Here is a 288,358-nt window from a genome sequence, read left to right as displayed (position 1 = left end):
CAGCTCTGCAGACAAGAGCACCTGTGTGTCAGAGAGATGAGACTGAGGACGAGACAGGACTCACATCTCTCCACCATATTTCGACCCTGCTGCCTTTGGATGTGGAGCGCCAGAGTGAGTCTTCAGTCCTGTGAGCCCAACTCACGCGTGGTCCAGCGGCCCCGGACACGAATGACCCAGATGGCAAAGTTGATGAGTTGCTTCCTTAACTAGTGATCTTTTTAACATCATTTTAAAATTATTATTTATAATTGTGGTAAAATACACACAACAAAAAGTCTAACCATTTTTAAGTGTCCAGTTCAGTGGCGTTAAATCCACTCACCCTGGTGCGCAACCATGGCCCCCATCCACCTCCAGAACTTCTCATCTCACAAAACAGAGACGCTAGTCACCCCGCATCCCACCCCTGAAAGCCCCTGGCGGCCACCATTCCACTTCCTGTCTCTGTGACTTCGACTGCTCTCGGGACCTCATACAGGTGGAATCGCACAGGGCTTGTCTTTTTGTGTCTCGCTTATTTCACTCAGCACAATGTCTTCCAAGTTCATCTGTGCTGCAGCTGGCACCGGAATGTCCCTCGCACTCAAGGCTGAACACTACTCCCTTGTACACACACACGCGCCCCATTTGTTGACCCGCTCATCCTTCGATGGACACTTGGATCACTTCTGCCTTTTCACTACTGCGAATAATTCTGCTATGAACGCAGCTGAACAGCTGTCTCCTGTCACCCCGCTTTCAATTATTTTGGATATGTACCCAGAGGTGTCTTCCTTTACTAGTGATCTTTTATAATGGCTAGAAAATTAATAAACATTGAAATGATTTTGTTTTGCCTGAGAAAACATGCAGTGACTTTTAGTGAAAAGTTAAGAAGAGTATCCACGTCCTGTACATGTGCGAGCCCGCCTGTTTTATATATATATATATATGTACATATATATGTACATACACCTCCATGCATTGGACAGATGGTCAACGAACTGCTACTTACCAGTACTCTGAGGAGCTGCCTAAAATTCAGTGAAAGAGAAGTCTTTTCTTTCCTAACTTTTGCCTCTTCCTATAGCACGAACATTTTAATTTAAGTCAACCAGGGACGTTAAAACTATAAAATCAATACCATGTTCACTCTCTCCATGGGTGTCCACTACAATTTTTTTAATTGTGGCTTAAAAATACATAAGATTTGCCATTCTAACCATTCTACGTGTTCGGTTCAGTAGTGTTGCATACATTCACATTGTTGTGTGACCCATTCCAGAACTTTTTCATCTCACAACAGTGTAACTCTGTCCCCATTAAACAGCTCCCCATCCCGCTCTCCCAGCCCGTGAGAGCCACCATTCCACTTTCTGTTTCTATGAATTTGATTACTTTAGATACTTCCTATAAGTGGCACAATTTTTAAAAATTAAACATTAAACAGATCTCTAGCCATAAAGAAAATGATCTATTTATTAGCCATGAGCCACTGTGTACACACACAGAGTGCTCTGGCAAATTTTTCACAAGCCTCTCATTTGCTGGTGATTTAAGAGTGTTAACTTTCCCTGAAGGAAAACTATTCAATTTCAGTTAAATATTTGCTGAGCAATTAAAGGCTTTGTGACAGAGCCCATCTACTTCAGTCAGTGAAGGGAGAGGTGTTCCAAGGAGCACCTGCTGTCGCTCCGGATTTCCTCCCCGGTTGATGTGTCTTGGCCAGAGCTGGCCTCGCTCTCTATGGACCACATGCGCAAGGAGACTTGTTCAGCTTAAAGAGCTGGAACCAGCCCTTGGAGTTAGGTCTCTCTTCACTGTCTAAGATTTCTTGAGGATTTTTTCAAGGAACTGGTGAGCAAGGCTCAAAGCAACTAGAATATCTTAAGGGTGCAGTCACGACGCTGGCCGGGACTCAGTTTCCCTTCTTCTAGCCTGGCCCACACAGCACCGTCTCTCCCATGTCTGCCCTCCTCCAACAGCCCTGCTCTCACAGTGGTCCCCTCCCTGCTCCCCACCAGCCCTGCAAGCCGCCACCGTCGTTATCCTGATCCACACCGTCCATCCTCAAGGCCGCAGTGCCTTAGCAGAACCGCCCTTACTCCCTTTTGTCATGGCATGACAGGTGCATAGCACAGTGAAGGGGCATTACATGTCTTTGAAAAGTGTCATCCTCTTCCCTTTCCACTCTTTCTCATGCCCCACGCTCCTCCCCTGTGGCTCCTGCTGGCTGCCCCAGATTGGCCTAGGCTGGCAGCAGGGATCTCTGCTCGCCAGGGAACCAGTCAGCTGCGTGTTATCCTGTCTACTCCAGGCTTGACGACAGCAGCCCAGGCCTAGAAAACTAAAAGCAAGGATCTTGGAGCAGATCTAGCTGTGCCACCCCACGGTCTTTGTGGCCATCATTTCTTCCTCTCACATCAGGTTATTTAAGCTGCGATGCCATGGTAGGAAGAGCTCCAGCCACTCAGGAAGCTGGGTGTCAGGTCTAAGATTTTATTCTACCCCACTTGTAAGCTAAGTTAGCCTGAAGCTCCTGGACCAGAAATACAGGACACTGTTACTCACGATGCAGTCAGTGGGATGAGCATCAGACACTTGCATGGGTTCCTCTCACCCTCAGGTTCCACGGAAGCAACCTAATGGCTCAGATTGCTACTACATGTGAAGCGGGTTTGTGTCGCAGCTGAGGAACACCGAGCTTGGGGAATCTCTGCTTTTCTGGCAAACAGAAAATCTGTTCTTTAGGGGTGGGAAGGGACACAACCTCATCACTCAGGGGCATCGGCTGCATGAACCACCCGAGCATGGCCTTGAGAGAGCAGTGGCCAGTCTTGGCCCACCCCGTGGGCTTGGCAGGCCCCAGGAGGATTGTCTCTCCTGACGCTGGCTCTCAGCTCCAGTCGTGCCATTAAGGAGTACGTGACTTTCCTCAAGTCATGTAACTATGCCGGCTCCTCATCTTCCTTATCAGTAAAGTGGTAATAGTGATGTGTGCCTGTTTGTCTCCCAGGGCAAAGAGCCGTGTGGGAGGTGGGGTGGGGGTGGTCAGAGGGATTTTGAAGACGCAATACAGGGACTGGCTTCCTGCTTGGGAATCTCCATTGGCTACACCAGGGCTGATAGTGATTATGCACCGTAATCCAGGTAGGTGGGTAGGTAAGTGGGAAAAAACACATGCACACATATCCGTAAACATTTGAGGTGACCAAGAAAGTTAACCATACTATAAAACAGAGCAGTAAATAAAAACAAAATCAAAATCAGCTGAAAGGAGCAAATAAATAGATGCCATCAGGCACCAGGACCTGAGCGATGCCACCGTGGGGCAAATTCAGTGCTGGGTGTCCGTGACAGTACAGGGTGTACTTGTCACTGATGGATGAATAGGAAGTTGATCTGCAGAAACAAACCTTTTCCTGCCCTGTGGGCTATTATGAAAAGGACTTTGATATATAAAGTCCTCCACTATGTTTTTGTAAAACACCCAGGCTTGCTCTTCAAAAGTACATTGTTGTGTTAGCTGCCTTCTGTGAAAGCTGAAAACATGACATTAAATCTCAACTTGTTGGATCCTTTTCTGCACAGAGCTAAGATAATGAGACACAGGTGCGTTGCTCTCTGAGGCTCCAACTCAGAGCTAAGGTGTACTTGGTCTTGTGCCATTTCATGTCTCTTAACGTCTAATTCCCAGAGACAGGAAAAGTACTCCACATGTAGGCATCTGACTCTCCATAAGCATCCCAGTGAGAAACTGCAGGGGCACCTGAGTCAGACGCCCAGGAGTGAGGAAGCCAGGCCAAAAAGAAAAGGTGAGAATAAAGGGAGAAAATGAGGGCATTAGATGGAAGATTCTAGATAAAATTATGCTTTTGTAGTCTGTGTGAATTAATACAAACATATCCCAAGTGTCAATTACATCAGCTTCTTGAAGGCTTTGATGCTTGGTCCCATTTGGAAGTTTCTGCATTGACACCTCACTTCGGTATGTTGGCTAATCCACCTTCTGCAGCCTCTGAAAGTCACCGTCCATCTGACACTATTCTCTTGAGCCCCTTCCCACATTTCAGCTGCCACCTGCCTGCTTACTCTCACACTTCCTCACTCAGTGGAAATAAATCTCCCTTCCAGTCCAGCTGCAATCCAGACCAGCAGGTGCAGCCTCTGAAAAACAAACGAGAAGAGAACACGTGGATTGTGGATCACGTTGTGCTTGAATAAATGCATATTCAATCCCACAAGTATTCACTGAGCTGCAGGTATGCCAGGAACTGCTCTGGGTGTGGAACTTTGACAGGTGAGTAAGACATATCCCACCCTTCGCTGAGCTCATGGTATTGCAGAGAAAAGCATGTTTTTGTTATCAGGCCTCACGGGGAAGCACACCCTTGAACACACACTAACACTGTCTTTTGCACATGCTGTAACAGAGGAGTAACAGGGCACCAGGGATGGAGGGGCTTGTTCTGAATCAGAGGAGGGGAACATTTTCAGAGGGACAGCTGTGAGGTACTGAATAGCAAGCTGACAAAGTCCTTGCTATTCTAGGAAAGAAGCCAGCAAGGCTGGCTCCCCGTTTTACCTTTTTCCCCCCTTCTGTATCCCCTTGAGGTCTGACCTTTGATTGAACGCAGGACACTGAGAGCTTTGTAAATGAGAAACTTATGTTCTTATTTTGTTGATAACTAGTTAGCCATGAATCTTCAAGTGCCATGGCAGCTAAAAATGTTCTATAAATAATTTGGTACCAGATATAATTGATTTAATCAGTACGATTTGTTATTTTCACTGGCTTATAAGGAACCTAAAATAAATTGAGATGCCTTGCAGGTCATCAGCCTGTAAGTTCCTCCTGATCCCATAAAGCATGTCTCTTCATTTCCCACCATCTCCCCTCAGGTACTGGTCAGCAACAAGTGGCGCCCAAACAGGGACCTGAGTACAGAGAAACTTCTTGGAAACAGGTGAGGAAACCTTCATGTTTTAGGGTGCACACCTATTCTGTTTAGGAAAGAAGGCATATAGTCAGATAGTCAGGAGTAAAACTAATGGGGCAAGGAGGGAGCAAAGAATGGAATCCTTTTCTCCAAGTTTTGAAATCTATGCTTAAAGGCCAGGGCTGGAAGGTCTCAGATGTTCAATTAGAAAAATTTTTACATCACATTCAAGAAGTCTGCCCCTTGTTTCCTGAAGAAGGGACAGTCAGTATTGAAACTTGGGAACATGTTGGGAGATGGCTCCAAGAACATTATTGTGTTGTGGGTCCTTCTGAGGTCCCTGTTGACACCTTTTCTTTATGGAATTTGATCAAAAACTGTTTGCATCCTGGCCATGAGGCTTCTAAAGCCCCTGTGGTGTCATCTGTCTCTAAACCTATTGAAGTTCCTGATATGCTTTTCTCCCCCACTGATGTTATTGAAAAACCTTTGATTGGGGAATGTACTGAAGAGATAGAGGATAAAGAGGAAATAGATAGTGAGGTGGAGTCACCTCCTGCCAAGCCACTGCCTTCACTCCCACCTTTGGCCATTGAGTCCCCTGACTTTTTATTGGCCTTTGACCATCTGATGAATGCCATCAAAATCATAAACGGTCTTCAAAGGCATCCTCTCTGTGTTCCCATGGCCCCGTGGTGCCTCAAACATACCCTATCCTATGCCCTGCCCCTCAAACGTCTCCTTTACAGAAGGCTCTCCTAATGGCAAGGGAGAGAGGGGAGGATGGCTTGCAGGGATACAGATGTTATCCTGTTACTGAGTCTTTAAATGCTGAGGGACAAGCAGTGCGGGAGTATCAACTGCTCCCTTTTAAAACTCTGAAGGAGCTAAAAACCACGGTTATGCAGTATGGGGCTACAGCTCCCTTTACTTGGAGCTTACTTGAAACAATGGCAGTCGAAGCTCTCCCCCCAGTGGATTGGAAAAATATAGCAAAAGCCTGTCTTGGAGGCAAATACCTTTTGTAGAAATCAGAGTTTTCCGAATGTTCTCAGGAACAATCTGAGCACAATCACAGAGAAGGACCTGAAGTCACTTTTGATATGTTGGCTGGTGAGGGTGACTTCTCCACCCTAACAGTTAGGATTCTCCACTGATGTTTACCAACAGATTAATACCATTGCCCCACAAGCTTGAAGTATGCTTCCCACGGCCGGTACTAAAACAGAGGAATTTAGTAAAGTCTGTCAGGTTCCCAATGAACCATACCAGGACTTCTTGTCCCATTTGTTACAGGCTGTGGGATGCCTAGTGGTAGATGGGGAGGCTGGAATGCTGCTGACCAAGCAGCTGGCTTATGAAAACGCCAATTCAGCTTGCCAGACTGCTATTTGCTCTTATCATAAGGGGACACTTTCTGACTATGTCCATCTCTGTGCAGATATTGGGCCCTCATATACGCATGGGGTAGCTTTTGCTGCTGCCTTGCAAAATATAACACCCTCTCAATATTTTAGAGAGCAAGGAAAAAAAATCCAAAGCATAGATCCAAAACATGTTTTAAATGTGGAAAAGGAGGTCATTTTGCAAAGCAATGTCCTAATCAAGCTTCCACTCCTGATAACTCCCCTTCCACACCTGCTCCAGATATCTGCGCAAGATGTCAGAGGGGACACCACTGGGCTAATGAATGCCATTCTAAAACCATGGTAGAGGGTTGACCTCTTCCCCAGTGGGGAAACGGGAAATGGGGCCTGGCCTGGCCTCGTCAAACAATAGCGGACATGTCTATCTATCCCCCACAAAGTCTGGAGTTGGCTTCCAAAAAACCATCACCAACCTCTCCCAGGCAACCAGAGAAAGTGGAGGATTGGATCTCAGCCCCACAGCTCGGTTTGTGTTAACCCCTACTATGGGGCCACAAGCCATCCCTACTGGTATATTTGGCCCTTTACATTCAGGCAGTGTAGGGATTATCTTGGGATGGAGCAGCCTTACATTAAGAGGTCTTCAGGTGTTTCCTGGAGTCATTGACTCTGATTTTACTGGAGAGATATGAGTTATGGCTGCTGCAGGGCAAGGGATCATCACTGTCTCTCCTGACATGAAAATAGCTCAACTAGTATTGGTCCCTCTTTTAATTACAGGTAAAGTGCTTCAAAATACCGCACAGGGAGAGCAGGGGGTTGGACCATCTGATAAAGCCTATTGGATACAACAAATAGGAAAGGGACACCCAGAATTAGTGTTATCTATTCAGGGAAAACTCTTTAAAGGGTTATTAGATATGGGAGCTGACATTTCTGTCATGTCCCAAACATACTGGCTTGCTTCTTGGCCTTTGCAGCCAGCCATGACTGAGCTCCAAGGAACTGGCCGATCAAGTGCACTTTGGCACAGTAGCTCTTTCCTCACTTGGACTGACAATGAAGGCCATTCTGGGACTTTTCGTCCCTATGTGCTTTCTTCTATACCTATTAATTTGTGGGGACATGATGTCTTGCCACAAATTGGAGCTTTACTATTTAGTCCCAATGAAATTCTGCACCATTCTTCTACCCCTTCATAATAGAGGCCCTGATATCTCCTGCCACCACTGATCCAATTTCTTGGATCTCAGATACACCTGTATGGGTGGATCAGTGGCCCCTTACTCAGGAGAAATTGCTTGCTTGTCAAAATTTGGTTCAAGATCAACTTCAAAAGAGCCATATTGAGCCCTCTAATACTCCTTGGAATACCCCTATTTTTGTCATTAAGAAAAAATCTGGCTCATGGAGACTTTTGCAAGACCTCCGAGCTATTAACACAGTTATGAAACCCATGGGCATTTTACAACCTGGCCTTCCACCTCCTATAGCCATCCCGGCTTCATTTAATTTAATAGTCCTGGACCTGCAGGACTGTTTCTTTTCCATCCCCTTGCCTCCTTCACATTGTGAATGGTTTGCTTTCAGTGTATCCTCTTTTAATTTTCAAGCCCCCATGAAAAGATGTCAATGGAAGGTATTGCCACAAGGTATGGCTAATAGTCCTACATTATGTCAAAAATATATTTCTAATGTTCTTGAGCCTTTGCGATGCCAATATCCTCAGGCATATATTATTCATTATATGGACGACATTCTAATTGCCCATGAAAATCAACAGCACTGACTTTCAATATTTGATTCCCTTTCCAAGGTATTAGCTACTTATGGTTTGGTTCTATCTCCAGAAAAAATTCAAATGCAACACCCCTTTTCCTATTTGGGTCATATCATAGACAATAAGACCATCCACCCACAAAAAAATTCAAATCAGATGTGACTCTTTGAACACACTTAATGATTTCCAAGAATTACTAGGAGACATTAACTGGCTTTGCCCTTCCCTCTGACTTACAACTGTGGATCTTCAGCCTTTATTTGACATCTTAAAGGGTGACCCATTACCTAATTCTCCCAGAAGTTTGACTCCTGCAGCAATCCGTGCATTGCAGAAAGTAGAACAAGCCATTCACAAAGCACAGGTTTTTCGTGTAAACCCATCTTCATCCATATTTCTTATCCTATTTCCCACACCTATTGTTACCACTGCATTAATATGGCAAAAACATGGCCCATTGGAGAGGCTTTTTTTTTACCAGGTAATCAGACTCGTACCTTAACTCCTTATTATCTATTTCTCACAGCTTTGATTATCAAAGGACAGCATCGGTTGCAACAGTTGTTTGGAATTGACCTCATTATATTGCTATTCCTTTCTCATTGCAGCGGTTTCAATGGTTAATGAGCTCTGTCACTGCTTGGCAAGAAGGCTTTGCAGAATTTACTGGCCAAATCTCTGTCCACTACGCTCAGAATAAACTGTTACAATTTTTTCAGCATACTTCCTTCATCCTTCCTAAGAATATTTCTTTGATTCCTTTATCTAATGCTTCCCTTGTGTTTACCAGTGGTTCCAGCACTGGACTAGCAGCAGTAATTATTGATGACCAACCCTTTTCTAGATATGTTCAAGCCTCCTCTGCACAGTGTGTTGAGCTTCATGCTGATATTTATGCTTTCTCCTTATTACAGAACAGTCCCTTTAACTTATATTCAGTCAATAGTCAATTTTAGTTTTGCAGGATATTGGAACAGCTCGGATAAGTTCCACCTCTGACCCTGAATTACGTTCTTTGTCTCCTTACAAACTTTAATTCATAACCACACTTGTCCTTTTTTTGCTCCCATATCTGTGCACATTCAGCTTTACCAGGTCCTCTTTCATCTGGCAACGCCCTTGCGGATTCAATTACACGTAAGGTTTATACTACTTTCGAATCTGCCCAACATTCACATGCTTTTCATCATCAAAATTCTCAAGCACTACATCGCCAATTTAACCTTACCAGAGAGGCCGCTCGCCAGATCGTCCAGTCTCGTAAATCTTGCCCTTTACATCAACCAGTTCCCCATTATGGAGTTAACCCTCGTGGCGTGTTGCCTGCACAACACTGGCAAATGGATGTCACTCCTCTTTCTTCTTTGGGTTCTCTTTCTTTGGTTCATGTCGCTATTGACACTTTTCCCGCCTTTCTTGTGGCTTCAGCAAGAACTGGAGACGCTATGAAGCAGGTTATTGCTCATTGTTTATTTGCTTTCACTATTTTGGGAGTGCCCCAATGCATCAAAACAGATAATGCTCCAAGTTACACTCCTAAAGCTTTGGCTGCATTTTTTTCTTCATTTAATATTGTTTACATACAGGTATTCCTTACAATCCACAAGGACAAGGCATTGTTGAACGTGCTCATGGCATGCTGAAAACTCAAATACTTAAAATGCAGAAGGGGTGAATATACCCCCTGTCACAACATAACATTTTAAACCATGCCTTGTTTGTTTTGAATTTTCTTAATGTAAATGCAGATGGTCTGTCTGCTTCTGAATGTTTGCATCCTCAAGATCGACAGGCATGGGCTGAGGCTCTCTGGAGAGACCCTCAAACCAATGACTGGCATGGACCCGATCTGGTATTAACATGGGGTAGAGGGTATGTGTGTGTTTTCTCCAGAAATGCAGGTGCCCCGCACTGGATCCCAGAGAGCCTGGTGCAACATGGAGAGAACAGAACAAGACCAAACCAAAGAAGTGACAGAGAGAATGAAATGCCTAAGGTTGATTCCTCTGACGCCGATGAGTAGAAAAGCACATGGTACTAGGAGAGCATCCCCGGTCACCTGGGGCCAAATCAAATGACTTACGTCGGATGCTCAAGAAGTGGTAAAGAGGGCAGGAGGGCAATTGACGCTGGAGGTGCTATTTTTAGCTATGATGGCACTTCTGTCTTGTCAGGTTAGTGTAGTAGGGGGAGAAACTTTGGGGGCATATTATCCTAACCCTCCTGTGTTAAGGCCTAGGACTTGGGTTGACCCGAGTTTTCGTGTCTTTACTAATGATACCTTATTGATGGCCGGGGAGGATGGATCTATAATTCCTGAAGTAAATAAGTGTGTTAATTACTCTGCTTACTTTTCTGCTTTACGTATTTGTTTTACCACTAAGCCTAGGTTCGGTTGATTTCACACCCACATCCAAGGAAAAATGGCGCACGGGATAGAAGCGCCTTAGAAGGACTCCCACCCCATCCAGGAATTCACATGCAGATTGCAGTGATGTATGGATTAGGTGGAATAAAAGATTTAAAAACTGGTGCTCAAGAAGCCCCCCAGGGCTGTCTTCCTGTGCGGATCAACACAGACAGCCTTTTGTCAAATACCCCCACTGGCTGGAATGTTATTATCCCACTCCGTATTACACCACCCTGTTGGGTTTTCTTCAGATAATGAGAAGGTATTATGGGACTGGCCTCGTCATCACCTAGAACCCTGGCTGCCATCCGACTGGGTGGTGCCCGGGGGTTGGGTGACTAGCATATGGTATACAACTCAGGGTGTGGCCCAGCCGGGTTTGTGGAGATTGCTTGCTTCATTGAGTATTGTTACTGTAACTATCATAGACCAAATTCAAAATTTTGCAATTTCCTATGGTCTATGCTCCTGTGTAGCTTCTCCCAATGTGCTGCTTGTGGGAAATTTCAAAATAACACCCCCTGGTAATGTTTATAATATCTCCTGTAACCAACGTATTTTAACATCCTGTATCTCTTCCAGTATTGGGAATGAACACAAAGAAAGGAGATTAAAGGTTCTAACCCAACCTTCTTTTGTTGTCCTCCCTGTGCATGTAAATGGCTCTTGGTATGAGGATACAAGCACTCAGGTTTTATCCCATTCTTCTGCACTGTTATCTGGAAAAAAGCTCTTTCTAGGATTGCTTATTACTGGAGTCTTTGCACTTATTTCTGTTGCGGGCAGCGCAGTGACCTCTATGCTTGCTCTGTCTCAAAGTATCCATACTGCCCATTATGTAAATCCATTGGCTCAAAATACTTCATGAGCCTTAATGGTACAAGGGGAGATAGATAGAAAAATTAATGCCAAGCTTAATGCTCTTGAAATAGCAGTAGACTATTTAGGAGAAGAGGTACAAATTTTAAAAACATGCATCTTGTTGCAATGCCATGCTGCCTATAAACGGATTTGTGTAACCGCAAAGCTCTATAAGACAGAATGGGAATGGGAGAAAACACATCACCATCTGCTAGGGGTCTGGCATTCAAACAATTTTAGTATAGATTTGGACATTTTACATCAAGACATTCTAAACATTCAAAATAGTCAGTTAGATACTGTGGCTCCTGAGAAAATTGTGAAAACATTGTTCAATAAACTCTCAATTGTATCCCTTGTACACTGTACAGCAGATATTGTATTTGTTAGCAGTGTTTATAGTTGCTTCTGTATTTGCCTTTTTGTGTTTTTCAGTCTGCCTCCATTGTAGCAACCAACAATTACAGCAACTCTGTACCACTACCCACCAATTACAGCTTCAGATTGGGAGGTCCTGGGGTCGTCATCATCCAAAATACAGAAGGGGGAAATGTGAGGTACTGAATAGCAAGCTGACAAAGTCCTTGCTATTCTAGGAAAGAAGCCAGCAAGGCTGGCTCCCCGTTTTGCCTTTTTCCCCCTTCTGCATCCTCCTGAGGTCTGACCTTCGAGAGCTTTGTAAATGAGAAACTTATGTTCTTATTTTGTTGGTAACCAGTTAGCCATGAACCTTCAAGTGCCATGACAACTGAAAATGTCCTATAAATAGTTTGGTACCAGATATAATTGATTTAATCAGTACAACTTGTTTTTTCACTGGCTTATAAAAAGGAACCTAAAATAAACTGAGATGCCTTGCAGGTCATCGGCCTGTAAGTCCCTCCGGATCCCATAAAGAGTGTCTCTTCATTTCCCACCATCTCCCCTCGGGTACTGGTCGGCAACAGACGGCAATTGCGACCCACCCTCTGTCCCACCACCCCGGTTCCTTGCTGACAGAAGCTGACTTTGTTCAGGTGTCCATCCACAAGAGAAGGGCTAAATCCTGACTGTCTATGCCAATCATGATCATTCCATTCCTCTTGCCAGGGCTTGGTTTAGGCATGGACGTGTGTTGAAGTCCTGGCCAAGGAGATGCAAGAGGAAGTTGGCTGGTAGACTTCTAGGAAAGGTTTCCTTGTTCTTAAAAAGAAACACATGTATTTCCTCTGGAGCTGATGGCTGGAACTGTCATCTTGTGATTATGAGGAGCACTTGCCTACAGGCCCTGGGCAGTTGGTCCCTTGGTGTTTGTATGCGTGGGTGTGTAAATGTACACATGTGGGTGAAGACACTTATCTACAAAGCTGTGAGCTTCCTGAGAATGTGGACTACGTCTCATGCATCATTTTTCCCTCCCCCTGAATCTAGCATAGTGCCTGACACATAGACAATACCACCCACATGTCTTTGAATAAATCGATACATAGAAATTCTACTTAACATTTATTACAATTATATATGAGTGCATCATATGTAATTTTTCTAAAATTTTAACAATCATATGTTTTCAGTATATGTAGTGTTTTCTGATTCTGTGATTTTTCAAAATATAATCCAAGATTAATCCAGCCATGTGCTATCCAATATGGTAGCCCCTGTACACATATGACTATTCATATTTAAATTAATTAAAATTCCTTTAAAAATTAGGCCAGTTAGCTCAGTTGGTTAGAGTGTGGTGTTATAACACTGAGGTCAAGGGTTTGGATCTCCATAGCAGCCAACCACCAAAAAAAAAATTCAGTTCCTCAGTCACCCTAGCTACATGTGTCTAGTAACTGACATATTAAGCAGTGCAGATATAGAACATTTCCATCATAGAAAGTTTTACTGGATGGTGCTAGTCATAGCATACACTGCTCACATGTGAATCTAGCCCAAGGCTTGTCACATAGTAGACACTCAATAAATATTTGTTGTATGAATGAATGAATACATGAATGCATTCTATTGATAACTCCAGACATTACTAGACCAGCTAAGACAAAACAGGACCAGCCCAACCCTATCAATGAAAGCCAAGAAGTAAGTGTAGCATTTGGCAAAGCCAGGGCCCCACTGTCTACAAGCATGCAGAGATGTCTAGAAAGGCCCACAGGATTCCCCAGCTGTAGACTTCCCCGAGCACCCAGCCACAAAGTCAAGCCCTAGCTGAGCCAATGACCCTGGACTGAGTGCCCATCATACCAGAGCTGGACAGTTTGTGCTTCACAACATGTTCTTTAATTTGTTTACATAGGATGACCTTCCTAAAGACAGCTGAGCTAGTGCACTTTTCAGAGCTTATGCCCAATCTCCATTCTCTTAAATTTCATGAAGAAATTTCCCTATGAATTAGAGATTCGAGATTATTCTCCAAGCCCCAATTAATTAAAATACCCTTTCTAGCCCTGGTGCAGTAGATAACACACAGGTGTCAGCCGGCTGGGCCTCTTCTTAGTTTGGCACCATGAACAAGTTATTTAACCTCTCCTAGCTGTGGTTTTTCTTCTCTACAATAAGGAGAGAAAAGCCCTACTGGACAAGATTGCTGAAGCATTTGACAGTCCGTGTAAGAGTGCACACCTTGGGTGCAGGGGCCACACAAGGCCTGGTCGCAGGCAACGCCCAGCAGATGCAGGTGCCTCTCCCATTCCCTGTCCTGGTGCACAGTTTGCCTGGAGTCCCCTCAAATGCCCCCCTTCAGGGGTGGTTTCGTTTTGTGACCTTGGTGTTATGAAGCTGTACTCTAACCACTTGAGTTACACTGCCAACCCTGTAATTTTTTTTAATGAAAAATTATAAGCTTGAATGCAGGAGTTTAAATAGGATATGAATTGAGGTTTCCAATCACAAGAAAAAGGGAAAAAATTGAGTCTCAAGAGAAATCAGCCCCTGAAATCAACTGCCCACCCATAGAAGCCAGCCCGGGCAACCCTCCAGATCAGGGGCTGGCTGCTGTTGCTGCTCACTGATCCTCCACCCACACCAGAGACCCAGCCAGACCTGGACATCGTCCCAAATCCAATCAAGAGGAAACACAGCTGCTTCCAGCCAGCAGTGCTTGGACGGTGCTACAAGACAAGATCTGTGCGGACTGGGGGACTTAGTACCCAGGGATCTTGCCTGTCCCTCAACACTGTCCCCCTTGAGTCCAGCTGTCCTTTCTCACCCTCTCAAAACCCCACTCTGCCTGGCCAACTTTGTCTCCTTCCTGAGATTGGCCCCCACCAGCCCACAACCACGACCTTCCTCACTTCTGTTCTCTTCTGGCACAGTTCTCCCTTCCCCCCAGTACCAACCTACCCCCCTCCACAGGACTCCTGGAGATCCTCGCTAAAATGATGATGTGTGCTCATAAGGATAGGAGCGTCCTCTAGCGGGGAATTCCACAGAGCAATGAGGCTGTGATACAGGGATTCCTACTTAATCCCACACTCCTCACCCATCCACACTGAGAGAGCTGCAGATTTCAAATGAGGGTCTGTGCTTACAAAATTGACCAAGAGCAGGAGTTTTTAACCTGCTAATAACACATTTCAGTACGTGTGCATCTCGCTGGGGCACCACAGGAATCTGTGTGCGTTGCGCTCACTCTTGAGAAATGCCACACAAGTCAGAGAGCCAGTGGTCCACCAGCACAGTACCTGCCACCGTGCCGTCGCAAAACTCAGCAACGCCACCCAGGCGTAACCGAGCGACCCTGCTCAGCCTCTCGTAAGCGTTTATAGTAACACACTCTATAATGTACTATTTTACTCAGCACATTTAAACAACTCTATTAGCCCGGAATCTATGCCCTTGTCCTCAGGCGTATTTCTTCACCCAGCCTCCAGATTGAACACGTGCCCAGCCCAAGCTTTTCATGATCTGTCAGCTCCATGGTCTTGCCCTTTTCTGCTTTTGTCATTCCACACTGAAAAAGGTTTAATACTTGTATTTGTTCATCTTTGGGTCTTTACCCACCAAAAAGTCCAAAATGAATCTCAAATATTTTAAGTCACCTTAAATTTTTTTTTTTTTTTTTTTTTTTTTTTTTGTCTTTTTCGTGACCAGCACTCAGCCAGTGAGCACACCGGCCATTCCTATATGGGATCCGAACCCGCGGCGGGAGAGTCGCCGTGCTCCCAGCGCAGCACTCTACCAAGTGCGCCACGGGCTCGGCCCCACCTTAAATATTTTTAAGATGAATCAGCTTTTCAATATTTTGTTTATTTTAGGGATGTGTCTTGCCATTAACCACATCCTCTCCCAGAGTTAGTGCAGCAGACATTTGACTACAGGGCATTTGCATAATGTGGGGACAAGTTTTAAAGGAACAGAAATAATTAACCACTGACACGAAGTTCTCAGTTTTTCCTTTACATACTTATCTACCGATGCTTCACTGAACTGAGCGCTCGAGTTCTCCAGGCTTCAGGAGAAATTGCTTTGAGTAACTTCTCAGAACATATGCAGTTTCCAGTGCTTCTGGGATGTTCCAGAGGTGAGGACAGCTGGATATTAAATTAGCCACAGGCGAAGTGTGTATCATAGTGGGGCCATGATTTTGACTGCTAGGTTTGGAGCACAGCACCCATTTTCTGTAGCTCTTCCCTGAGGTCAGAAACAAAAAGTCCTGTGCTTCGGCTGTCGTTACTGTCAGCTCTGGAGGATTCTGTTTCTTCCCACAGGCGTTCTCGCCCCACTGCCAGGTGGGCACCGGGGTCTACTCTGCCTCACAGGGCAGGGCACACTGCATCTTTACATTCCAGAAACAGTGACTTCCTGCCAAGCAGGAAAGAGTCTGCCTTAACTCCTCGTGCACTCGTCCGCAAGCATTCATGGAGTACTGACTGCACCGGAGCACTGTGCCAGCTCCTGGTCCCCGCACCCAGTCAAAGCCAGCTTGGCCCGCTCCGGAGTGAGGCACTGCAGAGTGGCAGCAGAAGGTGCAGAGAGAGGTGGCCTTCGAGAAGGACATAAGGGTCGATCGTAACCCCCAGGCAGAAAAGACAGGGCGTGGGCATTCCAGATAGAAAATGTGACTCGCCAGCATAGGAAATACAGACGCAGAAACACAATTCAGTTCCATTTGGGACATGATAAGCAGATGTCTGCACGGCCTGGAGACAGAAACTTCCAGCAGGAATTCTGATGGGGGGATCTAGAGCTCAGGCAAGAGGGGACAAGAGTCACGCTCATGACCCATGCAGCAGGGCTCAACCAGGAGCCCTTCTGACAGGAGAGAAGACTCGAGGTCGTGGACCCCAGCTGACAGCAGGAGGACCAGGGACACCGGTCGGTCACTGAAGGCAGGAGCGTTTGTCTCCTTTCTGGAAAACTTCGCAGGCAAATGTGAGCCTCCAGCCCTGATCAGCACAGTCAAGGCGTCTCGACATAGAGCCAGGAACAAACCTGCTTCTGCACCCGCTGCCAAGGTCACCGTCTGGGGCGTTTCCACTCTGCAGGTGGACATGTGCCCTTTCCCACTCTCTGTGTCCTTTATTTCTTCTTTCTCTTGTGTTGACTCTAACTCCTTCAGCTGCTTTTTCTTTGGTGTGGTAAAATTTTTATAAATGGACTCAAAATAATTTGTGAGATAAGAACATTTATAATTAAAAATAAAGATCCAAAATATTAGTCAATGGAGTCCCTACATTATTTACTGAAAAAGAAACAACCTATTTTTGAGTGAATTCACTTTCCAGTGTCTTTGGATTCAGACTTTTGTGTCCTCAACCACATCGGGGGCCAGGCGGTGCCGGATCACAGCTGCAGTCACTCTAAAGCCGCCCTGCTGGCAGCAGCACCAGGTTACCAGCACCTTCCTCTCCATCACTCCTGTGCTCACTGCAACCCATCATCACAGACAGTGACATGGATGATGCCAGGATCAAGCAGTGACGCCAGGACACTTGGATCAGCCAAGGTGGAGCAGGAGAATGGCACAGAGACCAAGAGTGGACAGAACGAAGCTGGGGGAGGGGCAGCCTACGGGACATTCGTCCCTTCGGTTTGAGCTACCTGTATGTCCCTCAATGACCAAATGGCGATGGTCCAGGCACCACTGCACCTACCTGCAGAAAACCCCATCTTTCACCAAGTTCCCTCCCAAAGGGCTCCTGGGAGCCACAGGGGAGGTTTACCTGATCTGTGAACACCAGCTTACTGTCGCCGGTCTCCTCGGCCAGCTGTCACTAGCAGGACCTGCCTCCCACCTCCTGCCCTGTGACAATGGTTTCCCCAGGATATGCCACTATTCCTGTACCCTTTCCTCCTAGCATGGACACAAGCCCCTTCCTCAGTTTCCCCAACACTAAGACCAGCCTGCGACGTCTACAAAAGTGTACTGAGGACTTGAAGACAATGTGGAGAGTGACACAACAGAAAAGAAAAGGAAATTCTTTAAAGTGAATGCCAGATGCACAACTGTATGTGGTGCCACAGGCCCAGGCCCACAGCTCCGCCACCTAGGAGGGACAACCGGCCACCGCCTGAGGTCTCCTGGACTAATTATCACCAGGTCCCCGTCCCACTCTGGGAGTGCCCAAGTTAGAAGATGAGTATGTGGTTTGCCCACCCAGCCCTCCTTCAGAAATGCTATTATCGTGGTGTCTCTACCCAGTGTCCTCTGTCCCACCACCGATCAGCAAGAAGGAAAAACAGACTCCGACCTAAACCAGCTTTGCAGTCAGCGTGATGATGTGCAGAAAGCACCTCTGTCAGGCCGTGCTGTCAGACTGGTAAGTTCAAAAGCCTTTTTTTAAGAACTGAGTCATAAATGCCCTTTTTTTTCCCTTCCCTCAATAAGACACTAATAATATGTTTATCTGTGAATCAGAATAACCACTAACCATCCTCCGGGCAGAATTCCAAGCCTTTCATCTGAATTCCCAAGCCAGGAACCAAGAGAGCCCATCCCAAGAGATCTGCTCGCCCACGTGCAGCAAGCAAGAAAGGAGCACCCAGGACCACCCTCCAGTGTCCAGTCCTTTGAGCGGCCACCTGCCGAGGGTCCCGCACAACCCATGAGCCTCATCACCATGCTGGAGGGCCAGCCCATGGGGACGGGGACCCCCTATCGGGGTGTCTGGGAGTCAAGGGTGCCTCAAGGTAGGGTAATAAATCCACCTGGTTCTTATCCAGATCCGATAGAGCTTAGCTTGGCCATAGGCAAGATCTGAACAGAGGCAGGAAAAGGTTCCTCACCTCTGCATGCCGTGGGCGCTCCCTGATGCGCTCTTGGTCACACCAAAGACCCTTTCAAGTCTTTTCTGCCAAACAAAGATGCAATTGCAATGAATGATCCAAACTTTTATCTGGAAAAGCTGAAGCACTGCTGGCAGTTTACACCAAGGAGTGCCTTGTGTCCTCAGATCCAACCATCAGGGTTTCCATCGTGTTGAGGTTCTGTTTCTGAGCCTCCACACGCCCGGCTTCAGCTCTGTCTGCTGCTGTGAATTGCCTCTGCTCCCAGTTCCTGGAAAGGGACGTGCCCACCAAGGTGCTGATGCTGACTGCGCTCATCTTCAAAACAGCAACATGCACCTGGGACAAATTTGTTTTGACTCTACCCAGTGCCTTTGGAATCAGGAAAATTCGACTTGGTTCTCTGGGCTCAGGACTGATTTATCCTGTGACTTCAGGCCTGTGTCTCACCGTCTCCATCAGATACCTCCTACTCTGGAACCTTAAAAAGAAAGGAAGGTCTGACAGCCACTTGACATTGAGTTCTGTTTTTTTCAGTCGATTACTTCATCAAAGAAAAGCCTGTTAACAGAGGCGTGTCCCAGCGCTCCCACTGTCCAGCAACCCATCCGCTCACACCCAGCAAAAGCACTGACTTCAAAATATAACCTCAAAAGTTAAGTACTTGTCCTGATGGTTTCTGTGAAGAAGCATCGAGAGAAATCTTACATCTTCAGTGAAAGGCTGCCTTTGTCCTTGGGAATTTCCACTGGTATAACTTACAAGCGATCCACTCACCCAAACCAAACTGCCTTCTCCTGCTGGTGATTTGCCCTTTGCACAATAAAAACCAAAGTCCGCAGAAGACACCAGTCAAGGAGCCTTGCAGATGGGTGGGAAGGGCTCAGAGACACTGGGGTTGAAGCTGGGGGACCAAGGAAATGTGCTGAGGGCAAATCTGGGAGGAAAATGTGGCCTTGCTGTGCTCATATTGAGTCCACAATAGAATCAGAAGGGAGGATGGGGAAACTCACTGGACTTCGGTCAGATGGCTTGAGTTACAGCCCTGGCTCCACTTCTGTGGTTCTCTGGACAAACACTGAACTTCTTGGCATCTCAATTTCCTTATCTGGAAAATGAGGACAACGGTATGCACTGTTGCTTTTGGCCTCCAACCTCCAGAAGTCTTTTGTGGGGAGTAGCCTCGCTCAGCTTCTGTCCCCAATCACCCTCCCTCATTGACCCTCTGGGTGGGCCTCTCTCAGTAAGTGCTACACAGGGAAGCAGACCCAAGTTGGTCTTAGGATTTCTCCAGATCCTTGGCTCTTGAGTGTAGAGTCCCAGGGATGGACATCATGAGCCAGTTCAGTTCAGCCTGGCTCTTTCTCCATTCCTTTCATTACATCCGCCCCTCTGTATCCCACCAATAACTCCACTTTTTGCTGAAGTTAGCCAAAATCAGTTTCTGTTGCTTGCCACCAAAGAACTCTAATGACACTGCATTCAGTGACTGCCCTGGTTATTTCATAGATTATTCTGAGAATCAAAAAGATCATTAGGGGCCGACCCTGTGGCTCACTCGGGAGAGTGTGGCACTGGGAGTGCAGCGGCGCTGGGAGCGCCAAGGCCGTGGGTTCGGATCCTGTATAGGGATGGCCGGTGCGCTCACTGGCTGAGCACAGTGCGGATGACACCAAGCCAAGGGTTACGATCCCCTTACCGGTCACAAAAAAAAAAAAAAAGATCATTAGTATTGAAAGCATCTTACTAACCATACAGCTCTGTAAGAATGTTGGCATTTTTACCCCGTAGAGTCAAACTCTCGGTGTGTGCACACAGGACTGCACAAACCCTGGATGCCAGGACACTTCCATCACATTACCCCAGTGGAATTTGGGATAAGTTGTGCCAAGGACTCTCCCTGTCAGGATGAGAACAGTGTGCACCATGCGCAACCCCACCCCACTGGCACGATGTTTTCCACATGGCACCAGAGCACCCAATCAAGCAGGGCAGAGCTGCAGGCACGTGGGATTAAAGGTGCACAGAGTAATTGGGATAAATCCCTTCTGCCCTCAGAGATCAACCAAACAAATAAGAGGAAAACATAATCTCAGAGAGCACTTCATAGCCTAATGGACCAGGAATGAGCAAAATGAGGCTTGTGCTATAATTGCTTTCATTGAGATGCTTTTTTAAATGTTCAGCAGTTTGATTCTGATAATTGAGAAAACTGTTTTCTTGGTTTTCCTTTGTGACTCTTTCCAGCCATGGCATGTGTACCCAGAATGCTACATTTGTTCTATTTAAAGAAAGGGCTTATGGTTAGAGTTCGTGGTCAGCTCAGAGTCTGCTTAACCAGCTGAAAGACTTCAAAATGTAATTTCAAAAGGTAAGTGCTTGCCCCATTGTTTTCTGCTGTGCAGCACTGAGATGTTAAGTCTTGAGTGAAATGCTGCCTTGCAGTGGACAGAAATGATTATATAAAGGAGCCATCCTGTTATGATAAGTCGTCCTTGTAGAGGAGAGTTTTGCAGAAAGGCATTGCGTTCCTGGTTTGGTGGCCAGCACATGTGATGCACTATGCATGACACAAAATTCCCTCATCCCAGTCCCACTGGCCGGGAAAGTGGAGGCTAGAAGGAGAGAGGGGCCCTGTTCAGAAACGGCTTTAATCAAAGGTAGGAAAGTGAGAAGTGCCATCAAGAAGCCGAGGCAGTTTTCCAGACTTTCAAAAGACCAGCTGGCACAAGGAAGAGGAGGAAGTGGGAGCTGACTTTTGAGCATGGCCCTCAGGGATGTAGAAATCAGGTATGCAGAGGCCCCAGCAGGAAGAGGAGTTTCAGCTGAGAGGACAGTCGTGTGCAAGGCTGTGGCAGCCAAAAACAGAAGGCAACAGTTTAAGAGGGTAACAGGTGAAGGCACTGTTGACACACGATAGAAGCCGGGTTTGGAGCCCAGGTCTGTGTAACCCTTCCACAAGCCTGAGAGTAATCGACTGACAGTTCATTCCTGAGAGCCTGGCACGTATCCGCAGCATTGCAGATCTACACAGGACAGGGCACGTGGGAGATGCCTGGAGATCAAAAGCCTCAGCTGTGGGAGGTGGTTTCAAGATGGCGGCGGCTGCGGCGGCTGGCGCGGAGTAGCTGAGGTGGAAAAGGTGGCCACTGGGCCTCAGGCAGCCGGGAAACTTGTGGACCTTCCTCTCGCCATCTCTTAAGGGAGGACTGCTGCTGCTGACCGGTCGTGGGGGGTGACCGCCACTTTGCCCCCCCGGCAGGAGAGGCTGCCTCATTTACAGGCAACAGCTTTGAAGTGTGGAGCAGGAAAAGAACTGATTCTTAGCTGCAAAAGCGAGTCTCGAAACAGGGAACACGGCGCCAGGGCTGCTGTGGATGCAGCCAGGATCCCAGAGGCCGGGGCCGCGCTGAAGGCAGCCAGCTGCCCTATTCAGGATTCGAGGTTTCAGGCCGGCATTAAAGAAGATTCCTGGGAGCGCCCGAGCCGCACCACGACTGAACAGCCCGAGGCAGCAGCGGCCGAGAACTGGGAAAGGCGGCAAACCAGAGACAGAGAGCGAGCACCCGACCTGGCACAGCACTGTGAGTGATCCCTGGCATAGCTCTGTTCGGGGGGTGCATGCCCACGCGGCTCCCGCCTGCACCACCAGGCCACTCACCGCCCGGTGCTGCCTCCATTTTCCCAGGTGCGGGCAGCTCCGCCCTGCTCGGCCATCACTGAGCCCTCCCACTTGCTTGGCCTGGCGCCGGGCTTTCCGGAGCCTGCGGACCGGCCTCGGCTCCAACTCCCTCCGCGGTTCTCTGGCGGGGCTGGTGGCAGGGGTGTCCCGGGCCAGTGTCGGGAGGGCAAGGTAGTACCCATCACTCCACCATACCCTGGACTCCGGCCCCAGGTAAACTCCCTGTTACTGGGAGGCAGACACCATCTCCGCGGCCACCAGTTTGGAAAAAAGCCTAACGAATTTCTGGTTGGGAATAGTGTGGTAGGAGAGTTCCCAGGTCCGCTTGAACCGGCCAGAGACCAGGCTGCAGGTGGGCGCTAGACTCAGTTTATACTGGGGGGATACAAAGGTGAACAAGACCCGAGAAAGATCTACATAGTGCTACAAAGGCACCCAGAGAGACCGGTCGTCTGTGCCCAGCAGAAACCTGGTAGACTTCCTGGGCGAGGCAGTGCTGAGCAGGGTCTTGAAGGCCCAGCTGATAGACGAGGGGTGCAGAAGACACGCCCCAGCCCAGCACAGTGCGCACAGAGTGGGGAGACGTGCGGCCAGGGAGGCGGAGACTCAACAGAAACCACACACCCGGTGGGGTCGCCACTGCACGATCTAACAGCCTGGGCCAGAGCACACGGAACAGGGAGAAGTCCTGCACGGGAAGTGAAAGCTCAACAGAGATCACACACCCTGTGGTACGTGATCCACCAGCCCAGCAGAGTCCAAGCTGACCAGAAAGGTGGCTCCCCGGAGAAGCCCAAGACCCGAGGCAACCACACACACAAGGCACTAGAGGCCAACTGAGCAGTCACGGAGGGAGCCATACGAAATTGGCAACCACAGCAACATCCTAGTTAGTCATTAGTCTTAAACCGGTGAACTGTGAAACCCCCGGCCACAATGAATAAACACCAAAAAAAAGATACCAGAAATACAAAAAATCAAGAAAGTACACCACCAAAAGTTAATAAATCTCAAACTCTAGATCCTATAGAACAAGAAGCCCTTGAAATGACTGACAAGGAATTTCGAGTGATAATTCTAAGGAAACTGAATGAGATACAAGAAAACTCAGCTAGACATCATGATGAAACGAGGAAAAGTATACAGGATCTGAAAGAGGAAATGTACAAGGAAATCAATGTCCTGAAAAAAAATGTAGCAGAACTTGCTGAACTGAAGAAGTTATTCAACGAAATAAAAAACACAACGGAGAGTTTAACCAGCAGGCTTGTCGAAGTTGAAGAGAGAACCTCTGAACTTGAAGATGGGCTGTTTGAAATAACACAAGCAGACAAAAAGAAAGAAAAAAGAATCAAGGACATTGAAGAAAATCTGAGAGAGATATCAGACAACCATAACCGATCAAATATCCGAGTCATGGGTATTCCAGAAGGGGAGGAAAATGGAGATTCCATTGAAAACATATTCAACAAAATAGTGGCGGAAAACTTCCCAGGTATAGGAAAAATCACAGATCTTCAGATCCAGGAAGCTCAACGATCTCCAAATGTATTCAACCCAAAAAGACCTTCTCCAAGACATGTCATAGTCAAATTGGCAAAACTCAGAGATAAAGAGAGAATCTTAAAAGCTGCAAGAGAGAAGCGTCAAATCACCTATAAGGGAGCCCCAATCAGGTTAACATCAGACTTTTCATCACAAACCCTAAAAGCTAGAAAGGAATGGGATGATATTTTCAAAATACTAAAAGACAAAGATTGCCAGCCAAGAATACTCTACCCTGCAAGGCTATCCTTCCGAAATGAGGGGCAAATAGTATATTTCTCAGACAAACAAAAACTGCGGGAGTTCACTACCACAAGACCACCCTTACAAGAAATCCTCAAGGGAGTACTGGGTTTGGTTCCTGAAAAATAACTACCACTGCCATAAAAACCCAAGAAAAATCTAAACCCGCTAGTATAATAAAAATGGCATTCATGAAGAGAAAACAAGCTAACAAAAACACTATCTACAACCTAAGGAACCAACAAACACAGAAAACAAACAGTAAATCAGAAAGCAAGGAACAAAAGACACCTAAGACAACCAAACAACCAATAAAATGCTAGGAATAAATCAACACCTTTCAATAACAACTCTTATTGTAAAAGGCTTAAATTCCCCAATTAAAAGACACAGACTGGCTGACTGGATCAAAAAGCAGGACCCAACTATATGCTGCCTACAAGAGACCCACCTCACCCATAAAGATTCACACAGACTAAGAGTGAAAGGATGGGAAAAGATTTACCATGCAAACAGAAAAGAAAAACGATCTGGAGTAGCTATTCTTATATCTGACAAAATAGAGTTTAAACTAAAAACCATAAAAAGAGACAATGAGGGACACTACTTAATGATAAAAGGTCTGATCCATCAAGAAAACATAACAATCATAAATATGTATGCACCCAATGTTGGAGCAGCCAGATTTATAAAACAAACTCTATTAGACCTAAAGAAGGAAATAGACACTAATACCATAATAGCAGGGGACCTGAACACCCCACTATCAATATTAGACAGATCATCTAGGCAAAGAATCAGTAGAGAAACACAAGATCTAAACAAGACTCTAGACCAATTGGAATTGGCAGATATCTACAGAACATTCCACCCAACAACCTCAGAATATTCATTCTTCTCAGCAGCACATGGATCATTCTCCAGGATAGATCACATATTAGGTCACAAATCAAGTCTCAATAAATTCAAAAAAATTGCAATTATCCCATGTATCTTCTCAGACCACAATGGATTAAAACTAGAAATTAATAACAAACGAAACTCTGGAAAATATACAAACACATGGAAATTAAACAGCATTCTACTTAATGACATATGGGTCCAAGAAGAAATCAAGCAGGAAATCAAAAAATTTATTGAAACTAATGAAAACAATGATACATCATACCAAAACTTGTGGGATACTGCAAAAGCAGTATTGAGGGGAAAATTTATCGCATTAAACGCTCACTTCAGAAGAATAGAAAGATGGCAAGTGAACAACCTAACACTTCACCTTAAAGAACTAGAAAAACAAGAACAATCCAAACCTAAAGTTAGCAGACGGAAAGAAATCATTAAGATCAGAGCAGAACTGAATGAAATTGAAAACCAAAAAACAATTCAAAAGATCAACGAATCAAAAAGTTGGTTTTTTGAAAAGATAAATAAAATTGACAAACCATTAGCATGGCTAACAAAAAAAAGAAGAGAGAAGACTCAAATATCCAAAATTAGAAATGAAAAAGGCGATATTACAACTGATTCATCTGAAATACAAGGAATCATTCGAGACTACTATAAACAACTATACGCCAACAAATTTGAAAATCTGGAGGAAATGGATAAATTTCTGGACACACACAAGCTCCCAAAACTGAACCGTGAAGACATAGAAAATTTGAACAGACCAATAACAATAAAGGAGATTGAAGCTGTTATCAGTAGGCTCCCAACAAAGAAAAGCCCAGGACCAGATGGATTCACAGCAGAATTTTACCAAACATTCAAACAGGAATTGACACCGATTCTTTACAAACTATTCCAAAAGATTGAAACGGACGCAAATCTCCCAAACTCATTCTATGAAGCAAACATCATCCTGATACCAAAACCAGGTAAAGATATAACCAAAAAAGAAAACTACAGGCCAATATCCTTGATGAATATAGATGCAAAAATCCTCACTAAATTACTAGCAAACAGAATACAGCAACACATACGTAAAATTATTCATCACGATCAAGTGGGATTCATCCCAGGGATGCAAGGTTGGTTCAACATACGCAAATCAATAAATGTGATACACCATATTAATAAACTCAAACACAAGGACCATATGATCATCTCTATAGATGCTGAAAAAGCATTTGATAAAGTTCAGCACTCATTCATGACAAAGACCCTCTATAAGTTAGGTATAGAGGGAAAGTATCTCAACATAATTAAAGCCATATATGCCAAACCCACAGCCAATATCATCCTGAATGGGGAAAAGCTGAAAGCTTTTCCTTTAAGAACAGGAACTAGACAAGGATGCCCACTCTCACCACTCTTATTCAACATAGTGTTGGAAGTACTAGCCAGAGCAATCAGAGAAGAGAAGGAAATAAAGGGCATCCAGATTGGAAAAGATGAAGTCAAACTGTCCCTGTTTGCAGATGACATGATCCTATATATCGAACAGCCTAAAACCTCTACAAAAAAACTGCTGGAATTGATAAATGATTTCAGCACAGTAGCAGGATACAAAATCAACACACAAAAATCAGTAGCATTTCTTTTCTCCAACAGTGAACATGCAGAAAGAGAAGTCAAGAAAGCCTGCCCATTTACAATAGCCACCAAAAAAATAAAATACTTAGGAATTGAGTTAACCAAGGAGGTGAAAAATCTCTATAATGAGAACTACAAACCACTGCTGAGAGAAATTAGAGAGGATACAAGAAGATGGAAAGATATCCCATGCTCTTGGATTGGAAGAATCAACATAGTGAAAATGTCCATACTACCCAAAGTGATATACAAATTCAATGCAATCCCCATCAAAATTCCAAAGACATTTTTCTCAGAAATGGAAAAAACTATCCAGACATTTATATGGAACAATAAAAGACCACGCATAGCCAAAGCAATGCTGAGCAAAAAAAATAAAGCTGGAGGCATAACACTACCTGACTTTAAGCTATACTACAAAGCTATAATAACCAAAACAGTATGGTACTGGCATAAAAACAGACACACTGACCAATGGAATAGAATAGAGAATCCAGAAATCAACCCACACACTTACTGTCAGCTGATCTTTGACAAAGGCACCAAGCCTATTCAGTGGCGAAGGGACTGCCTCTTCAGCAAATGGTGCTGGGATAACTGGATATCCATATGCAGGAGAATGAAACTAGATCCATACCTCTCGCTGTATACTAAAATCAACTCAAAATGGATTAAGGATTTAAATATACACCCTGAAACAATAAAACTTCTTAAAGAAAACATAGGAGAAACACTTCAGGAAATAGGACTGGGCACAGACTTCATGAATACAACCCCAAAAGCACGGGCAACCAAAGGAAAAATAAACAAATGGGATTATATCAAACTAAAAAGCTTCTGCACAGCAAAAGAAACAATTAAAAGAGTTAAAAGACAACCAACAGAGTGGGAGAAAATATTTGCAAAATATATATCTGACAAAGGATTAATATCCAGAATATATAAGGAACTCAAACAACTGTACAAGAAGAAAACAAGCAACCCGATTAAAAAATGGGCAAAAGAGCTAAGTAGGCATTTCTCTAAGGAAGATATACAAATGGCCAACAGACATATGAAAAAATGCTCAACATCACTCAGCATCCGGGAAATGCAAATCAAAACCACATTGAGATACCATCTAACCCCAGTTAGGATGGCTAAAATCCAAAAGACTATGAACGATAAATGCTGGCGAGGCTGCGGAGAAAAAAGAACTCTCATACATTGTTGGTGGGACTGCAAAATGGTGCAGCCTCTATGGAAAATGGTATGGAGGTTCCTCAAACAATTGCAGATAGATCTACCATACAACCCAGCTATCCCACTGTTGGGTATATACCCAGAGGAATGGAAATCATCAAGTCGAAGTTATACCTGTTTCCCAATGTTTATCGCAGCACTCTTTACAATAGCCAAGAGTTGGAACCAGCCCAAATGCCCATCATCGGATGAGTGGATACGGAAAATGTGGTACATCTACACAATGGAATACTACTCAGCTATAAAAACGAATGAAATACTGCCATTTGCAACAATATGGATGGACCTTGAGAGAATTATATTAAGTGAAACAAGTCAGGCACAGAAAGAGAAATACCACATGTTCTCACTTATTGGTGGGAGCTAAAAATTAATATATAAATTCACACACACACACACACACACACACACAAACCGGGGGGGGGGGGAAGAAGATATAACAACCACAATTATCTGAAGTTGATACGACAAGCAAACAGAAAGGACATTGTTGGGGGGGAGGGGGGGAGGGAGAAGGGAGGGAGGTTTTGGTGATGGGGAGCAACAATCAGCCACAATGTATATCGACAAAATAAAATTTAAAAAAAAAAAAAAAGAAAGAAAGCTGACAAAAGCCTCAGCTGTGGCTGAGCACACAGGGAGGGCACAGCGTGGTGGAGCAGAGTCCCCCACTCTAGGATCCCTGGCAGCCACCCCCAGAGGAGCCCTGACAGTCCCAGGGAAGCGGCCCTGCTCACAGCAGGCTTGCGGCTCTACTCGCCCTATCCTTTCTCTCTTCTCAGGCCCGGAACCCTGAGGCCTGCAAAGGGCTATCCACAGTGGCGCTGTGTGCAGGACATCTTTGATGTCCTCTTTCCAGTTCTGTCTCCTGATGCTCAAAGCCACCAGTCCTTAGAGTGCCAGAGAAGTGCAGGCATCTAACAGAAATGGGGAGAACCACTGTGCCCCAGCCTTACAAACTGTCATGACAAGAGCTCCCTCTGCTCCCAGCCCCAAATGCACCCTCACCTTAGTGACACATCCAGGGACAGCCAGGGACAGACGCCATCCCCTCCCTTACCTCATCTCCCCTCACTCCTGGCCCAGCACCAAAACAAAAACAAACCGCATCATCTCCTTCCACCAAACGCAAAAGCACCATGCACGTTCTCATGTTAATAAGTGCTCAGAGAGGCCACCACATCTTTAACCTGTAAATAGCCATGTTTGAAATTCCAGCTCAAGCAATCAAGCTGTGTGTAATGTAAGAGGAAATAAGGTACACAAAAGGATAACTACATTTATAAAGCAGAATATGACAAATATCAAAAGAATGATGCACTTTGGTGAGAACTCAGTCTTAGTAGAATGCCTGTCAGGGAACGTGGGATCTAAGCGAGGACTTGCAGACAGAGCAGCAGACGGTGCGTTCACGCCACCTGACTAACTCCCAATGCCCCCAGCAGAGTGCTTCCCACACAAGAGTGTACCCATCTACTTACTGCTCTGTATCCTCTAAAGACCCATGAGGAAAAGTTCTCTGTAGTTTCTGTTCAATATAATAATAAAGAATCCTTTCAGAGTGCCTGGCCCATACTAGGTATAGTTCGTATACAACCAATATTAGATGGATGAATGAATGGATGGATAGACGGAAGTACAGGTGGATGGATGGGTGGATGGATGGATGGATGGATGGATGGATGGATGGATGGATGGATGGATGGATGGATGGGTGGACGGGTGGGTGGAAGGATGGATGGATGGGTGGATGGGTGGGTGGGTGGATGGATGGATGGATGGATGGATGGATGGATGGATGGATGGATGGATGGATGGATGGATGGATGGATGATGGATGGATGGACGGACAGACGGAAGTACAGGTGGATGGATGGATGGATGGATGGATGGATGGATGGATGGGTGGATGGGTGGGTGGGTGGATGGGTGGGTGGGTGGATGGGTGGATGGATGGATGGATGGACGGATGGACGAATAGACAGATGGATGGATGGATGGATGGATGGATGGATGGATGGATGGATGGATGGACGGAAGTACAGGTGGATGGATGGATGGATGGATGGATGGATGGATGGATGGGTGGGTGGATGGGTGGATGGGTGGGTGGATGGGTGGATGGGTGGATGGATGGATGGGTGGACGGGTAAATGGGAGATGAATGCATTCACATGTGCTGGGGCAGATGCACAGGTGGAGGATGCATGCGTGCCTGGGTGGGTACGCATGGGTAGATGGGAGGGCGGACAGGAGAATTGTATAAGCAAAAGATGTTCTTTGCACGTGTCAAGATGGAGGCTTGCTCACTTTCCTTGATATTTTTCCAAAACTTTTTATCTATTTAACATTCCTTGGAGAATACAAGGGTAACAAAGCAGAAAAAATTGTCATCATCAAACCTCCTTTTCAGTGACAGCACCATATAATGGAGAAATGAGAACAAGGTAGGACAGACAGCGTAAGGAGCAGGAGCTGGAGAATCTGTAGCCGAGCAATCACTTGGGCAAGAATGACGGAAAATGCCAAAGGGTCCATCCTCATTTTGAAAGCAAGAATGGACAGATTCGGTCTAGAATTTATTTGGGACAATGTGCCATAGGGGAAAGCCCATGATTTAGTGTCTAAGCATCTGAGTTCAAGTCTGCCACTTACCTGCTCTAATGCGATGGCAACTCACTCAGTCTCTCTGATGCTTTAGTTGCTTCACCTGTAAAAAGGCAATAATAATAATACCTAGTTAGACTTTCTGGTGGGTAAGAGGATTACAAGAGATCATGCAGGAGAAAGCTCTCCATCACCTGGCAGGCACCTTACAAGTGCTGATAATCATAGTCAAACCTTCCACAAACCTGTGGACACAGAAATGTCACAAACAGCATCCTCCTTACCCATCTCCAAGGGAAGAAGCTGAGACTTGGGGCATCAACTTACCTTGAGTGTTGATGCCAGATAAAGCCATGAGGGCTGGACTTCTCCTGGCCTCTGACCATCAGACTGTGCCCCATGCCACCTGGGGTGCCAAAGGGAGCAGGTGGCTAGCTAGGATCTTCAAAGACCACCAGGACTTCCTAGCACTGATGGACACGGGCAGCCTCATGATGGTGCTTTATAAAGTGGAAATTTCAGATACAAACACGACTGCCTTTTAATGTGTCCTCGGCAGCCCCTACCTGTCTGGACAGGAGCTGCGAGGCTACGTGCCCCCTACCCTACTGCTGGCACCTTCAGCCTTTGAGTGGTACTCGCTGGATCTCAGGATTCACTAAAATAGGCTGGATTTTGACCTGAAGGAGACCTTGAAGATTACCTTGTTCAACCTCGTCATTAAAAAGCAAGAAGACAGTGCTAAAGAAGTGGAATGATTTAGTGCATATTCACAACCTTTTGACCCTGGGAGTTTCAAAATGGACACTGCATTGAGTAATAAATAAGAATGAGGCATGAAATGCCAATTTATGGGTTCTCTGGAGTAAACAGATGGCAGGAAAATGTGAGAGCGCTGGTCATCAAACACTGCTGCCCGTGGCAACACAATGGTGTCTCTTGACTGACGAGGACGTCAGGGAAGTTACCCACTTAATCCAACACACTAGTCAGGGTCATGTTCTGCCTTTCGTCTTCAGGCACGATTCTCCTGATTTTGTCACAAGGCCAGATGGCAGGATATGGCTGCAGAAACACATTTCTTACTCATGGGCAAAGAAACTGTGAGTACCTCAAAACCCTCCCATCAGGCCTTTCTCTCCACCTCTCACCCCATCATAAATTATTGCAAAGACCACTCCTGCATGTTTACACACACTACCACAAAGTGCCAACAAACACCTGGGCCATCTGTTTCTGACCACGAGCTAACAAGGTGGAATACAAAGCTCACTGCAAATTGAAACACAATGTTTGTGGATTCACCTCCCCCCAATGCTTTTAAAAATAAAGCTCTGGTAGCAGCATGAAAACTCTGCCAAGGGTACGAAGGAAGGGTCTCAGGACTCCGGTGGCCTCTTAGTTAGGTGGAGTCTGTGACCAGCCAGGTTGAGCTGGGCATTGCCAGCCACGTGTTAAACAACACTCCCTGGGATTGCTTCAGTATATGGCGAGGAAATGCATCAACGAACGGTTCCATGTGCAAAAATAGAGGAACCAAAATGTGAGCCTAGAGGCCTGATCCTCTCCAATCTATTCATTGTCCTTTGGTTTATGAGCAACATTGTTAACAACATCCTTGTAATTATCATTGTCAATATCACTACCAGCATTGGGTTTACCTCTGCCCTATAAGATAACAAAGTATATTTCCTTATGCCCACAAAAATAATCAGTTGAATGGTCTGAGAAATTAAATTAAATTGAATTAAAATCAATGCACAATTAGTAACCTCCTACAGTCTATTAAACCCCCTACTAGACTAGTGACAGAATATGATGTTTTTCTGGATGTTTTGTCCCCTTTTCTTTTTCTAAATGAACTTTTTTTATAATGTTCATGTGTTTTCCTATTATATTGGTGGCGTGGTTATAGACACAAGTGGTTAGTTAAATCTATCATTTGTTTCATAGGTTATGAGTCCTACCCGGACCAGGTAGATAAGAATGAAACAAGAAGAGAAATAAGCATGCCCTGAAAATCATGGATTCCAGAAAGAGAGACCCCACAGCATCACTTCCGCGAGAAGCCGCTGGATGAAGCATTGATGGTCTCCAGTTGGATGAAGAGGGAGTGTGTTTACAGTTGGGCGTCAGAGCCAGACCACGTTAGATGGGGCATTTTGGGTTGCATGAGAAGGAGAAAGAGGGTGTCATACAGCCAAGAGTGAAACGTGTGGGCATAGATCCTAGTAACACTCCATTTCCTGGGGCTTGCCCTCAGATTCACAGAGGCAGGCCCAAAACAGTTACATTTGTCCTGTTTTCCTCATTTCTGATCATTGACTGAATCCAAGGTGAACCACACTGAGTCAGTGCTGGGAAAACAGAATAATTTAATCAGGCCCCCTCGCCTTAGGCCTGGTTGGGGGTGGTGTGGTGCATTCTTTGTAAATCAGTTGTGTGGGGGTGGAGTTAGTGCACCTGTGTGCGGCTGCAGCCTGGCTGGTGTTGACTGCCTTGGGCATCTGCCCTGCGCTGCCATGCTCTCCAACCTACAGCTTCCAAGGACCTGTTTTCCGGTTACCTAGCTCATAGACCTGCATGTGAAGGGTTTGTGACCCGGTCTGGACAACCAGCTTGAGGGGTCTATGAGCTCCAGACCCAGCCCTAGCTTGACAATTGGCCGAGTTGGCAGGATTATTGGCAGGTAAAAGAGCTCAACAATTGGTGTAGTCTGTGACAGGATTCTGAGCAGGTACAGGAGCCAAAAGCCCTTGGAAGAAAGAGGAAATGTGGCTACTTTTGAATCTGCTCTGCCCTATGGCCACCTTCCTGTTGACCAGGATCTGGTGGCTGCTCACTGTATTGCAAGGCAGCTTAGACCAGGCACTACAGTGGAAAACCCCTTGGGAGAGAGAGGAAACATGGCTGTCCTTGAGCATGTGGTGCCTGGTGGCCACTTTTCTGCTGTCTGGAGCCTGGCTACTGCTCACTACACTGCAAACTGATCGAGATTTGCAGCAGAAAGTAGCATTGTTGGAAGCACAGATAAATGTCCTGGAGGATGACATGCAGCAACTGGCTACTCCTGCCTCTCACACCAGTGAGGATGACAAACCCAATGGTGAGGTGGGGGAAACCGTGCATCTCCAGGCACGACCTGTTGTGCACAAGAAATTGAGGCATGAGCAGCCTATGGGACCAGACGGACAACCAGTGGGTGACCCACAGGTGACCCAGTTCACCAACTATATCCCATTTACCCAGGATGAACTGGTTGACTTGGGGAGACAGTTCAGGCAGAAACATGGGGAGCCCCCTGGCTGCTTGACTGTTATGGTTATGGGACCTAGGTCTGGATGGTGTGATATGCTCTGGTGAGGAGGTGGAGAAATTGGCCTCCATCACCATGCACCCGTCCCTGAGGCAGCGGCTACAGAATAGCTGCCGATATGCACAAGGGACAGGTAATCACTCCTTGACGGAACGGGTGAGTGCAGCTGCCCGAACCATGTGGGCAAATGATGGAGAACTGCCCAAGATTGTTAGTAAATGGCAAACATATGCTGAGTTGGTCCAAATCATTTGGGAGCTGGGGATGCTGCAGTCCATGTTTAATGTGAACACTTGTGGCTCAGACGATCAAAGCTTTACAGGCAGCATGAGAGACATACTGCTGCAAAATGCCCTGTCAGCATCCTTTGGGTCACTGATGGCCATACTGGCCCCATACATTGGTCATCCTATACATGGGGTAATGACCATGATAGCCAGCTTGGGTGAAATAGAGGATAGGAGACAAGCAAAAGGGGTCCAAAAGGTGGCTAAGACCAAACCCCCAAGAAATACTCGGGATTTTATCCCAAAGGGACCAAGCAAGACTAGCCATAAGCAGATATGGCTTGACTTGCTTGCAGCAGGGGTTGATAAAAAGAAAACTGACCAGCAGCCAAGTGCATTCCTGTTTGCCTTATGACAGCAATTGTGCCCTGAGCAGCATTTCTTCACTAAACGTCGGGAAGCAGGTAACAAGTTACGTTCACTGGATTTAAAGGATTTTTTGGTTGCTCCTGAGGAGGCAGATGAACTGTTCCATTCTGATTAGGGAGCAGGCCAAGGTCTTCGTCTTTGAGAGGCAGGCAAGGACCGGAGGCCTCATGTCAAATTGGCAATATATTGCTCAAGGACAAATGTGCAGCATGTTTTGGCGCTTGTGGATACAGGTGCAGAATGTAGCCTGATATACTGCAATCCAGATAAGCTTCCAGGGGCCACAGTTCATATAGATGGCTATGGAGGACATACTACTGAGGTGAAAGCTGTGTCATCGCCATTGGGCATAGGAAGATTACCCCCTCATGTATACACTGTATATATATATAGATAGATAGATAGATATATCCCCAGTAGCTGAATACATCTTGGGAATGGATGTGCTTTATGGTTTGCACCTGCAAACAAACAGTTGGAGAGTTTCGGCTGCAAATACGGACAGTAAAGCCTGTGATACAGGAATATGACAAACATGACCCACAGGTGTTACCCAAGCCAAGATGTGTAGTAATATAAAGGAGTATCATCTACCAGGAGGACATGCAGAGATAGGTGCCACTATATTGGAGTTAGAGAAAGTTGGCATTATTCATCTGGCTCATAACCCATTTAATGCTCCAGCATGTCCAGTGAAAAAACCTGATGGTACCTGGAGAGCGACTGTAGACTATTGAGAACTAAACAAAGTAGTGCCTCCTTTGCATGCAGCTGTACCTTCAGTTCACGATGACAGATGAGCTGACAACTCAGCTGGGAACTTATCATTATGTATTGGACCTTGAAAATGCTTTTTTCTCTATTCCAATCTCAGCTGATAGCCAAAATCAGTTTGTCTTCACCTGGGAAGGGAAGCAGTATTTTCAAGTATTGCCCCAAGGTTATCTGCATAGCCCAACCATTTGTCATGGTTTAGTGGCTGGGGACCTAGCCAAGTGGACTAGACCCAGCACGGTTACAAAGTTTCGCTATATTGGTGATGTGTTACTAACTCTGATTCTCTTGCAGATTTAACCCAGGCAGCTCCAATGCTGCTAAGTCATTTGGAACAATGTGGGTGGGCCATGAACATAGCCAAATTGCGAGGACCTGGGCCATCAGTCAAATTCTTGGGAGTGGACTGGTTGGGTAAGACCAGAGTCATCCCAGAAGCTATTATAGACAAAATACAGGCATACCCTTGACCCATAACAGTAGCTCAGCTACAGACATATTTGGGACTTCTGGTGTATTGGAGAGCTTTTGTACTTCATATGGCCCAAATGGAATGCCCACTGTATGCATTAACAAAGAAAGGAGCCCTCTGGGATTGGACTGAGGAAGTAGAAAAAGCTTACGGAGCTACAAAACGGGCAGTACAGCAAGTACAAGCTTTACAAGTGGTTGATCTCACTAAGCCTTTTGAATTAGACATACATATATAGGGGTTAGGAGGGGGTTCATGGCAGAGACAAGACCGATTCCACACACCTATAGGATTCTGGTCTCAGCTCTGGAAGGGCCCTGAAGTGTGTTATTCCCTAATAGAAAAACAGCAGCTGTGTATTCTGCCTTGATAGCCACTGAAGCTATCACAGGAACTGCCAAAATCCTAATAAGGGTGACATACTCCACACTAGGTTGGCTGCACATGTGGGCAACCATCCCTAAAATGGGCATAGCTCAGACTCCCACTCTGTCTAAACAGGGAGCATATATAGAACAAAGGAGCACTGTGTCAGCAAGTCCTCTGTCCAAAGAGTTGCAAATTGCGCTAGGACCGGTAGAGGTTGTGGAGGAAACTTTGACACAATCCTTACCCATGAAGGTGGAGGCTACACCTTTCCATAAGGGACAGAGACCTATCACAGAGTAAGCTTAGTATACAGATGGCTCTATCATGGGACCCTCAGCATCGTGGACAGCTGTTGCTGTCCAGCCCTTAACAGATACCATGTGGTATGAAAATGGCACACGGCAATGGGCTGAATTGAGAGCACTATGGATGGTGATAAAAAATGAGCCTGGGCCATTAAACATTTGTACCAATAGCTGGGCTGTGTATAAGGTTTTACCCTTTGGATCTCTACTTGGAAATATCAGCAGTGGATAGTAGGCCACCAACCCCTGTGGGGACAAGCCATGTGGCAAGTGTTATGGGAATTGGGACATGAGAAAGAAGTAACTCTTTTCCATGTCACAGGACACTTCCCCTTAGCCAGTCCAGGAAATGATGAAGCCGATGCTTTGGCTAAAGTAAGATGGCTGGAGAGAGCCCCAGCTACTGATGTAGCCCAGTGGTTACATCAATGAATGCAGCATGCTGGCAGCAAAACCAATGTGGATGGTGGCTCAAAGATGTGCCCTGCCTATAAAATGGGAAGATGTGGTGAATGCCTGTCATGCTTGTCCAGTATGTGCTCAAGAGAGTCCACACCCCCAGTGGGTGTCCCATAAAGATGGGCAAATAACTCGAGGATTCAATGGCAAGTGGACTTTGTCAGACCACTGCCAAGGTCAGAGAATTCTAGATACATCTTCACAGCTATTGATATGGCTACTGGTCTTCTGTTTGTATGGCCTTGTAAGGCCCCAGACCAGGTAAACACTGAGAAGGCATTGAATAGCCTTACGGCCATGTATGGCCGACCTGCAGTCATAGAGAGTGATAATGGCACCCACTTTACTGGACATGAGGTTCAGAAGTGGGATTCCCAGTTGTCTATTCAGTGGAAGTTACATGTGCCATATCATCCCCAGGCAGTGGGAATGATTGAACAGTAAAATGGTTTTTTAAAAAAGGAACTAAGGCTATCTGCCCAAGCCCCATCCCTGAAGGGGTGGACATGGCGGTTATGGCCGACAGTCAGAATTCTAAATGAAAGACCCCACAAGGGCAGGCCCTCTCTAGTGGAAGCTCTATTGCATAGGGCTGCAGCACCTATACAACTGCAAGTCATTACTAAAGATAAGCTTTTGAAGCCAGGATATGGCAAGAATGGAAATATTTTCTTACTGGCCCCAATCTGTTTACAACAGGGACAGACAATACAATGGGAATGGCCTTGGCGAATAAAAGCCCCCATATATGCTGGGTAGGCTTAATAGAGCCTTGGGAGAAAGGATTAGAAGAAGACTTGCAAGTTTCACCTTGGGTGACAAGTACCTGGCCTCCCTGAGTAAAGGTAACATGGCCTGGAACAGGTGAGTGCTCTATTCCAAAGGGCACATTTGTATTATCATTATGGCCCATTATGAGTTCCCCTGTACTGTTACATATAGAACCTACAGATCCTACAGTGTTAGCAGATAAAGTATGTATCATAAGCCAGGTGAGATACCTACTCCTGCAACCATCCTTTCTCAGGATGGCAGACTGGCATGTATCTTACCAGAGGGGCAAGAACTTTCCCTATTGGTACCAATAACTCTTCTGTCTTTTCACCCATAGTGTTCTGGCTGCAGGCACTGCATCAGAGTCGCATAATCAATGTGTAAGCCTACTGAATGTGCATTGAACTTCCCATCAGTATGACTGCAGGATTCCCATGGAGGATCACACCAGTGGTGACTACTAACCGGACATGTGCGGCTAAAGGACAGAACTATAAGTCTTAAGGCATATTGAATGAACAATAAGTTATGTAAATGTAAGGGTCATTTAAGCTCGCTAAGGGAACTTCGGGGAAGATTCTGAACAGGTATATTGTAAGGCGAGGGACCCTAAAGGGGTGGATTGTTGGGAAAATAGAATAATTTAATCAGGCCCCCTCACCTTAGGCCTGCTTGGGGGTGGCATGGCACATTCTTTGTAAATCAGTTGTGTTTGGGTGGAGTTAGTGTGCCTGGGAGTCGCCAGGACCTGGCTGGTGTTGACTGCCTCAGGCATCTGCCCTGCACAGCCATGCTCTCCAACCTACGGCTTCCAAGGATCTGTTTTCCAGTTACCTGCATGTGAACGGTTTCTGACCCAGTGGACGAGATTGAGGGATCTGTGAGCTCCAGACCCAGCCCTAGCTTGGCAATTGGCCCAGTTGGCGGGATTATGGGCAAGTAAAAGAGCTCAATAGTCAGTCATAGTGTCTCTCCTAGGAATGTGGAACTCCAGTATGAGACTAGAACTATGACGCACAAAACCGGGAGTTGTGAGGTCACCATATTCTGCCTGAAGATGAAGGAGCAAAAGTCGCAGCTCTTCGGGGAGAGTGCAATGAAATGCGGGTGCACGAAACAGAGAGGAAGGTTGTAGAACAGCGTGCTTCCTCCCATACCAGCTCTGGACCCCTTTGGGGGCCCCACTGAATTCCTGCCCCTCAGCTCTGCAGGGCCTCCTGTATCCTTTCAAAATATTCCCACCCACCTTCCCCCTTATTTTTTTACTGACACTACCTTCTATGGGCATCTGTTACAATGAAAGTGTTCTGACTCATGTATAAAGTTTGTCTGAAATGTTTAAATATATGTTTAAATCAACAGATAATGAGAGACTAAGGCTGAGAGGTGGGATGAGTTGGCACTGAGAAGTGCCTTGGTACGGTGTGTGTGTGTGTGCTCTTGTAGTACACATGCTGAATTGCCATTCCCATGGTAGTGGTTACAAGCAGATCTAAATTAAATCTTCCCCAAAACCAGTCTCCTAAGTTACACTGAAGGTTTTTCTCCTGCCCAAAATCTTTTTCTCTCCTAGAAATGTTGGCCTTGAACACAATCTCACTCAATAGCTGCCAGGATAGCAAAAGGTTTGGAGAAAAGAGGGTAAGCACAAAGGAGTCACCGTACTCTTCCTGTTTTTGTTCTGTGTTCATAACTAGCCAAAGAACAGGATTAGCTACCTCAGGAGCTATGTCCACAGAGCTGAAGCTCTCTCTCCTCCAATCAAATCACAACAGTTATTCACAAGTATCAGGAAAACACCACTGCCCCTAAATTATGCCCTGCCCCAGCTCTGCCCTCTGTAATCTGAAATTGTACCATGAAGTCTCATTTATTTTCTTTTCTTTCTTTTTCTTTTTTTTATTTTTTTCTTAGTTTATAGTTAGGAATTATTTTCTTTTTTCCAGCTTTATTGTGTATATTTGAGGTGTACAACGTGATGTTTTGTTATATATAATACATAAGGTGTCTGCTGAGAAATCTACTGATAGTTTTACAAAGGTCCCGTGGTTTGTGATGAGTCACTTTTCTCTTGCTGCTTTCAAAGTTCTCTTTGACTTTGAATTTTGAGAATTTGATTGCAACGTGTCTCAGTGAAGTTCTCTTTATGTTTAATATATTTGGGTTTTTTGGGATTCGTGGACCTGTATGTTATTTGCCTCCTTAGATTTGAGAAGTTTTCTGTCATTATTTTTTTAATAAGCTTTCTGCTCCCTTCTCTTTCTGTGCTTCTGGGACTCCCATAATGTGTATATTGGTTTACTCGATGGTGTCCCATAAGCCCTGTGGGCTTTATACGATCTTTTTCATTCTTTATTTTTTGTTTGTTTGTCTGTTTCTCTGACTGGGTAATTTCAAACAACCTGACTCAAGCTCACTGATGCTTTCTTCTGCTTGACTGAGTCTGTTGTTGAAGGTTGCTGTTGAATTTTTCAGTTCAGTCATTGTGTTCTCCAGCTCCAAACTTTCTGTTTCATTCATTTTTATCATTTCTATCTCTTTACTGAACTTCTCGTTTTGATTTGGTTTTTTTCTTTCAATCACTCATTCATTAAATCAGCGACAATTTCTGAGTCATGTGTGTCCACTAGTGTATTAGAGCTGTGGATATTCTTGAAGACAGGGTCAGAGAAAGAGAGTTTGGGTCTGTACTGTGCATGTGGACACCATATTTCTGAACAAGGATCACCAGAACAAAGACCTTCTATTGACACTCCAATACTGGGCTCATCCCCAGGTCAGAAATTCCTTTTATTTTCTTCTTGTCAAGATTTCAAGGCCATGTGACCATCACGAAACATTATTTTAATTCTGCTCTTTAAAATTTCATCTTGGAAGTATTGGGAGTAAACTTCTAAGCTGTTCCAGCTTCCTTCAGTGCTGGGCCTCCGTCTGACAGAGCCCCTGCATTGACAAAATCACCAGTTGTGGTTTCAAATCTCATTTGTACAAACCATCATTTTCCCTTCTCCGATTTCTAGGTTCTGTTCTCATACACATGCTAAACTTATGAAGTTGTGTAAAGCTCAGGAAATATTAATTGGTAAGAAAGTGATTTACAACATTAGCATTATAGGCCTGGATACCATCAGAATAGATCTAGTTCAATTTTTCTCCAGCTTCTTCTACATCATTCTCTCTCCTTTAATCCCCCTCTTGGCTTTGTCCAATCCACTTCAACATATATATGTGCATGCAAACACACACAAGGCCCACTTTGCTTCATTTTAATGTCCCAGTGCTGTGGTAGGATACCCCTCAGGGGCCTGCATCCCCTTCTGTGGTCCCACTCATTGGCTGGCCAAGCCCTGGGCTATGACTCAGCTGGAAAGCCTTGCTCAAAACATTAGCATCAAGGGTGACTCCGCAGCGAGAGTCTCCACATGTATCTGGTCCATGTGCTGGTGGCTTGACCAAGCCCTCTGATATCAGCAGACCCTTTCTGGAAGTCTCTGACTGTTCAAACTGTATTGTGAATAATCAAGAAAGGCAGCTGATGAGCAAGTACAATGTGGTGCTTTCATGCAGCAGAAGCAGGGCCAGGTATTTCATAGAAGTTCCAACAGCTACCAATAACCTCAGCACTTCACACAGTACAATGAGGTCTCATTGTCCATCCTAGGAGGGGTATCTGTGCCTTTAAAAATGAGGGGAAGCAATGGGTCAATGTAAGGAACAGTTATCTGATTTGGTCTTGGATTTCCTCCCACCATAGAATTCTGCCTACCTGTCTTTCAGAAAAGGAAAGGGGGGAAGTGGTTATTCCCAAGGTGATTTTCCTCCTATTTCTTCTCCTTTTTATACCTTTAGAAAGCATTTGCAGGGCCAAGCCCGTGGCGCACTCAGGAGAGTGCGGCGCTGGGAGCACGGCGATGCTCCCGCCGCGGGTTCGGATCCTATATATAGGAATGGCCGGTGCACTCAGTGCCTGAGTACCGGTCATGAAAACGACAAAAAAAAAAAAAAAAAGAAAGCATTTGCATGGCTTTCAGCGATGTCCCTAAATTAGATGCCCTTGTCCTTACCAGAGCAACCAGGAACTAAACCTCAATTTCTCTAGCAAGGAGCTAAAGCAGGAGTGTTTGCCTACCGGGCTCAAATGGCCTACGTTCTGGCCTCAAATCAGGAGTTTGGAATGCCTCAGTGTTCAGGTCTGTCCTGTCTGTTAGTAGATGTCTTGGAGGCTGCTTGGACTTCTCTCCAGAGTCAGCCAGGAAGAAGAACTGGCACACCACTCACCCAGACACTGTCTTCAGACGGCAAAGCCAAAGGAGAGAAATGTACCAGGTTCTGTGTTACATGTTCCCTCCCAATTTTGTGATGCTCAACAAATGTTATGAATAATTAATCATCTGCTCCAGCAAGTAAACCCTTCCTCAGGAATAAACTGGACATGTTGAAGCAGGCACTCGCTCTCTCAGACCACGAGTAAATGGCAGGTTCCGTGGCAGTTTCTACAGCAGCTGGCCTGAGGCCACGGAGTCAGGTTCACAAAAGTCGTCAGGGGCGTGTCAAGAATCAAACTGGGAAGATCTGAGGTGTAGGGAGAGCTCAGATCCCACTATGAGTTGATTCAAGTGGTTTGACCCAGGAGTTTGATTCTTCCTGACCTTCTGAATACATTTCACTTAAATCTATTCAAAATACAGATTTGCTCATTTGAAAATCATAAAATCTCATGGTTGGACAAGGCTTTGATGTCATGTATTTCAACCTTCTTTCTGATGTGCACAAACAGGGCAGGTATGCATTATTCCAGGTACAGGGTCCTCACTACCTCCCAAAACTCACTCCCTGCTTGGAGAGCTCCGGCCGTTCATTTTTCTCACACAGAGGAAACAAACCCAACCCCGCCCCCAGTGGTCCCGGGTCTCCCACACGGGGATAGCAAACAGCCTGGTAGCCCTTTCTCACATCTCGGGTGGCATGGTGGGGTGCCCACAGGTCCTGGCCGCTCTCCTTTCACAGGACTCCGTTTGCTCACCCCCCTTTCAACGGAGGGGCCCTCATCGAGCCCAGCCGAGCTCACGGGCAGTCCAGCAAGACCATGGCTCCTCTCTTCCTGAGCACTACACTTCTATCAGCGCAGCCACCACATCCTAGTGCAGAATATTAACTTTATTCCCAACCAACCTCTAACCTGTTTTACTTCTGTTCCTGCCAAGTCTCATCACACCCCTGGACTTCTGCAACTCATTTTCTGGACCCAAGAGCTGGGTCTTTTGTTGCCAGGTATTTTAATTTAAAAGTAGACAGCTCAGTCACAAATCAAACTTAGGGCACACACACCCACATCCTTTTAATGTTGCCTCAGAACCAACATAAAAACCCAACAGGAAAACAAGAAGCATCAAGTTGGAATGAGGCCCAGACCACACTGCAGCCAGACAATTACTGCCCTGCCAATTTCAGTCGATTATTAATTCCAGCCCTTGGCATCTGGGCAGCCTGTGAGAACAAAGGCATGTGCCAAAGCAACTGCTCGGTGACAGCGATGATGGGGCCATCTCCAGCTCCGAGGGGCATAGCCGGGGACAGGTGACACAGCCCACCTCGGCTGCAAGCCCCGTGCCTCAAGGGGCTCCCCCCACAGATTCTGCCACCCAAATGTCAGTGCCCTCACTGGCTTTTCTCACTATGGATATTAAAAGGTACCGGGCTTCCTTCTTTCCCCTGATTTGGGATCTTTGAATTGCAGTGGTAGGAAGAGAGAAGCAAAAAGAAGGGGAGGCGCATAAGGAAAACAGTCACCAGCAGCCCTGTACCTCTTTTGAAAAATGGAAGAACTGTGCCCACTCAGACGTTTTCCAGGAAAGCAAGCTTGTAAGAGAAGTAACGTCCACCACTGACCACCCGGCCTGGGGAGGGATCGAGTCCCCCCTCCCAGCATGCTCTGGTGGCTGTGGTTGTCCCTAGGACACTCAAGGCACTGGTCTGGTCACAGGAGCGATCCAGCAATGCTCTGGCTGAAGTGATCCCGAGCTGCATCCCTGCCAAGACCCAAGAGCTCGCTGCTCCCTGCTGGGTGAGCCCGAGTTCCCACCTGCTGCCTGGAGCTCATGAATTGATCACCAAAGATTGTCTACCCTGGTCGGCCTCTTCGCTCTTCCTCTGTTCATAAATCATTTTAAATTACTAACCCACACGTCCTCCTTCAGCCTCCCTTCTTCTACACGGCTTTGGATGATGAGGAAAATTGAACACCATTACACGCGCAGTTGGAGCTTTTTCCTGGATGTCCCCATTACTTTGCTGCTGTTGTGACTCTGGTGTGGGGCTCTGCTGGCCAAGGGCACCCCCCAGACACTTAAACACAGCCAGCAAGTGGACGCAGCATCAGAGCATCTCCACGACACTGTGGCCCCCACGGGGCCATGGCTCCCATTTCACTGCAGTTTCCCTTGGAAATGCTCAAAGCAACTACATCTGTTTCCTTTCATTGGGACTTTTGTGTTCTTTCAGCCAGAAAAGGAGAGAGTGAAGTCCATTAACTCGGTACAGTAACAACTACGATGTCCACATAAATTTTGCTGGGTTTGGTGCTTTTAAAATTGAAGTATTCCCACCCTCTTCCCCTCCCACTTTCCTAGTTAAGAAGTAAAGGTGAGGAGAAAACTGCTAAACCTCAGGTGAGACCCCAGAGGTCCTGCCAGCCATAAAGAACTTGCCACAGGCTTACCAAGAGGACTGTGACATTAGCAGCCTGCCACTGGGAGCTGCCCAGAGACCTCAGGGCTGGGGTGGGTGCTGTATGTGTGACTGGCCAAATTGCATGACGTGGGAGGTTTAGGCTGCCCCACACTTTATTTCTTGAAGAAGGTAAAAATCTGACACAGATGAACACAGGGCAGGAGATGGGAGTAGAAGAGGTAGGGCCGGGACACGAAACTCCACATTAGAAGTTCGGACTTCACCCTAAATACATGGAATCCACTGAAGGTGTTAATCTGGGGAGTGACTCAGATGTGCATTTTTTAAAGATTACTCTAGCTGCAGTCTAGATAATGGATTGAAAAATAGTAACTCTCGAGATAGAGCAACCTCAGGCAGGCACAGTCACCTGGACAAGATCTGGTGGTGGCCTGGGCGAGGGAGTCTCGGTGGAGAGGAGAGATAAGGGCAGATCCAGATGCCTTTGAAAGATAGAATTCACAGGACTCTGGGATTAACTGGATGGTGGTGGGGCCGGGAAGGGGGAGGCAAGAAAGATGTGGAAGTCCGGGGTGACCCCCAGGACTCTGGATCAGCCACTGGCAGAGAGTGGTCCCATGCACTGAAGATAGGACATAGGTAAGGAGGAGTGGAATAAAGATGAGGTGCTCAGTTTGGGACCTGCTGAGTTTGAGGCGTCTCCAATGCCAATGCAGACAAGCATTTGCAGTGGACGGTGCTTGTCTGGAGCTCAGGAGAAACAACCAGGCTGGATACTTCCATCTGAGCTGTCGGAGGAGCCAGCTAACATTGCCAGCCAGGCAGAGATACAGCCTATGAGCAGAGCAGGCAGCTGAGAAGGAAAGAGAGAGAGCCAGGCGCGGGGGGCTCAGCATGACAGGAGAGCCAGGGAAGAATGCTGCAAAGAGACGGGGCACCTGGAGAGGAGGAGGGAGAACCCAGAGAGGATCGACAGTGGCAGAAAGCTGAGAACACGTTTCAAGCATGAGGAGATCAGCGGTGTCGACAGCTGCTGGGAGTCACCGGCTCTGTAGCCACAGGAGGCAGTGGTGGCCTCGAGAGCTGGGATGGTGGCAACAGAATCCGTGGATGGTGCAAGGTGAGGAAGAGGAGACAAGCCCTCCAGAAGTGTGGCCACCAAGGGGAGACAGGAGGCGTGGGGCGCAGGTCCCCAGGCCTGAACACACGTGGCTGCCTGTGGGGGTGGCGCGTGGAGACCAGCTCAGAGGAGCAGCCGCCTCCCCTCCTCAGCAGGGACAGGAAGGAGGGGCAGACACTCAGTAGCTGACGCCCACCGGGTTCTCCCCAGCCGGTTCTGTCTCTCTGTGCAGGTGAGAAGGAGGAGAGAGGGCCAGAGACTTGGGAAGAGTAAAACCGCAAGGTGACCTGCAGAGAGAACTTCCTGCGGCCACAGCGGCTGTGTCCCCGCTGCGGACCCGGGAAGGAGGCTCCTGGTGAGGAACCAAAGAAGGGACCCGGGGGAAGGTGGCTCACACAGGGATTCCAGTCTGGACAGCCACGGGTTGGATGCTAGTTATGATCCCTACAAACCATATATTTCGCTCCTTCCATCATTTATTGTACAGTTATACGTACTTGTGGAGCTCCTGCCATGGGCCAGGTCGTTCCCAGCAGCCCTGGGCAGGGACTGGCGACACGATCCGCTCGCACCCCCCAGATGCTCTGCAGCTGCGGGCCTCTGCCTTGCCCTTGGTGTTCCAGGAGCAATCCCTCAGTAAGACCTTTATTTTTAAATGTGCTTATTTGAGCTTTGAATATCTGTCTGTCCAAACAAAATCGCTTGATGGCGATTCCATTATTTGAAGAAACTGAGTGACAATATGACTTCCTAAGGTCTCAGGGTGCTTGAGGAAGGCAAGGCCTGTGAGTTGAGCAGACATAGAGCAAGACCCATCCTACGGTGACCTTGCTCACCTTCCTGAGCTGAGTGCAGACCTCAGAAGGCCCCTGTCGTCCCCCAGGAAGAACCGGGTGGCACCTCCACAGCAGGGATGCCTTCCCCTCACGCTGCCCTGAAAGAGAAGAGACAGCCTGAGGAGTTCAACAGTGACCAAAAGGAGCCCTGACACACCGGCTATGAAAGGGAGCGCCGCAAAGCCCAACAGGCTGGCCGCTGTGTGCACCTGAGGGCCGGACACCAGCGACCCAGCAACTCAGCCCAGGACATTGCCACGAAGGGATCTGGCCAATGATCCTATATAGCGCCTGGATCATTAAGCAAGTTACATAACCTCCCCAGGCCTCAGTTTCCTCGTTTGTAAAATTGGAATAAAACAGAATATCTGCCCCACAGTGCTGTCACGCAGATGAAGTGAGTTACTAGCTATATGCGGTGCTAGCACAGTACTAAGAATTGCTTAGTAAATACTGACTGACTATTAGTCCCCTAAGTTGTCCTTTAAACTGTGCAGACAACTCAGGGAGCCTCCAACACTGCAGCGTGAGTTTCTGGCAGAAAAGCTGAGGTAACAGGAGTGCCCTGGACACTTGGGAAGAGGTCACCGAATGAAGGGGACGTTGTAGGAAGGTGATTTTCACAGCAAAATGGGGAAACGTGTCTAAAGACCATCCAGGAAACCCGAGGTGACCGAGTTGTTCACTGGGCCCTGCTCTGCCCTTCCCAGAGGAGAGGACCGCTGCCCCGGCAGTGCGCTCACCACTCGCCCGTCCTCCCCAGCTCCGGCTGCCGGAGGCCTGTGGCTTCCCTGTGGCTCCCACCTCCAGGGCCTTTGAGCCTCATCGCCTCCGTCCTTGACCACGTCTGCTTCCCAAACCACCTGGGAGATGGGGGCTGGATACACCGTGATGGCATTGCCAGCCTGGAGAGCGCGAGAGAAAGTCCCTTCTGGTGCCTCGCACCCTCCAGGAGGTCAGCGCATGAATCGCTTTTAGTGCACGTGTATCGTATTAGTGCACGTGTCGGGGTCCCAGTAAGGACGGGCCAACAGGACTTCCATCAGATCAGACGAGCGGCGGGGACTGAGGGCGGGAATGAAGAAGGCGTCGACAGGCCGCCCTGTGTGCCGAGCGGCCGCCGAGCAGCTCTGCCGCGGGACGCCTCGCGGTGACAGGCACGGCGTTCTAGCGAGGCATTTCCCCAGCCTTGCCATGGCCTTAGAGTATGCTCAGTGCCCTGCGGAGGGAAGAACGGGTTTCTTCCTGGGGAGGGGAGGACACTATTACTTATCTCCGCCAAGTGGGCTTGGAGACTGCGCCCTCCGTGCAACCCGCCCGGAAATGGAACCCGGTGCCGCCCCTCGTCAGACGGAGGCAGAGGGCCGAGGGGGAGGGGAGGCGAGAGGGCCGTGGGGGAGGGGAGGCGAGAGGGCCGTGGGGGAGGAGAGGCGAGAGGGCCGAGGGGGAGGGGAGGCAGAGGGCCGAGGGGGAGGCAGAGGGCCGTGGGAGGGGAGGAGGGGAGGCAGAGGGCCGTTGGGGGGAGGCAGAGGGCCGTGGGGGAGGGGAGGGGGCGAGAGGGTTGTGGGGGAGGGGAGGTGGAGGGCCCACCCCGCGCAGTCGCCCAGAGCCTGCTGGGGGCAGCAGCTCCTTGCACACCTCAAAAGGATCGGGAGGGCGCCCTGCTGGGTGGGGACCTCGCAGTGAACAAAAGGCCTCTGTTTGCCCCCGCGTCTGTTTCCCCGTGGAAAGCCATGTGGAAGCGAACGACTCACGTGCCTGTGCCCTGGACGCCCCGCGGAAGCAGCCGGCCCTTTTCTCTGCAAAGATGAAAAGCTGGAGTTGCGACCCGGGTTGATTTCTTCTTCCCTGCGTTTAATACCTGTGTGGTATGTACAAAGTGGCAGAAATGACACTATGACGAAAGCTAAGTTTGAATGTAATTAACAAGATCCAGGTAATGATGGTGTCAGCAATCTGGACAATTCTAGACAGAAAAAGGAGGCATTCGGGCACTGGAGTCCTTTCACACAAACATACAACACCTAGACAGCGGTGCCCTGTCCCTGTGCATATGCTGGACAGTCACCGCAGCCACACAGATCCATCCTCAGGAGGCACCTCCGGCTGGTGGCCGCGGGCTGGGGACGCTGTGCGGGCCTCAGAGCCTGTGGCTGTCAACAGGCAGGACCATCAGCACTGCCCCCAAGCTACATCTGGCCGCTGTCGGGGTGTATTCACAGGGCTCAGCATTACCTAGGAACAAGCTCACGAAATGTATCTTGCAAAAGAAAGGAAGCCAAAGTATGTGGTCACAGCCTGAGGTTATGAGGAAGGGGGTCATATGCTGGGCCTCCTGTGTGGCCTGGCGTCCTGGAGCAAGAAGACCTGCGCTGGGCGAGTACTGTCTTGACTATGTGAGGTGTGGAAAGCCACTCACCGCCTGCCTCAGAGGCCTCGTTGTGATATAGAGGTGAGATGCAGATAATGCACCTGCACTGAAACTGCAGATTGCTACACTGTGCGACTTGTTTTTCTTATCTACCTACCTGGAGACAAATCCTCATCCATTTTTAATTTCCAAGTAGAGATTTCATAAGTAAAAGGCACCAGAGACAAGCCCATGAGTTTGGGTGTCATTATATATATATATATATGTTATAATTTTTATAAATAATGATACATATAAATATTATAATATATAAATATAATTTTAGAAATGTAAATTGTATTATAAACAGTATAATTTTTGATATAGGTAGTTATATATAAATATATACTTATAAATTATTATGTAATATATATTATATATTATATACACATATATTACACAATCGTGTAGGCAATGTGCTAAGTTCTTACACTCCTGACAACCTATCATTATCTGCATCTTATAAATAGGAAACCGAGGCAGAGAGGTTCAGGCACTTGCCCAAACCATCCAGACATTCCCCAACCCCCTTGCAGTGAGAACAGCTGAGCAAGACGGCCTTGGTGGCCTCGGCTGTTGCTCCTCCCAGCTCACGCCTTGAAGAGGATGCAGACAGTGGTCCTCACCCACACCAGGGGCTCCCGTGGCATCAGGAGGTCCCGCAGCACTGCATATAGCCCATCACCGTCGGTTTCCTGTCCCCCCATCCCTGTTGATGGGGCAAACAGGTCTGTCCTTCACGCTCCCCAGTGCACGCCCTCTGATGGCCTGGGATCCAAGCTGAATCCCACCTCCTCGTCTGCTCTGACACCATGACCCGCCCCTGGAAGGCCATCCGTCCTTCCCGCCCGTCCAAATCCCACTGATCATCTCAGGCCTGGCTCCATCTCGACTCCTCCATAAGCCTCATGAAGCCCCTCCAGCCCGCACAGACCCCTCACTTTTCAGAGCCCTGCTGTCCTGAGTTCAGCCTGCACAGCCTGATTTCTCCCACAGCTGTGCCCTCAAGAGTCATTTTGTTGCTCCCAGACAGACCCCAATTCTCTGAAGGGAGGCCCAGCGTCACCCACCTTCTTCTACCTCTAAACTTGGTGTTGAGCACTGTCATAGCACAACGGACTCTGATGAATTGGTTGGATTGATTGACGGATTTCAATTAAGCAGTAGAACCACCAGAAAAAAATGAAAACAAACTGGTAGCATTCATTAACAACGATAGGAAGACTATTATTTGGGACCCCAGAAGTCTCATAAACTTTCAACATATGCTTCTTTTGTGCTGAACAACCTAATTAGTTTTCTCGTAAAAGCTTCTAGGGACACATCTGGGTAGCTTTTCAGGGGATCAGCTGCAGACCCAATAAGAGGTGAGTCCATTTACCACCACTATTTGCCAGTTACAGCCATGGCTGAACCTCAGGGCAGGTGGCACTGAAGGGTACATGCTCACCAGCAGGCCCTGCCCAAGGTCTCCCTGCCCAGGGTTCTTCCCACACTCACCATGGAGCTGGAAGAGAATGCTTTCTTACTTGTGTTTCAGTCCTTTATAATAGCTCCTAAGTACATGCAACCTGTCGAGGCCTAACAGTGCCACAGAGGGCAGCTGGAACTCCCAATTTCCTTGCTCTCTCAGTTAACTAATTAACTAAAAAGATTCCTCTGTGCTCATCAAAAATGCTAGAACCCAAGAATCGACCTATGTTATTTCTCCTCTTTGATGTGTGAATATCCCTAAACATCCTACTCTCTTAAGTAGTTTTACTCTAGAAAACCTTGACGATGAATATGTACATGTTTCACTTTTAATCAGCTGCAGATACCACCACAACACCAAGACAAGGCAACAGACACCGGTATCGCAGGCATGCTCCATAATGGGCCTTTGAAGATTCTGTGTAATCCCCGCATGTGAGGTTGATTCTAGAGAGGTCCCAATTCTCCACTCCTGCAGTCACACCCTCTACAGTGTGGCTACAAATTTCCTCCCCTCAAGAGGTGGAGTCTATCTCCCGCCTCTGGAATCTGGGCTGGCCATGTGACTTGTTTTACCAATAGCATGCAGCAGAAATGAAATTGGCCAGTTCAGAGCCAAAGGCTTCAGCCAGCCAGCCCCCATGAGTTGGAATCCACTTGAGACCAGCAGAGCTGCCAACCTGGCACACAGCCAACCCAGGATGCAGATGAGAACCCAGTTCAGACCAGAAAAGCTACCCAGCTGACCTATAAACTCTTCAGCAATAATGAACGTGTATTGTTTTAAGCCTCCACGTTTTGGAGTGATTTGTAATGTAGCAATAGGAAAGTGACATGTTCTGCTTCAACTGGTGACTGGCAGGCAAGAGATGGTCATTGTTGTCCAGGCTCTCCTCCATGACAGACTTTCTCTTTGAGAAAGAGAGAAAGTGCTGCAGACAGAGAAGCAGAGCAGGATATGTGCACATAAACTCTGAAGAGGAAAATAATGTGGGCATACCACAAGCATAGGCCGCCCTGGAAGAAAATCCCAGCTCACTGAGTCTCTGTTTTCTCATCTATAAAACCAGAATCATGACACCCATCTCACAGGGTTGTTGTGAAGGCCAATGAAGTAACGTGCATGCATGCAGATGTGCATGCTATGTGTTCATGGCAGACACTGTCAGCTTACCCAACATTCAGTCTCCAACAGCCTCTTCCATGCTTGTTTATACTCTCATGTCTGTAAAAGCTAAGTGTTTGTTTCCTAGCCTCCTTTGTAGGTAGGAGCTCAAAGCAGCCATTTGACAAGATCTGGCTCTGTTGCGTCAACTCTCACCTCTTCTCCTACCTCCTGCTTCACCACATTCCCGATGGATGGAGCTGCATGGCATCCTCTCACCGCAAGGAAAAGGCCAGGAGAATTCCAGTAAATGTTGGCTCTGACATCTTCGAGTCACTAACCAATGCCAGCTGTCGCCTACCTGAGACTTCTTGTTATATTTAAAAAAATAAACTCCTACTTGTTAAGCAACTTTTAACCCATTTTTGTCACTTGCAGCCAAAAGCATTCCTAACTGATACAGTGCTAGTAAACATCATTACACTACTCAACTATCAAACTGAAAAGAAGCTTAATTGCTAGTACGTGGCCCCACCTACTTATTTTTGCTTTCATGCCTTATTCGGTTATACAGCTATTGAACTAGTCCACAAAGTGCAGTTTGACTCAGTAGGAAATGGTTTATAAAGCTCTAGGAAAGCAGCTTGAAGCACTGTGGACTCATGGCCATGTCCCACATTCTGCCCAGGGTCCAGCACAGAGCAGAGAGCAGTCGAGAGCCCATGTTTAGAGGACATATCAGTTCAGGATTTAGTCAACTGTTGAGTCTACTGACCTCCAATCCTCTGACTGGGACGCTCAGCGTGGACCCTGGAGGTGGGTCACACACTATCAAAGTGCTTTTGACCATTCAAGAAAAACACCTCCAAAAGCAGCTAGGGCAGATGGACATTCTACAGAAATCAGCAGACGTGAAACCTAAACGTTCACAAGCCATTCAGTGACCCATGGGAGGAGAGGCCTTTTTTCACGGGATTCCATCGTACACAATAAGGTGCCTGTCCACCAGACTAAAGGGGCAGAGTACATGTGGTTATGGCCAGCAAGCTTGTTTATCTAGTCAAGAAATCCACTGCATTTTCCAGATCAGCTGTGTATGTCAAGACAGAGATGTGTACTAGAAAGTCAAGTGGTCTTCATGCTCGTGTGGAGCAGTTATGAAAATTCTAGGCCACATAGGACAGGCCCTGGATCCCCTTGGGAGGGTTTGTCCACGTGTCAAACAATGACACAGCCCCAGGCTTCACTCCTCATTAGGTCTAAAGCCTGCCATGCCCACAGCCACATTCCAAGAAAAGTGCCACGTCCCCATCCTCCCATCCACACTGGATGCTGGAAGCTGGACCTTGGAAACCACCCCCATGACCATGGACGTTTGGGAACCTCACCCAAAAGCAGTCAACCTACTAACTACCCAGAGGCTGACACGAGGCCTGGCTCAGGAGCTCCGGCTGAGACAGATGCTTTGCTGGCTGAAGACCTGCTGAAGCCATCAGGTCTCCTCCTAGGAGTGTGGGCCCTTAAGACACAGAGGAAGGGGCCGATGGAGGCTGCAGAGCAGGAGCAGTGGCGACGGAGGAAGTGAGTGAGCGAGAGGCAAAGCTCCGGGGCAGGGCACGAAGGACATGGCTGGGCAGAGAGGACCATGATCCGATTCCTGGGGCTGCCCTGCCTCCTAAACACAGCAGCGATTGAGAACCCAGCCTTGGATCTAAACAGCCCAGGTGCAAATCCTGATTCTGCCACCAGTGGGCTGTGCGACCTCCTGCAGGTTACTTAACCGCACCTCAGTTTTTCCATCTGTAAAATGGATAGATAATAGGGGTAACGAACAAGTCCTGTAGGATTCCTTTTCACCATCAGCCAACATGGGAGAGGCCAACTTAGGGGAATCCCAGACCCACGCTATAGGATCGCCAATCACACCCACCAGATAGAACTTAAAGGAGCGGCTTTTTATTTTGGAAGACATCAAGCGGGAGACAGAGGATAAAATCCCAGCTGCTTCCCTGATCAACTGAGGGCTGGGGTTTATATAGGTAAAAGTACTGGGGAGACAGATGTAGAGTCTTCAAGCGTGATGGACAGCTGCTTTCTGACATTATCTGTGGCACCAAGGCCTCATCTGGTTTCTGTCCCATGATGCTGTCTTTGAGAGATGGATTGGGGGAGGCAGGATGTGATGGTCAGCTGCTTGCGATACAATCTTGGTTAATTATTAAGGGCTAGCTACCTACAAAGGGAAAACTAATTTAGTTCTGTAGTGTGTACATGGGTGTGGGGGTTTTCTACATTTACAATAGTAACTACTTCACAGAGTTGTTATGAAAGTGAAATGAATTAATATTTATAAAGTGCTTAGAGCAGTCACTGGCATGTAATAAGCACTACATAAGTGTTTGTTAAATAGATAATCTGTAACAACCATACAATTTCCAAACTGTATTGCGGTCTCCATAAGGCTCACGTGTAGAATATTCCTGCTGTCCACGAGACCTGGCTTTATAATCAAAATCCCACCATCCTTACTTCCCCAGTTGTTCTCACCATAAGTCCTGCTTAAATACCCTGTGTGGGACCAGCACGTTGCAACCTGAACTCCAGTCACGATCTGCCCTCACTAGCTGTATCACTTTCAGTGAATCATTGAATCCCTCTGAGCCCTCAGACCCTCATCCTAGGGCTAGGAAATAATGGCGCCTCACTCACAGGTTGTGGTAAGGATGAAATGTGGAAATCCATGTAAAAGCCTTAGATAAATTCCAAATAAAGATATAAATGTGGAAAACAAAATGTTTAGGAAAAAAGTACGATAATATTCTTATGATCTCAGAATGATGGGAGGATTTCTTAAACAAAACTCACAAAGAAAAAAACTGATAAATTTGACTGCTTCAAAAATTTAAATGCCTGGGAGAGAAATTGGAAACACTTATTAAAAGACAAGTCATTCGTATGTATTCAAAACATATAAAGAACAGACCACTCCGATCAATGAAGAAAACATCAGGAACGCAACAGAAAAATTCCATAAGCACAGGAAAAAGTCCTCAGCCTTACTGATAATTAGAGATATGCAAATGAAAACAATGGGATACTATTTTACACCCTCAGATGGACATAAATCAAAACCGTAAGTCCGGCCCAGTGCCACTGCTCTTAGACCCAGGCCAGAGGGCACCTGCAATATGTTCTAGAAGGTCCCACCCTGGCCCTCCTCTAGACACGATGCTTTCCCACAGGAGAAGAGTCCAGGACACCAAGAAATGCGCTCAGCGCAGGCTCTGCACCCCCATACCCTGGAGCACCCAGGACCCTGTGATACCCACCCAAACGGCCCCAAGCCAGCTTCTGGAACTGCACAGCCCTCTTCTCTGGGGAAGTCCTCCTGAGGGCTGACCACACATGTCCCATAGGCCTAGCATGCCCTCGTTGTGTGGACAGGCTGGGTCCTGCAGGCCAGGGTGTCCACACGCATCCATGCAAGGCCTCTAGCAGTGCAGGACAGAGCTGAGAGTGGGAGAAGAAAAGGACATGTGTTAGTCCATTTTTCAGAATACCTGAGCCTGGGTACTTTACAATGAAAGGAAATTTATTTGGCTCACAGTTCTGGAAGGTGGGACGTCCAAGAGCATGGCACCAGCATCTGGCAGGACTTAGTGCTGCATCATCCCACAGCAGAAGGCAGAAGGGCAAGAGAGGGCAAGAGCGAGAGCACGAGAGGGGGCCAAACTGGCTTGTGTATCAAGCCCACTCCCATGATAACTAACCCACTCTCTCAGTAACTAACCCACTCGCACAATAACAATATTAATCCACCCATAAGGGCAGAGCCTCGTGACCTGATCACTTCCCATAAGGCCCCACCTCTCAACACTGTGGCATTGGGGATTAAGTTTCCAACACATGAACTCAGGGACACATTTAAACCATGGCAGGACAGGAGGAAGCCAAGGACAAAGCTGACTTTTTCCATGCTGTCTGTTGTAGCATGAAACTCTGGGGAGTCTGAGAATTCTGAACTAAACCTGGCTCTGCAGGTTGATATCAAGGCCTGTTCATCAAAGAGTAGATGTTCATATTTTACTTGGATGATTATTACCTTGATTTGTAACTTCTACATATTTAGACACATGGTAATGGGGATTTATACTCTTGCCCAGCTTAGGCCTGGTCTGACAATACCAAATATTGGCAAGGATGCAGAGAAATGAGAACTTACAGTGCTGGCAGACATGTATGCTGACATAAGTTGTTGGAAAATAAATTCAGCAATACCTAGCATAAGTGTTAACACCCTAATGACACCTAAAAATAACTTACATTCCCTAGCAAATCTCTTGCAAAGATAAAGCACTGGAAGACATGAAGAGTTAGTGAGTGTGTTAACCAGGAGTCAGGCTAAGTGCTTTGCAGACAGCCTGCCCAATCCTGTAGCAACCTGGTGAAGTTGTTATTGAAGGAGCCTCATTTTACAGATGAGAACACTGAGGTTTAGGAAGACTGGGAATCTTGTTCATGGTCACAGAGTGAGAAAGTGCTAGACTTGAATCCAAGCCTCACTGACCCCCAGGCCTTTGCCCTTACCCGTTGTGCCATACCCAGAATGGAAGAATAGCTGTGGAAAAGCACCAGAGTGAGACTTCACATAAACATGCAAGCATGGGAAACAATAGCGTCTGACTGAGGCACGAAATTCCCACTGAGTAATAAGACTGTGCAGATGGTAAGCTGCTTGATCACAAAAAGCCTTCAAAAGCAGAGAGAGAAGGCTGGAATTAATATCAATTGAAGCATCAGTGAAGGTTTTTTATAAAGGCAGTGACATGACAAGTGGAAATTTTAAAATATTAATTTCTCAACTAATGCTTACTGAATTGAATTCCATGGCAAGAACAGAATTCATCTTGCTTTAGCCATAAGGAAAAAAACTGGTCGAATTAAAAATCTCTAAAGTTTTAATATTTTGAATTTTAGATATTTGAACTTTCAGTGAAAAGGAAATGGAATGACTCCAAGAGTTTCTCTCTTCTGGTTTTGGAAAACTGGCTGCAACTATGTCACCATCATGTCACCCACTCTGCCCCCACCACTCCCTGGCAAAGTGCCCATCCACTCACCTAATGGGGAGAGGTCTGAAAGACTCACTCTGAAAGACTTCCCAGGGCTAGGTCTTGAACTGCCCTGTTCCTACAAAGAATCAGTGATTCCGGAATCCTTGTGAACTCACATACGAGTCTCTTGCCTTAACTCCTCTCCTAGGTACCCCAGACTACGACATCTCTTTCTAGTGGCTGCTAGCTCCTTACCTTGTTTCACTACTAAAATACCTAATCCAGAGAGCAAGAGCTCAAATGATAAGGAGCACTCCCAACTGTGAGGACTTTGCAGGACAGCGTGGCAGTCACTCGGTGATTTCTGCCATCGGTGCAAAAAGGAAAATTAAGGTTCTATTGCCATAAATGTGGCATATTTATGGCTTTATTTCCTTTGTTTTCTTGTTATTTTTGTTGTTTATAATTTTAAAAGCTTTACGTTTTTTCTGACTCAATGAATAATACGTAATCAATATGTTAATAACACCTAAAAATACAAGAAAGAAAGAAAAACTCACTTGAAAGTCCGCCATCCTGACATAAACACACAAACAATTTGGCAATCATTCTTTCATACCAGGCTTTATGCATACTCACATGCTGCCACACAACTGGGTCGTATCATACATAGCTGTATACGATGGAAACTGTTTTTACAGTATCTCTGAAGTTTATTGTGTGTTTGTGGGTTTTATTTTGTTGCTTTTTTCTTCTTTCTCACTCCCCCTCCATCTTATGCCCAATGCCATAAATTTTTTATTTTGTAGGTTTTATAATGCATTCTAATATTTGGTACCCCCGTTTTTTTGTTTTTCCAGAATTTCCTTGGCTATTTTCATTTTGTTTTCTAAATATAATTTTGGGAAAACTGACATTCTTATGACATTAAATCTTTTCATCAGGAAATGTCTTCCCATTTCTTCAGTGTCTGTTTTTCTTCATATACGTACTATATCTTTCTTGTTAAGTTTACTTCTAATCACTGTGCAATTCTTACTGCTATTGTGAATACTTCCCATTTCATTATGTAGGGTTCTGCAATTGGGTAAATATAGGAGATTAATTCATACACACACATACACATTACACACAGACAGTAAAGCTATTGACTTTTGTATATTTATTTTATTGAGTCTTCTTACCAAATTGTCCTGTATATCCTAATCATTTTTACTGGTGTTTCTTGGAGTTTCTGGGTATGTAATTATGTTACCAGCCAAAAAAAATTTTTTTCCCCAGATTTACACCAATAACTTCAATTTCTTATCATATTGCATTAACTAAACCCTCTAAAATAGTGTTATTAAGTGGCAATAGTGAACAACCCTGCTAGTTCCTGTTTTTAATTTAAATGGCTTTAGAATTTTTATTATTTAAAATATATTTGTAATAAGGTATGATTAGGCAAAAACATTAGTAAAGATCAGACGTCAACAAACTGTGGCCCATGGGTCAAATCTACCACCCATTTTGGTCAATAAAGTTTTATTGACAAAACAACACAGCCATGCTCATTCGCTTATGTATTATCTATGGCTGCTTTTTGCTACAATGGAAGCATTGAGTGCTGTGACAGAGACCATATGAGTTGTAAAGTCTAAAATATTTGGCCTTTGGAGGGAAAATATTCCAGCAACTCCTGGTGAAGGGAGGTTAGGCTCTGAAATCAAACAACTCCAAAATCTCAGTGTCTTAACACAATTATTTCTCGCTCCCACAAAGCCAGCTGGACAAACCTCCAGGCTTGCTGTTCTCCATGAAGTGACACAAAGTAGGCTGTTTCAATCCTGTGGCTCTGCCATCATAACACAAAGCCCCCTGGGTCACCATGGTGGAGGAAGAGAGCACACGGAGTTCCCGCACTTATTCTTCATGCTGTGGCCCAGCAGTGGACAATACTGCCACTCCCAGCTCATATGCCACTGCTCATATGACTCAACCTCCAGAGCTGCAAAGAGACTGGGAAGTATGACTGTCTGGGTGCCTGGAAGGAAACAGAAACCAGGTTTTGGTAAGCATTATTAATATCCACCAAACAGATTTTATTACATCTTAATAATTTTTTTTCATTTCTATTAAGAGTTTTTATTTGGTTGTTAAAATTTCACCATCTATTGATATGCTCCTATGGGTTTTCTCCAAAGGAAATGTAATGTAATAAATTATGCTCATAAACTTTCTGTAAGGGAATAACTCGTGTTTCTGAAATAGTCCATTTAATCAAAGTTCATTGTTTTTTGATACAATGAATTCTGTATATTAATGTTTTATTTTTGCAGCTATGTTCACAAGTGAGATTAAGTGATTGAGCTGTTATTTTCTCTTTTTGTACTATCATTGTCATATTTTATGTTAGGGCAGGTCTCAATCCTGGTACTCACTAGAATCACTTGGGGAGCTGTGGCAAAACATGGATGCCCAGGCCCAAATCAAGACAATGGAGTCAGAATCTTTGGGTATGAAGCCTAAGCAGCAGTAGTTTTTTAAACTCTCTGGTGATTCCAGCTGTGCAGAATATACTAAGGTTATATTGACTAATATCCTCTTTGTAAGAAGGTAAAATCATTATAGGCCTCAAATTATTTTATGATTTTCATACATAACGGTTGGCAATAAAATAACTAAGCATACCAGAAAACAAAAAAAATCAAGAAAACCAACAAAATGGAAATTGACCCTTTGAATTCCAGATAATTGAGATATAAGGCATAGAATTTAAAATAGACACCTTTAATAGAAGCAAAGAGATAAAAGGTAAAATTTAAATTTTGTCAGAGAACTGAAAACTATTTTTAAAAGGAAATACTAGAAATGAAAAACATAGCACTCAAAATTAAGAACTCAGTTGTTTTAGTCCGTTTTGTGTTGCTATAACAGAGTTACCTGAGACTGGGCAATTTATAAAGGAAAGAGGTTTATTTGGCTTACGATTCTGGCACAGCTACATCTGGCATGGGCCTCAGGCTGCTTCTACTCATGGTGGAAAGTGGCAGGCAGCCTGCAGGTACAAGCAGATCACATGGCGACAGGAAGCAAGAGAGAGAGAGAAAAGGTGCCAGGGTCTTTTTAAGCAACGAGCTGTCACGGGAACTGACAGAGCGAGAACTCACTCATTAATCCCTCCTCCCCCAGGGAGAGCATTAATCCATTCATGAGGGATCCGTCCCCATGACTCAGTCAGTTTCCAACACTGCCACATTGGAGATCAAATTTCCACATGAGTTTTGGAGGGGACAACACATCCAAACTCCATCATTCCGCCCCTGACCCCCCAAAACTCATGTCACTCTCACATACAAAATACAATCATTCTATCCCACAGTCTCAAAAGTCTTAGCTTGTTCCAGCACCAACTTAAAAGTCCGAAGTCCAAAGTCTCCTCTGAGACCAAAAGCAAAAGTCTTTCCAGCTGTGAACCTGTAAAAGTCAAAACCAAATTTATCTACTGCTAAGAAGCTATGGTGGAACAGGCACTGGGTATACATTCCCATTCCAAAAGGGAGGAATAGGCCAGAGAAAGGAAAAACAGGCCCTAAACAAGTCCAAAACCCAGCAGGGCAGACATTATGTTTTAAAGCTCCAAAATAAAGTTTTTTAAAGCTCCAAAATAAAGTTCTTTGACTCCAAGTCCTGCATCCTAGGCACAATTGGGCATCTGGGCCCCCAAAGCATCAGGCAGCCTTGTTCCCACAGCTCTGCCAGGCACAGCCCAGTAGGCTGTGCTAGTGCCTGTGGCTTTTCCAGGCTTGCATTGCACGTTACCAGTGGGCCTGCAGTTCTGGGGTCCTGGTGGCAGCCCCACTGCCTTGGCTCTACTAGACATTTCCCTGGTGGGGACTCTCTGTGGGGGCTCCAACCCCACTTTTCTGCTCAGCATTGCTCTAGTAGATGACCTCTGTGGTGGCTCCACTCCTGCAGCAGGTCTCTGGCTGGGTCCCCAGGCTTTTCCATACATCCTCTGGAATCTGGGTGGAGGATGCAACACCTCCACTGCTCTCACATCCTGCTGGCCTGCAGACTTAACACAATGTGGACGCCACTGAGGTTTTGGGCTTCTACTCTCCAAGGCTGCTACACAAACCACACTTGGGGCTGCTCCAGCTGGAGCAGCTGGGATGCAGGGAGCAGGATCCTGAGGGCAGCTGCGCCCTAGGTCTGTCCTCCAGGATAACTCAATCCTACTAGGCCTCAGGTCCTGTGATGGGTGGGGCACCCTTCCAGACTTCTCAAATGCCTTTAGGGCATTTTTCCCATTGTCCTGGTTCTTAGCATCTTGGCTGCCTCACCACCAAGGTAATGTCTTTAGCAACTAGTTTATCTGCTTCACCCTTGCATTGTTCTCCAGCTCTCTGCTTCTTTACCGTATGGCCAGGCTGCAAATATTCCAAAACTTTACTCTCTGCATCCTTTTTAATTTCTGGCTTTACAGCATGATTTTGCCACCATAACTAAGAGTAGGCTCTTAAAAGCAACCATGCAGCTTCCTTAATGCTTTGCTGCTTAGAAATTTCTTTGGCCAAATGCTCTGGTTCACAGCTCCTAAGTTCCAACTTCCACAAAGTCCAAGGGCGTGAACACAATGCAGCCAGGTTCCTTGCTATGGTGTAGCAAGGGTTATCTTTTGTCCGATTTCCAATAAGTTCCTCATTTCTACTTGAGACTTCATCATCCACATGGTCTTTACTGTCCACATTTCTATCAGCATTCTGCTCACCACCACATAACTCTCTAAGACATTCCAAACTTTCCTTCATCTTTCTGTCTTCTTCTAAGTCCTCCAAACTCCTCTAACCTTTGCCCATTACCCAGTTCCAAAGCTGCATCCACATTTTCAGGTATCTGTTTACGAACACCCCACTTCTCGGTACCAATTTTCTTGTTTTAGTCCGTTTTGTGTTGCTATAACAGAATTACCTGAGACTGCGTAATTTATAAAGGAAAGAGGTTTATTTGGCTTACAATTCTGGGACAGCTGCATCTGGCACGGGCCTCAGGCTGCTTCTACTCATGGTGGAAAGTGGCAGGGAGCCGGTGGGTACAAGCAGATCACATGGTGAAAGGAAGCAAGAGAGAGGAAGCAAGAGAGAGAGAGAAGGTGCCAGGGTCTTTTTAAGCAACTAGCTCTGGCGGGAACTAATAGAGCGAGAACTCACTCATTAATCCTCCCTCCCCCAGAGAGAGCATTAATCCATTCATGAGGGATCTGCCCCCATGACTCAATCAGTTCCCAACACTGCCACACTGGAGATCAAATTTCCACATGAGTTTTGGAGGGGACAACACATCCAAACTCAATCATCAGTATATAGGTTTAACCACAGAGTAGACATAGCTGAAGAGCAAAATTGTAAAGTAGAAGGCAGACCAGAAGAAAATGTCCAGGAATAAAGCACAGAAGGGTGAAGGAAGTAAAATACAATAGAGAAAGTAAGATACATAGTGCATATAATGAAAAGGTCTAACATATACATAATTGGAGACTCATTAAGGGAGAAAAAAGAATTGGGGTAAAAGCCATATTGGAAGAGATAATGGAAGAAATTTTTCCAAAACTGATGAAAAATACCAAGTCAAAAAGTCAAGAAGTCTTTCAAACCCCAAAAAGAATAAAGAGACAAAAAAACAAAACAAAACAAAAACACATACCTCATTGCATCATATTAAAACTGCTGAAAACCAAAGACAAAGAGAACATCTTTTAAAAGCCTGAGGAAAATGAACAAATTTATTTAAAAGAGCAATAAATACACTGACAGTCGCTACTAATAGAAATAGTGGTAGCCAGACAATAGAATGATATTTCTAAAGAGCTGAAAGAAAAAAACCTAGAATTGTATACCCAGCAAAATATCCTTCAAGAATTAAGATAAAATAATGATGTTTTCAGATAAAATTTTTTAAAAGAAAAGGCTGTAGCAATGGCAGGTTATGAAGCATCAGATGGCTCAGGAACAGTTTTCAACAATGTCACATATAAGCTCTAGGCTCTGCTGGTGGGCAGTCAGGTTCTCCAGCTCTCCCCCTGCCTGGCTATGGAGACATCATGGATACCTTTGGTCAATCGTAAGGGGTGGGGAGGGTGACAGGAGAAGCCTCAAGATGAAGAGACTGGAATTCCTGCAAATATAGGCATGTGGCAGCTGAAGTGTTTTAATAAGAAAAATAAAAGCTCAATTATATTCATATTTGTAAAATGTTGCATATAAATTAGGAGTACAGAAAATTTGACCACGAGTTACTTAAATAAATTAGGGCTATTATTTTTTTCTCACACCACATGAAATCCAGACAATTGGCATTGGTTCAGCAGCTCAACAGTGTCAAGGCTGAGAGTTCTAAGATTCTTTTAGTCTTTGGTTCATCATCTCAAACTAGAGGTAAAGCCCGCCAAATTCATGTTTCAACCTGGAAAAAAGGAAAGTAACACAAGGAGAAACGAGTGGAAGTTAAAAACAGGAAAGTAAAACTCCCCAGAAATTTCCAGCAGTCTTTCACTTACTTGATTGTTCAGAACATGACCTTCCCCCAACTACAAAGGAAGCAAAGAAATGTAACTTTTTGGTGGGGCACAATGCTTCCCCAAACACAAGTAGGGCCCTGTCAGTGCAGTGGAAAGGCAGAGTGGATAGTGGGTAGGCCAGTAGCACTGCTGCTGTTCCAGGCAGAACAATTGCACACAACATTCATTATTCTAACTTTGCATGTAAGAATTCACTGTAATGCATGCTTGGACTTCCAAAATGCCTTTATTCTGAGTAGTATATGTCTTCTTAAAAATTACATCTTATTTTCTTAAAGACTCTCTGGAGGTTTTTGGTTTGTTTGCTTTTTACAGATGTTTCCATGCTGAATGTGTGGGACACGGTTTGAACACACAAAGATAGTTTTGTTCTTTGTAGTCAATAGAAAATGGGGCTGGAGGTTAGCTCAGCTGGTTAGAGCATGGTGCTGATAACACCAAGGTCTAGTTTCGATCCCTGTACCAGCTAGCCACAAAGACAAAAAGAAAGAAAGAAAGAAAATGTTCTCTTAGAAGTCAAAGACCATCATTAGAAAATAGTATGTTAAAGAATAAACAAAAAAACTATCAACCAGAATGTTAAAATCATATTTTTATTGAAAGTGCCCTGAGACTTTATTCCTCTCCATTGAGGAAAGTAGAAGAAATGTATTTATTCTTCGTTAGGATAAACTGTCTAATGACGCTAATGGACTCCACCTAGCCCCTCTTCTCCACACAAAACCTAAGCAGAAGCAGAATTCCCAGCAGTGCACCCCCACCCCTGAGTTTGCTCTCTCCTCTAATGCAGACAGCTTTGGCAGAATGAGCCACTTCTGGAGAATGGGAGTAGTTCCCTTCTTCCCAGTAGACCACTCCAGGCCAAGGGAAAGATGTCTCTTTAATTCACTGAGGGGAACACTGTCCTCCCCCTAGATGATGGTCTTAGGAACAGATTTCCTTACCTGGAGACTTAACAGCTGTCCCCCTGCAACCTGTGGAGGCATTGTAGGGTGTGAGAAACATGGGCTATGAGGACAGAGACCCAGACTCCAATCCCAGCTCAGCTTCTACTACAGGGATAGGTACAGAAAATAGGAAATCGTGATAGCCCCTTTTAAAGCACGTCCCTCTGTTGTCTCCAGATTTATGGCCACGGGAAAACAGAAGGAAGGTACTTGGCCCATTTGAAGGACAAGAGGCCTAAAAAATGGGCTTAGATATTGGGATGGGTATTTCAATTTCCTTTAGCTTTTAAAGAACCAAAGTTGGAGACCTCAATTCAATGCCACCCCTTTATCGCCATTATGACTAGACCAGAAGATGGTCTAGTGAAGGGAAGGACGGAGGGTCAGACCACAGTCTGGAGCAGGAAGCAGGGCTGGGCAGTGAGGAATCACGGGCCAGTGGACTCTGGAACCCTGTAAGTGGTAGGCAGACCTGGAGGGGAAGAGTCTACAAGAGTCTACAAGACACCAGGAGCAAAGATCTCTTGATGCTGGTGTATACTGGGCATACCCGCAGGTAACTGGAGGCAGCAGCAGCAGCAGCTCCATGAGACCTGGTCCACCAAGGTCCCACCCTATGCAAAATCCCACCCCAGGCTCCACCCGCTGTAGCCCCACCCTATGCAGAATCCCTCCCCATGGCCCCACTCCCCACAAAGGTACTGGGAAGACCTCAGAGCTCAGTGGGAGCCAGGGACCCCCACCCCACTGCCACCAAGTCACCTGACACACACATTCCATCAGAACGGAGCAGGTGACTAATGAGGAAATTAATAAGTGAAAAATTATTAAAAATAAAAACACAGCATTGTCTGAAGGGATTTTTTTTAATTATTGGATTAAGACTAAATTTCAAATTGAACAGTACTGAAAGTGAATTTCCCATCATCTAACCTAGCAGGTAAGAAATTATTTTCTCAGTCATATGAGCTATGATTTAAATCTGGAATCACCCCACACTACATGTGTAACCTGCAATACATAACATCAGCATATCAGTTTCCTATTGCTGCTGTAACAAATTACCGCAAATTTAGTGGCTTAAAAGAACAAAAGTTCATTATCTTACAAGTCAGTAGGTCAGAAGTCAAAATAGGTCTCACTAGGTTAAAATCAAGGTGTCAGCAGGGCCTTCTGGAGGCTCTAGAGGAGAATTTGTTTCTTTGTCTTTTCCAGATTCTAGAAGCCACCATTCCTTGGCTTTTAAACTCTTATTCAAGCCCCTTCCTCCATCTTCAAAGCCAGCAGCATCTGGCCAAGGCCATTTCATGCTGCCATCTCTCTGGTTCACCCTCTTCCAATTATAAGGACCCTTGTGATGACACTGGGCCCATCTGCACAACCCAGCTTAAGGTCCTCACCTCAACATCAATTAACAACCTTAATTCCATGGGCAACCTTAATTCCCCCTTGCCATGTAACCTAACATATTCGCAGGTTCCAGGGATTCAGATGGTGGATATCTTTGGGAGCCCATTGTTCTGCCAACCATGTCTACCAGATATGGGGTCATTGTAAGGTTACATGAGATAACACAAGTAAACCGACAGTCACAGGACAGGTGTTCATTCAGTTTGTGGGTGATTCTGCCTTGATCAAGCTGTGGGTCTGAGGCCTGCTCTAACCCATGCCCTTGGCCCTCTGTCCACCCCCATGGCTATTTCCTGGCCCATACTGGGTAACCTTTTACCAGGTGTAATTCAGACACTCAAGAATGATGATTTTTGTCAAAGCTAATCCTCTTAGTCCTTAGCTCTTAGGCAAGATGGTATGTTGAATGCACAGGCATAGCATATATTAAGATCCATTCCAAACAGATGTGCACAAAACCAGAGGCCCATACCATGCCTGCCTGAGAGCAGAGCAAAATTAGAGCTAAATTGAGTTTCAAAGTAATAAAGTCAACGAGATTACTTTTATTAGAGTTCCAAAACAGTAAACTCAAAACCAATTACATATTAACGTTGTTGGCAATAAAACCTTTAGTAGATTTTGCTTTTTAAATTCCTGTTATTTTTAAGCCCTTATTCAAGCTTTGCACTCCCGTTGCCCAGTTGGTGGACAAGACAAGCCTTGTACACATTAGCCTGTACGATGGGGAGAATGTATATGGGACCCAGAATTTAACCATTTCAATCATTAAATCAAAAAGTTATTCAGTATTTGAGGGAAGGACCAGGTAATGATAAACATATAATGCCTTATGTAATTAACCCAATTTTAAATTGAAAAAAACAAACTTTATTTCAACTATCTGATATCCTTTAAGGGAGAGGGGAGAAGTTTTAAGTCTATCCTTAGCATCAAGACGAAAGTTTCCTTCAGTCTGTAGTTACAGTCTGAATAAAAAACCATAATAGTTTGATTTTGCTGGAGATATAGGTTTTCGAAAGGAATCCACACAATGCAGACGGGATATACTGACTTTGGTTTTCCATCCAGAAAGCCTCAAGACATAAGGCCACATTGCCACCTGGTGGCAGGATCAAATTTTACAACAATTGATTCTGATGGTTCACCAGCCTTTAATTTACTATTTCAAAAGTGAAAAGTACGTTTATTAGGTGTTTATAGTTTAACATCAAGAAAAATTAAGGAGCGTTGAAGGTGGCAAGTTAAAACAAAACACTTTTTTGGGAGCCAAATCTTCCGCAGCTTCTTTGAAAAGCCACTAGCCCAGTTCCTTCTGCAAAACCTAAAACCAACAAGAAAGGGGCCCCAGGAGTAGAGGGACACACAGTACCTCCAAGAGTCCTCCTTTATGTACCTGATAATTCAGCAGTTCCATTTAGCCCAGATAAAATCAGTAAGGCTTTGGAGGTTAGGAAAAATATAGTTATTTCTAGTTTAAGAAAGCCCATGAAAAAGCTCCAGACATGGGTAATATTTGAATCTAATAAATGCTTGTAATTCCCATTTCAAGCACATTGAAATAGCTAAAGCATTGGGGTTGATGTTAAGGAGACTTTCATTTTAAAAGGTAACCTTGGGGAGATGGTGATGGCAGAGCACAACAGCTGACATTTTGTAAACAAAGAGGGGAACACCAAGCTACCTTCAGTGTGATGGTGAAATTTGAAGATTTTCCTGAAGTCCCATGGAATGTCTACCATGAGGGTCCATCCCTCTTGGGAGCCAGTCACTCAGCACTCCCTCAGGACCACCAAAGCCTCAGGATTCTAGAAAATCTAAACAAGGTGATTCCTCTTTTAAGACCAATAAAATTTATATATAAGCATAACTGTTGCATAATTTTGACCCAATTACCCAAATCAAGGCCATAGACATCTTCCTAATAGCGTGAGGGCATCAAACACCAAAACACTTGGCCTGGAGATCCCTCCCAAAATACTCACTAGGACACTGTAGGGTGGTTTGTGCCAGCCAGTGCCTCAGTTGCTCTAGACTTTCACTTGTTGCCACCTCCTGGGAGAGCAGGAGCCTCACCCCTGCAAAGCCAACCCCTGCTTGCTGGTCTCGGCAGCACCCAGCCCTGCCCTACAGCTCTTCCTAAGCAGAGGCCTGAGATTTTCCCAGCGGCCCCCTCAAATGATACAGGAAGAAGTTCGGAGGGTTTCCTTCAGGAGACCTGCCAGCACTTCCTGATCTGCTCCTCAGATCCGCACGTGGCAGCCATTTCCCCGAGGCTCGCCCTGAGCAGGTGGCATCCCCATCATTCCCCATTACATCGTCTGGACTGTCACCTGTAAGAGGCTTGTCTCTACTAATATCTATTCTTTGCCTTTTAGAATAGTTTCCAGATTGCTAGGGTTTGCTGCTAGCAAATCAATGGAATAAGATCTGTGTAATCCCAAATCCTTTCCCCCAAAAAGGTGACTGACCTTTTTGTCAGTTCTGAGCATCTAAGCAAATGAGTGAAGAGTGGAACTAGATCAATTTTGACATGTTTCCTTCACCTGTTCTAATGCACAGAAAGGAAGCTGAGTCAAAAAATTAAAAAGGAGAAAGAAATATGCAGGTTCCCAGTTGTCACAGTTCTATGCAAACACATTTGTAAAATCACTTAGCATTTAAAGGAGAAATTTCAAATTTTATCATAATGCCTGGGACATTTTAAAGATTATGAAATTAGCACTTTTTTTTTGTTTTTGTTTTTGTTTTTTTGCAGCTGGCCGGTTTGGGGATCCGAACCCTTGACCTTGGTGTGATCAACACTATGCTCTCTCAAGTGAGCCACTGGCCAGCCCTGAAATTAACACCATTAACTAAAAAGGTCCAAACATTTTCATAAATGCAAGGATTTATCCAAATAAAATTAACCCATTTTAGCTTGGTGATCCACTTCAACAATGATTGCTAGATTTCAAATGAACAAGTTCTGCTCCATTTCTCAAGGGCACAGAGCCATATCAACAGCAGATACTGCTCCAGGCAGATGGAGGTGGGAAGAACCACTCCAGAACTTATCTCCTAGAGGCTTTACCACTAGATAACACAAGAAAATACTCCCCTGATGTCTTTCAAATCTATTCTGTAGAATCTGGATGTGCTTACAATGAATCTTGCAAAAACCAAATAAATATGTTAGGAATAAAGAGAGCAGTATTTAGCTTCATGAGATTTAGAATCCCACCTGTATGCGCTTAAACAATGCAGTTAGCATTTCTGAGACTTTAAATTTTTCAGAAAGAATGGTAATAATTATATTGTTGGGAGAATCAATATAGATGTTTAACACTTGGATAATTAACAAACAACAATGCTAATTCTGTGCTAATCACTATTTTCAGCACTCTACATATATGAACTCATTTAATCCAAATAACAACCTTATGAGGTGGGTATCAGTGCACATTTTAATTCCCTTTTTGCAGAGGAGGAAACTGAGATAACGATGCTGAAAGCTTGCCCAGCGTAACAGGGCAAAGCCAGCACTCAAACCCAGGCATCTGACTGAGTGTTCACCTCAAAGTGTGTCCCTCTTTTCCCAACATTCAGTTGTATCTTTGTTCACAAATGATGGGCAGACAAACCTCATGTGCCTGTGAACGTGATACCCTGAGAAGGACATATCACTTCTGCAGTAATCTAGCTAAGAATCCATTACTTGAATCTAATCATGAGGAACATAAAAGAAAGCCCAAATGAGAAACATTCTACTTTAAAAGGTGGGGGGGGCAGGGCATGACTGTATTCTCCAAAAACATCAATGTAATAAAAGACAAAAAAAACTGAGTAACTATTTCAGATTAAAGACTAAAGAGATATGACAACTAAATGTAACACATGACCCCAGACTGACTCCTGTACTGGAGAGGAGGAAATGCTGCAAATGACCTTATTTAATCCACTTGAATATGGACAATAGACTTGGTGGAAAACATTGTATCAATGTTCAATTTACTGAAGTTGATAACTGTACTGTGGTTATGTAAGGGAAGAGCCTCATTCTTAGCAAATACCCACTGAAGTAGTCAGGGATAACATATGAATGCTACATGATACATGCAATTTACTCTTGAACAGTTTCAGGAAAATAAAATGTGGGGGGTATACGTGTATAAGTATATATGCATGTGCATAAATGTGTACACATATGTATGTATACATGCAAATTATAAATGTGTTCACATGTACATATAAGCATGTGTGCATACACATAAAATGTTTTATTTATGTGTGTGGAAATAGAATGCAAATGATAAAGCAATGAGGCAAGATGTCAACAATCAGTGAAACCACCTAAAGTGTGTATGGGTGTCTTTTGTATCATCCTTGCACTTTTTCCAATTTCAAAAATTGTTCCCACGTAAAAAATTGTTTTAATATAATTTTGCTAGTTGACAAAAACAACCATGTTGATTTTCATACTATTAATATTTACCCTAATTTTAATATTAATTATATATATATTTGAAAGTTATCTCTGAGAAGTGAAATATTGGAATTTTTTCCTATTATACACTTTTCAATCATTTCCAAACTTCTATAATCTACTAGTGTTACCTTCATATTCAGAAAGAATCAAAAAACAAAAATGTGCATCATTCTTAACACTCACAGGTTGCTTACCTGCAAGAATGCCTCTACCTTTCAATTTTAAAGTGTTCTTACATTTTTGAACTCAAGATTATCTACTACCATTAAACTATTAAAATTTTTAAATTCTTGTGATATCCAGTTCTGTATAACTAAAGGACCTACTAAAAACTGTGATTTTTAAAATATCTCTAGCAGCCTTCACCACCTTACAAGGTGTCAAAAGAAGAGTGTAAAAACCACACAGCAACACTGATGAGGAAGCTGCATTTTGGAGAGGTTCCATAATTTGTTCAAGGACTCCTGTGCAGACAAGGGCAGAGACAAGATCCAAATCCAAGTCTCTCTACCCTCCAAAACCCAGGGTGTTTGTCCTGCTGCCTCCCCAAAGGTACTCAATAAAAGGCTGCTGCATATAGTCAGATAATACCTTCAACTGCAGAACTAGCAAATAACTTCAAAAATAAAATTTCAAGCCAAACACTCCTTGTCTGGATACCTTATATTAATTTTTAACTCAAATAACCAGACAACTGCCCCATTTTCCACTTCATTTGTACATATACAATAATTGCTAACATTTGTTAAGCATCTGCTTTGTGACAAGCTCTGCTCTAAGAGTATTCCTCTATATAAACAAATAGGCATAATTATTATCCTATTTACAGAGGAGGAAGCTGGGGCATAGTGAAATGAACTGCCCAAGGTCACAACGAGCAAAGTGACAGAACCAAAATTAGAACCAAGTTTCATTCCAGACTCATGCCACTTTGATATGATGCCTTCCCAAGGTACTCACTCATGCTTAATATTTGAAGCTCTACACTAAACACCATTGACATAATGTTAACTGGTTGACAGGCCAGCTGTAAAGAGCCTGAATTTCAAAATACGTTCAATTCCAAAGCCATAGGGCAGCCACACCTCATCTTCTAGCCACTAGGTGCCATGTATTACGTAATAAGTTTTAGGTACATTATTCCTTGATGTTGATTTTCAAAACATATTTTATACTCCCAGTACTTCCAGTGACTGAGAACAAAGTAAACTCTCAGTTTCACTGAATACTATTAAGTCAATTTCACAATGTCATTTCCCCTTTTTTCCAAAGGCAGCATGGTATGGTGAAAGGCCCAAGCTTAGGACCAAGACTTGGCTCCTCCATGGTGAGTTTGGACAAGTCAGTTTCTCCAAGTTGTTCTTACCTGTGTTAAAAAGTTTGAAAGGTTGTTCTGAGAATGAGATAATGTATATAAAGTACCTGACATACAACAGGTGCTCTAAAAGTAGCTTTCATTGTTCCTCCAAATTTATGCATGTTTCAATTTACCAGGTTTTGGACATTCTGGACCCAACTATCTGCTGACTAGGTACAAGTACCTATGCAATTTTTGCCTCCTGACAACAGGGTCCCCATGATCCCAATATCCCAATCTGGTATAATCTTACCCTACTCCCACCCGTACCCATACCCAGCATAGGGGAAGCATCAGTATTTACTAATACACAAAGAACATCTAAACCAGGGCTCACAAATTCAGATAAATACAGGGATCATCCAGGTCACAAAGTAGTACAAGAGTATAAAACAAGAAGTGAGGGGAATTGTAAACAAAACTACTACTCAGCTCCACAACATTCTGTGTTCCAAATCCTGAATTTTCGAAAGCAGAATTCCAGAACATTTCATTTCTCCATTTTCAACATGAAAGAAAAACGACCTCCATGCCAACACACATGCACACACAGTCTGTAGCACAAAGAGCAGCATGTGCAGGAAGTTGAAGATCTCACATCCATACTCGTATAGCTCATCTCTCTTCCCTTAGAATTGTTTTACATCTAAAATTATGTATGCATCTGTACATATATAGTCACATATACTACGTGGCCTTAGGGCAACACTTGTCAGACCAACTGTCTTCTGGCCAGCCTTCATATCTGAGTCCTAGAACCACTGCAAGCATGAAATCCAGGGAGTAAATTGAGATGTTCAGTGTGGTAGCAACAACATGAGTTCCAGAGCCACTGGGAGATGGCATCAACAGACCCCACGTTAACATCAGGTAGTGACAGCATTGGCTAACAACAGACTTCTGCAGTAGCGGCAGGACCTATGGTAGGTATGGGTGTTATAATTTCAATTCTAGCAGTGACAGAAACAGGAAACATCTCTATAATGTGTCCAAGCTGGTACAGCATAGGGGGAAATAGTGTATTCATTCATGGAACGCTTATGAGACACCCAAAGGGAATTATTTGGAAGTTTGAGGGTATAAAAATTTTTAGGCAGGAATAGAGCTAGACAAATAATATTCTGAGTAAGGGACACACTTATGTGGCATCATAAAACATGCAAAACATACTATGTACTGGCTATAATTACATGCATGTGTAGTAAAACATTGAAACATAGACAACAATACAAAATAAATTTCAGATTAGTGGTTTAATAGAGGAAGCTGGTCAGGGAAGGGTACAAAAAGGGCTTCAATTATATATTTGATGGTTTGCCCCTTAAAATAAAAGATCTAAAGTAAATACAAAAAGATAAAATGTGTTAAAGCTGGGAAAAACTTAGTAAGGAAAAAATAAAATCAAAGCAAGGGGGAAATACTATTCTGTGGCCACTGTGGGATGGGAAACACATTATGCAAATGTAAAACCTCATTTTCTATTGGCATCTACAATGTTCTTTTAGTACTGGAGAGGCAGGTTTTCACATTTAAGTAGTTTAAATATTATTTGTTGGAAACATTTACTCTATTTTCTTTCTCAACCAAATGCATAGCAGTTACAAGGTTTGTTAAATACTGAACAATGGTAGCTGTCTCCCCTCATTACCTTGTGGTGCAAACATCATGATAAGCACATTTTTAGCACTTTAAACTTTGTTTTGAGAAACTTTAAGTATATACTCCAATATACTCATCTCCCTGAAATTCCCATTCCACTCACCACTTATCTTACAAAGGAACCAGTTTACTCAATTAAAAGTTGAGATTATTAAAGCATTTCCTCATTGCAAAAAGACACATATATTTATATATATATATATTTATATATATATATACACACACACACACACATGGAAATTCTCCCAGATGATGAATTCCATGGGGGTCCCAACGTCCAAGGGCATTTTCCCCTCGGAGAAATGAGAATTCACTTATAAAATTTGAATTTTATTCCAGTAATTTCACAAAACTTGCTTGATGGCAAAGTACACAAAAGCATCCAAAGATATACTTTGGAAATATTTTCTTTTGATTCTCAATATTTTAAGTTGAAGTGAAATATTTCCCTAAGTTTAATTCAAAGTAGCTTGATACACATCCTCATATATTTTTCTACATATTATATACAGTTACACTTTGGATTAAAATAGCACACAAAGAAAGCAAGTTTGCCACCCTCCACACACAATTACATTTAAACTTTTTATATGATTTCTAACCTCTACTTCTTGGGAAAAAATGTACTTAAATCAAACTCTTATTGCTCCAGAATCCAAAAGATTTCAATTATCTGTGATTTCAAACCTTTGCTTTTTTTTAGAACTTATGTTGTAACTTCTTTCCCCCCACCCTGAACATCTGTATTATTTTTCCTAAGTGCCTTATTACTTAACATCTTTTGTTCTTTGCAGAAATATAAACAATAATTTAGACCACGAAGTCAATTAGTAAAAAGTCAAACACTTGGTTTAAATAATCATTAAATCTTAAAGGTCCATATGGAAGAAGACTGTGGTCACACTGCTCTCCAGCCTTGACGGTCACACAAAACATTTCCATAAAATTCTATAGCTTTCTTCTTATAATACATTAATAAATCTGTTTAGAAATGTTCATGGTGGTTTTGTTCAGTTGAGACTACTACTGGGCAGTAGTTTATTTCTTCTCACTTCTTCGGGAGACAAAGTGGGAGAAAGGTCTTTGGAAATTCAAGACCAAAAGTCTTAAAAGACTTAACAGAAAAAATATCAGTACTGCCTTTAAAGCAGAATCAAAGGCATCATAAAGCTACCATACCTATATTTTGTGGAGAAAATATTTGATTTGGACCAGGTACAAGCAATTTCCTTTCCATGGTAAATCATAATGGTTAAGAACATGGACTCTATCTCTAGGACCAGACCATATAGACCCAACTCCTTTCTCTATTACTTATAGCTGTTGTAAACCTGAGCAAGTTTAACCTCTCTACACCTGTCACCTCCCTCCTTCCACCCCACAATGGATATAAGTACTTATCTCATAAGATCTGTTGAGAATCAAGTTGAAATAAAACTGAGACCTGGCACATAGCAATAAGCATCCTGAAAACCATCTTAAACTTGAAAATCACCTCACGCCTTGAGACATATATGATGCACAAAATTAATTTCTTAGGTGGGCAGTCACTCACCTAAGAAATTAGTAGTCATTCCGGGTGTCAGCAAAATGGTAATTAAAAACCAAACCCCATAAAATGTCTCAAACTGCTTTTTATTTTTGCACTGACAGCTCACATTTATTTACAAGTTAAAAACCTTCACCGGTATCCTAGCAATCCTAACCAATCCTAAAAGATAGCTTTTGCATTAAGCAATACCTAATGGTGACTCCTGAAACTTAAGAAAAATTTTTTACAATTCTGGAAAGTTTCCATGTATTGTGGGACTTAAAGGCTGAATTAAACGTATTTTATATCTGCCTTTTGCATTTACACACCTATAAAGCAGGTGTCTGGCTGCAGATTAAAATGACTGGCGCTTAAAAAAAAAAAAAAAATACAGCACCAGGTTTCCACCCCAGACCAATTCAGTACCTCTAGGGGTGTTGTTCAGGCATCAGTATCCTAATACTTTCTAGTTCATCACATGAGTTAATGTACTGCCACACTTGAATACAAACACTGCTGAAAAGTTATCTTAAACAGTTCCCTGCACCTTCTTTCAAGGTGGACATTATGTATAGGAACTGGAAAACAAAAAATTGAGTTTTAAAACAAAAGTAATGTGATAAGAGTATGCATAACTAGAAAGGCAACTACCTGCAGGCCAGGCCAATCAAGTGTTGCATTATAAAATGTCCATAACTTTAAGCAAGAAAGTGACTGTACACATAAAGCAAAACACTTTTGCAGTCACTTGTACTTAGCTTTCAATAAACCAGAGAAATAACGACTTTAAATGGAAAAAACAGGATATAAAAATGTAATTTATTATGCTTAAAGAGACTATTATGGGGAAATCAAATGTTCATAGCAATTGATGCCGTTGTGTGGCAGAATTTCGCATTATTATTTTTTATAATTTATTTTCCAATTTGCCTAAAATGCAAACATTACTTCAAGGGGAAGATAAAATTGTCTTTTTCCTTAAGGGTGTATGTTCAAACTTCTTTGCACCAACCTCTAGCTGGCTGGGCATTAGCAAGACGCAGAGAACTCCCCAGAAACATGGCTTCTACCAACAGTGGAACTGAAAAATCAGCTGTTCTCATTTCCTACTAAAAAATACTTAACCTATAGGTCACTGAGCAAGAGATTAGACTATTTGCCATCAGAACTCAAGTCGCAGTCAGTTGGCACTTAATGCTTCCCAAAACATATACATGCAAACCATCATGTTTTTTTGTACTATGGAAAGGAAAATGACACTTCACCACATTTTTAAAGTTTATTTATTCACGCAATAGTTTAATTTCCCTTGAAAGCTAGAAAATAAAGACCATTTATTTTACTTTCTGATTTTGTTGTTTTTCCATACAGTAAGCACTGATCTTTCCCTAACTTTCCTGAAGGTCAACTTTTGAAAATCTATGCACACACCAAAATCAATGAATAGGAATGTGCAAAGCTCTAGGGAAACTATTACTTGAACGTTTCTAAAGTGGCAGAAGATCACGATTTGGGTATACACCCTATAAAAACTGTTTTCTTTTTCACCTTATTGTTAAAACTTGTTTTCAAAGGGTTACCTATTTTGAAAGATTACAGACCAAAAGTAATTCCCATACCATCTAATATCAATTTTAGGAGACCTTCTGAGCTAAGATACTTGAAAGAGAAATTTAAAATATTTTTCTTTGACCAGAATTTCTGAATTTGATACATACTTTTCTCCAAGTGTCATTTCTTTTTCTCTTAAAGTAATATATCACAGACTCAGAAAATAATTCTTAAATGTGCTTCTTGTTAATACAAGAAGGAGCAAAGTTAAGGTACGTTAGTTATAGAAAGAATAAAGATAGTGCATTTAGTGTCACATATGAACTTAAGGCCTTACTACTTGATTATAATTTCAGTATTAACAACAGTGCATTTCCCTCATGCTTTACATACGCAAATAAGCAGGTAGACAAAACAAAAATTTCTAAACATGTAAAGAACAAAGACAAAACTTAATTTATATATTATCAGCCAATCAATACAGTTGGACTCAAAGTATAACTGCTGATAGTAAAATAATCTGATTACATTTCATAACAGCAATTAAAAAGAATAGAAATGAAGTCTCTTATACAATCAGAGCATCTCCTGATATGTAAAGCAGTTAAGAAGCCCACATATCCTTTGTTTGGAAGATTCTATCCATTTACAATCAAACCCAACCATTGCATAATGCATTTTGTAAGACACCTAAAAATACATTGTATTTTGTTAATGTTTATTTATTACTGATATGGGAGGTATTTCTAGCCTAAACACTAAAACCATACATACACAGAAGACTATTAACAGTAGCCTGGGATACAGTCTTATGATAGGAAATTTCACATACACTTATTAAATAGCCTATCTTATGTTCATTATTTCAGTCATCTGTCAAATTAAGAAAAATTTTTTTCTACAAAGTTACCAGAAAAAGACACTGAGCTAGAGTCAAAAGATCAGATTTCTAGTCCAGTTCTTCTTTTACATATCTGTGACACACAGGGAAAGTTCTCTTAACCTTCCTAAGGCCTCAGATTTCTCAACTATAAAACAAAGGGGTTAAAATGAATTCTAAGGAGCACTCCCACAAAGAGGGATTTTGCTAATTTCTGAGAACTTAATTTTTTTTAAAAAGATAGCTATGAAATATCAAGTTTGAAACTCATCACCAATAGTATTGATTATATAGAGAGCTTTGAATTACTGATTCAAGGAATTACTGATTCTGCATTTATGGGATGAAAATAAGACTTTTTGCATGCTTTTCCAGTTATCAGAAAAGGGGGGGGGTTACAATGACAGTAAAGCACACAGCAATGGAAACAAGACCTGCAGTAGTAGCATGCCAGTAACAGATAGGCATTACCTGTGTTTGTTTTTAGTTAACTTTTACACACAAACAAGGTTTTATAAAAGATACCATACAGCATAATAACACAATACACGGGATCTGAGACATTCAAAACATATTTGAAATGAAAAGGCAACCAGAACACTTTAGAACATTTCAGTCTTTTATAAAATGTGTACACAGACCTGGGCCTAACATACTTCACTGCACCACATCAAGTCCCAAAATCCAATTTCCCTTTCAGGTAGAGTTCATCTTTTCCAAAACCAACACCTATTTTCAAGAATCTAAATTCAGCTGAAAACTGAATGTATTTTTTCTGGTTTCAAAATTTTCTATCCTAGTACAAATAAAATAAATGAAGACATAAGACTAAGTGCAGGAAAGTATCAGACCCTATAATGCATACTTATACTGAAAATATGTTCCACGTGGTTAACAGAAAGATTTACAAAGGATAAAGTCATTTCTCACAAAGAGAATTCCTCAAGTCTTGCTCAGTAATATATTTCCATAACAAATTTCCAAATTTACTTTGAATGTCAAATGGACAAAGAAAAACATCTACTTTTAACTTATTATGAAATACGTTATAAAGGAATAAGAATTATTAGTCTGGTTAAAAAAGTACTTTAAAACCAAGGAGAATAAGTCTTCCTTGAGAAGATACCCCTGATAAGAGCAGGGTAAATTAGACACAATACAGCCACATGACATACACATAAACTCATTAAAATTACACCACTTTTATTCTCGTGGCATTTGCTTATTTTATATTATCTTGAAAACAAACTGATTATTATCTTGCAAAATACCAAAATTATCTTCAAACTTAATCAATTCCTTTCCTTAATAGAATGAGGACTTTTAATTACAAATACTGAAATATCTGAAAGGGTTTCAATGTGAGAAAATTATGCATTATAAATTTCAAATTACCATACAGTGGACTCCCTCATACCCCCTGCCCCCAATGACAAGACAGACACAAATAAGCTATCGAGCAGAATCTGTTAACAGTTTTATTTTTTTTTTATGTTAAATACCATGGGACAGGATATTAAGGATGAAAAACTCAGTCAACAACTGCCTCACAAGGGATAAGAAAAATTCTGCCATGATATTAGCAAAGGTAAAGGAGAAAATTTACACTGTAAGAGGCACCATTTCCCCACAGAATACCTCTTGGCATTTCCTGAATGAGTGGGATTAGCAATCTAAATAAATCATATTTCAAGAGGTAACAGCAACAGATAAAATTTAAAGGGATTATTAAAATAACATTTACAAGACTGAACAATTCTTGAACTCTTATTAAAACCACAAAGAAAGAACAATTCTTTATTTATGAATTTCATAAAGGACTGAATGTGCAACTGACATCTGCTAGTGATGATCTGGTAATATACAATTTGTCCAGTAGCCAAACAGTTTGTTTTTACTGTGTTTTCTAACCATAAGAGATCATTAAAGGCAAAGCCTATATGACGCTGTACACACAAAAAAATGGTCACCGCGGGCCATACTACCAATGAAATGGTAGGTAAACGAATCTTTTTCTGGTCAAGAGGGAAAAAAAAAAGAAATAGCACTCGGCATGCTTCACTCTACAAGATGAATTTCCCTAGAAAGAATCCAATGAAAATGGCTGCAATTACAACAAGAAGTGAAGGAAGAGGACTGGTGACATTATCTCTGAAGGAAGCAGCTGAGGCTGATCCAGGTTTATCCGAATGTGCTACCTTTCTGAGCCTTAAGCCTTCATCCTAGGGGGAAAAAAAAACATGCACAAAAAGAGGTTTTAAAAACAAATATGCATATAATGAGACTAGTGGAGCTAAAAATCTAGCAAGACAGAAAGTAGATCAGTGGTTATAGCTGGGGATGGGAACAGGGATTAACTGCTAACCATGTAAGGAAACTTTCTGGGGGTGATGGAAACATTCTAAAACAGTAGTGATGGCTGCACAATTCTATAAATTTATTAAAAACCACTGAATTGTACATTCACAATGGGTGTCTTCATTCATAATGGGTGTCTTCAATAACACTGATTTTTAAAAATTGGGGCTGAGAAATATATTCCTAAAAAAAAAAATCAGATATAGCTATAATTACATAGGAGGAAAATCCCACTAAAATTAATACAATTAAAGAAGCACATGTGCTCATTTCCAAGGTGGCCCATGGCATTTAAAACTGGTTACACTTGTCCTAGCCCAATCAGTCAAAAACTACCAGGATCGGGTTTACTGACTCATTGCAACTAGAGAAACCACATAGCAGAAGTACAGGGGGAGTATCTTGCCAAAGAGAGACAGGATGCTATAGGATTTGGGAAAAGGGGGGAAGTTTAGGATGAAATTTAAATAACACAGTGTTCTGATATGCTCAAAGAAAGGCAGGAAGGGCTGTGGGTAAAAGGGTCAGGATCAGGTCTGTACTGCAGAGTAGACTGAGAATCCTGTTTCTTCAAAAACTGCAAATTAAGATAGATGTGGAATACTGTATACAGAAATCTCTTATCTGAAGCTCTGCACCTGAATTGGAAACTCAGGCTGCGTTTCTGCACCAGTGACAAAGATCCTCCAGGCAAGAGTGATCTGCTTTATTGTTACTGATATGGTAACAAAGTTTCTCAGTCTATGGTTTTGGGGGACCAGTTTTCTTGAAAGCAGTAATCACTCAAGGCAGGAGGTTGTTAGGACACTGTGTGCAGTGTGACCTTGAGAAAAATACAGATACCTGTTAACTATACAGCTGGCTTTATCTGTGTCGTTATCCAACCTTATTAACGTCAGGACAGATTTTGACTTATTCAGTGCAAGCTAATTTTTATTTTCTCACATGATCCCTCTACTGTGCTTATAAACAAACACTAACTAAAAGAGTACAACTTTGACCTTTAATCACATGAAGGGCATGAAGGAAAGAAAAGAATATGAAGGAAGGCATGAAGGAAAAAAAAGGAATACACCTGATGGCACACTGTTTTATTTACATTACTGGATTTTCTGGAGTTGGATGGGTTTTTTTTTTTTTTGCTCTTATGCTCACTAATCCTGTGTAGAGACAGCAAGGACCATCGGTCCCAGCTACACATCACAAACACCTGAAGAACTTTAAAATACTCCTAGTGATTCTGATTCACTAGGTCTGGGGAGGATCTGGTCATCTGTATTTTTAAAAAGTTCACTAGGTAATTCAGATGCACAGTCTGGATTAAGAACAACATGGCTAGAGGAAATTAAAGGAGTTAGTGATCACACACAAGCATGAAAGCTAATCTGGGAATAAATTATGATGAGCCTGTGTCCTCAATGCTGAAGGGCCTGAAATTAATTTTATAAGCCAGCAGTCTTCAGGGTTCTTTTGTTTTATTTTTTACACAACAGAATCCTCTCTGAAATCAAACCTCATATAGAACATCAGCACATAAAGAGCATAGACCCTGTTTACTCTTCCTATTTTCCAGCTCTGCCCCACCTGTCATTCCAATTGTTTCTACTTCTCCCCTCCCTGCCAAGAGATAAACAGTAGATTTTTTAATACATCTATTGAGCATCCAAAGGAGCACATCCTTCATCAGTATAGACGTGTAGAAGTCATGGCAGATAAAGCAAAAATAACAAAAACCAGCATCCTAAAAACTCCATGGTGTGTGGATACGAAATAAGACAAATTCCTTCCACTATCCAGACAGGTGCTGGGGACAGGGGATCCTTGAGGAGGTACTATGAAATATGAAGAGACAGTCACAAAAACTCAATTCAAAAAATATTTCAGCAAAGGGAGTTCATAGATCAACTCAAGGTATAGTGCCTTTGATTCAGAGTGTAGTTTCTATACAAGATCACATCAAAGAGCAGAAAAATAAACAGATGATACAATCTTCCCATGAACTTTTTCAAGTACCCTTGTTTACGTTTAACAGAAGAAATAATCAAGGGTAGACTAACTGCCATAATTTGGCTTATCTGTTTACATATTTTTTATAATTTACTTTGATGTGAAAAAGCTTCAAACAAGAAATAAAAAGCAATTTAAAGATATTCAAAGCCAAATTATTCAAACTCCACACTTATTCCAATCAGTCCTCCATGTGCTGTGAATGAAAAGATAAATGAAACAGTCCTTGTCCCCAAGGAAATTACTGCCCACTAGAGGGAGAGAGACCTCTAACAAAAAAGAGCAGTAATAGTGGAAATACAAAGGAAACAACAGTGCAAAACAATTTTTCTTCTCTTTTGAGGAGAGAGGATCCCATAAAAGGCTACACTGAAAAGATGATAAGAACTGAGTACTACAAAGTGCATGTGTGTGTGTGCATGTGTGTGTGTGTGCATGTACTGTGCTATGTGAGTCAGTGGGGACAGGATTTGGGGACTTTCCAAAGAGAAGAGATTACACTAAAGCAAAAAAGAGGAGATAAAGAATACTCTAGTCCAACGCTGTCCAATACAAATATAATGTGGCCTTCAAACATGAGCCACATATGTAATTTTAAACTTTCTAATAGCACATTAATAAAGTAAAAAGAAACTGGTAAAATTAATTCCAATGATATATTTGATTCAACTCAACATATCCAAAATACTATTTCAATATGTAACAAAAGAAAAAAGAGACTAAGTCTTCAACAACAGTGTGTATTTTACACTCACAGCAGCACATCTCAATTTGAACAAGCCACATTTCAAGTGCTCAATAGCCCCAAATGACTATTGGCTGTGGTATGGGATACCGCAGTTCTAAGCAGTTGAGTATGACTGGGACACAGAATGTGAAGGATTGTTGAAACAGGAGAGAAAGCTAGCAATGTCACAGGTCAGATCACAAATAACTAGAATGTCTGCTAAGAAAAGGAACTTGCAGGCAATGAGAAGCCATGGCAAGACTGTCAAAAGAGGGTAGGGATGGAGAGCAAAGGCCAGGACATAATCAAACTGGAGAAAAGGAGAAAGAATTGACCAAGGATACATTTTAAAATTAATTGCTAAAATGGCCTAATAATACACTTCCTATACCTTCATTTCAATCAATTTATTTTCAACCACCAGAACTTACTCTCAGGTGTCGATTTTCTTCTGATAGCTTCATCATTTCTCCCTGAAGTCTTTTACATTCTTCCATTAGTTTCCTTGTTTCAGTATCATTGAGTGAAACAATATGTGGTTTTGGCATGGGTCCATCCTGTTTAGATGCATTCAGTGGAACAGCTTTGCTAGGTTCCATATCATTCTGCATTACAAAGATATTAGGAATGTTTAAACTAATCAAATCTCCTTACAGGTTTCAAACAAATAAAAACATAAATTCCACATCTTTCTTTTCAAAGAAATTCTTTAAATGAAAAGTTCTGACAATTTTCCATTTCATTAATAAGAATTTTTTTTAAATACCAAATGTTATTGTCACCAGTGAATAATTTTCAAAGACTAAAGTCAAAATAAGCAGCCCACTCCCTCCTCTACTCCCATAACCCTTGGCACTTACCTCTACTGTAGCACTCATCATACATATTATTAATATATTTTTGAGTTCTCTCCTACAATACTCTAAAGACTGAGAGAGCAGGAGCCATTTCTCTTTGTATTTAACCCTAAACGCAGCAATTTGGCCATTGGTAGTTATTCAACAAAAGTATGCTGAATGAATGACGCCAACCCAAATCCACATGTGATCGTCATTTTTAGTACTCTGACTCTGCTATTCAAATAAGGTTCTGGGGGGTAAGGGATATTATCATAATCATTCCAATGAATTTAGAAGCTACCTAAGAAAAAACATTAAAAAACCTAATTTCTATTAATGGAAAAAAATAACTGAAGGATATACTGAAAGGGAAATAAACACAAACACATCACTGCAATAAAAGAGGAGGAAAGAGAGTTAAGTCTATGATCTCAAACTCATACATAAATGATTCTTTCAAATCATTAGTAACACTGTTTGCTTTAATCCATGTGATTCAATATCACGGTAGTAACTTAAGACCCTTTTAAGACTATGAGCCCCCAAATCGTAACTCTTACCAATACTTAAGCATTTAAAGCTAGTGGTAAAGGCCTAGAGATTAATAACTATGGTAGTACCTAAGTATTCCTGAGCCTGTGGTCTAAAGTGCCTCGACATCCTTCATCTTAACATCATTTATGCCACCACACACCATAACGATATTATTGTAAAAAGTCTTTTGTCATTTTAATTAAATTTTTACTTGCTACAAAAATTTTTTAGATAAAGACAAACCTGCTTTACTCAGATATAAACTGCTAATAAAGATATTTACAAAATCAACTTCATGGCATTCCACAATAAGCATTTATAAGATTAGAGGCTATACACACTTACCATGCCATCCATCCCAGCTGCCAAATTTATATTAAGTGTAAAGAAACTGTTCAAGGGGCAAAACTAGTATTTCTTATGAAGGAGATGCGGTCAGATCAGTACGCATAAATCCATGTGAAAATTAATTATGTTACGAGGTTCTAATGTACAGCACTATACATTTGACCTGCCAGCAGATTTTTCCATTTTTCTTCAGGCTTCATGGTTAAGAAGGGTTTTTAAGAAGCCCATTTCAATTTCTTCTATGAGTTTTTCTCTTGCTAGCTTTCTAGTTCTTCACTCTAATCGCCCCTACCCCCAATCAATCCTCTGTTTCAGATTCTCTGCAAATATTCTTTCCTACTCCTTTCCTTAATAACAATTAAAATTCATTTCAAAATGATTTTTCAAGTATGCTCAAATTCCATCCTAGCACAAGTCCCACTTTTGATAATGAGGGTGGCATGCTGCCTTCCTCTGTAAAGGAGGAGGCAATGGCAACAACCAGCAACTGAAGGATGTTTAGGTTTTGATTAAGAACTGGAAAATATATATATACTTATATCAGAAAATTGACTAAAAAATTAAGAGGATATATACATGAGGCCAACAGTGTGAAGAATCACCAAGCTCTTCACACTGGATTTTTATTTTCAAATAAATTCTTGAAATTCTAGAAAACTAAAAATTATGAGATGGAAGGAGAGGAAATCATGCCCCATCATCTCATCAATGAACACAACTATTACTTATACCATCTTCCAACAGTTTCATATGCACATTTTATAAAATCAGCATACGTATGTCATCTTACTTTACTCATTTATATGCACATCTCTTCATTATTATTTTTAATGACACAGTATGTCATTAAATATTCTATTCTGTACCTCACCAAAATTACTTAAACATTTCACTTTTGTTAGACATTTGGTGGGCAGCTTCCCATTCTTTGGGATTTTAAATAGCATGTCAGTTATCTTCTCATGCTTACAGAATTAGATTTTTCTCTTTTTATTAGTTTTTCTTTATGATGTTATATCTCTTTTATAACAATAAGAAGAAATGCCATAACCAATTTGTGGAGCATAAACATAAGATTAGAATGCAAACAACATAGTGAAGCTTAAACACACTTCAAATGTGAGCCAATAAGTCATGAAACAAGTTACACAGAATACAGTTATATCACTATTCAGGACCCCTACAAACCAGTCAACATACAAAGGAGATGCAAAGAAATCTAATTTATTTATGTACATTTAAATTATAAGCATATATAACCTAACTTAGTTGGGGGTTAAAAGGGGGGAAGGGAGGAGGTGGCTGAGTCATTGACGTAGTTGACAATCTGAAGAGCCTGATGGGAAACGGTTTTAAGAAGGTAAGATTTTGAGTATATTCTTCCATTCAGGAGCTCCATTACTAAGGTTTGGCTCCAGGAAAACAGCTGTTCCTTGAGGGTTGCTTCAGACTAGTCCAGAAAGAGGAGACTAGTTGTTCTGAGAACCAGGAAACAAGAAAACTAGAAGAATTTAACATGCTATGGCTCTTAGTAAACTGATGAACAGTAACATTCCATTAACATCATATTTAACAATGTAACTCGGAATAAGCTGAAAGGTCAACGCTGTGTGTCAATTAAGACAAGACAATATAACCATATCTTTACACTCCCCACTATTTTACATTATTTAGCCTATCTGCAGTAATCCTTCTCCATCTATGATTTGCACACCTCTATATTCCTTTTTAACAACCATCAGAATTTCAACTCCAATATTCCAAGTAATTCTACTGGGGGTTATTAGAAAAAGAGAAAGCTAGGGATTGGAAATAGAACAGGAAAGGTAAAAGATAACGCAGAGTAGGTGTTTGCAATGAAGCTCTGGGAAGAAGAAAGGAGCTGAATGACATTATCATGGGGCTACATTCTCATGACTATTATGAGTAAGAGATGTAAATGTACATAAAGGGAGTTAAGAGGCATGAATTGTCAGAGGCAGAAGTCTTAATCTGTGAATTGAGAGACAGTAATTGAATAACAAGGTTATCTAAAGATTTTTTTTTCACTCTAAACAACTAATTTATTGTTTCTCTAGGACCACGATTCCCAGAAGTAAATAACTCCAAATCATAAAATCAAAAAAAGTATTAAACATTTAGATAAAGGATCATATTCTTTTTAAAGTCTTAGTGTGCGCATCGTCTGCAAAGCCAAATCAAAGTATAATAAGCAACCCATTAAATAAAACTGTGGAGTTCCTTAAGTTTCCAGTAAGCAAAAAATGGTAAAGGGAATCACATACACCTCTATTATGTCACTGTTATCTTACTGATGTGCTGTCATTTTACCTGAGTGAATGTTAAGTACACACGTACACACACACACAAGCATTAATAAGTTCTTTAAGGCTTTAGCCAAATTCTCCTGCTTTGGCACACTGGAAATAACCAACAATGATAGTTACAGGGAGGTTACTATACAGGGTGAATATCCCTTATTCAAAATGCTTAGGACCAGAAATGTTTCAGATTTCGAATTTCTTTTGGATTTTTGGAGTTATTTGCATTATACTTACCAGTTCAGAAAATCTGCAAGTCCGAAATGCTCCAATGAGCATTTCCTTTGAGTATCATGTACGTGCTCAAAAAGTTTAGAATTCTGGAGAATTTCAGATTTTCAGATTAGGGATACTAAAACCTGTATTTGTATTTGATAACAAAATATTGAAGGAAGTGCTTTTTACAAGGGTATAGGGAAAATACAGCCAAAAAGTCAAGTTAAGAAACAAGGGGAACAGAGTCAAACAGGATATCTGTGGTTATGCACCTGGGCCCCGGCCCGAGGCAAAGGGCGGATAGTTCCCAGAAATAGACAAGTCAGTTAAAGTTTCAAGAGTGCCCCTCAGCTGTTTCAAGGACTCCCACTTGACCGAAGTTCACCCCTGGCTTGATTTAAACTAACCAATTACCTTGCTTCTCGCTTCTGTACCCGCGCTTTTTGCTATAAAAAGGACCCAGGAGCTCTACTCGGCGCGCCAGTCTTTCGAAAGACTGAGTCGCCCGGGTACCTGTGTGTTCAATAAACCTCTTGTTTTTGCATCCGAAGCCGTGGTCTCGCTGTTCCTTGGGAGGGTCTCCCTGAACTGACTGACTACCCACTGCGGGAGTCTTTCATTTGGGGGCTCGTCCGGGATCGGAGACCCCCACCCAGGGACCACCGACCCACCAACGGGAGGTAAGCTGGCCAGCAGTCGTTCTGTGTCTCGTTTCTGTGTCTCGTCTCTGTGTCTGACTCAGTGATTTCGACTGTCTTTTCTGAGCGCGCGCATTTTGGTTTCAGTTTGTTCCGGGTTAGTCGCTCTGGGAGCGAAGTGCGGGTAGCGAACAGACGTGTTCGGGGGCTCGCCACCCGGCAATCCTGGGAGACGTCCCAGGATCAGGGGAGGACCAGGGACGCCTGGTGGACCCCTTGGCAGAGGATTATTGTGTTTTGGTCTCACCGCGTCTCGGGAGGCGCGCTCTGCCATCGGACTCTTTCTTCTATTTCTACGGCACTCGGTCTCGTCGCCGTTTCTGGTTTCTTTTTGTCTTAGTTGTGATAGGTCTTTGCGTCGTCGTTCCCCTATTGGAAATTTTCGAGATGGGGCAAAGTGCCCTTACGCCCCTCTCCCTTACTCTAGATCATTGGAAAGATGTCAAAGCCAGGGCTCACAATCTGTCCATGGAGATCAAAAAAGGAAAATGGCAGACTTTCTGTTCGTCTGAGTGGCCCACATTCGGCGTAGGTTGGCCGCCAGAGGGAACCTTTGATCTTACTGTCATTTTTGCAGTTAAAAAGATTGTTTTTCAGGAGACCGGAGGACACCCGGACCAGGTTGCCTGTGTCGTGGTATGGCAAGACCTCGCCCAGAATCCCCCTCCCTGGGTGCCACCCTCCAGCAAAGTCGCTGTTGTTTCGGGATCAGAAAATACTCAAAGGCCACCTACAAGGAAGCCTTCCGCCCCTCCCCAACCCCCCGTCCTCCCGACACCAGATGACCTATTTTCTCTCTCTGAAACCCCACCTTACCCGGCGGCTCCGCTGCCCCCTCTGGCCCCTCAGGGAAACAGATCGGCACCAGGCCGAGCGCCCGGTGATCCTAGCCCTGAGGGACCGGCTGCGGGGACTAGGAGCCGCCAACCTCGCAGTCCGAGAGACGGCTCCGGTCCTGACTCCACCGTAGCTTTGCCCCTCCGAGCCATAGGGCCCCCAGCTGAGCCTAATGGCTTGGTCCCTCTACAGTATTGGCCTTTTTCCTCAGCAGATCTTTACAATTGGAAGTCTAACCACCCGTCTTTTTCTGAAAAACCAGCAGGACTCACGGGACTTCTTGAGTCCCTTATGTTCTCTCACCAGCCCACTTGGGACGATTGCCAACAGCTACTCCAGATCCTCTTCACCACTGAAGAGCGAGAAAGGATTCTTCTGGAGGCCCGCAAGAACGTTCTCGGGGACAACGGGGCCCCTACACAACTCGAGAACCTCATTAATGAGGCCTTCCCCCTCAATCGACCTCAATGGGATTACAACACGGCCGAAGGTAGGGAGCGTCTTCTGGTCTACCGCCGGACTCTAGTGGCAGGTCTCAAAGGGGCAGCCCGGCGCCCCACCAATTTGGCTAAGGTAAGAGAGGTCTTGCAGGGACCGGTAGAACCCCCCTCGGTTTTCTTGGAACGCCTGATGGAGGCATATAGGAGATACACTCCGTTTGACCCCTCTTCTGAGGGACAGCAGGCGGCAGTTGCAATGGCCTTCATCGGACAGGCAGCCCCAGATATCAAGAAAAAGTTGCAGAGGCTAGAGGGGCTCCAAGATTATTCCTTACAAGATTTAGTGAGAGAGGCAGAAAAGGTGTACCACAAGAGAGAGACAGAAGAGGAAAAACAAGAAAGAGAAAAAAGAGAGACAGAAGAGAGAGAGAGACGGCGCGATAGGCGCCAAGAAAAAAACTTGACTAGGATTTTGGCCGCAGTGGTAGGTGAAAGAGGGTCTAGAGATAGGCAGACAGGGAACCTGAGCAACCGGGCAAAGAAAACACCTAGGGATGGAAGACCCCCTCTAGACAAAGACCAATGCGCGTACTGTAAAGAGAAGGGTCACTGGGCAAGAGAATGTCCCCGGAAAAAGAACATCAGAGAAGCCAAGGTTCTATCCCTAGATGACTAGGGGAGTCGGGGTTCGGACCCCCTCCCCGAACCTAGGGTAACACTGACTGTGGAGGGGACCCCCATCGAGTTTCTGGTCGATACCGGGGCTGAACATTCGGTGTTGACCCAACCCATGGGGAAGGTAGGGTCCAGGCGGACAGTCGTAGTAGGAGCAACCGGCAGCAAAGTCTACCCCTGGACCACACAAAGACTTTTAAAGGTTGGACATAAACAAGTGACCCATTCCTTTTTGGTCATACCTGAGTGCCCTGCTCCTCTGTTGGGCCGGGACATTCTGACCAAACTAAAGGCCCAAATCCAGTTTTCTACAGAGGGCCCACAAGTAACATGGGGAGATCACTCTACCATGTGCTTGGTCCTAAACCTAGAAGAAGAATACCGGCTGTATGAAAAGCCGGCCTCTCCCTCCATCGACCCATCCTGGCTCCAACTTTTTCCCACCGTATGGGCAGAAAAGACAGGTATGGGACTGGCCAATAACGTCCCACCAGTAGTAGTAGAGCTGAAATCGGGTGCCTCACCGGTGGCCGTCCGACAGTATCCAATGACTAAAGAAGCCCGGGAAGGCATCAGACCCCACATCCAAAGGTTCTTAGACCTAGGGGTCTTAGTGCCCTGCCAGTCGCCCTGGAACACCCCTCTGCTACCAGTAAAAAAGCCAGGGACCAATGACTATCGGCCAGTCCAAGACTTGAGAGAAATTAACAAAAGGGTGCAAGACATTCATCCCTCAGTCCCAAACCCATACAGCCTCCTGAGTTCCCTTCCGCCTAGTCACACTTGGTACTCAGTCTTGGATCTCAAGGATGCCTTTTTTTTGCCTCAAACTACACCCCAACAGCCAGCCACTGTTCGCGTTCGAGTGGAGAGACCCAGAAAAAGGTAACGCTGGTCAGCTGACCTGGACACGGCTGCCACAGGGGTTCAAGAACTCACCCACTCTCTTCGACGAGGCCCTCCACCGGGATTTAACTCCTTTTAGGGCTCTCAACCCCCAGGTCATATTACTCCAATATGTGGACGACCTCCTAGTGGCAGCTCCCACATATGAAGGCTGCAAAAGAGGGACACAAAAGCTCTTGCAGGAACTGAGTAAGTTGGGGTACCGGGTATCAGCTAAAAAGGCCCAGTTATGCCAGAAGGAGGTCACCTATTTGGGGTACCTGCTCAAAGAGGGAAAAAGATGGCTGACCGCGGCCCGGAAAGCTACAGTTATGAAGATCCCCACTCCCACAACCCCCAGGCAGGTCCGCGAATTTCTGGGTACTGCCGGATTCTGCAGGCTCTGGATTCCTGGGTTTGCTTCCCTGGCTGCACCCTTGTACCCCCTGACAAGGGAAAACATTCCTTTTACCTGGACTGAGGAGCATCAAAAGGCTTTTGACCACATAAAAAAAGCCTTGCTGTCTGCCCCCGCCTTGGCTCTCCCAGACCTCACCAAACCATTTACTCTATACGTAGATGAAAGAGCCGGTGTAGCCCGAGGAGTGCTTACTCAGACCCTAGGACCATGGCGACGGCCAGTAGCTTATCTATCAAAAAAACTGGATCCAGTGGCCAGTGGGTGGCCAACCTGCCTAAAAGCGGTTGCTGCAGTGGCACTCCTCCTCAAAGACGCTGATAAGTTAACCTTGGGGCAAAATGTGACTGTGATTGCTTCCCACAGCCTCGAAAGTATTGTGCGGCAGCCCCCCAATCGGTGGATGACCAATGCCAGAATGACTCATTACCAGAGTTTGCTGCTAAACGAAAGGATATCTTTCGCGCCCCCTGCTGTCCTGAACCCAGCTACCCTACTACCAGTCGAGTCAGAATCCACCCCAGTACACCAATGCTCAGAAATCCTTGCTGAAGAAGCTGGGACTCGACGGGACCTGAAGGACCAGCCATTGCCCGGAGTGCCTGCCTGGTATACAGACGGTAGCAGCTTCATTGTGGAAGGTAAGCGGAGAGCAGGGGCCGCCATCGTAGATGGCAAACGGACGGTATGGGCAAGCAGCCTGCCAGAAGGGACATCAGCCCAGAAGGCCGAGCTAATCGCCTTGACGCAGGCATTACGCCTAGCCGAAGGAAAAAACATCAACATCTACACGGACAGCAGGTCGCCATTATCCACTGCCCGGGCCACCAGAGAGGAAATAACCCTGTGGCGGCCGGGAACCGGAGGGCCGACGAGGCTGCAAAACAAGCCGCCCTGTCGGTCAGGGTGCTAGCAGAAACTATAAAGCTTCAAGAGCCAATCGAGCCTGCTCAAGCTAGGACCAAGCCAAGAGAGCTCACTCCTGACCAGGGAAAAGAATTCATTTAGCGGTTACATCAGCTAACACACTTAGGACCAGAAAAGCTCCTTCAACTAACGAGCCGCACCAGCCTCTCCATCCCGAATCTCCGGTCCACCGTTCAAGAAGTCGCCAATCGGTGTCCGGCTTGTGCCATGACTAATGCGACTACCACCTACCGAGAGACCGGAAAAAGACAACGGGGAGATCGACCCGGCGTATACTGGGAAGTAGACTTTACAGAGGTAAAGCCTGGCCGGTATGGGAACAGGTATCTGCTAGTATTTGTAGATACTTTCTCTGGATGGGTAGAAGCTTTCCCTACCAAAACTGAAACGGCCCTGACTGTATGTAAAAAGATACTAGAAGAAATCCTGCCCCGTTTCGGGATCCCTAAGGTGATCGGGTCAGATAATGGCCCAGCCTTTGTTGCTCAGGTAAGCCAGGGACTGGCCACACAACTGGGAATAAATTGGAAATTACATTGTGCGTATAGGCCCCAGAGCTCAGGTCAAGTAGAGAGAATGAATAGAACCATCAAAGAGACCTTAACTAAATTGGCCTTAGAGACCGGTGGAAAAGACTGGGTGGCCCTCCTTCCCTTAGCGCTGTTCAGAGCCAGGAATACCCCTGGCCAGCTTGGTCTGACCCCTTATGAAATCCTCCACGGGGGACCCCCCCCCATACTTGAGTTGGGAGGAACACTGGGTCCCGATGATAACTTTCTTCCTGTCTTATTTACTCACTTAAAGGCTTTAGAAGTTGTAAAAACCCAGATCTGGGACCAGATCAAGGAGGTATACGAGCCAGGTGCCGTGGCCATCCCTCATCCGTTCCAGGTCGGAGACCAAGTGCTGGTCAGACGCCATCGACCCAGCAACCTTGAGCCTCGGTGGAAAGGCCCGTATCTGGTATTGCTGACCACCCCGACCGCAGTAAAAGTTGATGGCATTGCAGCCTGGGTACATGCTTCTCACCTCAAGCCTGCGCCACCCTCCGTACCAGATGAATCCTGGGAGCTGGAGAGGACTGATAATCCTCTTAAGTTGCGCATTCGGCGGCGGCGGAGCAAGCCTACCAAGTAATAACCCTAACCAGCCCAACACCCTCACCTGGCAGGTACTGTCCCAAACTGGAAAGGTTGTCTGGTTCAAGACAGAAGTCCACCCCCTTTGGACTTGGTGGCCCTCCCTTACCCCTGATATATGTGCCCTGGCGGCGGGTCTCGAGGCTTGGGATATTCCAGAAATTGATGCACCGGCCTCTAAAAGAGTCAGGCCTCCTGACTCAAACTATGAAAATGCTTATAACCAGATCAAATAACTCCCCTTGGTTGACCACCCTACTGTCAACCATCGCCGGACCCCTATTACTCCTCCTTCTGTTGTTCACCCTTGGGCCCTACGTCATCAATAGACTAGTCCAATTCATCAATGATAGGGTAAGTGCAGTTAAGATTCTGGTCCTTAGGCAAAAATACCAAACCTTAAATGGCGAAGATAACTTTTAATTCCGCTCTAAGATTAGAGCGATCCACAAGAGAAATGGGGGAATGAAGGAAGTGCTTTTTACAAGGGTATAGGGAAAATACAGCCAAAAAGTCAAGTTAAGAAACAAGGGGAACAGAGTCAAACAGGATATCTGTGGTTATGCACCTGGGCCCCGGCCCGAGGCAAAGGGCGGATAGTTCCCAGAAATAGACAAGTCAGTTAAAGTTTCAAGAGTGCCCCTCAGCTGTTTCAAGGACTCCCACTTGACCGAAGTTCACCCCTGGCTTGATTTAAACTAACCAATTACCTTGCTTCTCGCTTCTGTACCCGCGCTTTTTGCTATAAAAAGGACCCAGGAGCTCTACTCGGCGCGCCAGTCTTTCGAAAGACTGAGTCGCCCGGGTACCTGTGTGTTCAATAAACCTCTTGTTTTTGCATCCGAAGCCGTGGTCTCGCTGTTCCTTGGGAGGGTCTCCCTGAACTGACTGACTACCCACTGCGGGAGTCTTTCAATATAAAGTAGTAATTTCATTTACCTTTTTAAAATATAAACACAAGTACTTGCCCAAAGAGCAATGTGTGCCAGTTCCTACCTTTACTGCTATACCTGTTATCCTATTCAAAACAAGCTACAAACTCCTTTTAGAGTATGCTCCACACACCTCAGTCACAGGAAAAATTACACCCACTTCATCATAATGTTCACACGTACACTTGTCCTGCTCACTAGTGAGATTTTATTAAGCACTACAAATGCTTTTTTTAGAACAGAATATTTTATGTGCATGATTTTTAAGTGCTTTGTGATTCTACTGTAATTTTGAACATAGTTGAAAATTCAATTCTATTTACTTCATATAATACACTCACAATACCACTTATCTGCTAGGTATCTACATTAACTTAACCATTAACACTAGGAGACTCCTAAGTCTGTTAGCTCCCTATGACAAACCTTTTGCTTCTCCTGTTTGAACACATTGAGTTCCCTGGGGTCATTCTTGGTTAGACAACTTGCAGGTGTTGCAACTGTGTTGTTGATGCTGCTCATTGAAGTGACAGTCAGAGCAGTCCCTGGAGGAGTTATACCCTGAGATGGCATGGGAAACATATTCTCAGATTCGCATCAAACTCTGATTTCTCCTGCATGATAATGGGAATGACTGACACAGAAGGTATTAGGCACTAAAACATTCATATTTTACTCTATAAAAATGTGCTGTGCATAAGAAACAATACTAATAAATAATAGCTATGTTAAAACAGGAAGTACAAAAGTTTCTATTAGCTTTTTTATTTCCCAAACAAAATTAGCTATGATATAGTTGCATTATGTTCACTTATTAAATGTATATACTTTATTAAATTTATGCTAGCCTCATGATGCCCTAAAATGAGTATCTTCTAAAGCAAACTTTGTGGCTCTTAATTTTTCTTTTTTTACTAATTAATACTTTTCAATATCTGAAAAACACAGAATTGCACATTTTCTTACCTTTGATAACATACAACATGATCATGTTTTTCCCTCTGAGGTTCAAAAATGTAATAATAGATAAACCTTATACTCAAAAGCTCCCCAATACACACACGTGCGCACGTGCGTGCACACACACACACACATCCCAGGCCAATAAACAAAGACTCATATAACGTCCTGTTTAGTATACCATTTACTCCACAGTTCTCTTCCTATCTTCTCAAATTTCTTTAATACAGATAAAAAGAACATTATACAAAAAGATTAGAAAGGACTCTGAAACACTTGTTGATATCCAATCTGTTTTTTGTTTCAACAGAATATAATGTATATTTAACTACGAAATGACTTATACGTAACACCCCTGAAATTCCTGTTCTTTTCAGCCCTTCAGTCTTCATGAAAACAAATTAGCATTTTTTTTCCAGAAAATATCAGATGATAGAATGAAGGGTATAAATGATATGCAATACATTTAAGAAATCTGGAAAATGTCAAGTAAAGTTAGGGCCTCAGAAACATTTTTTAATTGAACACAAAGAACTGGACGGGTCATAAAATATCATAAATTAACAAAATCACATTCAATCTTAAAAAAAACACTACCAATAATTGAACATTAGGTATTTCATAAGACAGAGTTGATAATAACTAAACAGAGGTTAATAATTCAGAGAACCCCATTTTGTAAAATAGTCAACATTTTTGTGTCATCTGCCTCCAGCTATCAACCCAGAGAACATGCTGAATGATTCTTAGTACTAGCACTGAAAACAACTCAACTGAAGACACTATGGGCCCTTAATGAAATGTAATATATCCAGTCACACACCTGCTGTTCCCTTGGGCAAGGGTGATCCCACATTTTAGTACGCTTAAGGACAGTATTAGTTTATGCCTGCTGTCCAGGAAAAATTAATAGTACCTCCTTATATTCTAAAAAAAGGGGGGGGGATTCCTGGGTCACTCTATGATCCAAATCAGAGAGCTATTTTCCAAAAAGAAGTCGACACTCTAATGATAGTTCAAATAAACTGTTTTGTCATAAATAATAACTTCTTTAAACGATAAGAACTCAATCACTATATTTCTAAATCTGACTTTTTGTTACCCCACAAGATGATCACAAAATTTCATTTTCTTTATATATTCAGTAACAAGATCCTAAAAAATCTAAAGAAGTCAACAAAATAATAACATCTTTTCCCACTGTTTTCAGAACGTGTAAAAGCACCCAAACTAACAGCATCAAGATCCTCAACCTTCTTTTTGGAGGGTACAGGAAGGTGGGGGGAGGCAGGGGGTGAGAGGCTGGAGTGAACTGGTGTGACCTGGTTAACATAAGAAACGCTAAATTGAAATTACAAAGATCTGCTATCTAAAACCCTATCTGAGAAGAAAGCATTAACAACTGTGATAACTATTAAAGAATCTACTTGCTTTGAATACTAACCGAACTTCTAAATTGACTATAAAGATCATAAATTCTGATAATCAACTCTAAATTTAAAATGTGACAAAAAAAAGATAACTATGTGAGATGATGGATATATTAATCAGCTTGAGTATGGTAATCATTTCACAATGTATACATATATCAAAATAAAAAACAATAAAGTACTTGTGTAAATGATCACTAACTGAATATGGAAGTCTCCATTGCTCTAAACACTAAATGCCTTCCAGAGCTATATATTAAACCTTAAATTGTTACCAGCAACTAAATTAAAAACTAAACTGAATTTTGCCTAAGTAAACATACTTTTCACAACATACTAATAAACTAAAAAAATAAAGGATCAAAAGATCGCAAAAAATTTGCTATACTGCAATCATTAACTATAAATTAAAAGATAATTTTGTACTCTATAAATTTTAAAAATATACACTACCAACAATTTTCATAACATTTTTGTTAATCTTGCATATTTAGATGTATTTTCTTTGAATAACCAAGTGTCACCTTTAATCAAATTAAGTCAGGATTCAGCTTCTAATAGCACTTTATCAATTTATCTGAAGTAAACTAACAAATTATATCTAGGTATCACGTTATCCAATAATGCCCTAATTTCCAAAGAGACAAATTTCATATTAAAAACCTAAATTCGACATACAGAAATGGGGGCTGCCCAGTTAGCTCAGTTGGTTAAAGCACAGTATTGTAACACCAAGATCAAAGGTTCAGATGCCCCAACCTGCCAGCTGCCAAAAAAAAAAAAAAAAAATACAGCAAAGGGATGTTCAATAATTTTTATCTACTTTATCTATAGATGCTAGAAAGAAATCAGTATATTACCATTTATCCATTTTTAAGCAGTTTTATCAACTTCACCCATAGACAATCCTTAAACCTGAAACAAAGATACAATTGAAACAGAGTAAGGGTAGGTCTGTGACCCAAATTGACTCCATTTTCCCTGAAGAGGACACTTTGTTACTTATCCACTCCTCAGTCATGAGACCCCTCAGGGCAAATGATTACCCCATGGGCTGCCCTGACAAAATAGACTGAGATAAGAGAGTAAACAGATATTTACTGAGTTGCAAAACCCCTCCCCAACGCTTGTTTACTATAATTGTAAACGTTACAGATTAACCTTAAAACCACTTTAGGAGGTCCCACCTGTGCAAAGCATCAAGGTGACTGCTACAATGACCCTCCTGGGGTGACAATGATGAACATCACTGCCTACTGAGCATGGGAAGAACAGAACGGACCACCTCCAGTGACGCTGGCCTGCCACCCCTTAACTCCTTTCCCTATAAAAGACCCTAAACAGCTCCCCTTGGAGGGCTAGCTTTACTGTCGCTACCCCCCTTATGCATGTCTATCTCCTCTTTTAATAAAGCGTTGCTTGCTTTACTATTTGGGTACATTGTTCATTTCTATGACTTTGGAATCCGAGTGCCTAATTTAATCACTGGCAAAAATTGGAAAGCTTTGGGCACCGGAGAGGACTCCAGCTGCAAGAGGCAAGTGGCCACTGGGACTATGTTGCTCCCATTTCTCTGCTGCTGGTAAATCTCTCCTGGAGTCCCTGACCTAAATTCTAACAAGGCAGTGCTTTATTCTCTTTACCTTTCTCTGATTTTCTGAGCCCTCTTCTGTTTGGTTGGATTGTATCCACTTCTGTGTAGGTGCACCCTGGAGGGCTCCTGGCTATGCTTTGTTTTTCTGGTTTAAATCTAGTCGGTACTTTTCTTCTTTATGCGGAAAAAAGTGGGGAGAACTTCTTGTATCAACAACTGTTAATGGAATAGGTTGTCGCCGCCACCCTCCCCCCGCCCCTGCCCCCATTAGGACCAGGCTAAACTGGACCCCACTGCTCTTTTCTCTTTGTTTGCTTGGTTAGACATTTAGTTGAGTACCGGTAATCTGAACACACCTTCCAATCCTTGCATCAACTTTTGGACTTTCAGGTCATTTGTTTAAGGCGAGAGGGCAAGCCGAGCCTGACCTGTTGGTAACACAATTATCCATTCTTATTACCACCTGAATGAAGTATTATGAAAAGAGGAGTTTTGAATGTATTTTTACATACATATAAGATTTAGTCTTTAATTATTACTATAAACAAATAAACAGAAAGTTTCTTGCATATTTTGTACTATCAGAAAGACTTCAAATTTGGTGCTTTGAGGTTTCATATTTCCCATAGAGGATGAGATGAAACATTAAACTGATGACTTGACACAAAAAAAACACATAATCAACTAACAACCCAGAGGGAACCTGTGCCAGGTGCACTTAAATACATTTCTCAGTAATTAACGTTTTCTGTAGAATCTGCTGATTAGTAGCACCACACAAGAATGAGTTTAAGCAGAAATAGTGCTTCCAAAAGTGTATTTTTCAGAACACCAGATATTCCATAAGAACTTGTATTAATTAAACAGGAAATACTGGGTTAACTATTTACTGAGATCTTCTCAGAGCCTTTAATTGCAAATACACAATAGGATTCCTTTTGGGACACATGGTATTTGCGGTATTTTTCCAAACTCACTTGACCACAGAACTTTTCCAACCTAATACACTTGTGGAAAGATTGCCTTATAAAAACACAGCTGTGCTTTAGCCCCTCTTCCTTTTAACATACACAATCAATGAAGGCCACCTCCAGCTTGTATATAGTATAGATACAATTTCTGCATGTTTAAATTGTATAAATTTGAAATAGTAATATACTGAAATCTTTAAAAGCCTCATTTTATGTGCAAAAACTTGAAATGTGAATTTTAAACACTTTAAAATATCCATTAAAAATCATAATGACAAGGCAAGTGAGCTGGTGTTGGTACACAAACACCACTTCGGCTGGTTCATGAAAATGCCTGCCCATTCTTCTCAGGATCAATGTTGGATTTTGCACATTTTGAATGATCCAGGATCTTCAAGAACATATCCCAACCATATAATGCAATCATTACCACAAGAAATAAAAGGATCCACATGACCCTATGTGCTGCTGACATGACTTTATCATTAAAATTTTACTTTTTGAAGAATGGGCTTCCACTCTAATCTCAGCCAAAAGAATAGTTCAATAGAAATTCTGACAATGGTCTTGAAATACCATCTCCCACTAAAAGGGCCCAGAGCTTCCTGAAGAATGGCTGAATCCAGCTCTGGGCCTGGAAAAATTTTAGACATCAAGAAAGTTGCCGAAGACTATTAGGGTCAAACTGACTCAAGAACCAACTTGAAAAGGCTCCTATCAGGCAATTTGAGCACCAATAATGACAACAACAGCAAGGAGTTGACCCCCAAATATGTTCAAATCCATGAGTTTTAACAATATAGAAAGTAGGAAGGGAGGGAGGGAGGGAAGGAGGAACATTGCTGGTATATCACCACAGGAATGCTTGTGAACCAATTAATTTTTTAAAAACCTGTAACTATAGAGAGACTCGGACATTTATGCTGCCCTTTATAAACTATCACTGAATAACCAAATGTCAGATGAGCCCAAGTTTCTCGTTCCACAAGTATTCTAAGTAGTATATGAAGTAGAAATGAAAGATCACCATCATTATATAACCTTAAATGAATTAAAGGACCTAGGCCCTATTTTCTCAATCTCAACTTTACTGATATTCTGGGTCGGATAATTCTCGGTTGTGGGGGCGGTAAGGCACATTGGAGGAATTTGAGCAGCATCTCTGGCTTCCACCCACTGAACAGAGTTGCACCCCTCCCCACCCTCAGGTGTGACAATCAGACACTGCCCCTGGATGAGAACCACTCGTTTAGACATTGCAAATCAATGGCTGCTCACTTCACAATCACCACCTACAAAGCAGTCTTGCCCCCAACCAGGAAAAACAAATCTAAGTTTAAAGGAGCCTCTAGATCCAACTTCTGATATAGGAAATACCAAGGAAAGAGAAAAAGTTAAATGACACCACAATGACACAGTCAGCAAAATCTAGTCTGTGGGAATTCTATAGGCAAAAACAGTTTCTTAATAATCTGCAAGGAGAGAGAGAGAATATTCCTTGGGCTACAAAGTGGGGGGGGGGGGCGGGGGTTGGAGATAACTGGGTGGGGGACACAGGGTACAAATGCAATTTGTGGTAATGGGTAGGCTGCCAGTATGAATCTGGCCCTCACATCATGGGCACAAGGGGTGACAATCAGCTTTGTATCTCATGAATATTCGTAACCAATAAATAATTTTTAAAATTAATCTGCAAGAGAAAAACAGAGAACGAACCTATAGACTAAGAGATTTAAGAAACATACCATCCAAGAGAAGTATTCGAATTTTATTTTGATCTCAATCCTAACAAACTGCAAAAATAATTTTAAATGACATTTGTGAAACAAACTGAAACGCTGCCTGAATAGTTTGATATTAATGATATATTAAAATTTTAAAGGCATAATAATGGTATTCTCATTAAAACTTTTATACTGAAACAGTTACAGGTGAAATTATATAATGTTTGGGATTTGCCTTCAAACAATATGTGAGAAAGGAAGCAGTGGGAATTAGACGAAATGAGATTAAGCACAAACTGGTAATTGTTAAAGCTGGTCACAGGTTCACAGGGGTTCACTGTACTCCTACCTACTTTTCTAGGTGTTTAAAGTGTTTCAAAATAAAATGTTTTTAAAAAATCATTAACTTTAGCAGATATTCCCTATAATTAAATATATATTCTGCAGCTAGCTCACAGAGGCTCAGAACCAGATATCCTTCAGAGTACTTTGAAATTATTGAACAGCCCTTAGGTTATTAATAATACCTGCTCTGAAAAGGTTCCAGGGCCAAACTACTTCTGCTCAAGCTCCGTGGTGGGGGACCCTGGGAACTCCATTCAGTACTTCTACAGCACTAAAGCAGATCCAAAACTGCTTTCTTGGCTTACTATGAGCTCTATCTATACGCAGGCACACCAGCTATACTCCTCCATGAGGTGGTAAATGGCTATGCTCAACGATCACAGCCATATAGTTTTCATCAATTGCTGGTTTGGTTTCTAAAGGAGTGAAAGCTACTCTTAATCAGTAATATCAAATACCTGGGTTCCGGCCCTTTTCTGACTATAATCTCAAATTGTCTGCTATCTGGAGCATCACAGAAACCCAGATCAAAGACAGACCCAAATGTGGGGGGGTTTTTTTTGTTGTTGTTTTTAAAGTCGATCAAGACAATGTGCTGTTATGTTTTCTTGGTTCCAATAGTAAGAGCTATGTAAGCTATTAACTTCCCAGCAGCCTAGGCAAAAAAGAAAGTAAACTCCAAATGGGAGGCAAAAACACGCCATCTAACCCTCACTTCACAGTAAGAATATGTGCATTCACATTTTTTGTTTTTGGCAAATACCTCAAAATCCGTTTAATAAAACATTTTAAAAATTCAATAAATAATTCAGTCAACACCTAATTACCATTCAGGGACTTTTTCATTTCAACTTATCTTGAAAGAGCAACACAATATCTAATCTGCAAGTTTACTTTTCAATAGGGCAATGGCCTCCAGATCAAGGCAAGAGTCATGTTAGATTATAAACAAACTGTGCGAAACAATTCTATTTACCCATATAATTGTACATATATTAAGTCACACACACAAAAAAAACCATTCCTTTCAAGTCCTTCCTACTAACCACAGAAAAAGATTCAAATTTGCAATCCAGAAGGGAGACAGGGAAAGTGACCACAACCCACTCTGTTTGTTTGGGGGTTTTTTTGACTACATCCATATAGTCCACACACATATAGTCAGATTTGCCTCACACTAATCAATAAACAACATAAAAAATATTTACTATAAGAATAAAATCAGATGGATTTTGACCAAAAACAAAAGTGAGCAAAATACCTGGGAATAACCAAACCTGGAATAAGTTGCTTGTCCAAGTACATTAAACCTTTTATCCCTAGACTGCTGCCAAAAAGCAGATTATATCTGTTTGTTGGTTATATTTATGGATACACATACTTCACTCAAAGATTTAAAGGATTCTTCTCCATCATATAGCTTGAACCTAAGTCCTTCTTCTTGGACAAATGTTATAAAATGAAAAAAGCATATCAAGCTTTTTTAAACTTATAAGCAGTGAGACTGATCAAGCACAACAGCCATATCACACACACCTCACAGGCTGAAAATAGAAGAAAAGGTAATCGAAGTAACTGAGAGATGAACAGCTTCCAATTTTCTTACATTTTCCTACTTACCAATTTATCATTTTCATTGGGCATTTCAAATACACATCTCAGTTTGGAATCCATTAATTCATCAAGTTTTGCCTCTTTCCACTAAAAATAAACAAAACCAAACATGAGATATAGGAGGTACAATCATGGCAACTAAGTTTCACCTCAAGGGACAACAAAAGGATGAGTGCAGCTGCTTGGAGCGTCAGTGAGGAGTCTGTGGCTCGGCCAGGATGTGCTGCTGCCCTGTACTGATCACCCTGCCATCATAATCTGCTAATGTCACAGAACCTTTATATAATCCTAGAGCTATAATCACCATCCGTTAAAATCACCGACATCACTAGCAATCACAGGAGTTTCTTCTTAGAAATAATTTAGCAACACTATTACTAAGAAATACTATTTCAAAATTCTTTCCTTCTTGAAATTAAGTTGAAGATTATTTGTAATGAATAGATTTATAGATTTTTAGAAATTTTTAAAATTAGGTTTCTCTACTGAGAACTAAACAATATCGACAGTTTAAACTACATTCCCCAAAATAAATTCTCTTCAACATCTTCTATACTTACCACAGCTTCCATATCTGAAGTGTTTGGTGGAGCAAAAATAGTCTGTACCATAAACTTGTGTTTACTCTTTTCATTAGGATCATAGTCAAAGGGCTGTAGCATTACTAAATAAGAAGAAAGGACACATTATGTTGTCTTCTGCATTTGTTTGTTTGTCATTCCTATTACCTCATTAACTAACATGCAAATTTAAAGAAACCCAAAAAGGGTTCAAGAAACCAAACAGTGGATTATTTACACTAAGGATCCAGAACCAACTTTGTGGATTCCAATTTTTTTCTAATAGTCCACGTTTCTGACTTACTAAAGCCTTTAGCATCCCACAAAATAACGAAAAGCTGTTTAAAAAATAACTGTGATCTATGACTGCCTCCTTTAAACTGAGTTTCTGTAAATTTTCAAAACTTTGCCAACATTAACTACTATAATGCCTGTAAACTCAGTAAATCTAGTAGTTGCTTATTAAAATTAGTTACACTATGAATTTAGGCTTCATTTTAGTATTTAGTGACAATTTAAAATTAGACAACTGGGGTATTTAAAAGAAAAATACTCCACTACTTAAAAACTCACTACCATATATTAATGTTTTAATATGACTAATTTTTATAAAATGGATTTTTTAAAAATACCTATTCAAGAACAGTTCATCAGTTAAATCTGATACCAAGAAAAGAGTATACAAAAAAAAAAAAAAACACCCACATAGACTCCTAATTTTTAGAATTTACTCAAGTCCCAATAACAACATTCAAATTTTCTTCTAAGCATTTATGATTTTCAGCAGTCTTTTAAGGAAGTTTAAGGCTCCATGTGGTTATAAGTCACAGTAAACTTATGAAACATAAATCCAGTAAAAAGGCCTATAAAGAACGAAACAACAATTATACAAAGTATGTGTATGGTATTGTGGAAATTATCTCCTGAATAATATTTAGATTATTTCTAAATAATAAGATATAGGTCAACACTCTCAGAAAGACAAATGCAAATAAGCAAATGAGAGAAATATCAATTACGTAAGAAACCTTATTTATAAGGTATGATACCTAGCTCCTGACACACAATTCCTAACTAAGACTCTTAGAATTTCCAAGTGTCAAGAGTCTTTTCATATGCTAACGATGACGGCAGCCCCTAGGCAGCTTTGGGATGGGGCTGGTCACAGGAGAGACCAAGGCAGGACTTTCAATCCCATTCAACCTCCAGGGAGAGGAGATGGACTGAGGTTAAACTGACCAGCAGCCAGTGATTTAATCAATCATACCTACATTATGAAGCCTCCATAAAATCCCAAGAGGACTGGGTTCAGAGAGCTTCTGGACAACTGAATTCATCTGCGTGCTGGGAGGGTGAAGCACCCCAACTACAGGAGAAGGGAAGGTCTTGTCTCAAGGACCCCTTCCAGACCTTGCCCTATGTATCTCTTCATTTGGCTGTTTCTTTGCATCCTTTAAAATACCCTTTGTAATAAACTGAAGAACATAAGTATGTTTTTCTTTGAGTTCTGTTAACTGCTCTAGCAAACTAATCGAACCCAAAGAGGGGTATCTGTGAGAACCCTAACTTATAGCTGGTTAGTCAGAAGTTCCAGAGGCCTGGACTTGCAACTGGCATCTAAAGGGGGGTGTAGGGGGATCTTGGGGACTGAGCCCTCAAACTGTGGGATCTGATGCTATCTCCAGTTAGATAATGTCAGAATTGAATTTGAGGACACCCAGCTGGTGTCCGCTGAGAAACTGCTTGCTTGCTAGCTTACTAGTGGGAAGAAATTCCCACACAACTGGTCACAGAAGTCAGAAGTTGGCCTTTATGTTGCTTACTGCTGAGTAGGAGCATAGAGGGAAAAACACTACGCTTTGTGTTTTTTCCCCACTCATACACAAGGTATGTCTGAGATGTCCATTAATTCCCATCACAGTTTAAAAAAAAAATTTTAAGGGCAAAATACACAGCAGCAGAAAATGCACAGGATAAATGCTTCAGAATCCAGACAAAGCACAATATAATTCCACTAACTACCTTCACTGAGCAATTACTGTAGGCTAATCACCAGGAACCAAAAATTTGTGGATAAAAAAACTTACAACATGATTTTATGTCGTTTATACTCTAATTAAGGTTGCAGACCACATGATAAGAGGAAGACAATCTCAAAAAATATATATAATTATGTACAAATTAAAAGAGTAAATCCACAAAACTAAGAGCTAAAGTGACAAAGGAAAATAAAATGGGCATGTGGTACAGAGAGTTCATTAGAAAAGGTTGCTGGAGGAAGCACAGTCTTGAGTCACTCCTTAAATGGAAAAGCGCTACACTAAAAACCGGAAAAACTAAATTCTAATTGGAGAAGAATACAAGGGAATGCTGTGCAATCACTAACTAGTCTGGCATTTTTGATTAGTCAGATGCTCAAATATAAGGGATTTAAGCAGGAGAAAATGCTTCGAAAAGTATAATTTTTCTTAAGAAATAATAATACAGTAAAACTTCAGTAACCTGAGACCTCAGAGAAAGTCAGTCTGAATAGTTTTATGGATTCCTAGGGATATAACTGTTTGTACCAAAAACCTATTTTTAGCCAAGTGGACTGAAATAATTATGTCTTCTTCCAAGATACAGAGAGCAAAGTCCAGAATGTATGCTTTCCTTCATCTTCTTATTTCCCATTGATCTTTCCCAGGAATTAATGACTTGGACAAAGCAAACAAACATGAAAGCATTCCTCTTACACAACCTTACAAAAAGACTCACTGAAAACATCTTTATAGAGCTTCCTAGCTCTTGAGTTTTTGGCTATACAAACTGAGGGAAGATCTAGTGTCGCCAAGAACTCTGCCTATGGTCTGTCCTTTTTTTGCCTTTGCCATCAGATTCCCCTTCTAAACACTCTCGATTGACTTGCTCTAGGTGCCCACTCACTTTGTATAATTTGCTATTTTTAATCTGTTGTGGGCTTAAAAACCAAAAAACTGATACAGAATTATTATAGTACCTTCAGAATACTTAGGATCACCCAGACTTTTTTTTTTTTTTAAATGTGCACATTTCTAGGCCATGCCCCAGAGATTCTGACCTTAGAGAGATGAATACATGTGGGTTCCTGCTCCCCATATTATTACAACACACAGTGGGAGTTGAGAACAACTGACTGCTGTAAAGAAATGGTCTCTGCATGAGGTCTGAGAGGTTCCCCATAAGTGAGATTCACGGAACCATATAAGGTTCAAATACTTCCTTCCCATTTCTCAGCTATGTCAGATGATATGGTATAGTTAGAAAGTCCTGTCTTGGGAAGTTGGAGGGACTGTCTAAGGAAAGAAAGGAACAATCTATAGATGGCATTAACTATGGCATAGACTCCACAGCAGGAGTAAGTAATCCATATGTGGCATACTTCTTCAACTACAAGTAAACACTAAAAGGAGTGATAAAAATAGTTTTCCCTCTGTACTGGCCAGCTGCCAAAAAATAACGTTTTCAAGTACAAGACACAGATTTTACAATGAAACTCATCTATATTGATGCAATAGGCAAAAAAAAGGCATTATATGTTTTTAAGCTAAAGAATTAGAACACTTCTATAGCTGCAAGCAATATGTAATATGCTACAGATCTGAATGAGAATGATGTCACAAAACTGGCATAATTTTTCAAAGATAAAATAATAAGGGCAGAGCTTACAGTGGTGAGCTACAGAAATAAAGACTAGATATAAAGTTTTAAATGGATAATAATTACTTATAAATTGACCACAGCCCCCACAAGATAAGGGTGAGAAATTTTATGCAACAGTTTGAATATGGTAAGATAACAGAGGGACACCTTTAAAGGCAAAGCCAGAATAATATAAGAACTATTCCCCCCCACTCCAGATGAAACCCTACTAAATAAACCAAATTAAACATAATCATAAAATGTCAAATTTCAAAAGTGCATAAATTCGAGACATGATTTGCTACCTGAAACAGTCACAGTCGACCCTGGGTCGATAATTCCACTGTTGGGCCTCACACAGTACCGGCGAGGTGCTGTAGTCTTCACTTTGAAACATACTTTTCTATCTGATGGATTTCGCAATTTAAGATTTGTAGTGACTACATCTGTGAAGGGACCTAAAAGGTTAACGATTAAAGAGAAAAAAATGTAACTGGATTCACAACAACAAAAAAGCAGACAGAATTTAAAACTGAACATACATAACCTCAATTTTATTTGTGTTGACTTCTGTATGCATAAATATACCAAATGAATAACAATGTCATTCTACAGGTGGCAGATGTACAAATGAGTTGTATTTTCTTCTTAATTCTTCACCATATTCACAAAATTTCCACAGTAAACATATACTACTGCTAACAAAAACTGTCTTTGGAAAGTTTCAATGAAATAAGTCTACAATTGTACTTTCACATTACTAAAAATACCAGGATTTTCCAGTGGTCTGCAAACCAGTGCCAATTTTCAAGTTCATTTTACTAGCCAACTACAAAAACCTCTTCATCTGACGACACCACACCTGATGACAACATGACTATTGCTTCACCTCAGTTAGATACGACTGACAGATCCATTCATTCCATTCATTCATTCATTTATTCACATAAAGTGTTAAGTGTTTATTATGTGTTGTATCATATGCCCTAGATAAAATGTTTTTAACCTTTGGTTCTGCATCCAAACACCATAAAATTGCAGAATAATGAACCCAAAAAGCTGATCCAGTCCTGCATGAATTAAATCAGTACAAAAAAGCAGGAGGGAAAAAAAAGATTATAGCCATTTTGCACTTGGCTGAAGAAAAGCCCAAAGACAGATTATGCAGATTAATTTAAACAATAAAATGAACACATTAATTTTGAGGCAGAAGATAAACTTAAAAACATGTCCCAATGTGAACCAATAACCACATACTTCTACATATTCCAAAACCAATTTTAAATGATTTTCAAAACAGTCAATTTTAAGTTATATTTTTAAAAATCTAGAAGGCTGAAATCAAAAACAAATATTATAAAGGCTATGTTTTGTTTATTTAAATCTCAAACAAGAATAAGACCATCTTTTAAAACTTTGAAATATTCATATTGTGAATGCCCAGTGTAAGAAAATTCTCCAATCAACAACTGTGTCAGATAAAGTTTCCCATTTTTTTAAATATTGGAAAATTATCTAAGACAAAAGCTTGAAGGGGAAAAAAAAATACAGTCAAATGAAAAGAGGTATTAGGAAGAGTGCAGGAGATGAAAACAAACATCTCCCTAACGCAGGAGAAAAAGAAATTGACTTCACAAAGGCAAAGTCACTAAAGGGTACTTATTTCAAGTCCTAAAGAAGTAAAATGGCTTTCTCCTAGGCTTACAGTTTGTGAGTTGTAAAATATTTTCTTAGAAATAAAGATTTGGAACTAGGATGGAGAGGAAACAGAAATGAGAGAAAATCGGAAAAAAACATATAAAGGCAGATAACTAGTTATAGAAAAGAAAGCATTTTAATATAAAATAACCATTTAAAGCAATAGGCATGCGTGTTTTTTGAAAAAAAGTATATACTATATATATAGTACAATCTTTTAAACTGCTTGCTTAATTATATGGTCAATCTAATCTTTCAATTTGTAGAATATTTTACATCCTTTGCTGTTTCTTCAATCCGAATTGCTTACATTTTTCAACAAACAGATGATTAACAACTCCATCATACAATTGGCATGAGTAAAGGAGAAAAACTCCAATCTGCCCATTTTACTGCATGAACCCACAAAACAGTTGGTTGGAGAGGCGTTTAAATTGACAGAAATAGGAAATTCCATTCCACAACATTCTCAAAGCCCATAAATTACTATAAATAACTGAGAATGTACATTTTTATAAGACTATTTTGACTAAGACCTTAACACTAGCAGAAAGCATGAATTAAAATAAAAATCCAATTTTAGTAACAAAACAATTCACAAAATTTTAACTTTGAACAATCCTGTATTTTCATAATTATGTAAGATTTTTCCAATATTTTTAATTGATTTAACTTTTTAAATTTTCCCCAGTTTTAAAAGAAAGTACCAATTATCCGAAATAAGGTAAAATAACTGATGTTTCAGAAACATTTTAAAAAGGACCATGTGTCAATTTTCATCAACAAACTCCACAAGAGTTGTATGAATTGTGAAATAATACTTAAATTTTATGACATTGCCCAGCAGGGATTATAAATCTTCAATAACAGATTGTGGTCTTTCTAAACATAAAAATGCAAACTATCTAAAGACGAAAATAATATGTCAAAAGAAAAAAAGCCCACCAATTCAAAACAAAATTCTTAAACTGAACATGTTAACCTTATGAATAAAATATAAAATTGCCTATAATAAACCCACCTAACAAATGAATTTGAGATTTTTCTGCTCCATTGTGTCCCTGTAACCAAGCCTCCCAATGAGGGTTGCTCGCAGCAGACAGTTCAGAATCTGAGCCCATTTTCCTGATTAAAACGGAAAATGAGCAAGTACTGATGACCATCAGCATAAGAATAACCAGACTTCACAGCTAAAAAAGGACTTCGGAAGAAACATCTGGTCCATTTTTATGAGTCACAGAACAATTTGAGAGAGTCTGATGAAAGCCATATCCTACCCCAGAAAAATACATATAGGCAAATATTCACAAAAATTTTATATTGAGTCTACTACAGCCATACCACCCTGAACATGGCAGATCCTGCGTAATCCCAGAAGCTAAGCAGGGTCAGGCCTTGTTAGTAATTGGATGGGAGACCACATGAGAATACAGGGTGCTGGAGACTTTTTTAAAAAATTATAAAATAAAAAAAAATTTACACTGAATTTTGTGAGGTAATGGAGGTTTGGGGGGAAGGAGTGGGTGGGTGTATAACATACCCCTGAAGCTGCTGTTTAAAAAGACCTGATGAAATCTACCTTCACAGATCCTCAGAAAAGAGAAATTATGTAACCTACTGAAAGTCCTACAAATATAATCCTTTGGATGATACTGTCCCTTACAAAATATTTTTGTCTGGCATTATGATTGGGTGGTACTACTCTAGGGGAGAAGAGGGGAACAGGATGGTAGAAATACTGCAATGCCAGAGCAGACTCACACAATGAAGTATGATGCTGCTATCCCACCAAATTTTCAAATACTCCTCTGGAAACTCATATTGGTGAATAATCTATTTTTCAGAAATCCATCTATTGTGTAAAACAGAATTTTCTTTTCTTCAAAACTTTAAAAGGTGAGTTCACCATGATAGAAAACTACTCTACCAACAGCAATGCCACTCATGATACTTGAATCACCAATACAACACATCTGTATTAGTCAGCAGACATTTGCAGGTGACACACTCACATAGTTCTACATATATGCACAAATATTCTTATTTTTTCCCTTACATCAAAATGTTACAGAAAAACTGTCAGCACTATTCAGATAACATCTTACTTCTCTTAAATCCAAACTTACTCATTATAAGGTACAAGCATCTGACTACTTCATTATGTCTTCTAGTGTACTCATGCCCAAACATCTATACACTGAAATGCATATTTCCTTATAAAACGACTTCCTTTTTATATCTCCCTTATGTTATAATTAGAACATTTTATTAAAAATGTTTCAATTATGCAGGTTGGTAGGTAATTTTATATATGAATTTCATTTCAGGATAGTAAAGGGGGCATAACAAAATACAAAATATAAAAATGAGAACCAGTCAGCAGCCAAAACAAAGGGGAGTGCGATATGGGGTCAAATAGGCCTAAGAATCACTGCATTATACCAATAATCTCCTGCTTTACTAATTGAAAATGCATCCTTTGCAATGCTTGGGTGGTTAAACCATTAAAAAAAAAAAGCAAAGGGTGGTAGCAGCAGCAGGAGGCAATGAGTGGGAAAGGGTAGAAGGAAGGCTTTCTTGAATGCTGCCCAAGTTCTACTTCTCACCCTGAACGATTACATGGGTATTTACTTTTTGATACTTCTTTGAACTATACACATTTCTCCTTTATGTAAAACAATAAAAGTCTTTTTTTTTTTTAGAAAAGCTGATCCTTGATGTAACCTAAAAAAACTGAAAAACAATGAAGAGTAGTTTTGATGAGAAAATAAACATTTGAAGCAATTTATGTAGGAAACAAAGATTCACGTTTGGAGGATTTCTAAAATTTAATCCCTATGAATGAGGAAAAAATCCTGTCATTTGCCCAATATAAATGCTCAGTTTACCATTTAGGAAACAGTTATTGAAAGAATCCATTTTAAGATCACTTAACAGTAAATTATACTAGTCACCAATCACGAGTACGTTTGATACACAACTCCTATGCTAAAGATGAAATGTCACTGTTTATAGCATAATAATATTCTGACAAGAAAATTACACACAAAACAGGTTACATTTACATGTCTTCTTGTACCGAAAAAAAAAATCTACAACTGAAATAACTCTACCTTTTAATTATGTGGGCTGTCCTTCCTTAGTAGCCACAACATTAACTGCTGCTAAGTATTCTGTCCTAACTCCTGCACAACTGTTATTGCCATTAAGCCAAAATCATACTCCCAGACCCAAATTCTTACAAACAGAATGCAACATATACAAATGTGGCCTCTGAGTGAGATTTCAAAAATGCAGGAAAATTTTAGGACAGCTCACCCAAAAAGCAATGCCAAGTGGGACTGGCCTGCCTTCTTTGCCTAAAAATATTTTTCCAGCATGAAATGTCCTTTATATTCAGTCCATATACCTAAAATTCCAGCATTCAGAATCATGACTTCCTTTTAAATAGTGGGACCTTTATTTTCCAAGACCCCAATCTTAAAATAAAGCCCACCTTTTAGCTAAAAAAAAAAAAAAGAAAAAAAACCACTCTGACTAAATAAGTTTTTTAAAGTGGTTATCATCCATTCACATTTTCATATGAATTACTGATAACAAACTTTTCTTGAAATGCCAAGCTGAGTTCATTTGCAAAGATAATCAAGTTGAAATTATACAGTGAACACTCATATGCTCATCACTCAGATTCTACAATCAACATTTTGCTGTATTTACTTCGAGACATAGCTATCTACCCAACCCTGTTTGCCTATCCATCCATCCACTTAATTTTTTTTATTTTTTTTATTTTTTTTTTTTTTAATTTTTATTTTGTCGATATACATTGTGGCTGATTATTGCTCCCCGTCACCAAAACCTCCCTCCCTTCTCCCTCCCCCCCTCCCCCCCAACAGTGTCCTTTCTGTTTGCTTGTCGTATCAACTTCAAATAATTGTGGTTGTTATATCTTCTTTCCCCCCCCCATCCACTTAATTTTTGATGCATTCCAAAGTAGGTTGGAGACATCTGTATTCACTCCTAAACACCTCAGTATGCATATCATTAACTTGAGTTCAATATATGTTTACAGTAAAGAGATTCAAATCTTAATTCAGGATAAGTAGTAGTATAGAACATGGTACATTTCAGAAATAGAAAAGGCCTCTAAGATACAACTTAAGAATAAACAGGCAATGTACATGAACATTAATTCATGAACCCAGTGACACCCACTGAAGCAAACGACTCAGAGGCCACTCTGGGAGACAATTCTCCATGGGGCATTTCTGTGCATCTTTCAAGGATGTATTAAATAGCGAACAGTTGTTGAAGACAATGTCTCCCTCCCGAGGAGAGAGGCAAGTTTGTTTACTATCCAATATAATAAAGATAGGGTCTTCCGGAACAAAGGTCAGGTAGGTTTCTGTGCAGCCCACTATGAAAGATTCAGGTTCACTAAGCTCAGGGCTTCTCAGTTATGATGCAAACCTACTATGTGGGTAGCATCCACCTGAATCCATGTCATCCCAGGAGAACTTCAGGGGAGCAAGGAAAACCAACACAAATATAAAGCTCATGCTGCTTGCAATGCCAAAAATAATAACCCAGGAGTCTCGTGTCTTCTACCAACACCCATAATAAAATTGTGACAGGCTGAATTTTCAGTCCCTTCCAATTTCTTGGCTATGACGTACAGACTAAGTTAGTGACCTCTGGATAATTAATATCAGTAAGTGCAAAGAACCACAAGATAAATCTTTGAGGAGAAAACACTGCTGACCATACAATTTACATGGAACGTAGTCTATACCTATCTCATAGCACTTCTCACTTTCTTTTATTATTTATGCACATGTTTTATCTCACATAACTAGACTATAAAAGCTCCTTGAGAAAAAACATTCAGTTCATCCCTGAATAAACTATAGTAATTTAACACAGGCTTTAAGTTATAGCAGCTGCTCAATATACACTTGTTGAGTGAATATACACTAGAAGTATTGTTGAAAGGTCACATGTATTCTTTCTAATCAACCTGCAACAACAACCAAAAAGTCAGAAGTATACGTTTTGTTTCAAATGCTAGACTCTAGGTTTTCATAAATCATTTATTCCAACCATTACATTTTTGCTCCTTCCTCTCTTTATTGAAATAAAAAAGATAAAAATCCTAATGAGGAAGGGTGGATGCTCTGCTCAAATACACAAATAATGTAGCTGTAACAATGCAGATGTTGACTACTTCAATATTTCCACAGGTTTTAGCAAACTAACTAAGCTGTATCACTGATTAAACAGTTTCTGGTTACATAAGGGTTATGTTGCTGTATATGTTGCTGTATATTTGTCCAGTCATGTTATGTTAACATAATCAGGCATACACGAAACATATACAGTACACAGAATATCTAGTAATAATTTCCACAACAGTAGTAGCAATGGAAACAGTAGTAATAGACAAAAGTTTTTACAATAGCTAGCATTTATTTGGCACTCATTATCTATTAATAATTTTGCATGCCCTATGTCATTTAACCCTCATAACAAGTCTGCGAAGTATATACTTTCATTATTTATCATCTCCTTTTTGCAGAAGATTCAGCTCAGACTCAGAGAATTTAAACACTAGTCCAAGGACATACAACTACAAAACAATGGAAATAAAGGTCAAACCAGGTCTGACTCCAGGACCTAAACTCTCATAAATTCTATATGTATTACCTAGTGTATTAGTCCATGTCTATTACTGATAAATACCTGAAACTGGGTGATTTATAAATAAAATGAAATTTATTGCTTACAGTTTTGGAGGCTGGTAAGTCCGAAGTCCAGGGAACACACCTGGTGAGCATCTTCTTTGGTGGTGGCTTTACAGCAACACAAGGGTCTCACACGGCAGAAAATGCCATGAACAGAGAGAGAGAGACTCTTGCATGCTCTCCTTTTAAAGCCCTCAGAACCACGCCCCTGACCACCATTATTAATTGTCCTACTACCTCTTCAAGGCCCCACCTTTTAATTACTGTAATAGGATTTCCCACCTCCCAACAGTCACAGTGGGGGCCAAGTTTCTAATACATAAAACTTGGGAGACACAATTCAAGCTCCACTGAGTTTGGGGCAGAGGGGGGACATTAAATCCACAGCACCTAGCTATACTTATTTTCTAATTCATAAGCATTCCAATTAGAATTCTGCAGCATTAGGGCCGAGCCCGTGGCGCACTTGGTAGAGTGCTGCGCTGGGAGCGCGGCGACGCTCCCGCCGCGGGTTCGGATCCTATATAAGACTGACCGGTGCACTCACTGGCTGAGTGCCGGTCACGAAAAAAATAAATAAATGAAAAAAAAAAAAAAAAAAAAACGGCAGTAGTAATATTTAAAAAAAAAAAAGAAAAAAAAAAAAAAAGAATTCTGCAGCATTAAAGCATGAAAGTGAAGTAAAAATAGTAATAGATTAAAAAGATTTTTAAATGGATCTTTTATTTCCCTTGGTCCCATAGGTCAATGCTGATAAGTATCAAACACTAAGGAAACACTTTATACATTCCACATCCAAAAAAGCCCTCAAACATTTTCATTACAAATTTAAAAAATAAAATCACCTTATTTACCTTTTCTATATGTTTTTTTCAAACACATTACAATACCTGATTTAAGCTCCATGAAGAATGAGTCTTTGTTTTTGTTTGCTGCTGTATCCCCAACAGCTAGAACAATGCCTGGCATAGTAGGCACTGAATAAATATTACTACACAAATATGACTGTACAAATAAAGAGGACAACTTTTTGGAAAAGAAAGTGAGTTTTAGTTCTATTCAAAAAAGATTTAATTATTAAAGTACTAACAAAATCTCTTTATAAGGTTTCATTAACATAATTACAGAAGTATGGATCTTGAGATTAATGTAAAAGCAAGAACTTGCTATTGTACTTAAGCCTCTAATACTTAAAAGTTTTAATTACTTAAACTGCTTTACTGTCTGTTTTTCCACATTATATAATCAACAGTTTCAGAATGTATCATGAATATCTCCAAATTCCACTTAATACAGCAGTGGGTAGTCACTTGAAAAAGAAAAAAAAAAGGAATTTTCCCACTCTGGAGAAGTTACCAATAGTTAGAATTTACAACGCAGGGACCAAGTCTTATTTCTTTTGTACCGCTTTCACATACTGTGATACTGTTCTGGGCATGTAAATACTCATTCACCTTCACTTAGAAAAGTACCTAATTCAAAAGTCAAAACGATTCTCTTCATTCTTTTCAAAGTCTTTTGAAAGTTACTGATGTTGTACTATGACGTTTTTAAAAAAGCATAATATAACATCAACTAGGTGACTGACCTTGGTCAAATCACTTAACCTCTCTAGCCCAGTCCAACCTCCTTTGTTTTAGAAATAGTAGGCAAAATGATCTCCTCTCAGCTCTAAAATTATGTGACATTATGATCAACTTTACTTACTACTTTAGCTAAAGAATGTTTTCTACCCTGTGGTAAAGATGGGAGGTAACAATTCAATCCTAACCCATCAGTTTTACTGACATTTTGTATGAAACTATCTTAAGGCATTTTGAGGCACAGACTGCTCCCTCTGACCTAAACAATTCTTCTGACACATCTTGAAAACAAGGGGGAGAAAACAAACAATAAATTGTCTTTACAAGGAAGGAGGGCATTTTGATTTGCAACATTTTTATGTAAATTATACATCCTTCCACTCTAACCTCCTTTAAAAAAAAAGATGTACATATACATAAAAAATATTCGAAAAAGAACAATGTTTGTGTTCAAGATCTGTGCAGGCTACTTAACTGAACATCTTTATTAAAATAAAATAGCTGATCGATATCTACAGCTTAATTTTTAAAATCTAGATAGGTAGGATGTGAGGAAAGAGAATGGACATTTGGGGAGAACTTTGAAATAAATGTTTTTCATACCATTTATAGATCTAAAGCTCTTGTTAGAGGAAAAATATATTTATAACATGAGAAAATGATCACAATAATCTTAACTAAAAATATACAAGATATAAACATGCACAGCAAACATAAAAGGAAAAGTATCAAAATATTAAGTGGTTAATTCTAAGTGGTAAGACAGTAATTTTTACTTGCTTTAATCTGTCTATACTTTAACTTTCTACATTAAACACTGATCTTATAATCAGAAGGAACTTTGAAATGTGTACACATATTAGCTTTAATTTGCTCATAAAATCTTTTATTTGTAAAGTCCTGGAAGAAAAAACTGAAAAGCTGTTATTGAGGTTTTTGGCAGTAGGAACAGTGCTTAGAAAACACAAGAGCAAGAGATTCTTCTTCCACTACAGATTTTATAAAAGAGTAAGTAAAATTTTTTCACAGGGAAAACAAACAGGAAACACTTTATGATTTAAAGGCACCATACACCTTTAAATCACAGCAACAACTTCATGTCAGATTATCCAAGTGCCAAAATAAAATTTTATATATATATTCATGTACACATATATATATATGCACATATATAAAACATACAGCTACAAAATAAAGGGCTGTCAAAACGGAGGCCCATAAGAAACATGTCAAATTATATCACAAACTAAAATTTTTAAAGCCCTCGCATTAACAATTCTATTTAATTAAAATCTTTTTAAAAATGGTAATTCAATCTAATCATGCCCTCAAAAGGCTGAAATACACATAACAAAACTTCTCAATCCTTTAAACCTAAATTTTGAAAACAGTATCAAACATTCATCTTGATAACTCTAGTTATAGAAAATATCTCAAATGCCAGAGAAAAGCAGCTAAGCAGGCTATGGTACATTAATGACACACAGGTCATCAAAAATGATGTCTGTGTGGATGTTTCTTTTATAAAAATTTAAGACACTGGTCTAGACTGTTTTCATAAACTAAAATAATAGGTTAAAGAATCATAAAGGTAAATGTATTTTCAGAAATTATGAGAGTTCAATCTTATTTAAGCAACAAAATTGTTATTATAAAGAACAGAATCATACTTAAGAGTTGATTATAAAGATATAAGCAATTTCAATGGCACAGGAGGTACAGCTGGCCCTACAGGAAGAGGCTGCATTCAAGAGAAACTAATTCCTGGGACTACAAGATCTCTTTTCCTACTTTTCTGTGCCTCTTCTCTCTCAGTGAGTTGCTTCTGCTCGCACAGGCCCAAATCAGCCATTGTCTGTCTCCAAGTCTACATGACTTTAAAGGTCTAAAGCCTATCACTATCTAGCTATAGTTGTGTTGAAAGGCAAGGCATCAAAATTTTAACTGAGTCACCAGCGTATGTATTGGCTGGCCTTGGGACTAGATTATAACAGACTCTTCCTGTGAAGCCAGCTATACTTCATTTCCTTTGCCACTGAGATTGCTCATTTTTTTTTAATAAACTCTTAAATGTGATTTTGTTTTTCATAATAAAAAAATTCCTTGCTTAAACAAGACTGGACTTCATAAATTCCAATAACATGTTCAACTTTATGATTCTGTGAATATATTACACTTTATAAAAATAATCTAGACCAGTGGCCCACTGAACCAATCAGCACTGTGCGGAGGAAGTGAAATCCTGTAAACTTACATGGTGCTTAGAGCTACCTGCCTCTTTTATACAGTCCATGGGCAAGGGCCATTCTCTGAGAAATAAATACCCTCAAACAAATCTACCACACTTCTCACAAGGGACCACCAACTGATGTGTCAATGGAACTTAACATATTTTAACTGTTACAGGGTAGTTATAAATTAAATTCACTTTCAGCTAAACCTCGGTTTGTAATCGGTTGTTGGATGGTTATGAACATTAGACTTGTTTTCTATTTATCTTTATATACCTTTCCTTATTAAAAAAAGACTACAGGCTGTGTAAAAAGGCTTACGTTATTAATTTTTTTTGAAAAAGTAATACATACAAGAGGGACAAATGAAACCTATGACCTAATCTCCCAAAGTTATCAAGTTTAATAACTAAATTATTTTAAGGTTTTTTTCCCTTAAAAGTTACTACATGTTCATAGTAGAAATCTGCACACAAAAAATAAAAATATAAAAACAAAAGACACCCTAATCCTAAAGTAGAGCTAAAGAGTACTAACATTATTTTCTTTCCAACCTTTTCTCTCCATATACAATATCACCATAAACGGGCTCATACTTGCGCAACTTTTCAATGGAAGGATAATGCTGTCATCAATTAATACCATTAAAAGTGGGACAGCCAAACATTATCTACACCTGATGTGACGCAATACCATCTAGGAAGTATCTTCACCACAAAATACTGAAATATGAATCTAATCAAGACCTTTAACTCCAAATTTACAGAAAATACATTTCAGACTTATCTAGAATATTGGACATCCTACTGGACAACTGACATGGTCTTTTCAACAAGTGAGTGGCATGATGATAAAAAAAAAAGGGGGGTAGGGGTAGGCACCGTTTAAGAAGACTTAAATACTTGATAACCAAATGTAATGCAAAGATTGAACAAACCAACTAAAAACCAGGAAAGAGTATAATTGGGGAAATTTCAATAGACTAAATAATAGATGATATTAAAAAATTACTGCTGGTTATTAAGTGATAATGATATCATGATTATACAAAGAAAATTTCCTTTTTTTGGTTAGAAATGCAAATTGAAGCATCTAGGGATAAAATGTTATGCTATCCAGGATGTTTTAAAAAGACTGAGGCAAAGAAAAATTTATAAATAAGTATGGCAAAATGTTAATCATTAAATTTAGATTTAACTTATTAAGGCACATGGAAGTTCATATGTTTTTATGAATGTTTACAAGTTTTCACAACAAGCTGAAGATTTTTTATTGAGTAATTTGAGTCACATTTCAGTTATGATAAAAAGAGTACACTAGCACTTGCAAATAGTAGTTCTTTCTTACATTTAATTTTCCTCCAAAATAACATTTTTATGGCTGAAAAAAAGCAAGATCTACCCTGTATTAACTCTTATCTCTCAAAAGCAAATAAGACTTCACTAAATGGTCATTCAAGGTAAGATACTAAGACAACAAGAAAGAGAGAGGTCAGGAATGAGAAAATAAAAGGGTAATCGATAACAGGCTCTCTTCACAGACCAATCTACACAGTTAAAGAAGATCTTAAAGGAAATTGAAAAGGTAAGAGGTGGGGATATTTAGGTCAGAGGATCAAAGTATCAGATATGGAAGATGAACAAGTCTAGAGGTCTACTGTACAACATAAGGATTACAGGTAATGAAATTGTGCTGTATTTGGGATTCCTGCTAAATGAACAGACTTTAGCAGCTACTGCCACAAAAACAAATCAAAACAAAATGGGAAACTATGTGAGATGACAGATATGTTAATCTGCTTACAATAAAATTTATTTTTTAGGATTGGCCACTTAGCTCAGTTGGTTAGAATGTGGCCTTATAATACCAAGGTCAAGGGTTCTGTTCCTGCACTGGCCAGCCACCCCCCCCCCCAAAAAAAGTTTTTTAAAAAAAGGTAACTTTTAAAGTAAACCAACATTACCAACACTGACAATCGACAAATACTAAACTTCAAAGAACTTACATCAATCAAGTTTTCCTAATTCTTTATATATATTTTTGCACTTTATAGAAAAACGGTATTTTCTGTCTATATTCAGTTGTCATACAGTCAGTCATAAACCTTTACAGTCAGAACACCCAAGAAATCATCTAGTCCTACCTCTCATTTTACAAATGAAAAAGGGGAAGCACAAGGACAAAACAATCTACCTATAAAGTTATTCTCCTCTTTACAAAACACCCCTTTTCTGGAACTTCAAAATTTTGAAAACAACTATATGCGAAGGCAAATGAAAAACCCAACTGAGAAGAGATCCAAGACTAAAAAATGGAAATTAACAGGAGAAATCATATGAGCCTTATTAAACAAACCAATGTTTACTGCATGATCATTCTATGATGCCAGATCTTGTTACTATGGATACAAAGATAATAGAAACAACTATATCCTCAAGTAGTTCACAGTAGAGTTTGGGGGAAAAAAATATGTGAGCATAAATACTATATAATGTATAAGTACTATTATTATAGGAAAACACAAGCTTCAATAGTAGCACAAAGAAAACAGTGATCAACTTGGACTGGGAGAATATCAAAGACTTCACAAGAGGAAGTGATTCTTGGAGAATGCCTGACAGATATGAGGGAGGACAATATTCCAAGCAGAGCATGTGCAAAGTCTTGCAACAGGCTTGGAGTGTTTGGAAAAATGGTTTTGTATAGCCAAAGCTATGGGCAGAAGAGAAATGGTAGGCACTGTGGCTGGAGAGGCAGGCAGTGGATTTTGGACTTTTTCAAGTACAAAAGGAAAATATTGTGGGTTCTTTAACCAAGGGAACAATATCAGATCTGCCTTTTTCAAAGGGTAGTTCTAGCAGCAATGTGGAAGACAGGCTGAAAAGAGCTAACGCTAGAAAAAAGACCAGCCTGCTAACTGGTAGAGAAAAAATAAAAGACACTTACCCAAAGTAAGGAAATTATACAAAGCCTAGACCTCTCCTTGAGTAATACACCCATATAACCAAATGCTTACTTGGCACTTCCTTGTTAATACCCTGAAAGGACCTAAATCTATCTACCATACCTAAAGAGATCATGATCCTCCTCCTACCCCTCTCTCACACACCCCCAAATAAAACACAATTGGTCCTCAAGCAGACATCCAGTGTTTCTTAGCTCAGGGAACAGCATCACCATTCCTCCAGTTATGTAAGCAGAAATCTCAGAGATAACCATAATAAGGCCCCTTCTCATATATAATAGACCACTATTATTCTTAGTGCATATCTAATAGACCACTAAGTCCTGCTGATCTGACCTCCTAAATTTCATCATCTCTGATACCACAACTCAGTCCAAGCGATCACCTATTGCCAGGACTGCTGCAACTATCTAATTCATCTCTTTCTCCCCTCTAATTTTACTTTACATTACTACCAAAATTATTTATTTTAATGCAAATGTAACGTGACTCCATTCCCTCTACTTTTACCACCCCCCTTAAATTTACCTCAGTGTCTTAAGATTAAAAAATGCTTAACTCAACCTACTAAACCAGCACTAGTCGTCTTTGCTATTTCTACTACTATCACTCTGACCTTTTTCAGCCTTATGTTTCATATTTCTTCCTGCCACAGGATCTTTGTACATGCATCATTCCTTCTTCTTCACCTAGATATTTCAACTCATTGTTCGAATTTTAGTTTGACTATGACAGTCTTCCCTGACCAGATCAAAGTCCCCTACTTTACATTCTCATAGCACTACATACATCTTCACAGCTACATTTCACTCTTCTGATTATTTGATTAGTGACTATCACTCCCATAGAACTGCCCCATGAAAATGAGGATTGTGTTTTACTCACAATTGTAGCTCCAACTTACTCATCATACCTAATATATAGCAGACACTCATATCTAATGTAATTATACTAAGCAATTAGGTTCATAATTGAATGGATTTTAAAAATAAATGAATTTAGAAGTAAAGATGCACTAAAGGGAACAGTAAAGAGATTATCTCTCAGATAGAAAGACTTTAATTATTAGAGGTGCACAGTGATCTAGTATAAGTAATCACGGTGTTACTAAAAAAATAAAAATATGGAAAGAGTAGATTTAGGTAGTAAAAACCAGTATGGGTTATGTTGAGTTTGAAACGTCTGCGAAACATTCAAATCCAAGTAGTCAATAAGTTGTTAGAGTATGTGTCCTTGACTGACTGTAAAGTCTGAATTAAAAAACAGATTTGGGTGTATACTAATAGGTGTAGACAGCAAGGAAGAGAAAGAAAACCTCAAAATAATGAGACTGAACAAGTAAAATGAGATAAAAATGAAACCTTGTCAGAATTTCAGAAACAACAGCATTTAAGAAAAAGGCCACAAATGAGATAGTAAAGGAAGCAAAGAAGAAAATTAGAAGACAGTGGTATCATAGAAGCCAAAAGAGTTGAGTTTTTAAAGAGGAACTGTCAGCAATGTCAAGTGCCAAAGACAGGTCAAGTGCGATAAAAATTGGAAGTGATCAATAAAGCTGGCAATCAATAAGTAGTGAGGATGGAAACAGGACTACAGTGGATTAAGGAGTGAATAAGAGGTTGGGAACTGGAGAGACAGTGAAGGTAGACTATTTTTCCAAGAAGTCTGAATGCAAAGGAAATGAAAGACTGGAGAGACATACATTAGAAGGAGTTGGGGACAAGGAAGTATTTTGTTTGCTTATTTGTTCTTAAAATAAAGGACTCTGGTGTATTTATATATTAAAAGAAAGAAGCCAGTGGTTAAAAACATAAGAGGGAAAACATCTGATGGAATATGGTCTGAGTAATGAGTCATAAGGAATCCTATCTTAACAAGCAAAAACAGAGGAAGAAAGAACCTTGGCTATGAGAAGTGTTGTTCTTTCTCAAGGAAGAAAGTATGGATGTGTGCAGATGAATAGGTGTTACAAGAGGAGGCAGCCTATCATGCAAGAGCTTGTATGGCCTATTAAAAAAATCAGACTTTTATTTACCCTGTGGGCAATCGAGAGCTACTTTAAAATTTCCAAGGAATGGAGTAATGAGACAACATTTGCATTTTAGGAGGGCTAGGTAGCGACTGTGAAATAGCAGAAGCACGACTGGAAACACCTAAAAATGTGCTAAATATCCAGCAAAAGCAGGAATATTCTATATCCTCACTTGTGCTTCTTCTTAGTGATGTGCTGCTATTCAAAGATGTGCTAGCGAACAGTGAGGTAACTTGGTCCCTCAGAGAGCTTAATTTTATTGATTTGTTTTTCTTATGGTCCATCTTCAACATAATAATTTTGGTCTACTTTCCTCTCTTGCTTTTCATTAAGAGGAACGATATATTCAAAATTTACTTTAGCATTTTCTGAAACTTCTTCAAACTTCCCTCCAAAATTGCTAACAGTAGTAAAAAATAAAATGCTGTATAATACAAAGGAAGAAATCTTATATAAACTCTAAAGGAAACAGTTTTTCACATAAAATACCAATTTCAAATCTGATTCCTAGGTCAAATTATTGCCAGGATTTAAACAACAGAATTTGAAGAAAAAAGATACCTATTACTTTTTCTTTACTAATGCAACAAAAGATAATCATAAAAGCATTTTAACGTACAGGCTGAGCATCCCTAATCCAAAAATTCAAATTCTAGAATGCTCCAAAATCCAAAACTTTTTGAGCACCAACATGACACTCAAAGGAAGTGCTCATTGAAACATTTGGATTTTGAATTTTCAGATTACAGATGCTCAATCAGTAGGTATAATGCAAACATTCCAAAATCCAAAAAATCTGAAATATTTCTGGTCCATAGCATTTCAGATAAGGATACTCAACCTGTATTAACAACTGTAAAAAACAAACTATAAACTTTTTGAATAAAACATTGACATATATAGAAAACGTACTGTGCAAAGTGCTGATAATCCATCTCAAGGTGATTGTGTTATTCGTATAAAAGAAAAACCATTCGATTTCAGAATGATTAAATGAGGCACTACTGGAGAAACCCTCTTAGTCAAAAGTAGAATCAAAATATTTAAAATAAACTTACTAGACGATGACAAAGAATTCTGCAAAACTATCTTCACTTAAAACTTACTTATAACAAGTCACTTAATGATTTTTTATATAATCAAACTAAGCACAAGTAGACTGTTGATTCTAATTAAGTTTCCTCATTCAGTGTTAAGCTGTGCATTTAAATACATACACAAAGAGGTTTCCATCAAGGCAAACTATTTACAGGGGCTGGCCAGTTAGCTCAGTCAGTTAGAGCACGGTAGTGTAACACCAAGGACAATGGTTCAGATTGTGAAAGCAAACTATTTACTTTTGACTAACATTGTGCAGCAAAGAATCAAATGCCAAAAGTCACCTCCTATTTTTTTTTTTTTTTGTCGTTTTTTTTTTTCGTGACCGGCACTCAGCCAGTGAGCGCACTGGTCATTTCTATATAGGATCCGAACCCGCGGCGGGAGCGACGCCGCGCTCCCAGCGCAGCACTCTACCGAGTGCGCCACGGGCTCGGCCCAAGTCACCTCCTATTTTATCCTACCCCTTCTCCCTCCCAATCCTCCCCATTATCCCCACCTTTAAACAGAAGCACACAACAAACTAGTGGACCTATAAATAAGTGTATGCCATGTATTCTTTCACATAAGTGTTTACTCAATCACTCCCTTTGCCCAACCCTCCCCAGCTACTGAAAACAAGCCTATTCCTTGAAGGCTTCCTAAAGGAAGGGAGAAAGGGCTTCTTTCCTCAGATACGTTTATGCCTCTGTTTTATGCCATCTACTAGGGTACTTCAAAAAGTTCATGGAAAAATGGATGACAATATGAATCTTCCCATCAACTTTGTGAAGACTCCTCGTTTAGGTCTTTTGTCTCCCTCACTAGTCTTGGGTTTCTTCATTACTTTCACTGTTAACACAAGGACAACCTGTTCTATAATCAGTTATAATTTGTCAATACCCAAACTAAGTAAAATATATGGATAAGTCACTGTGCACCTTCGAACTCTGTGGACATTTCCTGGTCTAAAACTGATTTTAAAGGCTTCTAAGTCCTTTATGGCAATTCACACGTGGTTATCCAGAAGAGGAAATTTTTTTCTGTAAATTCAGCATGTCAAAAGGCAAACTACTCTCAAAAAAAAAAAAAAACACCACACATCACAAAGGTTTACATTAAATTCCTTTGACTGAAGATAATGGCTACTTGAATAGCTACTTGAATAGGTAATTTCACGCTTCCTCAAAGGTTTTACCCCAGCTAAAAACTATGTGAAATCATGCAACACACATGAACTTGCTGCAATAAAATGCATTCACTGCACCTCAAAATATTTCTTAGCCTTGTCCTAAAATCAAATCCTTTCCTAACAAAGCAAAAAAGCTTGCAAAGCAAAGGAGTTATGCAATATTACTCCCATAGTGCCAGAATTTAAATATAGTCTTTAAATTCCTAAAACTAAAGTTTTTCCTATGGAAAACAATCCAGGTGTTTTTCTTTTGGACTCAACCTTACACAACAATGAAAGATTCATTTTTTTCCTTTTAGCACTGGAATTGCTAAAAGTATTCTCATCATAGCTACTGAAATTGAAATACAAGATAATGACTTCCAAAGGGGGATTTACTTTATATTTTACTAAAGATAGAAAGCAACCTGTTTCCTATTTAGACCTTCACTCCCAGTATCCCTTGAAAAGTAATAACAAAAACGTGTTCAGTTTAACTCTCTTCCCTAAAGTATTGAAAAGCAAATGGACCAAAGAGCCCATGGATTTTTCAAGGATCACCAAGTCAAACAAATAATTTATCACAGTCAGTGCTACAAAATTAGAGTTCAAGAGCTGGGTGACACCTTATCAGCCTTCTCAGGGTTTGTTAGGAAACCGCAAACGTAAAGGCAAAAGTCACAAATACTGAAGATTCCTCAGCAAAAGAGCTAAACGAAAGAGCGCAATAAGAGCAAAGGTCAGGTTGGCCGTACGTGGAAGGCAAACTGAAACGTCGTACAGAAGAAAAGGAAGACCCACTAGTACGAGTACTAACCTACAACTCTCCATTCTCAGGCTGACGCAGAGCCCTCCAGCCCGCACGCGCTTGGGGCTCCGCCAAAAGAACCGGGTAAGTCATACCCAGACGCTTGAGGGCTTCTGCGCCTCCCAGCGCCCCACACCTGATTACAAGCCGAGTTGTAAACTAGGTGAAAAGGAGAGCAGCAAGGCCCTCCGCGAGAACCGAGAGCCGGCTCCACCCGAGCGGACGAGGGGTGGCTCTCCCAGCGAGCCGGGTCCAGCGGCCGCCGCGCCCTCGCCTCCCCCGCGCTGACAGCGGGCGCGGGCGACGGAAGCGGCTTGCGCCACCTCCAGACCACCCGCCCTCCGCGGACCCGAGCGCACGCTCTCGGGTCCCCGCCCGCCCCGAGGACGCCGTCGGTCGCGGGGCCAAGGACGAGGGCAGGGGCGGCCGGCGGCGCGGGCGGGCCTGCCAGGCCGGACACCCGGAGGCGCCCCCGCGGGACCGCAAGATGGCGGCGGGCCGGGCTCCCCCGCGCCTCGCCTGGACCGGCGCGCGCACCGAGGCGCGGGCGGGCGAGGGCGGGAGCGGGCCGGAGCGAGGGCAGGCCGCCGAGGGAAGCAGGCGAGGAAGCAGCCGGAAAATGCAAAGTACCGGCCGTGGGGGAGGGGGTCCTGCGACCCGAGCGGGCGACGCGCCCTCGGCACCCCCCGCCCGCCCTCTGGCCCTCCGTCGCCCCACCCGCCTCAGGGGGTGTCCTCGTCCTGCCTACCTTTGAATTTGAGGTCTGTGGGCGGGTCAAGGACCAGTATCTGCTCATGCTTCGCCATGGCCCCGGAGGCGGACGCCATCGGAGAGACAGCGCAGAGCGGGGGCGCGCCCGCGGCTTGCTGGCTGGGGAGGGGGATGGCGGTGGCGCCGGCTCGGCCGAGCTCTAGGACGGGGCCAGGCTCACGGATCCCGAGCCTCGACACCTGCCGCTGTGTCGCCGGTTCGGTGGGCCGCCCGCTGGGTCAGCAGCCCCGAGTCTCACAACTGACTCAACCCCACACCAGCCGCCGCGGCCACGCGCACTGCGATCCTCGGCGCCCCACGTGACGGCCTCTGCGTGCCTACGTGCGCGCCCCGGCGGCCGGGAGCCCTCGCGCTCGTCCCGCCCGCGAGGCCGTCCGGCGCGGCGCGGAGCTGCTGCGCCTGCGCGCTCTCGGCCGCGCCGCGGCTCCGGGCGGCACCGAACTGTCAAGGGAACGGGCGTGGACAGGGGTGGAGCGAGGCTCCGTGGGACCGCCGCGGCGCGCACCGCGCGCGAGGGACGCGATCCCTTGTCGCGCCGAGCTCCGGGTACGAAGCCAGAGAATCTGCTGTGGCAGCGCATCACCATCTTCCACGTGGGAATACTTGGCGGAAGAAAGGGGAGGTCGGAAGCGCCCGCTGACTACCGCTCCCGGCACGCGGGTGCGCTGTGGCCCGGCGCGGGGCTCCCCGACGCCGCAGGCGCGGCTGCCTGTGCGCGGGAAGCGGGCGAGGTCCGCCGGAGGCCGGGGGTGGGGCCCGCCAACGCTCGTTTGGCGTCCGAGAGTGTCTCGTTTGCGCTGAAAAAGAAAAAAACTTTTGAAGGCTGGGCCTCGGCCCCTGGCTTGAAATATGAAATCTCCCCTGTGGAGAACAGGCAGGGAAAACCCTGGGGAGCCGAATTCTCTGTCGTATTCCAGTCCCGCCTCTCCTGCTTCCTGAGTGCTCTCCGGCCATGCAGAGTCAGATGAGGAAACACACCTGGCTTAAGAGGCAGACGTGTCGCGTCGGAGGGGAAATCTGACAGGGCACACGTAGTCAAGTTGGAAATAAAAGTCAGCATCTCCAGCGTTGAAGTCAGTTGCTGCAGTCTGTTCCTCAGTTTTGGTTCGTGACAGACTGAAACTGAAACAGTTGTCACGTTGACACGTTAGAACCGAATTCCATGTGCATCGCTTACAGTACCCTGTGCCCAACTGAACCAAATGAGAGCAATCCCAGCAGCAAAGTTGCTCACAAGTCCTCAACCGATTGCCAGGGTAGGCAGGGACAGGCACATCAAATAAAACAAATGAATGTGCTGTAAGTATACCTTTGTTGTATTTTATAGTACTGCTTGAATTTAAATCCCTAGGAAGCACCACGAAACAGAGGACATGTTAATGCTACTGTCGTGAAGGAGCCGCCCAGTTTGTGTAAAAAATAAATGAGACAAATGGAACAGTAGTCTAGACATAGACACAAACCCCAGGTTTTCCTGCGCAATCCAGTTATCAGAGCCCATCCAGGAATAGCTCTCCAGAATAGCTAACCTAGCACTCACTGAAGATTGTGCCACACAGGAGGAATGTATCTTCGGCCATGAAGATCCTGGGAGGATGGGAGTGCTTAAATAGTGTGAAAAGCATATTCTGAATTTACCTTTCCTTTGCTTGCTTTTTATTTACAAAACTTATTTCGAAATGTCAATTATCATTAAAGGAGAATACAAATTTTGTATGTTTATTAAAAGGGGAACTCAGGTTTTTTAAAAAACAAGGTCAAAGTTGAGGTCCACAGGATGGTGTACCATATATGTTTGGTTGTGAATTGACAACCCTAAAAAGGCTCATGAATTCCAAATTTTTGCCTGCCTAAGAACTCTTCTCCATGAGCAAGCTAGCCTTTAGTGAAATGGCCCCTCCACAGCTGGATGGACACCTCTCTTACCAGAAAGCATTTGGTAACCCCAACGTGCAAACAGCCAGTTAGCAAGATAGAATGTGGAGGAAGTTCCCAGTCACTCCCCCACAGAACAATGAATGGGTTGCCCATTCACCATGGGTTTATCAGGAAGCCTAAATTGGATGTATTCCTGTTTCCCAGTCTATATCATTAAGGAACCTCTGCCCAATTGTCATCCACCACTGGAACCAACTGTTTTTCTCTTCTCAATATTGCTTCAAAAATCATATAGGTATAGTCCTAAATCTATAAGAATTTAAATATCTGGTATTCTAAGAATACATGAAACATCTTGGGATTAATCTCCCTCTTACCATTTTAGGGTATTGCATTAATGGCTCAGAGTCCTCCTGAATCATCTACCCCTCATTAAATAGTGCACTAGTCAAGTGGTTTGTGCTTCAGTATTTATTAGTACCTTTCTTCTAGCAGTACAAAGAACATTACAAATATCACACACTTCTCAGAACAACTTTATAACTCGACAAGTGTTACTTTTGTTGTTAAATATGGAAATAACTCAGGTGGGAGCATCTCATGTCAGCAATAGAGCTAAACTGGAAGGGCGGGTTGCCCAATTTTCCATTCTGTGCATTTTTGCTCTTCCCAAAGCCACAATAAAATGACAACCTACCGTGATCAAGGCAAGAATTTAAAATGTAATCGACTTATCTATTGTTTAACATTTAAGCTAGGAATGGTGAAACATGAACCTAATGTTCATTCTGTTTGCTCTTTTTAAATTGATTAATACATCACAGAAAGGTCTCAAGGTATTAGAAAAAATATATGCTTGTGTATTTCTCTAGCTATCAAATTTTCATGATTGTAAGAGGTATGAACGCATTCAGTATTATTTCAACCTATTTGAATCACTAATAGTATTCACCTGTGGACAGATTATTTCTTATGAATTTGGGAAAGATTTTTTTTAAACTTTCCGGTACAGATGATATCAAAGTATACCCATCTTCTTCTCTATGTTAAACATGTTAAACTTTACTATAGAGGTACTCTATAATTATGAATTTATGAGCAGTTCTCTCATATGAGTAATTCAATCAGTAAACGTTTAAAGGGGCATGCTTTCCATAAATATTCAGGCAGTAAAGTATATTCAGTAAAAGTACAGGCTTTGGATTTGGACTGCAGGGTTCCAGTCTTGTTTTCCACTGTGTGATCTTAGCAACTTATATCACCGCTTTGTGCCTGTTTTACATCTGTAAAATGGGGATAATAATAATGCTTTCACTTCTGGTTTGTTACAAATATTAAATGAGTTACTACACATGACGTGCTTAGAATAGTGCCTGGTTCCAGCGTTGTCACCTTATTAATGTTAAATGTTAAATTATTGCTGTGTGCCTGGCACTGTGGCAGGTGCTGGTGATTAATTAGTAGTGAGTTGATAGATATGGTCCCTGACCTTGTAGGCTTACATTGAAGCAGGAGAGATAAACATGACATAACTAACTGCACGATTATTTTATTCAAATTGTGGTAAATATTAGGAACAAGAAGTGGAGGGTACTATGACAGTGGCCAGTGGGACCTGAGTTGAGGATTGGAGATGATTTCCTTTAGGAAGTGAGAAGAGATGTGTTCTGAAGGATGGCTGCGTATTCCAGGCAAAGGGAACAGCACATGTGAAGAGTGGATTGGACATGAGCATGGATTGTTCCAAATCATTGAAGAAAGGCCAATGTGTGCTACATGAATAAAGCAGGTAGTGAGTGGCAGGAGATGAAGCTGAAAAGCCAGGTTACACAGGTTGTCTTAAGCCCTAGTAAAGATCTGTGTCTTTATCATAAGGAAATAATAAACCACCAAAGAGTTTAAACAATGGAGTCACGTGAACTATCTTTATTTATTTATTTATTTTTAAATTTTATTTAATTTCATTTTTTTTATGAATAAGCCAATTACTCTAATTTTATTATTGCACATTGTATACATGTATGGAAGCATCACACCACTATAACTCATAAATATGTCCAATTTTTGTGTCAGTTAAAAATCAATGAATACATTGTTTATCTTTCTCCTCATTTTCTCATTTATTTGTTTATTTTTATTTTATTTTATTTTATTTTGTCAATATACAATGTGGTTGATTATTGTGTGACCAATTACTGAAACCTCCCTCCCTCCTCCCTCTCCCCCCTCCTTCCCAACAATGTCTTTTCTGTTTGCTTGTTGTATCAATTTCAAGGAATTGTAATTGTTGTGTCTTCTTCCCTCCCCTCCCCCCAGGTTATTTGTGTATATATTTATTTATTTTTAGCTCCCACAAATAAGTGAGAACATGTGATATTTCTCTTTCTGTGCCTGACTTGTTTCACTTAATATAATTCTCTCTAGGTCCATCCATGTCATGCAAATGGCAGTATTTCATTCTTTTTTATAGCAGAGTAGTATTCCATTGTGTAGATATACCACAGTTTCCATATCCACTCATCTGATGATGGACATTTGGGCTGGTTCCAACTCTTAGCTATTGTAAAGAGTGCAGTGATGAACATTGGGGAACAGGTATACCTTCAACTTGATGATTTGCATTCATCTGGGTATATTCCCAGCAGTGGGATAGATGGGTCATGTGGTAGATCTGTCTGCAATTGTTTGAGGAATCTCCATACCATTTTCCATAGAAGCTGCACCATTTTGCAGTCCCACCAACAATGTATGAGAGTTCCTTTTTCTCCGCAACCTCACCAGCATTTATCATTCACAGTCTTTTGGATATGAGCCATCCTAACTGGGGTTAGATGGTATCTCAGTGTGGTTTTGATTTGCATTTCCCGAATGCTGACTGATGTTGAGCATTTTTTCACGTGTCTGTTGACCATTCGTGTATCTTCCTTCGAGAAATGCCTGTTTAGCTCTTTTGCCCATTTTTTAGTTGGGTTACTTGTTTTTTTGTTGTAAAGTTGTTTGAGTTCCTTGTATATTCTGGATATTAATCCTTTGTCAGATGTATATTTTGCAAATATTTTCTCCCCCTCTGTTGGTTGTCTTTTAACTCTGTTAATTGTTTCTTTTGCTCTGCAGAAGCTTTTTAGTTTGATATAATCCCATTTGTTTATTTTTCCTTTGGTTGCCCATGCTTTTGGGGTCGTATTCATGAAGTCTGTGTCCAGTCCTACTTCCTGAAGTGTTTCTCCTATATTTTCTTTAAGAAGTTTTATTGTTTCAGGGTATATATTTAATTCTTTAATCCATTTGAGTTGATTTTAGTATACGGTGAGAGGTACAGGTCTAGTTTCATTCTCCTGCATATGGATATCCAGTTATCCTGGCACCATTTGCTAAAGAGGCAGTCTCTTCCCCAGTGTATAGGCTTGGTGCCTTTGTCAAAGATCAGATGGCTGTAAGTGTGTGGATTGATTTCTGGATTCTCTATTCTATTCTATTGATCAGTGTGTCTGTTTTTATGCCAGTACCATGTTGTTTTGGTTATTATAGCTTTGTAGTATAGTTTAAAGTCAGGTAGTGTTATGCCTCCAGCTTTATTCATGTGAGCTATCTTTAGACAGTCTCTTGGAGACTGAATTAGAAGGAGTAGGAGGGAATATGGGGAGAGCTGTTGACAATACTGCTGTAATTCAGAGGACAGAGGATGGTAGCTTGGCTATGGTTGATGCAGTGGAGATGGAGAAAAACAGGATGGATGTGAGAAATATTTAGGTGGTAGAATCAATAACCAAGCAGTTATTGATTAACTACCACAGTGGTAAAAGAAAGTGAGATAGCAAGAGATGGATCCCCTTCTCCTGGCTCATGCCAGTGGGATGGACAATCATTACATTCATGGAGAGAACACCAAGAAAGGACTGGATTCTGATGCTGGGGTGCAGGGAAGGGACGATTAGGAGGCTGGTTTGATGTAAGGTGCCTTTGAGACATCCATGGGGAAACGTTGAGTAAGTGATAGGATGTTCTGCTTGGAGCTCCGAGGAAGGTGCTCTGGGCTGAAAACTAAATCTCAGCGTCCTGAGGGTTTATGGTGATTGAAGTCATGGGCATGGATGAGTGTGTCTTAGTCCTTGTTTGTGTTGCTTTAATCTAATACTAGAGACTGGGTAATTTACAAAGAAAAGAGATTTATTTTGCTCACGACTCTGGGACAGCTATACCCGGTACGGGCTTCAGGCTGCTTCCACTCACGGTGGAAAGGGTAAAGGCATCCGGGCATGTGCAAGGAGATCACATGTGAGAGAGAAAGCAAGAGAGAGCGAGGGGAGGTACCAGGCTCCTTTTAACAACTCATCCATTCCCCCAAGGAGGGCATTAATCTATTCATGAGGAATACACCCCCATGACCCAAACACCTCCCACTAGGCCCCACCTCCCAACACTGCCACATTGTGAAAGTAGTTTTAACATGAGTTTGGGTGGGGCCAAACACATCCAAACTATAGCAATGAGACCACCTAACACAGATAGAGAAACAAAGAGAGCCCTGTATTAATTCTTGGGAAACTGCAACTTTTAAATATCTCATGAAGTAGAATAAGTTGGCATGGTGGGAGAAGAGTGGCCAGGGAGAGAAGAGGGAGGAAATCCAGGAGGAGGTGGTGAATGCCATGGGTGGCTCAGTTATTCCCAATCCAACTTCCTTCAGGGATGCATTCCTGTTGTAATGCCGAACCAAACATCTTTGCAGCTAGGATTCTGCTCATGAAATAGGTTCCAACCAATGAGATAAACTCATGTGATATTTGGAATCACATGAACTGAAGACAGAGACCATCCCTTCCAGCTGTTTTTCTACTGGGGCAAGAGCACAGAGATTTGAGGTTTTCTCAGCAGCATTCCAGTGCCCATCACCAGCTTCCTGGATACCAAGAGGCTGTGAGCTGCTGCAGGGTCAGCAGGAGCAGCGACACTGGCAGTAGTGGTCCCAGCTTCCTGACCACTGGACCCAAGATAAGGGGTGTGTCGCAAAGTCACCAGCACCACAGCAGCCTCAGAGGTGGGCGCTGCCCAGGTGAGGCAGTTGGATCTTGTCCTGAGAGTCATTCCTAGGGAGCCTAGTCCAGAGCCTGCTCCTCCACTCCTCCCAACAATTCCCAACAGTGAGCACTACTTCCCTTCACTATGTCGCTTCCTGCTTATTGTATCAGAGCAGTACAGAGAGTGACGTGTCAGGGAAGCCACGAGTAGATCAAGAAGGAGGCCAACGGGGTAGAAATTCACTGACTTGTCCTGTAAGGCCAGGACTAGGAAACATCCACCTGACAGAGTGACGGGTGCTGAGGGAAAAAGGTGAAACCGTCACTGCACACAAAGAGATCTTCCTAAAAGAGGTAAATGTGATAGAGTGATGACTAGCTGAAATACATGCAAGGCCAGGAAGGATCACAGAGATGCAACACTTGTGTAAATGTGGATATGTTGGTGGTGCTTATTGTCACATATTTGTCAGACTTATGTGAGAAACACAGATTCCAAGAGAAGGCAGAAGGAAGTGTCACCACATAAAATCAAGGCTGAAAAAAGAAGAGTTAGCAAACAGCTTATCCTGGGGACTTTTCTTTGTATGACCATTTAAAGCAGTTAAAACTATAAGATTAATCATCTTTATTTGTGAAAAGTAAGTTGAAGAATATAGGTTTTTCTCTATTAATCTTTTACACTGTAAAAGTGATCGTGCTTACTATAACAAATGGCATGATCCAAAAACATATGAATAAAAATTTCTCCTACCTCTCCGAATTTCTGCTCCACTTATGCTAACCAAAATTAACTGGAGGTCATAAAGCGTAGCTAGTTATCATTATTGCTGTTTAGAAGAATTCTAGCACATCACTCTGCGATTGCTTTATTCTTCTAACAGTCTATTATAGATGCCTTACAGGGTCAATCAGCGTAGATCTAGTTTGGTCTGTTAATAGCTGAATCCACAGCATGGATTACATTTGTTCCCTTTAAATTGACGTAGGCTTTTATCACAACAAATAGCACTGCAGTAAACATCCATGTCACAAATCCTTATCATAGGATGCTTTTATTTCCACGGGGAGGTTCCCAGTTGTGGGACTGCTGGATCAAAGACATTTCTTATTTCAAAACATACTGCACACTGTTTATCCAAAGGGTTGTAGCAGCTCACACTTCTATCAGGAGTGTACGAGGGTGTCCATCTCCCCCGTCCTCACCAAATGCTAGATCTCACTCTCCCACACCAGCCGACAAAGGGGCATGTACAAGTATCCTTGGATTGTTTGGGCCAATAGCTCTGCCCTCTAAAATTGCATGAGTTTACTACATTTCCATTGAATCCATCCTAGTTCATTGAATACATCGTCTCCTCTTATTCATTTCATTTTTCTTCTACAGATTGCAAAGATTAGAGCACCTATAAGCAACCAGAGATTCTCTGTAGCTAATAATGTGCTTTCTCCCACAAATACAGTAGTTCTTAAAGGAAACTAACCAAGAAGAAACGAAAAAATAACTATGAATGTTAAATCCTCCTTTGACACCTTGCCTGGCTGCTGAATACACAGGCTTCTTTGCATAGCCGTAACAGTACCTAGAGTAGCTGTGGGGCCAAGAGCATGCGTTCAGCCATCAGACAGGTTGGAATCCAGGCTCCATCACTTTTTGCTCTGTGTTGTTGTGCAATTAAATTCTATGGCCTTGACTATACAATGGCAACAATACAACCTATATCTATTATTGCTTATGAGTACCAAATGATGTAATGTGTAAAAAGTGCTTAGTATAGTGCTTGGCAAATAGTAAACTTTTAATAAATGATTGGTATATGATTTCTTCTTTGAAGTATTATTTATTAGACATTTAAATTCATGACCAAATGTTTACCAAAAATAATCTGATATTCTTTGATATCTTTTTTGAAATATAATTTGTTAGACATTTAAATCCACAACCAAATGTTGTCTCCTTAATAAGATACTTCTTAAACAGAAGATAATTTTCTAGAGTTTTCTGAAAATAATGAGGATTGGTTTTTTACACTCATTCATTCCAAGTGTGTTTGATGACCTATTTGGGACCAAGTTCTATGCTCCAGAGTGGGGGAAACACGAAGACTAATACCTCATTTCAGGCCTGAAGAAGTTGATGGTCTAAATGGACTTGATTAAGCATAATCCAATATGTAAAGTGCTGCAAGAGAAAGAAATGAGAAGAACTGTGGACAAATAGGAATGAACAGGAATGGTTAACTCTAGAGAGTTAAGAGAGACTTCACAGATACCTGACCATTTCAAGGTCATGAAATTATTTATGTCCGAGTACATGCACACAAACACACAGCCACACTCATCTTCCTGGGATTTTTCACTAGAGCATTTAATTTCTTTTCCTGGTGGTGTTGGTGGTGGTGTTCAGAGTAAAGTCATTTGATGTTCATTGCAGCATTATTCACAATATCCAAAAGGTGGAAGCAACCCAAGTGCCCATCAACCAATGAACAGATAAACAAAATGGGGTATATACATACAAAGGAATGTTGTTCAGCCTTAAAAAGGAAGGAAATTCTGACGTATGCAATAATATGGATGAACCTTGAGAACATTATGGTCAGTGAAATAAGCCAATCAAAAGGACAAATGTGATTCTGCTTATATGAAGTACCTAGAATAGTCAAATTCATAGAGACAGAAGGTAGAATGGTGGTTGCCAGGGCTGAGGGAGGGAGGAAGTTAGAGTTTCATGGGTACAGAGCTTCAGTCTGGGAAGATAAATTCTGGAGATTGGTTGCACAGCAATGTTAATGTACTTAACACGATGAGCTATACACTTAAAAATGGTTAAGGTACTAAATTTTATGTGTATTTTGCCACAATTAAAAATTTAAAAATTTTAATGATTAAAATGGTAAATTTTGTGTTATGTATATTTTACTAAAATAAAAGAATAAAAACGTTTGTTTTGTTTAGCACACAAATGTGGAATCATTTAATTCTGTACCAATTGCTGTCTCCTTCCATCCTCAGCTCTTCTTATCTCACTCACCTTGGTGGTTTTAAGGAATAGCCCAGTGCTTGCTCAGATCTCGTTTCAACTCTGTCGTTAAAATGGGGAAAATAAAACTCTTACCCTACACGGTTGCTGTGAAAATTAAACGACATAATACTTCTAAGCTTCTGAGCACAATACCTGGCACTTGTAAGTGCTCAATAAATGTTACGGATATGTACTTCATAAGTACTCGTTCATAGGCAGAATTGAATGTTGATTTTTGTTTCCCTTGAAGAGGTTATGTTACTTGGAATAACTAGGGTCATGCATTTATCTGGAGGAAATGGCACTTAAAAAAGTGGATTGTTACCACTGGGAACTCAATGGCACAGTCTGACAAATAGCTATTTCTGGAGGAATTTTCTTTAGACACTTAAATTTGTTGCTAATGCTGTCGCATAAGTCTGGACAATAATTTCATCAGCATATTAAGTAAGTTCCTATTCACTGCATTAGAAAACAGAAATACGAATCCATCTGGGAGTCATTTTATATTGTACAGAGGAACAAGTACCCCCAGCCCTAATCTAATGCTTTAAGCATCGGGGCCAAATGATGATAATGCGACGCTGTAGCCGGAAGATCCCAACCTTGTGAGGTCTAACCACTGCCAGTCGGGAACCTAAAAAGTCAGCCTGACCATGGAAATGATGAGTTCAGTCACCACAACTGGAATACTGACAGGGAGAGGTGAGGGGACATGGAGTGAGAAGCCGAGTTGATAGCACGACGTGATGGAAAAGTATTCAGCACTGCTAATGTCCTTAGTGCTTTACTTAGAACAATGTACTTAATTCAGGGTTCTTAGTACTTTACTTGCCACAATAGCCTTAGCCATTGTCAGTCTGTGATATGTTTAAAAGAAGTGGAAGCCAAGAATGTAGATTTAATTTTATGTTAATGTAATTACATGGCCATGTCATGGAAACTTGCTGAAGAATTCACTGAGCTGCTTCCTCAGACTGAGGACCTTCTTTGACATTAAAAGCTCTGAGAGTGTACTTCCTTACAGATGTGATCAGAATTCAGGAGCCCTTGACAAACTCACACATTGCCTGCTCTCTTCAGATTCTGTTTATCTCCTCTCTGCTCCCTTTAAACAACTGGTTTGCCCCTGCCAGTGCATGCTGGTGCAGACGGAGAAGTCTGATAAGCATCAGGACACCGACTCCAGAACTATGGCCTTGGTCCCCCGCGGGCCAGGTGTCACCTGCCGTGGGTTCTCCAGTATGCCCTCCACATCTTACTGTGTGGTCATGGGGAGGAGTCAGCACTGGTGTGTGTCTGTGCCAGCCGACCAGACTCACCCCCCAGGCCCGCACCTGCCCAGTGTCCCCACAAAGGGTAATGGAGCACACGGCAACAGCAACTATAATTACTCCTTTTTTTTTTTTTTTGTCGTTTTTTCGTGACCGGCACTCAGCCAGTGAGTGCACCGGTCAGTCCCATATAGGATCCGAACCCGCGGCGGGAGAGTCGCCGCGCTGCCAGCGCAGCACTCTACCAAGTGCGCCACGGGCTCGGCCCCTAATTACTCCTATTTTTAATCTGGCTGGAGATCAATAGAATCGTGGATTTTGAAGAATTGTAAAGCTAAATAATGAAATCACAATTAAGATGTGAGTCATAGATCTAAATGTGCACGAATCGTTCATTAAGTTTCTACAGTTACATAAAAAGTGCAATCTAGATAATGTGTGGCTTATCACGCATCACTCATCAGCATGGTTCAATTTCAAAGGAAATACATTAAGCTGAAATTAGATTATATTCACTAAGAAGACTTAGTAACCATGCAGTTTTGGAAATGAGTATATAAATACTGGAAATGTTTGGTAGGTAGGAGACAATGTCCGGCTCCTGGTTGTACCTTCTCTTTCATGAAATCATTGAGACAGAAACTGAGTGTCACTATAAATTACATAAACTTGAGTCATAATAATTCAGTCTGTAAAGGTTAATGTTCTAATTGTCTTTATTACAAATGGTCAGTGATTAACGTGAGACCTGTTAGTTAATGTAAACTCCCTAAAAGCAGGGACCCTGTGCTGTTCACTGCTATGTTTAGCATCTAGAACAGCGCCAGGGATACAGAAAGTATTCAACCTTTATTTATTGTTTTCCAGTTTTTATTTTGAAACAATTTGACTCCAGAAAAGTGCAAAAAGAATTCAGAAATTTTCCTTAGATCGTTATTCCAGCTTCCCCTAAAGTTAATCTCACATAACCGTAGAAAAATTATCAAAAACAAAATAGCATTGATTCAATATTACTAGCTAATCAACAGACCTTATGAGAATTTCCCCGGTTTTCTTTCTAATGTCATTTGATTTGTCCAGTACACAATTCAGGGCCCCAACTTGCATTTAACTGTCATGTCTCCTAGTTTCTCCCAAACCGTGATAGCTCCTTAGTCTTTTTTGTCTTTCACGACCTTGATACTTTTGAAGGGTATTCATCAGTTATTTTGTATGGTGTTCTGCATTTGGAGTCTGTCTGCTGTTTTCTTCTGATGAGATTCAGGTTATGCATGTTAGGATACTGCGGAGGTGATGTGGGGCCCTCTTTGGTGTGTCCCGTGAGATGGTCCCTGGTGCCAGTTCACTACTGGTGATGATGACTTTAACCATGTGGCTAAGGTGGCGTCTGCCAGGCTTCCCCACTGTAAAGTTACCATTTTCCCTTTGCAATAATTATCTTGAGGCAAGACAACGGAAACACCCTGTTTCTAATCAGACTTCCCCTCGCTAATTTTAGCATCTATCAGTGATTGTTGCATGGAACGATCATTACTGAGGTGTTTGCCTAACGGTGATTTTCGATTTTCATCATTCCTTCTACATTTATTGATTGGAATCTACTGTAAGGAACAGCTTCCCTTCTCCCCCATTTATTTATTTACTCACTTATTTAAGTATGGGCTCATGGGTATTTATTTTATTATAACCCGCTGCTATCACTGTTTATGTTGTGCCTCAACTTCTCCCACATTTGGCCACTGGGAGACCTTCAGGTTGGCTCCTGTATTCTTTCTACATGCTTCCTTCCTTTTTAAGCGCTTCCTTAGTAATCAAATGGAGACATGATAGGAGGGACCACCACCCTGTATCCTTTCCAGCTGATCTCTGTGAAGCTTTGATTTACTATTTTGGCCCAGAGGGTGGGGACAGTTCTGGAGGCTCCTACCTGGTCTCCCCCACTATGACAGTTCTTACCCCACAGGCCAAGGACCCAAAGAGGGTGTTACTTCAGCTGCCAGTTACATACTCAAGGCCCAGGAAAATGACCCCTAGGTGGATGTGTGGCTACCAGGGGCCAATCATAAGCATATAAAACATATGACTTTACCCTGGACTCTGAGGTGGGGGAAGGGGAGGGACACACACAAGATGACATTTCAGATCTACAGATGTCATGCCAACTAAGTCCCTGTGTCCAACAATCCTTGAAAAGTCTGGGCATTCCTTTTTCCCCAGTGCATACCTAAGTAAATGGCCAGGTCCCTTTGGGTCAGTCTTGGGGGAATCACCACGGTATTCATTTGCCACAGTTTCGTGGTATCCTTCCTCCTGGGGACTTGCCCATCCCTTCAGTCAATGAGTTCTGAATGTGAAAATTGGCTGAGGTCCTAGAACTGAGCCATAGAACATGACTTTTTACTGGGGCAGCCACCCTCAGCCCACTGCTCCTCCATTCCTGCACTTTCTCTCTCACCCGTCCAGGGTGAAATTCCAGCTGATCTCTCACTCACATCCTCAGAAATGCCCTCTGCTCAAGCGCTGCCTTGCAATCTCTTATTTTCCTTAAGCTTTTGCTTCCCTTCCAAATCATTTGTTAATCAGTATTTACAGACCATCTCTCACAGGTCATACGGTGTTCTCTTTGTTCAGAACACCACTGGGGTAGGAGCAAAAGAAAAAGAAATACAATATACTCTACAACAGTGTTTTTGATAAAATAGTTTATAGATTATGATAGTCAGCGTTCCCTACTACCTGATTCAGTGATGAGTGAACATATTTAAAATATTTATGTGAATAACATTCTCATAATTGGGCAGAACACAAATTTCTTAGACCATTAAAGAAGACATCATACTAGAAGTGCTAATTTCGTATGCAAGAACCCATTACCCTTAAGTATCCCCTAACACCAGCCCCTCATTGCTATTTTGTATTTATGCACCTTTTGCAAAAATATTCACTCATTGGTGTGTTAGTTTCCTGATGGCTGCTGTAACAAATTATCACACACTGGGTGGCTTAGAACAACAGATATTTGTATTCTCACTGCCAGAAGTCCAAAATCAAGGGGTCTGCACTCCCTCATGAGGCTCTAGGGAGAATCTGATCTTTGCCTCTGGTGGCTGGTGCCTCCGCTGGCGTGTGGCCACGGCACTGCAGTCTCTGCCCTGTCTTCTCATTGCCTGCTCCTCTGTGTGTGTTGGGTCTCCTCCTACCTCTCTCGGATACAGACACTGGTGAAGGCATTCAGGGTTCACCTGGAAAATCCAGGATTACCTCATCTCAAGATCCTTAACTTCATCATATCTTTCTAAATAAGGTAAGATTTATAGGTTCCTGGAATTAGGATAGATATTTTGGGGGCCACCACTCAGCCCACTACAGTTGGTACTGATAATCCTCATATCAGTTTAATAATTTATTTAAAATTATCTTTGCTGAAGAACCCAAGTCACAGAAATGTAATAATATAAAGACGTGCCTGTGTGATATAACCACCACTAGCTGAAAATACAAAAAACGTTTCATCCACAGATTGTTTTTTATAAAGTGGAAATTATTTCTGTTTCTAATTCTCTTTTTAAAAAGACTAAGGCATTCTGAAAAACAATATTGTACCTAAATTATACATAAATTTGCCAGTAACTACTATACAACTGTAGGTATTTTTTTTAAATAGGGTTGAAAATTATCAAAAGTTGAAGTACAAATGTTGCCAAAGGCAGATTCAGACACAAGTGCTCAATTTTTCCTCACTCATTAGTAAACTTTGTTTTGTCTTTATCAAGGGACAGCAAGCCCCATTATGGGATTAAATATCTTGTATTTCAGATGGACTTTTTGGCCCCCTGTTGTAGTATCTAATTTGCAATGGTATTGGTAAGCATAATCTATTTATAGCTATTTGATTTCTAGAAATTCCATTAGCAAGTCTATTTTAGATTTCTGGTGTAGCCCGATGACCTACTTAGAAGAGAAGCAACAGGTGTGTTGCTAGGGTGACACTCAAATGCTGAGATGTGCGGAGGGGCAGCTCTTGTCCAGCAAAGGCCCTTGAAGCCAGGATGGCACAACTCTGCCCTGTACCTCAGCCCCCTGTACCAGTGGCAGTCCCAGGAAACAGCCTCCTCCACTTTCCTCCCCTTCCCCATGGCACCTCACACCCACCCACCTCATCTCTACACCCAGCAACCAGATTCTGACTTTTACAGCCACTCATCACCCCTACAGTTCTGGCAACTTCTGCAGCCCCTTCCTGGCTTCTTGGGTCTCATCCTCACTACTTCGTTTTCAGCTTTGTTGGCTTCCTCTGCTGCTGAGATGAGAGAGAACTCTACTGTCAGCCCGACCTTCAGGAACTCCCCACTACCCTGCTGGTCAATCAGCACAAGGCCCTGTTCCTCCTGCAGAGGGGAGATCTGAACATGGTTCATTTGAATTGTTAAAGAGGAATCTAATCTCCATCCGAGTGGATATCTAGGGTTACCAAGTTATCAAGCACGTCAATAAGGTATAGAACAGTCCTAAAAATTATATTAATTTATTAATTTTAATTCAAAACGTTCAATTTCATATGCACCTCCAAATAGTTTTCCTAGCAGACAGCCTGTGAGCCCTGAACGTTCACTGCGTTTGAAACAGTTTAGCTAACGGGCTGTGAAGAGGGCTTAAACGTCCTGACATGCACCTGTCTTTCCACCTTCAACCTGAATATCAATAATAAACGTGTAACATCTGAACCACACATAATAAATGTCGGTCTCTTTTTTAAGCACCTAAAGAAAGAATAAGCACCATAGATGGGCCAGAAGGCGATCAACGATGACAGCTGGTATCCAACGTCTACAACTACCAATGTCACTTTAGCATTTTTATATGTGACTTATACATATGTGAAAATAGCAACCCCAATGAAGCAGGATTATAGTTTGTACTTAAAAATGCTTTTACGAAAAATCCACAGATGACAAAACAAATAGGGATTACTTGAAAGCAAGCATCTCTATCATATGAGTAATTGCAAGCTCCCAGGGAGAGATCAAACTAATTAGAGAAATGAACATAAGGGAGGAGATCATCCAAGTCCATTAATGTTGAATTCTTATACCAAGATACTGCTCAAATTCCAGTTATTTAGCTGCCTCTAATGGCATGACAATACACTACAGTCTAGCCATTGTTCCTAGCAGGATTTAAAGGAAGCCTCCTTTGAAAGCCTTGCCTCGCCTGCCGTTTCTAAACTAAGAATCCTTAGCTAACTGGCGACTTCCTCCTGTATCTTCCTAAGGTCAGGGAAAGATATTGATCGACGAGTCATTGGACTCACGTTTAGATTGCCTTTCAAAAAAAGAGCGGTTCGGGAATTGGCACATGACCCAGCCAACCAGAGACTTTCCTGGGACTTTAGTTGGGGTTACTAGGAAACAGCCTCACTCTTTATCAGTTGATCAAGAGCCCCAGAAGCAACTGATGATAAAATCAAGATGAGCAACAGAGCTGAGAGGTTAAAAACGTGTGTCCTAGTGGTGGTGTTTGAATCCCTGCATCCACCCAAAGCAGTAATCCCTTTAGAATTTCTAGTTTGAGATACAATGTGATGCATTTTGCTGGGTGGCTTGCAGGTTTGAAATGAGTTTCTGTCCTTGCAACTAAAACGAGTACCTAGCCCATAACTCCCATGGTCACTTAAGTAGTTCATCTCCAAATAGAACTTCTACTAATTTCATCTCTATTCTTAGGCCGTTTGTAATCTGAAGTCTAGAAGGCCCAGAATGCACAAGTAGAACACAGCACCTCCAGCCAAGATGAGCATTCAGAGACTCTGCCAGAGCATCCTTGACCTTGAGCCCTTAGGCTCACTCCCCCTTGCTTCAGTCTTCCCAGATGTCGTATTTTCCAGCAGTTCGTTGTATTCCTTAGCAGGATCTAAACAGTTGGTGTCTCCAAAGAAGTCTATTGATTGTTTTTTATTTTTATTATATACATTAAGCAGGAAAAAAAATCAGAATGAAAGAAAAAAAATCATACATAAAGCCAATGATAAAACACTTTATGCCTTTTGTTCAATGTAAATAAGGGTCATTCTGTTTTTAGTATTTTAACCTGCTTTTTCTTTTCTTTTTTTCATTGCTCAGTGAATGTGAAAGAGCAAGCCACTCCCCTCCCTGCTCCCACCCACTCTTCATCTAGTAAATGAAGTTCAGAACTCTGGCCAGACCAGCAAGGGGCAGGTAACAGGGACCCCCACAACCTCATGGTCTGTAAGGCACCACTCACTAGAATTCAGTGGGCTGTAGCGTTGTAAATATGACTCAGCAGCAAACCCATTTTCTTATTCCCAGCAGGCCAGCTGGGACAAGGTGAGAGAAAGGAGATGAAGTAAGGATGCTGCACATGATAACGTGGAGCCCTAACTCTACTGGAAAAGAAGCAGCCTTGCAGGTTATGGAGGCGTCGGGAAGACATTCCTGCAGGAGGAAGCTCCTATGCGGTGGGGCTGCTCAGTCACTGAGCAGTGACTCTGTTGTAGTAGTGCGTGTTGTCCTAACAGCTATGCTCTGGATTATCAGAAAAATACAGGGGCATATCTGCAATTCATGCTAGTGGAGAGATCTCAGAAGAGACTGGACCTACCCAAGCTCCAGCCTCTTGTATGGAACTCGGATTGCAAAGACTCCCATAGACTGTGTGGCTCTCCCCTCCTGGTGGTGGTGTTCCAAACTGAGAAACGGAGATTTCAGAAGGAAATGCTGCTGACAAGTTCTAGGATAAGACGCCTCTTGTGGGCTAGGGCTATGAGTTTCTGGAGAGGTGAGTGGAGATTGGATCAAGGTGGCACTGTTCCAGATACCAGTTGTCCTGAGAGCAGGCAGTGCAGCGTGCACAGGAGAGGAGCCTGGTAGAAGGCCCACCTTGATGGATGATTTTCTTCTGGACTCTGGGGAGAAATTCCTAGGCTCCAGCTCACATCCACTGAATCAGATTTTTCAAGTCCAGAGGCCTAGAAATCTAAATTTTTTTTTTTTTTTTTTTTTTAAATTTTATTTTGTCGATATACATTGTAGCTGATTAATGCTCCCCATTACCAAAACCTCCCTCCCTTCTCCCTCCCCCCCTCCCCCCCAACCATGTCCTTTCTGTTTGTTTGTTGTATCAACTTCAAATAATTGTGGTTGTTTTTCCTTCTCCCCCTCTTGGTCTCGCACGGGAGCGACACCGCGAAGGCCCCGGGCGGCCCCGGGCGCGTGAGTGGATGAAATCTAAATTTTTAACAAGCACCCCATGTGATTTTTATGACCACAGTTTGAGAGCCTTGATTTAATATAATTCCTGAACCACCTGTAGTTTGTTCACCCCCACCCTGCTTGGGAGAGCAGAAGACAGTTCTGTAGACACTGCATTCCCACCCAGCATGCTCCAGAAGAATGTGAAGTCAGCGAGATGCTGCAGTACTGACTGCCCTGGGGGACCAGAGCTTGGTGGACCATGCCGGTGGCCTCGCTGACCTCCAAGGCTTTGTGCGGTGGTTTCTAGTCCTCAGGGTCTGAGCTTAAGGGAGACCTCAGACCCTCTGGTACAGTCCTCTCCCCAGCCTTTGGAGAAGCCCTGTTTTCACTTTTGGGGCTGACTGCACAGTGGCCTGAGCTAGAGTTTCCTAGGATGTCCCCCCTGCTACTCTGACACGCAACATCAGGATGAGCCATTGGGGCTCATAAGAAATGATTTTCCATGTGATGCCTCTACAGGAGTCTTCGGTCCCAACCTCTGAACCTCATCTTAAGGGGTTATGGGCTGAAATGTGTCCCCACCAAATCCATATATTGAAGCCCCAGCCCCCAGTACCTCAGAAGTGACTACTCATATTTGCATAGAGCCCTAAGGAGGTGATTAAGCTAAAATGAGGCTGTTGGAATGGATTCTAATTCAATGTACCTGGGGTCCTTATAAGAAGAGGAAGTTTGCACAATCAAAGGGAGTGACCATGTGAGGACAAAGCAGTGAAAAGGTGGCCATCTGCAAGCCAAGGAGGCAGGCTCACAAAAACCAAACCTGCCAACACTCTGATCTCAGGCTTTAGACTCTGGAACTGAGAGAAATGAATGAGGTAGCCGCCTGAGCAGATGAATACACAAGCTGACGTTTGCAAAGTTGTCTGCACCTTGTTATATACACTACTACATTCCCGGAGAGTTTGTGGCAGTCTGAACTCTCATCAGCAGCACACTAGCACTGCTAGTTTCCCTAAATCCCCACTATCAAAATCTTGTTGACTTTTGTTTATATTTCCGTATTTGTTCCCTACTAGTAAAAAAGTAAATTTTTTATTACCAAATTGTTTTTAACACTAATATAGAGTGACTGTGTCTTTTGTCTATTTTTCTATAGGAGTATTCTATTTTCCTTACTGATTTGTAAGAGTACTTTTTACAGTAAATACATTAAATCCTATGTCATACATTTGGCAAATATTCTTTCCATTTTTTGTTTTCTGTTAATTTTGCTTATATTTTGTCATGAAACAGTTTGATTTTCTTATGTGTTCAAATCTATTTCTTTAATTGCATGTGTTTAGAAAATCCTTTTTCCATCCGTGAATCAGATAAATGTTTAAATTTTCCTCTATTTTTTATAATTCCATATTTTATTTTTTATTTTTTAATCCAACTTATATTTCTTTGGTGTCTGGCATGGGAATGGGATATAAACTGATTTTTCCCTTTGAATATCAAAATATTTCATCACACTATTTTTTGAAAAAAATCCACTCACACACCATCAAATTGAAATGTCTCCTTTTTCATATATTACTATTTATACACCCAGGTCTGATTCTTGGTTACTATTATGTTTCATTGCTCTTTTTACCTTCATTAATCTCACCATCTTGTAATTACTGTACCAATTATACGTAACTATCTGTAAGGAAAATTTGTTGTCATTACTTCCCATTTAAGATTTTTCCTACCTATTCTTGTCTATTATGTTTAGTGAATTTTGAACTGCTTTGACCAGTTCTCCCAGAGAGCTCATTGTGATACGGGTTGAAATTACATTGTCTACTAATTACGTGAGAGGAACCATCATTCAGTCTAGCTCTCCGATGAGGAACATGGGTTCACTTTATTCAGACCTATCTGTTGTATAATTACTCTTAATCATACTTACTGTTCTCATTAGGACTATCGCTAGATGTTTTATCTTGTCACTATTGTAAACGAAACTGTTTTTTCGTAACGACTCTCAGTGATTTGTCACTAATTCATTTGGAACTTATTGGTTTGGGAGTGTTATTCTGAATAGTGCTACTTTGTTGAGTTTTCTTGTTAATTCCAGCAGGTTTTCCATTCATTCTTAAGGCCTTAGTTACATTATCATCCGTCACAGCTAATGTGATTATCTGGAATCTTCCTTCTCATTGGAAATGCTTTCTCTTTCTCCTTCATGCTACATATTAGAGGTGAACACAATTGCTCAGTTGACTTTTTTTAAGTGCATGCCTCTTTCTTTCTTAGCAAAACAGTGTCCACGCTCAAGCTTTCTGCCAGAGAACATAACTTTGACCTGGCTGCTGTTCAACTATTACCCAGTCGAGAGAAAAGGTACTCACAGTGGGTAGTTTCAAGGGCATAAATCAATTCTCTGGTAGTTTAGATTTTATCCCTGGATTAAGCTCATCAGAGAGCCACACACGTGCTTCGCATGGTTTTGGACCTGCAGAGGTGCCTTCAGAGTTGTGTGTGGCCCTTCTCCCATCCCTTACATTCAGAATATTATTAAATCACCTTAAAAATATACTATCACAATTATTTTTAAGGATTTTTTGAGGCCGTTGTTTATGACATCGCTTAGTAACCTATATAAAGAAACATCGTTCACAGACATGTTTTTAATACTATAGTCCCAGGAAAAGCAGTTGGTCCAAGTCACTAATTTAGACTTCAGGGTTCCTGATTCTCCAAACTGCACCGTCTAAAGTGTTGTTGGGATCACTAAGTTGTCCAAACAGGACTCTGGTAGCACAGGGGGTTGGGTTAATTCATTAAAGTCTGGATCTCTATGTTTAAGCTGATGGAGTCATGTTAAAGCCAGGTTTGTTCGATATGGAAAATAGGAACAAGCCCAGGAAAAAAGTCAGAGGAAGGTCTCTCTACCAGAGGAAAACAACAGATGGGATATATGCACCATCACTGAAAGTCCATTTACATGAAAGTGCAAGAGCTACACACTTTACCCCTTGAATCTGGAACCCTCTTACTGAAAAGTGCTTTGCCATATGGCTTCAGATTTTATTAAAGATTATTACCAGGAATAGCCATACAAAAAATTGTTCTGAATTTACTATAAAAAATCTTGTCAAGAACATTATCTAATGTCCAATGTCTCAAACTTAAGGTCCCAGATGAGGACTTCCGTTCAGGAATTTAGTTAAGGAAAATTTTGACTCCTTTTTCAAATTGGGAAGCTTGCTCATTTCAGGTAATGACATCTGGGTATTATTGAATTTTTCTTTTCTCTCCCCGTTGCCAAGAAGCTCAGAACAAAATTTGCTGCTCAATCAGAGCAATTATACAAGCCCTTAGAGTTGACATATCATTCATTTCATGGTTCTAATTTCCTCTCACTAGCTTATTAGCCTTATCATTATACTTTTGGTAGGTCATTCCAAGTCTTTTTTGGAGAAAGGCCAAGTATATACAATATTTTGTTTGCTGTTGTTAGGCAGCAAATGAGATCTATGACTAAGGTATCACTAAGGAGAGTCTGGGTAGGTGTGGGATGGGAGGTGAAGGCTCAGTCCCACTCTTGAACTTAAGATGGGGATTGCAACTCACCTGGATAAATGAAGAAGCCAGCCAGGTTCTGTGACAGAGGACCAGAGAGCGCATCCCCACAGAACAGAGGCAGCTATCGCTCAGCCCCTAATATGCAATTGGTTTCTTGAGGCAATGCAAGCCTAGATTGCCAGACCTTACAATTTTTCAAGGCAATCTGGAATTCTAGGTTTTAAAGGGAATCCTGGTTTTTGAAATGTTAGCAACTAATTCAAATTCAAACTCTGGACCTGCAGAAAAGAGAGCAGTGGCTGCCAGAGAGTTGGGGGAAGGAAAAACAGAGAGTTGTTCAAAGGGTGTAAAGTTTCCGTTATACAAGATGAGTAAGTTCGAGAGATCTGCTGTGCAATATTGTTCCTATAGTTACCATACGGTACTAGGCACTTAAAATTTTAAGATGGTAGATCTTAAGTTAAGTTCTTACTGTAATAATAATAATTTTTAAAAAGCAAAGGGACACATGAAATTTCTGGAGCCCAGTACCATACCAGCCAGCCTCCAAAAAAGAAAAAAAAGAAACTTCTGGAGGTGATAGGTATGTTGACTGTGGTGTGTTATCACAGGCACATGCACACATCCAAACTCATCCAATTGTCCACATTAAACACACACTTCTCTGTACTCATATATCAATCATACCTCAGCGAAGCTGTTTAAAAAAACGTTCTGGACTAAGCCACCATCTGTGGTCCAGTCCTGAGCCTTTGGGCTTGGAGACATCTGGAAGCAGGTATCAGGAACCCAGTTACCAGGGGAACAAAGCAGAAACTTTGCCACCAGGCAGCTGATGTCATAATGGTACCAAGGGTCACACACACTTGAGAAACCCACAGTTTTGAGCTCTGTCTCACATTTTGTGAGCATGGATTAGGAGGAAGAACCCTGAACTTGAAATCTGGAAATACAGCCTTTGTCTCAGCTCTGCGACCAGCAAATCTTATACTGTAGAACCCAGTGAATTTCCCAAGGAACTCCAGCACAGGGAGGAGGTTGGCTAAGACATGTGAAATTCCCAATTCTTTATTTCCCAAAGTATCTTATAAGAATCCCCAGAGATATGTGTACATGAGAATAGTTTCCACTCATTTTTCAATCATGTTCTACTACAGAAATTTCCAATGTTGCTGCAAATACTACATGACTGGAATTTTCAAGCATGAGTGAAAAAAAAAATCAAGATTGAAAAACAGGACAGCAGTACTTCCAATCTCCACCAAAGGAATTTCTGATTTCACACTGTCAACAAAAGCATGGTCCCAATGTGCTTTAATGCTTTGACTGTTTTTTGAAAAGGGTATAATTATTATTTATAATTTATAAGCAGTGACATTTGGACATACACTTTCATTATACCTGATCTTTTTTCATAAATTAAAAAAAAAAGTCACAAGCTATAGACAACTGACTGTTTACAGTGTTTCCACAATATGATTACTTTAATTCTACAATGATTGCTTCGAGTTTTTCCTTAATGGCACCACAAAACTCGCCCACCTTTTTTTCTTTCTTATAAAACTGGAAGGTTGGGATGCACATGACCTCACAGTCTCTCACCACGTCTTCACAGTCATCAGCGTCCACTTCCAGGAACACCACGTCGTCGTGCTTCACAGACAGGGAGTGAAAGAGTGGCCTGATGGTCCTGCAAGGCCCGCACCAAGTGGCCATGAAGTCCACGGCCACCAGCCTCTCCCCGGCCTCTTTAAGTGCTGCCTCGAAGTCCTCCTTTCTCAGGATCACTTTCACCATGTCCACCTCCAGGGACTCCACTGCTGCTGCTTCAGCTTTTGGGATGTCACCTCCCTTGAGCTGGACGGTTTCTTCTGGGGACTTGGGGATGTCACTCTGCTTGGGTTGGATGGTTTCTGCCGAGGACTTGGGAATGTCATCCTGCTTAGGCTGGATGGTTTCTTCCTCAGGCCTCAGGATGTTGTCTTCTTCAGGCTGAATGGTTTCTTCTGGGGTCTTGGGACTGTCCCCCTGCTTGGGCTGGATGGTTTCTTCCTCAGGCCTCAGGATGTTGTCTTCCTCAGGCTGAATGGTTTCTTCTGGGGTCTTGGGACTGTCACCCTGCTTGGGCTGGATGGTTTTTGCTGAGGACTTGGAGATGTCACCACCCTGCTGTGGGACCTCAGATTCCTCTGTGGAGCTGACCATGGGAACAAAATTCTTCTCCTTGTTCTGGGCTGTGTCCAAGACCTCTGGGACCAGGATAGCCACATTGCTTGACAGAATCTGTAATGGACTTTCTGAACAAAAAAGTAAGTAGATAAAATTAAAAATGCAAAAGAAGAAAAATAAAATTCTTATAGTATACTCTAAGGAAGACTGATGTCATTCTGAGAGATCACAAATGAAATTTGATGAATGATGTAATAATCTGGATAACCTCATTCAACAGAAGGCCAAGAGACATGTGACTACGTGTACCTTTTATGGACTTTTGTTTTTAACTGCGACTTTCTCTGCTTGGTTCAGCACTGCTGCCTGCTTCCTAAGTGCATAGGTCCCTAAGGCACCCTCTTCCCTACCCCCTTACCTTTAATGTCACCTTCATCTGTGTCTTCTGGATTGTCTGGGTTCATTTCTGGTTCTTTTGAGGCTCCAGCTTTAACACTTTCCATTACCAGTTCCTCGTCCACATCCACTCCTGATCCTTACGGACACCTCATAGTCAAGGCGGTACCCTCCAACTTTTCCCACCCTATCCACCTTAACATCAAAATATGAGCAACAATGTATATTTGGGTAGTACTTTACAGTCGGTTTTCCCTATCCGCGCTCACAAGGAGATATTGGAGAGCTCCACGATGGCCTTGGGTGTGGGGGCTACCCTGTGCCTGGGGCTGGGGACATGCAGCTGTCATTTCTTACAACACAACCAACCACTGAGGTGAGTGCCATTGTGACCAGCACTTTACAAATGAGAAAACTGAGCCTTAGAGAAGTCATGTAGCTTGCTCAAGGTCACACAGCTAGGATACAGGGCAGGTTCCAAAGGCCACATGCTGAGCTATTATGCTGTGCTGTACTTTTGCCAAATGTCCTGTGCAGGCTGGTAACATGAGCCAACTTTCCTACAAACCTCCTCCAGGGTTCTCTAGTTTCTCTCTGTGACTCACCCATTGTAACCATCTCCTAAGTATCTCCTTGTGACACATCAGCTTCCTCTGCAAAGTACCACACGATGTCAATGTCCAGCTGCTGCTGGATGGCCCCCTCCCCCAGCTCCATGAGCCCAGCCTGCACCATCTCTTATGCAGGCACATCCAAGTGCACTGTCCTCCCACCCTTGACTTGGAGGGGCACAGCCCCCTCGTGGCTAGTCCTAGTTCCACCAGCCACCTCTACACCATCCTGTGGAGTCGGAATCCAAATACCTTTCCCCCAGGAAGATTTCTTTTACCAGCTCAGGACCATGTGCTTGTTTTATACCCTGAATCTGCACAGTACCTGCAGCCCAAAGTGTTATGTACGGACGTGGAATTTTTCATTTTCTACATATACCTTGTACAAATCCTCATCTGTTTCAATTTTATTTCAACAAATACAAGTGTCGAAATCTAGAGGGTTGTCTAAATGATAAGACTTCCACATTGCCTATAGAAGCCTCAACATGTCTAATGGCAATGGTTCAATTATCCAGATTTTTGTAGCAAAATGCATTTCATTAAGGAGGGAAGGAGATGGGGGAGAGGCCTGTTGGCCTTAGCAAATCTGTATTTCTTGGTAACATCAGTCCTATTCTGGGGAAAAGCTCATGCTTTTACTGTTTCCTTAGATACTGCTGAGGAGAGCTCTGGCCTCTCTCACTGGGAAGCTTTGGGCAAAGACATACGGACCTTTCTGATGTGATGTTTTAAAGGACAGGAAGTTGCCTGCACCACCTAATGCCAAGGGCTTCCACAGCCTACTGGCCTCTTGTTCATTATGCTTTATTTTAAAGTAGAGGATGGGAATAAATGTCAGGCACTTGTCTGCTCAACGTCTCCCTCCTCAGTAAATGCTAGAAGAAAGGAGCCCAAACAGTGTTAAGTCCTTATGTGTAGATTATATTAGCATAAAGTGGACAGTATCTTTGGACCTTGCTCATTGGCAAATAAATTTCTCTCCTGTTCTAGTTCTGGCTGTGTGGAAGGTAGGACATTATGACACAGAGGACCTCCCTAACTGAAGGAAGAAGTGAAAACGTCACCCCTTCTACCCCGGTGGATGGGGAAGCCAGAGGACAGATACGTGTGTCCCGGCCTTATCTCTCCCTGCTGACACCTAGCGTGGATGCCAGGTAGGCATGCTCAAAGGACAGCTGAAAGCAGAGGGGTATTTGCCTTGCACTCCATCTGGAAGAGCCCACATCCAGCGTGGCATGAGCCTCAGTGCGGCCCGTGCCGCTGGGGAGCTCGGCGTGGAAACCTGCACCTGAGCGGGCTCCTGGCCCCACAGCCTGCAGACATGTGGAGGTCCTGCATGCCCAGAGAGGGTCTGGGAGTGCTCCGAGATCAGAGCATGAGAGAGGCCGACAGGAAGAACAAAGAAGCCACAGTTGTGGCTAGAGCTAGAGCTAGAGCTGGGTCTGAAGCTCACAGACCCCTCGAGCCTGTTCACAAACCCTTCACACGCAGGTCTATGAGCTAGGTAACTGGCAAAAAGGTCCTCGGAGCCTTGGCTGAAGTAGGAATAGTCTTTGTTCAGCACACACACGTCTAAGAGTTAGGTGGTACAAAGAGAAACTCAGAAACTCGACTGCTACCAGCAAAGTCCGAAGAAAAAACTGAGCAGCTGCCAGCAGAGTAAACATGCTCTGTTTTTACACATGAGCTCTGCTGGCCAGCGCTGCTTCACGCACTGAAGAACACACAATAGCAACTAACTAAATAGATACATAGGTGCACATGGGCACTAACTCCACCCACATGCAACTTGTTTACAAAGAAATGTGCTGCACCACCCCCCAACCAGACCTAAGCCAAAGGGGCCCGATTAAATGATCCTATTTCTCCCACAACAGTGAAGGAGGATTTGGGAGCAGAGGCAAGGATTGGAATCAAAGGCCCCACCAGTGAACTACAACACAGTGCTCCCACTGTTGATGGCATCAGTGAGGCCTCACAGTCCTCGGTCTGGGGACCAGGCCAGACTAGTCTATATTGTCTACTAGTTCACGTAGTCCTGTGCTCCCAGACATTATGTGAAAGACTGAACTGCTACCACCATGAAAAAGTACTCTTGAAGCTGGAATTCCACAGACAGGCAAATTTAATTGGGTGCTCTGCTCCTCATCGCCCCTCCCCCACACCCACTGAGATAAGGCTGGTGGGGAAAATAGATCCATTTTAGAAAAAATGTTTAATTGCATCTGCATGTCTTAGTAAGAGTGAGGAGATCTGTGGCCTATTACATTTGTACTTGGAGATCTTAGCTGTGTCTTAGACTTGGCAATCGTTCCAAACCAATTATTTTTACTCTTCCTTCTTGGATTCAGATGGATTACAAGTAACATGAAATATTGATGCCTCTGAATAATTTTCACTTGACTGGTCATAAAATGTATGTTTTCCTTCAGCACGGGCTTGTCCCCAAATTGCTCATGTGCTCTTATGTCATGCAGGGTTGTGTCTCAGAAAACAGAAACAACCAGATATTTTAGAAAGAGGACAATTTAGGCAATTATAAAGTGTCAGGCAAGGCTGCCTCTTCAGACTAGGTGTCTAGAAGCAGAAGACTGAGCAATGCTCCAGAACACCTGCCAGGGCCCTTGCCACCTCAGGATATCAAGAAGGTAGGGAATCAGAAGGCCACCACTACAACTATGGCTTCCAGAACTTTCTGCCAGAGCTGCCATCTGGGGTGAGTCAGCCACAGCCTCAGCTCCTCTCGGTCAGAGCTAGAGATGAACACTGGTGTTCTGCCTACCCACCTCCGCAGGAAGGGGCGGAGCTGCAAACGTCCCCCACCCACCTCCGCAGGAAGGGGCGGAGCTGCAAACAACTCCTCAAGCAGATTCATCTATTGGTGGAATCTATTTTGCATCCACAATCCCAGCTGCAAGGGAGTCAAGGAAATGTGGCTTTTTGTTCCCAGCCTCTGCAGTACAGAGAAACACACTAGAAGGAAGTTGGAATAAACACAGTTGAAATTCATTTCTACCACAGCCTTACAATGACAACATTATGGACTAGTTTTTTATACATTATGCTGGACCAAACTTTTGGCTTTATAATTATAAAACTAATACATGTTCATAATAGAAAAATTAGGAAACAGTTAAGTAAAAAGAAAACAAAAGTTGCTCATGGTGCCAATCTTCAGGGATCATCACTATAAACATTGTGATGTACATTCTTTACTTTTTTTTTTTTAACTTGTAGATATTTTCAAGCAAAATAGTTTTCCAAGAGAAATACTATTTTATAATCCTTTTCAGTTAATATATCTTAGTGTTCCCTCCCCACGGGGTGACTGGGCACCTGACTGGGCACCCTCAATTTTCCCCTGCTTGCCCTAGAGGCTCCCTGGTTGTTGCTTGCATAGAGAACTCAGTGCTTACTTCATGATGGGCTTTTATCCCCCGAATTTTAGCTAAACTCCTTAAGCTCAATCTGTTGGTTTCAAAAATATTGGGCAGTTGCCTTTCCTGTCTACCTCATCACTATAGTAACCAGTTATGTACTCTTATTTGGAATTAACCTGATGAGTCCCTCTCCACTCAACTCCATTCATACAATCACAGATGACTATGCTAAAAACCAACAGCACAACTACCAAGAAGAGGCCATCCCAGCATTGAGAGGTATTCCCATTAGTAAAGTAAACAAAATGTTCTTTTTGTAGCCAAAAAATTTTACAACAAAAACTGAATTACGTGTAAACATACTAACCCCAAGCTTTTACTTATAAGTTTTTGACATAATTTTGGCTATAGTTATTTTGACTATCTCTCTTATCTGGTATTGAAATGTAAAAAAAGTATAAGTCGGGTTTCTCTTACGGTAAGATCCATTGATATTGTAAATGTTCTCAAATATTAGTTATGAATGGACAGAATAAATAAAATACTGCATTACTATAAAAATGTTTTTAAGAATATATTTTGAATACTTTTCATGTCAAATATTTTTCATGTCAAAACAGGTGACCATAGCAGGGGCTCAGCAAAATTTTTCTGTAAAGGGCCAGATAATAACTGTTTCAGACTTTACAGACTGCATGGTCTCTGTCACAACCACTCAACTCTACCGTTGTAGCAATGAAAGCAGCTATTATGGATTGAAAATTTTATATGCTGAAGTCTTAACCCCCCATACCTCAGAATGTGACCTTTTGTTTTTGGAAATATGGTCACTGCAGATATAATTAGCTAAGATGAGGTCATATTGAAGCAGGTGAGCCCCTACTCCAATATGACCGATAGCCTTATAAAAAGGAGAACTTTGGACACTGATACACATAGCAGGAAGCCAGTGTGAAGAGACACAGGGAGAAGACGCCATCTACAAACCAAGGGCAGAGCCTGAGCAGATCCTTCTCTCACAGCCCTCAGAAAACCTTGACTTCAGATGTCTGGCCTCCAGAACTGTGAGACAACACATTATTGTTGTGTTGGGCCCCCCAGTTTGTGGTGGTTGGTTGCAGCAGCCCTAGCAAACTGAAACAGCAGCCATACACCCACATAAACAAAGGCCACTGCTGTGTCCCCAAACAAGCCGATTTACAAAACTAGGCAGCTGGCCAAAGGGCCACAGTTTGCCCATCCCTGCCCTGGGCAATCATTCTCAGGGACTGATTAGGGTTCCTTCAGTTTACTGTAGGATAATAAAAATATTTTCTCTATGAAGATTCAGACTCTTGGTTATTCACCATAAGGAACAGGCCATGGGAAGGGGAGAATTTATGTGAATTAATATGAATCATCACTAAAACACAAATAGGATACAAAACGGGTAAATTTTGTAGAATTCTCTAAGAGAAGAATCTTGCTAGAAATCCTATTTTCCATTTCCTGTGTGGAGGGGAAAGATCTAAAGGCGACTCTCTATCCTAGTTTCAGCACGAGCTGGAGCGGGAGGGCCTCTGTGCCTTTACCACTTACCTCCCTTCCAGTCTGCACTCCGGAGAGAAGGTCTTTAAGCACAATAATGCATTTTTACATAGATGTTTAATGTTGCAATAGACTTACACTTACAGAAAAGTTGCAAAGGCAGTGCAGAGAGCCCCCCACACCCCACATCCGTTTCACCCTGTTGTTAACATTCCACACCACAGCAATGATATAGTATCGTCAACTGCAAGCCATACTTCGTTCGGATTTGGTAAACTTGTCCCTAATGTCCTTTTTTTTTGTTCTGGGATCCCATCCGGATACCACATTACGTTTAATTGTCATGCTTCCTCAGGCTTCTCTGAGCTGTAACAGTTTCTCAGACTTTCCTTTTTTTGATAGACTCGATGGTTTTGAAGAAATACTGGTCAGGTATTTTGGAGAATGCCCCTCACCTGGGGTTCATCTCGTATGAGTCCGTTTTGTGTTGCTATAACAGAATACCTGAGACTGGGTAATTTATAAAGAACAGAGCTTTATTTGGCTCAGGACTCTGGGTCAGCTGCGTGTGGTGTGGCCTCAGGCTCCTTCCACTCGTGGCAGAAAGCAGGAAGGCAGACAGCAGGTGCAAGGAGATCGTGTGGGGAGAGCGGGCGAGAGAGCGGAGGTGCCAGGCTACTTTTAACACCCCCCTCTCCCAGGAACAAATCCATCCCGTGCCCTCAACCCCCACCCCAGAGCTCACTCACCCCCAGGGAAGACATTACTCTACTCTTGAGTATCTGCCCTCATGACCCATTAGGCCCCACCTCTTAGAGGTTCTACCTCCCAGCACTGCTACGTGGATCCGATTTCCACACGAGTTTTGGTGCAGGTACACGTACTCAGACGACAGTCATCAGTCTGACGTGCTCCGCGTGGTTAGACCAGGGCTGGGTGTTTTGGGGAGGAAGACCACAGGGGTCAAGTGCCATTTTCATCATTTTGTTATAAATTAAACATATCAAGGGTCACACTGTCCACATGACGTCACTGATGACAATGACCTTCATCACTTGGCTGAGGTAGTGTTTGTCAGGTTTCTCCACTGCGAAATTATTCCCTCCCCACTTTCTTACTGTACACTTTGGAAGGAAGTCACCGGGCACAGTCCATACTCAAGCGGAGGGGATTCTGCTGCACCTCCTTGCGGGAGGATCTACATTAATGCTCTGGAATTCTTCCATTTGGAGGATTTGTCTTCTCCCCCCACCCCCTAATTTATTTATACAATCATTTATTTACATCAGTATGGATTCATGGACACTTACAAATACTTTGGGTTATAATCTAATACTGTTACTTATTTTGTTGCTCAAATTGTTCTAGCTTGGGCCACTGAGAGCTCTTTCCAATGGCTTCTGTGTCCCTTTGACATATAGCTGTTGTTTTGTTTTTTGAGCACTTCCTTACTTTCTGACACTACAGGATGCTCCAGGTTCATCCTGTATATTCACTGCCCCAGCCCTAGAATCATCCATTTCTAGATTCCTTTTACTGGAGAATGGTATTTAGAAACCAAGGCCTGGGCTGGGTATGCTAGTTGACACTGGATGTCACTGTCTCTGGACCCTCTCAGTGAACATAACTAGCAAATATATGTATGTAAACTAACCCATGCATATAATCAAGTTTATAATTATTTATGCATCTGCCTACCAGCTCTGTACTAAGGTAGACATGAGTTCATGTTGATGTCCTCGACCCTGATTCATACCACGTGGTTCACTGGAGCCTTTCACCCTTGCTTGTCTGTGTCCCTCTACTCCAACAGTGACTCGGTTCCCATAAGCTGCCATCCATTGCCATATTTGTCCGATCCCAAACCTCCATGTAGAGTGGTTTCAGAATAGTTAACCTGTACCACCATGGTTATCAGCTTTATCAGCTAGAGCACAGCGCTTATATGTGGTTCCTTCTGTCTTTAGTTTTACAGTTTCCAGTCATTCTAGAGTTTCACAGCACCTCCTCTTCCCCTCCCCTCCAGTGGAGTTCTATCACATGTTTGTAACACAGTTATATTCTTTTGTCACATTCTGCATTCCATCCTAGGATCCCCTGCTGTCCTGGTTGATTTTTTTCAAATTTGTACACACTAAGATTCACACTTTATGCTGCAGAGTCCAGTGGGTTTTGAGAAATGGATAGTATCCACCCCTACAGTACTGTACAGAATACTTTCACAGGCCTAAAAAATCTCCTGTGCTTCATCTAATCGACCCTCACCCTTCTGCAAACCCATAGCAACGACAGGTTTGCTCATTTTCTATAGTTTTATCTTTTCCAGAACTTCATACAAGTGGAATCATACAGTATGCAGCTTTCTCAGATTGACTTCACTTAGCAATGTGTATTTAAGGTACCCCATGTTATTTTGAGCATTCCTTCATCACTGCATAGATATTAATGCATTTTAATTAAACTATGAAAAGCAGATCCTAAGATAAGAATTTGAGTGCAAGTACTTTATTTGGGTGGTGGTCCCATGAGACACTGGTGAGGGAGGTAGGAGGTAATCAAGCCAGCTGCCACTGTGTGCAACTGAAGCTCACACCCAGGGCCAGCGAGGGAGAGAGTGATCCCATCTCCCCATCCTCTCCCCATCCTTCATTTGAGTGCTTTGTCCAGGGGCACGAAGTCCGGCGCTTCTCCTTGCCTTGCATGTCCCCAGAGCACCCTGGGGAATCACAGGTGTCTGCAGTAAATAGTCATCTGAGAATAAAGGTGAATGCTGACAGGCTGTGCACAGAGAGGGTACCAGCAATGTCTATTACAAGAGGTGATCAGTATTAGCAGAAGAAAGTTTTGTTTGTCTTCCACATTCTCCACTGAAAACCTAACTGAGGATCCCTGGGCACCCTGCCAGGATGGAGCTGGGAGAAGTGGTTCTACTCTGACCATTTCTGACTTCTGGCATAATGTTTAAAGCTCTCTGGTGCGAATATTTACTGGAAACTTCTGTTTGGAGCCACTTTGGTAAGATTCTGGTTAGGTCTAAGTTTGTTGATGTTTGAATACAAATAAACTACTAAAGAGACTTGACAAATGCACATGACCTCCAGCCATAGCTCATAGTGCAAGGACTCTGCAGGTTGTGCTTTGAAACTACCACTGCTCCTTCTAAAGGAAGCCAGATGAGTGAGTTAGCAGACTATTAAGGACTGTGCCTGCCTCCAGAGCCAATGGAACCCACAAAGGAGTACAGCAATTAAAAAGAAGCAAAGCAACAGACCCCGTTAAACATCTCTTGGCGCATTAATTGTAGCTTTGATGTTCAGAGTCACAAAACTGAATTTACTGGGAAGGGCCCAAGCTCATTCTCAACATAAGGAGTGTGGTGTTCAGTCAATACTTAATGAATGAATGAATAAAGGCATGGATGGATTACAGCTCGTAGAATGTGAAACTGTCAAAGAAGGTTTACATTAAACCACTTAGTTTAAAAAAAAATATTTTTACTAAAATGACTTGTATTAACATCTGGTAGACCACCACCTCCACCTTGGCCCCTGAATAAGGAAATAGGAGAGAGGTGAAAGAAACTATTCCTGTAAGACTTTCCTAAACCACCCACGCTAAGTTTAAAACCAGAATATTGAGAAGCAGATGTTTAAACCAAAGCAGGGTAAAATGTCACAGATCAACATTTAGTCCTAACCACCCAGGCTCTCCTGTCAGCACCACACATTCAATGAAATGATGTCACATGGCATAAACCCTTCCTCCCCAGCCCAGATGTATTAGTCTGTTTTCTGTTGCTTATAACAGATTACCTGAAACTGTGTAATTTAAGTGCATCTGCTGAGGACCTTCTTCTGGGTGGGGCTACCTACAGAGTCCCATAGCAAGGCAGGGTGTCACATGCGGAGGATGGCCAGGAGCTCTTTAATGTGCTTTTCTTATAAAGCCACCAGTCCATGCCCATGGCTACTCATTAAACTGTCAACCCGTTACTCCATGAATGGATCAATCCATTCACCCGGGCACAGTCCTCACGATCTGATCACCTCTTAAAGGCCCCACTTTCCACCACCATATTGGGGGTTAATTTCCAACATGAGCTTGGGGAGACATTCAAACCACAGCACCAAATATAAGCTCCTTGAGGATAAGAGATAGGCCTTGGGATCTCCAGTCTTTCGCCCAGCGTGGAGTATACCACACACTCAATGAAAACTTGCATTTAGGACTGAAGTGCTTGTGTCAGGTGAGTTTCTTCTTTTCTGACCCTCCAAGGTAATACCTAATTAACTTCCTGGTCTACTGCTACAACGCTGAGTGTAGAGAATAAAAACGACATTTTAATTAAAATGCACTATCTCTGACAAACATTATTTGACCTTAACTTATAGGCTAACCTGCTCCCCCTAACTCTATAGTGATTAGAAGAGGGGACTATCATTCCCCCTGGGGAGATCTGGGAAAGCCTCCTGGAATTCCTTCCCAGCCTGGGAAGCTGGGTGTGCACTGCCAGGCAGAGAGGAGCAAATGCGTGGCCGTCCTGGTGGAGGAGAAAGCGCCAGGACGGAGGCAGGGCTCCAGCCAACGATGGGGCGGAGATGGAGGCTGGGCTAGGTGAGAGGGATGTTTCATCACAGGTTACAGAGTTGGAAATTTATCTAATTTGCAATGGAGTGTCACTCTAAGTTTTGAGGAAATGACATGATTTGATCTGTACTTTAGCCAACTCACTGCTAGCATATTGAGCAGTAGATCTGAAAGCCAAAGACAGAATTCACAGACATGTGTTAAAAAGGTATGGCAATAGTTGAGATGGAACACATTAATGTTAAGAGCCTTCACTAGGACAGTGGAAGGGCATTAAAAGGTTTGAGCAATCTCAGAAACAGAATTTACATGGTCTGGTCTATGCTCACTCAGAAGGAGCTGAGATTGACTCTCACATCTGAAGGCTGCGCCACTGAGAACACAACGCATAAGCTGCATCACACCGGGCAGAGGAGGGTTCACCTGGCAGGAGCTTTGGCTCGGAAGCAGGTCGCCCACGGGCACACCCACCAGACAGCCGGAGGCAGGTCTGCTCTCTGATAGATGGCAGGTCAGACCACAATTTGGAAGCCAAACACCTAGAGGCAATAGTCGAAACCATAAAATCAGATGTATCATAAGGAAGGCAGCATATTGACCAGCATTAGAAACACAAATTCGCAGGAATAAGCAGGTAGGAAGTCTAAGAAGAGCTGGCAAAGGAAAATGAAGAGGGGCAGCAAAAGGCCTTGGAGGAACCCGAGCCCCAGGCCCAGTGGCCAGAAAAGCCGTCCAGGAGGGTGGGGTCAACCGCCTCAAAGCCCACGGGGCGGTGGAGAGAGCAGGAGAGAGAGCCCCAGGGCAGTGAGGTGACCACTGGAGGTCTCTGAAACGCAGGATGAGGGATAGGAGCCAGCTTCACGGGAGTGGAGAGCAGACCGAATGAGTAGAAGATCAAGATTCTCTTTTGAGAATTTCATTAGCATGAAGGGAAGAAAGGGGAGCTTGATGGGGAAAAGGAGATGGACGACAGCGGATCAAAGCTAGAGATTTATGCATATATGTGGGTGAACTGGAAGGGTGAAACCCTGCAGAGGGAATTCAAAGATGGAAGCAAAAAAAAAACAAAAAAAACACTTGGGACTTGCCTTAGAAATCAGTTGAGATCCTTTTACAAAAGAGCATGTAGGTCTGCACAGATCGCCCAGGGAGAACTGAGATGAAGAGCAGAGAAAGCAGCCACCCCAGGGCATCCAGGCCCACCTGGGGACTCCCGTTTGGGCACTGGGTTCTCAGAAGCTAACTCAGGGCCTCGGGCCCTACAAAGTCCAGATTGCTGGACCCTGAAGCACAAGTCATTTCAAAAAGCCAGCTAAGAACTTCAATGAGGGCTGAGCAGTGGTTTGGACGTGAAAGTCAGGGACACAGAAAAGATAAATCAAGCTGCCTGGGCAGTGGGGTCAAGGAGAGTCACACAGCGGGTCTGGCTCAGACAAGAGTCAAAGTCAAAGCCGCAGTCTCCATTCATCCAGTGAGTCAGCTCCTCCAGCCCCCAGTCAACACCTCCCCGGACACAGGAACAGGTTTGCAACAGGAGGAACCACGGCCTGAGTGCAGCTGGCCCTTCTCTCACTGAGTCACATAAGCATTTCCCGCTCCCTCCACAAAAATAAGAACAATTGTGCATCCTTCTCAGATTTGTCTTGTGGATAAAATGAGATACAACTTGAAAGCAGCTCATGGGAAGTTTTCAATAAACATGGATTTCCCCTCCTTCACTCCTTCATTATTCACAGCGCCATGATGAGAGTACAGAAGGGAGAAAATAATAGGAGCTAACATCTGACTCCTTTCTCTTACTAGTTGATGATCTTGAGCAATTTACTTAACTTCCTGTGCCTCAGTTTCCTCATCTGTAAAATGGAGATAATAGTATGCACCTCATAAAAGTTGCTGTGAGCATAAAAAGACGGAGTAAGATATAAAACACCTAGAACGGAGTCTGGCACATAGCAAGCTACTACATTCGCATTAGCTCTTACTGTGTTTGAGCACGTGTGCGGTGCCAGGGCCCTAAGGCACGTGTTCTGTAGGGAGAATCCCAGGGAGTGCCACCACCATGTAAACAGCATCCCCTTCACCACACTCAATCCCCAGGACACTCCCCTGAGGTACATACAGCAGGCTGACAATACTTGGTAACTTGGGGGTATAATTATCATAGAACACTCCAGCAGAGTGTGTATAATTAAACACAATAGTATTTCTACAGCTAGATATACAAATATTCACCCCGGGTTGGATAAATAGCCATTATAAATAGCATCACATCGGTTCAGGTCTGGTTTTGCTGCCAAATGAGTCCAAATCAAACCTTTCCATTTATGAAGCTGTCTGGATTCCAGAAGTGTGGATATTTGTGCATACAAATTATTATCTGCATTTTACATACGAGGAAACTGAGGCTTAGAGAAACTAATTTGCCAGCAAATTAGAGTTGGGCATCAGCCTTTGATGGTCTGCCTCTGGACTCGTTAATCTCTACACTACACTGCTTCCCAAGAAAAGAAAAAGGAAGAGAAGAAAAAGAAGGAATTGGCAGCTGAGAGACAGGAGGAAAGGTCGAAGCCTCTGGCATTGTCACAGCCACCAAACTCCCTGTTCTAAGGGCCTTCCGCACAGTCATACTTCATCTTGACATTGACCCTGTGATACAGGCACCATCTTGTTTTACAGGCTCAGAGACACCAAGGAACTTGCCCAGGATCATTTGATGAGGGGTGGAGCCAACTCCCAACCCCTGGTCCCCCCACTTCCTACCTATGTGGGGAGAGCGCCTCCCCAGTCAAGCTGCCCTGTCTGCAGGAACTTTCCTGCCATGCCTGCTTCTCCTGCCCTTGCCCTCCTGTCCCCTCCTTTGTGAGCTTGCTAAGTACATGAGTCTGACGGAGCACAGAGGAGCACCTGCCTCACAGCGGCCCTCAGTAAATACTTGTTGGATGCAAGGATGGAAGGATGGATGGATGGAGAGATGGGTGACCTTACAAAGGTGTGTCAGAGACTAGACCAGAGCGACCATACATCCCAGCTTGCCAGGGACTATCCCATTAACTCCTATTGTTCCAGCTCAATGTTAACAGCACCCCCCTTCACTTTCAAAAGTGCCCAGTTTGGAGGATAAAGTCTGCATGTAAGCCAAAGGATTTGGGAACTTAAAAGGACAAGCCCTGATGAAGCTGATATCAAATTATGCCCTGCCTCTCCCCGCCTCACCCCACCAGGCTGTAGGAGGCGGAGGTTGGAGGTGAGACAGCTTACACGCAGATGCCAGCTGGCTAAGGCCCAGCACCAGCTGCCTACTACCCTCCTGGAAGAGGGGATAAGCACTGGGTGCCCCCCAGGCTGTTATCATGGAGCCCCAGCAATGGAGAACGGATGCTGGCAGAGCCCACCTGGAACAGCAGCCACCTAGCCCTAAGCTGCTGCCACCTCCCCTACCTCAACCCCCAGCCTGAGGCTCCCAAGAGACTCATGCTCTTATCCAAAATCTCCCCAGGTGTTTGAAGTGGGGTGTGGAAGTGGACTGAGGGAGCCAGGAACACAAGACAAGGGGGACAGAGAGACCACATTGGACTTGGTGATCTGCCCTCAGGAACTGTAAGATAGTGTTTATTGTTTTATGCCACATCTTACTTAACGGTTTCCTTAGTGGAAGACAACATTTTGCTATTGCAAATGGTGCTTCAGTGGACATCTCTATATGTGTCTTCATACGTACAGGTACACACATTTCTCTGGGCGATCACTATTCTTTATTCTGAGTTAACTGTGATTTTAAAAATTATTCTACTGAACATTATAATAAGAAAAAGACAAACTTGATATGACTTAAAATATTTATTAGTATGAATCAGTGTGTGTTAAACCAAAAATAACAGATACAATTGGGCACTGCTGAGGGAAATGCTTTACTACAGGGTAGAATGCAAGGTCCCAGCTGTCTGCACGGGCGTCTTCTACATGCAAGACCTGGGTCCAGCCCAGACGGAAACCCTTTAAAAAAACGTGAGAACAGGGAGCAGTTTGCACAATGGCACACTGCCATTGGGTCATTGGGTCTGCTTTCAACAATGCTGGTTAAAAGAGTAAAACAGACACCTAATAGGTCTGAGTGCAGCTTGGAGCCCTTTAGTGTATAAGCTAGCTCGTTACTCAACCGGCCATGAGCGCTGCAAAGAATAAGTAGAGCCCACAAAGGAGCCCATTTCAGCCATCGCATGTCAAAGCCCCAATATTAGAGGAAATATTTGAGTCAACCAAACCTCCCTCAGCAGGTGAACTCAGTTTTAATAGGGGCACAGCCCTTACTGTTGGCTAAGTGTTTTAGGTCTTCAACCTTTTAGTCTGCAAGGTAACGTCATATTCAGCACCTGAATGTACCATTTTAATTCTAAAATGGCAAGTCAATCATGTACTTACAGAAAACGTTTGCATGACTCCACTGTCACTCGTAGGATTTCCAATGGGAAACCATCCCTCTGAGAATCCGGCCTACCTTCCAAAACACACAGCCATGAGCCACACTCGGCCAGTTGGAAATGGATTACATGTCGGCATAACCAATATAAAATCATATTTACACATGTACACCACATACCACACAGGAAAGAAGAGAAAACGGGGGAGAAGAAGCAAATTTTGGAAAATGATGACAAGGACTCTACATTACATGAAACTATTTGACATTTTGGAGCAATGATAATTTCCGGGCCTTTACATTCTATTACATGGTTATGGTTCAATTATTAGAAAAGCCATGAAGTAATCCCAAGCCAAAATAAAGGAAGGTGGAAAGTCTCATTGTGGACAAGGCCCGAGCACCTATCTTCAGAGACGGCTCAATGTTTATATGAATACTTGTGTGCCCAAGTGCAATCTACTCTCTGCTCATTGCTCTGGGTGGTGATGAAGTATATATATATGTTCTCTGACTGGCTTGAATAGCTAAGGCAACACAGAAATGTAATAGAGTGTATTCACACCCTCATGTGCTTCTGAAATAAAACCATGGGCTCATTAGTGGGTAACTCACTACATGTGGTTAAGACAAGACATTTTATGCAAAATACAAGCCCTGCAAACCCAGCCCAAAGCTGTGAGATGCTCTGCTGGGATGCTTACCGCCTTAGCTAGGAAACCTGAACAGCTGTCCAGAGATAAATTCGGGTTTTCAGGGAAAGCTGGAAGAGGAAAGGTTCAAAAATAAGCCTGCATGTCACCGGAAAGAGGTCACTTCAATTTTCAATTTAATTTTTTTTTACCTTTGGCAAGAGGTATGATAATTTCTTGGCCTGCAAGTAGAATCATGTCAGCCAACAATGTTGACAATGTGGAAAAAAACCTTAAAAATCCTTGCAAAGGCCTTGCCAAGACATCCAAATACCACTTGCTAACAGTTTTTTAGGCACCTGTCTGGGAGAGCCAAATGACACTCCTGAATCAAAAATAAGTCTTTTCCATCCTTTATACTCAAGATTGTCAATCAACTCTCACAAGCTGGGTGAAGTAGTAAGAAAATCAAATTGATAGCACATTCCTGAGTTGAAAACATAAATCTGTGATTTCAACCTGGCACTGTTTCCTTGATTATAATGAACATACAGAAAGTGTAGACTTGGCTGGTCTCTCCAGGACACTTCCTTTTTGTGATGACGTGACTCAGTGTCTCTCGCCTGTCAAGAGGAGGGTAGGCATGGCCATGACAGACTCTACAGCAGCTCAGCCTGAGCTACTGAAAGCTGGAGGTCTTTCATCAGCTCATGATCTCTTTCTTGACTTTCACATCGTACACTGTCAATAAAGGCTTGCTGGCCCGTGACGGTGTGTGGCAAAGGAGGTACCAGCCGGCCCTGTTAGCACCATGTGGTTAAACATTTGTGAGACTGTGCATTTAGTTTGCCCAGCCCCCACGAGGCAGTGTTCCTAACAGCTGTTAAGAATAACCTCCTAATATCAGCCTTAACAGGAAATCAGCTGATTCCTGATCCCGAGTTTCTATGAAAGTTAGAAAGGTAATAGGATTTGAATTTCCAATGGAAATAGCTTTTCTCCCTTTCCATGCTCTTTCTCCTTCTACTTCCTTCGGATTCAGACATCTTTAATCAATTGAACAGACAGGGAGGTTTCAATATGAAAAGGAAGGGAGGTTTTCATCGAATCCTGTTTTCAGCTCATTGGCATTCCAGGGTTGGACCTCTACTTAGTCCTGATACTCTCCTCCCCAAGCCTGGCATCATTTAAAATGCTTTCTCCAATTCTGTAGTTTTTGGGGTCTAGAAATTTCAGGTTTGGCTGGCTTTCCTGTAACCTGTTGTTAACTACTGTTATTAGAAATCTGCCCTATGATTTAGACTCAAACATCCTTCAGTTAATTTTCTTAGTAATTCTTTTAGTAAAACAATGCTCTGAGCATTAAACTTCTCTAAGCGAGTAGAAATTTATGACTACAGAAGTGATGAATGCCTGGTGGTCTCTTGAATGATATTTATAGTCTACATCTACCATGGCTTACACAGTAACTACTTAAATGACTCCTTCTAACTAGGCCTCCCAATCTCAAAATGATATGCAATATTTCAGCCTGATTTGGTTTGTTTGTTTAGATATGACCAAAACTGAAAAAAGTTTGTTCATTGATTAAAAGAGATGTAGACAACAGTTTCTAACTTTTTCTCCTCTTTTATAATAGTTCAAGTCTCAGCGTGAGTAACAGTCCAACTATACTTCTCCGATTTCCTTCAGAAAAGTAATAAATAAATGCTTACTTCCAAATCCAGCTAAAAACTAACCTTCTAAATTAAATTTGCCTTTCAGTAAAGGCTGCTTAGGTAACAAATGCAATGGCACTAAAGAAACTGCTGACTTTTGGCCAGGTGACCCAGGAAATCAGAGTAGAACGCCACTTTAGAATCCCATACACATGATAAAGCAGTAAGACTTTTGCACAAATCCAAAAAAATTTTTAAAGGTTTTTAACAAAAACTCAATTATACTCATTCCCTAATAAGTACAATCCCTCCCGAGTGCATTTCATGCACTAAAGGCCATTTTGTGGTGGTGTGATGGGGTTTTTCAGAGTTCTCTAAAGTCCTTTTTCAGGGACCTTTCCTGCTCCGCTCCCTGCAGGTCTTCCGGGATGTGAAGCCAGCCTGCTTGCTCTTCTCAGTGAGGTGCGGGCCACCCAGCATGGGGCTCCTTCAGCAGGACCCGGGGTCGTGGGCTCTGCTTCTTCAAGTACGGCGGCCCGCAGCCCTGGGTCAGCAGCACCGCCGGCTGGACGGCGTGCTGGGCTTCCCAAGTTTGATGGCTCCATTGTTTCCATTTTCATGGGGGTCCAGGGGTGGGATCCGGCGGCCTGGAACAAAAAGGAGACTGCAGTTGAGCTCCTGTTTCCCCAGTCATCGCCGCACAAACTGACTTTTATGCTGTGCCCACACCTCTGCTTAATGTTTGGGTTGCGCAGAAAACAGAGGAGCTCCAGGAATGGCTCTTCTCCCCTCCGCCTCCCTCCCTCCTTCCCTCCTAGCTCTGCCGCATGAAGTCAAATCCATGCCTAGAAAGTTCAGACAGAGTACAGGCAGCTTCCTGACCGTGTGGCTTTCCTGCGACTGGGAGGACCTGCTGCGGGGGGCACGTCCCACTCTGCACACCAGCACTCATTCCTCCCAGCCTTCCCACCAGCCATCCGCTTTAATGACTGGCTTCACGCCTCTGCGACTTCAGCAGTAACAGTGCACACTCGGCCGTCTTTTCTGCTTCTCAAAATAGAAGTGGACTGGGAATCGTGATCTTCCTAGTACTGTCGTTCATTAACACTGAGCTCGCCACCTCGCCCTACCCCAGCACTTAGATCATTAACTGGAAAGCCCACGGAGCGACTCTTCAGAGGAAACAGCATTTTAATGTCATCCACAATCTTTTTCTTACTGAATTTAAGTTTAAAAATTATCCTAGAGTCTCGATAAATAAACACAAAGTAAAAATTAAGACAATGGAGGGGGATAGGGAGGTGATAGCTAAAGAAATGATAAAAATATTCTAAAATTGTGCTGATGCCTGCATATAGCCATGAATATGCTAAAAAGTACTGAATTGTACAGTTAAGTGGGTGAAATTGAAGTGTGTGAATTTTATCTCAATAAAGCTGTTTTTTTCAAAAAAGGCAATGGAATCTGGAAATAACCTTAGAACCTCACAGTTTTCAAAGATTGTCACAGTCACCGTCCTCACCTAACCCTGTGAAGCTGGTGGAATGGCCATTATTATCACCATTTTATGATGACTCAGAGAACTGAGGTTGTTTGCTGAAGGTCACATCGGCAATAAGTGGTACCGCTGGTTCTGTGATTATAACCTTCGTCCTGATTTTCTGATGGATCCTAAACCCGGTTCCTCCCCACTGCACATGAGCTTTCTGTTTACTTTTCCATCCCCCATGAAAAAAGCATGAAATACCAGCTCTAAAAGTGAGGATTTTTTTTTTTTTTACCAGCTACTTAGTATATTAGTTTACTAAGTAACCAGTAACTAGAAGTGGAAGGAAAATCCATTCCAAAGACAAAGTCTTTTAATGCAAGTGGATGTTACCTAAGGACTACAGACAGAGCCAAAACATCCTGATAGAAGGACATTTCTGCGTGCACGGGGCAGAAATGGTTGATTTCAAAGGTATTGACGCATTGTGTAGACTGGACAGTACAGACATCACCAGAGAGAAAGCATAAAGAATACGGTCATTGGCATTTACCCTAAATTAAAAATCAATAGTAGAGATCTTCACCTGATTATGGAGCAGGTGAAAAGGAGGTGATAACTTCTGCAGCTATTGCTCCTGCCGTCTTGCACGGCCAGCAAAGCTGTGCAAAGCTTTCGCAGGCAGTTCCCAAGACAGTTCAGTCCTAATCCAGAAGCAGCGACAGTATGAATGCATTTTCCTCTTATGGACATGCTATTTTATCAGTCACAATTAAAAGGAAGTAAACAAATGTCTCTTCTACTTTGTCAACCTTAAGTGATAAATACAGGAGAAAGTCCCCAGTGACCACCAGTACTTTAAAGATTTATTCAAGTCAGATCTTGACAAAAAAGTACTGCTCCTCAAGAGAAAGTGATGTGTTTTGAAGGGATGATAGTGTCAAGTCATGCCATTATTTAAACTAATAATATTTCAGGTGCCTCCTGATAATAATTTTGATGGGTACAAGCTGTTGCCCTAATCAACTAAGAGACAAGGACTGTTTCTTGATGAGTATAAGAAGTTGAAATTTGAGCATTTTTGACAATATCAAAATTAATATCCCATTCTTAACATCAATTTCATGCTCTTCTTATGGTAACTCCAACATTAGCAAAACAGCATTAGCTGTTTAGCCCTGCTTTCTGTGACTTATTTTACCTGCCTTGTGCCCTAAAAGTACCCAAAATACAGAAAAGGTTTATATATAAGATATTCATTAAAGTGACCAAGTACTGTGGAAATCTGGAAACAAAGAGCCCACGCCCTGCACTGCTATTCCAGTCTGCCCCCTTCCTGCGTCTCCCTTCTTTCCTAAGCAGACCTGATGGCAACGTTGGGGACACAACAGTGAGTCAGGCCTGGTCTCCTCCAAGGAGGTTCCCCTCATATGTGTCAAACTGTTGGCCTCGTTTGGAATCAGTTGTTGATCCTGGCCTCTTTGAGGGGCCAGGTTCTTTTACCTTCAGAATATTCAAAACCTCACTTCTTAGAACAAAATATTTCTCAAAGTCAGAACTCCTGCAGTTTCCTCAGACTTTGTTTTTCTCTTTTGGTAGAAAGAGGTTTGAGATTTGGGAGAGTCAGTGTTCCAGGTAAGTGAACTAGGACAAGTTATTTCAAATCTCCGAGGCTTCCCTGCCTCACCATGAAAAGCACTAGAAAGTAACTTACTATTCTGCAACAAGCACGCAGCTGTCATTAACACGGGCAGGGCCCATGCAGTGGAGGGGAGGGGGGTCTCCTGCGGCCACAGGCTTCTCCTGGGCAGGGCTTCCGTGTCCTACTAAGCCCTCAGCCTGGGATGAATTACATGCAGGCCGGCCTCCAACAGTGAGAAGAAAGGAGGAGCTTCCACTTTAAAGCAGAGGCGGAGGAAAGCCCAAGGATAGCAGCAGCAGCGAGGCCAGGGGCCTCGAGCACACGGCTGTGCAAACAGAACGCCAGCTCCCATGCTGTGGTCTGGGGCATTGAGAACTTACTGAGAGGTTAAGTGTACTTTCACAAAAGAATAGTTTTGGGAAATGGCCATAACATTTTGTACCAAGGTGATCACCTTGGAACACTGTGGAATCAGTATTATTAACATTGGCATAGAGGACAAAAATATATGTACAAACATCTGAAAAAGCTCACATCATCTGCATCTGTCTCCTCTTACAAAATGCCCTCTAAGTATGCAAACTCCATAACAAGTTGTCCTTGAGCATAAATTCTAAAGCAGAGTGTTTATTTTAATACAATTTACATTGTGTAAGATCCTGTCTGGGAAAAGTTAAAAATACTTCTTTTTTGAAGTTTGGTTTTCCTGAAATTTGACAGTCTAGAGAAAAAGCAGGTTTTATAAATGATTCCTCAGGAATGCAGTATGTGAAAACAAATTCCATGCTTATAAATTTTTTCATGGCTCTGAACTGGGACTGTAATACGTTCACCCACAACAAAAATAAAACAGCGGGCTTAGCTGCAGCTGTCTCTTTCCTTGTGTGCTCAACCAGTCACTTCTGTACAAGCTTTGATTCCTCTCTAACAATTCTGTTTGTATTCTTCTCTCCTTCCATTCCGGTTCCAGCAGTGACTGGGCTTGGCTATCTTCTGTTTGGTGTTAGTGCTGCTGGCAGTTGCTATGAAACTTCCATTTCTTGACTGATTTTTTCAATCACCCAAATTAGCAAACTGACCAAGTTTGCTAGAACTTAGCACTATTTACTCTTGATAATGACCTCCCAGCCCCTCCATTTAGAGAGGGGTCTCTGTGGAACACTGAGGTGCTCACAGTCACAGAACACCGACCTGAGAATGCAGACCAGGGCAATGCCATTCCTGCAACTGTACTCTCGCTGCCATGACAAAGACAATACAGAATCACCAGAAGACCTTAAATTAGGACAAAGAGGCTGGAAATGAGGAATGAGCTAACCTTCTACGAAGGAGCAGGACGGCTCAGGGGACGGGAAGTGTATGTGGTCAGGGGCCTGAAGAAAGTGCAGTCAGGGACTACGAGAGCCCTAGTAGGTGTGTACTCAAGGGAGGAGGAGGCAGAGGTGGGAGAGAAACTTAGGAAGACACTTGGCAGGATGTGACAACTGGATGGAAGCAGGAGGGTCAAGACAGGGACCAGAAAACCTGAAGGTGAAAGTCTAGGGAGCTGAAGGAACGGCGATGCCATCCAGAGGGAGGAAGGGACGGTCAACACTGGCTCTTCAACAGAAACCACTGGTCTTCTTACCATTCAAAGGCATCTTTTCCTTTCTTCTTCTCCTTTTTAATTGTTAGATTTTATTTTTTTTAGTAGTTCTTGGTTTATAGAAGAAATTGAGTGAAAAATACAGAAAGTTCCCATATACCGCCTGACCCCATCTCCAATTTTCCGTTAACTTCTTGCATTAGTGTGTAACACGTGGGCTTAAAGTCCATAGCTGACATGAGGGCTCACTCTTTGTGCTGGATAATGACATGCACCCACCATTGTAGTATCATACAGAATAGTTTCACTGCCCTAAAAATCCCCCGTGCTCCAACTATTCATCCCCTCCCTCTAACCCCCCAACCCAGGACCCCTGGCAACCACTGATTTTTTCATTGTTTCCATAGTTTTGCCTTTTGCAGAGTGTCATACAGTTGGAATCACAGAGTATGTAGACTTTTCAGATTGGTTTCTCTCACTTAGTAATATGCATTTAAGGTTCCTGCTTGCCTTTGCTTTGCTTGCTAGCTGATTTCTTTCTACCCCTGAATAATATTCCATTGTATGGATCTATCCCTTTAATATTTTATTTTAGCATTTAAAAATTGTAAGATACAAAAAGTACATGCCACAAAGGAAAGACACGACAAACTACACTTAATCAAAAGTCAAAAACCTCGGCTCTTCAAGACACTGTTAAGAAAATGAAGACAAGCCACAGTGTGCGAGAAAATATCTGAAAAACAGATATCTGATAAAGAATATGTATCTAAAATAAAGAAATAATCTTTAGAATGCAACAATAAAAAGACAAACAACCAAATTCAAAATGGGCAAAATTGGAACAGACACTTCAAGCAAGTCATATGGATCTCTAATTAGCACATGAAAAGACCCTCAACATTACCAGTCATGAGGAAAATGCAAACTAAAACCACAGGGATATCACTATACTCCCATTACAATGGTTAACATTTTATAAATTGACAGTACTAAGTGTTGGCAAGGACGTGGAGCAACTGGAGCTCTCCTACATTGGTGGTAGTAATCTAAAATGGTGAGACCACTTGGAAGACAGTTTGGGCATCTCTTAGAAAGGTAGATGTACACCTACCAGATAAGCCAGTGTCCCCTTCCTAGGTATTTATCCATGCAAAGACTTATACATGAATGCTCACAGCAACCTTATCAGATATTACCAAAAACTGAAAACAACCTGAATGTTAGGTGAATAGATTAACACTGTAGTTTATACATGTAACAGAATACTACTCAGCAGAAAAAAAAGGAACTCAGCAAAATCTGTGCTGTGTTCAACTCTGCAGGACACTGATCTAATTATCCGAGTAAAGAAACTGAATGACAGGAAAAAGAGAAAAAGATGGAGAGAGAACCTATTGCTTAAGAGAGGCTTGAAAGACACATCAAATAATCACAGGATGTGGAAATTATTTGCATCCTGATTCAAACTATAAAATGCAAACAAAGAAACTATTATAACAATTATAAGATTTTTGGAAATCTGACTACTGGATATTTGATGATATTAAGCAATTAATATAATAATAGCATTATAGTTATTAATGTGATAATGTAATTGTCATTATGTAAAAAAATTACAGACTGAAGATATTTACAGATGAAATAAGATGTCTGAGATTCCCTTCAAAATAACACAGGCAGGGACAGGGGACTTCGGGGTAGAGATGAAGTGAGCTTGGTTAGGAGTGCACAGAGGTTCACTGCATTACTGTTGACTTGTATATATTTTTACAATCTTCCACAATATGGTATTTTTTTAAGTTCCCCGGAATCTCATCATCATGAAACAACCACTGTTAAATTTTTAATGTGTATCCTTCCAAGAAGTATGTATTCTTGGAAAAATATATTATTTATTTTATATATATATATATTATATGGTTCAAATTTTGTGAAATCAGATTATTATATAAACTGCTCTATAACTTTTGTTTCACACACAATGATTTATCTTTTTATGTCAGTAAATAGAGATTTACAACACCATTTTTATTCACTTGTTTAGACTGGTGTATCATGATTTTTAAAAACTCTTTTCTAACCTTTGGACACTTCAGTCATTTCCTGTTTTTCACTATCATGAATAGCGTTGCCATAAATTGCCATACGCAAAGGGACATGTTGCAGACTACATGTGCATATCAGGCCCACTGCCCACCTCTTTACACTGCCCTCTCTCTTGCTAGTTGTGTGACCTCGAGCAAGTTACAAGCCTCCCTACGCCTTTCTTCAACTGTAAAATAGGAACAAAAACAGTGCCAATAACAATAACAGGATCAGTGGTGCATTCATGAGGTCACATCTACTTCAGCAACACAAAATCGGCGCAACATGAGAACTCCAAACATGTCCAACATTGTTATTACTATGTTTTGCACACCTGATCAATTTCTTCTACAGAACTGCTGGAATAAAAGACATGCCTAGTCAGGGCTTTTGGTATCCAATCTGTCCGTATTCTCAAATGATATTATGTCACTGATACCTCCTGGAATTGCGTTTGCTAAATTAACTTCTGTGGTGGTGAGAAAGTAGACAGACTTTGTCTTTGTCCCCTCCTTGTTCCTTAACTGCTAAACTTACCTCAGTTTGACAGCTTGCTCTACTATTATAAAATTTGCAAACATTTTGTTTTACTTTTAAATTTCTTTAACCTGCTCCAAACCAAAAGTAAACTGCCTAGGGAATTTTAAAAACCCAGAGGACTTAAAATAGCTAGCATTCTGTGCAACAAATGACTACAGAGCAAGACACGATCACTGCCCACAAGCCTTAAATTCTTGTTTTTCATTTTTAACACCCCATCCTAATTTTTCCAAACAAATACGCTGTGCCTCTAATTATATTCACTTTAAATAAACAAATATTTCTCACCTTGTTCTCAAAGTAACAACGAATAAAAAACCTAGTCTAAGGTTTCCACGTGTAATTCCCATGAGAAAGCCTGTGTTCATCTTCTCTACAACCAATGTTCAAATCCGGGCATTTTCCTGCTGAGCCTTGCAGCTCCACCTCTCCTTGTCCTCAGGAGAGTTTAAAAAAAAAGGTATTTAAATGAAATAATTAAATGCCACAAACCAAAACTTGGGGTCCTCACAATCCAAAAGCCTGTCTGCTAGGCTCATGACAAATCCAGCCCCAGAGAGCTTGCTCCTGTGCTTGCTTCCTCGTTCCAGAACATGTTCCTCCTACCCTATTTCCAACCCACCTCCAGTGCTATTGGTTCTTTTCCCAGAAGAGTTCTGCTGCCTACCTCCACTGCTTCCCGACTCGTCTGTGCCACCGCCTTCCTACATCACTACAATTGCATCCATTGGTTAAGCCATGTCCAGAGGCTCCTCCTTCTAAGGTGTGGTCTCTGTAAACGTAAATTGGATATGCCATACCTCTGTCTGCAACACTTGAGGAACTTCCAGTTGCATTCTGAATTTCACCCCTCATTCCATTATAAGGCCATGTGAGGAGGGCCCTCAATGCCCCACCCCTTCCTGAAGTCCACCTCCTCCACCAGCCCACAGCCTCCTTTCTCTTCCTTCAATGCACCACGCCACTTCCTGCCTCAGGGATTTGGTTCCTGAGGTTCCCTTGGCCTGACAGTTTTTCTTGAGCTCTTTGCCCAACTGACCTTTTCTTGTGTTTCAAGTCCAGCTTAAAATCATTTCCCTGGGGAGGACTTCCGCACCCAATCTGAAGTCCCCCGTTATCATCTCTCACAATCCTTGTTCTTTTGCTTCTGGGCATTTACCACCATGTGTAATTATACACCTATTTGACTCTGTGCCTACAGCCTGTCTCCCCCACTCGACTGTCAGTCTGTTTTGTTCACCACGACATCCCAGTGTCTCTAGCATATCGCCTAACCCACAAAACAATATAGCATATACTTGTTGAATAAACAAATCGAGAGAAACTAGGCTTGCCCAATTTGCTGGTGTTATTCAACTGTCAGTCCCCACAGAAAAGTGATTACATTTCATCTGATGTAGTGAACTCACTAAAATATTATCTCCTGGAACATCATGAAATGAGGATGGAGATCCAAATTCAAAACCATGAATTTAGCACTATACTATTTACTAGTCTCAGCCATATGGGGAATTTGAAAGACCAAAACTTCTACTCCCGGGAAACTTGCAGGCTCCCTAGAAGAAGAGATATACACCTAAAACACTTGGAGAATCATTTAAAGATAGAATATGTTCAAATGTCAGATGATGGGACAAACCGTAGGTAAGCTCAGATTAAAGGCAGAAGTCACCAGTGAGGCTTGGAGTGGCAAAGACTTCACGAAGGAAGATTTGAACTGGATTTTGAGGAATGAAGTTTTGCGGGGAGGACAGGAAGCATCCGGTATGGGGCCAGAGTGAGCAAACGGATCAAGGAGGGATTTTAAAAACTGCTAAGGAGCAAACACCGAGCTCGCAGCTCTGGAACCTCGTCTTCCGTGTCATGATGTACAGACAAGGGCAGAGAGTAGCTCACGTGGAAGGCTATCAAGATGTTTTGATTTTGCTTTTTAACACTGTAGTATTGTTAAAGCCAGGAGGTCACTGGCTTGGACTGAGCTCCTGCACTAGGCCCAACTGGCCAGCCCAAAATGAGTCACTCATGCTAAAGTTCCATGTCACCAAGCCGAAACTGTTTATCTGATCTTCTGAGAAATCGAGCAAGCAAGAGAGAGAGAGAGAGAGAGAGAGAGAGAGAAACTAAATTCCCAAACAGGCCAGTTTCAATCTGCATGATAGCGAAGTCCCCTCTGCTTTAATCCTTATAAGGGAAGTGACTTTGCAAAGACCATCTGCTCTGGTTCTGTTTCTGATTTCTTCTCTGTCTGTGAAACCAACCTCCCCTGCTCAGCTCATTTGGAATGCTCATTCTATTTTACAGAAAGAAGTGTTGCCCAACTCTACGCTAGAAAATAAAGGCAATTAAGAACTTTCAACTAAATTTGCTGTAATTTTGTCTTTCAACAGTATGTAAACAGCAACAGAATAGTCTTGGTATTTTCAGACAACAATTTAAAAATTCAAATGTACAATTACTTTCTTGACCAAGAATTTTTCTTCATATATTTTAACTCAAAGAGGAAACCTTTAATGTGAACATTAAAGGTATAAGAACCCGAGAAAGAAATATGAATAAACCCTGGGCAGAAATGCATGGAAGAGATCAGCCACTGGCAATGGGATGAGATAGGTTCAAAAATGTGATTTAGAAGAGGGTACCTGGAGGAATACCAATCAGAGAACAATATATTATATGAAGGTAGACTGTGCAGAGACCACCCAAAACAGAGCAGCATCTAAATCCTTCACAGGGTAGCTTCAATCTTTGAAAGACATAATATTTTGGTAAACTATTTTCAGTTAGAAAATGTATTAGCTCACGTTCAGAAAACACAGTTCCCACTTCTGCTTCGTGAACATGCTGGGAATGGAAAAGAGAAACATTTGTCTTTTCATCCAAGTTAACGTGAATTAATTTTGTTTGAGCACACCTTTCTAAAGGGCTTTTATTCTCACTATTTGTTCTTGAGTTTTTATTGCATCTCTGGAACATTGCTTCGGGGAACAGAGGTGTCAGCAATATCTAGTTCTATTTTAAGCTCAGGGAGGAGCACGTGTAAGACAAGCAGCATCAGGGAAAAGGAAAATAAATGAACAGTCTGCTGTAATATATTTAGGTGTACTGGGAATTGTGTTTTAAGTCAACCTGTGATTAGACTACAAAACCCCATTCTGAAGAAATTCACCAGAAAGAGGAAAGAGGAGAGAAAGGCACCAGAGTTTACAAATGCAGACAGGCAGACAGAGATTTTGCCGTGGCTGTGTATCTACAAGCCCTGTTTGTTAAGGCAACTATAACTAAAGTGTAATAAAACAAAAATGACTTTATTTAATGTGGAAGATGAGGCAATATAGGTATTCTATGGCTTATATAGGAATTAATTACTTTGAAGCTGTAATCACCCCCTGCTTTAAGCAAAATGCTTGTTTTTTCCTAAATGAAGTAGACCACCAGGATCTGAGGAATTAATTATTCAAAATCCCCATCGTCGTGAGCCATGAATGAAGACTTCATACATGGGAAGAGCTTTATACTGGCTGAACCATACAAAGAAATGATCTTTCAAGTTAAGATATTAACACATGCTGCTTAGGCTTGTTCTCTTTCAGGTCCTTATTTGACGTTTTGATGTTAATAATGACTTTCATAAACCTCAGAAAGCCTCCTGGCTCATGTGGAAATCTCACACTGAACACAAGGTGCACGAGGCGCGAGCTTCCTTCACTGCTTGCTGCTGTCTGCGCTGTTGCCTTCGAGGGCCACAGCGCTGGTACTGGGGAGAGGGCTCTGCCAGGTGTGGAGCTGCACAAACAGAAGGTGACGACCTAACAGTCGTCAGCAGCTAGCCGGCTTCCTTCATTACAACCGCCTACAAAATCAAAATGCTTACAAGTTGAACCTACCAGAAAAGAATGAGTTTGATCTGAGGAAAGAAATACAAAGTTACTGTGACTAGTTCAAGCCAAACTCTCTTAGATGTCACCCACAGTGGACAAGTACAGAGAGCATCTGCACCCATGCCCAGGATCAGGCAGCAACAGGAGTGTGAGGATATGGGGTTTCCAGCATCACATCACAGCCCCAGCACTCAGACCAACCACTCAGGTCGATGAGCTTGAAGGACACTACTCTGCCCAGAGTGCAAGATAATAGCAGGAAAAAGGTGAAGGCAGGGGGAGGGGGATGAGGACCGGAGTGAATCAAAGGGCCTGCGACAGGCCGGTGGCTGCAGCGGGGGGCTCCGCCCACTCTTCTGCAGTTTTTCTTTTTTTTTCGGTGCAGGGATCTGAACCTGTGACATGGGTGTTATAATACCACACTCCAACCAACCTGCAGTTTCTTTTGCACATCTCTGCACAGCACAAGTCGCTCTCCTGTCAGCCAACGTAAGCAAACAAAAGAACCCTGCTGTGGGTTCTCAGAGTCTGAAGTAATGGACCCAAACCAGTTCCACGGAAATCAGATCTGTTCTGGGAAGCCACGCCGACTGACTTTGAGAGCTCCGCCAACAATGATCTCAGGCACAAGAGAAACCAAACCATCAGCTTCCCTTCTGGAATTGTCCAGGGCCAAGATATTTGAGGACGACTGCTAACTGATCAACTTTTCCGAAGGTGGATACCCAGCATTTCACCGAACTTCTCCCAGCATCCCGGGTTATGGCTGAGTGCACTTTCCTGAGGGCACAGAGCAGTTTCCCAGGACAGCTGTCAGCAGGTACTTCTCTAGTGGGACCCAGGACAGAATGACCCAGAACAAAACGACACAGCCAGAGAATTTATGAAGGTGAAATCTGGTGCGTTCGAAGCCTCACAGCTGCAGACAAATGTGTCAGCGAGGCCATCCGCTGGGAGACAGCTCTGATAATGTCACTCATGGCAACCAGCATAGGAGAACGTGAAGCATAACATAACCCAGGAACTGGGGACAAAGAACGGAGCTGTCACCTTCATTAATTAGCTTATAAGAAAAGAGCAAAATCAAAAAAAAAAAAAAGAAAAGAAAAAGAAAAAAGGACATAAGAAAAGAATTGAGGAAAATCTTTACAAATCGATGATTCACCCAATTCCCAATTTCAGGTCATGTGGGATGAAGACATCATTTTTTGTTGACATCATCAGACAAAGAATATTACTAAAAGCTTCTCTTATTTTGCTTGCCTAGAGTCATTCAGTTCAGTGGGTGACTTCAAGTTTCTATACCTTATCGTTGCCTATTTTATCTCCCCTCAAAGTACTAACATAACCTATAGAATGCATAATTTTTAATTAAAATAAACTTTATTTTTGTAACAGGATTATTTCATTTCAACTCACAAAACATAGGAGGAACAGGTAAAGCACAGCATTATGGAAATTTAAAATCGAGAGGCATAATACAGATATTAACGAGTGTATAGCTGTAGATTTCATATTTACTTGTGTGAGAAATTCACACAGAGGAAAAGACCCACTTTAGAACTCTACAGTTTTATCCTCTGTCTCCCAGAAGCATAAAAATGCAAGCTAGGCTGAAAACACAATTTCAGGTACTTACTGATTCCTTGAAAGAGCTCTTCGATATTAATAGCATTTTTTGCACTTGTTTCCACCACGATGGCACCTATAGATTCAGCATATTCCTTAGCATCCTTCAGGGGAACCTCCCTAGAAAAGAGGTCAAACCCAGAGAGAAATAAATGCTCATTTGTAAAACACAAGTAATTCCAAAAGACCAAACAAACAGCTCATGTGGAAAGAGCTCCTTTCTTTTTCTATAGAATAATAACTTCAATTACTCAGCAATTATTGAAGCCTAGTATGGGTGATATTTTTTAAAGTTTAAAACCTGGTCTCTGGCAACGATGGAGAAAAGACATGCACATATAAAATACTGTTCCTGGTCTCACAGAAGGAGAGATTCCAGAACAGTAGGGAAAATCATCATGATTATGGCAGTACACATTCCAGCATTCAGAGCCTAGGCTGATTTCCAATTTTTTCCCCATATATAACTCAATATCAAAGATAACAACACTGTTAGTGTGTGTATGCACATGTGCTTTTATGAGGCTTTTCATGCACAGGTTAAGCATCCCTAACCCTGAAATCTGAAATTTGAAATGCTCCAAAATCTGAAACTTTTTTAGTGCTGACATGATGCTCAAAGAAAATGCTCATTGGAGCATTTCGAATTTTGGATTAGGAATGTTGAACCCATACCTATCTGCAAATATTCCAAAATCCAACAAAATCTGAAATCCAAAACAAACACTTCTGGTCCCAAGCATTTCAGATGAGAGATGCTAAACCTGTACTATTTTTCACAAACCAGAGAAAATATGCGACATGATTTGACAGTTTGGAAATGAACATGGTATGATGGCTATGATGCAGTATGGCATATCTGGACTTTCACCTTCAAAAGGATGTTCCCGCAATGGTTTTAGGACGTGAACTCTAAATAAACAATCTAAAAAACATTTACTGATTTGTTTTCACTGTGAAGATGCTATAGTTAATATCCAAAGATAAAAAGACACAATTTCTGTTTTCCAGGAGTTTATCCATTTATTCAGTGAGTATCAGTTATTTTTATGACAGTCTCTTGCAGGTGCCAGAGAAAACACTGGTCCATGGTATCTGGAACCTATATTTTAGAGTACAGAGAAAACACATCCATGGTCACTCTAGTCCACAACATTGTAACACAGTGCTTCAGGAGTAGAGGGGTAGAAAGTGACACATTTTGACCCATGGAACCCAGGAAGACGCCTTGGAAGAGGTCACTTTGAGCGTGGCTGTGAAGGCCAGGTAGAATACAGGTGAGAATCTGTGATGGAATAGCCTGAGCAAGGCCCAGAGGCAGGAGAGAACACTCATTCCCAGTTGATTCTGCACCCAACCCTGCCTCGAGCATGAGGGTAGATTTACAAATGAATGATGTAGTATCTGAATGGAGCCACTCTGAGTGACCAGAGGTGAGAGGGAGGGTCCGGAGGGAGTCATGGCTGGGCAGGGATGCACGACAAGCCTGGCTCATGCCCAGTGGCTTCAAGAACAGGAGGGTGACAGGGTCAGCTCCACAGTCAAGGAAAAAAACAATGCATGAAACGGACTAGAGAGGAGGGGGCAGCAAGAAGTACGGTTGGAAGATCCTCTGGTGCTGGAGGCGAGGGAGAACCCAACCCTCAACTGGAAGGACACTCCAGGAAGAGAAAAGAGGCAATGCAAGGTTGAAGCTGGGGAGGGTAGTGGAGAGACTGTGCCCATCTCCCTCCTTCCCACTCCTCACCCCCTCCAAACAACTGGTCTATAAAGTTACCGAGGAAATTCTACGTTGGCATTCAAATTCCTTAGGGACCCCAAATCATGAGAGGTGGACTTTTCAGGTCCTAGATGGAAAAGTGCCCAACTAGAACCTACCACATTGAAGGTGGTCGTCCCAAGACCCTAAACCAGAGAAAGGAAGCCTCCTGAGCTGCGGCCGCTGGAATCTACTTCCAGAACCTTCCTACCCGCCTTACTGTTTCTAACAGACAAGCCCCGGCCTGTCGCACGTATTGTTCTTGAGTTTTTTGGTGGCAATAACTTTTACATTTGAAAGATTCCAGAAAGGGGCTTTTTTTCCTGTTCAGTTTGGCAGTTTACCCTATTTTTTATTTCTTTCTGGAGGTCTTTATCAAACCGCAGACAAAGGGTGAGACTCACTTCTGCCCAAATGTGGGGCAGATTAGACGGGGTGTCGCCTGGTCCTCTCTACCTGGGCGTGGCGAGGGGGCACTTGGCAACTGGGATGCCTCAGGTGAGAGAAAGTGATATACACAGTTAACACGCTTCCTCAATCCCCCTCTCCTCAGTCCAACCGTGTAATAAAGAGGCGTAGACGAGGTCTGACCAGGACAGAGTAGTCATTGTGACGCAGTCCCAAATACCCAGCCTGAGAATATTGAATATTATCCATCCTCAGTGAGCCCAGAGGGGCCAGTTCTTTTGTGGTCTACACCACCAGACCTTGAAACCAAGCGCTGAGAAAACTGTGCTCTGGGACTCCTCCCATGTTAGAAACCGGTCTCACTGAATCGTGACACAGCTAATGGGCTACCAAGGCAGCGCTGACTCTAAGTCCCTCTGACTCTGCCTCACAAATGTAACCTGTCAAAGCCTGGCTAACCACCTTCCCCATGAATCTGCCACTCTTCCCACAAACCTGTCACTTCCCAAGCCACAAGCCACCAAGCCATCCTAAGCGGCTGAGTAAGGAAGCCTGCTGAGCTCCCTCCTGGCGTCGCCTCCACCCACCCGCCACCACCAGCCCCGGCCCTGTTCATCCCTGACATGGACTCCTGCAGTGGCCTCCCCTGGTCCTCCAGCCTCCTGCCATCCACGGTGGGGACCTATCAAACTACGAATCGACCCAGTATCCTGTGAACAGGATTCCTCATGTCTTCTGACTGCCTCGGATCAAACCAGTGCCTTACCAGGAAGAGGCTTCGTGTCTTCTCCTGTGACCACCCCCACAGTGACAGCCACTGCTCAGGAACCTGCTCCGCCCTCCCGTCTGTCCGGCCTCCCCGCTCCCGGGGCGACATTCCCCTCGGCCTCCGGGACAGCCCAGCCCCGCACGCGCCCCCGTGCTCCTCCCTTGTTCCTGAACAGCCAGCGCACACGTCCTTCACGGTACTGCGGTCCCCAACAACCTGTCTCCCCGAACATGGTTTTTATTTTACTGTCTAGGGGTCCCCACAGTTGGATCAATAAACCTAGGAGGCAATCGGTAAACGTCTGCTGAATGACTAGTGACAAAAATGCCCCACGTGGCCTTCCTCAGACAGAAGGAGGCGGGTGGCGGGGGAGCTGTGCACTCTCCACGGGGAGGTCCCGAGGCAGAGGCCCAGCCACCCTCCCACGTGGGCCAGGAGGGGGCTTAGCGGGTGCAGAGCACAGCAGGGGAGCCCCTGCCGCAGCTGCTGCTGCTGGAGCTGGAGCGTCGGCGAGGCCGGGCAGCAGCCTGGCTGCCTCCCGGACGCAGGCACAGGATCCTCCCCAGCAGGGGACGGAAGCCAGGGAACAACGTTCCTGTGGGCTCCAGAATTTGCGACAGGCCTGCGCTACCCAGCTGGGGTCCTTGTGTGGTTGTTCATGGGTGTAACCCGGCAACGTGGCAGCTGACTCACGCTAATTTCGGGGCCAGTCCGATTCTCCAGGGCAGGGAGAAGGAAGACGGGGACACCGAGGGGAATCCTGAGCCCACCTGGACGGGGGAGCGCGCCGCCAGCTGCGAGGTGGACCGATGCTCTTCCCCGTTAGGGGCTTAGTGGGAGGTTCCCTTCCACGGCGCCTGTGCAGGTAGAGGGCTGCCACCGAGCCCCCACTCCCTTCTACCGGAAGCCTGGTGTCTGGCCACGGGTCCTGCTTGGGCGTCTCAGGTACACGCCCGAGTGGAGTGGGAGGTGACCGCGCAGGCGGTCCCAGCTGTTCCCCTGCAGTAAACACCCCGCAGCCTCCCCGCAGGTCTTCAGTCGCACTTGCAGCCCAGCAGCAGCGGCGACCGCTTCACAAGGCGACAGCTTCGGTGCAAGTGATGTCAGGTGCACTGATGTCCCCAGTGCTCGGCACCCGCACACAGTAAGTGTCGCCCTGCATCCGCGTTTCTCAAGCAAGTCCTCGCAGAGCTGTGTCGGCGGGGATGGCAGCGGCACCGCGTTCTTCTGGCAGGATGCAGAAAGACTGAGGAAACGCTGCCACTGCACGGAACAGGCAAAGCCCCCCGAGGTTATCTGACTCGGGCCCCTTCACTTCATGGCCCCGGAGGGCCCCGGTCCAGTCACCACTACGCCACAGAAGAGTGGGGGAGCACAGGCTGCATCGGCCACTGGCCAACTACATCGCTGTCCATAAATGGCCCCAAGGGTAGCACTGCATCGTATTGTGAAGTCCTTCTCGATGAAAGAAATCTGACATTAATTCTGAGTAACCTCCACTCAAGAAGAGTGAACAACTTTTCATAAGCCATGGATATTTCTTGCTCTGTGACATTCTTACATGTTTTCTGGCCCAGCATGGTTTGGGGGTTTTTAATTTATTTTTTCTCTCATTTATTTGTAAGTTCTCTTTGCATATTAAGGAACCTAACCCTTTGTAATACACTTTCCACATTTGTTTTCAACCTGTCATTTGTATTTAGATCTTGTTTGTGGCATTTTTGCTACACAGAATTTTTATATTGTTCGACTGATTGATCATTTTCCTCTATGGCTTCTGAGTTTTGTATCTTAATTAAATAGGGCATTCCATTTCCTATTCATCTTTTTTCTCTAACTTTTATGGTTTCATTATTTTACATTTAAATCCTTGTTCCATTTTGAATTCACCTCTCATTATTTCCCTGATGACTAGGTGATTGTCCTAACACCACTTATTGAATTACCCCTTTTAACACTGATTTTAAATACTGTCTTTGTCACATAGTAAATCTCCCCATGTATTTCACCCTATTTCTTGGTCGCTACACTGTTCATTGATCTTTCTGCCTAGTTCTGTGCCAGTGCTATATTGTTTTATTACTGAATCATTAAATATATATATACATATATTATATTACATATAATATCTGCTAGGATTAGTCCCCTCAATACTATTTTTGCCTGTTTATTTTTCTAGATGAATTTTAGGATTATTTTGTAAAGTCCTTTTTAAAAAACGTTATTTTGGTCATTTAACTCATATCTTAGTGAATTCAGTTTAATTTAGAGCAAACTGATATTTCTGCAATATTGAGTTGTCCTATCCAAGGAAAAAGTACAAGTTTTCATTTATTTGAGTATTCTTTCATGTCCAATAGTAAAAATTTCACCTACATAGGTCTTGCATTTCTCCCTAAATCCACTCCTAGGATTTAATTTTTTTTAATTTTAAAAGTTACACACACACACACCAAAAAAGTTGATTAGCAGAAATTTTAAATTTGTATTGCTGTTATAAAGAAGGGTTTAACCCCTATCTGATTTTCTTATTAGTTATTAGTTGTGCATAGGTGAAGAATGGTTACTGTATTCTAATAGTTATTAGTTATTCTAATAGTTATTCAATTATTCAGATATCTTAGTCTTCCTAATCCTGCTAGCAATTGAAGAAATTCACAAGAAAATGAGGATCACAACGTTCATACATCAGACTGGCCAAGATGAAAAAGTTCACCAACACACCGCCGTGCTAGTGTGAAGAGACAGTATTGTTCATGCACAGTTGGTGGGATAACCACATGATGCCGAAGAGTTCATGGAAGGTTAACTGCAAACTACCATATCTTCTAAGTTTTCAGGTACTTTGGAGCAGGTGCAGAAAATTAAACACCTAAGTTAAGAAACAAAACACCCTGATGCTAAAAACAAGGAGACAAAATGAGGACGACAACACCCCTGCCATCCTCATGCTGCGTAACAATCATAACTAAGCCCTCTCCAGACAACATGAATCTTTTAGGGCACCATTTCTCAAAGTGCATTCTTCAGCCCACCTATACCAGTGATTATTTGAGGCTTTCACCTCAAATAATGAAGATCTTTAGAAATGAAGATCTCTGTGCCCCAGACCCACTGAACCAGAATGTCTGTTGGGCAATGCCCAGAAATCTGCATTTTAGCAAGCTTCCCAATAATTCTTTATGCATTCTAAAGCTTGAGAATAACTCTTTTAGAGAGTGCTGAGTTTGATATTGTTTGCATTCTAGTCAATTCATAATCTGACACTATAAAGCCAAGAGTTCAGAAATCTAGATCAAGATGAATATACCTAGGGCATGACATATATATTGCTCAGGCCTCCATTTTATAGTGAAAAAATAAAAGAACAGTGGACTTGTGAGCTCTTTCTAGAAAAAATCTTCTGGTGGTTTATGTGCTTTCTAACATGTAAATTATATTTCTAAAATACCATGACAGCAGTAACTAAGCATTTTAAATTTGGCCAAACTCCTGGAACATAATATTTAACATCTCATTTTTAAATGTTTGCTCTATATCTTTACTCTCTCCCCCAGCCACAGCTGCCTGTCAAGGTCAAACTTAAAAGACCAACTGAGCCAGCCACGAGTAACATGCAACAGTGGGCAGGAGCTGGCTGTTACATGTCTGGTGGAATTATTTTTTGTCAAAACCATCCCACGTTTGAGGTATTCTAGCCAAAAGCAATGGAAATCATTCACAACATTCCATCAAAATCAAGCACAGGAAAGCTGCAAGGTGCTTGCCAAGGCTGTGTGTGCTAAGAAGCAGATTCTCACAACATGTTCCCTAGAGCACCCAATGAAATGAATAATCAGAGTTTGTCATGCTCCCCATTAGCTCATATTCTCTCTAAATATCCAAGATGTCTGTGTAAGACACAGATGAGGCAACAATAATTAAAGCAGCAAAATCTGTTTAAAACGCTAGTTCTTATAGACACTAAGATTGATTTATCTGGGAGGTGGAACTATAACTAAAATGAACTTCCTTTAAAGTACAAAGAATAATTACTATCTTCACAGTAAATATTTAATAGGACAACAACACATTACAATGATCTAAGCACTCCCAGATGAAGCGCTTGACATGTGTACCCTGGGAAGACTTTTTGTTCCCAGGGGGCCTTCCTTGCTTAATAATGTGTGTCCTTAAATGCTACTCACCCGGGGCCAAATTCCTGGTGTCAAGTTCAAACAAGCAGTGTCAGGTTCTCGCCACAGACTTAAATGGGTTGTTTCTCATGGAAAAATATCAGAATTTGGAACTGAATGAGGACTGAGCAGAAAACATAGGCTCCCTAGGGCACTTGGCCATCCTTTGCCTCTTAATGCCCCTTCTCCAGACAGAAATTTAGGCTCGTCCTGAAGGAGCCAGAGAGAACCACTAGAAAGAGTTGTTAGCATCAAATCCTCTGATCGGGATCAAGTCAGCTGCCACGTTCTCTTCTGATAGTTTGGAGATTATTCTCCATTACAGATCCTGCTCGTACATCTTATGAGGAGCAATATAGCATGACAGTCAAGAACACAGGCTCTGGAACAGACTCTGGGTTTAAAGCTGAGCCTACACCCTCTGAACAGCAGGTCCTGGGACAAGCTCCTTAACTTGCCTGTGTCTCAGCTTCCTCATTGATACGATGGGAGAATGACAGTAACTTTTTTGTAGGGTTGTGAGGATTAACATAAACTACTTAGAATAGTGTCTGGCACACTCAGTGTGGGTTGGCAATGACGATGACGATGATGATGATGAACTTGTATTCAGTCTTCTGCCTAAGTGACAGTATTCAAATCAAATAAGTAAAAATCATGCCATCTGAAAGTAATCACTGAAATAATTGTAGTTCTTAACAGAAATTACTACAAAATGCTGAAACTTCTGGGCAGGATGTGACATGAAAGTGAAAAGATTACTCTATCTTCTAAGCAAATCTCCAGGAACAAAAGCTTACTGCTCTGCTTAATCATACAGAAGTTGATGACCTTTTAAAATATCCCTTCCCCATCCTCCAAAGAAGGTTAGAATGAGGCCTGTGGTCTGAATCAGAGTCGGAGGCATCAATATAAACCTATGCTTATCTTAATATAGATTCAGATGGATAAATATAGAAATAATTATAGGTAATGTGTGTACACACATATACTTCCTAGCTCTGTTCACTGAGGGCCTACAAGCAATGACATCCCAGTAACGACGAGCACACCTAGTGCCCAGATCTTGGTTTTTAATACTGTTCTTCAATAAAAGCAACCAAGGCTCCTTGGAGAGATGGCTGACTCTAGGACTGAAGGTGAAAAATACACATGATGAACCTGGAATATCTTGTTATGCCAAAAAGTAAGGAAGTGTTCAGAAAACCAAAATAACAGGCATTTGTCAGTCAAAGGGACACAGGAGCCAACAGAAAGAGCTCCTAGTGGCCAAAGCTGCAACAATTTGAGTGACAAAATAATACTGCTGCATGATAACTTGCAGCACAAAATAAACTCAGTCTTCACAAGACCATAACACATCCACACCCACACTATAAAATCTCATAAAATCTTCTCTGAGGGTAATTTTAGGGCAGCAAAACTGTCCTGTATGATACTATAATAGTGAACACATGCTATTACAAATTTGGAAAAACCCATAGAACTTCACAATACAAAGAGGGAACCCTAATGTAAAATTAAGTTAATAATAATATCTCCATATTGATTCATAATTATAACAATAACAAATATACCACACTACTGTACCATGTCAATAATCGGAGAAACTGGGCATGTGGGTCGGGGGAGGGCATGGGAACTATTTTTACCTTCTGCTCAATTTCTCTGTAAAACTAAAACACCTATAAAAATAAAGAAAAAAAGAACAAAAGAAGATAAAACAAACTAGTGGAAATAAAAAATAAAAAATTAAAATCTTCTCTGGGACCAACAAATATTGGTGTGGGGAAAATAGGATAATTTAGTCAGGTTCCCTGACATCTTGTACACAAGTTGTGTCCAGGTGGAGTTAGTGCGCATGTGCACCCATGTATCTTTCTAGTTAACTGCTTTTGTGTGTTCTGCAGTTTGTGAAGCAGGCTGGCGCAGAGAGCCTGCGTCTAACAATAGAGCATGTTTACTCTGCTGGCAGCTGCTCAGTTTCAGTTTTTCTTTGGACTTTGCTGGTAGCAGTTGAGTTTCTGAGTTTCTTTTTGTACTGCCCAGCTCATAGTCTTGTGTATGCTGAATAAAGACTATTCCTACTTCAGCCAAGACTCCAAGGACGGTTTTGTCCAGTTAACTAGCTGCATGTGAAGGGTTTGTGAACGGGCTCGAGGAGTCTGTGAGCTCCAGACCCTAGCAGTAGCTCTACAAGATTCTACACCATAAGTTTGGACCATTTATCAAGACCTATGATTAAGCTGTAATAATTAAGTCAGTGTTGCATTGATATAAGGATGGATAAATAAGCCAATGGAACAGAATAGAGCCCCAGAAACAGATGTGTAAACATATGACACATGATGTATAACTGATATGGTATACAACTGAGGTAGTGGGGGAAAGAATGTACTTTACAACCAATAAATGCTGAGACAACTGGATATCTATACGGGAAAATGAGGCAGCATATATAAAAATCACGAGTGATTTAAAGACACATAGGAAGGGCTGGCTGGTTAGTTTGCTTGGGAGAGCACGGTGCTGATAACACTGAGGTGAAGGATTTAGATCCCCATACCAGCCAGCCACCAAAGAAATAAAAAAATAAAAAATAAAAAAAGACAGGAAAACTAAAACCATAAACCTTGTGAAAGACCATTAATTGTAGGGAAATATCTTCCTGATCTTGGGTGTATAAAAAGATTTCTTAAATAAGCCTCCTCCCCCAACCCCTACAATATAAACCACAAAGGAAAAAATGGATAAATCATGTTACATAGGAATTAAGGACTTCTAAAGATGAAATAACAACATAAAGAGATTGTGAAGATAAGACCTAAGTTTGAAGATATTTTCAGCACAGACAGACGACAACGGAATAGTATCAAATATACATATTTTTAAATCCTAAGAGTAAACAAGATTAAGGTAAACAACCCAAAAGACACTTCACGTAAGAGGAAACTTGAATGACCAACACACAAATAAAAAGCTGCCAACTTTATAGGTAATTAGGGAAATGCAAACTGGAATTACTATCGGATATCACTACACACCCTGAAGTCTCACAATACTAAGAGTCTGCAAGAATACAAAGCAGCAGTGCACCACAATACATTATTGGTATCCACTCCGTAAAACTGAGCTTGCTCACACTCTATGAGACTCAGCAATTGAACTACATACCCCAGTCAGAGAAATGCTTACACTCGGCACTGTGAGATCCATGAAAGAATGTTCAAGAAGCCAGGTTCATCACAACACAAACCAGAAATGACCCAAACATCCACCAACAGTAGAGCGAGCAGAAAAATTGTGTTACGCTCATAAAATAGAACAGTATACAGCAATGAAAGTGTATAAAACACAGCTAACACCCATGGGGATGGACCAGCGTGCTGAGTACAGAAAACAAGTCATCTCACAATACATAAAGTAGGATTCAGTTTACATAAAGCTCAAAAACAGGCAATTCTAAATCTACTGTTTAGAAATTCAAACATGGTGTAAAGCATAAGGAAAACAAAGAAATGACTGTCACAAAAGTCAGGATAGCAGTTAGTTCTGGCTGGAGAGAAGGGGACACATTGGGGAGGGAGGCTCTGGCATAGTGACATTGCTGCTCATTTTATTCCCATGTTATTCTTTAAAATATACACAAATGTTTTATATGTATTTTGAGAATATTTTATAATTCAAAAAAGAAAGAGAGATTCCAGATGCCTTTGCTGGGCTCTCTGGGGGGCTGAGTTTTAGCTGCCCCCTCCCGCTTTGATGTCAGCATGCACGTCAGGCTTAGCTACACCCAGCACGGCATCAGGAGGCAGAAACGCAGGAAGGCACCTCCTAGAGCACCAAACACACATCCCACAGCACAGACCCTTTCCTTCCTCACCATCTCACTAAAGAAAATGCTGTGTGCATTTAACACTTTCCATCATATTTCCAGATCTTCTGGTGGCTTTTGTTGTTCATCGGCTTATGTGCTTTCAGTATTTGGAATAAACTGCATTTTTGTTACCCATCATCTCAAATTCTGATTGTAGGTTTGTGTAATTTTTAAGAAACTCCTATACCCCTATCTATCTATCTAATCTATCTATCTATCTATCTATATTATTTTAATTTATCAATATACAATATAGTTGATTTTTGTACCAATCCCTCCTTTCCCCCCTCCCTTTCCCCCACCCCCCCATCAACATCATATCTGTTCACTTGTCTTAACAAGATCAAGGAATTGTTGTGATTGTTGTGTCTTCTTTCCCCCTACCCCCACTGTTTGTTTCTATATTTACTTATTTATTTTTATTAGCTCCCACAAATAAGTTGTAACATGCGGTATTTCTCTTTCTGTGCCTGTCTTATTTCACTTAATATAATTTTCCTATACCCATTTTTGGCTCATTACCAAGACTAGAACGGATTTTGGAGTCATACATAAGAAATGAAAACAATTTAATTTATGCATTCTTAGTTTAAAAAAATTATTTTAAAATATATTTTAATCTCCTAAAAAACTCAACTTATCCAAAAATGAGAAACAAGAGAGGAGATGCCTAGTGGCATTTTGGACTTGGTTGATGTATACTGTGGGAAGCTGTGGAAGGTCAGGACCACCCTACTTTCCAGCAGATTGCACAGGAAAACTACGTGACTCACATACTCAGTCAAGAGTCTAGAATGGCTCCCACAGTCCACCTAGAGGGTGGCAAACAGTTTCACCTCTCTAACTGGTAGTGACTACCTGAAGCATCGTGTTAAGAGGGAGCCCAAGGCCACCCCCAGGCTCAAGAGAAAACAGTGCCCTGGCTAATAGCAAGAGGGGAAGCTGGAGGCAGGAGCCCTCCTGGCCCGGCCCATCAAGCCCGGCCACGCTGCACCCTTGCAGACCACACTGTCCTCTGTCTTCTGCACCCTTCCCGAGGGCAGAGGATCAGGAGACATTCTCAATGGCCCTGCCCCCATGGCACATGCCAAGGTCACTCCCACCTCTGGGCCTCTGTCCTTGATCTTCCCCCTTCCTGTAATTTCCTCCCTCCTGATTCATGGGTAACAGCCCTGGTGTGACACCTGCCATCCGTGAGCCTTTCCCAATCTCACTAGATGACTCTGGACTTTCCCTTTCCTGAATTCCTTCATCCTCTGTGGACTGCACCATACCATTTGGAACTTCATTAAATATAGTCTCATATTGCTCTTTAGATACTTCCCCACCCATTTCTTGGCTCCCCAGATAGAAGTAAATAGCTCTAAGGAAAATACCTTCTTCTCTTTTCTTGCACTTACCATAGTACTTTGCTAAACACAAAAGCAGCACCAAAATTTATTTGCTAAGTGAATGACTGGGAATTGATTGGACAAATGTCCTTCCTCCTACCTACCCTGTTTCACTCCTATCCTCAGACGCCCTTTTCTAGGTGTACAACCTCTACTCCTGGAAAAAATTCTTGACTCACTGGCAGCAGCCCCATCAATCTCTCTCAGTGTTTCTCTAAGAGACACCAGAGTGTTGACGTAAGATCTCAGAGAACATGATTCCACACCTCAGAAAAGGTAAGTGCGTGCACGAATAGTCCCTGAATGTCCTGTGGGTTGTATTTAAGGGGGTGGGTGGGGGTGGATTAAAGGAATCTTGGGCAGAGGAGGCCAGTGACAGCACAGCCATCTCAAGGTCACTGCCCACCACCTGCGAGAAGACTCCCCCATTTCCCAGTCCGTCTCCATCATCACGTCTGTTGAGTAACTTTCCACTGCTACGGCTTGCAAGATTAAAGAAATTAGACCTGAGGGGCCTTCTCCTATTAGTGCTTTCTTTGATCTCTCCCTCACCATTTCTGATTCATTCACGGCTCTAAATGTGGCAGTGAGGGTTTGAATTCCAATGAAATGCCAACAGGAGACCCCTGAGATTGGACAGTAGTTCAAGTGAGGTTCTGTTAGGCAAAGACCAATGTCCAAATGATCAAGAAAGGCAGGAACAGTTCCAAATTTGGGAGAGTCAAACAAGATTTGCATAGAGTCAAGAATTCAAAATCAGGAAAGCAAGATCATGCAAAGGAAATGTAGAGCTGGAAGCTGCGATGGGCAAGGGATGGGATGGGAGTAATTTCTCCCAAGAATTACCTATAATGGTAGCTACAGGTCAAGGCTTGCTTGTAAGGCGGATCTTGCTTGTAAGAGGAAACATGAGGGACTAATTCTGGCTAAAGGGCCATAGGTGGGATAGGACATCCTGTTCCTCCTCTAACCTTGACACACCAGAGTATCCTGGCCCCACTGCCAATGAAAACAGATGTTTCCTGCAATACCTACAGCTCCTTTCATGAATGTGCCACAGCCAGGTGACCCTAACCCCTTGCCCAAGCCAAAGATAACCAAGTATAGGCTGGTTATAAGGGAGTCCAACATTCCAGAAGGCGGCTGGGTGGATACAAGATGCTGGCCGACAGGAGAGCTTCATATCAATTACATGGAGGTGAACTTGCTCTATCACAGCCTTTCTCCTGATGATTATCAACGTGAGATGCACAAGAGGAGGGGGCAGAGAGCAACGGGAATAATTTCGAAGAGGGGGCAAGGTGAAGGGTGCTACTTCTGGATCCTGAAAGATGAGCCCCCGTGTCTGCTCTGCATGAGGCCTGAAGGGCGGGAGAGAGGTCCAGGCCGGTACGGCCTGCAGTCAGAGACCTGGACAGATGCTGTGATAGATTCTGGGACTTCCTCATTCTTCTCTACCATAAACTCCTATCACCTAAGGCAATATTTTTCCAAGTATGACCCTTGGACCACTTGTAAAAGAATCTCTTTAAAAAACGCACAAATCCACACCTCCCTCTCCTATTGAATCAGAATCTCTGGAGTTTAGATCCTTGAATCAAAATTTTTAACAGGTGCCTTACGTGATTCTTTTGTTTCTGAAACTTTTAAAACCAGTGAGGCAAAGTTACCTATTTCTTTTTTTCTTTTTCTTTTTTTTTTTTTTTTGTCTTTTTCGTGACCGGCACTCAACCAGTGAGTGCAGCGGCCATTCCCATATAGGATCCGAACCCGCGGCGGGAGCGTCGCTGCGCTCCCAGCGCTGCACTCTCCTGAGTGCGCCACGGGCTCGGCCCTAAAGTTACCTATTTCTTTTCAAAATCCGATTACTCTACTTCTTCTGCCAGGCCCAGAATGAAACCATACAGTCTCTTGCTGGGCTCCCCAGAATTTCTGCGAAGAAAGTTTCTCTTCTATCTAGACCCCAGGCCATCTGCCCTCTTAGAGCCATAGAAACCTTGAATTAGCCCCATGTCTTGTCCAGAAACTCAGTGACCGGTGCTGCTCCGGCTGTGTGCTAGCTTCTCCTGTCATCTTGACCAGGCAGGTTGCTCGTCTCCTCTCCACGCTGTTGATGCTCAAGTCAACTGATGCCCCAGGTTCTTCTTATTTTCTTTCACCCCTGTATGCCTCTAAAATGTCCCCAACTTTGCAACCCTTACCCCAGCATCAGCAGACCATGGGGAGAAGGGAGCAACCAGGTCCTGTTGGGAACTGAACACTCTCCACGCTGGTGGCTGTGACCAGAACTTCTCTCCAAGGCAGGTCATCACGGGGAAGAGAGGAGCAGCAGGAGGAAGAGAAGTGACAGCCCCGCTCTGTGCAAGCCCAGGACCGTCTCCCCACACGCCACTTCACCTCCCCGCCTTGGATTCAGAGAGACACATGTTACTCCGATTTTACAATAATAAAAAGTCAGGAAAATCTCTCACCAAGATCAGCAGCCTAAGAAAATCCTAACTAAAAGCCCTGAATTTACCTGACCAGATGCCTCTGAATGCCTTCCACTTTAGGGAATGGGGCGGACCTTAACATCAGCTCATGGAGCATGCATGGAAATAAAACGCACCAACCACTGAACTCAGATGTCTCACGTGGGCTGAGCTAAGTTCAGAGAGCAAATTCCACTTTCATTCCAGCATACTCTCAAAATACGCCAGGCATGGCTCCTCCTAGGGACTGACAAGCTTACACAAGCAATGTCTGCTAGATGAGATCAGGTTCCACACACACACACACACACACACACACTCAGATCTACATATCATCCCTCTACAATCCCCGGTGAGGAATCAAATAGAGCCTTTTGGGAGTTGCAGGACAGCAAAATATTTTAGGATTAGAGTAAAAGAAGGTCAAGCTCTGAATAAGGACTGGGGCTTAGAGATCTGGCCAACTCCCCAGAGAAATCACACCAGCAGGCAGAATCTGGAGCAGCCAGATTGGCTGACCAAGAATCGGATTCCCCTGCCAGGGAAAGGTGTCAGCAGCAGATGTCCATTAGGTTCCCAGGCCTGATCATTTACCAGACAATTCCTGTCTCATGGGAGATACATATACTCTAGACAGAGACAAAAATATTAGGCTTTCCCTTTCCCTCTTTTTTAAATGAGTTTTTAATATAGTCAGGTGCTACATACGACGTTTCTGTCAACAACTGACCACAGATACAATGGTGGTCCCATAAAATTATAATGGCCATACCATATAGCCTAGGTGTGCAGCAGACTGTACCATCTAGGTTTGTGAGAGCACACGCCATGATGTTCACACGACGACGAAGTGGCCTGATGCATTTCTGAGAACATATCCCCTTCATTAAAGGACGCATGACTATATAGTTGTCCTGTTCTTCTTTTGTACATTGGTTGTGCTGGAGATTGTTAAATTCATCATCTGTATTCACAAAACTTTACTCAAACATATCCCTCTTTGCAATTTTGCCATATGTGTTTCTATATAATATTATAATATTCATATATAGATTTATACATATATACCACTGTTTGAATATTTATTATTTTTATCTAAATCAATTCTTTGTTAATTGATTTTTTATTGAGATAACTGTAAATTCACATGCAATTATAAGAAAGAATACCTGTATCGGCCAGCTGTAAAAAAAATTAAAAATTAAAAATTAAAAAAAAAAAAGAAAGAAAGAAAACCAAGAGATTCCTTTTATACTTTGCCCAGTTTCTCCACGTGGTCACATTTTGCAAAACTATAAAATAATATTACAAACAAGATGTTGATATTGATGCACTGTATCTTATTCAGATTTCCCCAGCTTTACTTCTACTCGCTCGTGCCGTGCGTGAGGGCACATATATTAAGTTCTATACAGTTTTCTCACCTGTGTAGATTCACGCATCTACCACTGCAGATAAGACACTGAGCAGCTCCAACATCACAAGGAGCCCTTATGTTGCCCTTTTATATCCACGACCACCTTCCTTCCCCTCTCCTGTCCCCATTGCCCCTAACTATAACCCTTGGCTACCACTAATCTAGCCTCTATTTCTAAAATGTTTTCATTTCAAAAATGTATATAAATGGAATCAGACACCGTGAAATCTTTGGGATTGGTTTCAGCCACTCAGCACAATTCCCCTGAAGACTCATTCAAGTTTCAAGTATTGGCAGCTTGTTTTCTTTTGTTGCTGAGTGCCAGGCTATGATATGGATGCACCAGAGTTTGTTTAACCATTCACTTGTTTAACCATTCACTTGTTTAATCATTCACTTGCTGAAGAACATCTGTGCTGATACCAGTTTTGATAAAGTGTCTATGAATATTCACATGCAGGGTTTGTGTGAACATAAGTTTTCATTACTCTGGGATAAATGCCCAAGCGTCTGATTGCTAGACCATATGGTATTTGCACGTTTAGTTTTATAAGAAACTGACAAACTGCTTTCCAGGACAGCAGTGCCAATTTTACAGTCTCACCAGCCATGAATGAATGACCCAATTTTTTCTGTATCCTCTCCAGCATTAGGTATTGTCACTGTCTTTTATGCTAGCCATTCTGATAGGTCTTCTAATGATGATGAACATCTTTTTGTATCATTATTCATCATCTTCATGTTCTCTTTGATGAAATGTCTGTTCAAGTCTGTTGCCCATTTTCAAATCGGGTGGGGTTTTTTACACATTAAGTTCTGAAAGTTCTTTAGTAGCCCACATACCAGTCCTGTGTAGATATCTGGCTTGCAAGTATTTCCTCCCAGTCTGTAGCTTGTCTTTCATTGTCTTCACACGGTCTTTTCACAGAGCAAATGTTTTTTAATTTTGAAGAGGTCCAATTTATCATCTTTTCCTTATAGGGATCATGCTTTTCATGTCAAGTCTAAGAACTCTTTTCCTAGCCCCAGATCCTAAAGATTTTCTCTTAGTAGTTTTTCTAAATGTTTCATAGTTTTACATTGAAGTCTATGACTCATTTTAGATTAATTTTTATATAAGGTTGAAGTTTTTGTTTTGCCTATAGGTATCCAATTACTCCAGCATTATTTGTTAAAAAGACTATCCCCTTCCTCCTTTTGTATCTTTGTCAAAAATCAGTTAAGCATGTTTGTGTGGATTTATTTCCAGGTCCTCTGTTCTGTTCTGTTCATCTATGTGTCCACCCCACTGCCAACACCATACTGTACTGATTACTGTACCTATATTAGCAAGCCTTAGTATAGGATAGAGTGATTCTTTCCATTACATTATTCTTTGTCAGTGTTATTTTAGCTATTCTAGTGCCTGTGCCTTTCTATACAAACTTTACAATAGGTGTGTCTATCTTTACAAAAAAACTTTGCTAAGATCTTCATAGAAATTGCTCCTAAACCTATAGATCAATCTGGAGAGAATGAGACTTTCAATTCATAAACACAATATTTATCCATTTACCCAAGTCTTATTTGATTTTTTTATAAGCATTTTGTGATTTTCAGCATACAGATCCTATACATGTTTTGTTAAGTACATACCTAAGTATTTCCTTTTCTTTGGAGCAACTGTAAAGGATAGTGTACTTTTAAATTCAATTTCTGCATATTCATTTTTAGTATATAGAAATATAATTTATTTTTCTGTTTGATCTTGTATCTTATGACTTTGTTGAACCCACTTATTAGTTTTAGAAGTTTTTTTTGCTTTATTCCTTGGGATTTTCTATGTATACAATCATGTCATGTGCATAAATCAACTCTTTAACATTTTAAAAGAAATGTTTTATCACCATCATAAATGGAACACTAGTATCAGTTGTCATAAAAAGGATGTAATCCTAAAAAATAAACACTATAAAGATAAAATATAATTCAATTCTAGCTATATATAGTTGTCTGCAGAAGGCCCTCAAACTTAGGCTCCTCAACCCATTTCTCAAAAGGAAAATAGCAAGTATAAAAAATAGGTGACACAAACTTACTAGCTCACGTGGAATATTCTCCAGGATAGACCATATGGTAAGCCATAAAAATCTCAATGAATTTAAAATAATTAAGATCATACAAAGTATGTTTCAGATTATAATGGAACTAAATGAGAAATCATCAACAGTCAGAAACTTGGAGAATTCATAAATATGTGAAAATTAAACAATACGTTACTAAATAATCAGTCAGTAAATAAATTAGAAAATATTTTGAGATGATTAAAAACACAATGCACCAAAACTTATGGGATGCAGCCAAAGCAGTGCTTAGAGGAAAATTTATAGCTGTAAATGCCCACTTTAAAAAAATCTCAACCTTCCTCCTTAAAAAACTAGAAAATAAGGAGCAAAGCACACACAAAGCAAAGAGAAAAAAGGAAATAATAACAATAAGGTGGAAAATGAATGAAATAGGGAAAAAAAGGAAACATTGTTTCTTTGAAAAAGTCAGCAAAATTGACAAACTTTCAGCAAGACTGAATGAGAACAGAGAGAAGACTCAAATTTCTAAAATTAGAAATGAAAAAGGAGACATCACTACTGACCTTAGAGAAATTAAAAGGATAAGAAAATACTATGAACTGCACAAATAAATCACATAACATTTAGAGAAGAATTAAGACCAATCCTTCACAAACTCTTCTACAAAACAGAGGAAGGAACACTTCCTAACTCATTCATTGTATCCCCGATACCAATGCCAAACAACGACATTACAGAGAAGAAAATTACAAACCAACATCCCTCATGAATATAGTCATAAAAATCCTTAACAAAATACTAGCAAGCCAAATCTAGCAATGTTTAAAAAGGATTATGTATCATGGCCAAGTAGGATTTATCCCAGGAATGCAAGGTTAGTTTAACATCCAAAAATCAATTAATGTAATACAACAGATTAAAGGACAAAAAACTACATAATTATCTCAAAAGATGCAGAAAATTTATCTGACAAAATCTAACATTCATTCATGGTAAAACCCTTCAATAAACTAGGAATAGAAGGGGAACTTCCTGAACCTGATATCGAGGATCTAAGTAAAATCTACAGCTAACATTATACTTAGTGGAGAAAGACTAGATGCTTTGTCCCTAAGATCAGGAAGAAGATAAAAATGCCTGCTCTCACCACTTTTAGTCAACATTGTACTGGAGGTTCTAGCCAGGGCAATTAGAGAAGAAAAAGAAATAATAAAAGGCACCCATATTGGAAAGGAAGAAGTAAAATTGCCTTTATTCACTGATAACATAATCTTATATATAGAAAACTCCAAAGAATTTACTAGAAAACTATAACTAGAACTAAAAACTGAGTTTAGTAAGGTCATAGTATACAAGATAAACCTACAAAATCAATTATATTTCTAAACACTAGCAATAACCATGCCATAAATGAAATAACACCATCAAGAAAAATCAAATACTTTGCAATAAATGTAGCAAAAAAAAAAAAAATGTAGGACTTGTACACTGAAAATGAGAAAACATTGCTAAAAGAAATTAAAGACTTATATAGAATGGAAAGACATCTCATGTTCATGGACAGGAAAACTTAAGATTGTAAGATGGCAATAATACCCAGATTGGTCTCTGCTAAAATCCAGTTGCCATGTGTTTGTTTGTTTTTGCAGAAATTGAGAAGTGGATCCTAAAATTCATATGGAAATGTGAAGGACCCAGAAGCCAAACAATCTTGAAAATGAGAACAAAGTTGGAAGACTAGCAATTCCCAATTTCAAACTTAAGACAAAAAGCTACAGCAATCAAACGGTGTGGCACTGGCATAACAGCAGACATGTAGATCACCTGAATAAAATTAAGAGCACAAAAATAAGGCTTAACATTTACGGTCAGCTAATTTTTAAAAATTTGTAAAGTGATCAAAAAATTCAATGGAAAATAAATCTTTTCAGCAAATGGTGCTGGGGCAATAAGATATCCACATGGAAAAAGATGAATTTGGATCAATATCTTACATCATACACAAACATTAACTCAAAATGGATGAGATACTTAAATGTGAATACTGCACTTCGTGAGTTTATGAGTTCCTCAAAGCGTTAAACAGAGTTACCATATGACCCAGAAATTCTACTCCAAGAGAAATGAAAACATACATCCACACAAAATTTGGACATAATTATTCATAGCAGTGTTTTTCACAATAGCCAAAAACAACTCAGATGCCAACTGGTGAGCGAATAAATAAAATGTGGTAAATCTAGACAATAAAATATTATTCAGCCATAAAAATGCATGAACCACAACACAGACAAACCTCAAAAACATTATGCTAAGTGAAAGAAGCTAGTCACAAAAGACCACATATTGTATGATTCCATTTATTTAAAATGTCCAGAAAAAAGCAAATTTATAGAGACAAAAAAGTAAATTAATGGTTGCCAGGAGCTGGAGAGAGGCGGAAATTGGGAGTGACTGTAAGTGGACATGATGTTCAATGTAGGGTGATAGAAATGTCTTAAAATTAGATGTGATGATGTTACACAATTCGATAAATATACTAAAATTCACTGCACACTTAAATTAGGTGAATTTTATGTTTGTAAATTATCTCAGTAAAATATATAAGATGTTTACAAATTAGAAATTTACTAGCATCAAACTAGTCTTTCTCATTGAGCCAATCAGAAGTTTGAGGGAGAACTGCAGTAAGGGATGTCAAATGAAGGGAGTCATTTCACTGTAGTGTGGTTCGATAACAAGTGCCATCTAAGATAACATTGTGTGTAACAAAAGATATAAATTCCGCACTTTAAACCACAACTGCAGGACCTTGGGAAGCCACGTTCAGACCTCACTGAGGCCAAACCAGAGGAGAAAAGATATTACCCAGAGAGCCAGGACTCATGGGACAGTGGCCCCATGATGTCACCACTGGAGGTAGTAGCTGGACGGCATTGGATTATCTCTCATATGGGATGGAGGGTTGTGAGTGAATAGAACTGAAAGTGAGATGGATGGATTACATCAGCTGGGGCATTTGGAAAACTGCATAGAGAGGGACCGGGGGGCACAAACCAGACCACTCGCTGAGGAGAATGCTGTACCAGTGCATGAAAGGTGAATTCCATCCTGAGAAATGGAGTGTCTTTAATTGTTGGTAGCCAAGCCAACATGTCGCAGCAGATACATTTTGTCTGGCCAGGCTACACTTTTCTAGGAAGTGCCCTCTTCAAGACTTCCCACCCTCTATTCTCAAGTTTATAGTGGTAAATATCTCGTACTACCTAAAACCCCTCCCTCGGCCACAGGTACCTGTCATAATGTGGGGAAATCCTTCCATGGCATTTTAGACATGGAACACAGAATGCCAACATCTCTCCAGACATATCAAATACGAGAGCTAAAGGCAGCCCTGGTTTTCACCACATTGATACCAGGACCTTCCAATAAATTCCCCTTTTTCCTGAAATTAATTTCAATTGGGTTTCAGTTCCATGTAACCAAGAATTCTAACCTATACCATACAAGTCCAAATCACTTCCTGCTGAAGTTCTAGTCCCCTGGCATTCCATAACGCTCGTACACAAAGCTTGATTTTGCTTCACAGTGTACCATCAGCACCACGATTAGGTGGTGCTGGACAGCCGCACCTTCTCTCAGCAAAGGCTGTCTCTGCTTGCCCACGACCCCTTCCAGTGAGAGTAGTTAAAGCAATTCTGCTAGGAATAGTAGACAAGCCAGCTAATTCGGAACTACAGTAAAGAAGGGAGCTTCTGAACTAAGTCTGGGGGATTTAAAGATGTGTCCAGCCTCCAGAAAAACAAACGGCTAAGTGGTATTCACATCCGTTATTATAAACCAGCCCAGTGCCATGTGATATAAAGCTTTTGAAATCCCAGAGAAACAGAGCAATTTATCAAATGCCATGTCAAGAACTTTTGCAAGATCCATTTTCACTGTTTATTTATCTTTGGTTTAATCCTATTTGGATTAGCAAAACTGGAAGCATGATGTAGTTGTATTTATGAAAATCAACTACTGGAATTCCTGGGAATTAAATTAACCAAGAGAATGAAGACAACACAAATTCACTATTTCCTTTTTTCTAACATATTTAGTTAGTAAAATAGTTAGCTTACCAGGCTAGTTAAAGCTACTCTCAAGTCTCTAATCCATGTAAACTCTCTCCAGGTAAACGAAGTTCAACAATCCATTGTCACTGGGGGAAGCCAAGGTGTCCACAGACAGTGAATACATCATAGTGACATTATAGACTTGACTATATCCTCAGGTTAAAATCGACAACTATAACAGGCAGGGATGCTATGGAAAATATTAAGAATTCTAATAGTTATTACCATATGGAAGTGTTACTAAAATTGTGCTGGTAATAATAATGATAACAATGGAAAAGTTAACATTAAAAATAATACAACAATCTAGTTCAAAGATATCCAGAATCAGGGATGTAACTGTGCTATGTATAGGAGATTTTATTTTAATATTCATGACCGTATGGTCCATCCGATTTGCATTTCCCTACCATTTTCCCTAATTCCACTCTGATTGAATAAATACCACATTGTGAATGGCCATCAATTAAATTATTACACTGACAGCAGACATAACAACAAAGGCATAATACCTTTTTACCTGCAGACATTCAGGGCTGGAGGATATGAACTACACACAAAAAATTTTTAAATGCATCTTACCTAATATCTGAGAGATCACATTTGTTTCCAGCAATAGCCATTACAATGTTTTCTGGACCATGTTCTTTCAGTTCTTTGACCCATTTCTTCAAAGTATGAAATGAATCCTAAACCAAAAGTGTAAATGAATCATTGGAAAGACCTGTCAATATTATATTTCAACCAAATAGAAATACAAACTCAATTCAATTTAATGGAGAAAAATATTTTTAGAAGACTCACGCAGATTAACATACTACCCCCCTATCTAGGCACAAAAGTTAACATTAGTTAACTTATACTTAAATAGCCTATTAAAGGTCCTTTTTCCAAAATTAAAACTTAATGAAATTAAGAAAATCATTTCAGTACTTTTCTTCTATAAATAACATTTGCTTAAAACTATAGGCCCGACTCCACATGAATAAGGATAACAGGACTAAATGAGTGTTCACACCCATGTCAGGAAAGAAATATATATTTTTAGTGTCCTGTTTTCCTTTCGGCCCTTCACTCACAACTGTCCTCCAGGAAACAGGCCAAGAAAGACAACACACTTAGAGGTGGTCAGGAGCTTATGGAAGGAAACTAGGATGGATCATTAAACTAACAGTCTTGTGCACAGAGTCAGCACTCCAGAGAAAAAAGTAAATAATTCAACTTGCAGGAGTGGGAAAAAAATGTCATCGTACCACTGCAGCTATCTGTTGATGGAGATCCTACAGCCTCAATATAACTAAAAATATATGTATATTGTTTATACACAAGCACACACACATATATATACACACATAAACATTATCCTTGGCATTTTAAGTAACATGACTAAAACGCTAATAGAAAATAAGTATCCTATAATTATAAAACATGCAGAACTTAAAATAATTTTCCTTTTCTTAAAAAGCTGACATTCTGCAGCATAGAACTAGGAGGCATGACCCTTCCTCTACAAACAGTCAGTTTTTTTTTTTGTCTTTTTCGTGACCGGCTCTCAGCCAGTGAGTGCACCGGCCATTCCTATATAGGATCCGAACCTGTGGCGGGAGCGTCACCGCGCTCCCAGCGCTGCACTCTCCCAAGTGCGCCACGGGCTCGGCCCCAAACAGTCAGTTTTAAAAATGAATGTTTATTGTCGTTTATTTAATTTAGCAGATCAATCTGAGGTGCTTCATTGGGTGAAATAAACTCAATACACAGTGTTCACTGTCCCCAACTACCATACTATGAAATCTCATTCCAGGATGCTGGCACAACTCAAGCAGTGAGTCTCTGCTTTGGTCTAAGACCGACTCACCATAACTGGTGCCGAAGTTCTAAGGAGGTGTTCTTACCTGTTTGGTAATATCATATACAATGACAGCCGCAGCAGACCCTCGGTAGTACATGGGAGCCAGTGAATGGAACTGTTAAAGAACAATGAACAGTTTCAGGCCATCGCGAACAGGTTTTATGAAATCCCAATTTAAATATAAAATGTTTATACTGCATTATTACCCTTATAGGATCCCTAAATTCTCCCTAGAGTTTTTCCAGGGTTCATATTAAATAATAAATTTTCCTTCCTGCCTGCACATATGCTTGTGGTTTGTAGACCATGAAATCTACTCATGGACAAAGACCAAAGACAAATTTTATTTTATCTATTTTTTTTATTGAAACATAGATGATTACACATATTTGTGGAGTACAGAGTTGAATATCAATACCTATGAACGATGTGCGATAATCAGTCAAATCAGGATAATTAGCATGTTCATCATTACAAAACATAACCATTCCTCGTGTCCATTAACCAATTTCTCACAAACCCCTTCCCTCTTACCCTCCCCCTTTCTCACCTTTACTAACCACAGCTCTGTTCTTTCCTTCTGAAAGTTCAACAGAACAATTTTTATTTTAAATGTTGCCATCCTGTGAATTTTCTTTTCTCTACTGCTTATCATTTATCCCAAATAATTGACCCAGGGCAATCTCATTAGAATTACACAGCAGTACAAAAAGATGTAAGTCAATGGGAGGAAAACAGAACGCGGGCAAAGATCACAGGACCCTTGCTGAGCCGTTAATGAGGAACGCTGCAGCAAGGGCAGCCCGTCCTCAGGCCTGGACGGCTGCCCACTCTCCAGTGCAGAGCTTCCTCGCCCACCTAAGGGCTGCAAACACTGAGATATTAGATGGTCCTCATTGCACAATGTTAACAAAGTTACTAGAGTCATTTATCCCCAAAGAGGACAGATAATCATTATCAGAATACATATTTTTATCCATATTTTGGAGAACGGTCCAGTCTTAATTTGCATCTTTTTTTAAATTAAAAAATATCTTGGAGGAGTTCTGAAAGTCAATAAGAAAAAGATAGCTCGAAGAAAAAATAGACCAAGGATATACAAAGATAAACCACAAAGGAGGAGATATAAATTTCCAATAAATATTTTACAACATGTTCAATCAGAATAAAAGAAATGGAAATAAAAACAATGATGAGGCGCTTATTAGTTTATTAAGTCTTACGAAGATTTATCATGGCCAGTGTTGGCGTGGGCTTGGGAAGGGAGCCACTCTCATGCAAATATACTTTAATACCTCTCTTCAAAGCCACTGTTGGTAACATACTATACACCAAAGTTGAAATGTGCACTCTGACCCAGCAGTGCCACTTACAGGAATACATAGTGGAGAGATCATCACACACAGAAAGACACATCCCTATGTTGTACGTAGGAGCAAAAACTTGAAAACAAACTGAAGGGTCATCCCAGGGAATTGATTAATGGTATGTTACAGACTCAATGTTTGTGTGCCCCCACCCCCAAATTCATATGTTGCAACCCTAACTCCAGTGTGATGGTACTAGGAGGTAGGGCCTTTGGAAGGCGATTAGAGTTAGATGAGATCATGATGGTGGATCCCCATGATGGGATTAGCACCCTTATAAGAAGAGGAAGAGACCAGATTTCTCTTCTTTCTCTCAGCCATGTGAGGATACAGCAAGAAGGCACTATCTGCAAACCATGAACCGAGCCCTCACCAGTCACCCACTCTGTCTGCACCTTGATCTTGGACATCTCAGCCTCTAGAACTGTGAGAAACAAATGTTGTTTAAGCCACCCAGTCTATGGTATTTTGTTATAGCAGCCCAGGAAGACTAAGACATAGATGTATATAATGGAATATTCCACAACCATTAAAATAATGATGAGGATTTTTATTTATAGGAAAAGGCATCTTTGACAGACTATTAAATGAAAAAATAGTCTCAAGCAGCACATGTAACATAATGTAATTTAGGTTGAAATGTGTGTAGGAGTGTGAGTCTTTCTGTACAGGAATAACATAAAGTTTCTCAAAATATTAATGGTGGGATTTTTACATTTTCCTTATGAGCTGTACTGTACAGTTTTTACAATGACTTTTAAGTAAAATAATTTTTAAGTTTTACAAAAAGCCATGTTTATTGGGGTGTCGGGGAGGGATCAGGGAAGGATGGATGGATCCTGAAGCTTTTCTGGCAAAGAAAAATCCCAAAACCATTCATTGTATCTCCCACACCACACTTCTCATGGAATAAACACTTGCCAGTTGCAATGGCCATATTTGGATCCGTATAGTGCACGCGTTCCCAAGGCTCCCCTTTCATGACACTGAGGACTGCTGTCGAGGCCCCAGGACAGGTGCAGAGTGGAAGCAGCTGCCCTCCCCTCCCCCATGTCCCTCCATGCAAATGTCCACCTCAAAGAGAAGTTACTCTGGAGCCTCTGTGGTTTTCAGAAAAAGGAAAAGGTGGGCTGGAGCTGGGGATGAAGCAACTGGTTCACAGCTGAACTGTGTGGCGCCAAAGACACAGCAGGGCCTCGGCCGTGCCCACTCTCCTCTGCCCAGCAAACCATCACTCCAGGACTCGCTTGAGGACAGCGACCACCTGCCACACGAGCCTTTCCTTATTCACTGGCCACCCCATGCTGTGTGCTTGCCATAATTATTAGGCATCCATAAATCTATTTTTAACCCACACTTTGGCAATCCACTTCTCACACCTAAGAAACAGAATCAGAATTCCTGCCCAAAGGGTAGAAAGGCAACGTATTTTTGAAACATTCTGCTTTGCTAAGAGTAGAGAGTGCATAAAGTGTCCTTCTAGCCCAATGATATAAAACACCCATTTTTTCAAAATAGCCTCATACAAAAGTGGTCCGCATAAACTCACATAGTAGGAGAGTCCATACGAACTTTATTTCTCAAAAGTCAAGAGACTTACGGACTCAAGCACAAACAAGCAACTTGTGGACGTCTTCTAAAACAGTTCATTTTAGGTTATAACACCATGAACAGACTCTAAGACGGTCACTGGTGTGCAGGTCTCATGAATTATTGAATAGATCTTGGTAAACAATGCATTACTCATTCTTTCCTTCCTCCAAATGGAATCACTCTGAAATAAATCTGTTGTTGAAGCCACTTAAACAACTTTATTGCTGGGGACTTGGGGGGGTTTAATGAGTTACAGGTTCACGTCTCAGTTCCAAACCCAATAATGCATTGACCAAAGGACAACATTTGTGGAGGACAAAAGACAAGTCCCTTCCAGCCTGCAATGCACATGCTTCCCCTCCACTATAAAACAAGCACCACAATCAGCCTCAGTGCTCTGCACCACCCACTCTAGTGTCTGTGGAGTCAGAATTAAGACTGATGGAATACTCAGATAAAAAGATTCTGCTAGAAATAAAGTTCACAATCACAGGAGTTTGACAAAGCTTTATTTTTAAATCTCACCTTAGAAGATTATTTGAAAATTAGCACAACAGATGCCAATTCAATATCCCTTCTTCCCTAACTACTCAACAAAATATCTGGAAGACAAATTAAGGTGTTCAGATAACTTTCAAGGTATCATTTAATTATTTAGAAGCAGCACAGGGAATTTTGAAGAGCCTATTTGTCTCCTCAAAAGAATGGTTGTTTATGCCCTTAGTGTGTGTGGTCATTTGCTTTTTAACTGCTGGATGTCTACATGGTAAGGCACAAGGGCATGGCTTTCTTCAAGCCCTTTGGGCTTCCTGGACTTCTCAGCTTTCACAGATTGAACGCTTTAATCTGAACACACTCACAGATGGACGCTAACCCTGCCCACCACCCTCAGCAACTGGCAGTGGATGAATGAACACGACCTTTCTGGAAAGCAGCTGGACAATGTATTTTGAGAATCTTACAAATGTTCATACCCTGTAATTCAGGAATTCTACCTCTTAACGAAATAATCAGAGATGGTCACAACATAACCAGAATTCATTCAGTTATGCTGAAAAATTGGAAACAATTTCAATGTCTAACCATCAGGGAGTGAAAACATAAATTTTGAGTTGGCCATATAATGGAACATGGGGCAGCAATTAAACTCAAGCTTTTGAAAAATATTAAATGGCACATGAAGCAAGACAGCATAGTTTGGTATTTTCCCAAGGTTCTTCTGCAGAACACTAGGCCCTTGAGGAGCTTTTTGGTAAAAAAAGGTTTCCTGGCCGAATAAGTTTGAGAAACACTACCTATAATAATGTTCCCCTGGAGGTTTACAAAGTATGACTAGAACATTAAAGGCTCTGGAAATGTCTACAGTAAAGAAATCTATTTATTTTGGTTTTAACTCAGAATTTCCCATTATTTTTTTTTTTTAATCTTTTTTTAGATAGTATTTATTTACCTTAGGGGATAGTACGACGAGAACTAGGTTCAGTGGGTCCTGAGGCCTGGCTGGGCTCTATCCTGGTTGTCCTGTTTTATGAAATGAAGGTGGGGGGTGAGGGGGGCGATTGGCGCTAGCTGAGATTTCCCAGCTCGGTGAGGACACTCGTGGCCTAGGCAAATCAGGCTCTGCATGGAGCTTACTTGGCTTGCCCTGCTCCGAGCACCTTACCTGTAAATGCCCACACGATCACATGTGCGTGCACACACACGTACACACACGCTACTCAGCATTCAGTGGAAAGTACTCTTCCAGGAAATCTCCTAATCCTCAGACCACCCAGTCTGCTTCAGGCAAAATTCCTTAAATGCATGTTTGTGGCACCATAAATTCCACAGCAGCAAAATTCTGCAGGTCAGGAATGAGCAGTGGGGAACTACGTGAAGTTTCCAACAAGCACAGCTGCAGCCGGGCTCTGCCTCTCCAGATGAGAGTCAGCCCAGTTGGAGTGCTCTGGCATCCGGTCCAGGAACTTTCAGGGATGGGTTCTGTATTATGATTTTCAGAGAACGCTCTGTCCCTGGTGAGTGGCTCAGACGCAGCCTGGGAGCCGATGCTGGCCTGCGACCAGGCCTCGGATCTGATGCAGGTCCAGCGTACAATCGGAAGTTCTCTCTCTCCCAAAGAAGGCCACCACCAGGGCCAGGGCCAGTCAAGGGCAGAAGCCAAAAAGAACCAACGCCCATTAGGACTCAAACAAAGAGAGAAGTGGTAGAAGAAAATTCCTGAAATTCCCAACATTCTCAGCTGGCAAAAGCTGAATGGAAAAAACATGACTGAATGTTCTTTCTGTGCCATTCAGGAGAATGCTTCCAATTTTTACACAGACCCTTTCTCTCCACAGAAAAGTAGAGGGCCTAGTTAATACACCTACTCAGATGTCCTAAAACCCGACAGTACATAAAGTTCAATAGAAAAAAGGGCTGGGAGACAATACACCAAACTATTAACAACACTTATTTCCAAATAATGGCGTTATAGGTAGACCACCACTGTTTTACTATTACTGAATTACTCAAAAAAAATTTTTAACATGATGCATTACTTTTGCAATGACGGGCAATGTCTTTTTCTTTTTCTTTTTTTCTTTTCTTTCTTTCTTCTCTTAATGTGTCATCAAAGTCAAAAGGCCTCCTACCTCAGGGATCCGAGGGTTGAAGCAAAAGCACCAGGAGAAAGCTGGGTTTCAGAGGTAACTGACAACATCTGACACCTTTCTGATAAGATGCGGTCAGTGCAAGCCTTCTTCAGTAGAAAATGACACAACACAAATCCAAACATCTTCCCACAAAATAGGTGTTGTGGGGAGGGCCTGGATTAGTGTAATCAACTGGAATATTCCAAGCCCTAGAATAATGTACAAGTCAGTATAATATATGATATCAAGGATTTGATATCCTGTAGAAATGCATTTTTTCCTACCCACGAAGTTACCCAAGGGCAGTGGACCTCAGCTCACATTCCTGTCTGTTGACAAGCAAATGGAATTTCCTAAAAGTCCAGACTATGTCCCACCCTTCCTAGGTCCTAGCTACCGTCTGTTCACATCACACAGAGCCCCTGTTCTGTGCATTTGGAGAAAAGGCCATGATGCAGGCCACTAGGATCACAGAAAGTTAGTCATGTCTCTCCCCCTCTCCACCTGCTCAGGTTGGTGTGGTGCCTCTCCCAGCTTTGGCCCTGATATTCATAGTAAGCCGCCCACGTTCAGGACAAGGCCCACTGCAGGAGAGGACGGCAGGCCCATGTTAGCCAGGACTGCGGCGGATTAGGTCGGTAAGGCCTCCCTGGGCCACTCCTGGGCCTGAAAGCCTGCCCCTGCCGCACGGCCCTGAGGAGGCCTCCGCAAGGACCTGAATTGCACAAGATGCACCTGCAAGCCTGTGGTCTCATTTCTCCCAATGTGCCAGGTGCCCGGCCTCTGCACTTGACTCTCCATGTGCCAAGCTGCCTGAGGCACTGCCTGGGCTGTGCCTTCCTTCTTCCTGAGCAAAGCTGTCTTACCTTAACTAGATGTCTAGAAGGTTCCATTACAGCATTTGGTTATTGCAGTGGCCTCCAAGCTGACCATATAGCCATCAGAGGGATCCTGTTTTAACTGCTAGATTATGATATTTATTTACATATACCATAGAATGTACTTAGCTTTCACTTTTTTTTTTTTTTTTTTTTTCCCCACAGCTGGTCGGTACAGGGATGGGAAGTTTTTATTGTGGAAATTTTTAAACACATGTACTAGAAGAGAGCATAGCATAATGCACTTCCATGTTCTCTTCCCCTGGCTTCAAGGTCATCTCTAACACATGACCACCGACTCCTTTCTGCCCTCTCCTCACCTCCCATCCCAGCTCACTCCACCCACCCCTGGAATCTTTTGAAGCAAATACTTAAGATCATCTTATGTTAACTGAGCACCAGTGATTTTTTTCCTTCATACATAAGTCAGCTTGTGTCACTTCACTGTTCAAAATCCTTCCAACGTGCAAAGTATAAAACCCACGCTCCATACTGTGGTGTCTGAGGCCCTGGTCACTCAGACCCAGCCTCCTCGCTACTCCCTGAACGTGCAGGCACACTGAGCCTCAAAGCCTCCCCAGACGCCTTCCCCCAGCCCAGACACTCCCCTGGCAGATGTCCACAAGGCCACTCTCTCACTTCATTCACACTTCTTCGCAACTGCCACCTCCCCTGAGAACCTTCCCTGAGCCCCCATCAGGGCCACAATAGGGGCTAAACAAATATTTAATGACTGAACACGTGATAAATCAATAACCCTGGGAAAGCAGGTAGAGAAGATGGGATTGTTCCCATTTTTCAGATGAGAAAACTGAGGCTCAGAATGGTTACATGAATTTACAAAGATGCACAGCTCTTAAGTGGTACAACTAAACCTTGAACACATGTCTTTTGACTCCAGATTCCATGCTTTTTCCTTCCTGTATTGCTTCTCTGAAATTGAATGCTGCTTAAGTTGATGTCATTAAGATACAGGTTTACACTGAATATGTTCATTCATTCTACAGCACCTATGGAACACTTGGTGCATGACAGGCACTGTTCTAAACCATGAGGAAACTGGAGTATGGTAGGCAAGATAACAGTCTCCAAAGGTATCCACATCCTAATCCCTGGAACCTGCGACTGGGTTATGGTATGTGGTGAGGGGAATTAAGCGTGCTGATTAGCTGAGCTTCAGATGAAGAGATTATCTTGGATTATCCATGCGGGCTCAATGTACTCACAGAGGCAGGCAAGTGAGAGAGAGGTTTGAGGATGCTACACTGCTGGCTCTGAAGCTGGAGGAAGGGCCACAAGCCAAGGAGTGCAGGCAGTCTTCAAAAAAGGCAAGGGAATGGCATCTGCCCCTGTGCCTCCAAGAAGGGTTCAGCCCTGCTGATACTTGGAGGGCATCCGAGGCTTCTGGCATTCAGAACTCTACAAGAGTAAGTTCATATTGTTTTAAGCCACTAAGTTTGTGGCAATCTCTTACAGCAGCAATAGGAAATGGTGAGAGAGGGTGACAAAGACAAACAAGGACACTGCCTTCAAAGAGCCCTTTTTTCTCGGCATGTAGGGTGGGGTCAGGCACTTTCTAAAGGGCCGCTCTGGATAGAGAATGTCTTCAAACATGAGCCTGAATTCTAGGGACGCTCCAGCAGGTCCTGTTAGGACAAGCCTGATGGCATCTCAGGAACATGCGCTTTTGTTATGAAACAAAGTGCATGTGCCTAATTTCCTATTCGAGAATGACATTCATAGGCTCCTGTATTTTAACCAGAGTTAGGAAATTAGCTGCATAAAAGAGGAACAGGAGAGGACGGGAGGGGAGGAGAGGAGAGAAAACAAAACTAAGTAATGTGCTTCTTAGATTCCTAACAAATGCACCCCGGGGCTCCCCCAAACTCCTGTCTCAGTGGCTGCCTGTAATCTTCACCCCATGTCCTCTGAGAGTTGGCAGAACGGAAACTTGGCCTCAACCCAAGAGGCACAGACAATGCCTCATAATCAGAAGCTACTCAGGGCACCCCAGACTAAAACACACATCAGTAAAATGTCGTTACCTAACTTACGGAAAACGTTCATCTAGCAGTCACTGTCCCTCCAGAACAAGCCTGTCCGCAGAGGGGCAGCCCAGGCAGTCCTGGGCGCACATAGAAGGGGATGGCCCCTGGAGAGCAAAGGGGAAAGGTGGGGTCCCTGTGACGGAGAGAACACGCACAAAGCAAGGCTGGGGTTTGCTTGTCAGCTCTGGGTCTGAGGTGTCCACCCTGCCACCGTCTGTGTCCCACGTCCCTCTGCATTTCCCTCACTGCCAGCTCTGCCATCTCGCAGCTGAGGGCACAACATGTTCCCCTAGGACTGCTGAAGCTTACCTTAGCATAGGGACATGATCTTGTCCTGTCAGTGTCCCCTCCTGTCAGTGGCATTCTGACACCGGGAAGCCAGTTCTGCACATGAACTCCCATTTCTCTCAAGGACACAACACCTAACTAGCACCACAGCCCTGCGGGCCTCACCTGGGGGCCAAGCTGGTCCCAGCTCCGCCCACCCGGTGGCCCTTCTCTTGACCCACGCGCACCCCGTCCTTTGTAGCTTCTCAGCGCTGAAACTCGAGCTCTAAGGCTCTTCACCAAAGGTGCCTCCCAGGCTTCTTCTGAACGCAGCAGTCCACGCGGCCCGTGCCACACACCCCACCTTCGGGCTCCTGTCCCCTCCCCACGTGCCGGGGCTTCGGGCTTCCTCTCGGGAGGTTCTGCGGATGGAGGCAGGGCCTGCTTCCCGCACCGGGAGCTCGGCGCGCCGGTGGCCGTGGCGGTGGCGGTGGCCGGGGGCTGTCCTCCCGCTGCCGCGGGGCCAGGGCAGGGAGTCGCGGCAGCTCTCCGAGCTTGTAAGAGGCCCCGTTCTTCCAGGCCTTCCGAGCTGACTTTAGCAACAGCCTGTGAATACTGAACTACTGTCTTGGCCGTGGACTCCGCAGCCCGTTAGAACAAAGGGAAGAGAGCGGGGGAGCTTGCTTGGACACGTGTGCAGCCTGAACTTGACCTCTGAGAGCGGGCGCCTCCCACAGCTGCGGGCACGGCCGGCGCTCCCAGCACATGATCCGATCACCCAGCCTTTCAAATTATGGCAGACTGGCACCTGCTTGCAGAAGTCACCCTTGGCAGGTGGACAAGCAGTATGGCTAAAGGGCAGGGGTGCCCCCATTTCCCGACTGCATCCATTAAACTGTCAGCTCCTGGAGGACTTGAGCGTGGCTTTTCCTTCTTGGGGTAGCCAGGGTTCAAGGCAAGTTCTTGATAGAAGGAACAAGTAAAGATTAAATAAACTCGGGCGGCACACACACAGATGTCTATTACGATATTTTCGGTGCTCTTCTGGTATGTTTGAACTATCTCACAGTTTTAAAAAAGTGTGTACACTAAGAAAGTGGTATAGGCCTTGAGAATCAGTGGATTTCAGAATATTATCACATTATCTTTAGCTCTATGTATTAAGTAATAAAATCTGGTCTTAAATAATACTGCTGAAAGAAAGACTAAATCAGCCACAGATAATACTATCTTGAAGATAGATTCGTCTTTAAACAAAAACAATTTAGTCAAATATCATAAATTTCAATCCTAAATAATAGTTTGGTAAAGTGTAAGTGATAACTTCACAAACATGACTTTGTTTATGGTTCTATATGAATTTACTATAGGGAACACAATTAAACATTTAGAAGATTTAATTCTTTATTCACCATTTTTCCTCTGAGGTCAACATTGCATTTCCAGTCCATACACAATCTCTGAAGAGATGAAAGACAGTCTGCAACTTATTTATCACTTATAATTTAAAGGTTTAAGGCATAGGTAATTCATCTACAGATTCATCTACAAATTCACCTACAGATTCAACACAATACTTATCAAAATCCCAGATGGATTTCTTTCTGTAGGAATTAGCAAGCTGATCCTAAAATTTGTGTGGAAATGCAAGGGATCCAGAATACAACAAAACAATATTGAAAAAGATGAACAAAGTTGGAGGACTCACATTTCCCAATTTTAAAACTTACTACAGAGATAAAATAATCAAGATAATGTGGTACTGGCATAAGGATAAAAATCTAAATCAAAGGAAGAGAACTGGGAGTCCAGAATGAATGCCTCACATTTATGGTCAACTGATTTTTAAGAAAGGTGCCAAGACAAGTAATTGGACAAAGAATAGTCTTTTCAACAATAGTGTTGGGACAACAGCATAACCACATGCAAAGAATAAAATTAGATTCCTTCCTTACAAGACACACAGAAATTAACTCCAAATGGATCAAAGAACTAAAAGTAAATGCTAATACTATAAAACTCTTAGAAAAAAACAGGAATAAGTCTTTGTGACCCTGAATTAGGCAAAGAAAAGTGTTGGTGAGAATACGGAGAAATTGACATTTCATACATTGCTAGTGGGAACATAAAACGGTAAAGCCACTTTGGAAAACAGTTTGGATGTTCCTCTAATTGCTAACCACAGAGTTATGGCATGACCCATCAATTCCACTCCTAAATATATACCAAAGAGATTAAAAAAACATACATCCACGCAAAAACTTGAAGATGAATGTTCATGGCACCTTTATTCATAATACCCAATAACTGGAAACAACCCAAATGCCCACAAATGATGAACGGATAAACAAAATGCGGAAGATTCATACGATGGAATAATTCAGCCATAAAAAGAAACAAAGTTCTGATCTATGCTACGACATGGCTAAACCTGATGACAATTGCTCAGTGGCAGAAGCCAGTCACAAAAAACCACAGGTTGTATGATTTTATTTATATGAAATGTGCAGACTAGGCAAAGCTAGAGACAGAAAGTAGCCTAGGGCTAGGGGACTTGGGGGAACTTGGGAGTGACTGCTAATGTGGACAGGGTTTCTTTCTGGGGTGATACAGATGTGCTAAGTTGATTATGGTGATGGGTGCACAATTCTGAATACATCAGAACCCCGTGAACTGTATACGTTAAGTGAGTGAATTGTACGGCATGTGAATTAGATCTCAATAAAGCTGTCTTTTAAAAAAGCTAAGAGGTTGGTAATACTCCACCAGCAGTCAACACAGAAACAAATGTGGACAAAAGCGTTTTCAGTTCACGTGATTTCTAACCACTAAAACTCCAGGATGGATTATCCTGAAAAGACAAAAGCACGGCCCAGTTGCTTCCAAGGCAAACCAGAGAACGAGGAGAAAAAGCTCAAAAACGGGAGCTTTGAGTGAGTCTAGAACAAGTGAAGAGGGAGGCAGGGGACGTGTTCCCTGCGGAGGAAGAAGTCAGCAGAGAATTCCACAGACACGGCTGCCCTGTGCTGGCTTCTTTCTATGAACCATTTCCCAGCATGGGGAATGATCCATCTCAGATGAGAGGAAGTAATAAATACATTTTAAAAGCAATGGAAAGTCAAACATTATATCTGCAGTTTCAGGTTAACAGGACATTTGTGTTGGATGGAACTCCATGGACTGTGTAAAAGTAAAGCTCAGTGGGAAAAGATTGAAGGGACAGGTCTGAAGAAAGTTTCAGGGTGGAAGAAGCTGAAACCCTCCAAGGTACACAGCAAGAGAACCCAACAGAGGCCTCGGGCAGATTCAGTTATCAGCACCAATCCTTCGCTTCTCCATCCATCCATGCCTTATTTACGCCAAAGTGACTTCTCAGTTCCTCTCACTAGAGGCCACCAAAGTGTCTTTCTCCATCTCTTGACTTTGGGCTCTGCCACGTGCCTGCCTTGGTCAGTGGAACACAGGCAGAAGTGACTCACGCTCACTGTCCCCTTTACAGGCCTGGCATCCCTCCCTGGCCCCTGCCCCTCTGCACTGCCTGAGCAGAGCCCCCGAGGCCACTGCCTCTCCAGCCCACAGTGAACAGACAGCCCCTCAGCCAGCATTCCCCACTGTTTTTGCAACTTTTCTGTAAGTATAAGATTCATGTGCTAATCTTCAGGATTAATAATATTATTCTGTACTCTGAAGTCTTGTTTATGTAAGACTGTACTTAGAAATCTACACTAGCTCAGGGTTATACAGGATAAAATTAGTCTCCTCAGTCCGTATAGTGTTATTCAATTTGTTCTTACTTAGCATTTCTTTCATTTTCAATGTTTTATTAAAATTTTTTAAATATCAAAAAATATGTGGAATCTAAAAAAAAAAAAAGTGGTTCTTATAGAAGTAAGAATAGAATGATTACCAGAGGCCAGGGGGGGCAGGGGTGGAGGTGGGGTGCCCATGATACATGGTTGAATGAAAAAAGCAAAATTCAGGCAGCATGCCAAGAATGAACACTCTCTTATACAAAGAAGGAAAGGAAGAGGAGGATCCTTTTACACTGCCAGTGCTCAGAGGGAAAAATAATTTTTCAAGAGTATGAATTTGTGCCACAAATGTAAGACAGAATGAGTACAGGACAGTAAGTAGGAATGGAATGCTGTGTATGCTAGGCAGAACGTGGCACAATCATTCCACAAATGAACAAAAACTGAGTTATTAACACAGGCTGGGCACTGAGCTTAGCACTATCCCCCACTGAGGACACAGAAATCTGTGTCTATATTGTCAACTCATAAACCTAAAGAGATGGTTTAAAATTATGAAAACTAGGAGAATAGCAGATTTCTACAAAGATAAGGGGGGATAATAAAACTCACTGGACTCTGACAATTAATGAGAAAGAATAAATAGCAATAGTCACAAGCAACAGCAGGGAATTTATTTTTAGCTCAAACATTAGGCAACGTCATTACAGGCACAATTAAAGGCAGCAACAAGCTTCCAAAACAACTGAAAAATTGCCATCACTGGAGAGATGTGAGACTGCACCAAGGGACACCAGACAAGGACAGCCTGAGAATAACTAAATCAGGCTTTCAAGGGTTAGAGGGATCAGATGACCATGAAGGCCACACAGGTTTCATTCACATACTCGCTACAAATCTAGATTCTGAAAATGTTCACCTGAAATTTTTATCCAAAACTAAATTCTTCTTCCCTGAGATATAAAGGAAGAATATCACTACTATAGTATCATGTCTTGCAGATTTAATACTTGTGCTTTTAAAAATTATGGATATATCAATACGGTCACAGATGTCTACAACCTCTAACAGTAAAATTTTAGGAAAAGCATTACAATAATTAGAAATACAGTTATCTGAAAATTTCCCATTGCTTTTTTTCTTTGAGATGGTAAATGAGCCAAATTATAGACTACAATAGTCATTTCAGCAGAGTACAAAATTTTATAAAAACAATCAACCCCTTGAATATTATAATAGGTAAAATAAATGTCAAATGCTCTTTTAGATCACCCAGAAATCTCTACTTATCAACACTGTATTATCAAATGAAAAGAGCAGGTTCATGATCCCATTGATATAAAATTATCAATGCACATAGAGAGATATCTGAATAATCATCATCTAATATCAATAGTGGAAATATCTGGGTGGTGAGAGTATGGATAATTTTACTTTCAACCATATGGCTTTTATATGACTTTTCTATCAAAACAAAACTATAAAGCTCAGGACCCAGACTGCTGGATTCAAATTTCAGCTTTACGCTTACTGGCTGTGTGATTGTGAACAAGTTACTTAACTTTTCTGTACCTTGATGACCTCATGTGTAAATAGGGATACAAAGTCACTACCTCGCAGTGCTTTTGAGAGGGCTAAATGCGTTAGCATACGTAAGGCAGAACAGTGCACGGAACACAGAACGTCATCAGGAAACAGCCAGTAGTAGAAGTAGTAATACTGCTAATACCAAGCCAGCTATTTGCAAAACTGACTTATGCTCATTAAAAGCAGCTACAAAAGTGACTATTTCATGGCATGGTAAAAAGTGGAACAAGAAAACCTCTGCTTAAGTTTAAATAACAATAAAAAAAAAAAAAAGAAAAACTAGCAGATCAACTACAAGGAACACATACGTATGTAAAGAAGTGAGACCCCTAAGCAGACATTTTTCGTCAAATCTGTCACCTCATTTTGGAAATCAGCAGGCACAGCTGACTAACTGAGTTAAAGAGGTGCCCCAGGCAATTGCTTTGTGTGTGCAAAAGTCTGTGCTCTCAATTAAGCAGCAAAATAGAAGACACTCTAATGAGGTTACCATTTGTAGGCCAGAAGATTCATCCCAATTAAAAAAAAAAAAAATCTTTGAAATGTCTTATCTACAAATGCTGAAACTTTAGTTTTAAAAAGGGACTTACATAAAATGAAAATTATATAAACTAACACTTGATTAGTTAAGAGCAGATAATGAAAATTATGAATTATCCCAAGCCCTGGATTCTTCCTTTTAGAGAGAGAGAGAGACAATAAACAGAATAAGTGAACTGAACAGTATATTAGAAGATGTTAAGAGCTAGGGAGAAGAATAAAGTAGAAAGTGCATGGAGATGGGTGGAAAGGAAGTGTTGACACATTAAACAGGGTAGGTGGAGAAGGTGACATTTCAGTTTGGATCAGGCAAGAGAAAGTTCAACCAATTTTACCCCATAATTATCAACTCTGATAAAAGTTTTGATCACGCTGAAAGCTCTTGATTAAGACAAGGTATTGGTTATCTCTGTGTTTTATTTATTCTGGCTGCCCTTGGACTTTGATCATATGTACTCTGGTTATTACACAAATCACCCTGTTATAGTCACAGTAGTGTTGGTATTCATTATTTCCCTTTTTTTAAATCTAAAGGCATGAGCTTCTTAAATATATAATCTTCTCCATAAATATCTTCAGTAAATAAAGACAATTAAGAATAAGAGAGAAGTCATCTGTTGTTTCCGGTAACCCAGCATCCATTCTCCCATTTTTCAGTAAGAGATCCCAGATTTTTGTTGGGGAACTAAGCCCACCTCACCTCCAGCCAGAGTGGTTCATGTGGGGCTGATATCAGCCCCTACCTCTAGGGGCAAGTGTATTTCCTTGCCCTACCAGTAGGGGCACCAAATCCCCCTGAACATGGTACAGCATTATTCAGAGTTAGCACATGACCCAGAGCAGGCCAATGAGAACCCTACACTCACTGCCCGGCAGGCAAGTTCCAACACACGGGAAAGCTGCTCCCCTTCTTGGGGTTGCTAGATGGCAGCATGTAGGTGTGGAGTTGCTTATGGGGCCACCCTTGCCACCCCTGGGGAAGCGGGGGAGGGAGGTTTGCCTAAAAAGGAAGCCAATGGAGTGGTACAGCCTACAACTGCACTAATTGGAAAGAAATAGAAATAGATGAGACGGGCACCTCTGACGATGCACTTGGGAGACTTGAACTCAGCCCTGCCTCACCTTAAGTACCCCACGAGACTTTCCACATAGCTGAAGAGTGAATTTCCTTTTTGCTTAAGTCATTTCAAACTGGGTTTGTTACTTGCAACCAAGAGTCTTGCCTAATACAAAGAAAACCTCAGAAACTGATCTCCGTATTTTCTCAAGAAAGCCAAGAACAGCATGTACTCACCCGTTCCTGACCAGCAGTGTCCCAGATGAGGAACTTGTGAAGTTCATTTCCACAAGGCACAGTTTTGGTCATAAAAGACGCCCTGAAAAAGGAAGAAAGCAGACACTGCACATTACTAGTCACTCCCTGCAAGTTTCACAGACTCATGTGTCAAGTTAACGCTGTGCCTCGGCAGTACTCAAGAGCTCCTGTCCTCAGCTGCTAACAGGAAAGATGGGCCGTTTCAATCATGCCACCCAAAGGAAAATCCACACGGCGTTCTGCGTTTTCTGTTAGTCCAACTGGAGATTCAAAAATGAAAAAAAAACCCAGAGAAGTCATTCAGAAGACTGTTTCCAAAAACAGTTAGCTTCAATTGTACTAAACATTCCCCAGATCTCAGGAAAGAATGTAAACTTAGATATTAAAAACTTATTATTACAACAGTTAAATGAAAAGGGCAGCATGGCTTTGGTCTTGCAATGGCACAAAAAGAAGACTGCCTTACATATTTACCTGTGTTGATATGAATTCAACACTGACAGCAACTAATGGAATACTCTGAGTCCCAACCTGGCTGCATAAATGCAGGGATAAAGACTAGTAACTTAACAAGCATTTGTTTTCTCTATAAAAAGGAAGGATTCGGGCCGGTCCTGTGGTGCACTCGGGAGAGTGCAGCGGCGCTCCCGCTGCAGGTTCGGATCCTATGTAGGGATGGCCGGTGTGCTCACTGGCTGAGCGCAGTGCGGGCGACACCAAGCCAAGGGTTGCGATCCCCTTACCGGTCACAAAAAGACAAAAAGTAAATAAATAAATAAATAAAAGGAAGGATTCAAAGTCTCAGTAGATCGTAAACATGTGCTGTTTTCTTTTTTGCATATTTCCTCTTAATAAGCTTTTTCTCTGTGCTCATGAAAGTTGTAAAAATCCAACACAAGGAATGTTTAATAGCCTTGTTTAATGTTTGAATGTTTAATAGCATAATACCTTCCTTAAGGTAAAGTGTCCCATTCGTTAAAAAATACCAAGCATCCCGGGTAGTGGGACAAGCTGATGTAAGAAGCCTCCTGAAGTGGTGGAAGAAGAGGGCACACATCAACCCACGCGGGGTTCTGGCCCGAAATGTTTAATCTGCACTTAATCATGAGGAAACAACCAGGCAAACATAGGATGCGGAACATTCTACAGGACAGCTGGCCTGAATGCTTCAATGTCACGAAAAGCAAACAAAACAAATGGCAGGGAGATTTTTCTAGAATCTAGACTGAGAGGAAAGAGAGAAAATAACCAAATGAAATAAACATATGAGCCTTGACTGTATCCTGGATTAGGGGGAAGTTTTGAAAGACATTTTAAGGACAATTGGAGAAATTTAAATTTGGATTACATGAGAGCTATCAGTGAATCAAATTAATTTTCTAGGTACAATAATGGTGTTCTCCTTATGTTCTTATTCTCAGGAGATGCACGCTGGGGTTTTAGGGGTGAAGAGTCAGGCTGCCTTCACCTTACTTTCCTGTGGCCCAGCCTGGCCCTCCCAGTCCAGCTCAGAGTCCAGCCCTGCCCCACGCAGCACTCATCGCAGCAACCTTCCTTGACTTCTAATTCTCCCGAGAAGCAAACTATAAAAGTCCCAAGTAGAAAAGCAGTAGAATTGCCCCTGCAATTCCTGCCCTACCCCAATGACATACATACACACACCAAAGTTAGTAGTTAGAAAATTCTAATTATCCACTGACAATTGCACTGAGTGGTGGTCATGCTAAGTATTTTTGTAAGTGCTGTGATCCAATACTATCAAAACCATATCTATGCCTTTATTTCTTTAAAAGTGCTTAAAATATATATCCCAAACTACTGACTAGAGCAAATATATTCCAAAAATGGAAGTATCTTTATTACTTTTCCCATTATGGAAGCAATATATGTACTTCACAAAAAAAGAAATTTGAAAACTGAAAATAAAGAAGGAAATAAAAATCAACCGTCATTGTACCACTTAGCCACAGTCACTGCAAGTAAGTTGGTATATGTCTTTCCCAGTTTTTTCAATACAACTTTTACCTTGAAAATGGATCATACTCTACATAAATTTGTTTTTTCTTCCCTTTATATATCATGGATAACTTTGTATTTCTATGAGTACAGGTCAATATCATTATCTAAAATGACAATATTATACACCATGTTATGAATTTATTCTATACCCCACTGATGGTCATTTTGGTTACCTATTTCTCACTATTACGACAAAGATTCAATGACTATCCTTGTACCTTTATCTTGGTGTCCTTGTACAATGATTTCCTTAGACTTAATTCTTAAAAGCTGCATATGCCAGACTTAGGCTGCACCAACCTACATGCCCACAGCAGTGTATAAGATGACCTTTTCCCCAACCATTATTAATCTTTCAAATCTTTTCCAATATGATAAGTAGAAAATGATATCTCACTCCTGTTTTTATTGTGCTTATTAGAAGTTTAACCATCACTTTAATGTTTATTGTTCACTTGTATTTTTCTGTTGTAAATCTCTAGTTCATGACCTTTGCTCACTTTTCAACCAGGGTGTCCGTCCTTTTCTTATTCATTTTTTGAGTATTTTATGCTAACCTTCTGTGATAATATATTTTAAATGATATTCTTCTAGTTCAACATTTGCCCTTTAACTTTGAGGATGGAACTTTTTTCATAAAGGCATTTGAAAATTTTATGTAGACAACTATATCAATATTTTGTTTTTGTGTATTTATTTTGTTTTTACTTTGATGGAATACAGACTGTCAATCATTCTTCAATATATTCTAGGCACTGGGATAATTAATACATCAACTCTGCCCTTAAAAAGTTCTCCTCAGGCTTAGAAAATAAAGTTCATGTCTTTAAATTATTAGAATGAGAGACTTTTAGAGCTGGAAAAAATATAAAGTATCCAGTCCAACCCTTTCGCTGTACAGATAAGGGCGAAAAAACTCCCAATCCCAAAAGACTGCCTTCTCTCCAGTCAAAGAAGAGTCTAATGGCACAGTCAGGAATAGAATCCAGAGGCCACCCCCCCCCCCACCAGTCTGAATCGAGTGAGCACTTAGCCCCTCAGTTTCCTCATCTGTGAAACAGGCCAACACTGACTCTGCATGGTAGAGAGGGTTGTTGTTGCAGGGACAGGTAAGGAAATGGACACCTGAACATTCCCCCTGGAAGCACAGTGAGCTGGGAGGGACAGCCTTAGTAATCCATGTGTATCTCACACACATGCACGCACCTGTGTTCCTGAGGTGACCAGAACTAACTCTTTTGCTGCTGAAACAATGGTATTTTAAACCTATGGCCTTTTGCCAATGACAGGGTGAGTCCAGTGGGAAGAACGACCGTGGACTTTGGGAGTGGACTCACTTGGTTTGAGTCCTGAGCTTGCTTCTCACGGCTATATGCATCTAAACAAGTCACCCACCCGCTCTGACTCTTGGGGAGGCCAGCAGGGTTACTGTGAAGAAGACACGTGGGCCCGGGATGTGAACTGAAATGTCTATGGGACCAGATAAGACATATAAATGAGCGAAGTGGGTCAGGTGTGAAGGTAATACTGATAAAATACAGTCATGTGCCGCATAACGACGTTTCAGTCAACGACGAACCACTGTATGATGGTGGTCCCTTAAGATTACAGTGGAGCTGAGAAATTCCTACGGCCCAGAGGCCACAGTGAGGTCATTGCGCAACGTTTGTGGTGATGCTGGTGTAAACGAGCCACTGCAAAAGACGTTGAGGAGGAGTGCCTAGCTAACCCACCAGTGACCCTCCCAAAGCAGCTCAGACCTTTAATGTAGAAAGCCAAGCATCTGACAGATGAGGACTGACCCCAAGTTCTTGCACTTGGAAATGATGCCCACCCATCCCCATAGGAAAATCATAATTAGTTACTACCACTCACTGAGTGTTTGCTGAGTGCCAGGCACAGCCCCTACCTGTAATTTAATTTTCATAACTTTGCGGGGGTGGTATTATTCTAATCTCCATTTAACAGACGAGGAAAGTGTGGGGCACAGAGAGACTTAGTAACATAATGGAGGACCCACCCTCATGTAACTAGTGGCTGGAGTAGACAACAGGAAAATTCATTGCTGTTCCCTTTCATAACACACTTTTGCACAACCACAAAGTCACCTAAGGAGGCATTTCTCAGAAAGCAACCCTGTCCTTAAGCAACGCATGACTGTAATAGTAACAAATAGTGGGAATGATGTGGAGAGGGTCCGCCCACCCACAGGGATTGGCTGTGGCTCAGCTCCCGCCAGTGACTGCCATGAAGGCACGGGCACCCAGTGCTCCAAACCCACTGATTCCTCACAAGAAGCCAGAAATGCAGTCTTATGATGTAATTTCCTGATGCTTCAGCATTGACTTAAAATTTTTAAAGCACTGTGTGACTTTGACAAATCTATACGCCAAATTCCCAGCCCACTGAATCTAACCAGCTTTGAGATAAGCACACAAGCTTTTTTTAAGTGTTCCATTTAAGCCATCTTGTAAGACATCTGTAAGTTTCCTTTAGAAAGTATTCCTGCTAGCTTTATTTTTCTGAAACTGGGGTTTGGAAACATTTTCTTAAAACTCCAGAGGACAAATTCTGAGCAAATTTTAAATTGGGAGATTAAACTATGTTAGGTAAAGACAATCCATAAGGTTGGAAGAGCTGAGCCTAACACCGTATCCAGAGGAAAAGCGAGGAATGAAGGTGAAGGCAGAACAGCACGCAGAAGAACGTCAGGAGGGAACTTTAAGGTATGACGAAATGCTTAAGTTTGAAGTTTAGAGGAGAAGAACAGGATTCAAAATCATACATTCAAATTTTTAAAAAATAATACCTAAAGCTGGTGAGTATACAGAAAAATAGAGATAATCTTTTGAAAAATAACTTGGCGATATCCATTCAGAGCCTTAAATATTTTCTTATTCTTGGACTAAATTATTCCATTGCTAAGAATTTAACTTAAAGAAATAATCAGAGGTACACACAAGTAACTCTGCCCAAGGACATACATCATAACATTGCATATAAAAGTCAAAATGTTTTTAAACAACCTACATGCCTTAAATAGAAAATACAGCCATTAAAAATCATGGTTTTTAAAGACTATTTAATGGCATGAAATTCAGAATATAAGGCTGAGTGAAGAAAAGATCTCTCACACACACATACAGGAAAAAGACTGGAAGAAAGTACACCAAATATTTACAGTAGTTACCTCTGAGGGATAGATTATGGGTAATTTTTATATTTTTCTTCATTTTTAATTGTTTATAATGAGTACATCATAGTCTTACAAGCAGAAAAAAATTATTTTTATCATGTTTTAAAGATTATGTGACATTATAAGAAAATGCTCAAAATATATTAGATAGAGAACACAGGATAAAAACTATATATACTAGGATTCTTATTTTTATAAATTCTGTGTTTTTTGGATTTTTCTAGAGTGAACATGAACTTCTATAATCAGAAAAATTAGACTTCAATCTTGGCTCTGTCACAGAAATGCACAGATAGCCATCAAAAAGAACAAGGAAAACCTACACAGACTAGGGATATGCACTGTGGCATGTTAGGTAGAGTGTGATACATTTTTGTTTTTAGACATTATCTATTTGTATACCTGCATATACATAGAAAATACTTAGAAGAAATATGTTAAACATGCACTTTGAACTCTAAATATAGGTTATATAAACTGAAGAATATGTGATTGGAGAGCTAGTGAAATCCTCTGACTTCACTTTTTGTTTTATATATTTCTGTATGGTCTGAATTTTTTCAAATGAACATTATAATTTAAAAAACTAAGACTTAATTTCTTAATTAATAGAGGCTATTTGGGGGTCAGTTTTAGGTTTACAGAAAAAGTGAAGGGAACAGAAAGTACAGAGAGTGTTCATATAATAAATTTTTAAAAATCCAAAACCACCAAAATGCATTTACTAGACAAAGCACCTGTCAATTGGGGTTGGTTGTCTCCAAAATGACTACCAAGAATCCATCCACGACAAGGTGGAGTTTATTCCCTTCCCTTGAATCCAGGCTGGCATATTGACTTGCTTTGACCAACAGACAGTGACCAAAATGATATACCTATTGCAGGTATAACAATGCTTATACTATGCTTAACGCTTACGCTTAACACTTTTATGTACTGACCATAATTTGTGATAAAAATACGAATTGACTTTTTATGTCTAAAAAAATCATTATAAAAGGAATACATATTTGTTTACAAAAATTTTTAACAAAAGTACATAAAGTAGAAGGTCAAAGTCCACAAACCATACTTCACAGTTACTCTTTCTTATGAGTTCTGCTTTTACTATCAAGAAACACAAAGTGAAAAAATAAGGAGAAAAAAAGTATATCCTAGAGAAGAGTGAAAAGAATTTCCCCTATAAAAATTGCACCTGTTATTCAAGTGCCGATCGATGTTGGGAGATGATTCACCATGGGTCTTTAGAATTGTACACACCTTGGGAGCAGAGGCACTGTTTTTCCAGGGTATTTGTATAGCAAGCAGCCGTGGAAGAGGGAGTTAAGGACAGACACGCTCACTGCCTGGTATACAAGATTTGGGTTCCCTAAGCTTGGGGTTCCTCTCCCGCAAAGCAACCCACTGTATGTGAGGTGTCATCTGCCTCTTCACGTCACCCTATGGGAAACTAGGGCTCAGGGAACCGATGCAAAATGCTAATGCTCTGGCTACTGCTAGTGCCTCTGTCTCTGACTCACTTGTCTCATGTCTTCTGCCAGCATCCGTGAAACCAGGGCAGGCTAACTTGTTAGCCTGCCGGTAGTGTAAAATCTCAGACTCTTCATAATTCTTGACACATATTTTCATAACCATGTTTCTTTAAGCCATTTTTTAACTATGAAATATGATGAATTTTTTCCCCTACACAAGTTCCAACCACTGGCCTATCAACCAAGTACTCTTCAGCCTCTACTTATTCTCTCTCTGTCATGAATTTTCTCCACTTATGACAGAGAACACCTTTCTCAAAAATCATCCTCAACAATCCTACAGGTTCCCCAAAATATACAAACACACTGTTTCCCTTCTAAGAGAAACAAAACCTTGCTCTCACAAAGAGCATGACATCTTCAGGGTGAAAAATAAATGAGGCCAAGTTATAAGAGCGTAAAAAGCAAGAACTTGCAAAACAGAACAGCAGAAGCACATTTGGCCTAAGAGTTGATAGCAACCGGGAGACAGCACACAAAAACACTGCTGCATTCCACCGTCAGTGGCTCAGAATTGAAGAATTCACTCCCATCCCTCCCCACACTTAAGAAGAGCGGAAATGCTGACATTAGATTAATCCAGAGAGGAAAATCAGTCTCCTCCATAGACTGTCCAGACAGCTCTGATGTGTGGCTGCACAGTATTTCCAGGGTTTACTAGTAAGCAAATTAAGGCAGACTCATCAGGGATTTGCCATGTATCATCTTCCACCTGGCAACAAAGCAGACCTGATCTGCAGAATAATGCTTTTGGAGCATTACTGTATCAGGAAATGGCCTTAGGCTGCAGGATGAGGAAGCCTGCCTAGGAAAAAAATTATTGCCAGGGACAGTAAGCCCAGACACACAGCCCGGAAGTCCTGAATTTCAGGACTTTGCAGTTGGGATGGATTCTTGTGGGCTGTGATGAACACTGTGGCACTGCCTGAGGCTGAGGCACAGAGTGACCTCCCCAAAGCCATGTGACGGGAAAGAACATACAGGTACTTACCCAATGGTAGGGCTGATGTTGTGGTCAAAGTGATCCTGGACAAATCGACACACGATGCTTGATTTCCCAACCCCAGTGTCCTGGAAAAGAATGAGACACAGCCGTGAAGACAATCAAGGTGCCATCCCTGACCTCACATAAACATATAATCAGAGGACATGAGTGATTATTTCTGGTTGATGGGATTGGGGGAAGAGGTGCGTGAATTTTTTCTTCTATTTCTCACCAGTATTTTCTATAATGAAATTGTATTGCAAAGAAAGGAAAGAAATATGGTAAAAATAAGTTTTAGAAACACATCCACATATACATAATAATTAACCTAGGACAAGCATGTTCACAATACTTGTATTTCCAGAAATTTGGAAATTTGGGGAGGGGTCTAGAAAAGAATAACACATCACATTGTTCTGGTAAAAACTGAATTGATTTTGGTCAAAACTCCAGCACTCACAAAACATGTAATTTACTTCTCTAAGTATCACCCTGTAAGACCTATGAATTCTAATTTCTACGTTTCTAAAATTTCCTCCTTAGACTCTGATGGTTGGATAATAACCTCCAGTTTTGCTTAATTATGTAAGGGTGTTGTCTTGGAGCTTTCTCTATTAAATAATTCTTTGAGGCTGATTAGGATAGGGGTCCAGTTACATATTGGAAATTGAATACACACGTTTTTATCCATTCCCTTCCACACCCCTGTAAGGGAGTTTAAGAAATAAAAGACACAAATTCACAAAGTCACAGAGAGACAACACCAGACAAGTGATACTAACAAAATCCAGGAGGAAGAGTGGTCCCTGAGAAAGAAACTGAAACCGAAGTGCCGGCAGAGAGGAAAGCCACTGAGAAGCAGTCAATCCAGGCTACAGAATCCCAGGAAATACTCAGAATTGGTGGACAAGGCTGAAAACAGAATCAGTTGAAAGGATGCACAGAAACGCACCCTTAGAGCCCCAGGCCATATAACCAGGTGACGGATCCTCCCACATTCCGGCAGGAAAGTTTACTCTCCTGGAAACCTGCATCAGACAGGAGATGCACTTGGGGACACTGGGCACAGCTAGGGAAGGCGCCAGGTGCCACTGACCCTGAGCTGCAGAAGTCCAGGCAGAAGCAGTGAGGGCTCCCCTCCAGGTGGGAGAAAACAGTCCTCCAGATCCTGATATTTGGGGTCCCCCAACTAAAGGCCATATGTGCACAGTCAACAAGCCCCTAGTGCAAAAAGAGTTTTGCATTTTAATCTTTTAAAAATAAACACTCAACCAAGAAATTCCAGACAGTTATGCTCACACAAAAAAAAAAAAAAGAAAGAAAGAAAGAAAAAGAAAAGAAAAGAAAAGCAGGATGCTGTGATGTTAGAAATTAAAATTTCAAAGGAGGAATTAGAAGATAAAGTCAGGAAATTGCCCAGAAAGTAGAACAAAGCAAAGCAACTGCCCTCAGTTGCTAATAGCAGCTCTTCTGAGAGAGGTGACAAAGCAGGAAGATACAAGATTCCAAGACTTCACCAACACAGAGACATCACTGTCAATGTATTCTCATTTCAAAGGATCAGGGAGACATTATGAGATCTATAAACAAAGGGGAAACAAGACATTTAGCGAGGGAAGGAAAAAATTGTGATATCGTTCTTATACTAAAGATGTAAATTTAAAAGCCAAAAGATCAAGGAGAAAACGTTGAAGTTCAGAGAAATGTGTTCTTCTTCATACATCGAAAGATGAAATGAGATTTGAAATGCCAACCAGCAACCTGAGTTACTTCTACTCCTTCTCGATCCTGTGACTGGGGACACACGGGGGAAAGAAGGAACGTGGCTGTGCTACTCATCAGAAACCCCTTCTCCAGAAGGCCTCGGCTCCCGGCGAGAGCCGCCGCACTGCGTCCAGCTCGGCGAAACCCAGCACCGAGGCTGTCCCCGGGCGCGTGGGTGCCAGTCGATGAGCAGAGGCCGAGGAGGTGAGGGCGAGTGGGAACGTCAGCGCCTAAGATCGCGACCGACGCCACTGCTACTTCTGAGCTGCGCCTCCCGTATGGTTCCGGCCGACCCTGAACCACAGCTCAGTTCTCTCCATCTCAGTTGTTTGGGAGCCCCCTGTGGGTGGGCAGATCCTTGCCATCCTTCAGTCCATGCCACCCCCGAGAAGCTGAAAACCGAGGAGCTACGGTGCCCCAGCCCGGCCTCGAAGGCCAGGAAAAGGCCCCTTCCCGCAGCTGTCCTGGAGGGCGAGCAGCGGGGCGGGGACCTCTCCCCACCGTGAGCACGCTCGTTCCTGGCTTTCTTCCCTGCAGTTTCTCATTCATTCATTCGTTCGTTCGTTCGTTCCTCACCAGCCCACCAGGCGCTCATCCAGCCCTCCCTGGCCTCCAGGAGTCCCAGGGCCGCGCTGGGTGCGGCGGGGGGGGGGGGAGGGGGGCCGCCGGGAGCTCAGCACACCCCTCGCCTCCCAAGCTCTGGTCCTCTGTCGCCTCCCTTGGCCCCCTTTCGGCTGATACCCGGGCTCCCCCTGCTTCCGAGCCGAGAAGCCGCTCCTCTGAGCCGCCTGGAGGTCCTGGCGCCCCGGCCCGTCGGGCTCGCGTGCAGGGCGCCCGCTCTCGGGGCTCCTCGACTCCGCGTCTTCCGGTGCCGACGCTGCCCCGGGAGCGCCGCTTGGGCGCCCCTCGCTTCACTCCACCCGAGGGCTCTGCTCCAAACGCCCGGCCCAAGTCCCGAAGCAGCGCAACAGATCCTGCACGGCCACCCCCAAACGCCCCTGAAGGTGACAATACAACGGTTGCACGCTACGCATCATCTCCCACCAGCGGCTCGAGCCAAAACGCCAGCCTTCGCTTTCCTCAACAGGGACAGCACAGGCCGCGCAGACCCACGGAGCCGCTCGTCTTCCAGTCAAGTGCGCTCGGGTCCCTTTTTCTTTCTTTCTTTCTTTTTTTTTTTTAACAATTTGACTCACAAGATTTCTCCCTTTTATAGATTTCATAGTTAAGAACAACAGGACAAAAGGACAGGCAACGTTTTAATCTGTCTCAGAAGAGAAAACGTCCTTACAAAGGATGCACGGTGCATCCTCTCTGGCCTGTGCTTCGCGACAGCGACAGCCGGGACCGCCCCGCTCGGACCTCGGGCCTCCGGCTCCCAGGACGGCTGCTGTTCCCCGGCTGGCCACAGGGGGCAGACCCCGCCCACGGATGGCCGCTCTGCCTCGGGCCCCAACCTCGTGGGACCGGAACCCACACACACGAGCACAACGCCGGGTGGGTGACAACCACCACACGTGAAAACACACAGGGGGGAAGCAGGCCAAGAGGATAAAGTCCGCTGGGGGAAGAAAGAGTCTGTTAAGAGACAGGACGATAGAGGACGGTCGTGGCTGATCCCATCTCTAAAGGCCACTTTATGTTTAGTTCACCAATGGCAATCCGTGTGTGTACATACTTTTCCACTTCATAAGATTCTGAGAATACCACAGGCCATCTTGTCCAATTCCCCAGTTTTGCGAAAGAGGAAACTGCGTGACTTCCTCAAGGTCACACAGCTGGTTGGTAGAGTCAGAACTCAAGTTTTCTGAGGCCCAGTCAAATCCTCTTAAGTCTCTTTACCAGGTCACATCAGCCTCCCTGCCAAATGTAAATGTCTTTAAAATAAGGTTTTTTTTAAAAAAAAGGTCCATTCCCAGAACTCACAGGGAGTACTTTTATTACTGCTTTCTAATTTCACCTGGCATAGCTCAAATTACTCCGTGACCTCAAGTGTTCTGAAGATACAGCTGCTGTAGTTTTGACAGTGATGAAAGGGGGACACACTATTGAGTTCTGGAAGGCATCAGAATAAACTAATTCTGATTCCACAAACCAGGAACAGAGCTGAGTAAAATTCTGCCTGTGGGACCGTCAGTGTTTCACTGTCTGCTCACCTGTACGGGTGATGCCGGGTATGTGCTGAACTCCCAGGGAAATGCATCCCTCCTCTGAGGTCCTCCCATAACACAATTCTCTGAGAACAACCACTTACTGTGAGATGACAGTCTCTGCTGTTTGAATGGTCACACTTATTAATCACATGTAAATCTATAATTATGAAATCGGAACCACAGACTTTCAGCTGCTGCCACATAAACCTCTGGGCACCACGAGTCTGTGAAAACAGAGACGAAGTACTTGATTCACTCCCGGACTACTTCAAGTTCCCTACCCTTAAGATAAAAGAATGGTAACTCCTAGACAAAGGTATCACTACCACCTCATGATCGCAAGCAGAACATTACCATCAATTCAGGACACATCATCTTATTGAAACTGAAAGGGCCTCAAAAATCTTTTCAACCCAGCTCTGCAGGGGATCACTAGGACTTCACTGAGGTGGGCACCGAGAAGAAATGGCTGTCCTCTCCAGTCACTCTACAGATGTTTTAGAAGTCTTTGCAGGTGGTAAGGTGTGTTAGGAAACTCATAAGGAATACACATTGTTGGTAACATTACAAATGAACGTGCCTCTTATGGAAAGGAAATTACAAACTATAACAAGACCCATAGGTTCAGGAATTCCATTCCTAAAAATGTAGTTAAAAGAAAAGAAAGAGCACAAAAAAAAAAAAAAAGTTGCAGTATTATCTACAAAAATTAGAAATGACCTAAATATTAACTATAAATTAATTACAGCATATACAGTAATCATTTAAACTTTGATTTCATTCCTATCAAAATGTTCAAGAGGCAGGGCCAGCCCGTGGCTCACTCGGGAGAGTGCGGTGCTGATAACACCAAGGCCACGGGTTCGGATCCCATATACGGATGGCCTGTTTGCTCACTGGCTGAGTGTGGTGCTGACAAAATCTTCAAGAGGCTGAATATGATTTGTCCATAATATACACAGTAGAAATGATCCTGAGCAATACGTCCCATTCGGGAGTGCCTGCCAATTCTGGCATCTCTCTCTCCGGTCTCAGAATCACAGGGCGAAGATTTTTGCATTTATTTGTTTGTTTTACTCAGTCACCCACTTAGTTAAGTGTTTAGACTTTAAGCCTTCCATACTTCTAAAAAGTCTTAGGTGTCTTAAGCACTGCTTCGGAGTGAGTGAAGGAATTTAGGAGGACCGTACGGGACAGCCACACTTTGTGGGTGGAGAGAAATGACATATAGAAAGACACAGGCATGGACGGTGTGACGGTTTGGCCTTTTCTGACCCCGAAGGTGAGGGAAGCCAAGAGCGCCACCGCAGGAACCGACCGAGGAGTGACGGTGCTGCCAACACGGCGACACCGCCCCCACCGGGCTGCAGGCGCAGGCGGCCTTGCGTGTACGAGGAGCACGGGCGGGGGAGTGTGCGGTGTCGCGGCAGCGCCACGCACGCCCTGCTGGTCCCACGTCGCGAGAAGATGAGGGAGAAACGTCTGGCTTGCGGCTGAAGAGATGAGGTCACGAGGGAAGCGTTTCCACAGCCTAGAGCTGTAGGACTCTAGGCCCACCGTCCTAACCCGGCCGGGTCCCAGCAGTGGCTGCTCGATGGCACCTCCCGCATTCCCAAGGCCTGAAAACAAAACAGGCCCAGGAAGCTCAGTCCAGGAAACACTGCTGTCTGCCCTTATAGGTTTCACTAGAAACCCACAGAAATGGGGCAGAATGCCATATTAACCCACAAAGCTCTGGCTAAGCGGGAGAGGATATACTTCCTCCACCAGCCAGCCCCCCACCCCGGGCTTGTTAATGAGCAATCAACAGAAAATGCCAATCACACATGCCCATAAGAATCTAAGGTCCGTAAGGTGATGTATTCTCTCAACCGGCTGCACTAAGGTCAAAACACTGAACCTCACTCCTAAAGCCACCAGTGAGCACCCTGGAGTTCACCAGTTCACCCATCACTCTGACTCTGTGTCTAGGCCTCCGCTTCCGTAAAAGAGAATTGAATCAGTTTGTACCTGGATACCAATCCAGGGCTTATCAAAATTATACATTTAATGGGCCTATTTGCTCTGAGCCCCAGTACCTTGATGGTGTAAAATAATTCCTATTCATCCCAAGTACTTTTTTTTACCAGAGATACTTCAGCACTGATGGAAAAAGGGCTCAACATTAATAAATCACAGTAACCACTATAAAAAAAAAAAAAAAGTGCCATAAAAGCAGAAAACATTATTAAACTCAAGTCCACAACATGCTTGTTTTATCGCCACACATTCTACAAGATTTCATTTGGTGATGATGGAGTAGATCTCACTCAAGCAGAGTAAATCTCAGCCTTCACACCATGTTCCAGGAAAAACTGAGCCAGCATTGCAAGGAAACCCCACTCTGGGCATCTTACTGTACTTAGGAAATCACATCACAGATCATTTGAGGAAAACACAATATCAGTAAAAAGCTTGAGCATTCCAGGAAACACTGCCATTCTTTCATTTATGGGTATTGTGAAATGTCAAAGGTGTATATTATAACAAATGTTTTAAAATCCATTTACGAAAGGGAACTAACAACATATATGATAAAAACAGAATTTGTTTCATATTCAAAAGGTGGGTTCTGCTCTGAGTCTGAGAGTCACTAGACTTTGTTTTCTCTGTCTACATTATGGGGAAAATATTGCTTACGGACCTCATTTTAAACATATAAACAGCATAAATGAATTTAAGTACTTAGATGAATGTTCCATGGATATTAATGAGTATAGCTTGGAAATGTCCACAATTCTCTACATGAAAAAATCTACAGCCAGCCCCCACACAGACAACAGGTGCCACGTTTGAGGTCAAAAATTGACCAAGAGAGATGAAAAAATCCTACTAGAGAATATGAAGAAATAAGCAGAAAAAGAGGGAGCATGAAGCCCACAAGACGATCAGGTGGCTCACAGGGGAACACATGCACACATGCTCACGTTCTTTATCTCACTTGGTCCTTACAACAGCACTTTCTCTAAAGGGGAGGGCCGATGGCATCATCCAGAATTCCCAGGTAAGAAACCGTGGTCTGGGAGTTTCCACGGACTGCTGTGGTAAACAGCAGAACCAAGACTCAGGGCTTTGCCTTCCCCACATCCAGCGACCGTCTCCCCAGAAGGCAGCCATACACAGATTCAACCACTGCCTGTGCAAAGAGTGGCATGCAAGGACAGGGATAGAAAGATTAAGTCCTGGTTCCTGCAGTGAGGACATTTACAAAGGAATCAAAGGCAGGGGTTGGAGTGACTGACGGAACTAATGGCACAGGCAATCCCCAATACATCAACTGTATTGCTGGTGGCTCTGTTCCAAAAGGGCATTTGTTAACTAATCATTTGAAACTCAAATATGCATTTTTCCATTGAAATAATGCTCTAAATAAAGAATGATTATTTCCCAAGTGTTTTAATCCATTTTGTGTTGCTATAACAGAATACCTGAGACGGGGTAATTTATAAAGAACAGAGGTTTATTTGGCTTATGATTCTGGGACAGTTGCATCTGGCACGGGCTTCAGGCTGCTTCTACTCATGGTGGAAAGTGGCTGGCAGCCGATGGGTACAAGCAGATCACATGGCGAGAGGAAGCAAAAGAGAGAGAGAGAGAGGAGGTGCCAGGGTCTTTTTAAGCACCGAGCTCTCGTGGGAACTAATAGAGCAAGAACTCAGTCACTACCCCGCCTCCCCCAGGGAGAGCATTAATCCATTCATGAGGGATCCACCCCCATGACTCAATCAGTTTCCAACACTGCCACATTGGGGGTCAAATTTCCACATGAGTTTTGGAGGGGACAACACATCTAAACTCCATGACCAAGCCTGCTGCTGAACTACAGAACTCTACAGTGGAACTTGATATCCGTTTATAACATTGTTTCCATAGGAAAACTTACTCTAATTTCAAACTGAGGATTTCAACCACTGTGAACACGACTCTCAGGCATTTAGTACAAGCAGAATGCCCCAGGTGAACAAAAGCCTAGTAAATTAGGACTCCAGTAACATTGCCAATAGTATAAATCTTTCATAGGAGCAGGGATAAGCAAAATGATAATAATGACAATGAGAAAAACTGACATTTACTGACCACATAAAAAGTTTCAGGCACCAAGCTAAAGCACTTTATATGGGAAAGTACTGGCTATGATCTTTTCAAGTATTGCATCTGCTCCATCAAATCTCTTCTATCTTTTTGGGATGCCAATTACACCTGTATTACACTTTTTCACTTTATCACACATACCTTAAATTCTTCTTTGTTTTCAGTCTCCCTGAGTTTCAGCTTAAGAGATTTTCTTTTGCTCTATCTTCCAGTTCTTCCTACAGATGTATCTAATATGATACAAACCCACTTATTAATTTCCTAATATCAATTCTATTTTTTCAGTTGTACATTTTCATTTTATTCATTTTACAGTTTTCAATTCCTTGCCAATTTTCAAATCTTGATTTTTATTTTCTTGAATATATTAAACATTCATATTTTAAAGTCCATGTCTGATAATTCCATTATTTAGAACATTATTTAGACTCTGTGGGTCTGTTTCTATGGTCTATTGAAAGGTTTTCAGCAAAGTTGCCTTCTCTCCTTGTATCTCTGGTCATGTTTGATTAAACCTCAGCAGCATCATTTTAAGGGATGAAATCAGAGCTACTTATCCAAAGACATGTGTCAAAGCTGGGATGCCACCCCAGATCTTCTCAGACTCTTAGAAGAATGTTTAAAAAGAACTCGTGGTCTTTGTTCTGGGATATCACCTATCCTAAAGAAACTGCCCCTAGTAAGAAAGTATTTTTAATATTAAAAAATACTGTCCCTTTCTACTATTTTTAAATGTATGTGCCTCTCCTTATTCCAGAGTTGGCAAATTCCCAAGTTCAGCAACCTTTCAGTCACGAGTGTCCTGGCTTCAATGGTGGGGTGGCTTCTCTACCCTGCTAATGGCACAGAACATCCTATCACTGAGTTCCCGGAAAGCCAGAGGCACTGACATTATCAGGAGTGCCAGAGGCTCCACCTCTCCCTGAGTCCAGCTCTTAAGGAAGATCTCATGGTCATTCTCTCTCCTCCTCCCTTACTTTTCAGATAAATTACAGAAGGAGGAAGACAACTTTTAAATGAGGAAGATGGGTAAGGTCCATAACTCCTTCACTTCTGTTTTTCTTATAATAGCCCCACTGCCTCTTGGCATCTTCAGAGAGCAGTTCGTCCCAATGTGCAAACTCTGTGCAGCTAAGCAGAAATTTCAGTTTACCTAACGGGTCTCTTATTAAAGTGTGACCTTAACTGTTACGTTAATTCTGTTAAGTGAAATAAGCCAGGCACAGAAAGAGAAATACTGCATGTCCTCAGTCAGAAGTGGGAGCTAAAAAACAAATAAGAAAGAAAGAAAAAGAAAAAACAATCACAATAATACGTTGAACTTTCAGAAGGAGGAACAGAACTGGTTACCAGAGGTGGGAAGAAAGGGGGAGGGTGTGGGGTGTTAGCAAGAAATTGGTTAATGGGCACAAAGAATATGTTTTGTAATGATGAACATGCTAATTATCCTGATTTGATCACACATTGTACACAGGTATTGATATTCAACTCTGTACCCCACCAATATGTTTAATCAATTATGTTTCAATAAAAAAATCTTTTTTACTTAAATTTTTTACTTAAATCACACTTCCTGCCAAAAGAACCAACTGTTCCTTTGCCACCTTTCTTTCTTCACAAGCAACACCAGTAAGAGTAGTGGTGTTTGTGTGGGCTGAGTGTGTGCGCGTGCACATGCATACGTGTGCGTGCGTGCATGTGTGCACATGTTTGTGTGTGTGTGTGTGTGTTCACTCATGTGCATACCTGCTTGCAAGCACGTGTGCTTCAGATTCCCTTTGCGGAATGTGCAGGAATGTCAGAGCGGGGAGCTAGAGCCTCTGGGTTAGGGCAGAAGATGAGAGGGCCTCTTTAAGGTCAATTCACTCCAGAGTGGGGTCCACAGACAGGGGAGGGGAGAGGAGAGGGTGGATGAGGCTTGGCGTGTGCTAGCCCCAGGCCCCTCCATCCACATTTTCACGCGGAGGTGCTGGCATCTCTGCCTCCTAGGGAGGGAAGCATCAAGCCCCAACTAAATGGAATTGCAACTCCCTCTGCCCCTCCAGGCTCCACAGTTGTGCTCACCTCATTGGTGTCACAGATAGACACGTAATAAATAAATGCACACAGAGGCTGGGAACACGCAGAGACAAAGCAGCAGGTGTTGGGCCTTAAAAACTAACGCCACCTTAAGTGACATCACAAGCCATTATGGGCCCACAGGGGCGTATTAACGTGGCAGCCTAAGACGGCACAGGGAGGAAGTAGGGTGGGAGTGTTGCAGGAACCTTGCCTTAGCCCTTATTGGCCAAATACGCGCTTCCGCGCTCGTGAACACTGCTGATTGCAATAGCTAGGCATTGAGACAGGATGCATGCTCTCGTAACCTTTAAGCTGATTGGAGGATGTAAAAACCTGCCTTCCCCATTTGCCTTTAAAAGCAAGTGCTTGTGTGATAATAAACGGAACTGCTCGACAGAACCCCCGCAGTATCTGAGTGTCCTTTAACGGGCTGGTTGCGGCCGGCGGCTGTGCCCACCTCTCTTCACGGCTCTCTTCCCCCGACTCCTTCCAAGGGGACCGGAGGGAAAGAGGAATCTGGGCAATTCGCTCGCCCACCAAGGGAGAGACTGATAATGAGGCTAAGGGCTGTTTGGGTCACCCGGCGGTGGACCCAACAAGCAGGGGGTCAGCAAGGGGAGAGAAGCTGGTGTGGACAGGAGTTCAACCAAGCAGCTCAAGGACAGCACGCTGCAAGAGAATTTGCAAGCAATTCTAGTGCTTTCACCATCCTCCTGGGGCCCAGCTGCATTCCTGCCTCTGGGTTCCATGGGACACCCTGTTTTGTTTTGTTAAGTAAACCTTGGGGCATGTTATGACCTCCTGATGCCCACTAGCAGCCAGGCAGCAGGTTGCCCCACATGCAGCTTGATCCCCAAGAGGAAACATCCCAGGGATTTTACAGATGAGCCCTGGTCACACCCCGTCACATTCGGCCCCTTAGTTTTGCCATTACACCATTAAACATACTGCTTTTTTTATGTGCACTAACTCAAGTTTCTGCTACAAGCATTATTTATTATGTGCAAACCATAACTTAATAATATACTGCTCTACCATGTGGTTAGAGAGCAATACACCGAAATCATGAAAAAAGTGGATATGCAGAGCACAGAAAAGATCCCTGTAGCCTGATATCAGGGTCTTGCCAACATCAAAGTCCATCTGCCTCTAGCCAAAGCATCAGGAGCCACATTTTATGCTCAAGTGAACCCAATCTGCACTGTGGGCCACGGTCAAGGTTTAAAGGCACTGCTACACACGCACTCAGAATTTAAGTTACAAAAAGCCATGTGATCCCCTGATGTGTCAGAGAATGTTCATGTCTACGTTCTAGCTTAACAAAACTACAACTAATTGACTTTATTTTAAAAAAAAGAAAAAATGAAAGAAAAGGAAACTTGCCAGGAAACATGACAACTTGTTCCAGAAGTGAAATCATCGTCCTGGTTTCAATTTGGACCCTTCTGTTTGTTCATGTTTTTGCCTCCTTCCCCCCACCCAATTCTCTCTCAAGCAGGCAGGAAGATTGCAGTTAGTCTGAGGCAACCAGGCCAGAAGTTTACAGATGATCATTTGGTCAGATGAACCAAAGGAAGTGTGTTTCTGCACTTAGTGGTTTGGACAACTTCAGAGCTCAAAAAAGATATTGCACACTTCCTCTGAACTCACAGCACAAACTTCTGCTCTACCGTGATCTGACTATAAGACCTCAGCAGCTAATTTCAAACTTTGGTTTCCATCTCAAGAATCTGGTGTCTTACCCAAACTGGCACAAAAAGAGATTTTCCAAAGAGTCTGCCACATATGAAAACATGGCAAATCTGATGTGCAGCTGCCCACCCCTGTCCCAGAAAAGGGACTGGTATATTTAAGAATGAGTTCCCAGAGTCCAGTGCGTGCCAAGCCTGCATTTTTAACCACAAGGCAGGATCCTTCCAGACGGATATGGTTTTCTGGGAAATGCATGTAAATGACAAGCTGTATCGGTGGCAGCCAAGAATCCCAGGGCCAGCCAGGACGCACAGACAGCAGCAGCCATCTGTATTCTGCTGACCAAAGGAAAAACTCTTTGAAGCTCAAGTTTTCTACTGTTTCCTCTTGATCCTAGAACCAAACCAGCTGGTTGTGTATGCTTCCTCAAACCAGGAACAACAAGGCGATCTGGCATCAAAGTGTTTTCTGTTTCTTTCGTTCTTCACAAAAGTCTGAACACAAATCCCCAGGAGACAATGGTCTCACTTCTTACATCTCCATGAAGTCACAAAATATACCCACACCTACCCTTGACCTGTTCACGTGAAGGTTGTTAGCTGGGGACACAGCTACATTTCAATCTGGAGTTCAGTTCTAGAAACACAATGATGCAGTGGGGAGCGGGGAGTGGGGAGAAGAAAGAAGAGGGAGGGAGGGGAAAAAGGAAGGAAGGAAAGACCCAACCACTAGCCAGAGGTCATGAGCTCATCTTCCTTGTCTTCCTTGTCTTCTTTGTCCCCCCTTCCATTCTGGGACCTGTTCACTGCCTGACGGAGTGACCCATAAAGTCTTACTGTGTTGCTTGCTGAGCATCCCAAAGGAACAACTAGGACTTGCCTCCCCTACAGGACAGAATAATAATCTATAAAGATTTTTTTGTATGAATTCCAAGCTATAAAAATTATAGACACTCTCTGTTCTGGGCTAATAGATCAAGATCTGGTAGCCATTCTTGGGAACAATTTCGCAAACCTTAACAATAATTGTTTTAACTCTTCTTAGTTATTCAGTATTTCTTCTAATTTGAGGAAGACAATATAAGAGGACTCCAATAGGGCAGAGACCCCAAGAGACCTGGGGTGTGAAACATGGAGCACATACAGCTTAGGGAACACTTTGACAAAACTGGGCCAGAAAACAACAATCAAAAAGCAGAAGGTATGTAAACTACAGATAATAATAAATCCCAGCTCTCCCACAAACTGACTGTGTTGGGGAGCAGAGTTCAGTGGTGGTGAGAGCCTGGGCTCTGGGAGCAGAGGCACTGAACTTCAGTCTCTTATTGGGTCTCTCTGTGCTTCAGTTCCCTCATCTGTAAACTGAGGCAGCGGTAGTGCCCATCTCAGGACTGTCATGATATTAAATAAGATAATGTGTCCGCAGCCCTTCCCCCACCACCTGTAGGCCGTCTTTTCGCTTTCTTAATATTGTCCTTTGATGCTCATAAGATTTTCATTTTGATAATGTACAGCTTATGAATTTTTTCCTTTGTTACTCATGCTTTTAGTGTCACATCAGAATCATTGCTGAATCCAAAGTCATGAAAACTTCACCCTATGTTTTCTATTAGAAGTTTTATAGAGTTAGCTCTTATATTTAGGTCATTGATCCATTCTAAGTTAATATTCTGTACACAGTGTAAAGTAGGGGGCCAACTTAAACATGTGGATATCCAGTTGTCCCAGCACCATTGATGAAGAGACTATTTTTCCCTATTGAATGATCTTGGCACTCTTGTCAAAAACCAGTTGACCATGGACATATGGGTTTATTTGTGAAATCTCAGTTCTATTCCATTGGTCTATATGTCTTCATACTGTTTTGATTACTGTAGCTTTGTAGTAAGTTTTTAAATTGAGAAGTGTGAGTCCTTCAACTTCGTTCTTTTTCAAGTTTGTTTTGGCTATTCGGGGCCCCTTGCAGTTCCATATGTTTTTAAGGATCGGCTTTTCTACTTCTGCAAAAAAGGTCTTTGGAATTTTGATAGTAACTGCATTGAATCTGTCGATCACTTTAGATAGCACTGTCATCTTAACAACAATAAATCTTCCAGTCCATGAACAGCGATGTATTTCCATTTACTTAGGTCTTCTTTGATTTCTTTCAGCAATGTTTTTGGTTTTCATTGTACAAGTCTTTCACCTCCTAGGTTAAATTTATTCCTAGGTATGTTATTCTTTCGAATGCTATTGTAAATGGAATCATTACAGATGTGTTCACACTGCTGGTGTAAAGAAACACAGTATTAGCTCTAGTAGTTGCTTTTTGTAAATTTTGTTTGTTTGTTTGTTTGTTTTTTGTTTTTTTGTGGCTGGCCAGTAACAGGATCCAAATCCTTGACTGACCTTGGTGTAAACAGCACCACATTCTCCCAAGTGAACTAACCAGCCAGCTCCCATTTTGTAGATGTTTTGAGATTTTTCTACATCGAGTCATATCTTCTACAAAGAGACAGTTTTACTTTTTCCTTTCCAATTTTGATGCCTTTCACTTTTTTACATTCCTGACTGCTCTAGCTAGGACTTCCTGAACTATGCTGAATAACAGTGGTGAAAGTGGCCATCCTCGTCTTGTTCCAGATCGTAGAGGGAAAGCTTTCAGTCTTTCATCATTGATTGCATGTTAACTGTGGGCTTTTCATAACGTTCCTTATCTTACTGGGGCAGTTCCCTTCTATTTCTAGTTTTCTGAGTGTTCTTTTCATGAAAAGATGTTAGAATTTGTCAATGCTTTTTCTGCATCAACTGAAATGATCACGTGGTGTTCATTCTATTAATGGGGTGTATTACATTAATAGGTTTTCTTATGTTGAATGACCCTGTACTCCTGGGATAAATCCCACTTGGTCGTGGTGTATAATCTTTTAATATGCTGTTAGATTCAGTTTTCTAGTATTTTGCTGAGGACTTTACATCTATATCCTAAGAGATACTGCTCAGTAATCGTCTTTTCTTGTATTGTTACCAAACCTGTACTGTTACCAGGTCCAGCTGCATGCCCCCTTTGAGAAGAAAAAAAAGCACACAAGTCAAATGCTTGGCGTTAGAAAAGCAGATGTATTCAACTGAAGGAGATGGTAGGCTATCCCATCTCAAAGACTTAGACTTACTGAGGGGCTTTTAAAGGGGGCATGAGGGAATGGAACATGGGAAAATGAAAAACAGGAGGGAAGGGCCCGTGAGTAGCGAGGGCTTCATGCAAGGTCTCAGGTGCAAGGTCTCACCAAGACTCCGTCTGGCTTCTGCTCCCGTCTTTATCTCAGAGTCTGGGTAGTACGTGCAACTCTGCAGGTTCAAGCTGGGTGAGCTATGAGGAGTCCGTATCTCCGAGTCAGGTACAAGGTCTTGCTAAGGCCTCATATGGTTTCTGTTCTCATCTTCACTGTTATCTCAGTACCCTGCAAGACTTTGATTTGTTCTGGAGGAGAATCATCGTTTCTGCAGTCTTTTGTATAGTTTTGCTTTGCAGAGCTCTGGTTGACTTGGCTGGTGCCCAAGGTCAGCTTCCAGTCATTTGGCCTTGACCATTTCTCAAAACTCTAGTCTCAAAGAAAGAATTGTTAGCTTTTGCAAAGTGCTGATTAACTTCTCAGCCCTTGTTCTCCTATTTAGCAAGCAAGATAAGAAAGTCAAGGGATGGGAAGAAAGAGTGGAGAGAGAAAAAAAAAACAACTGTCCTTTTAAAATCCCCCTGCCCTGTGCCCCTGTTTGCAGCCCAGGTGGTGTTAGGTCCCAACGTGACTTCAGTCCTGCTCACTCCAACAGTAGTGTCTTCGTCAGGCTTTAGTATTGGGGTAATGATTGCTTCATAAATCAGTTAAAATGTATTCTCTCCTCTTCCATTTTTGAAAAAGAGTTTGTGAGAGATTGATGTTATTCTTCTTTAGACGTTTGGTAGAATTTACCAGTAAAGCCTGAAGCTTTCTTTTGGAAGGTTTTCAATTGCTGACTCAATCTCTTTACTTGTTATACGTCTGCTCAGATTTTCTGTTTCTTCTTGAGATAATTTGGTAGATTTGTGTGTTTCAAGGAATTTGTTTATTTCTTCTAGATTATCTAATTTGTTGGCATACAATTGCTCATAGTATTCTCTTATAATCCTTTTAATTTCTGTAAGGTCAGTCGTATTGTCCCATTTTCACTTTAGTTATTTGAATCTTCTCCTTTTTTTCTTTAGTAATTCTAGCTAAAGGTTTGTCAATTTTGTTGATCTTCAAAGAACCAACTTTTGGTTTCACTGATTTCCCCGATTGTTTTTCTATTTTCTATTTCATTTGTCTCGACTCCCGTCTATATTTCCTACCTTCTGGTAGCTTTAGGTTTATCTTGCTCTTCTTTTGCAGGTTCCTTGCAGTGTAAAGTTGAGTTACTGATTCGAAATCTTTCTTCTTTTTTAATGTAGGCATTTACAGCTACAAGTTTCCCTCTGAGCACTATTTTTGCAGCATCCCATAAGTTTTGATAAGCTGTGTTTTCATTTTTATTCTTGTCAAAGTATTTTCTAATCTCCATTTTCATTCCTTCTTTGACCCACTGGCTGTTTATGAACCTATTCTCATTTTTACAGTATTAAGAGAAAAACTTCCAGTGTTTCGAACTCTTAACTAGTTCTTCCACTTTTTGCATCCAAGTTCCTCACACTAGGATCCATTCCTGTCACTGGATAACCAGGGGCACAACACCTTTATTATTTTTAATAGGGACCATAAAATGTTATGCTAAAGAATTATTATCAAAGGTAAAATCAACTCTCATACAGATATAAAATGAACACACGTTAAAGACTTTATTGGCCTCATTATTAGTGAGGAAATCAATAAGATGTTACAACAGTTAAAAGGAGAAATCAGAGAAGCATCAACTCATATGGAGTAAAGGATGTTAAAATGAATTTACAGGGCTGTCTGGTTAGCTCAGTTGGTTTAGAGTGCCGTGATATAACACCACGGTGGGGGATTCCCTGTATGGCTAGCTACCACGCACACACAAAAAATTTACAAATATGAAGCTGGTTTTGCAATGGTTCAGAGGGTGGTCATTTTAACCATACCAACAGATTTTTTTTTTTTTTTTTTGCATGTCTATAGACAATAATTATTTTGCCTGCTACCGCTTATCTACAACTTACAAATGTGTAAAACATCCAGAGATCTAGCCTTGCCTTTGATGGAGGAAAGGCTAGAATCACATACCTGGGACAGGTGTGCTAAGCACAATGCAATTTTCCACTCTCGACACCCAGTAATCTTTTCTGCTTATTCCAAATTTCTCACAATATAACACAGAAAATAAAAAGAGAAAAACTAAAGGTGTGGATGAGAAAAGGAGCTCAGACAGGTAACTCCACCCCTAAATAAGAATGAGAACTGAGATGAGAAAAGACAAATGCGCCTGCACTCGCCATGAGGCCCAGTGCCTACAGCATTGGGGGGGTGGGGACTGACCGGAGCCTGGGACCACCAGGGAAAAGAAAGGGTGCTGCAGTGGAGTGAGTCTGCAGCCCACCTGCCCCTCAGGCTCAGCCTGTGTCACAGGAGTCCACAGCTGCGGAATCTGGGAGCTAACATCCAGATCTCTCTGCAAAATGAGACCTGGGCCCAAAAGACAGGGGCTTCAAAGGTGCTTGATGCAGGACAAATAAACAGATCTGGGTTGCTGGTGCTGCAGGGCTGCCACCAAGGTCTCTTCCATGGCTTCCCAGAGTGGGTGGTGATGACTCAGAGTGTATCAGGGATGACTAACAGAACTGGTTTTGCATGTGGCCCGAGAAGGCAGATAGATCCCCTGGAGCACGGGAGCAGGAAGCACATCAGGGTCTAGACACAGCAGCTTCCCAAACCCACCCAGTGTCCAGCTTAGCATCAGCCTGGGAGCTACCTTCCTACCACTGAGCCCTTGTGTAGACCAACCCTTCTGGAAATCTAGAGAATAACAGCAACTTTAAAGTACTTTCCAGATAAGCTTATGTAATCATTCAGGTATTATTATTTGACTTAAGCCAATACTTTATTTTCAAGTGATCAAGATATAAATAATTTAGATGTTACATCTATCCTGCTTATTTTCAGTAACAACATATTGTTCCATAGTTTTCAAGTGTACTACAGTTATTTGCACATCTGTTAATCATTATTCCTCATATGCCAGTAATGTCTATACAGGGAAAGTTACCAGACGAAACAGAAGAAATAAAAATCACAAAATTCAAGGAAAAGAAATTATCGAGCAAAACTATTTAAATCAAAAAGTAGGTCTATGGCTGGCCGGTTAGCTCAGTTTGTTAGAGCTCAGCCTTATAAAACCAAGGTTATGGGTTTGGATCCCCATATAGGCCAGCTGCCACAAAAAAAAAAAAAAAAAAAAAAAAGTAGGTCTTGAGGTCTGGCTCACTTAGTAGAGCATGATTCTGATAACACCAAGGCAAAGGGTTCAGATCCCCACACTGGCCAGTCACCAAAAAAAAACAAAGTAGGTCTAGGGGCTGGCTTTTTAAAGCCTCACTGGTCTTCATTTCCTGTTCACATTGCTTTTTAAATGGGCATTATTCTCAGCTACAACATTTATGAATAAAAACATCTTTTATTAGAGGACAAAAAGCTCTGAAGAAAGAAAATACATAGAATGTCCTTAGCATTTAAACTTGCAAAGCCAAGGGTGGCCCCCGCACTCAGCCCGTGGCCAAGAACGTGCCCCTTCCTGTCTACTTCAAAAGAACCTGTTATTCCTGTGTCTCACGAGCATGTCTTTACTCAGTCAGGACTGTCCGCAGACAAATGGGGTGACTGTTCAGGATGGGGACTTCCCAGAGGCCCATCAGCTCCGCAGTGTGAGGCATCCCGGAAACCCTGGCCTTGCTGCCTCCGCCAGCCCTGCGCTGCGGCGCCCTGGCTCCTACCCAGCCCTAACAAGCCCCTGCTTTGGAAGACTGCCCGAGTCAAACTGCAGTTCTCAAACACTTCTGGCCTTGCCTCCCCACTCTGGGACCTGCCATTGCTGTGCATGCTGGTCTTCTCCCAGGTACGGTGACAACCAAATCAACTCTGTCTTCTCAATAGGCTGTGCTGGTGAGGGCTGGGGACAGCCTGGGACAGGACAGAGGTCAGACAGCAAGAGCCTCATGACACCACAGGCCTGGCAGCCACTCTGGAGGCCATGCCTCACTTGCCCTGCCTCCCCCAGAACCTCTGGGACTCAGTCACACCAAAAGACCTGGTGGATGAGGAACATGTCCCTGCTCATAAAAGGGACAAAAAAAAAACCCTGCGCTGGATGGCAAGCTCAGAGTCCACGTGAAAAGTCACTGCCTGTGCGGGTGCTGAAGGAACCGAGGCCGAGCAGTGGCCTCCACCCAGCCCATGGACCCGAGAACCAGCAAAGCACCCATGGGAGCCACTGTGTGCGCTGGGGGCAGAGCCTGGCCCCCACCGAGCCTGGCCCCCACCGAGCCTGCCAAGGAGTCCATTCCTGCTAGCCAGCTTCCCCCACCGTCCTCGCGAAGACAGGCAGTCCCACTGGACAGAGGGTGCGGCCCTCGCAGGAAAGCCCCATTAGTTCTGACTCTGCGACTCCAGTCCTTGTGATCCCTCCACAATGGCTTTGTCTTGGTCCTTAGCTCTGGCACCCAATTCTGAAGTTTGCCACATCCCAGGGGTGCCCTGAGTGACCACCTCTCACGCACACAACAGCATGCAGTGCCCCAGCGAGAGTCGCGCCTGCCTCAATGCAGCCCCTGCCAGGGGCTTGCCCAAGTCCAGTGTCTTACACCCAGGGTCTGGGTTCAAGAACTCAGGGGCCACTTGCTTTAGGGAAGATGTAGGCACTGGCATCAAAGCCCCTAGTAGCCATGTGCTGACGCTGAAGACCCCTGTATAGCAGCTTTTGTACATCATTCCCCAAAGAAACTTGCTGTTTTTGTTTACCCTTTATTTTAGCATTGGTATGAGTGACCAGAAGATGTGTGACCACAGTATGAGTTGCCTCTGGGTAAATGTTAGCCCATCAACATTTTCAATTTGCATTTAGAAAAGTAAAAATACTTCACTTTTAATGCAATAATGCAAATTAAGTCAAGTTTCTGAGCAAATCAACTTGTTTCACGAGAAGTGTTGAAATAGATGACTTCTCTGATTCATCCAAGAGAGGAAGGAACAAACTTTTATTGAGAACTAGCATATGACCAGCATTATCCTGGACAATCTCATATAACATGTGCTATTTTACTGTTACAACAACTCTGTGAGTTAGTTACCATTACTGGCATTTTACAAATGAGGAATCTGAGTCTCAGAAAGGCTCAGCAGCCCAACTTAAAGCCACATGAACAGCAAGTGATGGAGTCGGAATCCACCGGAGTCAGGTTGGTCTAACCAGAATTATAAAGCCCTTCCCAGGACTCCAACTTGCTTCTCTCCCTATCTTAGTCCAGATACTAAGACAAGAATCAATTCTAAGTTTGCATATGAAAGCTCCAGTCAAGGGACTCTGGCCTGGCAGTGCCCTTGCTGGCACAAGAAGTGCTTATGAGAGAGACTGTGGGGGGTCCGTGATACCCACTGTCCCTTCATCTGTTAGAAAAAGAACCCAGAGATGGATGGAGGTGGCTGTGTGACTAGGAGGGGCAAACAGACAGGAGCAGAGACAATATGTTGACCCCAAAAGCCACCAAACCAGCCCTGAACCAGCGACTATGGCTGATAAAGCAGAAAGAAATGATTTCTATCCTGTCGAAGTCACTAGACTCTGGGATCTCTTGTTTCAGCAGCTTAGCCTGTATCCCAATCCATACAGTGAAGAAGCTTAAAAACCTGTATTTCCCTCTCAATAGGCTAGGAATTATCCTGATAGCTTGTTTGGCCTATTTATTTGCCTAGCACACCACTTCTTCACAAGTGGTAAAATCATCCTGGACCCTATGTCTGAATGCTCACAAATTTTAAAGCAGTAAAATCCACATTTATGAGACTTACTTATATAGTATGCCACTATACCAGGCATTACAATCTATTTCTTTAAACTCATATTCTTCCCAATGTCATTATTTGGAAAACACCACCTAAGTAGGAAAACAAAAAATGGTTTTTCTCCTTCTGTCACAACACAACACTTCTGTGACCAAATATGGAGGAAGGTGGGAGTTCCCACACACCAAGCAATCGATTCTGCGGCGGACACCAGCTGGGGGTCCTGTAATTCAACTCAATTCTGACATTATCTACCTGGAGATAGGGTCAGAGCCCACAGGTTGAGGGCTCAGTTCCACAAAACTGCCCCCCACTTCTGACGCCAGTCGCAAGCAGTAGGTTGTCATCTATACTTCTGACCGACTGGCTCTAAATTGGAGTTCCCACGGCCCCCTCCTTGGGTTAAACTGATTTGCTAGAGCAGCTCACAGAATTCATGGGAACACTTGGCATTTACCAGTTTATTTTACAGGGTATTACATAGGATACAGATGAACACAGATGAAGAGACACACAGGGTGAGATATGAGAAGGGGCGTGGAGCTTCCGTGCCCCCCAGGCATGCCACCCTCCAGCAACCTCCACGTGTTCAGCAGTCCGGAAGCTCTCCGAACCCTGTCCTTGAAGCTTCCTTACGTAGGCATGATTCATTAAATCACTGGCCATTAGTGATCTACTTAACCTTCAGCCCCTCTCCCCTCCTGGAGCCTGGGGGTAAAGCTGAAAGGTCTCGACCCTCTAATCCCTCTAGGTCTTTCCTGTGACCAGCCCCCACCCTGTAGCTACCCGGGGGCTGCCAGCCACCAGTCATTTTGTTAGCATACAAAGTCACTCTCATCACCCTGGAGATTCCAAGCGTTTTAGGAGCTGCATGTCGGGGAATGGGAATGCAGACCAACACCACACCACCCACCCCACATGTATTTGATTGGCAGGCGTCCTGCCCACCGCCCTGGCTTCCCAGCAGCCAGGCTGCATCCCTCACTCGAAGGGAACCGGGCTGTGCTCCCTGCCACCACCTCCAGCTCTCGTCCTCCAGCAGCTGCAGCTGCTTTCACCCAGGAAGGCCCAGTGGGGTTGCCACGGCAGCCAGCAGCATTTAAATGCAGGCAGGCTGGCTACCCGCCAGGACCAGGCTGTTGGTAATCCTGTCCTGTTGGTTAGCGCTAGGGCAGACAAAACTCTTTTTATGACCATTCAGGAATGAGAGCTTTGAAAAGAAGCAGAAGGGGGTGGGGTATCTGTTAGAACTCTCTGACCTATTTAGAGACCCCTGCTTGGTCTTCTTACCTTATGGAGTATTTCCTCCCCTCTTCACATAACCAATCATCATTACTTTTGATTATATAATAGATATAGGACAATTTGTTCTAGCCTGCAATTTCCTGCCTTCGTGAAAACCTACTACCAATCCAAGACTGATTTACTGTGACACCTGGTGCTAACCCATGACCAGAATAATAAACACAAGCATTTCATTTTGGCCACAACATTTCTGTAGAAGAGGAACAGTAGAGGCTCGCAGTCATGTGCTCATTAGTAATAGCACATAAGTAATAGCGTTGTTTACCCACCAGTACCAAGAAGTAATGGAAAAACAAATTATTTCACAAAGAAAAAAGTTTTATACTTCATATGTTCAAGTACAAGTGCTATATTTACCATTCACTCAGACTCTACTACAACCTAAATAAATGTTTACATATTTACATTATATACAATTATATATTTATATTATACTACATATTTACACTGTGTGTGTATGTGTATGTGTATCACCTGCAACAGAGGCATGACAGGGATTAATCTGAAATTGAAACAGATGGAATCGCCAGCTATGCTGACAAAAAAAAGACTTCTATATGGAAATGGGCTTTTTATAGTATTTGGTTGGAATTTTTACGTGCTTGACCTTGTCACAGCAGTAGCAGAATCCTTCATCTACATAAAGTCATAAAGCTGAGAATCTCATCTTGGCACACTCTTCAGAATTAACTAAGGGATTCTCTGCTAGACACATAAGTCTATTGATCCATTCTTAAAATTGGTATATAAAATATTTATAAGTGCAAATACGTAATAAATTTTAATAGCTATTTGAAAGAGTAAATTAGAGATAACACAGATTTAAAAACAAAAATAATGAGTCCTTGCCCCTATCATCCAATAATACCTCGAAATACTGGCACCAAATCCTCTTCAAGTGTTAGGGGAAAACTTGGAAATTTACAATGAAAGAGTATTGTGCTTTTAAAATAAATTAGTATACTCTAACACGAATTAGACACAATTTTTCAGAGCAAGTTTATTGCTACCATAGTCTGAAGGCTTTTTAGAAACTGAAAGCCTAGCCCACTTAAGACTTCCCTTGCCTTTGGCAAATCTAATTATTAGTAAACTATCATTGCATTGGCTTTGGATATATGATATCATATTAACACAATATGGAAATATTTACAAAAAATTCCCAAGATGAACACCATTTTCATGAATGCCATTTACTATTTTTTTTTTTTCTGTCTTTTTCGTGACCGGTACTCAGCCAGTAAGTGCACCGGCCATTCCCATATAGGATCCGAACCTGCGGCAGGAGCGTCGCCACGCTCCCAGCGCCCCACTCTCCCAAGTGCGCCAGGGGCTCGGCCCCCATTTACTATTTTGATGTAGTTTGTCATCAAGGGATTTACAGATGTAAGAAAATAAGTTCACATACACTGGGAAATTTCAGCTCTGCCAATCAACAAATAAACAAAAGGGAAATGGGAGGGCAGGGACTCTACCATCATCAGACAAGGTTCCTGGGCCGTAGCATCCCACACCACTGAGAGTCACACAGGAGGGAGGCCCGGGGTCCTGCATGGTCTAGACAGGGACAAAAACCAGGAGCAACAGTGGGCAGCACACGTCTAGAGCAGCAGTTCTAGGTTTAGGATCTAGATGCTATCATTAAGAGAAAAGACGTTATTTAGTTTCTACATCAAGATGGTAAAGAGAAAAATTGCCCTATTTTTAAAGAAAGAGCAGATTTGGACAGAACACAACCACACACGGTGTGCAGCAGCCAGTGCTGAGGGAGTCCTTCCTGCACCCTGGGCCCCGGGTTCCTCTCGCCTCTGGTGCTCTCAGCTCCCCTCCTGCCTCTCCTTTCCGCGGCTCCTCTCCACCGGCCCACCCAGGCTGCAGGCCGCACGTGCTCGAGTGCCCCGCCACGTCTCCCACCCGGCCCCGCACAAACCCTTCCTGCTCAGGCTTGAGCCTGCGGGAACCATCTATGGAAACGAACACGGGGCAGACCCTTCCTCATCTGGCTTTCCAATCTCAAACCTAAACTTACTCAAACCTAAACTTACTCAAACCTAAACTTACTCTCACAGAGGGTCTGGCTATTTTGAACTATTCTTTTCAATGAATTTGAACAAGTGTGGGAGGCTTTGGTGTACCCCAAAAAAGAATGTTTCAAAAATACCTTTAACATCTCATTTCAATGTCCGGTAGCCTAACTCCTCTACGAGGCAAAGGCTAAGCAATTACTTCTCTAGGTGAAGCTTAGAAGGCCACCAGAGGGCCAGGGCTGCGTCCTGCCGGCCCTCACTCAGCCAGGACCACGTCTTCCTTCCCCCTCCACCACTGACCACGGCGTGTCTTTGCCCAGTGCCATCCTGGGCTTCTGAAAATGCCTCGTGAGCATGCCCCTGTGGAGTGGTCGCCCAGCTCTGTTGAAATCTCTCCTAAGACAAAGAACTCAAAAGTCCCGGGGAGAAGGACTTCCACATCCCTCATTCAGGACATGCCACATGCCCGTGAACAGAGTCTGAGAGGGACCAGCCTTGGCCACTGTCATCCTCGAGGCTATCCCTGAGCTTACTCACAACCTAAGACCCCCATGCTTGTGACCACATTCTCCTGGTCACACGTGACCCTATCCCACACCTTTATAGGAAGGCAACTTGTAAGGTGTTTTAACACCATTGCGGGATTCCACAGGCGGGAGGTGAATGCAGGTCTGGCCACTTAGTGGCTGTGGGGCCCTGAGCCAGCATTCAACTTCCCAGGCTTTGATTTCGACAGTGCAATGACAAGAGTAAGAGCTACACACTGTGGGGTGTGGGAAGATGATGCAGAGAGAGAATCTGCCTGGCACAGGAAGAGCTGGACAGATTGAAGCTATGATTTTCTACAGTGGCTTTGAGGAAGCCGAATGCATATCCTTACTTCTAGCCCTCCTTCCTTCTCCAGCCTCGGTCCACACAAGGGGCTCAGGTCCCCGGCCACCTAGCAATCCTCTCCTGCAGAACAGAACACACTCCTTCCTCCCCACGTGTTTAAATACCCGTCTCTTTTCAGTTAGGAAGAATTAAACCCTTGCCAGCAAAATTCACCTATTTTTGTCAACAGAAGTATAACAAACAGAAATTTATTTTTAAATAATTTATAGATATATTTTAAAGTAATAACCTCATTTTACCAGCCACCCTTCCCCCACCAAAAAAATATGCTTCATTTCTCTTCTAGTCTCTTCTTTCTAATAGCTGCTGCCTAAAATTCAGAGACCTAGTTTCTCTAGAGGACCACCAGAAAATTACGGTCTGAAGTCCTCAGTCTATGAGGGAAGGGTAGGCCAGGGTTTGAAGACTGTTAGAGAGGCCAGCGGCAGGTGGGATGGCACTGGTGCCACAGGGCCCAACAACCTCCTCAACAGCGCAAGGAACAGAGGCCGCGGACAGGCATGGTCCCGGGGTGCTGGCCACACCCACCTGAGGGCCGATCCCTGGAGGTAACCAGGGCCCAGGAGAATGGGATAGGGCTGGGGGTTTGGGTTAGGACTCCAGGCAGAGAGTAGGAATTAGAATTCTATACGCTGAGCAACCAATCAGAATGAAAAGGGAAGAGCCTGGGCTTCAAGAATCCCTATCGATACAGAGGAATGGGACAGCCCTGGGGACAGGAAATGCCATCTTCCTGGAAGCAGCCTGTCCCTGGTCTGACAATCAACAAGCAGTGCTGGAGTCCAGCACTGGAACCTGGGGCGTCATATCCACCATCAGAGTGGATGCAATACCATATATTGCATTTCCTACACACTCAGAAAGTCTTAACCTGGTGTTAAGAGTGATCCTGGCACTGCTCATTATTTGGGAAGAGGAAGGATCTAGGACTTAGGATCATTTTAAATAGACGACACTGCATGTTAAGCTCAATATATCCCTCGCTTTTAGACTCACAATTCCCACTGACTTAGCAATTTCTGGACTAATTGCAATGGAAGTGATCCCACTCACACTGCAGTGGAAAAATAAAGATTTACAGCATGGAAAATACCCAAGGGCTGTGGATGGTGGAAACTGGAATTCACCACTCTGCTTGCCTGTTTTTCCACCGCTGATGCAAATACATCAGCCATCACATTTCAGAGCCAGGTACCACCCCAGCTAAAGCTCAGTCCATCCACCACTGTCTCCCGTCAGCTACACTCAAGTTCTGTACTCTTTAAAGCGTCTGACAGTAATCACCGAGTGAATTCAATACAGGTAACATTCTAATTATTATTCTCAGCAAGATAAACATTGTCACAGGCAATGAAAACTCACAATACACTCAGCACAAGGAAAAACTCCTGCATGTAACAGCAGCTCAATAAACACTTGTTAAATGAGCAAACCAATGAACTAGCTCAGACTTGCAGACCAGGTGTGCCAGGTACCCTATACCATTCAGTTCCCACCAGCTGATTCCTCCATGAAATTTAAAATGTGCCTGATGGGCTGGCCAGTTAGCTCAGTTGGTTATAGCACAGTGCTAAAATACCAAGGTCAAAGGAGCAGATCCCTGTACTGGCCTAGCCAAAAAACAAACAAAAAAATGTGCCCGTCACTGCATCGTGACAGTTAAGGGGAGAAGGGAAAAGAAAGTGCCTGCGGCAGCACCCACACACCAAGGGGAGGCTGAAGAGGTCGCGGTGCTGCTGGGGAGCATGGCCTCTGGAGTCAGACTGGCCTGGGTTCAAGTTCCACAACCCCCACCCCACCCCACTGCCTGCCAGCACCTACCCCTGCTCACAGGGCCTTGTGAGGACCAGATATCATGAATGAGAGCCCTCCACGCAGGCCTGGTGACTAATATCACTGCTGATGTCCCAGCGGCAGGGCAGTCCTGTCTCAATGGGCAGGACTTGGGCCCCACCACTGAGGAGGTCTCCCTGGAGACTGAGCAAACCCAGGGCTCTGTTGACGCCCCTGCCCCCAGGTGGCCCAGCCTCAGTCAGGTGGCAGCCCTCCTTCTTTTTACCAATGTCTCCCCGGACTCGGACTGTCCGGCACCCACCTTGACAGGGTACAGCCTGTGCTGGGTGTGCCCAGAGAGTGCCAAAGCCACCACAGGAGACTGGTGCTCCTGGAGAGGAGCTGAACAGCTGAGGAGACGTGCGGCAGGGGACGATTTCTCAAGGTTTATCCTGTTGTACCTTCTGCATTTTGTCCTCTGTGCATGTAAATATGTAAAAAAGGAAATGAATGAAAAATGTAAGCCTACCTTCACGTGTGCACATTAAACATGTTTGATTTCAATTCACACATATTTGGAGGAGAGGCTTATTATCAGAAACTAAAAAACAAATAGCCAGAAGGGTTCTCATCTTTACATCACCATGCAGGAACTGCCTTGTGAGATTCACTAGAAAGGGCAGATTCCCAACACAGTGGAACCCTGGTTACCCCAGTGGCCAGTGAAGCCAGCATGTATTTTCCATCATTTTGCACGAGTTAATATCCTAGTATAATTACTCCTCTTTTACTTTATCCTGCCCACCACCAGTAGAGGCAATAAATCAGTTATTTAATGTCCCCAAAATCCCAAAACGGAAGAAAAGGCCAGGGAAAGCATCAGGGAAGACCTGATAATGCCAAGTGGCTAAATTGATCGAGTAACAGAGAACCGGCTGATGTGCAGTTCTGTGAAACAGCAGATACCCGTGAGTTAGGAAGACAGAAGACAGAGTGGAGAGGAAGCATCCACTAACCTGTGCTTTTGATTTACTTTCTAGTGAGGTTTGTTAAATAAAATTTACAGGAGGCCATTGTTTTGGACTGAGCTCCTGCACTAGGCCCCTGTAAACCAGACCACACCAGAATGGAGTCACTCATGCCAGGAGCCGGTAAGTAAACTGAATGCTGAAACAGGCCAATTCTCCAGAAAAACAGGAAATTCACAGCAACCAATCAGAAGGGGCCAGTTTACCTGAGCAGGCATGGTAAGGAAGTCCCCTCTGTTTTAACCTGTAAGAAAAGTAACTTAAAACAACCAATCTGCTTTTTGTTCTGTTTCTGCTTTCTCCATCCCTTTTGTGTCTATAAAACCAACCTCCTCTGTTCGGCTCATCAGAACACTCACACAATTTTATTAAATGAAGTGTTGCCTGATTCTAGATTTGCAAATAAAACCCAATTAAGATGTTTAAATTTGTTGTAGTTTTGTCTTTTCACAAGTTCAAGTGGAACCCTCAAAACCCAGCGCTGTCAGCCCACGATCCTACAAACTCTACTCATGGGAGATGATAAACTCTGACACCTCTTCTTTCTCTCCACCACGATAGAGCTTACAAGAAGGTGCTCCTCCCCAAACCCATCTCCCACCATGACAGCAGGAAGGAGGAAGGCAGGAGCTAACACCCGCTACGCAGCCACTACGTGCAGAACGCGGACCTCACCAGGCATCTCCTATTAACAGAACACAGGGTGCCCTAAACTCCAAACCCTTGCGGTCTTCTCTGCCTGTCACTTCATCCATTTCTCATCAGGAAAACATTGGTCATCAGGAAACAGGAGTTACTGAGAATTTCAGCTTCTCCAGATGCAACTAACTCTGTAATTACGTTTTCAAAAATATAGTGTAGTTCAAAGGACTTTGTTGAAGGCTGTATTTCTAAAATGCTAAAACACTAAACGTATATTTAAAATCTTCCCATTAAGTTTTCGGCTGGGTAAGAAATTAAGTAAAAAATATTTCCAAATAACGTGCAGAAGTTCTGTTTTCAAAGTTAAATCTTGCATTTTAGCTACGCCCACGCAGATGATGTAGAAAAGAGCTGAATTTCATAAGTATATCTGAATAATTAAGGTTGTTTTCCTCCAAAACAGATCTTTTTACCCGAAGCATATGAAAAAACACCCAGAATCCACCACACATTTACTGTGTACACAAATGTTCTTCTTTAAATCTATAATTCAAAACTACGTATTCCTTTTGTACAACAGAATACAGTGTGTGAGAAGTGTGCCAAGAGAAGAGTAAAAAAAGGCCAGAAGTAAATGTCATAATTCAGAATCTAATAACTCTTGAGTTTTTTAAAATTCAGAAATAAACGGATTTCTTTTTTTTTTTGGACCGGTAAGGGGATTGCAACCCTTGGCATGGTGCTGTCTGCACCTGAGCGCACCGGCCATCCCTATCTAGGATCCGAACCTATATAGGATCCGAACCTGCGGCCTTGGCGCTAGCAGCGCCACACTCTCCCGAGTGAGCCACGGGGCCGGCCCAGAAATAAATGGGTTTTTAATGGAACAATGTAGAGTCCAGAAACAGACCCACATACACATGGGTACTTCATTTCACTTATAATAAAGATAGCCTATGAGATCAGTAGATAACAATGGATTAATCAATATGTGTTATTAAAACAACTACCCAGGCATTTGGAGCAGGGGAAAAAAAAAGAATCCCTACCTGGTTCTTTTTCCCAAAATCCACATACTCAAACAAGACATAAAATACCAAAACCACAAAGAAAAAGACTGATATATTTGACTAAATAGAGACTTCTTAAATATTAGTATGATTTTTAAAAAATACAGTAAACAAGGTAAAATAGCAAACAACAAACTGAGGAGAAATATACACACTACAAATGACAAAGGGTTTGGTTTCTTCATACACAAAGAGTTCTCACAAATGAATAAGAAAAAAACCACAATATAAAATGGGTAAATAGGTAGGTAACAGAAAAATATAATTAGTCAACGAACAAATGAAAAGATGATCACTGTCATTAATAAACAAATGCAAATTTAACAGTTATCATTTTTAATCTATAATATTAGCAGAGATAAAAATTTTTATTATATTCAGTGTTGGTAAAGGTATAGAAAATCATGTCCTCGAACACTAAAAAGGACTGTAAATTGTTGTAATATTTTGGAGGTTAATTTTGCAATATCTTTTAAAAGACATAAATCTCATACTCTCTGACCCAACATTTTATTTGTAGAAATTATCCTACAAATATACTACATGCACATATTAAGATTCAGGTGAAAGGATTTTTATTGCAGAATTGTTTATAATGGCCAAAAATTTAAAACTACCTAAACATATTTATCATTAGGGCATCAATTAAGTATATCATGATACATTGTGATAGAACACTGTGACTTTTAAGTAAATGAAATGGATCTATACATACTGCCAAGGAAAGATGCTCAAGGTTCACCATTCAGGGAAAAAGGCAAGAAAATAAGGCTTGCATATATGCCTAGACCACAGCTAGAAAAGTACACAAGAAACAGAAGAGGTTAGTGGAGGAAGGTAACCTTTTACTTTTTATTTTTATACCTTTCTGCACCGTTATCATTCTTTACAAGTATACACTGAGTCTGGCATTAAAAACAACTTTAGGAAAGACTGATGTGTTTGCTAAGAGAGTGGATCTTGAGTATTCGCACCACGCACAGAAGAGGTAACTGTGTGAGGTGACGGACATATTAATTGGACATGCTTGCTTGTGATAATCATTTGACAATGTACACATATGTCAAAACACTGTACAGCTTAAATACATACAATTTTTATTTGTCAGTTATACCTCGGTAAACTGAGTGGGGAGACTCATCTTAGCAGAGGTTTTCTTTACAGAAAGATTTTCCTCATTAAAAATGGAAACAAAAAATATTTTTAATATTTGAGAGGATTGTTTTCAAACACGCCTGAATGCTTTAAAAGGCAACATGCTTCTCATTTTAATTAATTGACTTTACAAGGCCTCCAGCCTTACTCACATCCCAGGAAACACAGAAAAGGATATTATTTCTAATGCACCGGGGCCAATGCGCAAATGGCTGCAGCCTGCCCAGCACACCTGCCCAAGGCCAGCACTCATATCCCTACACAGCTGTGACCCAATAACAGCCCCCTAGTGGGGAGGCTCCAGTCCTAGGAACTTTTATTAAGCAACATCACTTTAGGATAAGTACTTAATAAAGATCCTACAGTAAGCATATGCTGCAATTTAAAGACAAGCAAAAACAGAAAAACAGGGGCTGGCTAGTTAGCTTACTCAGTAGAGCACGGTGCTCATAACACCAAGGGCAAGGCTTGGGATCTCCATATTGGCCAGCCGCCAAAAGAAAAAAAAAAAGCAAACATAAACATTATGGTGTTAGAAGTCAAAAACAATGGGTTATATATATTTTTTTAAGATAATCGCCTCAGCAGCAGCACTTGTACAGTACAGTTGTAACAACAGTTCCAGGAGCAGACCTAGGAACTTCTACAACCTAACAGGCCCCTGCAGTCCAGCAGGTTGGCCTTCCTGATGGATCGCATTTAGCAAACTGACATTTCCTGAAACCAATTACAGCAAGTAAAAAGTATCCTATGAGGGAGTAAAGGAAGAAAGAACTAGAGCAAAACGGTTGCTTCCTAGACACTGGAGCTGGAGTGTAGAGGAGCCTTGGCTCTGGCCCGCTCCCCACGCACTGCCTCCTGAGGTGGAGCACAGGAGCAAAGCGGTGGGCGTCACTGAGCCTCAGTCTTTCACACTGCAAATCAGAGACAAATGACCATCACCTAGGGTCGTTTGAGGACTAAATGAAATACGTGTGGACAGCTCACTGCAAACTGTAAAGTGCTAAGCAAATACCAGGCGTTGTGGTCGCTGCTGCTGCTGCTGCTGCTGTTAGTGTGATTACAAATGCGTTAGAGCTTTCTTACCGCCATCAAGATCGGGCTGTCCTGTCCTTGGACCTCACCTCTTCACATCTCATACATTCCCGGAAGGAAAAACAGGCATCTTTGCCTCCCAAAAAACCTGACCAGGACCCTGACATTGTAGAAATTTGCCTCTTTGTCTTCCACAAAAGTACTTCAAACCTGGTTCAAATTATTCTATCAAATTATTATATTATTATTTTAAGACCCCTTATTTTTAAAAATCCCGTTCTATTAGACCAGCGGTGCTCTCTATACTACGTGCCAGTTTTGAACAAGTAATTTGTGACTGATAACAATTAAAGTTTGTGGCACAGTAGTGACGTGCATTGGGTTTTGGAATCATACAAAGCAAGTTCTATTCCTTGAAACATCATTCATTAGCAGTGTCCTTGAGCATGCTAGTTAACTCCACAAGCTTCAGTTTCACCCTTACAAGTCCATTAATGTCATAATGAATGTAAAGCACTTATTCGGTAGGACAGATTAAAGATCTTGACCACAACTTCTTGCTATTCCTTCCATCAAGAGATGTCTAATTCTCCTCCCTTTGCTTCTGGGCTGGCCTTAGTGACATGCTTGATCAATAAAACGTGGCAGAAATGACATTCTGGGATCTGTGAGGCTAGGTCGTAAGAAACCGGTCAGCTTCCCCACAGGGTCTTGGAACACTTGCTATGGAAGCAGCCAGCCATCCTGTAACATACAAGTGTGAGTACCCTGAGACTCCACGCTTTGAGGATGCCCAGCCTAATGAGTAGAGGGGCCACAGGCAGAGAGATGCCTGATTACCCCCCAGTGGATCCCACGAGCCCAGCCCAGGCACCAGACTTGTGAGTGATGGAGCCTTCAGATGTCTCCAGTCCCGGCCAACATCTGACAAAAATTGTGTGAGAAACTCCAAGCACTGCCCATCAGAACCAAGTCAACCCCAGAACTGTGAGAAACAGTAATAAATAGTTATCTTAAGCCACTAAGTTTGGGGTGGTCTGTTATGCAGCAATGGGTAACCGATCACCCAGCATAGTACCTGGTACATGAGTTACACTCAGTACACATCCACTGTTATGATTACAGGGATAATACCTTTCTTCATATACTACAGTGATTATAAGCTCATCTGTATAGTGACATCCTTCTTAATCAAGGGCATTCTGTAGTGCTTCCTCAAGTGGGAAAGAAAGAAATAAGCTTTGGCTTCAATTCCAGGGCTATGAACCAATCCTTCTCAACTACTGCTGATGTCACCGATACTCATAGTAGGAGCAATTTCAAATTATCATAGTGCTTGTGAGTTTATAACTGTTGTTTGTCTTTCACCCGTGAATATTTCCAATAAGGAAGAGGTCAAGGACATGCAAGAGTAGAGTGTGACTGCTTCATTCATAAGCACAAACAGTGCTTGTGATTGACAAGTCAGAGGCAAGGCACAGATGCGAGTGGGGTGTGCAGTCTTGCAGGTCACCTCAACAGCAGCAACACACTTAAATCAGTATATTATATGAATAATTTCAACAATAATATTTTTAAATATTTATATTTTGATTACATAAATTACATACTAGGTTCTCTTACTTAGGTTAACCTTTGGAGGTATAGAAGTAATACAACTCATCTTTTTACATAGAGGCCGTTGTTTTAAAAAAAATTGATTTGCCATCTTTATCAATAATTCCTTATAAAATGCGTTGTTCTGGAAGATCTTGAAATGATTAGTTCAGTATTCACATTCTTATAAAAATGCTTTTATTAACTAAGTCTAATATATTCTTTGCTTTACTTTGCCAAATAGCCTTATTAGGTTTCAACAGAATCTGTATAGACCCATATCTAGGATTTTCAAGGTTACGTTAAATGAAGTTTACAGGACACCACTGTTTCGGACCAGCCTCCAGCACTAGGCCCCAGCAGACCAGGACAAAGCAGAAAGGAGTCCACTCATGCTAGGTGCCACGTAATCAAAATGAACTCTGAAACAGGCCTGTTTTCTCAAAAAAGCAGGAGATTCACAGCAACCAATCAAAAGAGGCACTTTACCTGAGCCAACATAAGGAAGTCCCCTCTGTTTTAACCTTACAAGGAAAACAACTTTGAAACAACCACTCCACTCTTGTTTTCTCTTTCTGCCTTCTCTGCCTATAAAGCCCCCTGTTTGGCTCATCAGAACACTCATTCTATTTTATAGAATGAGGTGTTACCCGATTCTAGAATGGCTAATAAGAGCCAATTAAAATCTTTAAACTAAATTTATTGTAATTGTGTCTTTTAACAGTTGTCTCACACCAGAAAAAGTAGTGAGTGTCGAGCTGGGGCCTACTCCTGCAGGAATGGCACCCTAGCAGACCGCGGCATACCTGAGAGCACACCTCCACCTTCTACCTGGTGGTGCCACCAGGACGCAGCCTTCCCCATCCAGCATCCTGCCCACTCTCTGACCCTCCCTTAAGGAACAAAAGTGTTCCATTAGCCTCTGGCCAACCACAGCATTTACAGCAGGGTTTCTCAGGCCCTTCTAAGACTCTACAGGCTTTCAAAGGTGAAAAACAATCCCATAGACTCCAATGTAGCTATAACTATTTTACTGTCTAAATACATACAAATAATAAGAGTACACCTAAACTGCTTATGCTGCTCTAAAAGTATAAAACAGAGACAAATGTACTGATTAAATCCAAATTAGACTAGAAAGCCAGTGACGTTCAGTCCAACACTACTCTCATGTGACGGCTGATGCTGCTCCTCTGTGGCTGGATTCCGAGGTCAGCACCGCTCTGGCCCGATGGGCCGTGTCACAGTTTAATTCCCCCGCACTCCCCAGTCTGCAGGCAATGTGTGCCAGCTCCACCCTCAGACCACAGCTGGAATGCACGGTGACCACCACAACTCCCCTGGCTCCCAGTTTCCACCTTCGCACCCTCCTGTGGCCCACCCTTCCCAAGGCAGCTGGGACGACCCTCGTAAAACATGGTCAGACCACACCACTGCTCTTCCCAAGCCTTCAGCAGCCTCCACCTGATTCTAAGGAAGTGCCCAAGTTCTTGCACTGGCCCTCAAGACCCCTGATCAGACCCCTCACCTCCCTGGCTAGGCTCTCTCCTCTCTTCTGCCCAGCCACACTGCCCACCTGCTGCTCCTCAAACTCACCGGGCACACCCAGGCCTCGCCGTCCCCTCGGCCTGCAGGGCCCACACAGCTGCATGAATATTGTCTGTCTTATTGACATATTTGTCATTTGAGTAAAGACTCAAATGCCTCCTCAGTGAAGCCTTTCTCTCTCTCTCTTTTTTTTTTTTTTGTTCATTTTAATTGTAACACAGTTGATTGTACATATCTGTGGGGTACAGAGTTGAATATCAATACCTGTGTGCAATCAGTGAGGCCTTTCTCAAGCTCCCCCTAAAACCACCCCCTCCCTCCAGCATTTCCAGTCCCCTTCCTCACTTTCTTTTCCTCCCTAGCACTTATCACCACCTGTCGTCCACAACATTTATGTGTCTGCAGTACGTGTGTGTCTGTGGTATTTGTGTGTCTGTGATATTTCTATGCCACATGTCGACCCTACTAGAATGTCAGCTCCGTAAGGTCGGGGAATGTGGGTCCCTTTTGTTGCCTGCTGTGCCCCCAAGCCCTAGAAAAGGGCCTGGCAAGTGGCAGGCACTCAGTAAACACCTGTGGCATGTGCTATAGAATCACAGGGTCTTCACAGGGCCCAGATGCTTTATTTCTGTACTGTCTGCCTCAGTTCTTTTCTCGTTAGCCAGTTTCAATGGGAGTTAAAGTTGTGACACTCAGTTCTGTTACAGGATGATGACCTGGAAGATCCAGGATGTCATTTTATTTATTTTTCCAAGAGTAGCACACAGAAAACAGAAATGAACACACAGGAAATGTGAGAACAGATCGGCAAGCCCATAATTTCCTTGACCCCATTTTGAAAAAAACAATATTAGAGAATGATGAAAAAGCCCAAATACTCACCCCTGAAGAGGTCACCATGGACCCTTTCATCCCAAATGGAGGTGGCTGCCCTCCCTTGATGGACCCAAGAGCCCAGGGAAGAGCCTGCACAAATCAAAGAATATCACTACCTGATATGCCACTCAGAGTCTATGTCGTGTTGATGACAGGTCCGTCATTTCAGCACCCAGAGGAATAAACTTTCAAATTTCGAGGCCCTTTTACAGTCTGAACTAAATTTACTTTCCAATGTTACTATCAGTTCACCAGTTATTTCCAGTAAAAATCAAACAGATCTCTTGGGCCCTGGAGCACATTTTTATAGGTTTTAACTTAATTATGCAAAGTAATGCATGCTCACTAAATAAACCAGTATGGAGAAGCAAAGAAGAAAGAATAAATTATTTACAAGTTCAAGTCTGTCCCCACTCCACGCAGATAACCACTTTGACTCCTGAGTCTCTCCAGGAACTTCTTCCTGTATATGGATACCTAATGTAAGCACAGCCACTCCAGTCCGCTCCCAGACATGTCCCTCTTCTGCATCTAATCTAACACGAGCCATTCTTCTAGCCCATCCATGGGCACCCACGTGCCCTCCCTGGCCACTCCCAAACTCCACCTTCGTAACATCTGGCAACGAAGCATCATGTGACATCCCCTTGAGACTGACATTACCACTTAACTCTTCCCGTTGGTCTCTTGTACTATCAGACCAAGTACAGTGTGAGGCTGTGAACTTCGAGGAAAGAGTCCCTCCTTCACAGCAAAGTGTTCCATGTGCCTGCCACACTGTAGCCATGCAATACACCTCTGATCATAAAGATTCCTGCTCATCACTCACAGCTCCTGGCCTGCTAGGTCTACTTCAATCCTCATTCACATTCTACGCATCTCTTTTTGTTGAGTTTAGAACTAAAACAACAAAACTCAGGAATGCCTGAACTGTCCTCGAGGGCAAGCCGGCTGGGTCTGACGGCAGCCCTGGGTCCGGCGGCCTGCTAGCACCGAGGGGCACAGTAGCACGGAGTCAGCGCCCTTCCTGCTGGACGGCAGGGCCACTGAGAAGCAGGGTCAGACACACTTCCCAGGAGAGCCAAGCCTGGAGGCCACTTTCAAGGACAGCCTGATGACTCATCAGGAGAATGAAGGGAAGAAAACAAATTTAAATGATGAAGAAAATGATCCTGCTGGGGCAGAAAAAACAGAGACACAACAGAAGAAACATGGGACAGGATGTGAGGCTGATGTCCATCCTAAGTAAAAAGTAGGGGCTGGCCGGTTGGCTCACTTGGGTAGAGCATGGTGTTGGTAACACCAAGGTCAAGGGTTCAGTTTCCATACCAGCCAGCCACCAAAAAAATTAAATAAATAAAATAAAATAAAGTAGTCATGTGAATGTAAAACAAAAGACAGGAAAGAAGAGCTACGATGAGGTGAGGCACAGATGCAGGAGGGCAGGCGGCACGGTGGCTCCGCAGCGGACTGCGAACCAACCACGGAGGGGAGGGCGTGGGCAGCGAGACACTTACACGCCATCACAAAGAAGGAGGTTGAAGGCATCGTCCCGTATCCCTCACCTCTGCAATCTAAAACTAAAATCAGCATGTGTCATTTCCCTACTCAAGTCATTTCCCTACCCCATAATCAGATTCAAAATTTTATTGACAAGCATGTATTACTTTATGTTATGGTCTGAATGTTTGTGTCCCCCAGAATTCACGTGTTGAAATCCTAACCCCCGGATGACGGTATTAGGAGGTGGGGGCTCTGGGGGGGGTGACTAGGTCATGGGGCTGGAGCCTCATGAACAGGATTGGTACCCTTAGACAGAGACCCCAGAGAGTTCTCCTGCCTCCTCCCACCTGTGAGGAAGAGGCCCTCACTATAACTGGCCACACCGGCACCCTGTGATCTTCCAGCTTCCAGGACTGTGAGAGATAAATATCGATTGTTTATAAGCCACCAATCTATGGTATTCATTTAAACAAGGGTACTTCAAAAAGTTCATGGAAAATTAAAAGATAATACGAATATTTTCATGAAGTTTTTGAAGTACTCTCGTAGCAGCCTGAATGAACTAAGACACTTAAAATTTTAAAAAATTAGCTCATTATTGTTTACTATGATAAAGTTTTAAAAATATTTTAGCTCCTAAAATGAAAAATGAAAGATAAGTTTATTAAATGTTAAGTATGTAGTATTGATGCTATGAGATGGCCTTAAATTTAAAAAATTTTTTAAAAGACTTAATTAAACTTTCCATAAATGCAAATGCCCTGGCCAATAGCTTGATCACATACACACAAAAAACAGGAACAGTTTGCTTTTTCCCCTTGCCAGCAATTTTTATGTGACAGTCTGTGTGCAAACGTCCTTCCCCCTGCCTTCCCCTTCTCTTTTCTCTTCTCTCTGACCCCTTCTTGTCTCCCAGGGAAAAGTCTGGCAGAGGCGCTGTTCAGTACTGCGCATTATATTTGCAGATCGTAGTCAGAGGAGTGGTTCCATGAGGGCAGAAAAGGAGTGACACTGGAGAATTGAGGTATGCTTTTCTTTCAGAAAAACAAACATGTTGATACAATGGGACCTAGCTCTGTGGTGACTTGTTCAAAGAAGGGAAAATAGAAGGGAAATTACTCCCCATGTTCCGTTGGTGGTCCTGCAGGCCCATTCCATTCTGTGACACCACCACACACCTCCGGGGGAACTGAAAGTAGCCTAAGGAATCCTCTGGGTTAAACACAGAGCGAACAGAAGCCACGTTCTCGACCTCTGGAGAAGTCCAGCGGGGCTGAGGCACCAGGAGCAAGAGAATATAAGAGAGAAAGGGAATATAATGATGGAAAGGTCCACAGTGGAAAACCTGCTTAGTGACCCAATGTTAAATCCCACTTTTCTCTTCCTTATTTCCACTGACAAAGTTAGGCAACAAGAAAGACAATTCCAGCTCCTCAGAACATATGCTCCTACGGCAGCTCAGAAGCCATGCCATGGGCCAGAAGCCACAGCACTGCATCAACCCCTGGGGAAAGAAGCCACAGGCTGTGTGACAAATGTGTCCCAAAAAGTTCATGTGTTGGAAGCTTGACCCCCACTGTAACAGTGTTAAAAGGATGGAGAATCCTATTATGGTAACTGAAAGGTGGGGACTTTAGGATGTGATTGGATCGTGAGGACTGTGCCCTGATAAATGGATTGATCCATTCATGGAGTAATGGGCGTGGTTTGACAGCTTTACAAGGAGAGCGAGTGAAAGGTTAGCTCCTTCTTGCTCAGGCCATTTTCACCATGTGACAGCCAGCATCACTACAGAAGGCCCTCACCAGATGTGCCCCCTGGACCACAGAATTCCCAGCCTCCAAAACCATAAGAAATAAATTTCATTTCTTTATGAATTACACAATCTCGGATATTGTTACAAGCAACAGGAATGGACTAATACAACACAGATGCCTCCACCCTGGTGTCTGACAAGAGCTGATACACTCAGTCACCCACCACCCCATCAACCTGCTGCCCCCTTCTCCAGGTCTCCTGGGCCCCTGCTCAGCCCAATGGTCTTCTTTTCCATATAGCACATTGCACCTCCTAACAGGCCATATAGTTTATTTTTCCCAACTTTCTGCTAAAACTGTAGGTTCCACAAGGTGAAAGTACTCTATTTTGTTCAAACACACCACTGCCTGGCACTTGTAGAAGCTAAGAAATATTATTTGAATGAATATCACAGAGGTAAGTGGGAGAGAGTCTTTTAATATTATACATGTTCAAAAAAGACCATTCAGCATCACCCATGTTATACCCTTGCCCAAACATCTAACATGAAAGGAACAATGAAGAAGCAATCAGACACTTCCAGACTATGGAACTTTCTACAAGACAGATGGCCTGCATTCTTCAAAAATGCCAGTGCCACAGGAGAAGAAAGGAGGGATTGTTTGAGATGAAAAGAGACTAATGAGACATGACAACCAAATGTAATGCACAGTCTCTGCCTGGATCCTGAATGTTTTTAAACAGGTGTAAAGGACATTTGGGGGACAACTGCAAATGTGAATATGGACTGTATGTTGATACTATTATTGTACCTGTGTTCATTTGTGGGGGTGAGATAACGGCACTGCAGTTCTGCAAGGAGAATGCCCTTCTTCCTAAAAGATACATACTGAAGTATTTAAGGGTGAAGCATCACGATGTCTGCAACTTACTCTCAAATGGCTCAGAAAACAAAATCAGTATTGTTTACACACATCAGAGAGAGAAGGGAGTGGCAAGATGTTTCCCCCACCGAATCAAGGTGAAGGGTACACAGACATTCGTCATACTGTTCTCTCAACTATTGCATAAGTTTGAAATTTTTCAAAATAAAGCATGCGAGAGGGGAATTTAAAATAAAAGACTCTGTGCTAGAGAGACAGTGGGTTTGATGGAAGAGCGGTCAGAGTGGAGGGACTGTGCTAGAAAATGCCGTGAGATCCCGAGCCCCTCTCCCAGGGCCTGGAGTCCATGCCCCCTTTCCTCACCTGTCAAAGCCCTGCTTGCCCACTGAGGCACTATTCAAATCCTTCCTACTCCAAGAGACCTTCCCAGACCCCCATTCCCAGCCCCCACTGTATCTAACTCCCACCGTCTCCCACTGCATCGTGGGCACTTCCAGCATCACACCCATCACATGGGCCATGGACGCCACTTTCCGCGTACATGGCTGTGCTTCTGCCCACCAGGAGCCTCTCCACCCCAGGCAGGACCAGAATGCCACCTTACCTATTTTCTACCTCCAACAGAGCTAGCACAGCACCTTGCCACAGCAAGTGCTCAAAACAGACCTAGAGCAAGCACCTTCTGTCCCTCACATGTCCTCATGCCTCGTAAGACAAGACTGATCACACTACTCTACTTCTGTTGTGCATTGTGCTCTGTGGTAAGTGCTACAATAAGAATACAAGTGATGCAGTATAGCTCACCGCTGGTGTGGACACATCCCTGGAAAGGTGGGGATCACTGGCATCCTATCTACCTGCAGCTCCCCACAGCTCCCCACACGAAAGGAACACTCAGTACGTGGTGAATGGTTGAATGAATGAATGCCTGCTCCATTTTCAAATACACATCATAAATTATAAACACTAAGAGAAATAAAAGTGTAATATTTGCACAGACATGCAATCACCAAATTCGTTTAACCTGTTGTACACAGTTAACATTTGAAGACCTTTTCTAATTATTAAGCTTACATCTTTTTGTGTCCTAGCACCTTCAAATGTAAAGTTTTCTATTTTCCAATGGTGATGGCCTTGAAGCAGACCAAAGGGGTACAACATACTAAAACTGAGATACTGGCCAGGGTAGCGGTGGGACCACATGCCTGAGGCTATAGACGAGGGGCTACGGACTAAACATTAGCATCCCCCAAGCTCATATGTTGAAGCCTAATCTCCAAAGTGAGGGTATTTGGAGGTGGGCCTTTGGGATGTCATGAGGTCATGAGGATAGAGCCCTCATGAAGGGGGTTAGTGTCCTCACAGGAAGAGAAAGAAACCAGAACTCTCTCTCTGCCATGTGAGGACACAGAGAGAAGATAGCCAACTGCAAACCAGGAAACAGGTCCTTGTCAGACACCAGATCTGCAGACCCCTTGATCTTGGACTCCCCGGCCTCCAGAACTGTCAGAAAAAAATATCAGTTGTTTAAGACACCCAGTCTATGGGATTTTTGTCATGCAACTCAAGCTAAGACATAGGGGAGGAGACCATGAGAAGTTTAAAAGTGCTCCACAAATGACTGATACACTGGAGACACACTAGGCTCTGAGAGCCGAGGGAAGGACACAGCAGCATGACCCTAACGGGCTTGATTGGCCTGGGCTGGGTGGGTGAGGCACAGTGTTACCATGTGCCACGCACTGCTGGGAAGACATCCACTATGTCACTTATATTACTCTTGTATGACACAGAAACTACCTAGAGTCACCAACACTGAACCATACTTTCCACAAAGGGTTCAATTTAATAGAGAAATCAGGTGTGACAAAAAATAAATGCCATTGCTAGCCTCTCTGCCGCCCACCCCCTCAAGAGAAATGCCAGTTTCTAGGAAAGAAAACAAAATAGTATGTTAATAGAACCTCAAAGTTGAAAAACAAATGTGATGATTACCATTCTCAAGCAGAAATCCTGCAAGATATATGTGAGTTCTACATTGCGGTGTTTTGTTTCACTGAGTTAAGCTTAATTCTAAGTGGAGATCCTCCCAACCCACTATCCCATGCATTTGTTTCTTCCACAATAACTCTAGCAAATCCATATGCCGTAGTTCCCCCTTATCCACCATTTGGTTTTCTGAGGTTTCTGTTACCCTCGGTCAACCACGGTACAAAACTCCGTGATTACAGGATGATATTTTGAGAGGGAGAGAGACCACATTCACATAACTTTTATTACAGAACATTGTTATAATTGTTTTATATTATTATTCATTTTTGTTGTTAATCTCTTACTGTGCCTAATTTATAAATTTAACTTTATCATAGGTACGTATGTATAGGAAAAACATAGTCCATGTAGAGTTCAGTACTGTCAGTGGGGGTCATGGAACATGTCCTGCACAGATTAGAGGGACTAGTGTAACCTTACTGGACACTTTCAGTAACAGAGGGTTCATCATCACTCGGTCCACTGGAGGTGGCACAGCTCTGATTGATCTGCCTTATTGTGAGCAGAAATCTGTCCCACTCTTGAGTCCTAGTGTCCTCAGAGATCACACAGCCATTTCATATGAAGGCCCCATTGCTCAGATGTCACATCAAATCCCAGGCATTTGACTGTTCTTTGATGAGTCACCACATAGATTCTAACAAAGGCCAAGAGGAGATGCCTCAACAATGTCCTTACCAGAAGCAGGGAAGCTCTCAGTTGTCTTTCAACCTCTCACTCAGCTATTGAGGAAGTGGCAGAATCACTAAATTGTTGTCCCGACAACCAAAGTACAAATATAAATCTCTCTGGGATTCCATCCGGAAGCAGTTTTTAAGTGCGCACACCCAAAGGGAATAACAAAATAAAAATCCTCTCCTTCCCTCCTCCTCCCACCTCCTCCCCCACCTCCTCCTCCTCCTCTTCTGCTTTTTGCCACGTGGTAATGTGTGTTAAAAATGCATACTGGGAAGCTTTCCACCTTTGGGGTTTAAACAGCTGCTGCCTCAATATTGTTTTTCTTAGTTTTTTTTAAACGTACTTTGCTGTTTTTAAGGGTGTTGTTTTTAAGCTACATGTTTCATAATACTAGTTCAGATTACAAAGTGGTACAATTGGTACTTTATTGGCAAGAATGAGATGTATGGGGTCCTGGGTGTCTAAGCACCCCTATCCAGTATGCTTCCCCCCGTCAAACACACCCCCCTGCATGACTAGCTTCCACAGACAGCTGGGCTTATCCCAGGAAAGGGCATTCACAAAGGTTCACTGGGCTGTCCCCATGTGGAATAAACACAAGAAAGTCCTCACATGAAATGCATGCCAAGAAGTTATAACAGGTATCCTAAATAAACCCAATGCTCTTGAGACTTTGGTCTTCCAAGAGCACAAAGCATTCAGAGAATGTTCCACAGACCACTGTCAGTTCCATCTGAGAGCACTCACCAAAAGAAATAAGATTATACATGCCTAACATGCCAAGAAAATGGGGGAAGCGTCAGGGTTCTGAAAAGCACAGGCACAGGTAAAGAAGACATGCCACCTGGCCTGCTCTCACTTCCACCTGTTACAAATGACCCTAACGTCAGAAGGCAGAACCTCCTACCCCACCAAGGGAGCAGGAGACTACAACAGTCACCAGCCGGAAGCCTGGGATAAACGTTTGCACTGCCCATGCCTAAAACAGCCCATACCTTACATGACAGGCATGTCCCCAAGTAATCACTGAGCACGTGCCCAGGCACAGAGAGACTAGTCCCTCAGCCTCTCCAGTGAGACAACGTGGTTCACATTTTCTATTACCTTCTGGGCAATGGAGGGTGTGGATGCTAAGGTCTTGGTCATACTGAGACTTCAGGGAGGTGTGGCATGGCTAAAAAACGGGAAGCTGAGTGCCAGTGCATGCAAGACTTCACCCTGAAAATACAGATCTCCCTGCACAGAGAACAAAGGAGGCTGAGGTTCCTGCTAAAATTCTGAAAGGACTTTTGGACTTAATATTGATTCCTTCCACACACTGATCCACAGGGCTCTCAAATCAAGAGAGTGAACCCAAAGTAGATAAAATGGCTTTGACCGCCCTTAAATGCTATCTCACCCAGAGAACCAGCCCATTCATTTTGATGAGCTACTAGAAACACAGCCTGCCACACATCTTACCTAGAAAAGGGCCAGTCAAACCAGGGGACTTAATGAAGAGTGGATAAGGTCACTTGTTCTTTCAAATAAGATATCCTCTGACCTCAATAAGACTAAAACTTAGAGCCACCCTCAAAAAAAAAAGGAGGCCACAAGTGTGGTGTGATACGATTGGTGTTTCAAAGCCTCTATCTGCCTAGAAATCTCTTCTTTCTTCGCTTTGACACTTTTCCCCCTCCAAGTTCAAATTCCTACCAAAAGAACCACCACAAAGAACTGGCAAACAAAGCTGAGGCACCCTCTCCAGGAGGCCACTGAAAGAGTATGTTTCATTCTTGAGATAAGAGAAAAAGAAGTAAAGAGATTTCTTCCAGCTTCCTCATCCCCCAGGTTTACTAGTTGTCACCCTGGAATCACACATTAGCAGGAAAGGGTACCAAGGATCTTAAGAGATCATCTGGTATAGTCCTCTGCCTTAAAAGGGAAGATGTTATCATGTCCATTTCCCAGATGAGGCAACTGAGTTGTCCAAAATGACACAGGTAGTTAGTAGGAAAGGGTGACAGCCTGCACTTCCTGCCTCCTGATATAGGGCTCTTGCCACCCACTCGGTGTCCTTGTAGAAGGATATAGAGACTCATTCCTAAATATTGAAATTGAAAATAAGGATTCATGGAATGGAGCCTGTGCCACCTAAGTAGATGACAAAGGAGAAGTAAAAAAAAAAAAAAAAAAATCATACTGCATTTTTTCCCCAAGGCCAATCCTAACACATGTCATAGCTGACCCTTGATTCCTTGGGACAGGACATTCCTTCTATGTTTTTGAACATCCTTCCGATGCTGAAACACTCCTCACGAGGGAGCACGGGATTCCTGGAATCTATGTCTGGAATGGATTAGAGAGCCTGGCGGCCAGTGGAAACCCACTCCTACAACACTAAACGTCAACGGAGAAAGACCAGACGGCATCCTCCCCAGATCCCGGCCACAGCCAAGCAAGTCCGGGGCAGCGCTGGGGCGTCTGTGCCTGGGGCCAACAGGGAAGGGGGGCAGAGGAGAGCGACGGGTGACAGTCCAGAACTCCGTCCTGCCAAAGGCTCCAGAAGAGCCTACATGAAGCCTTGGTGTGGCGCGATTCAGTCCTACCCTAGAGTCGTTCCCTCCTCGCACACTCCGTGTCCCTCCACCTTGACAGAGCACGCGCCTTAGAACCAGCTCTTCTTCCCACAGAAGCAACGCTGGACTCGGAGGTGACACCGGAAGGCAATGACCCCGCAGGATGCGCAGTCGCCGCGCGGTCCCCGAGGGCTGCCCCCTGCCGGGTCTGCCGGTGGGTTCTTTGTTTCTGACTGCTGGAACGTCGCTGCGGGCTGAGAACGCCCCGAGCTGGGCGGCCGTGGGGTGGCGGCGTGTGGTCCCCTCTCCCCGCGCCCCGGGCCCGCTGCGCGCGCTGCCCCGCGCCGCTCCCCGCCGCGGCTGGGCCTTTTTTAAGGGACTAAATCGATTGCCCCGTTGGGAGGCAAGAGCGCCTGGGCGCCTCGGCCGAGTTACTTCGACTTTCCGCCGGAAGGAAATTATCACAGGCGGAGGAGAAAGCCCTCGGGGCCGGAGGGGCCGCGGCCGCGGCAGGACCCGCCGCCGCGGGGTCCCGCGCGCCCCGCCCGCCCCGCAGCAGCCCAGGCGGCGCCGGAGCGGAGCCCGGGAGACGCGCCGGCCGGGGGCGGGACGAGCGGCGGAGCCCGGGGCGCACGGACTCACCCCGAGGAGACACACTTTGAGCTCCCGTATCGCCATCATGAGCTCGGGGCCGGGCCGGGCCGGGGCTCAGCAGCATCCTCCGGGGCCGGGGCCGCGCCGCGCCCGCGCCCAGCCGCGTCCTCCCGTCTCGCCCGCCGCTCGCGCCACCCGCGGGCGGAACCGCCGCCGCTGCTATTTCTGGGCCGCCGGCCCCGCCGCGGTCGGTCACGTGGCTGCCGGCCGGCTCCTCCCGGGCGCGTTGGGTCTAACCCCGCCAGCCCCCGGCCCCCAGGAACGCCCCCGGAAGGCGCCAGCCACCCCGAGGCCGCCCCGGGCCCTGCGGCCGCCCGGGCGGGTCGCCTTCGAGCTCAGACCGGGTCGGCAGCTGGCGCTCCAGAGCCCCCTGGCATCTGCCCCTCCCAGCGCCGCCCGGCTGAGTGGAAGCCCAGGAGCGGCCCTGCGTCACTGGAGATGCCGCTGCTCATCTGGAAAGTGCATCCTGTCAGACGAGGTCACTACCAAATGAAGGAGCACTTCAAAGCCTGTGGGTAGTCACAGCATGACATTCTGGCATCTGGGCATGAGTAGAGCCGCTGAAGGGACAGATGAGGACAGGGGTGAGGAGACCGATTAACTTTGCAGCCGCCTTCTCCTGCAGTTCCTAATACCCGGGCTTCAATTTGCCTGCATGAAGCTCTTCATTCTCAGCCCTGTCAGTTTTCTGTATGTAACTAAAAATGATTCTAGAAGCAATGGTCCTGCTCCTTCCTCCAAAACTGGCGGGTCAGCGTCTGAAAAAGGAAACTTGCATTCTGGAGAGGAAGCTCCCATTCTCGGGTATAGAAAATCCTACAACTTGCGTGGGCAGAAACTCAGCCCTCAGAACTCTAGCTGGAAACGTGGAGCTCCCCAGCAGACCTCTGAGTCGTTCCTTAACTAGGAAATAAAAAGAGGCTGTGGCATCAGTCATGAGAGGCTGTGGAAACGGTGCTCTCTCCTGTCCATGTATGGCCTAGTGTACCTCTCCAATCAGATGATGTCATGTGTTGCTGCTATAGCAATCTCAGCCTTTTCGACATAATCTGTCTGAGTAATTCACTGGCATTTCACATGAGAAATATGTTTTTTTATTTCTTTTTATTTTATTTGTTCTTTTTTTTTTTTAATTCCCTATAAAAAGATGACCGGTAAGGGGATCTTAACCCTTGACTTGGTGTTGTCAGCAAGTGAGCTAATCGGCCATCCCTATATAGGGATCCGAACCCTTGGCCTTGGTGTTATCAACACCACACTCTCCCAAGGGAGCAACGGGCCGGCCCAGAAATATGTTTTTTAAAAAAACAATTTTTAAGAACTTCATCCCCTATCACAAAGGCTGGGGCCTCCCTACTGACTACAGTTTTGATCAATGACATTTCCATTCTCCCAGTGGACCACCCACCTTGACTATCTGGATGTGTTGTTACTGAAGTCGGGTTGAGGCTACCCAGCACCCATGTATCCCATACAAATAGGAATTCCAAGTCAAGGACTCCAGAGAGAAAATCCTAGACCACTGTAGTCAAAGCAGGCCCCAAACAGATAATTGCCCATTAAATTCCCCAGAGCAGCAGGAGCTTCCCCCTAATCCCTTCAGGTGCAGGCTTGTGCAGAGTTACTTATCTGCACTAAATTTTCAAAAAGTAGCCATGGACAAGTTACAGGGTCTATTCACCATCTCCATTGTATCAGTATCTATCCTTGATTCAGTATCCAAAGTACAGAGAGTCTTCTATGCATGAGGGTGAAAACAGTCCTACCCAGAATTACACCACCCTGGTCACAATACGTCCCTGTCCTCAGATTTGCTGAGCAGAGAACAACTGCTACACAGTTGCAGAGACACCTTCGGCCAGGACCTCCGCTGGCCCTCGCTGGCTCCCAGGCCATCCCGCAGGCAGCAGGACTTGAATCTCCATATAGAAGTGCATTCCTTTGGTTTTTCTGCTCACTTCCTCAAAGCCAGTCAAACAGCGTGGAAGCCTTTTCCACTTTCTACATCCTACAGAGCGAGTAGGGATTCATAAAATAGGGATAGGCTGCTGAGGGCAGAACCATCCCCAGGCAAAAAAGAGCAGTCAAAAATATCCCTTCTGTTCCCTTACTGTTTTTCATGATTCCTCTCATTGGCACTGGTCTCCACTAGCCTGCGTGCCTAAGATGCATGTGTGGTTTCTAGGCTCTCCCAAAATAGTCCCTTATGGCGGCCATCCCTCCCTGAGAATCACCCCAGTCTGTTTTTCCTTCTCCCCACCCCCAGTCTCATTAAAATTACCCCATTTGCGTCTCTTCCTGATCAGGCCTTGTGCTCTGCTTTACAAAGTGGCAATCCTAGTCTGTCAACGAGAACATGTTCCTGGGTTTATACCTCCTCCTCAGCCATGTTACCCTTGGAAACTTAGACATGGCCTCGTGAAACCAGGTGCCTATCATCAACCAAGGTAATGCATAAAGCTCTAGCCCAGGAAGGAGGGGAGATGACTGCTAAAAGACATGTTTTAGGAGTGTCAGGTCCTGGGTAGCTCTCAACTTCTTAAAGGAATAATGTTCTCTATTAGTTTATGATTACTGTACTAAGGGCCCCTACTGACTCCTCTGGAATTTTCTGCAAACATGAAGAAGTTCTGATCTAATATAAACAGAGATAAAAATTCAGTGGTACATAACTTACAATTTACCAAATAAAAAAATAGAACATGCAAGTTTTCTTATGAGAACTTTGTAAAGTAAAAGATCATTGAATTAATTCAGACTTACACTTTTCCGCTGCTTCAAAGTCTTCAGGGGCACCATACCAACTACAGGACGAAGTCCAGCACCTCAGCATGTCTTGCAGTACTCTCCCCAAGCTAGCCTGTCCTCATCCCATCTGGTGAAGTCCCACCATCCTTCAAGGATCTGCTGAAATTTCACCTCCTTTGTGAGCCTTCCCCTGAGTTGTACATATTCTGTTTGTACCTCTCAGAATTTGCTCGACATAAGTAATTAACAACTAAATCCCTTTTACAACAAATCAGGAGCTAAACAGATACACAAATGTAATTATCTCTCTATATGAGAAGTTAACCAAGGATTGTCTTTGAATCACCAAGGTTTGACAGTGACTAGAAATGAATCTTCTTGTCTGCACCTATCTAGGACTTTTTTCAAGCAGGATCTTTTGACTCTTTACGTGTTCAAATTAGATGGGTGTTTCCTGGATCTCTAGGGTCTGGGAGACCACAGCTTCATCATTATGATATGGTCCCAGAATTAGCTCCCTGAATCAGCGGCTATCCATATAATAGGATTGTTGAGCCTGGAGTACTCCCCACCCTTAGAAGATACTTCACCTTAGGGAGATTCTCCTAAATGAAGAGTAATTCACCAAGAAGTTTGCAGTGGAAGTCTCCCGGAAAAACTATCCTATTCTTTCTTTTAAATCTGGCAAAAGCCGGTAACGGTCATAAAACTGATCATGTTTTTTTGATTCAGGAAATCCCTTTTTGGATAATAGCATACAAATACAAAAAAGCAAACAAAGCCTGCCTGTTTGTGCACAAACACACGTGCACACAAAGAAACAAAGAAATACATTAAGAGAAACAACAAAAAAAAATTTCTAGGGACGTAAAGGGATCGTAGTTGCATTAACTGTAACATTAAAGGGGCAAAAACTCAAATCTCCTAACATTTGGGGAATCATTAAGCAAGCTATGGTGTCTTTACTGGGTATATTTAATGGTATACAGTAGTATATGTTACTCAAGTAGTCGATGAAATGTGCATACTATGTAGATTGATAGGAAAGTTTGTAGAAAATAAGGTTCTGTGAAAATAATATGACACAAATGGGATCTGCAGGTTTAATAGGATAAGCAAATGCAAATTTGTTACAACTCCCTAGAGCACAGGCTGACCCCCATAGAGAGTGGTGTGTCATCGTCTGCTCAAGGGCTGACTAAGGAAAGATAAAAACGTCTATGAACTTTGTTTTAATAATTAGATCTTTCTTATGAAACTGTAGTGTTTGCAATATCAGTTAAATAGCGTTTTAATATTTCCCATTTATGTAGCAACCCCTTCCTTCCTTCCTCCCTTCCTTCCTCTCTTCCTTCGTTCCTCCCTTCAGTTGCAGAAACTTTCTAACTAGCATGTGCTGCCTTATCTTGTTTGCAACTCAGACCCTGCAAACAAATCATGAGGAGATGGATCCTGAACATACTAGGACCAAAGAGGGATTTGAGGGACTTAGAAAAGCAGAGGTAAATGGACGCCACAATTCACCCACAGAGTTGGAAAAGGAGAGAACACCTAGAGAAGACTGGGAACTGAAGGAGCCTCCATACGTAGGGAAGGGACTGTCCCCGAGAACCCTGAGGAGTGTGGCCGCTCGGGGGAGGGACAGCCAGTGAATGGACACAAAACCTTCTGCGAACGACCGTCCTCCCTTGCAGCTCCAGTTGTCTTCATCTTTAGGTGGAAAGGACAGTGACACCTCTCAGAGGCTCGAGAGTAGCAGCATTGGAACAGGCGGACAGACAGGACCGGGGAGAAGGGGACTTGCCTCTACCGTATTCTCCATCACTTCCTGAATGGGAGTGCTTAGACCAAGTGAACCTCCTCCCTTAAGACACGGGAGGCCTCTGTGGGGATCTCACAAAGGACTGGTGTCAGGTGATGCTGTTTAAATTTTCCAGATGCTCTTTCCTGAGTGCCAGCACTGGGCAGTGGAAGCCAGCCTCACCATCTAACTGGCCTCTTCCCTGACACTCCCTTCTATCATCCTCGATGGTCCTTTGAATCCCTGGTTGAGCTGGAAGTGTTGGGTTGAAAGAAAATAAAATACAGGATAGGTATTAACACCTCCTATGAAAGATACATGGATGGGTTCAGCTATGACCACCTCCTAAAGGCCATAAGTAACATGTAACCCAGTCAGTCTCTACATTTTCACTGCTTGCTTGTGTAGAAGCAGAAAGGGGACAATCCCTTCCCTCCCCATAGTAAAGGGTCACTACCGACACCCCATAACAAAAGACAGGTAACAAGAGAAAAACATAACAAATTTGTGACATGCAAAGATGTACACAGGAGTCATTCAAAATACAAAAACTCAAAGAAAGGGCCAGATGACTGAAGTTTTAATATCATCTGAGGTTATAGAAAGATAGGGGCTTGGAGCCTGGCAAGACAGGTTATGGGAAGGGAGAGAAGGAAGGGGCTGGCAAGCAAGGGCTGTCTTGCTGTGCAGATGAAGCTTCGCAGGCAGCAGCTCTCAGAAAGCTCCCTTTCCTTATCAAACTAAAAAGATTCTGCAGGACAAAGGAAACAACAGTGTGAAGAGAAAATCTACAGAATGGGAAAAATATTTGCAAACTATACATTTGACAAGGGGTTAGTACTCAGATTATATAAGGAACTTAAACAACTCAACAGCAAGAAAATAACCTGATTAAAGAACGGGCAAAAGACCTTAATAAACATTGCTCAAAAAAAGACATTTAAATGGCCAGGAGGTACATGGAAAAATGCTAAACGTCACTAATCATCAGGGAAATGCAAATCAAAACCACAATGAGATACCACCCCACTGAGGTTAGAATGGCTATTACCAAAAAGAAAACAAGTGCTGGCGTGGATGTGGAGAAAAGGGAACACTCACACACTGCTGGTGGGGGTGCAAACTAGCACAACCACTATGCAAAACAATATGGAGTTTCCTGAAAAATTAAAAATAGAACTTCCATATGATCAACCGATCCCACTACTGGGCATAGATCCAAAGGAAATGAAATCAGCATGTCGAAGAGATATCTGCACTCCCATGTTTATTGCAGCTCTATTCACAATAGCCGAAACACAGATTCATCCCCAGTATCTAACAGCATATTAATAGATAAAGAAAATGTAGAATATATACACAGTGAAATACTAGCCAGCCATAAAAAGGAATAAATTCCTGTCATTTGAGACAACATGGGTGGACCTGGAGGTCATCGTGCTAAGTGAAATAAGCCAGGCACAGAAAGGCACATACCACATGATCTTACTCAAACACGGAATCTATAAAAAAAGGAGAGAGAGACAATATCATAGAACCAGAGAGTAGAACAGTGGTTACCAGAGACTGGGGAGGGCAGGAAGGAGGGGGGATGATGGAGGTGGGTCAACAGGTAAAAGTTGCAATTAGATTGGAAGAATAAGTTCTGGTGTTCTTTTGCATGACAGGGTGATGATGGCTAACAGGTGCTGTATATTGAAAATTAGCAAGAAGAGAGGCCTTTGAATACTCTCACCACAAAGAAATGATAAATTCAAGTGACATCATCAAGATGATGGAATAGGTGGTCCCCCGCATCACTCTTCCCCACAATCAACGAATTTACAGCTATCAAAAAGGAAAGACTGCCAACCTGGGATCGCTGGAGCTTGGGGGAAGAGACAGACCTGCAGAGTTCATGAAGATGGGAGAAGCCATGTTGAGAGGATGAAGAAACTGTTTCGGCCATTTCAAGCCCTGAAAACCATAGGGCCAGCCCTGCGCTAGGCAGGAAGAAGCTGCAGCTCACGGAGGGGGATCCAGAAAAAGCCACAGCTGAGCCCTTTGTGGGAAGCTGCCTGGAGTCTGCAGGGGAAAAGAGGGCCTGGGAGTGCACCATACCAGCCCCCAGGCCCGTGAGACCACTGACAGGGTTCCCGTGGACGCACACAGGTGCAAGAGCCGCAGCTGACTGAAGGAACCACCTAGGCTGGTGAGTCACCCTGAGGGACCCATGCATGGCCCACCCCACAGGAAGCTTTTGGAATGTGGGAAGGAGTTTGGCCTGCTGGGAGAACCTTGGGGTGCAGAGGGGGCAGCGGAGACAGACCCACTCAGTGGAGACTGGTCAGGACAATGGAACTGCAGGGGGCACCATCTGCCGCAAAGACTCAGTCCTGGGCCAGAATTTCTACACAGTACGGGTGTATCCAACCTCACAAGACCCAGAAGTGATTTAAAGGCCAACAATTAAAATCTGGTCAGCACAAAAAACCTTCCCCAGGAAATCAGCAGCAAAGCAGAAATTTAACCCAACCACAGAGCTCAAGTGCTGGTCCCCACAGGAAGTTCCCCCAATTTTGGAGTTAACCAAAACCACAGATCAGACACAAAACTCTGACATTAACCAGTAAAGGCTGAACACTACCAAGTAACACCTATAAAACCCACCAAGTAACACCTATAAAACCTAGAAGAGGTGAAAGTCTCCTCAAATGCCCAGGCATCAACATAAAGATTCAAACAGTGAGAAAGAACAGAGAAACAAGACACCAACAAATGAAGCACCAGCAATGGACCCAGAGGAAAGTGGATTTATGAAATGTCAGATAGAGAATTCCAAATAACCCTCTTAAGGATGTTTAGGGAGTCACAAGAAAATACAAATAGAAATTTAAATGATATCTGGAAAATAGTCCAGGGACAGAACATGAAACGTGGCAAAGGAATTGAATCAATTAAAAAAACAACATTAACAAAAAATAGAAATTCTAGAAATAAAGACTGCATTATCTGAACTGCAAAACTCGATAGAAAGCTCCAACAGCAGACTTAATCAAACAGAGGAAAGAATCAGTGAGCTTGAAGATAGAACATGAAATTATCAAATCAGAGGAGAAAAAAGACAAAAAAAAAAAGAAAAAATTAAGCAGAAATACAGCAAATATAGGACTCCCTGAAGCTAAATAACCTCTGCATAGTTGGCATACCTGAATGAGAGGAAAAAGGAAGAGATGTAGAAAGCATATTCAAGGAAATAATGGCTGAAAATTTCCCAAGTATAAAGAGAGGTACAGGAAGTTCCAGGTAGAGGTTGCTAGTCAAATTTTAGTCCAAGGAGGAACACCCCAAGGCACATCATAATCAAATTATCAAAAACCAAAGACAAAGAAAGAATACTAAAAGCAGCAAGAGAAAAGAAAAATGTAACATTCAACAGAGCTTCAATATGACTGTCAGCAGATTTCTCCGTAGGCACCCTACAGGCCAGAAAAGAATGGAATGATATATTCAGGGTGCTGAAGGAAAAAGACTGTCAGCCAAGAATTCTGTATCTGGCAAAACTAACCTTCACATATGAAGGAGAAATAGAATCTTTCCCAAACAAACAAAAACTAAAGGAATTCATCAATCCTAGACCTGCATGACAAGAAATGCTAAAGGGAGTTCTTCAGTCTGAAAAAAAATGATGCTAAGGAGCAGCAAGAAAACATTTGAAAGGTACATTACTGATTAGTGAAGTAACTTCACAGACAACCTCAAAATATTCCAATGTCATAAGGATTGTGAATCAACCACTGACATTCTTAGTATGAAGACTAAAGGACAAACCTAACAAGACACTAATATATACAACAACAATATATGAGATTGGCAATATTAAAAGATGTAACTTGAAACAACAAATTGTCAAAAAGTTGTGGGCGGGGGATGACACCAAAGCACAGAGTTGGCTTTGTCCTTTTTTTTTTTTTTTTTTTGGTTTTTTTCTTAGTTATCAAAGCTAAGTCGTTATTAGTCTAAAATAATCTGTTATAACTATAACATGTTTTTTGTAAGCCTTATGGTAGTTATAACACAAAAATATATGAGACATACTAAAAATAAATAGCAAGAAATCAAAATACACTGCTAGGAAAAAACCACTCAATCACAAAGGAAGACAGTAGGATCAGAAAAAAGGATCAATAAAACAACCAGAAAAAAAGGAACAAAATGACAGTAACAACAATGATAATTCTAAATGTAAACAGATTAAATGCCCCAATTAAAAGACACAGAATGGCTAACAAGAACCAACAGTATGCTGCCCACAAGAAACTCACTTCGCCTATAAAGACACACACCAGCTGAAAGTGAAAGGATGGAAAAACATATTTCATGCAAATGGAAACCAAAAAAGAGCTGGCATAGCTGTACTTATATCAGATAAAATAGACTAAAGCCAAGGAAAGTAAAAGAAAAACGATAAGACAATTGATTTTTAACCAAGGTGCCAAGAATATACAGTGGGGAAAGGACAGCCTCTTCAATAAATGGTGCTGAGAAAACTGGAGAGCCACACACAGAAGATTTGAAACTAGACCCCTATCTCTCACCACACACAAAAATCAACTCAAAATGGATTAAAGACCTAAATTTAAGACCTGAAACTATGAAACTACTAGAAGAAAACATAGGGGAAACACTATGAAATGGGAGTGGGCAGTGCTTTTTTGAGCAAGACTGCAAAGGCACAGGCAACTAAAACAAAAATACATAAGTGGGACTACATCAAACAGAAAAGCTGCACAGAAAGAGACACTATCAACAAAGTGAAGAGACAACCTGCAGAATGGGAGAAGGTGTTTGCAAACTGCACATCAGACAAGGCGCTAATACCCAGAGTATATGAGGAACTCAAACAACTCAACAGCAAAAAAACAAGTAACCCAATTTAAAAATGGGTCAATGTGCTGACCAGTTAGCTCAGTTGATTAGAGAGCAGCCTTGTAACACCAATGTCATGAGTTCAGATCCCCATACGGCCAGCAGCCAAAAAAAAAAAAAAAAAAGAGGCAAAAGGACCTGAATAAATAATGTCTCAAAAGAAGATATACAAAATTGCCAACATACACATGAAAAAATGCTCAAAATCACTAATCATCAGGGAAAAGCAAATTAAAATCACAATGAGATATCTCACCCCAGTTAGAATTGCTATCATCTATAAGACAGAAAATAACAAATGCTGCCAAGGACGTGGAGAAGAGCGAACCCTCTTACATTGTTGGTGGGAATGTAAATCGTTATAGCTATTGTAGAACACAGTATGGAGTTTCCTGAAACAACTACAGATAGAACTACGCTATAATCCAGCAATCCCACTACTGGGTATATAGCCAAAAGAAAAGAAATCAATATATCAAAAAGACACCTGCACTCCCATGCTCACAATAGCCAAGAGATGGAATCAGCCTAAATGCCCACCAACGGATGAATGGATTAAAAAAACTGTGGTAGATATACATAATGGATTATTACTATTCAGCTATAAAAAGAAATGATATCATTTGCAGTGACGTGGATGGAACTGGAAACCAGCATGTTAAATGAAGTAAGTCAGGCACAGAAAGACAAATACCATGACCTCACTTATATGTGGAATCTAAGGGGAAAAAAGTAGTTCTCATAGAAGTAGAGAGTATAATAATGGTTACCAGAGGCCGGGGAGGGGGAGAAAGGGAAGTGGGTACACAGCTATGCTCTTTACCTTAAGTGAATCATTGTGCAGTGTGTGCATGTGTTGAAACAACATACCGTACCCCACTAATATGTACAAGTTAAAAGAAAAATGTGTACAAGTTAAAAGAAGTAGGTATACTTGGGGGTAAAATATTTTTGGTTTTCTTTACTTGTAAAACTGGGAAATTAAATTACAATGATGTAAACCAAAGTCAACCCAGCCCTGGTTTGTTTTCCTAGGCCATCATCACATTGCTCTGGCTAAGTCACACTGAGGTTAACTGCAATTGCTCAGTGTAATGCCATGAAGTTTAGGAAATTTTTATTCTTAAAAGAGGTTGTGTTTCACATATTTTGTACTTTAACATTGTTATCAAACTAAAAACGAATTTAATTTTAGATGTTGACAATTCTCCTATCTTCAGGAGTTTTTGTTGTTGATTGTTCATGCACCCATTCAGCAAATAACCTAGTCAACCACAAGGTGAGACAATGTGTGTGTCTGCGTGTGTGTATGAGAGAGAGCACTTTGTTCTGTCTGAATTCCCAAGACTGCCCTAGACTAGGAAGAACCTAATGCTAACGCTCCCTAATTTGAAGTGCCTCTTAGAATATCTGACTATTAAGAATATCGAAGTACTAAGTATTTAATGGTTAACTGAGTTGCCCTAAGACCCCAATGACATTGGAACAGTTGCAAATTTTGTTTCTATTGTTGTGGTTATTATTGTTAAGAAAACAAAATTTCAACAAATTGTGTTTAAAGATCTAATTGGCTTATATTACCAATTCATGAATCAGGTGGCGTCCCATCTAAAGATTTAGAAGAGCCGCTCTGCTGAGCCGCGCAGAGGAAGTGGGTTTTATAGGCAGACAGGGCTGAAGAAGCAGAAACAGGGAACGAAAAGCAGATTGCTCTTTTCAAAATTACCGTCCTCATAGAATTAAAACATAGAGGATTTTCTTATATTGCCAGCTCTGATTGGTTGCTATGAATCTCCTATTTTTTGGAAAACTGGCCCATTTTAAAGTCCAGTTTGATTACATGGCACTTAGCACATGTGACTCCACTCTGGTTTGGTCTGGTCTATCCGGCCTAGCAGGAGCTCAGTCCAAAACAACAGCCTCCCACGAGTTTTATTCCACATTATCGTAGAGCTACTGCTCTCACTGTCATTCATCGACTTCCGATCTACCAGTATAACGGAGCCTGTTTTAAATCATCCGTACTCCAGCCCTTAGCACAGGACATATTCTGAACTCTGAAAAAATGTGGTGAGTGGGTGGAGGAGAGTGAGTTAATCAACATGAGGGATAATCTCAGGGGTGGAAGGCTAGAGAGGACACTGACCTCAGATGGAACAAAGTTTAAATCCAGGCTCCTTGAGCCCCCGTTTCTGTGAATCTAAGCAGGTTTCTGAATCTCTTCAGCCTGTAGTTTCATCCTCTGCCAAAAGTGGACATAAAAAGGCTGTTGCATTATCTTGGAGGAGGATGACATGAGATTTGTGTGTGTGTAATTAACAAGTCTAAATGACAAACCGTCCCATTCTGCATGGGACAATCTGTCCAGAATTCAGCACTGAAAGTCCCACATCCTGGGAAACCCCTCAGCCCCAGGTGAACTGGAATGGTTATCACCCTATTCCCTAACCTAAGCTTATAAAGCTGTTTTGGGGATTATTGCTATCCATTAAAAAGGAAGTGTTAACTTCCAAACACATCTCCCTTCCTGCCTCAGTTTTTCAGCTCTGAATGTAGAAAAGAGTCCAGATTTTTAAAACAGCGTCAGTACTTTGCGCATAGCTACGAACATCTGACTTCCCTGTGATTCCCTCTCCATCTCGCACTCCATTCACGTGGAAGGCTTAAATGTGCACGTTCAAACTTCAGCTGAATAACAACCGTTCACTGAAAGACATACCAGATCTAAAAACAGAAAAACAGGAAATAAGAAAAGATGGTTTAATCCCTGAGCCCCTGGTGAGGCGGGGCCCCTTCTGGTGCTTCATGATTTACTCTAACTCCCCCCAGCTCTGGTGCTCCCTCCCACTAAAAAATCATTTACTGCCCCTGGGAGAATGGCGCCTTTGCCCCATCTGCCCTTCCCCTGTGCAGAAGGCTGTATAAGCCTCTAGACCTCACTGGCTATCGGGTACATTCCCCCTCGATTCCCCATGCTGTGCACATCAGATACACCTGTGTGCCTTTTCCTCGTCGTAATCGGCCATTGTCAGTTCATTTTCAGTGAACCTTTACAGGGCTGAGGGGAAGCTTTCCCATGGCCCCTACACAACCATCCATAGCTCCGGAACAGAGGAGTTTAAGGACTTTAAGGCAGAATCCTCCCTTGGGTAAACATTTCTGGGAAGTTGGCCTTTGTCAAAACAGTTACTCCCTTAGCCCACGTGTTTCCTGAGTTTCAGGCTGTGGCATCTCCCCTGCTCTGCTGTCAGCAGTGGTTTGTAAGTGGGGTGCCAAGACTATCCAGCGGTTTGCTGTGGAGAGCCTGAAGATGGAGGGGTCTGGCTCTGTTTCTCCTAATGGGGAGAGGCAAATGCAGACTTACTTTCAGAAATGACCAGGAGAAAGGCTGACAGATTTGACCACATAAAAGTTAACACTTATTTTATGGAGGAAATATCATAAACACAATTTTTTTTAATGGCAATCTGGGAGAATATTTGGCATAAATATAACCCAGTTAATGATCTTAATGTAGAAAGAGCTAATACATTTTTTTTTTTTACAAAACCACCAAGATCCAATAGGAAAAATGAGCAGACACAATCAGTCAACTCACAAGTTGGAAATGAGTATATAAAGAAAGCATTCAGTTTCACAAGTAGGTAAAAATACAGATTAAAGAGTCAAGGAACAATTTTCCACTTATCAAATTAGCAAAGTTATAAAACCTGAAGCTCAGTGCTGGTGTGAGTGAGACCGAGAGGGGTATGCTCCATCAGGCTGCTCAGTCGGTAAACTGGCTGGACCTTTTATTTTTTTTATTTTTCTTTTTATTTACTTATTTTTATTTAAGTGTGTTTATTATACATATTTGTGGGGTACAGAGTTGAATTTTAATACATGTATACAATGTGCGATGATCAAACCAGGGTAATTAGTATACTCATCTTTATAAAACGTAATCATTTCTTTGCGATGAGGATATTCAATCTCCCCTCTTTTAGCCATCTTGGTCAGACTATTTATTTATTTATTGACTGATGGCAGCTGGCAGGTATGGGGATCTGAACCCTTGACCTTGATGTTATAACACCATGCTCTAACCAAGTGAGCTGACCAGCCAGCCCCCGACCTTTTAAAGTCACATTTAATATATATTAATATTCTTACAGTCATTCTCTGTCACCTGGGTACTTTCACATATCTTTTCTCTGATGCAATATTTATTTTATTATATTCTCCATGAGCAAATTTATACTCTTGTCTTAAGCTTAATTCTGGGTTCTGGTGGGTATGGGGGATACAGAATCCAAAAGCTCTCTGCTCCTCACCAAATAGACAACATTTGTGTATAGAAGATAAGGAGTAGAAGAAAAGGGAACTTAAAGCAGAAGGTTTAAGTATGGACGGCTAGTGATACTCTTCTCTTTTGAATATGGAAGTCTGGAAGGGAGAACGACTCACTCGATAACAATAAGAGCTAACCCTTAGGAAGCGTTGATTGCTAGCTAGGTACCAGGTACCACCCTGTCCAACATCTTGTGTCAATGATGTCACTGTTCTCCTGTATAGAGGAAGGTGCTGTTGTTCTTGGAACTGAGGCAAAGAGTTCCTGCAAAGGTCTGCCTTGATGGGCCACAGCCAGGATTCAAGTCCAGACACGTCAGTAAGCACACGAACTACCACACCACATGCTTAACTTTCGTTTTTAGTTTGAGGCATTACCAGGGATATGCAGGTAAAAATGTTGAACAGAGCGGGAAATCAAATATCAGAGCTGGACACAGAGAATCAGGAGTTAACTGCAAAGAGGAGCTAGTCGATGCTGGCTAGAATAATCACACACACGCTGCTATTGTTACAGATCCTACTTCTCCTTCTTGACTGAAAGCTCCCAGGGGATTCAGAACAGTATGCCTCACATTTCGGTGTTCCCTGAGGGGTGAGGAATTTCTTCTAGTAAAAATATATTTGAATCCATGAGATCATGTCTGTGAAACACATTTTTCATTCAACTATATTATTCTCAACATCTTAGAGTTCATTCCTACAGTGCAAACAAC

At 42.7% G+C, this 288,358-nt stretch overlaps 3 protein-coding genes across 4 annotated transcripts; all 3 read right to left on the bottom strand.

Annotated features, from left to right (window-relative positions):
* Window positions 1-78,037: 78,037 nt before the first annotated feature.
* VAPA (VAMP associated protein A) lies at window positions 78,038-126,120 on the bottom strand. Its single transcript, XM_063076556.1, has 6 exons — window positions 125,798-126,120; window positions 106,049-106,201; window positions 102,084-102,187; window positions 101,530-101,610; window positions 82,108-82,281; window positions 78,038-78,806 (listed from the first exon to the last, which is right to left on the bottom strand). The coding sequence occupies exons 1-6, from the start codon at window positions 125,874-125,876 to the stop codon at window positions 78,648-78,650; spliced, it is 750 nt and encodes a 249-aa protein (XP_062932626.1). The 5' UTR covers window positions 125,877-126,120; the 3' UTR covers window positions 78,038-78,647.
* A 23,143-nt stretch (window positions 126,121-149,263) lies between these two features.
* TXNDC2 (thioredoxin domain containing 2) lies at window positions 149,264-156,336 on the bottom strand. The gene is made up of 4 exons (XM_063077469.1): window positions 156,326-156,336; window positions 152,102-152,295; window positions 150,372-150,482; window positions 149,264-150,033 (listed from the first exon to the last, which is right to left on the bottom strand). Exons 1-4 carry the CDS (start codon window positions 156,334-156,336, stop codon window positions 149,264-149,266), a joined length of 1,086 nt encoding a protein of 361 aa, XP_062933539.1.
* Window positions 156,337-167,115: 10,779 nt separating this feature from the next.
* On the bottom strand, window positions 167,116-274,316 carry RAB31 (RAB31, member RAS oncogene family). Of its 2 annotated transcripts, XR_010021471.1 has the most exons (8): window positions 273,845-274,316; window positions 228,025-228,104; window positions 220,266-220,347; window positions 204,353-204,424; window positions 203,043-203,149; window positions 180,023-180,132; window positions 178,817-179,446; window positions 167,736-167,811 (listed from the first exon to the last, which is right to left on the bottom strand). XR_010021471.1 is itself a non-coding variant. In XM_063076539.1 (7 exons), exons 1-7 carry the CDS (start codon window positions 273,881-273,883, stop codon window positions 167,714-167,716), a joined length of 588 nt encoding a protein of 195 aa, XP_062932609.1. In that variant the 5' UTR covers window positions 273,884-274,310; the 3' UTR covers window positions 167,116-167,713. The 2 variants fall into 2 exon arrangements, 1 of the variants encoding a protein (XP_062932609.1); XM_063076539.1 differs by lacking the exon at window positions 178,817-179,446 and having other exon boundaries at window positions 167,116-167,811; window positions 273,845-274,310.
* Between the last annotated feature and the right edge of the window lie 14,042 nt (window positions 274,317-288,358).

Source organism: Cynocephalus volans, chromosome 13 (genome assembly GCF_027409185.1).
Source record: "Cynocephalus volans isolate mCynVol1 chromosome 13, mCynVol1.pri, whole genome shotgun sequence".
In the NCBI taxonomy this organism is placed as follows: domain Eukaryota; kingdom Metazoa; phylum Chordata; class Mammalia; order Dermoptera; family Cynocephalidae; genus Cynocephalus; species Cynocephalus volans.
Note: the sequence above shows the minus strand (reverse complement) of the source record. Positions and strands in the feature narration are given on the sequence as shown.

Coding starts and splice junctions, on each gene's coding strand:
- VAPA (XM_063076556.1), bottom strand. CDS start 125,876: ATGGCGTCCGCCTCCGGGGCCATGGCGAAGCATGAGCAGATACTGGTC. Junction 101,611..102,083: donor CTTCAGATATGGAAGCTGTG/GTAAGTATAGAA, acceptor GTTTATTTTTAG/TGGAAAGAGGCAAAACTTGA. Junction 82,282..101,529: donor CCAATGAAAATGATAAATTG/GTAAGTAGGAAA, acceptor TTTGTAATGCAG/AATGATATGGAACCTAGCAA.
- TXNDC2 (XM_063077469.1), bottom strand. Junction 150,483..152,101: donor CTACCTGGCATCCACGCTAG/GTGTCAGCAGGG, acceptor CGTAAGGATCAG/GAGTGGATGTGGACGAGGAA. Junction 150,034..150,371: donor AGATGAAGGTGACATTAAAG/GTAAGGGGGTAG, acceptor TCCTGGTCCCAG/AGGTCTTGGACACAGCCCAG.
- RAB31 (XM_063076539.1), bottom strand. CDS start 273,883: ATGATGGCGATACGGGAGCTCAAAGTGTGTCTCCTCGGG. Junction 203,150..204,352: donor TATATGATATTACCAAACAG/GTAAGAACACCT, acceptor CTTTTGGTTTAG/GATTCATTTCATACTTTGAA. Junction 180,133..203,042: donor TGTGATCTCTCAGATATTAG/GTAAGATGCATT, acceptor CCTCTTTTCTAG/GGAGGTTCCCCTGAAGGATG.